General features: G+C 35.6%; 1 protein-coding gene and 1 pseudogene across 2 annotated transcripts; both read left to right on the forward strand.

Annotated features, from left to right (window-relative positions):
* The first annotated feature begins 30,382 nt into the window (after window positions 1-30,382).
* Window positions 30,383-202,282, forward strand: ADAMTS20 (ADAM metallopeptidase with thrombospondin type 1 motif 20). Of its 2 annotated transcripts, XM_063075546.1 has the most exons (39): window positions 30,383-30,777; window positions 31,346-31,707; window positions 51,154-51,316; window positions 74,601-74,860; window positions 83,368-83,451; window positions 84,000-84,124; window positions 85,298-85,338; window positions 92,315-92,420; window positions 94,231-94,377; window positions 96,399-96,540; window positions 98,159-98,263; window positions 114,322-114,467; window positions 115,707-115,888; window positions 115,997-116,133; window positions 118,176-118,293; window positions 120,539-120,634; window positions 123,480-123,646; window positions 123,802-123,931; window positions 128,822-128,948; window positions 130,328-130,538; window positions 130,667-130,831; window positions 131,656-131,820; window positions 134,970-135,092; window positions 135,551-135,658; window positions 136,467-136,631; window positions 136,742-137,032; window positions 137,637-137,798; window positions 139,088-139,264; window positions 168,486-168,653; window positions 176,177-176,350; window positions 176,426-176,596; window positions 180,926-181,126; window positions 181,872-182,001; window positions 182,211-182,305; window positions 182,391-182,485; window positions 183,023-183,156; window positions 192,481-192,572; window positions 198,821-198,925; window positions 201,678-202,282. In XM_063075546.1, exons 1-39 carry the CDS (start codon window positions 30,687-30,689, stop codon window positions 201,765-201,767), a joined length of 5,751 nt encoding a protein of 1,916 aa, XP_062931616.1. In that variant the 5' UTR covers window positions 30,383-30,686; the 3' UTR covers window positions 201,768-202,282. The 2 variants fall into 2 exon arrangements, with proteins under 2 accessions (XP_062931616.1, XP_062931617.1); XM_063075547.1 differs by lacking the exon at window positions 136,742-137,032.
* Window positions 202,283-227,854: 25,572 nt separating this feature from the next.
* Window positions 227,855-232,685, forward strand: LOC134391733 (TAF5-like RNA polymerase II p300/CBP-associated factor-associated factor 65 kDa subunit 5L; annotated as a pseudogene).
* Window positions 232,686-288,358: the final 55,673 nt, after the last annotated feature.

The following is a 288,358-nucleotide window of genomic DNA, read 5'->3' on the forward strand; positions in this document are numbered from 1 at the left end:
AAAACATGGGCACAGCTGTTAATAGAAATAAATCTGTTCTAGAAAAATAACTCTGATGACAGAGTAGGATGGATTTGAATAGGAAATGACCTGGAACAAGTCAAGGATGAAAAATGGGTTGTTCCACTGGGACCACATGAACTCTAACAGGAAGAAATCAGAGTATAGACGGAAGGTGAGCATCTGCATTCTGAAAGCTGAAGAGAGGCATCGGGAGATAAGGGTGGTGGGAGAACCCTGCAACTGAGAAAACCTCACTGAAAGGATTGGGAGGACAATATGGGTAAGAGCAATGGAAGTATCACCCAAAGAAAGAAGGATTAGCTTTAACTGACTTGATAATTTATCAATTGGTGTTCCCCAGAAGGTCTTTAGCCCACTTTTGGTTTTAGACACATACATTTTAACGTAAGAGTATTGAAAGAAAAAAAGAAAAGAAAAGAAAACTTATCATTCCTGGAGCATCAAAATGGATTCAGAAAATAGTTTTTCCTGTCTCCCTGGACTAACTCTGTAGAAGGCTATTACCTCTCCAATGCTAGTTTTTTATTGTACAAGAACTACCACAAATTTCTTATATCAAGTCTCAAAACTATTTTCTAACATTGAATATCACAGCTTAAACTTTATGGACAAAGGAAAATGTTGCAGTTGTTATACGCTCGACTTTTTTTCATGGGTAACTCCAAGAAAGAGAATTAGACGTGTTTCACGATCTTTGGTGTTCCTAGTTCAAGTTAGAATCTGAGATATTCTGGTCAGACTCCGTACTCCTATACATCATAAAAGTCACCTTTGGCTACAAGAGGATAAAATAAGCTGTAAGACAGACAGGTGACCATTAGCTCTATTGCAGAGTTTCTATAGCCTTTCTATAGAGAAGCCTAAGAATTTTACATGGAATTTGTTTTCTGAGGATTTCTAGAAGATTAGAGCTGTCAGTAATCTCAGATTCCACCAAATATTTTAGTGGGGCTCTCTTTTTAATGTCAAAATTTTTCTCAGATCTCTCATATGATACAAGCTGTAGTCCTAGTATTGGATGCAAAGTAACAAATTATATTCTGAATTCAGTAGGCGTTTTAAGTGAACTATATTTTACTAATAGCAGTAGCATCTGCCCACATTTGAAGACACTAGTATACACGTATCTGTGTGACAGCAGTATTTACTACCTGATCCGTTTCAGTAACTCCGTGGCCCCGAGTGGGTTTTTGATTCACAGGTTAGAAGCTGATTTGGTCCAACTTCCTTACTTTATAGATAAGGGAACAAATTATTTGGAAAACGTCATTCGCATGAGTTACTGAAGGTTGCACAGTTTACAGAGTAGAACCTAGAACTCTTGACCTTTAGATTAATGAATATACCCCAAAACAGCCTATTAACCCAAAAGCAAAACTAAATGATAATGCTTATGCTAAATGGTGTGACATATCAATTCTACTCTTCAGAAGGTACTCTCAGACTTGGAACTTTCTGGCATATTTTACATGTCATATTACGCTCTGTGTTGTGAGTAAAAATTAAAAATCTTTTTCCTGACTTTTCCATTGTTTGAAACAAACAATACCTAGAGTTTAGAATCTATGTATGATAGATTCTATCTGCTTATCTATATGCCCAAGCACTTGGTACCATGGTTCAGTTTCTCTTGTGTTAGTTTTTCCTCTATGAGAGTAGGGAAGATGGAATAAAGAAAATGAAAGCCAGAATGGCTTGGCACGCAAGAAGAGGAACTAAGAAGGGTCAGAAAGGTAGATATTTGAGAGGCTGGACCTGTGTGTAGATGGCTCTGTTCCACCCATCCAGCTGAAGGAGCGTATTTGAAGTGGCATAATAATTAGGCTCAAAAATTTACCGAGTGTGCCCTTCAAAGAAAAAGCTTGGGTTGAACCTTGGGGCAATTCATTTCAATGGTTTTTAGACCTCTGTAGAGTACAGCTGCAGATGAGAAACCTCAAGAGAACTGGTTTTCTTCCACTTGAGAGCTAATCCTGAATATTTTCTGATTAATCAGAGTGTTGGTGAAAGCAATGTCCCTTTTTAATATCAGTTTATTTTTACTCCTTACAATTAAGTCAGTACTCCCAAATGTATAAAAGAAAATTACAATTAGACCCCATTTTTTCTGAACTTATATTGTTAACATAATTATATAAGCTTTCTGAACTTACCTCTTATTACTGTAAGATATAGTATCTGTAGACAGAAATTTTAAGTTATGCATAAATCCTAAACTTTGTATATTGTTTCTTTCAAACAATGAAAACCAGGAAAGTGATAAGCACCTTATAGAATTAAAATGCATATAGTCATCATTTCTTTCATTAAAATCATCAAATATTTTTCTTTCCTTCATTTGTGGATAAGTTTTATAATTAATATAAGTTTGATTCAAATGAAATAAAGGTTTGGATGCTGTTGCCTTAAGAACAAAGTTAACATGCAATATTATATATACCAGACACTCCATATTGTCAATTAAAAAGATCTTAAATATTTTAAAGGGGGATGGGTTTAAACACACAGCCACTTGCTGACACTTAAGATAAGCACTTTAGAAGTGTATGAGAGAATGTAATGTTATGTTCTGGCACGGAGCCAGAATGTTTTGTTTTCTTACCAACATTTTATTTCCCTGAACTTTAAAAGAAGTGACAGGTTATTTTGTCTGTAATGGTGGTTATTTTCAACTTCAAAAACTTTTCTGTGATCTTAAAACCTTATAATTTGTTCACAGTTACAAGTTAATACAAGCATTGAGCAGCATCTGTATGTAATTTTAGCTGAGAGATATAGTGGGAACTTTGAGTTCTTACAAACTTATTTCATCAGACATGCATTGTCTAGAACAAATCTGCTACAAGCACAGTACTGAGTTTAGCTGAAGTCCATGCTGGAAACATGGCATTCCACATTTTGGAGTCTTAGTGGCATCCTACATGAGTTTTATTCTCCACTATGCAGAGAACTGGGAATCAGGGAAGAAACAGAAACACTTGCTCGAGAGCTGTTCTGCCAGGCTCTGCAGTAGTGCTCTTCCATACGCTGCATTGCCGAAGTCTGAAGAAAAACTCACCTCCCTTCATTTTTGACACTACTCCTTTTCATTGTTTCCCTTGCTTGGTGTTGCCATGACACTTCCTCTTTAGGCCTGCCTTTCCCGGGCAGTTACTTGCCCTCTCCAACTTCTCTTCTTTTCCCTCTTCTTCAAGTATTTCCCTGAAGCATAAATGGGGCTTTCTAGAAATACAAAGTAGTCTGGGGAGAAAAACGAATAAGTATGGAGGGCAGGGCTCCTCAAGTCTTCACAGAGACAAGTCCTGCCTTCATGTAAGAAAAAAAATCTCACGGCTCATCCTGTTGAAGTGAGGGGTAGGAATTTTCAAAAAGAAAAAAAAATAGAGTTTGTTTGAAAAGAAGGGAAAGAAAAAAAGTTAATTTAGTGTTCCGTTGAAGTCCCAATTATTAAAAAAGTAGATTGTTAGGAGACAACAAACTTTGTAACAAAGTTAATACATTTGGAGAGAGTCTATCCATTCTTATGTGATCTTAGGGTAAATGTGGGCAATGCCAATTTAAAGATTACAAGCTGGAGAGAAATTATGGGAATTGTATGCATTTTTCAAAAATGAATCTGCCTTATATCTGATCTTTATATTTGCAATTGTGTCTGCAAAAAAAAAAAATGGTGAAAGCAAATCTTACCTGATACATTATTAGACAAATTAATTATGTAAATCTTTGGATGAAGAAGCTTCTTTGTAGAAGTCTAAAGCTGTGTCCTTGTCACTTAAAAACAGAACCAGGGATTCTGCTTGTTATTTTACATGCAAGGTTCTTGCCTACTGGCAATAAGGACAGAGACTGGGGTGCTTTGTGGTGGCAGCAGAAGGCTGGCAGTGAAAAATATACAACAATGCCTCTGTTATCTGTTTCCAATTCTTGCAGCATAGAACTGGAATCCAGAAAATTTGCCGCCTTGAATAAATCAACTTTCAAATCTGTTGGTGGTTCAAAACATTTTGATTTACTTTTCTTCAACATTTTATTCTTTGCCTAGTTTTTATCCCAAGGTTTTTGGGTTTTTTTTCCCCTCTGCTTTACGTTCTTTGATTTTAAGAATCAGTTCAGCGATCTGCTTTAAAAATATTAAGGAAGACTATCTAGTCAGAAATAGGATATACAAAGAAAGATATATGATAAAAATCAAAACCAACTTCTAAAATAAGGAGAAGTCTGTCTGAATTTCACAAAGCATCATGACTCTTTTAGCTACTCTAATGTTCTAAGAGTGCTTTAGAGTTCACTTCCTTGCTCAGAGTCTCCCTCGTAGATAACGAGCTTGACATGCTTTAAATATTTATAGTGGGACTCCAGAGTGTTACAGAAAACAATGCAGCTTCTAGCATATGGACTATGAAGCTAGAATCTTCATTAGTGTCACACATGGTGATAGAGTGGAAATAAACAGTCTAAAATAGGCAAGCCTGGCGAGGTTGGATCAGCTAAATGATGATAAACATTCACATGTGTCTTCCCAAGATGTGTTTTGCTACATATGTTTGTGTTTCCTTTTCATTTAAGAAAATAATTTTTATTCCGACAGCATGAAAATGTTAGTAAAGAAAATGAAAACAGAAAAATATTCAAATTACTACCCTTCTAATAAGACTTTTTTCTTTTTCTGTCTCTCCATCTCTCTCTGTCTGTCTCTCTCTCACACGCACACACCCCTAAGCTTGTCTTTGCTGGCCTTCGTTCTCTCCTCCACGGCTGGCAGCAGCAGCTCCAAGGTTGTAAACACGATACCTTCATGACTCCGAGGGAAGACAGGGGCATCCTTCACCCTGATTCCATATCCAACACTTCTATGGAATAATTCTGATTGACCAAGTTTGTGTCTTGTACCAACACCAAGCCCTGTTGCTAAAACAATGGGACACTTTGAATGGTGAGCTGGTTCATGTGCCCATGACTGGCAGCCTCCTTACGTCAAGTACTTGGAGAGGGGAAGAACCAGTTCCCCCAAAGAAGGAAGTTGCATTTGCTGGAAGAAGGGGAAACGGGCATGTTCTGCAGACAGAAATATAGATGTCTACAACATGGAAAATTAAGGATATAGTTAAAAAGTGAGCATTGCCAGATAGGCTATTTTGCAAGGACTAATAATGAAATCTTCTAGAGAAAATGACAATGTGTTATTCATTCAGTGGACATTGATTAACTGTCTACAATTGTAACTCTTTGAATGCAGTTTCTTCATGTCAGAGTATAGGAGAAGTAGCTGAAACTCATATCCAAAGCCCTTCTCCTGGAACGGTTCACACATGCTTCTTGTGAGTTTCAAAGTGTCTGCCTGCTGCCACAGTGGTTGGTTCTACTACCTCTGTCTGTGCCTGTGCACACACAGACCCCACACACTCCATTGCTCAGCCACTCATACGAGCTGACACCCATGACTTGGGGGTTGTCACCCTCCCTCTGGCATCATGCCCATATTCTCATGCATGTCAACACTTTCTTTTTCCTCATCAATTTCATCTTCAGCTGAGGTAAGAAATAGCCTCCTCCCCTCAAACTAAATAACTTAACCAACTCCCAAATAGCATCCCTTGCAGTAACCTAGAGATAAAAATCCTTTATTAGGTTCAATTTCTGAAAACTCTTCACCTGAGGCTTCTAATCCATTGTTGGAAGCTGGTATCACTCACTATTGATTGATCCTTCAAGTTCTGTTCCTGACACACTTGTGCTAGTGCCCCAGGACACTACTCACTCTGGTCCATCTCCAGACCTCACTCTGCACAGGTCATGAAGTTTGTTTGACTCTGGACTTGTTCAAGGGTCTCAATCACTTCTTCCAAGCAGGCTCTTTGAGTTTGCCTGAAACTAGAATCCTCCAAACCCTTTTAATCCTTGATATGTTGGAAATTTACAGCGGGTATACATTTTGTACTTTGCCTTGTACTCTTGCTACATGACTATAATATGAAACAGAATGAAATAAGATCAAAACCAAAAGAATATAGAAAAGGTCAAGGGATTAAAGACAAAGGACTAACTGATTCCAACTGGGAGAATCAGGTAACATTTTAAGAAGAAGTGATATTTGAGCTGAGCTTTGAAGGGTGGGTTGGACTTTGATTGGGAGTATGGAAGCATTTCAGATTGAGAGACTGGCATTAGACAGAGAGTGTGACATCCATGTAAAGTCTGGAGAAATAAAGTATATGGTCACCGAAGTCTGGGGTACTAAAATGTAAATTTAAAGATCCTTTAAAATGTTTCCCCTTCATAGTTGGTCCAAATATTACTCAAAACACTCTGTGAATAAGGAGAAAGAATGACTGAATCCCATCCATGAACACTGAAGATTTCAGTCTTAATTGGGTGGGAGAACATACCAGGAAAGGACCTGAGCAAGGAAGTAATACTTTTTAGAAAAATATTATTAACTCTATTAGTCCATTTCCATTGCTTATGACAAAATATCTGGAACTGGGCAGTTTATAAAGAAAAAGAAAATTTATTGTGTACAGTTTCCAAGGCTGGGAAATCCAAAGTCCATCTGGTGGTGGTGACAGTGACCCAGGGGTCTCACATTGCAAGATGGTGGAATCAGAGAGAGCAAGAGAGACAGACTCTCCTCTTCTTTTAAAGCCCTCAGAACCACGCCCCTGACCACCATTTTTAATCCATTCACTATAGCATGGTCTTACAATCCAATCACCTCTTTAAGTCTCCACCTTCCAATTACCCTAATAGGATTTCCCACCCTCTTAACAATCACATTGGGGGCTAAGTTTCTAATACATAAAACTTGGGGGACACAATTCAGCTTCAGTGAGTTTTGGGGGGGACATAATTTGATCCACTACATTAACAGAATTGAAAATGTTGAATAAAGAACTGCTAGACTGGGGATAAAGAGACCAGCTGGGAAACTACTGCAAATTAACAGGAAAGCAATTTATTAAATAGGCTGTATTAAAAGGGAGTCCATTATCAAGAAATACAGTCATGTGTCACCTAACTATGTGGCTAGTTTGTCAGAAATGTTGGGCAATGTCATCATTGTGTAAACATCATGGAGTGTACTTACATAAACGTGAATGGTATAGCCTACTACACACCCAGGCTATATGGAATAGCCTTTGCTTCTATGTGAGTAATTTGTCATGCTATGATGTTACAATGACTACAATGTCACTAAGCCATAGGAATTTTTCAATTCCATTAAAATGTCATGGCACCACCATTGTATATGTGGTCTTTGCTCCTTTCCTCTGATATTACAACGTTGAGGATCAGTGAAGAGTATAAAAAAATAATTTCTCCCAAATATCTGAGTTAAAAATATATCCTCTACTTAAGTGGTGAACTAGAATAGATCCATTTCAGTTTGGTCAAAGGTGTTAAGATGGAAAATGGATCCAGTCACTTAACTAGGGGTGACTTGGAGTTGGGTAAATTTTCAAATACTAAGAATTAATGTATCAGGGCTTACGGCTTTCAAGAGAGAGGTTTCTCAAGAGAGGTTGCTGGGCTGAGTGCAGTGAATGGTTCAACAGTTAACAAGGTACAAAAATACAGACAGTTTACTTTATTCCCTGGGCCTCAGTCTCTGCATTTGACAAATAGGGTTGCATTGGATGACATGACACTGTTAGGAAGAGTGTGGATTTTGGTGACAGAGAGAAGTGGGCCCATATTAACTCTGCCACTTACTAGATTTCTAATTATGAGCTAGTTATTTAACCTCTCTGAGTAACAGTTCCCTTATCTGCAAAAAGAGGATGCTAATAGTACCTGTCTCACAGGATTGTTGGGAAGATTAAATTACAGAATTCATGTAAGTGCTGAGTCCAGAACATGACACATAATAAGCACCCCAGAATGTTATTTATTATTATTACTAATACTAGTTCTGGCTTTATGATTAAGTCCATGCACCATCATTTAAGGCTGTGAAATATGTATTTGTACTGAGTACATTTTTTGAGGTCAACCCACCATAATTTGGCTACTGCCTTCTTCTACTGCTCGTCTGATACATTAATTAAATGCAATGATCTCCTTTTAGTAAGTATACTTGGGTCTCTTTTAAATGCATATTCTTGTGAAAAAGTAATAAATTTAAAGCACACTTGTGTCTTTACATATGTAATTTGCCAGTAAGTAATCTACTTTTCTTTTACTTTATACTGACTTCTTTTGGTCCTAAAGACAGGTGGCCAGTGATATATTTTCACAATGAATTGAAGAAATTCGTCCACTTAAGATTGATTTCAATAAATGGTTATCATTTCTTAAGTCTGCTATGTACTTGGCCTTGTTTGGTCTTTGGGATACAATGTCAGAAAGATGTGATCTCTGCCTCCAATAAGCTTACAGTGATATCTAGAAATATGAGAAATCTTGGGTGCTGTTTGGAAACATCAGTATTCATGTATTTAAATTAGTCTTAAAGGCTGGCAAAAGTTATGCAAATTCCATTAAGTAGTTTAATCTTAGGAATCCATAGAAAGCCATTTTATTTCATTTATTTTAAAATTTTTATTTTCATGTTTCATTAAGGTATAATTGGCATACAATAAACTGCTCATGTGTGATGTATGCAATTTTGTAAGTCTTTAAATACATATACATGAGTGAAACCACATAATCATAACAATGAACTTATCCATCACCCCCAAAATTACCTGTGCTTCTTCACAATTACTTTTTCCCTTGCCCTCCCCAGCCCCACATCTCCAGGAAATCACTGATTACTTCCTTTCATTATTGAATAGTTTGCTTCCTCTAGAATCACATAGTATTTACTCACAGTGTTTACACTTGTTTGTCTGATTTCTTTCTTTCTTTTTTTTTTTCTTGTTTTATTTAGGTAAGATCATTTTTAACATGAGCTTTACCCTCCTCACAAAATGTTAAGTGCATAATACAGCACTGTAAACTGTAGACACAATGTTGTAACCCAAGGCTCTAGAACATATTCTTCTTGTATAACCAAAACTTTGTACCTGTTAACAGCATCTCCCCATTGCTTCTGTCCCCCAGCTTCTGGCAACTGCCATTCTACTCTCTATTTCTGTAAGTTTTACTGTGTCAGATACCTTATATAAGTGGAATCATAGCAATGATTTCTCGGCTGTAACAAAAAAAGCACAAGAAACAAAGGCAGAAATAGATAAGTGGGACTAAATGCTCTGAACAGCAAAGAAAAAAATCAAGAGTAAAAAGGTAACCTATGGAAGGAGAGGAAATATTCGTAACCCATAAATCTGATAAGGGGTTAATATACAAAATATTTAAGGTAACTGCACAATTCAATAGCAGAAAAACAAATAACCTGATTCAAAAATGGGCAAAGGACTTGAATAGACATTTCTCCGAAGAAGATATACTAATGTCCAACAGGTATATGAAAAGATAATCAACACCACTAATGATCAAGGAAATGCAAACCAAAACCACAGTGAAATATCAGCTCACACTTGTTAGGGTGGCTATTATAAAAAAAAAAAAAAAGTGCTGGTGAGGATGTGGAAAAATTGGAACTTTTGTATACTGTTGATAAGAATATAAAATGGTGTAGCTGCAATGGAAAACAGTACAGAGGTCCCTCAAAAAATTAAAAATGAAACTATCATATGATCCAGCAATCCCGCTTCTAGGTACATATCCAAAGGAATTGAAGTCAGGATCTTAAAGAGGTATTAGTACTTCCATGTATACTGTAGCATTATTCACAGTAGCCAAGATATGGAAACAACCTAAATGCCCATCCACAGAAGAATGGATAAAGAAAATATGCTGTGTACGTACAATGGAATATGATTAAGCCTTCAAAGAAGGAAGTCCTGCCATATCCAACAACATGAATAAACCTGGAGGACATTATGCTAAGACATGAAAGGCCATTTTATTTTTCCTCAGGCACCTTTTCTACTAGGTGACTGGGTCCTGCTGGAGAAAATGGCCTGAACAGGAGTCTGGTGCCACTACAAACTTCTCCAACCTTAGGTGGCTTCTTGATCCAGCCTGACCATTTTTCAGTGTTTCCCCAATTATTTCCCTCTGTGGCCTCATCAGGACCAAAAGATCTTTCAAACCTTCTCAATTTACCTGAATCCTCTTACCCCTGCCCTCACCTTCCTCTACAGATGGTAACTTAGTTACCTCCATCAAGACAAAATAGAAGTCTGAAATAGGAATTCCTTCAACTTCCTACCACCACACTAATATATTTGAATTGTAAACCACACTTTTACTGGCTGAATATCTCTCTTTCTGCCCAAAACCAATCCATGCCCCACCTCCCTGGATGCTATCCTTGCTGCCTTTTATCCTCTGAACCTTCAACTGCTCTCTCGATAATGGCTCTGTCTCATCAGCTTTGAAATATATGCAACACTCTTTTGTTTTTAAAAAGTCTGGAAAACACAAGCACTTCTTCAACCATGTGACTCTCTGAGACCACTCTCTTTCCATAACTCAGTGATCCGAAAGAGTTCCTGTGCTGACCATTCCATGTCCTCACCTCCTGGCCACTTTCATTCTACTCCGGTTTCACACCAATGGCTCCAGCTACGTCATCGATGACTTCCTATTTGTGAAACCCAATAGATATTTATCACTCCTCATTTTGACCTCTCCTATGCTCTTAGTTGACTACTCCTGTCCTTCTGGAAATACTTTGGCTCTCAAGTAATCTAATTTTGACTCATATTTTGACATCCTTTCCTGATTCTCTAAGCCAGCATCTTGAAATGAACTATCCTAATGGCTCTAATGAAACAAGCCAGAAGAATTTTTTCCAAATCCCAGCTGTGTAGAACCAGTCCCACAGAGGTGGACATATTCCTATTCTAGTTTCTACATTAAAAAGAGAAAAAGGTGGAGACAAGGAGAAAGGGAGTGGGAGAGAGAGAGAAAGAGAGAAAGACAGACACCACAAATAGGTATTCTCAATTTGTTTTGTTTAGGGCCTATTCTGGAAAAAGCAAAACTCTGAGTACTGTATTAAATCAAAATAGAGGCAGCAAGAGGTAGGGGATTTAAGTAAGTTCACATGTGGGGCTTCATAATAACAATTTCAGAATCACACCTGACAGTTCTCACTGAGAGATAACGGTTTGTGTGGTGATTTCACACAAAGATCTGGCTCCCCAGCCTGCTCCTCCCTCCTTCACTATAGCTTACATTAAATGAGACAAAGCACAAATAAGAATAATTAATAAATATTTCAGTGCAGTGATGTCTGATCTGGAATCATGGAAAACCACTGTCAAAAATAGCTATCAGTCTGCCACGCCTTATTTTGTACTTATTCGAGGAAATGGGGATCTAGGTATTTGCAAGGTTTACTAGTTCATATGGCACAAGCTCAGTGTACCTGTTAGAATTTTTGTATTCTGGAAGAATGGAGAAAAGATGGTGTTGAGAGATGATAATATCTGGTGTGCATTTGAACAACATTTCTGTTTTGGATACCAGCAATCTTTGCGTATTCTCAGCATTATCTCAAAGGGCAGGGAAAGTTAGAACATGACTTATTTATAAAACCATGTAAGTGAAGTAATACCATGTAAGGCATTCCTTATGCTGATGTATTATATTTTCAAAGTCATTGCTGTGAGTTCATTTATTAGCTATGTCAGATTGAAGATGGTGTTATCTTTTAAACATATACATTGAATAATTTTGATCAAGCAGATTACATCATATATATGTACACACACACATACAGATAGAAATTCTGCTCATAGTTCCAAATGAAATAATATTTCATATCTAATATTAATTCAATAAAACAGAACATTTTTTTTTACTGTACTGTGTGACAGGGACCATGCTCTGAGAGTCCCTGCCCTATAAATACACAATTACAATATAAAATGCTAAGCTGTAACTAGAGTATATATAGTACAACTGACTTTACTTGGAGGAGAATGGAGAGGCTTAATAGTGGAGAAATTTTATAAGGTATGAATTGACAATTTAACAAACATGTCAAATTAATTCAAACAAACATCCTTGCCTTAAAGCAGTCATTCTAAGGACATTACTTTTTTTTTTTAAAAAAAGAGCAGATTGAATTTTTTTCTAGAATTGCTCTCAGAGTCCCTAGCAAAACAATTTTAATGTCCTCAATGGAGGCCTCAAGGGGTGTATTTGAGCTTTGAACACATTCACGACTCAACTAGAAGCAAGTCTGGTGAATAAGCACGCAAGCTGGGCAACGGGTTAACAAAAAGTGATTTACTTACATGACTCATAACTGGGCTCTGAAACGTACTTTTCCAACCATTTTTCCTGCATTAGCAAATAAAGTTAGGTAAATAGCTAACAACTGGAAAACAGTATAGCATTACACAGCACTTATTTCATAAAATGTCTTTCTTATTTTAATTTTCTATAAAAAGTCTACACTTTTACATAAAATTTATTTTTGGTCTAACTGTGTGTGGGTGAGAATATGCAGTAATGGAGACTGTTTCTTTCTATGAGTCCATTTCAGTTTTTTATCACCCTAATAGTCAAGGATGAAGGTCAGTGTACATAAATTGTATTTCTACAGAGTATCTCAAAATAAGCCATGTAATGCTGACTTTTCTCTCTAACCTGTTTGTATGACTTGATTGACTACAGCAATTCATTTTAGCTTCATAGACCTTCTTTGGATGCCAAAACATTGATTTCAGCTTTTGGTTTTCTACCTTATTTTGTTTCATCAAGAATCATATTTCTTCAGACTTCCGTATTACATCCCAAAGTGCAATATCCATTTGTCTTTCTTCAGCTGTGACCTCGTCCACTCCCTGGTGATCTTGTATATTTTATTCTTTACTCCAAATCATAAAATTACAGAAAAATAAAATGCTAGGTGTGCAAACAGTCACAGAAGTTATCTAGTCCAATCTTCTCTTTTCATAGGTAAGAAAACAAATTGACACCTTGAAGGATGAAGAGATTTGACATATTTGTTTTTTGTAGTAGTGTCTTGAGCATCACTCTAAATAGTCCATATTTTTATAAAATAAATGGTTCTAATTTTTGAAAATGTGGTAATGTATATTGGAATGAAAATACCTAGATGAATTTTTGCTCGGTGTCATATTCTCCTGAGTGCAGACATTTACTTGGCTCTTTGCAAACATATCACTAGAGTCTTATATTTAAACCATTCAATCATCATCGTCATGTTAGACAGAGGGATTTACAGGCACTTCCCCAGCTAGAGCAGAGTTGTAATTTTAGCTCCTCCCATTGCTTCCAGAGTTTTGTAATTCAAGCTGGACAGGGAGAGAACAGCTCCTTTCTTCTTCTTCTGCCCTTGGAGTGAAGCCCTGTGCTTGCTAAAGTCTCCTTGCTTTATTTTCACCCAATCCTGGTAGTATTCCACCATATTTGGCATTCAATTGCATCACTGGGGGGAACTCCAGGACTGGCCACTGTGTTCTCTGATCTTCTGCCATTTTTTTTTTCCTGGCCAAAAAAACTAACAAAACAGAAAACAAAAACTCTACTGGCTAAATGCCACAAAGTGTGTATTTTCAATTTAATGCCTCTTTAAAATAAAGTTATTTTTTGCTTTTCTAAATATAGTATACCTTTGCCTGAGTGTAGAATTTTTAAAATCACTTAGTGTTAATACTTCTTTTGACCTCTTCTCTCCCTGATAGATTGCCAGAATTTTGTCTCATTAGCAAAATGAAATGCATAATATACTACTTATTAAATACTTTGTCTAGAAGGAAGCATTTTAATAATATGGATCTTAGACCATAAACCATCAAGAACTTGTTTTCAAGAACATTTGGCCAAAAGGCCATTTCCAGGAGCAAGAAACATCAGTTCATTATTCTTTATATAATTCCAATATAAAGACCATTTAAACCGAAACAATTGTGCAATTGTTTAGGAAAATTTACTTCTTTTTAAAGCAGTTGACTCTTCCAATTATATTTTCTTTTTCATGGACTGTTAATCATTGTATGGAAAGTCAATATGTTCAGTGTGAATCCATTGTGTCAGAAAAAATACTTCTACTAAATAATCATATAATATTTGTACAACAAACAGGTTATGGACCTTAATATTCAAAGAGTGTAAAAGGTCAAGAAGTTTCAAATAAGATGGAAAATGATTAGACCCATTAGAATTCTACATTCCCTTGGATAAACTTAGCACTTCGTATTTAAAAAAAAAAAAAAACAGTGAATGATTCATGATTTCCTCAAAATCAAGAGAAAGTTATTAGATTTCCCTGTTTTTCCTTTAATTTTCTTTCTTTTTTTAATTTTTTTTATTTATTTTATTTTATTTTTTTTATTTTATTTATTTATTTTTTAAATTTTATTTTGTCGATATACATTGTAGCTGATTATTGCTCCCCATCACCAAAACCTCCCTCCCTTCTCCCTCCCCCCTCCCCACCAACAATGTCCTTTCTGTTTGCTTGTTGTATCAACTTCAAATAATTGTGGTTGTTATATCTTCTTCCCCCCCCCCCCGGTTTGTGTGTGTGTGTGTGTATGTGTGTGTGTGAATTTATATATTAATTTTTAGCTCCCTCCAATAAGTGAGAACATGTGGTATTTCTCTTTCTGTGCCTGACTTGTTTCACTTAATATAATTCTCTCAAGGTCCATCCATGTTGTTGCAAATGGCAGTATTTCATTCGTTTTTATAGCTGAGTAGTATTCCATTGTGTAGATGTACCACATTTTCCGTATCCACTCATCTGATGATGGGCATTTGGGCTGGTTCCAACTCTTGGCTATTGTAAAGAGTGCTGCGATGAACATTGGGGAACAGGTATACCTTCGACTTGATGATTTCCATTCCTCTGGGTATATTCCCAACAGTGGGATGGCTGGGTCGTATGGTAGATCTATTTGCAATTGTTTAAGGAACCTCCATACCATTTTCCATAGAGGCTGCACCATTTTGCAGTCCCACCAACAATGTATGAGAGTTCCTTTTTCTCCGCAGCCTCGCCAGCATTTATCGTTCATAGTCTTTTGGATTTTAGCCATCCTAACTGGGGTTAGATGGTATCTCAATGTGGTTTTGATTTGCATTTCCCGGATGCTGAGTGATGTTGAGCATTTTTTCATATGTCTGTTGGCCATTTGGATATCTTCCTTAGAGAAATGCCTACTTAGCTCTTTTGCCCATTTTTTAATTGGGTTGCTTGTTTTCTTCTTGTAAAGTTGTTTGAGTTCCTTATATATTCTGGATATTAATCCTTTGTCAGATGTATATTTTGCAAATATTTTCTCCCACTCTGTTGGTTGTCTTTTAACTCTTTTAATTGTTTCTTTTGCTGTGCAGAAGCTTTTTAGTTTGATATAATCCCATTTGTTTATTTTTCCTTTGGTTGCCCATGCTTTTGGGGTCGTATTCATGAAGTCTGTGCCCAGTCCTATTTCCTGAAGTGTTTCTCCTATGTTTTCTTTAAGAAGTTTTATTGTCTCAGGGTGTATATTTAAATCCTTAATCCATTTTGAGTTGATTTTAGTATACGGTGAGAGGTATGGATCTAGTTTCATTCTCCTGCATATGGATATCCAGTTATCCCAGCACCACTTGCTGAAGAGGCAGTCCCTTCCCCAGTGAATAGGCTTGGTGCCTTTGTCAAAGATCAGATGGCAGTAAGTGTGTGGGTTGATTTCTGGATTCTCTATTCTATTCCATTGGTCAGTGTGTCTGTTTTTATGCCAGTACCATACTGTTTTGGTTATTATAGCTTTGTAGTATAGCTTAAAGTCAGGTAGTGTTATGCCTCCAGCTTTATTTTTTTTTGCTGAGCATTGCTTTGGCTATTCGTGGTCTTTTATTGTTCCATATAAATGTCTGAATAGTTTTTTCCATTTCTGAGAAAAATGCCTTTGGAATTTTGATGGGGATTGCATTGAATTTGTATATCACTTTGGGTAGTATGGACATTTTCACTATGTTGATTCTTCCAATCCAAGAGCATGGAATATCTTTCCATCTTCTTGTATCCTCTCTAATTTCTCTCAGCAGTGGTTTGTAGTTCTCATTATAGAGATTTTTCACCTCCTTGGTTAACTCAATTCCTAAGTATTTTATTTTTTTGGTGGCTATTGTAAATGGGCAGGCTTTCTTGATTTCTCCTTCTGCATGTTCACTATTAGAGAAAAGAAATGCTACTGATTTTTGTGTGTTGATTTTGTATCCTGCTACTGTGCTGAAATCATTTATCAATTCCAACAGTTTTTTTGTAGAGGTTTTAGGCTGTTCGATATATAGGATCATGTCATCTGCAAACAGGGACAGTTTGACTTCATCTTTTCCAATCTGGATGCCCTTTATTTCCTTCTCTTCTCTGATTGCTCTGGCTAGTACTTCCAACACTATGTTGAATAGGAGTGGTGAGAGTGGGCATCCTTGTCTAGTGCCTGTTCTTAAAGGAAAAGCTTTCAGCTTTTCCCCATTCAGGATGATATTGGCAGTGGGTTTGGCATATATGGCTTTAATTATGTTGAGATACTTTCCCTCTATACCTAACTTATAGAGGGTCTTTGTCATGAATGAGTGCTGAACTTTATCAAATGCTTTTTCAGCATCTATAGAGATGATCATATGGTCCTTGTGTTTGAGTTTATTAATATGGTGTATCACATTTATTGATTTGCGTATGTTGAACCAACCTTGCATCCCTGGGATGAATCCTACTTGATCGTGATGAATAATTTTTCGTATGTGTTGCTGTATTCTGTTTGCTAGTATTTTAGTGAGGATTTTTGCATCTATATTCATCAAGGATATCGGCCTGTAGTTTTCTTTTCTGGTTATATCTTTACCTGGTTTTGGTATCAGGATGATGTTTGCTTCATAGAATGAGTTTGGGAGATTTGCGTCCGTTTCAATCTTTTGGAATAGTTTGTAAAGAATCGGTGTCAATTCCTCTTTGAATGTTTGGAAAAATTCTGCTCTGAATCCATCTGGTCCTGGGCTTTTCTTTGTTGGGAGCCTTCTGATAACAGCTTCAATCTCCTTTATTGTTATTGGTCTGTTCAAATTTTCTACGTCTTCACGGTTCAGTTTTGGGAGCTTGTGTGTGTCCAGAAATTTATCCATTTCCTCCAGATTTTCAAATTTGTTGGCGTATAGTTGTTTGTAGTAGTCTCGAATGATTCCTTGTATTTCAGATGAATCAGTTGTAATATCGCCTTTTTCATTTCTAATTTTTGTTATTTGAGTCTTCTCTCTTCTTTTTTTTGTTAGCCATGCTAATGGTTTGTCAATTTTATTTATCTTTTCAAAAAACCAACTTTTTGATTCGTTGATCTTTTGAATTGTTTTTTGGTTTTCAATTTCATTCAGTTCTGCTCTGATCTTAATGATTTCTTTCCGTCTGCTAACTTTAGGTTTGGATTGTTCTTGTTTTTCTAGTTCTTTAAGGTGAAGTGTTAGGTTGTTCACTTGCTATCTTTCCGTTCTTCTGAAGTGAGCATTTAATGCAATAAATTTTCCCCTCAATACTGCTTTTGCAGTATCCCACAGGTTTTGGTATGATGTATCATTGTTTTCATTAGTTTCAATAAACTTTTTGATTTCCTGCTTGATTTCTTCTTGGACCCATATGTCATTAAGTAAAATGCTGTTTAATTTCCATGTGTTTGTATAGTTTCCAGAGTTTTGTTTGTTATTAATTTCTAGTTTTAATCCATTGTGGTCTGAGAAGATACATGGGATAATTCCAATTTTTTTGAATTTATTGAGACTTGATTTGTGACCTAATATGTGATCTATCCTGGAGAATGATCCATGTGCAGATGAGAAGAATGAATATTCTGAGGTTGTTGGGTGGAATGTTCTGTAGATATCTGCCAATTCCAATTGGTCTAGAGTCTTGTTTAGATCTTGTGTTTCTCTACTGATTCTTTGCCTAGATGATCTGTCTAATATTGACAGTGGAGTGTTCAGGTCCCCTGCTATTATTGTATTAGTGTCTATTTCCTTCTTTAGGTCTAATAGAGTTTGTTTTATAAATCTGGCTGCTCCAACATTGGGTGCGTACATATTTATGATTGTTATGTCTTCTTGATGGATCAGTCCTTTTATCATTAAGTAGTGTCCCTCATTGTCTCTTTTTATGGTTTTTAGTTTAAAGTCTATTTTGTCAGATATAAGAATAGCCACTCCAGCTCGTTTTTCTTTTCTGTTTGCATGGTAAATCTTTTTCCATCCTTTCACTCTTAGTCTGTGTGAATCTTTATGGGTGAGGTGGGTCTCTTGTAGGCAGCATATAGTTGAGACCTGCTTTTTGATCCAGTCAGCCAGTCTGTGTCTTTTAATTGGGGAATTTAAGCCTTTAACATTAAGAGTTGTTATTGAAAGGTGTTGATTTATTCCTAGCATTTTATTGGTTGTTTGGTTGTCTTAGGTGTCTTTTGTTCCTTGCTTTCTGATTTACTGTTTGGTTTCTTTGTTTGTTGGTTCCTTAGGTTGTAGATAGTGTTTTTGTTAGCTTGTTTTCTCTTCATGAATGCCATTTTTATTGTACTAGCGGGTTTAGATTTTTCTTAGGTTTTTATGGCAGTGGTAGTTATTTTTCAGGAACCAAACCCAGTACTCCCTTGAGGATTTCTTGTAAGGGTGGTCTTGTGGTAGTGAACTCCCGCAGTTTTTGTTTGTCTGAGAAATATACTATTTGCCCCTCATTTCGGAAGGATAGCCTTGCAGGGTAGAGTATTCTTGGCTGGCAATCTTTGTCTTTTAGTATTTTGAAAATATCATCCCATTCCTTTCTAGCTTTTAGGGTTTGTGATGAGAAGTCTGATGTTAACCTGATTGGGGCTCCCTTATAGGTGATTTGACGCTTCTCTCTTGCAGCTTTTAAGATTCTCTCTTTGTCTCTGAGTTTTGCCAATTTGACTATGACATGTCTTGGAGAAGGCCTTTTTGGGTTGAATACGTTTGGAGATCGTTGAGCTTCCTGGATCTGAAGATCTGTGATTTTTCCTATACCTGGGAAGTTTTCTGCCACTATTTTGTTGAATATGTTTTCAATGGAATCTCCATTTTCCTCCCCTTCTGGAATACCCATGACTCGGATATTTGAGCGCTTGAGGTTGTCTGACATCTCTCTCAGATTTTCTTCCATGTCCTTGATTCTTTTTTCTTTCTTTTTGTCTGCTTGTGTTATTTCAAACAGCCCATCTTCAAGTTCAGAGGTTCTCTCTTCAACTTCGACAAGCCTGCTGGTTAAACTCTCCGTTGTGTTTTTTATTTCGCTGAATAACTTGTTCAGTTCAGCAAGTTCTGCTACATTTTTTTTCAGGACATTGATTTCCTTGTATATTTCCTCTTTCAGATCCTGTATACTTTTCCTCATTTCATCATGATGTCTAGCTGAGTTTTCTTGTATCTCATTCAGTTTCCTTAGAATTATCACTCGAAATTCCTTGTCAGTTATTTCAAGGGCTTCTTGTTCTATAGGATCTAGAGTATGAGATTTATTAACTTTTGGTGGTGTACTTTCTTGATTTTTTGTATTTCTGGTGTCTTTTTTTTTGGTGTTTATTCATTGTGGCAGGGGGTTTCACAGTCCACCGGTTTGAGACTAATGACTAACTAGGATGTTGCTGTGGTTGCCAATTTGGTATGGCTCCCGCCGTGACTGCTCAGTTGGCCTCTAGTGTCTTGTGTGTGTGGTTGCCTCGGGTCTTGGGCTTCTCCGGGGATCCACCTTTCTGGTCAGCTTGTACTCTGCTGGGCTGGTGGATCACGTACCACAGGGTGTGTGATCTCTGTTGAGCTTTCACTTTCTGTACAGGACTTCTCCCCGTTCCGTGTGCTCTGGCCCAGGCTGTTAGATCGTGCAGTGGCGACCCCACCGGGTGTGTGGTTTCTGTCGAGTCTCCGCCTCCCTGGCCGCACGTCTCCCCCCTCTGTGCACACTGTGCTGGGCTGGGGCGTGTCTTCTGCACCCCTCGTCTATCAGCTGGGCCTTCAAGACCCTGCTCAGCACCGCCTCGCCCAGGAAGTCTACCAGGTTTCTGCTAGGCACAGACGACCGGTCTCTCTGGGTGCCTTTGTAGCACTGTGTAGATCTTTCTCGGGTCTTGTTCACCTTTGTATCCCCCCGGTATAAACCGAGTCTAGTGCCCGCCTGCAGCCTGCTCTCCGGCAGGTTCAAGCGGACCTGGGAACTCTCCTACCACACTGTTCCCAACCAGAAATTCGTTAGGCTTTTTTCCAAACTGGTGGTCGCAGAGATGGTATCTGCCTCCCAGTAACAGGAAGTTTACCGGGGCCGGAGTCCAGGGTGTGGTGGAGTGACAGTCGGCCCGCCCGTACTTCCTAGCCCCCCCAACACTGGTCGGGACGCCCCACACCCCCAGCCCCGCCAGAGAACCGTGGAGGGAGTGGGAGAGGAGGCCGGCCCGCAGGGTCCGGAAAGCCCCGCACCAGGCCAAGCAAATGGGCTCAGTGATGGCCGAGCAGGGCGGAGCTGCCTGCACCTGGGAAAATGGAGGCAGCACCGGGGCAGTGAGTGGCCTGGTGGTGCAGGCGGGAGCCGCGTGGGCATCCACCCCCCGAACAGAGCTGTGCCAGGGATCACTCACAGTGCTGTGCCAGGTCGGGCGCTCGCTCTGTCTCTGGTTTGTCGCCTTCTGTGTTCTCGGCGCTGCTGCCTCGGGCTGTTCAGTCGCGGCGCCGCTCGGGCGCTCCCAGGAGTCTTCTTTAATGCCGGCCTGAAACCTCGAATCCTGAATAGGGCAGCTGGCCGCCTTCAGTGCGGCCCCAGCCTCCGGGATCCTGGCTGCATCCACAGCAGCCCTGGCGCCGTGTTCCCTGTTTCAAGACTCGCTTTTGCAGCTAAGAATCAGTTCTTTTCCTGCTCCACACTTCAAAGCTGTTGCCTGTAAATGAGGCAGCCTCTCCTGCCGGGGGCAAAGTGGCGTTGAGCCCCCACGCGGCCAGCAGCAGCAGTCCTCCCTTAAGAGATGGCCAGAGGAAGGTCCACAAGTTTCCCGGCTGCCTGAGGCCCAGTGGCCACCTTTTCCACCTCAGCTACTCTGCGCCAGCCGCCGCAGCCGCCGCCATCTTGAAACTAACTCGCCTAATTTTCTTTCTTTTTAACTCATAAGTTCCATGTACTTAGCAATGTATTTTAATCAAATACAAACATATTCTTTAGAGGAAACATATACCCCTCTTTTTTTCCTTTTTTATTTTTAAAAGAAAAACTGAATCTGTGATTAAGTTACTGATAATAACCGTGGAAGATAGTTTTGGCAGAATTTTCCTGATATTTTTGGCTTATGAAATTCTAGTTATAAACTCTGATTATTGGATTAAATTGTATCTGAAAATAAATATTTACCCCCAAAATATTATTTAAATACTTAATTACCTGAGGTTTTTTAAAAACCTTTTCCAAATATTGAAGAAAGTGTTTTTTTATATTAACATATTTTAATTAAAAAAGGTATTAAAAATGAACATAACGATGAAGATATAGGAACCTTCACAAACAATGTGCTTGTACAACTAGAATCCAGATCAAGAAATGGAATAGTTCTAGCATTTTAGAAACTCGCTCATCTTTATTTCAATCTATTCTCTCCACCTCAAGGATTAGCCACTATTCTGACTTCTAATGACATTGAGAAGTTTTGCCTGATCTTGTATATTGCATAGATATGGAATAATACAACATATATCCTTTTCTGGAGGGTCTGGGTCTTTCTCTAAACATTTTTTTGTGAGATTCATTTACGTTATCTTGGATTGCAGATTGTGTACACTATCATTCTGTCTAGTATTCCATTGTGTGCATACACCACAATTTGTCAATCTGTTCTACTGTTGATTGGCTTTAGGGTAGTTTTTAGATTTTGGCTATTACAAACATACTGCTGCTGTGAACATTCTTGTACATGTCTCTTCAACTTATGACTGCATTTTCTGCGAAGATGTACTTAGGAATTATACACTATGAATATATTCAGCTTTCAGAGATCCTATCAAACAGTTCCCAGTGTGGTTGTAGCAATTTGCATTTCCACCAGCAGTGTATTGAGAGCTCCAGTTGCACCATGTCCTTGCTACCACTTGGTATTATCCATTCTTTAAATTTATCCGTTTTGTAGGTGTGTGGTGGCATCTCATTGCATTTTTAATTGAATTTCTTTGACGGTTAATTATTTTGAGCAAAATTTCCTTTGTTGATTGGCTATTTTTATATCCTGTTTTGTAAAATGTCTTTTAAAGTGTCCGTTTTTATTTTTACTATTTTTCTGTTTGTCTTTTTCTAACTTGGAGGATCTTTTAAAAATATGTTCTGGATACAAATCTTTGTTGTATGCTAATAATAATTTTAAAAAAGGGAAAAAAAGCAAAAATAAAAGAAAAATGTATTACAAATAATTTTTCCCACACTTTCACTCTCTTGACAGTGTCTTGAGCAGAAGTTCTTAATTTCACTCTTATGCAATGTTTTATTTTTACCTTTATATATTTAGAAACAAGTCTTCCATCATATATACAATTATAAATAATTTCTCCCACATTCTTTACTAATGGTGTCTTTTGATGAACAGAAGTTATTTATTTTACCATAATCCAGTTTATCATTTTTGGTTGAATTCTTTTAAACAAATTTTTAATTACTCCAAGATCCATAGGTTATCCTATGTTTTCTTTAACTCTATTGCTTTATCTTTCACATTTAGACCTGCAATCATCTGGAATTGATTTTGGGGTATGCTGTGAGGTAGGGAATCCCATTTTAATTGTGATTACTTAAGGAATATTTGCTCATTGTAGAGAAAAGTGGAGACTCTAGGTTACTTATGATCTACCACCCAAGCCCACCACCACTGACACTGCATTGTGTATCTTTTCACCCACTGCTTTTTGTGTTACTTTTTAGTTATATTTCTAGTGATACCAATGTAAAAGTCATTCTTCATTTTTTTCTTCCTCTCAGTTATGTAAATTGAGAATAAATGTCTAGTTCTTTTTCTTGTAACCTCATCCTCATCACCCATGACTAAAACAAAACAAATTTTAAAAATTGTCCCTAGGATAATCTGAGTGGATTCTCACTTTAAGCTTAACATACAGGCTAACTTCAAAGTAGACTTTTGAGTTTTCCTTCTCCTGTGGCAAACTTTCCCACCAAAGTCAGTAAAACACATTATCTTTAGTACAATGAGGGCTTACAGATGGTTTTCCAACTCTTTCGCTTTTGTTTGTATCTTTGTTAATTCCCGCATTCTGCTTTCCGTTATTTTTTCACCAATATTTGAGTTATTGGCTAAATTAATTTTTTTATTCCTTCTAAAAATTATCTAAAAATTTAAGTTTACACATTTTCTTGAGTCCTGTTGTATCTCTATCCCATATGTTCATTTTTGCTGATTTTCTAAAACAATTTGTCAATATATGTTTGCATCTTCTATCTAACCCAAGAATTTCTTTAATATGCCCTCTGAAAGAACCTTTACATTTTGTTTTGTTATCTTTTAGTTTATTACACGTGAACACAGAATGTTGTCTGAACTTGTTACACATTTTGGAATTTATAAATATTACACAAACAATTGTATCAAAGCTCACCATCACTCATTTTGCCATCATTTACGCATTCTTTCATCGGCTGCATTTTAGCCTCCAGAAAAAAATTCCCAGAGTTCTTGCATATTCAAAACTGTCTACATTGTGTACTTGAAGGGCACCTTGGCTGGACAGAATCCTTGACTCATATTTCTTTCCTTGAACACATATATTAAAGGTGTTGTTCAGATGTTAAATGTCTTCTGATGTTGAATGTTGCTGTGGAGAAATACAAATATAACCTACTTTTTCCCTCATAAATAATATTTATTTTGCCTACCTGTGCAAAAAAAAAAAAAATCTATTTTAAAGCCCAGGGGCTTTACTAGGAAATGTTTTCATGTTGATTATTCTCAGTCAATTCCTTTGTACCCAATGTGTTCCCATTTTCGTCATATTCCCTATTGTGTTTTTCATATTTTCTATTCTCCCTCATGCTGTTTTCAATTTTATTTTTTGTTAAGGTACTCCCCTGAACCCCTTACTTCCTTTTTCAGTACTGCCAGATCATATTTTATTTCTTTCTTTTGTCTTTCTATATCTTCCCAGAGTTCCTACATTTCTGCTTTGAGGTCTTACTGCAAAAGTTATCACTTCATTAATATTTTAAAAAATCCATGACAAAATGTTTGGTAATAACTTTTATCTGTTCTATGGCAACATTTTTCCAGTGTGTTTTCTTCATTGGTATGTAAGTTTTGATGCTTTTCCCACATTTGTTTCTTATAGTGCATTTGCATGTATTATGTGCAATCCATAAAAAAAAATAAAACTCATCCTGTATTAACTGGATTTTCTTGGACCAGATATGTATTGAGGCTGAGTGGTGCAGAGTAGCCTTCTACCCTCTTTCCTGTGCTGCCACAGAGACAGACAGCTTCCTTCAGCTCTGGTTTCTCTTTGTTATTATTTGCGTAGCCCACTTCCTCTGCTTCTCTGGACAAAATTTGGTCCAAGAGTACTTCTGCTTACCGCCTGTTTACATACTCAATCTCTGACGGTCCACAGAAGGAATATAACTTTCACAAATCAAGGTCAGTACTCAACTTCAGAAAGGATATTATTTTCCAATGTCACTTGATATCTGCCCCTGCTGAGCCCTCTTGCTCCTCTCTGAATATTTTCTTTGCTTCCTCAACATGGCTTCTACCTCATTTGTTTATGCTAACTGTTATATGATCTGGGAGTTATCACTCTTAAACTATCCTGAAGTATATAGCAATATTCATCTTAAAAATTTTTTTCTTCATATTTCAACAATATGAAGTATTTCAGTATTTAAAAATATTGCACATGCACATGAAGAAACTATGCCAAAATAGAGAAAGGACCACCTGAAAGAATTACAGGTAAAGGTGTCTGTGGCACTTATGGGGCCAGGAATAGTGTCTGTTCTCCCTGACTAGATTCAAAAGCTTCATGGGCACTGGGTAGAATACACGGAAGGGTCTTGCCTCAGTAGTGGATGATAATTAGCACTAGACTGAGCATTACTTTACTCTTACTTATAAATTTAAAAGCAAGACCAGAACCAATTTGTTTCCAAGCCACGTAACTGCATTCAGAACAAAGTTCAAAAAGAATTATAACGATACAGAAATATTTAGCATTCATAAAGATAAATTTAACAATGGGTGACATTCAATCAATAATATTATCAGGCATTCAAAGAAGTAGGAAAGTCTGACCAATAATGAGGGAAAAAAATTAATTAATCAAAATTGACCCAGAACTAACCCATATGTTAAAATGAATATTAAAAGAATTATTATAACTGCATTCCATATGTTCAAAAATTTAAGTAGAAGCATGTAAGATAAAAAAAAAAAAGACCCAAACTAAAGTTCTAGAGATGAAAACTACCATGTGTGAGATGAAAGGTATACTGAATGGAATTAATGGCAGAATAGCCACAGCAGAAGGAAAGATTAGTGAACTTGAAGATATAGCAATAAAATTATCCAAAATGAAACACAGAAAGAAAAGAAAGAGAATTTAAAAAATAAACAGCTTCAGAGAGTTGTGGGACTTCATGCAGTCTGATATATGTTTAATTGGAGGTCTTGAAGGAGAAGAGAAAGAGGGTGAACAAAACAAAGTTTAAAAAAAAAAGTAGGCCAAATTTTGCAAATTTTATGCAAATAATAAGTCCACAATTGTAAAAAGCTCAATAAACTCCAAACACAAGAAACATGAAGACAATTGCATCAAGTTACACCTTAATTAAGTTGCACAAAACTGGGGATGGAGAGAAAATCTAAAAACCAGCCACCACAAAAAGATTCCCTATGAACAGAAGAGGAGGATGACAGATTTTTTGTTAATGCCAGATTTATTTATTTATTTATTTATTTATTTATTTATTTATTTTTTGTCTTTTTCGTGACCGGCACTCAGCCAGTGAGTGCACCGGTCATTCCTATGTAGGATCCGAACCCGCGGCGGGAGCGTCGCCACGCTCCCAAGCGCAGCACTCTACTGAGTGCGCCACGGGCTCGGCCCCAGATTTATTTTTTGTTAGGAAAAAACTAGCAAGAAGCAAGAAGCCAATAAAGTGACATCTTTAAAGTACTAAAATTTTAAAAACCTAACACTTTAAATGTAGAATTCCATATCCAGAAAAAAATAGGCTTTATAAATAAAGGTGAAATGAGGACTTTTTAAGACATACAAAACTTGAAAGAATTCATGACCAGCAGACTTGCACTATAAGAAATGTTAAAGGAAGCCTTTCAAGTGGAAGTGAAATGATATTAGATGGACATAACTTTTTAAATAGAAATAGCAATAATGCAACAAGGGATTTATAACACGTAAATGTTAGATGTAGACAACAACAGTGCAAAGGTTGCGAGGGAAAAAATTGAATCGGCATACTCTCACTTGAAGGTAGACAGAGATAAGTTAAAGATGTATACTATAAATCCTAAAGTAATCACTTAAGTAACAAAACAAGGAGTTATAGCTAATATAGGAGATTAAATATAATTATAAAACATATTCAAAAGAAGACAGAAAAAGAAAAAGGCAACAAAGAATGATAGGACAAACAGAAAACAAATAACAAGATGATAGTCTTAAATGTAATCTTATAAATTATTACATTAAATGTAAATGGCATAAATATTAAGACAGAAATGGTAAAATTGTCTGTTAATATGCTTAATCATCCCTGGGTTATGTAAATTTCAATCTTAGTATTTATTTATTCAACAAATATTTAATTTACTTCTAGTCCATAGTCCATGGTGGGGGGGCAGGGTACAGCATTTGGTGTTGGTGCTGGGGATACTGCTTCAAACACGTGGTTATAGTTCCTCCTCTTGTGGCCCTCATAATCTAGTGTTAAATACAGACAAGTAAATAGAGAATTAGAACAGAATGTAATAAGTGCCTGGGCAGAGGAGTTTGTTTTTTCTCTGCATACTTGGAAACAATGACAATGCTGTTCATTTATTAACAAAATGACCACAACTTGCACTTTAATGCTTTCATTACACTGATGAATAATTTTTATACCTATTAGAATATATAAAAGTGTTTCTTCTAAACATTTGGCAGTTTATAATTAAGAATGGAGCAGTATCTGTGGGGGTCTCCTGCAAAACCCACTTCTGTGCATTTCCCATTCCCCAATTCTCTCCCCCTACTAGAACAGTTGTTCTCAACTCGGGCTAATTTTGCCCTCAGGGGACACTTGGCAATACCTGGAAATATTTTTGGTTGTCACAATAATAGTGGGGTACTACTGGTATAGAGGCCAGGGAAGCTGATAAACATTTCACAATACATAGGGCAGCCCCCATCACAAAGAATTATCTGGCTCAAAAAGTCAACAGTGCCTTGGTTGGAAAATCCTGAACCTGAGTGACCAATTCATCCTAGTTTGCACAAGACTTCCCAAATTTTGGCACAGAGAGTCTTACATGTCAGAAAGCCTCCAGTCCCAGGTAAACTGTACAGGTTGACCACTCTACCTCCTATTTACTACTATTAGAAAAGCAGTCTGTATTCAAACAGTTGTTCCTTTTGGGATGAACTTTCAGTCTCTTATTGTAATGTAATAAACAAATCATAATCAGCATGAACATGCATCAAGAATGTATTTTGTCCAGTATTATGCCAAGAATTACCTGTATTATCTTTTAAAATCATTTTAACAACTCCAAGAGGTTACTATTATTGTCTCCATTTTACAACTGAGAAAAAACAGGCTTACTTTAGGTAAATTGTTCAACATAACACAGCTGGTTACAGTAGAGTTTGGATTACAAAACAAGGTCTATTCAACCCTTGAGTTTAGTGAGCATATCCTTGCTTTGCAAGATCAAAAATATTTTCTCCACATTGTGTCAACCTGGTTGCCTAGCTTGTATTTAACATGATGATTGCAAGAATTACAAATCCAAAAAATTTTATTTGCTGAAACTATGGCTTTCATTTTCTAAGTTGTTGCTGGCTGCAACTGTGCATCAAGTTTGAGCTGTATGAAGAGTTCAATTTAAAAAGTATGAAATTTGAAACCAAAGAGTCTAACTTGATATGTGATTCCAAGTGAATTAATTTCTATGAGCCCCATGGGGGTAATGGGTAAATTAAATAAGGTAACCTGTCTAAAGTCCCTGGTATAGTGCTTGGTAGGTATGTCAGAGAAATTCCATGAGTGGTAGCTCTAATTACGAGTGTGAAGAAATAGCTTGATTTAAATGGCATAGATTAGCTTTTTCATAACAATTTCATTAGCAGAGGAGAAAGAGAGACAGACAATGTGAATATCATAACATTGATAGCCTAGTATAATGAAAAGACATTTGGAGTCCAAAAATATTGGTAGAAATCCAGCTTACTTACTTAAGTACTTTATGAAAATGTAATATTTATCTTCCATAAAATGAGGGAAATAATACTTTTTACTGAACATTGTGAAGATTCTGACAAAGAATATACATCCCACATATCTTCCCATTTCTTAAAAATAAAACAAAAACTCGTACTTAACATAGTTACTTCCAAAAAGTTACAGCAGATTGAAAATCAAATACTCCATTGTAAATATTGCTTTGAGTGATGAACATTCGGTTACGGAAAGAAATATCTATTTTGCCTGCAGTCAGTAGTCAGATAACCAATTAAACAGGTGCAGTTCTATTTTCTGTTATTTGTATTAGGGAAGATATGACTCCTAAAGCAAAGACACTTTCAGAGCCGCAATGTAATTAAAACGACTCTAAATTATAACGTACTGAAGGTATCCACTAAATAGACGTGTATGGGTAAAGTCCATTTTTGTTTTGTTTAGAATAACAATGTGCTTAACTTGGGAAAAAAATCCCACCCTAAGTCTGTAATTCACTGATGAATGAAATAACACTTGTGAGAAAGGGATATATAAAAGAAAGAGAGTGATTGTGGAAGAAATACCATCACCAAGCTGGGTGATTTCCCTAGGAGGTGGACAATTAAATTGTCCTTCCTTGAACAAGATTGTTCCACGTTTGTGGCAAACAACAAATGGACCAAGCCTACGATATAAAAGTGAAGAATCATGCCATTTGAGGTCAATTCAAAGAGAGCAGAATTTCCATTGTTGAGAGCTCAGAGGAGGAAGGGCGGCCAGGAGCTAAACTGAAAGTGTACTCTGTTGTGTTTGTGAAGATTTACCCATATGTTCCTTTACTTTTTTCTCTTTTATTCTTTCTTTCCCCTGCTTGGATTTCAGGACAATCTGACCACTCCCTCCCCACTTTGGTTTTCATACTAGTTATAGAGAGAAGTAATTATGGAATCTGCGAATTAAAGAGTTGGATTTGGGAAATAAGAAAGTACTGGAATGATTGCTTTCTGCTACCACTGAGGTTTATCAAATTTAACAGACACCTGGCAACACAACTGGATTCAAACCTACGATAATTGTTGAGCAGGATAATTGTGTATACATGGGGTCATTTGGATTTTATAACCAAAGGATATATGAATACTGTGGGACTCATCAGAAACTCTCATAAAAATAATGACCCATAGGCAGGGGCAGATCCAAGTGTTGTGGGTCCTGATGTTTACATAATTTGGGGGGGGGGGCTTTATACAAGATTAAGTACAGAAATGAATAATTAGAAGGAAAAAATACATCACAAGAAGTTACTGGAAATTTGGAGACTCAGATCATTTTCTTGAATCTCTTTAGGCAATTGCCAGAAATGCTCATTCAGAAGTATTTGTTGATTGCAAACTTCTCTGCACACTCCTCAACTCCCAGCAACTCCCAGCACACACAGGGGTCCTTGCAAAGGAAGCCTGACCACTAAGCTTCGCTGGTAGCATGCTCTGCCTACAAGAACCTCCTGTTGTAGCTTATTTTATTTTGTTTGCTAAGCCTGAAATTACCGTGGAACACATATTCCAGAAACCTTCCATCTGATGCTTGTCATTTTATCGTAAGAACAAAAACCCTCACGCACCCATCACCCATCTGGAACGACTGTATCACGCTGGGTTTTAAAGGTATAGGGTGGCTTGCAGCCTGGCCCCAGGGTTGCACACGACGTTGCGCGCCCACAGCTGCAGTCCGCAGGGACCGCACTCCTTGTGCGCCTGGGCGGTGGGGGACGGGGGGAGGGTGCGCGTGGGAGGGCGAGCCCGGGCCGCGCCTCCAGCTGATTGGCGGGGCCCGGCCCCTAGGGGCGGGCTCTCCCAGGCGCTCGCCCGGCCCGGGGTGGCTATATTGGCACCGTTCCTGCTGGGTCGAGTCGCTTCCCCGCGCGGAGCTGGACTCGGGGAGAGGGTTTCCGAGGGCGGTGCGGGCGCAGGAAGGGGAGCGAGGTTGCCGAGAGCGAGCCGGGGGCCGCGGGGCTGCAGTGCGATGAAGCAGCGGCTCAGGGAGCGGAGGCAGGCGGTGTGGCGAGACTGGCCGGCCCGGGGCCCGGGCTGCTACTCCGGAGGCTGCTGAGGCGCCCGGCGGCCGGCGTGGAGAGCGGCGGGCGAGAGGGAGGACAGACAGCGGAGCGCGGGGAAAGCCGGCTGGGTGGCCGGCAGCTCGGGTTGGCCTCCCCGGTCGGGATCCCCTGGGTGGAACCATGCGGGTGGCCAAGTGGCTGACGGGGCTGCTCTATCAGCTCTCGCTCTTCATCACCAGGTCTTGGGAAGTTCACTTCCACCCGAGGCAAGGTAAGGTCACTACGGGGGCGCCTTCAGCGGCGAGATGGGGGCGCGGGGCCCGAGGGGGACGTGTGGACGGAGGGGGCGAGCGGCTCAGCCCATTGGGGGACCCTGGCCCTGCAGGGGCTCCCGGGACTCCCGGATTAGTCAGACCGAAGCATCCCGAGAGGTCGCGGCTGCACCGAGTTTCGAGGAATCGAGCGCTCGGGGGACAAGCCTCACTCCCGGGACCACGCGGCGGGGGCGTGTGGGGCAGGGTGGCGCGTGCGCCGGGAGGGCACGAGCTGGCGGCGGCAGGGAGGCGAGGAGGGACTGGGAAAGGAGGTGGGCTGCTCAGGGCCATGAGTGGCGGGGTCTTTGCTTGGAGAGGGTGGAGCAAATCGAGGGTGTGGGAAAGCAGAGCACGAACTGTGTGTGTGTGTGTGTGTGTGTGTGTGTGTGTGCGGGCTAGCATGTGTGCATTTGTTGCACACCCGGGTGTACTCGGACTTGGGACCCTTAGCGGGGACATTGGTTAAGATTGGGTTCGGGGATTGGGGCACGCGTGGGCTCAGTGGCCATATCGCTGTGGTTGCAGAAGCCTTGGTGAGGACCCTGGCCTCCTACGAAGTGGTGACCCCCACGCGGGTCAATGAGTTCGGAGAAGTGTTCCCGCAGAGCCGCCACTTCAGCCGGAAGAAACGCAGCTCGGGGACTCTGGGACCCACGCCGTTCAGGACCCACTACCGCATCAGCGCCTATGGGCAGCTCTTCCAGCTGAACCTGAGCGCCGACGCGGCCTTCCTGGGCGCGGGCTACACCGAGGTGCACTTGGGAGCCCCCGCGCGCGGGGCCCGGGAGCGCAGTGCGGCGCCCCAAGACCTGCGCCACTGCTTCTACCGCGGCCAGGTCAACGCGCGGCAGGACCACACGGCCGTCTTCAGCCTATGTGGAGGCCTGGTAAGCGTGCTGGGGTTCCTTGGCATCTTCCGGGGATCCAGGCAAGGACTGCCACTGCGTTCAGGGAGCGGGTTGGCGGTTGGTGAACCAGGAGTTCAGAGTGGGCCACCAGAAAGATTAACACCTAGGTGAACTCAACCCAGAGGCCACTCCTTCCTGCATTAGGGAGACTAGTTGGGAAGGCTCTGATGCCAGGATGAGCATGTCTCTGCCTGCTGGCCAATATCGACTCCCTGTGCAAGCTGAGAGAGCATCTTTCCTCAGAGTGTCAGATGCTGGAGTAGTAGTAATGAGGGAGTGGCCTGTGAAGAGGAGCGTGGTTTCCAGCAGGAGAGCAGGCTTTTTAACTCATATGGACCCACTGCTGGTCACCTATTACGGCAGAATTCCCTGAATTTACTTAAATTTGATCTTTGAGTTTAGAATGATAGAACGAAAATAAAATTAATATACATAAAATGAAAAGGCTCTCACTGGAAAGGTTTGAAAAGGAAATGTTTGTTTTGTTGATAGTATGGGGATGGCCATTGATCTGTGAAGTACAGAATAAGGAAGAGATTGAATCTGACTGTTTAAAATGCACTGCACTTGACAACCTAGAGTTTATCTACAAAGACCTGCTGCCACCAAATGAGAAATGATGATTAGAGTGAGAAGAGTAAAAGATGGAGATTTTGTAAAACTTCCCCGAGAAGAGAGGAAATGAAATAAAATATCGGGCTGTTTGTCTTACTTGTTTCTCTCCCTCTAAAACAAGGGTTCTTATTTATTTTTTTTGACATGAACTTCTTCAGCAGTCTGATGAAACCCAGGACCTTTTCTCAGCATATGAATTTTAAATGTGTAAAATAACATACATAATATTAAAAAGGAAGCCAATTAAATAAAACAGTAATCAAAATATTACAAAGCCAATTTGTGATGCAATAAAATATACTTTATTAATGCATTAAATACTAAGGTTTATAGCTGGGGTCTATTTACTACTATATTTTGTGGTGGCAGTGAATGTAAACAATCCAGATCACCTCTAATGTATTATTACGGTATCATTTTATTGTTAGCAAAGCCACAATACCTATGTTTTCACCTACAATCAAATTATGATTCTTCATTATCAGAGGTTAGTGAAAATAAAGATATAACTTTTTTCCCATCCAAGTGCGTGGAACCCCAGGTTAAGGACACTTGTTTTAAAACAAACAGTTAGTAGCTCACTTCACCAGTAACTCCTCTGAGTACGTAGTCAAGAAGAAATAAGAACTATGAATTTGGTTGCAGGATTCTATTGTTCCCAAGTACACTAGCTTTTGTTTAACAAGGAAGAAAAAAATGGAAAAAAAAAAAAAAAGATACCTTTGTAAAGGTGTTCATAGATATTTTCAGAACATCATTACTGTTGATTCTTTGATAACATAAAAAATTGACAACAGTTCTCTCCAGGCTAAATGTAATACTTTCCTTCAGGTTAATTGATTTAAGATGTCTTCCTGGGTGTGAGCACTGGTCATTACTAAGTACATTTGGAAATTCTTTTTCAAGCTATTATCTTGAATTGTAGTTACATGAAATGCCCCAAATGATTTCCTTCGTTTCTGTTGTGGATAAATGTAAAATATTTGCAACATCAGAATGGCCGAAACATACTCTAATATTTACACAGCCACTTATACTTCAAAGGAAAGAAAAAATGCTTTTTTCTTAAACCTTTTAAAATAATGTTTAGTTTGTCTGGAAAATCCTAGATTTACTCCCACAAATTTGTCATGGTCAATATGTTTTCTTGATTTAGTGTTTTATGGCAGGGAAAAACATTCCAGATGGGAAACATTATTAGGAGTGATGTTTATACTCATTTTTACTCATAACATTGGTGTAGTTTGAATTATTATTCAATATCCCCTTTTCAGATTCAGGAAACAGTTGAAGATGTTTTTTAAGTCATAATAGGAGTTTGTTCGTTTTTGTTGCTGTGTTAATTTGGGTACAGTTGCTTATGTCACCCTCATGCATTTAATAATCTGATTTATTTATGCAGTTTGCTTCTGATAAAATTACTGATATTATCAGAATTTGTTGATTTAACACTTAAAAATTTATTTTTATACCTATACCAACATAAATCACTTTTATCTTAATTTCTTTTTTTATTGATTATGAATATTCATGAGATACAAAGCTGATTGTCAGCCCTTGTGCCCATGATGTGAGGGCCAGATTCATACTTGCAGCATACCCAGTACCACAAATCGCATTTGTACCCCGTGTCCCCCACCCAATTATCCCCAACCTCCCTCTCCCTCTCTTTTCCCCCCAACTCCACTTTGTAGCCCAAGGAATGTTCTCTCCCTCAACAACTCCAACGCACCACTGTGGTCTTTCTTTCCTTCCTTCTTTCTCTTTTAGCTCCCACTTATGAGTGAGGACATGTGGTATTTATCCCTCTCTGCTTTTCTTATTTCACTCAACATAAGTTTCTCCAGGGTCATCCATGTTGTTGCAAATGGGAGTATTTCATTCTTTTTTATGGCAGAGTAGTATTCCATGGTGTATACATACCACAGTTTTCTTATCCTATCATCCATTGATGGACATTTAGGTTGGTTCCATGTCTTGGTTATTGTGAACAGAGCTGGATGAACATAGGAGTGCAGGTATTCCTTCAACATGATGATTTCCATTCCTCTGGGTATATACCTAGAAGTGGGATTGCTGGATCATGTGGAAGATCTATCTGTAGTTGTTTGAGAAACCTCCATAATGTTTTCCATAGTGGTTGTACTAATTTACAGTCCCACCAACAATGTAGGAGTGTTCCCTTCTCTCCACATCCTCACCAGCATCGCCTTTTTGATTATAACCAGTCTAACTGGGATGAGGTGGTATCTCAATGTAGTTTTAATTTGCATTTCACTGATGACTAGTGATGTTGCGCATTTTTCATGTATCTGTTGGCCATTTGTATGTCTTCCTTTGAAAAATGTCTGTTCAACTCCTTTGCCCATTTTTTAATTGGGTTATTTGTTTTTTTTATTGTATAATTGTTTGAGTTCCTTGTGTATTATGGATATTAATCCCTTTTCGGATGCATAGTTAGCAAAAGTTTTCTCCCACTCTGTAGGTTCTTGTTTCACTCTGTTGATTGTTTCCTTTACTGTGTAGAAACTTTTTAGTTTGATATAGTCCCATTTGTTTATTTTTTTCTTTTACTACTTATACTTTTGGGCTCATGTTCATAAATTATCTTACTTAATTTCTTTGCAATTGTATAAGGCTAGGTTTAGCACATCCGTCATTGTAGAGATAGAAAGTTTTCAGTAATACAGCAAATGACTAGAGGTACCAAGATCTAAATTTCCTTTTTGGTAGTGTGATAATAACCAATTTTAATTCTAAATTAGTAATGAGATTAGTGACATTTATTTGATTTTTCTCATTAGCACTAAAAAGTCAGATATTAGCTACCTAGTTATGATTGTGTATTTTTATTTCTACTTTGACTCTAACATTAACTTTTTTTAGATTAATAGTTTCATCAAAGAGTAGAACCTCTGGTAGGTTTTAGAATCCATTTGTCATTAGATCGGTTCCTCTTTTAGTCTCAGACAAGTCTTTAGTCTTTATATCTGGATAAAACTGTGGTACCCAAAACCTAGACCAGCTGAGTTGTTTGCAGATCCATGTAGATACAGAGCCTGGGAACTTATGAATGCTAACCTTCCAACCCTGCTCCTACCTGCTTCCTAACTTATCTTTGTCACCTTGTGATGATCTGGCTTTGATTTCTGTCAATCCTTTAATCACTAAGCCTGAGGTTTGCTGAAGGATTTTTGGAAACAGTCTTTTTAATTTAGAGATATTCTCTTTTTCTAGTTGCTTTTTGCTTTGCTTTAGTTTTGCTTTTAATCATCAATGGATGCTGTATTTTATTAAATGCTTTTCCTTGCATATATTGAAATGAGCATGTGATCTAATTTTTTTCTGCTAATGTTTATTGCTTTATATATTGCTGGATTCAAGCATACGTTGACCACTGATGAAAATTGACCATATACAGGACCATAAATTGTTCTGAAGTCTTTGTATTGTTTGGGTGAAGGGTGAGCAAATTGTATTGTCCTCCAGTTCCTCAAGCCTCTGGTGATGCCTTTTGTGCAACAGTCTCTGTACCTTTCTGGCACGTGCAGCTGAATTCTGAGCCTTAGAACTTATTGCCTTTCTTCTCCTTGCTCAGTCAGAGTTCTCTGGTCTTGCTGACTCATCCCAGCCTGGGCTCTCACTAGTGCTGCCCATCCCTCTGAGTTCTGGCTGTAACACCTGTTTGATTTCCTGTCTGGCTGGTGCATTATGCAGCTCTCAGATGAGAGTCCTGCTGTAGCATTCTCTCCAGGTAAGCTGGGTTGGTGATGCTATTGGTACTACTCTTGTAGACCCCTCTAAGGGTCTCAGACCCTCTAGGATATTTGAGAGTCAAGAGGGACTCACTTCTTCCCTTTGTCAAACACTTCTACACCTCTAATTTCTGTATGTTTGAGGAACCCTTTCAGAGGGCCCATGCCTTTGATTCCTAGGAAATCAGTATGCTGAAGCTAATATTTTCAAAACACTATCCCTATACAACCATTTGTTAAAATTGACACCCCAATGTATTTATTGATTCCGTTTAGCTGCTGGTGTTGAATTAACCCAAAACATGTGAACTAATGTTTTCTTTGAATTTCTATATAGTTAATTTTTTTCCACTTTTAGAAGTCTTGGTATTTACATATTTTTCTCTTTTACTAAATCACTGAACCATGACTAGTATTGTTTAGTTTTCTTCCTAAGTGTTTTGAGCCCAAGAACCAGAAGGGGCTAAGAGTGTGCCAGAAATTTTCTTTGTTTAACATGTGTATAACTTTTGCTTTTCTAATCTTTCCTTCTTTGTAATTTTTTTCCCCATAAGTATTTATTTATCCCATGATTCAAACATTTCTGAACAGAGATTTTCTTATACATTTCCAAAATCTGTAGTTGATATGGAAATGGAGCTGAATCATAAAATTATTTGTAATTACTGTAATGGCTAATCAGACTCTTTGTTTTTAACCCATAAATAGACTGCACAGAATGTGTAGTTATCAGGCCTTAATATTCCTACATCCAACTGTAAATTACTTTTTCACGTTCATATTATCTATTTTCTCCTAATGCTGATAAGTACCCTTGCCAATGTATAGATGAGTATTTAATAAGTTGGAATGTTACTGGCATTTACCTGTCAGGGTGGGATGTACAAATTTTACAAAGGCTATTTTTGACAATCCCCTTTGCCTCTGGTGACCCTCTTCTCATATTACCCGGTGGGTTCACTTCTTCCAAAGGCCCTCAGGGACTAACTCTACTGCCTAGACAGTTAACTTCACTATTCTTGGGTGGGATTTGAAGTAATGCAGTCTTTTTGGTTGAAGGAAACAGTTTCCAGATGTCATGAAACCAGACATTGCATCTGGCTTATACATATTCTCATGGAGTAGCTTGCAGTGTCCATTTGCACCGTTTTGAAGCTTCTCGTATGAACCATTCTGCAGTACGTCAGGCTCTACTGCTCTCTGATGACTGATTATTGAGTTGCTCTAATAACTTCTTGTTCAGACAGGAAATAAAATATGGAACCCATGAATAATGTCACTGGTTTTTGTCTATTCTGGCAAAATTTTAGTTTTGTTATTTTCTGAACTTCCTGTTTTCTCAGAACTAACATAGCCCCAGATCAACCCAGGTACCATTTTGTATTCATGTTTTTCTTGTTGGGAAAACTCGTAAGAACCTTTTTTGGTTATTCATGTACTCACTCAAACACTCAATCAGTCAGCAGTAGGGAGAGCTCCCTATCCTCTACTTTTTACATTCTGGTGTGTGTTAGTCCAATTCTTTAAAAAGCAGATGCCAATATGGGATTTTGTTTAGGTTAAGTGTCTGTGTTAGAGAAACTAGTGATTGCTGGGAGAGCTAGGTAGGTCTGAAACAGGTGAAGAGAGAGGATGAGACTGTTGGGTAGAGGCATCCTGGGCTGCTGGCCAGTCCAAGCAAGGTTCAGCAAAGTCCTCCTTGGATCCAGACTTGTCCAGGAAAAGAGTCCTATGCCTCCTGAGAGTGCGTCTGCCTTAGCGTCCCTGCCACACTCAGTAACTAACTGGGAATAGCTCTCGGGAGATACGGCCAGGGTGCAAACACTGGGATGGATGCCAGAGTGCCTCTGGCCAGTCGTGCTCACTATTCTCAGGGCCACCACATAGTGACACCAGGCACATACACACTTAATGAAGATATCTGTTAAGTGCTGTGTATAAAGTGCTCCGTGAACTTTGGGAAGGGGTCATTAAGAGAGTTGTGAGACCTGTGTTGGGGAAGGCCTCTCAACTGGACTGGGAGGGATAACTAAACATAAGTGGCCATGAAAATCTAAAGGCTTCTTGTGGGTCTGTGCAGCTGAAAAGTAGGGTGGATTGGGTGATGAGGGTGAGAGGTCAAGTTGGCATCAGATTGTTAAGGTCCTGAATTTATTGGTGAGGAGTGACAGCTTGAGCTGCACATGATAGGTGAGTTCAGTGCATTAGGAGGCATTTCTCTCCTCATGCAACATCATGCAGGGAGCAGGGGAGACAGTGAGTCCCTGACAGGACCACTGCGGTATGAACTCTGGGTCATGTGGTTGCGGTGGGGAAGAAGAGTGGGTTCCTATGGAAGGGGAACTACTGCAGTGATTCTCAACTGGGGTAGTTTTGTCCCCCAGGGGATTTTGGCAATGTCTGGAGACATTTTTGGTTGTCACAACTGGTGGGAGCTTTGAAGGGAGCATGCAACTCGCAGAGCATGGGCAGAGGCCAGGGATGTTACTAAACATCCCACAATGCATAGAACAACCCCCTACAATAAAGAATTATCAACATGTCAGTAGTGCTGCAGTGGAGTGACCTTGCAAGAGACCCATTAGGACTCTGGACCATAGGAGAGGAAGGAGACCTAACTGGTTCTCATGACTCTGGCTTAAATTACTGAATGATCTCGTGACCACTAGCCAAGAAAGGTAATGACAGAGGAACAGGTGGCAAGAAAGAGATAATTATTCTGGAAACATTGATTCTACAGATTTCCTTTAATCTTTATAATTGTTTGAATTTGTGCTCTCCTCTCAGTTTAGAATATCCTCTCCTTCATACTCCTGCCCATCCTTCCTGATCCACTTTGAGCCTCCTGCCCTTTTCCCTGACCTTCTAATGGGGCAGGCCTTCCTTGGTTTTACCACTTAACTTTTTAGTGCACTTGTATTTTCATTACACATTGAATTGAAGTTATTTGTTTACTTTTCTATCTCATTTGTAGACCTGAGGGTAAAGATAATAGTCATATTCATTTTAGCACCTAAGACAGCATATGAAAATGCTCAATACCTGTACAAATGAATAACCTAAAGCTGCTTTTATTAATATGTGCCAAATATTTAGCCAGCTCTTCTTTACATCATTCATTTAATGCAAGAAAATTATTTTATTTTAACAATTTTAGTTAAAGTACTTGGACAAATTTAAAAATTTTGTATTGATTGAATTTTTTTCAGATGATTACCTAAGTTAATTGTATTCCATTATTACTTTGTTTATATGGGTTTATACCACACTTTTGTTACTTGTGGCTTTATTCCTTTTTTGCTTATTATAACTGCTGTTTTCTGTAAAATATATTTAAGCTGTTGAATTTATACTAATATTTGGAGGAAGAAACAGATGGTTCATATTTTTTTTCAATAAATACTTATCAGTCATTTATTATGTAGCAGCCACTCTTAGGTATTGGTGGTATAGTAATGTCTCTCCTACTGGAAAAGTATTTATTAACTCAAAATATATTCATAAACTAGAAAAGTGGTTTATTACTATAGTAAGAGCACAGAAAAGGCATACTGGCTCTTGACTGTCTCATCTCAAAGGTGACACAAACCTTTGAGTATGTACATTCTGTTGATGGGAACTAGTTTCCTGACTCTACCTAGATGCCAAAGAGCTGGCAAATGAGGGGCAGTGATATTCCCAGGAGGAAGAGAAGCACATGGGTATTGGTGATCACCAACAGTCTTTACCACAGGCTGTCTTCTGTTCACCAAATAGCCCTTTGGCTCTTCTCTCGCTACACATCAGACGTACTCATCTTGTCTGCAAGGAGGCAATACGCAGTTCCCACAGGGACACTGTCTCTGGCTCAAAGTCCAGGGTAACGCACAGTCCAGATGTAGCTCTTTGTGGCTTGGTAACATATGACTAGAAAGACAGATTATCTGTATCTCCCCGCACCAGTATATAGCATGCCCAGCAATCCTAATGTTAGCTTCCTACAGAAAGAAGAAAGGGAGACACCTTGTCATCAGTGATTGAGGGCAATCTTTGACTCCCAGGGAGGAATTGTGGAGACCCACTATGCAGGCAGGAGAGGAGTTCCTCGATTACTTGTTTTGATTCATTTTTCTGAGAAGTCCATCAGTTGCCAAGGCCCTTAGTTCTGCCTTCTGGAAGGGTCTTGTCCATACTCCTTCATCGGTCGCATCTAAAATGGAGTCTAGGGAGGATGCTCTCTGGGGGGTTTCCGGAATGCTTGAGATATTCGGAGGGTTTACAGGTTATTTTGCAATGAAAGCTGTCAAAGGTTTTCTTGGACTGGGCTCATGGTTTTTTTGACAATATAATCCCTCAAAAACTTTGTTGGCTTCTGACAGCAGATCAAGTTTTGATAATTGCTTCAAGTTAGTTTCCTGTGACAGTTGCCAAAGTCTAAGAGGCATTTATGTTCAGTCTGTGAATGCCAAGAATCTATTATAGGAAAAAACAAAGTGTTGGATTCTCACCTTACTAGTAAGCCAAGTTAAACTCCAGCTGTATTAAAGCGGAAGAAAATGGCAATGTATTGTAATCTTTAGATAGGGAAAAATACAAAGGGAGACATAACAAATGAAAAAAAATTGATAGATTTGCCTAAATAATAATTGAAGAGTACCATATGTCTAAATAATTATTAATAAATTAAAAGATAAACTAGGAAAATAAATGCAAATATGACATGGTCTGGCATATGTATAGCATGTCTCTCTAGATAGTGTTTGTGTTTTTGTCTTTGTTTTCAGGTTTATAACATTTGACAATATATCATGAATGTATGTATTTCCATTATACACCTACATAATAGTTTTTAATTATTCTAATTATTATTTTAAATTTCTCTTGTTACAATGATTTTATGTTTTATGTTTTCACAGATATTTTAGTGAGAGATTGGGAGAGGCTGTCCTGAGTACCACTACCCAGATCCCGCAAAAACATGCCCATTTCTTTGATAAACTCTCTCCACTTTTAGTGAGTTTATATGATTTTGAAAACATCTCAGTGCCCACAAGAAGTGGAAATATTACAGAATTTACTCCTTGTTATTGATGTTGCTGGGTCACACTATTTGAACTTGATTTTTTTGGCTACATAAATCTTGTGTAGATGAGTTCAGACTCTTTGTTTTATTTCCTTGATCCTGATGAGCCAGGACTTGGTGGGAGACCAGTCTCTTTTTACCTAAGGTATCAGCACTGTATTTACTTTTCATTGTCTTCTCTCACTTTTATACTGGAGATCTGCACTCATCCCATAGGATGGGAAGGTAAAGATTGCTGCCACAGGAGAGAAGAAAGACTCATTTTTTAAAAAAACCTTACAATGAATCTTTTGCTTTATGCTTCCAGAGCTAGTTTTTATGTTTTCTTCATATCATTGATTCATTCATCTATTTAGTGTGTGTTTGTGTTCAGTACAGTATATCCTAGGCATGTTCAGTGGTATTATAATGCTGAACTGTGTGAGAGAGAAACCTTTTTTGCATTGAACAGAGTATTCTAAAATAAAAGTGAACCTCAGAGTTCATCTTTGTGGTCTTTTATTGTATAACATTTACACTCTGTCTATGGTAAAAACGATGTCTGTAACATCTGTGTTTTTAGTGGAGAATCTTTTATCCTGTTTCAAAATATGTCAATTTCAAAACAGTTATTGAGCTCCTATTATGAATATCATGTTCACATACATTATCTTTCTTAGGACATTGAGTACATAAAATTATTTCAATTTTGTTTTATAGATAATGGAGCTGAGGGTTAGAGATATGAAGTAACTTACTCAAGATTCCATGAGTGTAAACCCAGGACTCATACCTGGGCTTGCTTATTATAAATATCATCATACTGATTCTCATGATATGATTTATGATTAAAGATTGAAAAACTAAATATTTTAGTCAACAATTCAATAGTGTCTTATTTTCAAATGTCGTTTTCCAGTTGTCCATGCTTAATGTAATAACTGCAGATGATTTGGAAAAGAATCCAAATGGTTGGTATTGTGTACTACTTGTTTTTACACTTTAATGAAATCTGAGAGTGGATTACTGGTTGTAACAACAGTACATGTGTTTGCCATGTATTCTGAAAAAAATATATGGATGAATGCCACGATAGTGAAATAAGAACATTTTGGAAAAACAATTGTATAAAAATCCTCTAAACATATAAAAATTTTTGCCTATGGGAATAATTGGAACCAGTTGTATAATCACTTACTGCCTTTCAAAACAGCTTGGCAAATAGAAGATCATTACTCTTAAGTAATTGGGAAACCCGTGCCCAAGTGAAAACTGGTTTTGCTGCTTTTAATTGTCATTGAAAGAAAGTGTTTGGAATTTGATTGGCATTTATCATGAATCAGTGCCCATCTGCAGATAGGCAGGTTGCTAAAAATATGGTATGATCTAAATATAATTCTATGAACCACCTGTTTTGTTAAGCCTCCAGTTCCTTACCAGGTTCCTTTCCAAGTTTAAAAAAAAAAAAAGTGCTTCCTTAGGAGCCTTTAGGCAAAGCCCTAATATTTTTATTATTTGAACAGGAAGTCCCCTGCAGTGTGGTAGACTATAGAAAAATTGATAGAAGTAAAATACTTCTAAGTCGTCCTTCATTGATAAATAAAAAGGGAAATCCCTTTGAGGACAAATTATTTGCCATTTTTTCTTGAACTTAGTATTTTAAAACATATAAGATTTTGTTTAAGAAAAAGCCTTGGAGTTATAAAGGCAATATTCTTAGCAGGCTAGAGTGTTCTAGCACAACTTAAAAGGAGGTGCTGATGGCCTCTGGATATAACTGTATTCACCTCTTCTCATATGGAAGCACAGGTTGGACCCATGTGCAGTTTTATTGGAACATTAAAATGGAAGTACCTCATAGTCAGATTTTGATCCAAAGGAATATAAAAAAATTCCATAGGTATAAATATTTTTAATATTGCTTGGGAATAGTGTGATGTTATTCAAAGTGTTTTTGTAGGTGCATTTAGTTAAGTAACAAACTGTCTCATGTCTATTTGTATCTTTTACCAAGCTACTATCATATTTCCCCTCTTCAGCATGTTTTTTTAAAAAGGCAGAAAGGGATTTTTCCATGGATCCATGTACTCAGGTTTCAAAAACAGTGTCTTACTTACTTCTTATAAGTATAGTTGAAATTAGTTTTCTGGGAAGGCAGAAAATGCTGGAGTTTGGGTATGTACTGAAAAAAAGTGATTTGTAGTTATGTTTGGAAAATAGACACTGGTAGAGTTAGTGAGATATGCTAGAGTATAGGCCACTAAAATTTTTTTTAAGAAATAGGTAAGAATTCTTTATATGTATAGCTTTGCTTTTTATTTTATACACTATAATTTCAGTACTTTATTGTGAGAATATGTGATGGAATTTCATTATTTTTTAAACCATTTAAAAGTGTGTAATCCTAATATATTCACACACTTTCTAAGAGTGCTTAAGCATTTTACTTTTCAGCACTGAAAGAAAACAATCATCTAAATAAATCTCCAAGTCTCAAGACTGCCATAACTTCTAAATGTTCAGGAAAAAAAAGAAAAAAAAAAATGAAAGGATTACTAAAGGATATATGAGAAAAAAAGTTACTTCACTATGTTTGTCACAAAAATGTTCATTTCTGCAGATAAATACAGAGTGCCTTCTGTGTTCCAGGCAGTGTTTTAGATGTGGGACCTGTACAAATAGTAAAGGTGTTCTTACCACTAAGGAGATGTTTAGATAATAACCACTGTAATTATCAGGGCAACGAGAAATTTATGACTACAATTCTCCTAATCATTTAAATGGCTCTAAGTGATTATTCTGTTAAAAAAGTGATTTAAAATATGTTTATTATTTATGATAGAATTTAAAATAGCAGCTTCAAAGTTATCTCTCAATAATTTTAAGATATTTGTAATTAAGAAGTGGAAATGAAGTCTCATTCACTAAAACTGTGCTTGTCATGCTACCTGTAATTCAGCAGTTCATTTCTGAGTTGGTTCTTCACAGAAACACTTTTCTAAGTGGAAAAGTGCAACGTTTTAAATGTAGGTGAATGTATATTTGTGTGTTCTGAAGTGTGATGAATCCTTTTCTTTCTTTTTTTTCTTTTAACTTCTCAATATACGTTGTACCTCATTTTCGTGACTCTTTACCTGTACTCCAATGGTTATTGCAGCACTATTAACAATAGCCAAGAGTTGGAACCAGCCCAAATGTCCATCATCGGATGAGTGGATAAGGAAACTGTGGTACATCTACACAATGGAATACTACTCTGCTGTAAAAAAAAAATTAATTCATTTAAAAAAAGAATGAAATACTACCATTTGCAACAACATGGATGGACTTAGAGAAAATTATATTAAGTGAAACAAGTCAAGCACAGAAAGAGAAGTACCACATGTGCTCAGTTATATGTGGGAGCTAAAAACAAATAAAGGGTGGTGGGGGGAAGAAGAGGAATGGGTGATGAATCCTTTTAAATGTCGGGCATACTTACTGCCTCTGCCTATCTGACCTCATCTCCTACTTTTTTTTTTTTTTTTTTTTGTCTTTTTCGTGACCGGCACTCAGCCAGTGAGTGCACCAGCCATTCCTATATAGGATCCGAAACCGTGGCGGGAGCGTCGCCGCTCTCCCAGCGCCACACTCTCCCGAGTGCGCCACGGGCTCGGCCCATCTCCTACTTCTTATCTCCTAGTTGTCACAGCTTCAGCCTCCCCCATCTCTCTGTCACTTGAACTTGCCAAGCTTTTTTCAGCTGTGGGACTTTCAGTCACTGTTTGGAATGTTCCCTTCTATTTGGAATGTTCCCTTAGAATTTCCCATGGCTGCCTCTTCACTCTAGCCTCAGCTTAGCTGTCCCCTGTAGGCTGCCTCCCCACCCTCTACCTGTTATTCTCTGTCTCCTTGCCTTATTTTATTTTCCTTATTGCACATATTACCACCTGGCATATAATATTTGTATTTATTGTCTGCCTTTTTCCATATAAGTATAAATTCTTTGAAGGCAGGGATTTTGTCATGTTTCCCTTTGTATCTTTAGCCTGGCACTGTGCCTGGGACATAGTAGATGCTCATTAAGTATTTGTCCACTATTTCACGCAGTTAATCAAAGCTGGTGTGGATGACTAGGATAGTATGGCATGAATTGTGGAGCCAGGCTATTTGGGTTCACATCTTGTTCCTGTCACTGACTGAGTATGAGACTTGGACAAGTTACTTTAACCTCTCTGTTCCTCATTTGTCTCACCTGTAAAGTGGGGATAATAATATAACTTCAAAGAGGTTTTTTAGGTTAAAATGAATTATACATTTATATAAATGAATGAATATACAGTCGTGTGCTGCTTAATGATAGGGATACGTTCTGAGATATGCATCATTAGGTAATTTTATCATCGTGGGAGCATCATGAACACTTACATGAACCTGGATGGTCTGGCCTACTACACATCTAGGCTGTAGGAATAGCCTATGGCTCCTAGGCTGCAAACCTTTACAGCATGTTACTGCACTGAGTATTGTAGGCAACTGTAACACAATGTTAAGTATTTGTGTATCTAAACATACCTAACATAGAAAAGGTACGGTAAAAATATGATAGCACAGTAGGTTTGTTCACACCAGCATCGCCACAAACACATAATGTGTTGTGCTATGATGTCATGACGGCTATGACATCACTAAGTGATAGGAATTTTTCAGCTCCGTTATACTCTTATGGGACCACCATCATATATATGGCCCGTCATTGATCGAAACACTATGGCACATGACCATATATATATGAAAGAATGACGTCTGATCTATATATTGGAGTTAGCTATTAATCTTATTATAAATGCCTACCTTGGATGATTTAGTCTCTCCTGAGTAGAGACAGGGATCTATCTATACTAGCTGTTGTTTTGAAGGCTTCTTTCCACTCTCTTTACTAACCAACAGAACATAAGCCCTTATTTCATACCTTGACGGCTGAAAAATTCCCCTTACTGGTCTTCCCTTTGCTGTTCAGTGAGATTGTTTAATTTTCCAAAGTTATTGCTTTGACTGTCCTCCCTCCTCCCGCTTTTGAGCCCTTAATGATTCACCAATGAAACCCTTCTCAGAATAATGTTTTCATGCACCTAAAATAAAATACAAAGTAAACCAATTATATTGAAATATAGTTATCAAAATATTAAAAACGGTTATGTATATAGTTATGTAAATTTTTTCTTTGAAGATTAAATAATAAAATCTAGTGGCAGACCTAATAATTATCTTAATTTTGAAGTGTTGATGAGCATAAACAATATTTTGAGATATCTTGAACATCTTCAAGATAATTTTTTTTTTCACTCAAGTTGATGTAGTCCTCTGATTAAAAAATCCCTGCATGCAAGAGTCTCAGTATTCTAGCTCTAGTCTGTGTTTCCAAGCTTATATCCTACCTACCTCTGCTTAACAGAAGCTGAGCTTACAAAGGTAGGAAATAATGGCTTTCATGGTTCAACAAATATTTACTGTGTACCATGTCTTCTGTGTTTCAGATACTGTATAAGGCAATGGAAATTCAGGATAGGTCTCTGCTTATGTGAAGACTCCTGCCTAGTGTGGAAAATAATTATAAATAGCAAACAAATATATAAATACAACATATGATAAATGTGCTGAAGAAATCAAGCAGATGTAATGTATTTTCAGGAGTAGGGGTGGTAATATGGTTACCTAGATACCTAACCAAGGAAAAACTTTCTGGGTAGTTGCTATTTAAGCTGAGATGTGAAGGATGAGATGGAGCCAGCCAGACTGAGTACTGTGGGGAGAGGTCTGAGGTAAAGACTGGGAAGTAGGGAAATACTTTAAGCAGAGGAAACAGCATGTATGAAGCACCGGAGGTAAGAAGAATGCCCTACCTGGTCCCTCCTGCATCCACCTATTTTCTCCCATGTCTACTTGCATTTCTTCTAATAAATCCTTCTGGAGTTTCTTTAGTAATCATGAGGCAAATAGAAATATTTAGTTTTTGTTATTCTTCTTTTATTATACAAATGGTAGTGTAATATACATCCTGTTTTGCAGTTCTTTTTTGTTTTGTTTTAATATTATTCTTTGGAGTTCTTTACATATCACTAATAGAATATTTGTTCTTTTTTTGTTTGTCTTACCACAGGATATTCCATTGTATGGCTGTACCATAGCTTATGTAAACAGACCCTATCAATGGACTTTGGAATTGGTTCCAACATTTTTCTGTTAAAAATGCTGCAGTTAATAACTTTGTTAATTTGTTATTTCACACATGTGCAGATGTACAGTATATGTACAATAAACTCTCAGAAGGGTAATTACTCTGTCAGAGGGCATGTGTACTGGTAGTTATGATAGATATTGTCAGATTACTTTGCATCATGAGTCCACTAATTTATATTTTCAACAGTAATGTATAAGTGCCTGTTTTCCCACAGACATGCATTTGGAGTATGTTATAAAACTTTCAGATATTTGCCAGTCTCATAGGCAAAAATGGTGATTCAATTTAATCATAATTTCCGTTTGTTCTGAGTGAAGTTTGACATTTCCCCCCTTTTTGTGAAATGTTTATTAATATTCTTTATCCATTTTTCCTTTGAGTGCTGGTCTTTTTTCATTGACTTTGAGTATCTAAATATATATTTTTATTTTTTAGAATTTACAAAGTATTTTAAAGAAATAATTCCTTTTTAGAAAGAGAATGTTTTTGCTGGTCATCTGAGCTGCAAATAGATATTGCGCTGATTACCATTTACATTTCAACTTGCTGTACTTGTTTATGTCAAGCACCAGTTTTGGTTTTATTGTGGTTAATTATTTTTTTTATGCACATTGAGTCACAGTTAGAATGATATTTCTTGCTCCAAAGTTACAAAGGAATTCTCTCATCATGTTACCTTCTAGTGCTTTATGGTTTTATTTTGAAAGTTTACATCATTGATTCTTTGGAATTTATTCTGTGTGGGATGAGATCAAATTTATTTTTTCCAGATGTCTACCCTGTTGGTGCAATATTGTTAATTAAATATTCTGTCTTTCCCATTGACTTGAGATGCTGTCCATATAAAATTAAGTCCCGTATTACTTAGGATTTATTGCTTGCATTTATACTCAGTTTATTGGTCTCTTTGTCTCTTCATGTGCCAGTGTTTGAGTATTTAATTAATGCAGCTTTATAATATTTTAATATCTTGTGGTCTTAGTTTTGCTTCATTGTTCTCTCATAATTATCTTAACTATTTTTATTGGTTTATTTTTCCACATGCAGTTTGAATACTTAAAAATCTGTTGGTATTTTTTAAAATTAAGATCTTGTTATATTTATAAATTCATTTGGGAAATTTTAATTATTAAGACATGGGAAGTGTTCCATTCATTGGAGTTCTCTGGTAGTTCTCTGTGGTGCTTTAACATTTTAAAAAGTCTTACAAATTTCTTATTTTTTTTTTATTCCTGGGTATTTAATCCTTATATTGGTAAAATAGGATTGTTTCTTCCATAGTATCTTCTAGTTGTTGTTTTTGTATTTGTGAAAATTCTTTAAGCCTGTATATTTATCTCACTAAATTTATTTAGTGATTATAGTAATTTTTCAGTTAATTTTATTATTTTTAAGGTACATAGTGGTATAATCTAGGAAGATGATAGTTTCATCTCTTCCTTTCCAATTTTTTATATTTCTGTTTGCAGCATCCTTGTATTCCTGACCTAAGTGGGAATGTCTTGGATATGTCTTCATTATGCATGATTCTATCTTTTTGGCTGTTATATAGTTTATCATGTTAAGGAAGCGTCTATCTATTTCTATTTTACTGATTTTTTTAGAAAATCAAGAATATTTATTGAATTTTCTCAAAAGCCCATGTGATTTTTAAAACTTGTATAAATGATTATGATGAATTATATTAATACATCCTTAATTATGAGCCATACTTACATTTCTATTATAAACTCCACCTGGTCAGATTTTTTTTTTTTTCATGTGTTGCTGAGTTTTTTTGTTTGTTTTCTGCTAATATAGTTTCAGACTTTTACCTTGATATTCATATATGAGTTTGTCCTTTATATGGTTTTTTTGTTTGTTTTGTTTTGTCTTGGTGCTATTTTTATCAGGTTTTGCTGTAAGTTCACACTAGTATCATAAATATACTTTGGATTTTAAAAAATATTTTGGAACAGTTCACTACCAGTGGAATTATATTTGCTCTTTCAAGGTTTGATGGAATTCCTCTGTGAGTCATCAAGGCCAGGATTTTTTGTGATGTAACTCTGACATCTTTTTCTATTTCTTGCTAGAAAGTGGGATCTGTTTGGATTTCTAACATATCTAGAGTCACTTTGGTAAATTATATTTTCCCAGAAGATTATCTCTACCATAAGTTCTCCCTCTTACTATTTCTGTTTTTCTGCTTTTTTCAGGCATTGCATCTTGTAAACCTTTCTGTTCCAACTGCCATACTATTACCATCACCATAATTCAAGTTTTGTTACTTCTCTTCTGGTTTATAACCTCTATTTTATAGCTGCTAGTATTTTTTTGCTACCATCCATAATATACAATGTTACTAGATTATATTTCATACCTCACAGTCTCAATTATTCCTTCATTTAATATATATTTATCCAGGCGTGTGGTATGTGGCAGGCGTGTAGGCAAGAGTATAGACAAAGCCCTACTCTCATGGAACTTATACTTTAGTGGGTGGTATCAGACAAGTAACAAATATATCAGGCAGTGATAAGTGCTGTGAAGAAAAATGAAACAGGATAAAGGGGACTAGAGATAGGAGGCTGGATGTGATTTTGTATGAGATGATGAATGTTGAGCAGAGACCTGAAACAAGTAATAGAGAGAGCCATCAGGGAGAAGTGCTTGAGGCAGAAGGATTAGTAAGTGCAAACGTCCTGAGTTGAGACTATGCTTGTCATATCTAAGGAATAGCAAAGACACCAGGAATGGAGCTCTAGAGTGAGCTAAGGTGGAAGTGGGAGAGGAGGAGGTCAGAAGTCTGTTTGTGCTGTGTGTGCTTGGGGGATGGGGTGATGGAGAAGGGTTGCTGATTGCAAAGGACATCAAAGACCATTGTAAGGACTTCCAATGATGTGGAAAATCATTAGTTTTTGTTATTTTTTTTTTTCAGAGGAGTGATGTGATCCAGACATCTCTTAAAAAGAATTACTGTGACTTCTCTGTGGAGACTAGACTATAGAGCGTTATTGATTTCATTCAGGAAAGAGAGAATGTTAGATTAGGTCATGAATGAAGTGGTAAAATTGGGGGAAGTGGTTTGATTTTCATTATACTTTGAAAGTTGAACTTCCAGGATTTGCAGATGGACTGAATGTGGAATGTGAGGGAAAGAGCATCCTTGATTTCTCTGTCATGTTTTTTGGCCTGAGCAATCTGAGAGTATTACTGGTATCTACTGAGATAGGGAGCATTGTAAAGACAGCAGGTTTGGACTGGCTATCAAGAGTTTGGACATGTTAAAAGGTGAGAGTGTTATCTAAGTGAAGATAGCAAGTTTGATACTGGATTCTGGGATTCAGAAGACAGGTGTTTCTTAGTTAAAATTCTTCAATGGCTTCCCATTGCTTACAGATAAATTCTAAATTCCTAGCACCACATTCAAGATTTTTCATCTGATCCCAGCCTATCTTTCAAAGTCTTGTCTCACACTATTACCTTACATAGACCAAACAGGCTTTATTATTTACAGACTGTTCTAGACTTTTTCCATTTTGATGCCTTTGCCTATGGTATTCTTTATGCCTGGAATGCCTGTCATCTTAACTCTGCCTGCTGAAATACTATCCAGTCTTCATGACTTTATACATAAGAGTGGAGAGAGAAATGTGGGCCATGGAAAGGAAACTTTTTATGTTCAGTTGATGACATTTCGTGAGCAGACCCCTCCCTGTTCTTCTGTGTGCTCATTTTAACCTGTGGTACAGTGTGCCTTCTCTTTGTGACTGTTGGGGGGAAAGTTCATTTTTTATTTTCTTTATTTTCAGATGGGAACATTTAAAGCACATGATGGTGAATATTTCTTAGAACCCATAATGAAGGCAGATGGGAGTGAACATGAAGATGATCACAACAAGCCACATCTTATATACAGACAGGAATTAAAGAGGAACTCTTTTCAGCAATCTTACAAGCCTTGTGAAGTTTCAGGTAAACTATGAAGTAAAAACTCTTTTCAGTTAAATTGTGGTGATACTATTTAAATTTTTCATGGGTCAGAATTTACTTCTTTTCTTTCAGTATTTATATATTTTTAATTAATTTCTTTTTTAGTTGACAAATAAAAATTGTATGTATTTATCATGTACAACATGTTGTTTTGAAATATGTATACATTGTGGAATGGCTAAATTGAACTAATTAACATGTACATTACTTAATATGCTTATCTTTTTTTCGTGGTGAGAACACCTAAAATCTACTCAGCGATTTTCAAGAATACCATAATTTGTTATTAACTGTAGTCACCATGTGGTACAATTAGTCTCTTGAACTTATTTCTCCTGTCTAAATGGAAATTTGTATTCTTTGACCAATATCTTCCCAACTCTCACCCAGCCCCAGCCCTTGGTAAGCACCATTCTACTTGTTACTTCTATGAGTTTAACTTTTTTAGATTTCACATATAAATGAGATCGTGTAATATTTCTTAAATATTGAAGTATGTGATATTTTATACAATTATTTGACCTGTAAGGATCCATTAGGCATTATCTGTCTGTAGGTAACTTTGTTGTAGTAAACTAAATTTAAATCCAAAAAGATATTTAATACATGAGATTTGTAGCAAATAATCGTAGAAAATTTTTACTTCAGTCTGTTAGTCACAGTAGTATTGTTTTTCTGAGCAGAATTTTAGATTAAAAAAGACTGAACCTAAGTAACAATAACACATTGCTCAATTTTGTGTGGTTTTAATTTTATATAAATGGAAATATTGTATCCAGTTTTCTGTGACTTTACCCTTTTTTGCTCAGCATTGTTTTGGAGGTTCATCTGTTTTAGGGCATGTAACTGCAATTCATTCATTTTCATTGCTGTGCAGTATTTCATTGCCTGAGTATATCACAGTTCATATATACATTTTCCTGACGACCTTTTGTTTGCAGTTTTTCACAATTATACACAATGCTGCCGTGAATATTCTTGTTCCCATTTCCTGTGTTTGAGAGTTTTTCCAGAGTATACACATAGATGCTAGCTAATTTCACATTGTTTTACAAAGTGGGCTTTTTAAATTAATTTTACAGTTCCAGCAATATATGAGAGAGTGTATTTTCAACATTTTTAAAAATAAAATTCAGACTACTGTAGGTTTATAATAGATTTGAAGCTAGGAATCATAGATACAAAGTGTAAATGTATTGCTAGTAGAATACTTTGAATTGTTTGAAAGTTGTATTAAGATTTGTGTCACATTATATATGTACATGTGTCTTCACTATTTATAAAATAACATACAATGATATGGTAGAGAAAAGGCACCTGCAGCTATCATCAAAGTACAAAATCTAGACAAAAGAGTGGGATTAGAAAGGATTTACTTGAGATCATAGGTGTCCATAAAATATAGTTCCAAACACTGCGATGCCATCTGTTTTGGGCTATAATGATATGTAGGCCTTTGAAGGTTTTCCCTGGGAATGCACTTCTTAACCTTTGCTATTATAGGAGTGCCATTTTGGAGTGGTTCTCACTGTGTCTAAGGCCGTGTTTTAAATCTATTGACATAATAGATGCCTTTCTTATGCTTTTAATATGAGCATAAGGGTTTCATTTTTATGGCTTCAAAGAAAACACAAATGGGTACAGCTTCACAATAGAATTCTACAGAAGGCAGCTTATGCTTGTTCTGATCTACCATTCAGGAGCAGCTTGTTTAATGAACTGTTTAGCTTCTTAAGAAGAAAACCACCAAGTAGACATTCTGAATGCATAAATGTTTCACATAATGATATGCAGGGTTTTGCATTCACAATCAGTGTCCATTATCAGCAGGAAAATGGTTCAAGAAAAGCCAGGCTCTTTTGTTTAAAAATTTTTTATACCAGAGATTTATTATAAAAACAAAAAGCAAGTGGAAATCTATGAGATTTAATTTTCTTTAAATCACAACATACTTTGTTTCTAAAACATTTATCTACTGAAATGTAAGAGGTAGTATCCATTCTTTTCAATTCTTAAATTACCTCCAATTTTAGGTATAATTAACATACACATTTTTAATCATTAATAAAGACAATTAATGGCCTAAAAATTAGCTAATTATCATCATTTTGTTAGTAAAAGTGGAGAGTTGTGAATGTAGTTAATGAAATGTTATTTAAGGCTTTTTTCCTCCCAATTCACATCTGTTTTCAGAAATAATTGCAGGATCTTTATATATTCTACTGAGTGAACCTTCAGGAGAATCCTTCAAATAGGTGGGCCTACAAATTTAGCTCATGTACCAAAATGATTAAATGGAAAAGGAAAAGTGACTTATTTTTTTATACGGTGTTTCTGTTGATGGTTTTAATTCATTATGATCCTATCTTGTTATGGTTCATAGTGGCTTCAGCCTTGATGAATGGGATTATATTGTTTCCAGGATCAGAGTTCACCATGTGCCTTGAGGCCATACAAAGTACATTTGGTAGCCAAACCTAGCCATTGTGGATGCCAGGCTGTCAGATGGATATCAGATATATTCTAAGTAAAATCCGGGGGAAATGGCAAAGCAGGCAAACAAAAAAATCCACAAAATGAACAAACACCAAACAAAAATGCCACAACCACCACCAAAACAAAGCTGAACAAAATATAAAACCCAAGGGAAGGGAAACCCTGAAAAGACTGACAGGAATGAAAAAAAGTCTGAATTCTATTAAGTGTAGTTCTGCTATTGCTTATGCTCCGAGGTCAGATCATTGCTGGTCTGCTTTGCTCAGGACACCTTGTGAGCCTTGCTGCATTTCTTCCATCTCCCCCGCTACTCCTCCTCTCAGTGTCATTGGGTAGGAGCGCAGAGCATTTGTAGACAATAAAACAGAGGACTGGGTGCAAGTGAACATGAAATGTCTTTAAACGGGGCTTAACATGATGTGGCCAGCTTTAAATTTCTGTGCTTTCCCTAAGTTTTTCTAAATTTATTTATTCTTGTAGTCTTTGAGTCCCTAATGTTACAAAATCTATAAAAATTGGTTAGAACAGGGCTGTTGACAAGGAGGAATGTAGCATTTGCATCTTCAGAGTCCAGATGTGTGTGGCAAAGAAGAACCCGTTTACTATTTCAGGATAATAAGGTGACAGGGGTGTGGGAGGTCTGGGAGGCTGGCAAGGCACCCAGAGGCCAGATCTGAAACGACTTTAAGGATTTTGTTGGCTCTCCCATTGACATTGCAGAAACAACTTTTAAAACAGAGACATCATAAGATCTGCTTTTTTTTTTTTTTAAAAAAAAACGTGTTCCTCTATTACTCAGTTGGCATGGTAGCTTTCTTTTTTCAGATGATTTTGCATTTGCGTGAGAAGAGACTGAAGGCAGGGAGACAAAGAAAAAAGCTATCTTGTCAACAAAGGATTTAAGTGTTAAACAAGTAAAGTGCACATGAAGTTGTAAATTGAAGATAATTTCCTTAAAACATTCTTCTCAACTTTAATGAGCTGTTGAAGTTTTGTTTTGTTTTGTTTTGTTTTTTGTGAGTAGTCTATACAGATAATATTTTCTGTGAATGCATGAGAAGTGCCTTTTTAATAAAATTATATTTGTTTACAGATTATTTCCCTTTCCTTTAAAGATAATTTAATCAGCATCTGTCTGGGGGAAATCCTTATGTTTTAGTGTCTGTAGAGGCCATAGTTCACTTTGTACACAAGAGTCAGGGAACAGAGTTCTGGTTCTGTCTCTGCTACTAACTGGCTTTGAGACTTAAACCTCTCTGGGTCTTACGCAGAGTAGGTAATGAATAGCTAATGAATTTAACTTGTTTCCTTTTTAAATGAGTGTCAAGTTTAAGGCGTTCTAACTTAGAGCTCTTACATTACAGGGAATGAGTAAAGAGAGGTGTCATTAGCATACAGAGGTGTCCATAGGGTGCTGGAATACACATGCTTCTTACAAAAGGTGTTATGGAAACATGGGACCAGCATTGCCAGATTTTTGTATTTTAGAGAGAAGTTGAAAAAAATCTAAATTTTTTTAAGTGGAAAAAAAAAAAAAAAGAAATAGGAGAATTGAATTGGGCGCATTAGCCACTAGTTTGCAATCTCTTACTTGATTTCTGAAGTCCCTGCCATTTATAACATTTTATAAATACATGGGCAGAGAAGAAGGTGTGCCATTAATTAATCTAGGAACTGGGGATCATAAATATTTTGAACTAGTAGCGCATTAATGGTGTTTTCAAGAAGCAGCTCAACCTTCTACATACGTACAGAGATGACTGTAGAGATTTTATTCTGCCCACCCTTTTACTGAAAGTAGTCTCCTATGATCAATTATGACCTTCTCCTTTTCAAAAGCAATATTCTCTCTCAGTCTGACTGTTTTGGAGGAACATTTCATACTATTGATCAACTTCTCCTACTTGAATTTTCCTCTTTCTTTGGCTTCTCTGATAAACTTTGCTTTCAACTTTGTTTCTTTTTCTCATCATTTCTCCCCTTTCTCTTCCTGGTTATTACTGTTTTCCCATCTTCTAAGTTACACACTTTTTAAAAATATTTAATTTTTTCTTATTATTAGCATATTCATTATAACAAATTATGATTTTTCTTTATGCCCTTGCTCTTCATAGCCAGCATCTTAGACCATTTTTTATATAGTGTATGTGATTTTTTTCTACTTTTTCTATTTTTAATTACTAATTTAAATGATACATAATTTTTAAAAATGTTTTAAGTTCATCTCCTATTTTAAGACTAAATCTCAGGTCTACAAATCGCTTGATGCTTATGTTTTCTTGGCTGTGCCAGTGGCAACTTAGAGTCAACACAACTAAATCTGAAGCCACCGTCTCTCCCCAACCTTCATCTTCACCCACAACCCCCAAAAGATGCGCCTTTTCTTTCGATGCCCAAATTCTGTTTAAATCAAGCATGTGCTGTAATAGAAACTTAACAGGTGTTAATTTTTCAAAAAAGTCCATTTCTACTAACTAGAAAATATTGATATATATTTGAATAACAAACTATTTGTCTCAACCATTCAGGTCACCCTAGCTTTGTTTGCTCTCTATTCTACAGTGCATGAAAGTAATTTATTTTCTTAAGTAGCTATTCTCTACTCTTATGGTAATAATCATGTTCTTAAGTTAAGTTTTGTCCCAAACAAACAAAAAACCCTAAATTGTGAAATTTGACCTAATAAGGCTGTAAGAATATGAATTCTGTGGAATGGAACTACTGCATACACTCTGTCTCTCTTTTCAGAGTCCTATCTCACTGACCCTTTGAGTAACTCTGTAAGATATAATCATCTTGAACTTACAAAGGTTTTCTGTCTGGGGGAAAACCTAGTGCTGGTGTGACTGTTGGTCCCATACATATAAAGTGATCTTATGAGCTGACCTGTTTTGCCTGTTGTGTGCTCTGCTTGCCATCATAGGGACATGTACATGTATTTAATAATGCATTTCAAAGAAAAGAGTTAACCTGCCATACATAATACTTATTTTGTGTTGTCATAACTTTATCTGTGGCAATGTTCAGAGCTTGGAAATCCTGTTCTATTTCTCTGTGAAGTCTTATACTATCTTGTTTTATTTCTGATGAAGTTGATGATCTCCATGTAAGGGGAATTATGTGGAAGGGCAGATGAGCAAGAGAACCAGTATGCTGGAAACCAGAGGGTATGCTTATGCAATTGGCAGGTGCATTTTGAAACTACATATCATGGAAGGTAATCGTAAACCCAACTACCTGGCTACTCTTAAGAATTAACTTAGCAGGGTTTTTTTCTTTCTAATTTTACTTTCTTTATACCAGGATTATGTATTTCACCCTATGTCATTAAGTTGGAGAAACTTTTTCTGGTAGAAATAATGATTCTTTCTTTTCTAGTTTTGGAGGCAGAGTTTTTTTGTGTGTGATTTTTTTTTCTGTGCCAGCCTGGAAATGAATAGGAGAGGATTATGAATCCTGAGGTATAAGAGAAGCTATCAATGCCTAATTGAAGAGTAAGCTGTGCTGGTATCTTGAAGATAATAGTGTCAAACCACTTTTCATGTTTCTCTTAAGATTTGTGTGCCTTTCACTGGAAAATTATAGCTTCTTGTTTGCTGCTAGGAATGCTGATCTTTTTTTCTGGCTCACGTTACCTTGTTCTGGTTCACATGTCCATTAAATCTGCTGTTGTGGAGGGACTGAGAATATTGATGCTTCTTTGAAATATACAGTACTGAGCATCTGTTTTTCCTTTCTACTTCCATTAACAATTTTTCTGTCTTTGCTTTAGATTGGTCTGCTTTCTGTTTTAAAATTCATAAATAGACTTTTTAGTCACTTTGCAACTTGGTAAAGTTGCTCTGTTTTTACTTGACAGCAATATTAGCCTCCACTGCTAGAACTGAATACATCTCCACTCATCCTTTCTTATAACAGCACTTGCTCTTCAATGCACTGTCTGCCACCTCGCATTTTTTGTCGTTTCATACTTAGTTGCTTGTCCTTTAAAAAAGTTTTCCTTCAAATCTTTTCCTTCCACAGTGAGATATTATGTCTCCTTAAATTTTTAAAAAATTTCTTTGCTCTAAATATGAGTTATTTAAATACTCGGGTACTCTTTATTCATATAGATAAAAATATGAATGGAACCACTAATTTTTAGCTCTTTTACTAGTGTGTCTTATAATAGATTCTTACTTTACTGAAAATTACTATTCAATTGTTTTATAATGAGCATCTTATTTATTCTCCTGTGGTTAATGCACCTGCCATGATTTTACAAGATTGAGATTGTGGGCTTTGGAATCTCTGGCCATAGAATATCTCACACCATAGGGGGCAGTACTGTTTTTAAACTTGTTATATGCCTCTGTTTACATTTTATTTCATTTTCACATTCTTCATAGCAAGTAGCATGTAATAACTACTGTGTAAATAGTTAAGGAATGGTTATCACTCAGATGTGGAGGTCAGAGAAGGCTTATCTGAGAAAGTAACTCATTATCTGAGACACAAGAGATGAGTAGCAATTAGTCAGGGAAATGGGGTGGGAAGTATTTCAGATGGAAGCAACAGCATGTGCAAACACCCGAGGATGAGATCGTGCGTGGACCATGTAGGGATCTAAAGTTAGTTAATTAAGAAGAATGTGTGGGACTCCAGGTAAGATGATGTGACACTGGAGAGGTAAGCCAGACTGAGCTCATGAAGATCTATTGAAGGCTTATTAAGGGATTTGGGCTTTATTTCAATGCCAGTGCCGTGGGTATTGGGAGTCCTCTCCCCTAGTAGTTTAAACAAAGGTCCTAGTAAAGGGTCTCATTGTTTTGTTTGTCCTGACTTGGATTTTACCAGTCACTGTTATTGGAGGCAGTGCTGTAATCAGCCAGACCCACCTTGCCTGTGGGGTTGGGTCAGTGCAACTAGAGCTATGGACTAAGAGTGGATGGGGATAGGTACCCAGAGAAAAATTGGGGACTGTTGTGAGAAGTTAGATAAATGAAAACTGGGTAGATAAAACCAAAACATGAACAAACACAAGGTGGATGGATATGATATTGGTGTTGGAAAAATTGTGTTTGAGATACATTTGAACACTGCAAAATATGTTGGTAATTGATTAAAAGGACAGAATGAATAGGATATTTTTCACATTAATAGATCAATAACTAGACTTTATTTGTGTTTAGAGAAAGATAAAATATGTATAGGATGAGATATTAGTAAATAAAATATGGGCTGTGGTAAAAGAAAGAGGACTAGTAATATTATTCTTGGTGCAAAACTGCCCAGAGTTTTCAGTTAACTCATACCTCCATTGCCATTGTATTCCATTATTTTGCTATGTTCTAACAAGTCGGCATTGCATCAGGTGTTGGGATTATCCGACAACACCCCCATCAGGTGCTTTATTTGGGAGTTGGGGAGACTGCAAATAGAAAGACCAAAGTGTTAATTTGTGATTTTCAAAATCTGATTGTGTGACAAGAAAATGGACAAAATTTCCAAATTCTTTATCTCTATCTCTTTAATATATTTACTACTAACCTTGGAGGACTCAGTTCATAGCATTCAGTTGTAAAGAGAAAATTTATGGCATAAGGTTAATAAATGGAAAGTACGGGTGGTCCAGGAGAAGAAATGAGAAGGAAAACCAGGAGATTACAGTGGTAAGACACGAGTACAGTTTTTTTTCTGCACCACATTCAAGAGTGCAGTTGGACATTGAATAAGTGGAAGAAAAAAAAAAGCTGATTGTGAAGAGGAGACTTTTGTTCTTGTTCCACAATAACAGCTCTGGAGGATGAGGCCTAAACTTTGCCCAAACATGGGTTCATTCATTCATTCATTCATTCATAAAACATTTATTGAGTTCTTTACTGAAGCTTCAAAGGTGCTGGGACCTACATGACGTGTCTCAGGACCAGCCTGTACAAGTGCAAGTGCAGTGAGGGAAGAAAGAGGGTGGTAGGAAATGAAGTCAGAGTAGGAGTGGGAGGCTACATTGTATAGTTATGGGTAGATCCAGGTTGTGGGTGCCTGAAGATTAAATATTTGGGGTGGCCATGTTTAAGAAAAATAATAGAAAATAATCAATGCAAAATTTTTAGGGTTCCTTTCAAGACCTTAGGAAGGGGTTTTGCAAGTTAGAGGCCAGAAGTTTATCTTCTTCAGGTTCACAGTGAATCTCCCTGTGAGGTTAGGACATTGTAAGTCACAATAATGACTTTGGCTATAACTCTAACATTGGAAACCCCTGTAAGATTTTGAGCAGAGACGTTAATGATCATTCTACATTTTATTTTATTTTTATTTATTTATTGTTTATTCTTATGTGAATTTTATTTATATTTATTTGTATGGGGTACAGTGTGTTGCTTCAGTATGTCCATATACTGCAAAATGATTCACTTAGAATAGATAGCATAGCTTTGTAATCATTAGTCTACCACTTCTCCTCCCCCCCATACCCCTTCCCTCCTGGCCTCTGATAACCATTATTCTACACTGTACTTCTATGAGAACCTTTTTTTTTTTTTTTTTTTAGATTTCACATATGAGTGAAACCATGCACTATTTGTCTTTCTGTGCCTGACTTACTTTAGTAAATTTAGTGGCTTCCAGTTCCATCCATGTTGCTGCAAATGATAGGATATCATTTCTTTTTATAGCTGAATAGTATTCCATTGTGTATACATATTACAGTGTTTTAATCCATTCCTCTGTTGATGGGCATTTGGGTCGATTTCATCTCTAGGCTATTGTGAATACTATTGCGAGGAGTATGGGAGTGCAGATGTCTTTTTGATATATTTATTTCATTTCCTTTGGATATATACCCAGTAGTGGGATAGCTGGGTCATAAGGTAGCTCTATTTGTAGTTCTCTGAGGAGCCTCTATACTGTTTTCCACAATGGCTGTACCAATTTACATTCCCACCATCAATGTAAGAAGGTTCCCTTTTCTCCACGTCCTTGCCAGCATTTCTTTTTTATTTTGTTGATAATAGCCTTTCTGAGGTGAGATGATATCTCCTTGTGGTTTTAATTTGTATTTGCCTGATGATTAGTGATGTGGAGCATTTTTTCATGTGCTTGTTGGTCATTTGTTTGTCTTCTTTTGAGAAATGTTTAAGTCCTTTGCCCATTTTTAAATTCAGTTATTTGTTTTTTTGCTGAAGAGTTGTTTGAGTTCCTTATATATTCTGGATATTAGCCCCTTGTCTGATATTTTCTTAGATATCAAAATTAAGTTGTTATTCGTCTAAAATAATCTGTTATAACTATAACATATTTTTTGTAAGCCTCATGGTAACCATGACATAAAAAGTTATGAGACATACTAAAAATAAATAGTGAGAAATCAAAACATACTGCTAGGGAAAACTAGTCAATCACAAAGGAAGACAATAAAATCAGAAAAAAGGAAAAAAAGATCAACAAAACAACCGGAAAAAAATAACAAAATGGCAGTAACAAGTCCCTATATAAATATATAGAGACTCTAAATGTAAGTGGACTACATGCCCCAATTAAAAGACACAGTATGGTTCAGTGGATTATAAAACAAGAACCAACAATATGTTGCCTACACAAAATTCACTTTACCTATAAAGACACACACCAACTAAAAGGATGGAAAAAGATATTTCATGCAATGGAAACCAAAAAAAAGCAGGAGTAGCTATACTTGTATGAGATAAAATAGACTTCAAGCCAAGGAAAGTAAACAAAGATATGGAAGGTCATTTTAAATGATAAAGGTATCAATTTAACAAGGGGATATAACAATTCTAAATATTTACACACCAAACTCCAGAGCATTCAGTTGTATAAAGCTATTACTATTAGACCTAATGGGAGAAATAGACTCCAGCACAATAATAGTTGGTGACTTTAACACTCCACTTTCAGCAAAGGACAGATCATCCATACAGAATATTAACCAGAAAACATTAGAATTAATCTCTACTATAGGCCTACTTAACAGAAACTTATAGAACATTTCATCCGATAGCGGCAAAACATACATTCTTCTCAGCAGCACATGGAATGTTCTCTAGAATAGATCATATGTTAGGTCACAAAACAAGTCTCAACAAATTTAAAAAAAAATTTAAATCATATCAGCTACCTTGTCTGACCACAATGAAATAAAACTAGAAATCAACAACAAAAGAGACACTAGGAACCATACAAATACATGGAAATTAAACAACATGCTCCTAAACAATGAATGGGTCAAAGAAGAAATCAAAAAAGAAATTAAAGCATTCCTGAAGACAAATGAAAATGAAAACACAACATACCAGAACCTGTGCAATATAGCAAATGAAGTTCTAAGAGGGAAGTTTGTGGCAATAAATACTTCCATCAAAAAAGAAAAAAGGACTTCAAATAAACAAAGGAACATTACATCTCAAAGAACTAGAAAAACAAGAACAAAACAATCCCCAACTCAGTAAAAAGAGAGAAATAACAGAGATCAGGGCAGAAATAAATGAATTAGAAATTAAACAAACAGATCAATCAAACAAAGAGTTAGTTTTTTGAAAGCATAAAATTGATAAACCTTTAGCTGGAATAATGAAGAAAAAAGAAGACTCAAATAAAATCAGAAATGAAAAAGGAGATATTACAACTGATACCACAGAAATGCAAAGGATTATATGAAACTACTATGAAAAACTGACTATATTTAAACAAACTGGAAAACCTAAAACAAATGGATAAATTCCTAGACACATGCAACTTACCAAGGTTAAATCATGAAGAACTAGAAAACCTAAACAGACCAGTAATGAGTAATAACATTTGAAGCAGTAATAAAAAGTCTCCCAGCAAAGAAAACCCCAGGACCAGATGGCTTTACTGCTGAATTCTATAAAGCATTTAAAGAAGAATTAATAATAATTCTTCTCAAACTCTTCCAAAAAATTAAATAGGAGGGAATACTTCCAAACTCATTCTAGGAGACCAATATTAACCTTATACCAAAACTGGAAAAAGATACAACAACAACAACAACAACAAAAAAACTCCAGACCAGTATTCCTAATAAACACGGATGCAAAGACCCTCAACCAAATACTAGCAAACAGAATCCAACAGCACATTAAAAAGGTCATTCACCATGATCAAGTGGGATTCATTCTGGGGAGGCAAGGATAGCTCATCATATGCAAATCAATAAATGTGATACATCACATCAACAGAATGAAGCAAAAAAAAAAAATCCACATGATCATTTCAATAGATGCAGTAAAAGCATTTGATAAAATCCAACACCACTTTATGATAAAAACACTCAACAGACTAGGTGTAGAAAGAATGTACCTCAACACAATAAAGGCCATATATGACAGACCCACAGCTAATATCATACTGAATGGACAAAAATTGGAGGCTTTTCCTCTAAGATCTGGAACAAGACAGGGATTCCCCCATTCCCCACTCTTATTCAACATAGTACTGGAATTTCTAGCCCATGCAATAAGACAGGATGAGAAAGCAATAAAGGGCATCCAAATTGGAAGGAGGAAGTCAAACTATCCTTATTTATAGATGACATGATTCTATACATAGAAAACCCTAAAGACTCCACCAACTGGTTAATAGAACCAATAAATGAATTCAGCTTAGTGGCAGTATACAAAATCAACACACAAAAATCAATAGCCTTCCTCTACATAAATATTGAAATAACCAAAGAAGAAATTAAGAAAATAATCTCATCCATAATAGTTAACAAAAAAGAAAAAAAAAATAGAAATACCTAGGAGTAAATTTCACCAGGGAAGTGAAAGACCTTTATAATGAAGAGTATAAAACACTGGCGAAAATAATTGAAGAGGACACAAATAAATGGAAAGTTATCTCATATTCATGGGTTGGAAGAATTAATATCATTAAAATGTCCATATCACCCAAATCAATCTACACATTCAATGCAATCCCTATCAAAATACCAATGACATTTTTCACAGAAATAGAAAAATGATCTAAAAATTTGTATGGAACCACAAAAGACCCTATATAGCTAAAGCAATCTTGAACAAAAAGAACGAAGTTGGCGGCATCACATTTCCTGACTTGAAAATATACTATAAGCTATAGTAATGTAGTGGATTGAATTATGTCCCCCCAAAACTCATTGAAGCTTGAATTGTGTCCCCCAAGTTTTGTGTATTAGAAACATAGCCCCCACTGTGACTGTTAAGAGGGTGGGAAATCCTATTTTGGTATTTGAAAGGTGGAGCTCTGAAGGGGTGATTGGATTGTAGGACTGTGCAGTAGTGAATGGATGAAAAATGGTGGTCAGGGGTATGGTTCTGAGGGCTTTAAAAGGAGAGGAGAGTCTGTCTTTCTGTCTTTCTGCTTCCACCATCTTGCAATGTGAGACTCGTGGGTAACTGTTACCACCAGATGGACTTTGAACTTCCCAGCCTCAGAAACTGTAAGCAATAAATTTCATTTTCTTTATAAATCACCCAATTTCAGATATTTTGTTATAAGGAACATAAATGGACTAATACAAGTAACCAAAAGAATATGATACTGGTATAAAAATAGACAAATAGATGAATGGAACAGAATAGAGAGCCTGGGACACATGCACTTACAGCCAACTAATTTTTGACAAAGGTTCCAAGAATATACAGTGGCTAAAGGACAACATCTTCAATAAATAGTAATGGGAAAACTGGATATCCACATGCAGAAGATTGAAACTAGACTCCTATATCTCCCCATATACAAAATCAAGTCAAAATGGAATAAAGACCTAAATTTAAGACCCCAACTGTGAAACTATTAGAAGAAAACATAGGAAAATGCTACGTGAAATGGGAGCGGGCAGTGCTTTTTTGAGTAAGACTACAAAAGCAGAGGCAACTAAAGCAAAAATACACAAATGGGACTACATCAAACTGAAAAGCTTCTGCACAGCAACAGACACTATCAACAATGTGAAGAGACAACCTACAGAATGGGAGAAGGTGTTTTCAGTCTAAATTTTAGAGGTATTGCTCAGATTGTTATATGGAGAAAAGACTAGCAGAACAAGGGCAGAAGTGAGGAGACCAATTAGGAAGATACTGCAACAATTGTGTTGAGAAATGATGAGGTCTTGAACTAGAGTGTAGCCATGAAAATAGTGAGAAGTTGTCAGATACTGTATAGATGTTCGTGGTAAAACTGATAGGTTGGTTGTAAGTTAGGGTTTAGAATAAGAGCTGTCATGGATTTCTCTAAGGATTTTTACCTGAGCAAATGGAAGGATGGAGTTTCTCATTTATTGAGATAGGGTTGTATTGGGAACCACAGGTTTAGAAATATCAGGAGTTTGGTTTTAGATATTTTGAGTTTGAGAAGCCTGTTAGACACACAAAATGAGAAAAGTTACATAAGCAATAGAATAAATGAGTGGAAGGTCAAAAGATGGGTCTGATCTTGAGATAATAATTTTGGAATAAAAATATAGATGATATTTAAAGATAGAACGTTGAATGAGATTGGGGAATGGACTAGACATAGAAGAGAAAAAAATCTGAGGACTGAACTATGGGGCATGCCAATGTTTAGCAGTTGGAGAGATGAGGAGAAATCAGCTTGGAATATTGAAAATTATAGGCCATGGTGATAGCAAGAAGACTGAGAAATGTGTGCCCCAGAATGAAGTAAAGAAAGATTTTCAAAAAGGTAGGACTGAACATTTGGCTAAATGGTGTTGAGAATTCAAAGAATATGAAGATTTAGAACTGATCATTGGATTTTGCAAAGTAGAGGTGATGGATGACCTTAACAATTGTTGTGCTAATTGAAATGGGTTTGAGAATATTTGCATGAATAAAACTTACATAACTTAGGTATTACAAAGGAGAGCTACATGAACTATCTTTTAGGCATTTCTTGTTGGGGACTAATCAAAAAAGGTGATATATTCAATTTTGTGATATAGCACTAAATAAAATGAAATAAAATACCAGTTTGAAAATAAAAGCTCAGTTTACCAGTAATTTCAAACTTTGGTTTATTTCTTCTGTCAAAATACAAAAATAGTAGGTAATAAAATTATCAGAAGCAGTGTAAATAAGCCTTATTTTGTTGTAAAAGTTAATTGATATACTTCATAGTAATTAAAACTACGTTAGACGATATAATATTTATTCAGAAAAGTGTCCATACATTGTGTGCTGATCTGTTTTGGATATTGTATTCTCTTCCATTTGTCTATTTGCCCATTTTTGTGTTACTACTCTGTATTGTAAATATTATACCTCTATTGTAAGTCTTGATATGTGGGAGGTAGCCCATGACTTTATTCTTCAAGATTTTCGTGGCTATTCCTGACCCTTTAAATTTACAAATAAATTTTAGAAACAGCTTGTTGATTTCCACAAAAGAAAAAATGGGTTTTGATTGGTTTCCATTGAATCAATAAATCATATTGGTGGAGAAGTTAGATCTTCATAATATTGTGTCCTCTTACCCATCAATATGTTATGTACTCCATTTATTCTTTAATTTCCCAAATAATATTTTACAGATTTCTTTGTAGAGGTCTTGTACTTCTTTGGTTAGTTTTCTTCTTGGGTATTTGGTGGTTTATTTGACACTATTGTAAATAGCATTGATTTAAAAATTTCATTTTTAATTATTTATTCTACATAAAAATGCAGATAATTTTTCATATTGAATTTATATTTAGCAAACTTGCTAAATTCACATTCTAACAGTTTATCTGTTCATATTTTGGATTTTTTGCATAGATAATTATGTAGATAGTTTTATTTCTTCTTTTTCAGTCTTTCAACCTTTTATTTTTCTTGCCTTATTGCACTGGCTAGAATTTCTAGAACAGTCCATAGATATAACAATAATCAAAATTCTTGCCCCATTACCAGTTTTATAAGGAAAGCTTCCAACCTTTTCTAATACATACAATGTTTGATGTAGGTTTTTCTTAGGTACCCTTTATCTAATTAAGGAAGTTCCTCTATCCTCCTGGTTTACTGAGAATTTTTATTATGAATGAATGTTGAATTTTTTTCCCTGCATGTACCAAGGTGAACATATATTTTTTCCCTTTATTTGGTTAATATAACGAATTAGATTAATTCTCAAATGTCAAGTCCACCTTGTTGTCTTGACAGACTGGATTTAGTAATATTTTCTTTAGAATTTTTGCATCTGTGTTCATGAATAAATTTGGTTTGTAATTTTTTCTTATTGCATAGGAAAAGAGTAAGGAAGATGAAGACCTATTGAAGGGAATGGTTAAAATGATGGGCCACAGGATATGAGCTGTGTAAGGACATCATTTTCGCTTTATACAGTCAATATTCATTTAGATTTACTCACCAAGTGAAGGAAAGAAGTGAAAGTAACTCAATAGATTTGGGGAGAGCAAGAAATATAAATTTTTCTGTCTAAAGTATTAGATCACTAATCAGCCATGTAGCTCATTTTATAGTTTTACTTTGGTCTACCATACACATAATTGCAAATGTTTAGTGAAGTAAATTTGAACCTTTGGCTCTGTACTGTTTAGCCACATGATGCTTTCCTCTAGAAAAGGAAGTAAAGATTCTAATTATTCACAATTACTTTCTTTTGGAGGCGCAGCTGGCCAGTATGGGAATCTGACTCCTTGACCTTGATGTTATAACACTGTGTTCTAACCAACTGAGCTAACTGGCCAGCCCGATTTGCAATTAGAATCTGATTCAGAATTGCACCATCAGAAGCAGCCCTATTTAAAGGCATTGAGACATAAGTTTGGGATGCTCTCACAGAGAGAAAATGCAGGGGAAAGTGCATCAGGAAGATTGTTCGTGTTCTTGGCTGGCTCCAGCCTGTGTTCGACACTTTGTGAAATTATTACTGCTGGCATGAGAGTTGGACCCATTGTCAGGTCAGGCAGCAGATATACTGTTTCATGTGGAGAGCATCCTAGACCTCTGGACCTACCCCAAGAAGGCTTCTTCCTTGGGTTTTCTCCCTTGGAAGAGAGCCAGAAAGCTGAAGGGAAAAAGCAGCTTTCTCCCACTCTGACCTGTCAGTTTGCCGTCTGCAACTTCATTTGTACATATTCAGTTGTACCTGGTGCTAGATTAACTTCCTGGTATTAAATAAGACTGACAAAATCATTAATTTAAAAAATGATTTATGAAATTCTGGAATGTAGCATAAAATAACAAAATACCTGTTTGAAAATAAGAGTTCAATCTATAAATAATTTCAGAGTTTGATTTTTTCCCCCACTTTTGTCAAAGTCATAAAATACTGGACTTAGCTGACAAAAACAATGTGAACAAACTGATTCTATAATAAAGATATTAAGTACTATAAAGATATCACATAAAATTTTAATTTTTACATTTTATTTTCATTTAGTGGCTGTCTTTTAATTAGATCTTTAAGTTTTTTAATGTTAAATTTACTTCAGAAAATATCTTTATTTCTTATTTTTAAAAATCTTTTATGAAAATATTAAAGGTTAAATGAACATTTCTTGTGAAAATGCTGTTTTCAGTCAAAAGCTGTTTCAGGAATTACAGAAATAGGGGGAATAGATGTAGTTTACGAAATAAATTGTAATGGCCAGAGTAGCATTAGAATAAAGAATGAATTACAATGTAAGCTTAGATTACATTTTAGATTTCAATTATGACTATTTTTCAAAAATATGTATCAGAAATGACAGTAACTTAATAGCAAATGCTCATACTAATATTTCATCAAGTTATTTAATAATAGTGTTAAGTTAAAATAGTATTACACTGCTATTTGAATTGATAGAGCAAATAGAGGCTATAATACTTATAAATGCCTACTTTGAATAAACTTTATGTTTTGGGAAGCATTTTAGGATTCTTAGTACTTAAAATTACCTCACAGCATTGCTGGAACGATATCACAAATATGGGTCAGATTGTTGGATAATATGGCTCAGGATCAACCCATGTAAAAGTTTGAAAAACAGGGCTGGCTGATTAGCTCAGCTGATTAGAGCATGATGCTGGTAACACCGAGGTCAGGGTTCAATCCCTCTACCAGCTAGCTGCCAAAAAGAAGCAAACAAATGAAATACAAGGGAGAGTTATATGTTTTCTACTATTACATCATAGCAAGTGGACATGGTTTGGAAATGAATTGCCATGAAGGCTTATCTGAAAATAGGAAAAGATTAATATGATATGCACTGTTGTCAGTTTGAACAGTGCTACACTGTATTCTAATTTCAGCAGCTGCACACATTTGTAAGATTAACTGACTAGATATCAGTGTTCAGTGTGAATTCAGAATAAATGATTTTTAAAGAATGAAGTGTTACCTTCATTTACATGTTCAAATGCTAGGGTGTAGATTTAATTTATTGTTACAAGATTTTCAAACACCTATTTTTTCAATAAGTCATCAAGTAGGAGTTTGGAACATCACATTGCTATACATAGAATTGTCCATTTAAATTCTTATGATTGTGTATTTGTTTAGAATTTCTGATGAGTGATATGATTTGAAGATGTGGAAAAGCACTTTGTAAAATGCAAAGGGCTATACAGGTATTTCTTTTATGCCCTTCAAGTATAGAGGTTGGAATGGCAAAAACTGGAAAGAGACAGCAGGTGCGTGTTCCTTTCCATTAAAAAAAACCTTAAAGGCTTTGAATTCATGAATGAATGTGTGCTTGTTTTCAACTCTTGATCTACACAAGAATCCTTGATTTAGGCATTGTTAGGGAAATCTGTTTACATATCTTTGGAGCAAGCCGCATAAATTGGCTTCTTGAGAATGTGAAAGAAGAAGGTATTTATTCTGACACTTGACCAGTGTGCTCCCTTGTCCTGTCAGCACACATGGTGGAAGAAACTAGAATTTTTTGGTGTATGCAGGATTGATGGGAGTGACTTGGGAGTTTCCAGTGCCTTCTTTTTTCTTTCAGGGCCACTGGATGAAAGGATACTAACAGATCTGTCTCAATTCTTCAACAAAAGTCGAGCTAAAAGCCTTTATATGCAAGTCCTGGCTCAGCTCTATTCTTCTGTAATGCAGGGAGGATTCGAGCTCATATTTTCATGAATACGACTAGCTAGTTTCCTCTTTTAATCTTCTAGGAAACAGCATTTTCCATTATGACTTTGGTTACTAAATTCTCAACATTCTGAATGTATTACCACACACGACCTTTAGAAGAGCCATGTGATATGGAATTCAACTGTAATGATTGATATTGAGGAAATCTGATTTCATTTCTTTGTTATGCCACTTATTCAGTTGGTGGCTGTTGATATTTCACTTAACCTGTGTCACATGTCTCTGTGTTTTAAAAAGTGCACAGTAATAGTAACTGATTCAGGGATGCAAGGAAGACTAATGACGTAATGATTCTTTTGTTTCAAGTTTAGCTGGCCCTAACTTTATGTAAGTTTATTACTAGTAAGTGGGGCTCTAATTATTAACTTGTGAAACTATTTAAATAAAGCACTGTAAAATATTTTATAAGCTCTGAGCCATAATTCCAAAGTAGTAGTTGAGATTTCTAATAATTATTGAAAAATCATAAAGGACTGTAGATTTTCCAAACATTTGTATGTTATGGAATGCTACTGATTTTAAAAATAAGTATGTTCTAGATTTATATTTCATTGGCTGTGTTACCATGGGCAGTTTACTTAACCTTCCTTTTCCCCATTTTCCTCATATATAAAACAAGGGTAATAACAGTACTTACTGCATCAACTTTTGTTAATACTAAAGGAGATTATGTATGTTAAGTGTATCAGTACCTGATACATAGTAAGCACACAGTATTATGTTTATTACTACTGTTAATAGTAATATTAATAAGAAAACTCAATAGTATAGCAACATAGGACATATCATAGGTCCAGAAAACAGTTTAAATGATGAGAAATTATAAATTAGATTTCACAATATATCTAATATGGTCACACTTTATTTCAAGGAACACGCTGTTCTTTGAGCTGTGGGGCATTCAACAAGTCGTTTGAAATGTTGATAGCTTACAATAAACTTCATTTGATTTTATGCTCTGATTTAAAAAATGGATGGGTATGTGCTAGTGGAGAAGTGTAAAATGTTTCCTTGTCTGGTCAAATAGAGAGCATTAGTATCAATTCCAGCCTGTGTATAGACACCAGCGTGAATATTGTACTTGATATTAGGGAAGTCAAAGGCAACTTATCTGTCTTTGAATTGCTTCTGTTGTACATCGCAGTTAGTATTCCCCCTACCCTGAAGTTCTGTCCTGGTAAACTCTTTTGTTTTTTCCTCAGTATAGTCCTTTCTTTTATCTCCCTCCCTCTCTTTCTTTTTTTCAGTTCCCTCTTCCATGATTCTTCCTTTCTTCATCCTAATCCTTTTTTCTTCTTTCCATGAATATCCATGAGCATTTGTAAAAGGCAGAATGCATTGATTGCTCAACAGTGTTCTCAGTCTCGATGGTGGTGATTGTATTTAATGGTGAGCTGATGGGAAGGGGCTTAGACTTTTATGGGCAATGAGTATCCATTTTATCTCATCTTGAATGAGGATGAGACAAAAGGGATGTTTCTGAAAGTGAATCTTTTTGGACATAAAAGAAGGATGAATGGGAGGGACAAGAGATTGGAGACTGCAAGACTGTATGGGAGACTTTGTGCTTAATTTTGCATTCATGATTAATGTTGTTCTAAGGTGAGAAGGACCTGAGTGAGTTTAGAGGCAAGAACATTGTTTGCAAGAGGAGCAATACAAAGAACATTTTGAAGGAGAAATGGCAAAACTTGGTGACTAGAGACAAACGGTGAAGGAAGGATAGAAGAGCCCAATGGTGGAGTTTTGAGTGTGAGATATGGATATTTGGAGGCTATAACTCACATTAATAGAAATAGGGAAACTGGGGATGGGAGAAGAAAATGATTAATTCACTTTTATATATTTTGAATATAAGGTGCCAGGAGGACATTCAAGTAGAATTTTGGGCTTCTGATTACATTATTGTTTAACAATAATTTTTTAGTAGCTTATATTCATATGAATTATTATTAATTTTTAACATTCTCCTTGTATTTTAGAATAAATCATGCTTTATAAGAGTTATATTCAGTGATGTAGTTTTTAAGTGTTTTATGTTCAGCAGGCAAATTATCATTGCGTGATGTGCATGATTTTGTAATTTGGTTTGTCTAAATTAGTTTTGGGTCATAATACACTTGTTATTAATAAAGGACGAGACATCATCTTAACATTTTACTCAATGGAACATAAATAGAAAGGGAAGCATTGCATAGAAATGATGTAATTAAATTGGCAAACATGCTTTGAATAATGGCCATTTATGTAGGGTATTTGGAAAAGTCACTTTATCATTCATTACATTGCTTAGGTATAAATACCAAAAAAAAAAAAAAAAAGTAATGAGATTAAATGTTTGGCCTAAAGATAGTAATAGATACTATTTTTGAAAATAATATTTTATTTTTAAAAATTACAGTAACAAAACAAGTGCATTGTAATGATTTAAAGGTCACTGAGATGTTAAAGCATTTAACAGTATGTATATGTGTGTGCATGCATGTGTGTGTGTGTGTTTAATAGTAGGCATCCTAATGGGTATGGAGTGATATCTCATTGTGGTTTTGATTTGCAGTTCTCTAGTGATTAGAGATGTTGAGCATCTTTGGCCATTTTATAACATCTTGAGAGAAATGTTTATTCACGTCTTTGCCTGTTTTTAAATCAGGTCATTTGTTTTTCTTTTGTTGAGGTGTAGGAATTTTTGTATATTTTCCATATTAACTCCTTACCAAATATATAGTTTGCAAATATTTTCTCCCAATCCATAGATTGCTCTTTCTCTCTGTTGATTGTGGCCTTTGCACAAGAAGTTTTTGAGTTTAAAGTAATTCCATTTGTCTATTTTTGCTTTTGTTGTCATACCCAAGAATCATGTCTAATGTCATGAAGCACTTCCACTATGTTTTCTTCTCGGAGTTTTATAGTTTGGGTTCTTGCTTTTAGGTCTTCAATCCGTTTTGAGTTAGTTTTTGTATATCGAATGATCTCGGCACCCTCATCAAAGATCATTTGATCATATACCTGAGGGTTTATTTCTGGGCTCTCTATTGTATTTCATTGGTTCACACAAGTTGTCTTGCTGTGAACTTATGCAAATTTTTCTATGGACATGTTTTCCTTCTCTTAGATATATGCTGAGGAGTGGAAGTGCTGCATAGTACGGTTGGTGCATGTCTAACTTTCCTTAGAAATTGAATTTTTATTGAAGGACTTAAGTTACCTGAAATGTTATGTTTAAATATGTTACTCATTTATGTTTTGTCTCTTCCCATGAGAGTGTAAGCTTTCTGAGGTGTTATTTTCTCCACAATTTCTAAATGTTTCCTTATGTAGATTAGGAACTCAGTAAGTGTTTATTTTGAATAAATGAAATGGATGAACAAATAAAGCATGGGTATTTATCTTTTCCCTGGTATTTCTGAGATTTGTATATATCAGATATATCCGGAATCTCCACTTGGGTCCAATAATTGGTCATGAATATTTTAGTGGTTGAATTACCCTAGGAGAAAGACATTAGGAAAAAGTTTTAGGACTGTTGAGTTTGTCAAATTTCTATAATTTCCCACTGAGATAAATTTTGAAACCTAAGAACATAGTAATATTAAAAGCTGGATGATTTTAGGAGTTAGAAAAAGAAGTTCATCTGTGGACATTTAATGTTTGAGTACTTCAGTTTCTTTCTTATAAACATAGGATTGCATTTATATTTTAAATGAAATGAATTGTTTTAATAAAGAAATATAGTTTATGTCTAATCCTTACAGTACAACTAAGTCTTCATTAGTGATTATTTTGATATTGATTATTTGGCTTATGAACTACCCAGGATCTTTTATTTCTTCTCACCTGTTTCCTTTGGCCCATTTTTCTGTTGAAAATATTACCATCAAATAATTGACAGAAAAATTAGCAAAAGAAGAAAGAGGTAAAGAGGAAGGGAGAGGAACAAAGTGAAGGAGAGGAAAGTAGAAGAAGCACCCATGCCGCCTATCAGATTTTTTCCAGTAGGAAAGATAATCAAGAATTTAAATATGTAGATATAAATGCATAGGACTTAATAGTAGTCACTTTAATAATCTTAAATGTTCAATAATTTTTCATGCTGTATTTATATATAAGCAAACATAATCAGGTATTTTATATAATCAAATATTATAAGGTGTATATCAACATTTGTCTTTCTGGGTTTGAATAGCCACCTATTGTTACATGGCTTAATTTTCTGTTGTTCTTGGTGATTTTCACATGTTATATAAGAAAAGTTTGTTTTGTTTTACATTTTATGAAGTTTCACCTTGCAAATGTTGTTCCTCTGTAATGAGATTAAATGCCATTGGTGACTTGGGGACCCAGTTTACCTACTGAGAAAAACAGGGACTCCATGATATTTTTATTATCTACCCAGTGGTTAATAAATGTTTTTGAATAGTCATACCTTTTAAAATAAGACTTAGATACAGTTTTGTTAGTGAAATCTATGGAAATGTGAAAATATTGCAAGCTTTTTATCATTATGAATAGTAATACTCATGATAATGATATACAATACTGTTTTAAATAATTATTTCTCTTTGTCCTTTTATTGTTCCACATTGGAAGCAGATGTGTAAGTATTAAATATTTTTGGCTATTCTATTTTTTGCAATACTTTTAGTCTCATCCAATTTAATGGCTCTACATTATATTCTTTCCCCCCCCCTAGAAAGTCAAATAAAGAAAACTACTTTACGCTTTCATAACTACAGCAACATGAATGAAGATCTTACTGTCAAGGAGGAAATAGTTTTAGCATATCCTTCGAAAAATATATCACTGGAAGATGAAAGAAGTCGATTACATTCCAGGAAAAAACGTTTTTTATCATATCCAAGATACGTGGAAGTTATGGTTACAGCTGATGCTAAAACGGCTCATCATCATGGACAGAATCTGCAGCACTATGTACTAACCCTGATGTCAATTGTAAGTAAACCTAAGAGTTTACTTTTATACTTCCTAAAATGTTTAGCTTAAAGATTTTTCCACGTTTAATAAAAAAAAGTTTTTCCAAACTCTAGATATTTAGGTTTAAGCCAAAAATAATATTTTATTGAAATTTACTTTAGACATCTAGCAGATATCTCATTCTGTTACTTGATCAATTTTCTAAAACATTTTAAAATCTCTGAAACCACTTATAGAAAATGCTTGAATTATCCTTTACTTCATCACATGAGTGACTTCTGCCCTCTAGTGACAGGGAATATCTTAGTCACATTGATTTTTTTTTTGCTCTTTTTATCTGTATTTTAAAACCTCATCCTATTTCTGCATAGAGTGGAGGGGATACTATTTTTACAGTGGCCACATGCTCCAAATCAGAAATTGGGACTCATTTTAAGTTATAAATGTATTTATGGGGATAAAGGGTTATGCTACTGCTAATAGAGCTGCCTTAGCAAATTTGGAATATAAGATCACAGTAGCTATAAGAGTTCTTGATCTGATGTTAATATCTCTGTTAAGCAGTGGTGGTGGCAATATGAACAGAATAGAGTTTTAGTGCTAGTGAAGAGCACCAGTTCTGTGTTAGTGGCAATATATTATATCATATGTGCGTGTATATGGATAAACATATATGTATATCTTATACTTCCTGGGATATTCCTGAATTTAGGCCTGTTGTTTTGGAGTAATTAATAAAAAGCACCCCCTTTCATGCCCAGAAGTATCCTGGTTTAGTTAATAAATTATATGGTCACCTGTTTATACAGACTCAAGGTATTTGGAACATGTCTCATGTCTGGAAGTACCTCTGTTCACATATAAAGAATTCAGGCAAACTTGGTTGAAAAGAGCTGGACAGGACACATCTATAGGACATTGTAAATTTCCCTTAGCTAGATATTTCCAGTTATATTCACTGTGACTTGAAGATCCTAACATCCTGTCATCTTCCCTATGTATTACATTTTACCTTAAATTCTTATGATTGTACCATGGTCTGTAGTGCCCAAACACAGTTTATGGTACAAAGTAGGTGCTCAATAAATAGATGCTGAAAGAAAGAATGAATGAATATTTGGTTAAAGTAAAAGTTATACTTTTTTCAGAATGCAGTACATTGTGATAAACAAAAAATATAGATGATCCAAAATGATTTACTGAAATTGTATAATACAGACACTCATTTTATTTACATGAATTGAATTTTTAAAATGACAACAGTGCTGATGGAGTTTGGATGTGTTGTCCCCTCCAAAATTCATGTGGAAATTTGATCTCCAATGTGGCAGTGTTGAAAACTGATTGAGTCATGGGGACGGATCCCTCATGAGTGGATTAATGCTCTCCCTGGGGGAGGAGGGATTAATGAGTGAGTTCTTGCTCTATTAGTTCCCGTGAGAGTTCATTGCTAAAAAGACCCTGGCGCCTTCTTCCTCTCTCTTGCTTCCTCTTGCCATGTGATCTGCTTGTACCCACTGGCTGCCTGCCACTTTCCGCCATGAGTAGAAGCAGTCTGAGGCCTGTGCCAGATGCAGCTGTCCCAGAATCGTAAGCCAAATAAACCTCTTTCCTTTATAAATCACCCAGTCTCAGGTAATTCTGTCATAGCAACACAAAACGGACTAAAACAAGTGCTATGGATAGAAATTTATCCTGGTGCCTTTTTTTTTAAAAGTTTTTATTTCTGAATTCAAAGTAATTATCTAGATGTGTTGTTATCTAGGCATGTTATTATCAGGATGTATAATTGTCTAGGTGTGGCTATGGCATACTCATTGTGAAGGGATTCTCATGGGCACTATGATGTGTAGGATGTCAATTGATATGTAAGAAATTTTAGCAATTGTGTGGAACACTGGGATGAACTTTGCAATTGAATGTGCTTAAAGGAAATGGCATTCATTGAGATAATTGAGTGGGGAGAGATACTGAAAGAAAATATTAGTTTTTAAAAATGCAACAGGTTTTGAAGCATGGTAAATGACAGGTAACTAATGTCAGTGACTTGGGAATACTGACTAGAAGGAGTAAAGGAACACAATAGTAATTTTCCAAGAGTAATTCTGGAATGGTTACAGGCACTTTTGGTGACATCATTGTCCTCAGAAAAGTTTTGTTATCTATAAATATCAGTATCATCACTGTTTAGAAGAAGATATTGTGGCATACCTTGAGATAACTGAAGTTGTCCTAGGAGTTTTAAAGCCAGAGTTCATTGAGGGCAAAGCAGACTTTTTGACCTGGAAGTCAGATCTGCATCTGAGATTGCTTGAAACAACAGACAAATGCATGTACTTATTGTTTGCTAGATTTTCATTCCCCCTAGAAAGAGAGCAGATTTCAGTTGACAGGACTTTTGTAGATGCAGCCAGCTGGTTTGCATTAAGCTCTTGTTCGCAGGGAAATAGATGTGGCAGAGTTGAGGAAGAGGGGAACATTCCAAATGTAGGTGGGGTAGGAGGAAAAATTCAGGAGAGTAAGTCTCTCCTTTGAGGTAGTTTGGGTTTTTGTCCTATATATGCTTTCTTTCCTCCTCAGAGGCCAAATTTCAGATGACTTGTAAACTACCTAGATGTAGTACTTCATTCTTTTCTTCTCTCTCATTGAAAGAATGTTCAAATGAGGATATAGGAAAGTCGGCAGAATTCATGGTTCAAAACATATTGTTTTATTGGTAAAAAACAGTGATCACAGCTATATTCATGGATATAAACAATGCTAACTGTGCAAGGAAATTTAAAGAGTGACAAAGTGCTTGTTTTGCTGGGACTTTCTTAGTTGTGGTGTTAAAAGTTTCACATCCTTGGAAACCCCTCAGCCCTGGGCACACTGGGACAGTTGGTCATACAACATACAGTTTATCAAATCTAGTCCAACTTGTTTTATCTCTACTTGTGAAGTCCATTTCCAAAGTTGCTCTAAATGTGGAAGAGGAATGCTGTTGCCACATAAGTGTCCACAGATGTTTCCAGTTGAGGAAGGAGCCATTCAGGTTTTGCATATTTTTTCCTAATTTTTTAGAAGGCACTAACTGCAGTTATTCAAATACACGCACTTGGATTATTGGTAATGTTCCAATCATAGTAATTTAGGAAAAAGACAAGAAAATGCGATTTAGATTTGGAATATGATAGTAAGTAAGCCTTTTAAAGAGAAGTTCAAAGTGATGAAAGCAAGTTTTTGTGTGCTGAGCTCTAGCTATAACGGGAAAATAGCTGAATGCTTTCAGCACTGAGCAAGTGGATTATATACACAATTTAGAGAGGGAATTATTTAGCCTTACTCATCCTGCATAAAGTAAACTACTGTACTGGCTTCTTAAACTTTTTATTTTGCTTTCAACAATTTAACAAAATGTCTGAGTGCAGTGATATAGAAATAATGAGTGTGATTTAATTCACTTTTTAGAGTGCTGTATTATGTTGTCAAAATAGCTTACTGATCTCTGTTATTCAAAGGGTTTCTGGAATTGACATTGAAATTACTGGGGAAGAACACAATTGTGGTGTATAGTATATCTAATAAAATGTGTTTTAAACGAGCGAAGATATTCAGTTATCTGATATTCTAAAGCTTTTATCCTTAGGGAATTAGGGTGACAGTATCAGGTTAAAATAGCATTAACATATGCATTATTTAGCTATCAAAATATAGGTAAACTAGAACAATTATTTTCTTCAGTATGTTTATTTTGATATTCAACAACTTATTCTTTAATAAATCTTAAATACATGCTACGTGTCTGCGACCTCCACACTCCATTGTGTTTACAAAGGTTTGACTTTATGATACTTATCCTGTTACAAATTTAGTAATGTAAATTTAAGGAGCATTATGTCATCCTGAAGAATTAGTCCTATGTGTTAAAACATAATTACTATTATTAGAGGCATTTTATCAACTAAAAACCCTCATTTGCTTTACATTGACTTTATACTATTGCTTTCAATTTCTTGGGTTGCTTTTACTGATGTTATTCAGGATGGGGAAAATTTTCAACTACACCAAAATAAAAACTAGTGTTTCCTAGTTTGCTAGGAAAATTTCACACTTTAGGTATAACTGTTTATGTTACTTTTTCCTTTCTTCAACCCAGTGCTCTGCATATTTTTAATTTTTTGCACATATTTACTGTGTATATATGTGGGACGTCGTCATTGTCAATTTAAAAACTAAAAGATCTTTCTGAACAAGTGAATAGTAGTGATCTTTGTAAATAAAATCTCTTCACTTTGTTCAAATCAGTTTTTATAGATTCCTTTGTTCTTGACGAAGGTGGTCTATAAACATGTCGTATGCATTTTTGCTGAAGCTCTATATAGAAATGATTTTCAAAATGGTTAGTAAGTTAATGGTGATAGTAATTTGTTTCATGCTTTGCATGAAGTACATTTTACTTAGACTTTTTCTTAAATAAAGATTTAAACTATATAATTCAAACCATTTCTTCTTTACCTTTTGCTAAATATCCTTGAAGTAACATTTACTATTTTATTAAAAGTGTAAAGAAGTAAGAACTATTTATGTCAGGGAAACAAACTTCCAAAGGATAAACTATTAAATATATTTGAATTAGATCAATAAAAATTTTAATACATAGCACTCTAAAATGTGGGATTACAGTAATATATTAAAATATTACATGGCTTTATAGAACAGGATAATACCTAAGAAATCTGGTCTAACATTTCATTTGGTGTAGTCTATGGAATGGAATATTAGTCCTGTGACATAGTCCGGGGCTGGGGGGGGGGGGCAGGAGAGCAGGTACTGTGGCCAAATAGTTGTGTGAAATGCTGTATATCAAATACGTCTGCCTCATAGATTTTATATACAGTGTATATATGAGCCTATTCAAAACTCCTGAAGATACCTATTTAACTCTTTCAACTCAACATTTCTCAAACTCTGAACTGATTTTGCTCTTTCAAAATGTCCTTCACGCGTCTTCCCCAACAACATTTGGTTAATACTAATTCATTACACAAAGGCATTGTGACAAGAGTCACCTGTAACCAAGGGTACTCAGAGCCTCAATGTGGTTGTGGATATTAAGACAAAAAATTGATAAATCCATTTCCCAGGGTTTAACTTGTAAGCTAGAACTAAAACCCAGGTCTCCTGACTGCATAGGCTTTCTCTGAGGCCATGATCAAGTGACCACAACAGGACAATATCAGGGGCTAGGAGATGGGTTGTGGCAGGGTTTTGAAATAGTTTTTGTACCAAGAGCTAATTGGGAAGGATTTGGGGTAGAATGCTGAAATTCTATAGGATTAGGTAAAGTAGTCAGAGCTCTAAATCCAAACTGCCTAGGCTAGAAACTGGCTTCTATTGCTCACCAGCCATGTAACCTTCAATGTGTTATTTAACTTCTCTGTATCTTAGTTTTCTTACCTGTAAAGTGGACACTATAGTAGTTCTTATCTCATAGGATTTATTGTGAGAATTAAATGAATTAACACATTTAAACTTCGACCATATCTGGTAGATAATAAACATTCACTAAATATTTTTATCATTCATTTATCATTTATATATAATTTATTTCTAATTTGTTATTTATTTATTATTTGTAGCAAACATAGTACCCTACCATGAAGGCAATTTAATATGGGTGTCGGTTTTAGGGATGAGAGAAATGCATTGTCCGTGCTGATTCTGAAATTCCCTGAGCACCTAATGGGCCTTATGGCTGTTCATTGCTTGAATCAATTCGGCTTTATTGAATACAGTTATTCAACAATAGCACCTTTAAACATCTAAATGTAGTATAAGGTATACATATTATATATAAGCACATAGATTGTGAAGATCAATAATTAAAGCAGTAGGAGATGCATACAATTAAAAATGAGCATGATGATATCCTTAATTACTTAAAATATACCATTTTAGTATAAAAGCAAAATATTTCTCTGAGGATTTTTTTTTGGGGGAGAGGGGGTTTCCAGAATTATTTTTGTTGAAACTTCTGTTTTTGTATCTTTTACCCCAGAAGACTGTGAGTTAAGGTCAGAGATCATGACTTACTCATCTCTGTATATCTAGTAAAGCAACACAATGTTTGATAGGCAGTGGATATTCAAAAAATATTGAAAGAAATAATGAAACAGTGATGCTTTTGAATCCTTTGCTTTCAATTTGAGTGTACTATAACTAATTTGAAATACATGTACTAGAACTGGCATTGGATATAATATATGCCTTTTCTTCTGAAAATTTTTACAAGTAGTGGTAGTAATAATAATACTTACCGTGATTGATCCCTATGACCCAGGCCCTAATCTAAATGCTGTTTGTATACCATCTCATTTAATCCTATGCAGCCTGATAGATAGGTATGGTACTTTTTATCAACAAATGGCTATTAAAATTTGAACCTGTATCTGTTTAGCTTAAAGGACTATGCTTTATGATCACTACCCACCTCACATAACAGTTCCTTGCATTATCTTTTCCCTAACATAACATTTTAAGGATATTTTGCTGTAGTAACATATTTAAATCACATTGTCAAAACACTGGGAATGTGTTTCCAAATTCTAGCTGGTAGGTTGGTCACTTTTCAATAAATGTACACCTTCTGTTTCCTTCTCAAAGTGAAACTATTTTTGTGGTTATGTATTTTATAGCTGGATATTATACTGTCTCATTATAGTCAATATATTTCGGGCAATGAGTATAGTAATTAGCCATTTCGACACCTCCTAGTGTTTAAGTGCTTTTCTCTGTGGAATACTGGGAATGCATATTCTATCGTGACACAGAAGTCCTCACAGTATTTTTCATTTTTAGGGGAAAAAGCCTTTGTAAATTTACCTTTGAGGTATTTTGTTTACCTTGTTAATTTGACTTAGAAAAGCATCTACTTTTAAACTCACAGGAAGTCACAAAGATGGGTATACTTTGTTTTCTGTGGTAGATATATTTAAGTAAATGCTTGTAAACGGAATTTTTATAAATTCAGCTGTATATTTCCTCAGCTCTCATTTTAAAGTGAGCAATACTGCCATGCTAACAGACCTGCTTGAAATTGCCAATCATCTGACCATCCCTGTCCTAACTTACTGTCAACGCCACTGGGGCTACCACACTCTTGCCAAAAAATGCTGCCACTAAAGCCAAAGGCGTCACTGCAGGTAAAGATGACGAACCTGTAAGCATTTGTGGCTGAACAGCTTAAACAAAAGTAAAAGTGCTGGAATGCGTATTTACAACCATGATGACCCTGCAGTGAGTGTGAGCAGCTCCAGAGATGCTTTTGGCTCCAGTTCCAGTAGGAGTCTGTTTGGCACAAGAGGCATTGGCAGCCCTCATGTTATAATTGTGTTGAAGCAGCTTTGGCTGATGGAGTGAGGACTCCAGAAACTGATACTTTCAGCAAACTGTAAGCTCTTCAAGGTCAGGGACCAAGTCTTCTTCCTTATCTCTGTGTCTGTAGCCAACAAAGAAAGGAGAAGATTACTGAACATTTATTTATTAAACAAATGAGAAAAGTAGCACCCCCCAAAGCAGTTGCTGTCTTGGCATGGGCAGTGGCCCACGAGAACGTGCTCAAGTCTTTGGAAGCAGTTTCCATTGCACAGGTGGCTCAGGTCCAGGGGGTTATGTCTCTAAAGGAGTGCAAAGAAGAGGCATCAGCCGTGGAAGACACTCCTTATGCAGTGGAAATAACCTCTGTGATAGCTACAAGAAGAGGACCTGAATTAGTGAACGGGATAACTCCTTAACCATGACTCAGAGCCCATGCAGAGTGCCCCATAGAACTGCATTTTCCAAATTTGGAGAATTGAAGACCAGGTTGTGACCCATGATCTTTTCTATGGATTTTTATATGATTCTAAATGAATTAATGTCCATGGATTCCAGTACTGCTAAGCATTAGCAATAACAAGCATATTCAGAAATGGAACTATGGAACTATGGCAAAAAAAGATTAGGTAAAACTACGAGGAACGAATAGGTACAACTTACATATTTTTTATGGGATATTGTAGTCATGTAAATTGTGGATCATGACACAGAATAAAGTGACTTTCTTGCCAAATTATAAAGAACAGTAGTTTCCAAACTCAAATATGTATTTACACCAATTGGGGCTCTTGTTAATGCAGATTCTGACCCACTGATCCTCTAAATGAGATTCTGCATTTCTTATCTGCTCTGGGTTATGAGGATGCTGCTGATTCATAGGCCAATCTCAGTAGAATGTTTTAGGATACTGGTTCTCAAACTTTGCTTCACATTGGGATCATTAAAATACTAGGGAATGTTTAAAGATGTTGATACTTGGGTCTCAACCCTAGAGATTCTGATTTAATTGGCAAGGGAGGTGGCCTGATCATGAGGATTTGTAAAAGCTCTCATAGAGATTCCAACATGCAGCTAAATTGGAGAATTGATGATCTAGGTCTGGTTTTAATTTACTTTTGAAAAGAAATATTCATTTTAGGCATCTAATCATATTTTTTTGCTTTCAGGTTGCAGCAATCTACAAGGATTCAAGTATTGGAAATCTTATAAACATAGTTATTGTAAAATTAGTTATAATTCACAATGAACAGGTAAGAAACAGGTCTAAAATTAGGCTTTTAGTGGGAATATGTATAGACCACAAAGCTCTTATTAGAAATGAGATATTTTAAAATTTTACTTTTAAAAACTTGCTTTGAAAAGGAATGAGATTATCCTTTTCTGTTGTAATAGAAATAAAATGGAATGACAACCATGCTTAACTGAGCCTAGGAAGTATCAAAAATGAATAAACAATTAGAAAATCTAAGGTTAAACACATCCAAATGTTGACTTTTACAATCCTAATGTTGAAGGATTTAAAATATGGTGATTTTTTAAAGATAGTTTTTTTGATCCTAACAATTAAATGGTTACATTGAGAAGATCTAATTAGATTCAGTTTTGCTCACAATGTTTTAGATATTGCTAAAATTTATTTTATGTGATACATAAAATATGTAATATGGAGAGAGAATGCTACTCCTTCGTTTGCCTGAGACAATGCTGTTTGATAAATTGTATGGGTGCTGATAAGCCTGGAAGGAAAGAGGACATAAATGTTTTGCCATAATATTGAAGTGCTTATCATTTTGTGCAGGAAGGACCAGTCATCACTTTTAATGCCGCTACCACGTTACGCAACTTTTGTTTATGGCAACAAACTGAGAATGTTCTCGACGATGCTCACCCTTCCCACCATGACACTGCTGTTCTGATCACTAGGTACAGTTTTAGAAATGACTCTTCCAACTGTAATTCTTTATTCTCTCTCCTGCATGACTGATACTTCTTGTTACCTTAATTCTTTATTGATAATACATGGAAGTGTTCTGTGAGGACTTGTATTACAAAAGAAAGTACTGAATGAAAGCATTCTTCTATTCTTTCAGGCTAAAATACTACTTAGTTCCTTAGGAAATTAGCAACGTCAGGCTGCTGGGTAATGGTTTGATCTAAACAAAATAATTTTCTTATCATATTTGTGGCAGAATAGGAGAACTAGGAATAATATCTGGAAATTAATATAGTTATGGAACTGACAGCAAGCTTGTTCATTCCTCTCTTGATGTATCAATCACTTAGAAAGAAGAGTGCCGGAATTTATTTGGTTGTTCACTTTTTGGACTCCTTGTACTCTAAAAAAATTAATCTGTTCCTTGTTTTGATATTCAATGCATGTCTTAATTACCAGGCTGCCTTTGCTAGGGTTGTTCTCAAACCTCTTTATATGGAAAACAGCTTCTGCTGTTATAAAATTATTATCCATTTTACAAGTACCACTAGACAGTATGAATTCATACCTTTGTTTCAGCAACACTGATGCTACCAGAATATATAGATCCTACCTTTGTTATTTGGTTGGTTGGTTGGCTAAAGAAATCCTCTCCTTGGTGGTTAAACTCAAAGAAATCTCAGCTTCTAGAATTGTGACATGAAAACCTTTACCTCATGTAAAGTAGTTGATAGGTAGTCCATGTGTTTTATCTCTTTTCAAAACGAATGCAGAATTGACTTAATTTCTCAGACAGTACTGTATTGTAGTCCATGGCTCTGCTCATGATGACATTAAATCATCGAGAAAAGGGTAAACTATGTTTCATATATTGTAATACTGTAAAGGCAGAGAGATGAAAAATTTACTTAGAAACATTTCCTTTGTACTTGGTTAAAGCTTCAGCTATTTACAACACAGTCTTCTGTGTATCACTTATCACTAATTGATATGTACAAATTTTATTTTACTCTAGATTTAAAATTTTGAGCTTAATAAGAACTGGATTTTGGAAGTTAATTTGTGGCAATAGTCAAGTTACAGTTAATGCTTCTTTATTTTTGTTTTAACTTGTTGCAAAAATATTTTCTGAAAATGCCTCAAAATAAATCTTTTATTTTAAGGGAAGACATTTGCGGAGCTAGAGAGAAATGTGACACATTAGGTAAGTTATTTTATCAATTAAATTTAGCTTATGTAATTGTTTATTGAATTATTTAAAATAATGCTTCGGGTATTTTTCTTTTATTTGACATTTTAATCATTTTGATTGTCTTGATAAATTATTACACCATTTGATTTTGCTTATATAATCTTTACAGGATAATAAGAACTAATATTAATGCGTAAGTCAATAAATATCCAGTGCTGTGCAAAGCTTGACATATTTAATTTAAAGTATTTTATTATGTAATATTTGATCCATGAGAAATAATACATAATATCCTATATGCCATGTTAACGCAAAATAATAAAATGAATAGCTACCTGAAGAGCTATTTATTTTAATATTTTGAATATTCTAATGTTACGAATAGCTATTCATTTTATTATTTTGTTTTAATTTTGCATATAGGTTCCTTTTGATTATATCCTTACCAATACAGGTTATCTTTGGATTTCTCATTTTTTTTAATTGAAAGATAATTTATTATACATATTTGTGGGGTACAAAGTTGACTATTAATAGTTGAATAGTTGTGTACAATGTGTGATGGTCAAATCAGGAGAGTTAGCTTATTCATCATTACAATATGCAATCATTCTTTGTGTCTGTTAACCAATTTCTCATTAATTTCTCATTTTTGCCAATCTAAATGTAATATATTTCATTATAATCATAATTTTCATTTCCCTGATTACTAAGGAATTTGAACATCTTTTTCTATGTTTTCTGGCCATTTATATTTCCTTTTCTGTAGGGAATGAAATAAATCGAAGAAATATTGTCCATTTTTCTGCTGTGGTGTTTGTTGTTTTCTTACTGCTTTTTAGGTGTTCTTTATAACTTTTTGATACTAAATCCTCTGTGTTTTTTATGTATTGCAGATATCTTTTAACAATCCATTGCTTGGCTTTTCTTTTGTGTATGAAAATCTATAATGTAGCTGAATTTATACAGCTCTTCTTTTAGGGTTAGCATTTTTGTATCTTATTTAAGAAACCTTTCTGTAACTCGAGGTCTAAACATATTATCCTATTTTCTAATAAATATTTTAAAATTATCCTTTTACACTTAAATTTCTAAGCCATTGGGATACTTTATTAAATATGGTATCAGATAAGAATCGACTTTGGTTCATTCATTTTCTGTTTGGATGACCAATTTCCCCAAACCATGCATTGAGTAATTCCCTCCTTTCCTTAGAATCTGCAATGTCATGTATAAAATTTCTGTATGCGCTTGAGTCTGCACATCAACCCTTCATTCCATGGGCCCATATTTTTTATTTAATTCATGCACCAATTCCACACCATTTTCATTTTTATAGTTCTATAATACATCTTAAAAATTGGTAGGATATATACTTCTACCTTATTGTCTTCAGGAGTATTTTTGGCTATTCTTGGACTGTTACTCATCCATAAAAATTTTAGAACGAGAATGTTCAGTCTTCATAAAACACTTACCTGTTCATTTAAGTAAGACTTTTTAAATGTCTTTCAGGAATCTATATTATTTTCACTCAAATAGGACATGTACAACTTCTGTTACACTTCTACTTTTTATTGTTAGTGTAAATGATATATGGTGCTGGTCAGTAGAAAGGCAATAGATTTTTTGGCTTGTTGATTTTAAATCCAGCCACCTCATTCATCAGTATAATTAATTCTCATAATTTACCAGTAGATTCTTTTGGATTTTTATGTGGACAATTATATTATTTGTGAATTATGGCAACTATGGCATACAGTTTCCATGCCCTCTCTGGGCACACCACCCTCTCAGCACCTTGATGTGCTCACCAGCTTGGAAGCTCTCCAAACCCCATTGTTTAGGCCTTTTTCTGGAGGCTTCGTTACGTAGGCATGATTGATTAAATCATTAGTCATTGGTGATTAACTCGATCTCCAACCCTTTTTCCCTCACTAGAGGTCAGGGGTGAGGTTGAAATTTCCAACTCTGTAATCATGCCTTGGCCTTTCTAGAGAGCATTACTCTTCCTGAAGCTATGGAGGGGCACACCAATTGTCACCTCATTAAAACAAAAGATTCTGTTATCACTCAGGACATTCCAAGGATTTTAGAAACACTATATCAGGAACCAGGGACAGAAACCAAATAGACATTTCTTATTGTATATTATGTCTGATAACATAAGAGCTGCCCCAATTTCTCTTGTTTGGTATTTGCTGGATATATCTTTTCCTCCAATTTTCCAATGCTCTTATGCATTAGGGTTTGTTTTTTTTTTTTTTCATAGAAAGAACATAAAATCGGATTTCTAAAATATCAAATATAACAACCTGTGTTGTTGAATTAGCAAGGTTGGTCCATTTAAATTTATTATAATTATTATATATTGACATATATACATTATGCTTTTCTCTCGGATTATCCCCTTTTATTTTGTGCTCCCCCTCCTCAACTTTTTTTGTCCTTTCTCTGGGTTTGTTAAGTTTCTAAATTAGTTTTCTTATCCCACTTTTCCTTTACAACTTGAAAATTATATATACTATTTTATTATTTTTAAAGTTACTTTGGCTTTTTACTAGGAATACTTAAGTTAGCTTTGTCTGAAGCTCTCTCTGAAACAAACAATATATTACTTTAACTTTGTTCAATTTTCTTCTAACTTACGTGGTGTTCTTGTCAACTGTTTCATTTCTGTCATTTTGTAAACCTTTCATATTAGACAATCTGGTTTTATATTCAATATTTGTTAAAATTTATGCCCATGTTTACAAAATATTCATAATTCTTATATATTAAACTTTGCTTCTGAGGTTATTTTTCCTTTTTTCCGTGATTTACAGCTTTTAAAAGTTCCTTTAGTGAGTATCTATTAATGGCAAATTACCTATTTTAATTTTTCCAGAAATGTCTTAAATTTACTCTCATTTTTGAAATATAGTTTTCTAGGTACCAATTCTAGATTGGCAGTTATTTTCTCCCAGTATTTCAAACATATTATTGCACTATTTTCTGGCTTTTGCTGTTAAGAAATCTGTAGTTTGTTTGGTTATAGATTCCTTGGTGATCTGTCTTTTATATGATTCTCTCTGTCTCAGATATAATGCAGTTTTATTAAAATCGTGTCCTAATATAGATAGATTTCCTTTTTTCTTTTTTGGTGGGGGGGGTGCAGTAATAATAAATAATAAAGTAATAATTATTATATTTTCTACTCTGCAAAGAGACTGTTAACAGAATGTGAAGACAACACACAGACTGGTAGAAAATACTGGCAAAACACATATCAAATAGATTTCTTTTTATTTATCCTGCTTGGGATATGTCGTGATTCCTTTATATATTGATTATTATTTCTTAGCAATTCTGGAAAAAATTCCCGTCTATTATTTTTCTTTTAAATTTTGTCTTTTAATTCTATCTCTTCTGACTGGGGGACCCTAATTACATCTTTATTAGGTCTTATTCTGTTCTCCATGCTTTTATTTCTTTTCCTCTTCATGCTTTATTCAAGCAGCTCAAACTTCCATTTCACTGTTTCTCTCTTTGGCTGTGTCTAATTTGATGATTTCTCCATCCTTCAAATTCTCCATTTTAATATATGTATTTTTCTATTTCAAAGGTACTATTTTGTTCTTTTTCAAAACTCACCTATTTATTCTGTTTACATTCTTTTTATATTTGCTCATATTTGTAATTGAATTTCAAGTTTTATTAAACATTTTAGGTAATTTTATATTCTGTCTCTGAAAATTTCCACATCTGAAATGCTTGATAGCCAAACATGTTGTCTCTGGTAACTTTATTTTATGTTGACTTTTTGTTGTATATTTGATGGTCTTTGACTGTGAGCTCATATTTACTTAAATTAAAGCATGAGATTGGGAGGTGGCCAGGTCAAAAAGTGTATGCTTTCCTCCACAGAAGATTTTTATTTTTCTGTAGGAATCCAAAAGGTGTTCATAACCAGGGTCTCTGACTTAATGTAGATAACTCATGACCCAGATCTGCAGTTTCCTCCAGCAAGCTCTTAATCTGTGGGTAATATTGCTTTCATCAGTGTTTGCCCTCAGAGTACTCTCTGTCCTTACTATTCATTGCTTACCACTTAGGATTTAATGCAGAGTACGAATATGTGTGTATGTGAGTACATATGCCTGCATGCATGTGTATTTGAGAGACAGAAGGAGAGAGAGAACATGTGTGTTAGGTTTTAGAGGTGAGGACTTGATAGTTCTTGTAAATCATGTGAGCTCAGCATTCATTAAAAAATAGTTTTATTAAATATCTAGTTTCTTTATGTTACAAGGGCCTTTTAGAAATTCTAATTTTCCACACTTATGGAAATAAATACATGCTGCTGTAATTTTTACAACAGATTGAATTCACTCATCCCTACTAACTATTCTCTGTTAGGTATATTCAATCATTTAGTAAGAGTCTAATTAATATATTATATTTTTCACATTTTCAGTGCCATGTTATCACATCTTTATACTGAAGGTTAAGTAGTACAAACTTTTATTGAACATTTCTTACTATTTTTTTAAATGATTCTGTGCTAGACATTCTATTCCTGTAGAAGTGGTTGATCTTGTTTCTGTTCATGTTTTTGTAGTTTTCAGCCAACCCATGCAATATATTATAGTGACATTGAGAAATATAGACTCTAAATGAAAGCATTACGTTTATACACTAAGTCAATAGTTATGACGATAATGATAGCTAAGATTTCTGAATGCTTCCTGTGTATTACACCCTCTATTAAAGTTTTATATGATTTAACTTATTTAATCTTCACAATAAATCTATGAGGTAAATACAACTATTCCAGTTTTACAGGTAAGCACAATTTGCCCAAGGCTACATAGCTTATATTAATGCAGGTATTAGTATTTTATTTTCTCACCTGAAATATGTTGAAAAATAATAAACTAAGGATAACTGTTAATGACAAACACAAAATGTTGGTAATAATTACTAGGTTTCGTGCTATGTCTCCTTTTGCATGTATTGTTAGCTCAGTCCCTGACTAGGTTTGCAAAATGTGTTGAAAACAGTTTTCCATTCTTCAAGATGGCTAGATGGCACGACTCTACTTAGCCTACTGTACTTCTAAACACAGAGAACCTGTATTAAATTTGGGCCCATGCTGCTTTATTTTATGATGGACAACTTTTAGAGAACCCAGAATCAGTTTGACTAAATCTAGACACACACCACCAACCACATGCTTGCTAACCATTCACTTCAACTTTTGTTGGTGTTGTATGTTTACAGGAATATTTGAGCTTGGTCGCTAATAATAGGCAATACATATTTTCACCAATCTGTTACATGACCACAATGTCCAGTTTAGAATGTATATACCTTTAGGCATGAAACATGAAGTTTGGGTGGTAATGGAGTCAGTATTATGCTCCATATATTTACACAGCCCTGAAAATGCATGTATTGGAATTGAGCCACTTGGCAGATTGAAAATAATAAAAGCGTGAGAGCACCAGGATATCCATGAAAGAAGTGTTCTCCTTTGTTCTGACAAAGGAGAAATTTATAATATGATGAGAATTGACTAAAAAATTACACATGCAAACATGAATTTTAGAATCTTAAGGAAAACAGTAATTCCCTCATACTCTCTACAGAAGACTATTAAAAATTTTTTATCCTTTTTTTTTTTTTTTCTTACATGCTTTTGGTCTTGATGCTAACTAAGGAAAGCTCTTTGATGGGAGATTTTGCCCAAGCAAGACCTTTTGGCAGTGAGGTCAGAAAGAGGACAAATCTTTGCTTTTTGTTAAAAGTATTGGCTAATGAACTTCATCTTTGAGTTTTTTCCAGCTTTTTTAGATTCTTCAACTTAACTTCCATTTCTCTTAAACCACAACAAAAACATTCTAATTGTTAGGAAATCTACCTAAAATGCCAGGAGGAAGTACATGTTTTTAACTTTTACGAATGAAAGAATGCGTAGGAGGAGAGAGCTAAAACAGTAGCTAATACAATTATATTCCATATTAAGAAATTTATAAATGCAAAATCTTTACGGTAAGAAACTGATTATCTTATGTATGAAAAATTCTTCTCTTTTGTGGATGGAGTCATCATAGGAGAATAAATAAATTTGGAACTAAGTATTGAAGGATAGCAATAGCAAAACCATGGTATTATGTTAAATTGAAAAAATACGTAAGTGAAAAGCTACCTTGATTGATGATGGATTATGGATTGTTGTAATGAACATTTATTTTGAATTTCTTATTCTATGTTATTTTTAGAGGACTCTATAAGCTGTAATTATTGCTGTCTTTGGTGTGTCCGGCTAGCTCATGCTACATTTATCTTTCAACAGCACATTTGAGTTGCATGTTATTCTTTACATAAGAATGATTAGATCCTGTTAAATAATACATTTCCTGTTGCTGAAATGTGACATTATTTAGTGCTTTGTCTATCACAATCATGTTTTGTTTTATTTAGCATATTTTAAATGCCAGGCAGTATTCTAAACACAGCATGTTTTTACTTATTTAATTTTCATGTGATAATTGAATATTTATATGCTGCTGCAAACTTTAAAAAATTAAAGAAACTTTATAGTTTTGTAGAGTTCTGTGCTATTTTTTTTCTTATTAGTTTTTCTATTACCAATTGATGCATTTATTGCCTTTCCCGCTACCCATACTAATGTGTCTGAATACATAGCCTTCCTGTAACAAATATTCTTTTCATATATTTTAAAAAATGATTTGTTCTCCCTATATTTTTGTATTATTTTGTTGGGTAAAAGAGCCCAAGAATTTGCTAAAAACATTTCAACTGCAGACAAATCATTCTTTTTTTCTTTGACCTTATAAAATATTTATTCAATATTAACAGCCAACCCTGCATTCATTTCTGAATAATAATGACAAAAGTTGAATAAGCTTTAAAATTTTGTTCTTACTCTATGCTTTTGGTGGTATTTCCCATTTTGATGACATACAAATGTGAAATTTTTCAGGCTTAGCAGAATTAGGTACCCTGTGTGATCCTTTACGGAGCTGCTCTATTAGTGAAGAAAATGGACTCAGTGCCGCCTTTACTATAGCACATGAGCTTGGGCATGTGTAAGTACCTTCTGTTACCTCAGTAATGTGCCTTCTAATTATCATTGCACAGAATGCCTAAAATTTCATCTTCAGTTGAATGATTAGCATCTTTATTTCCTCATAAGATATTATTAGTGTAATTTTCATCCCTGAAATGCTGACTCTGGCTCTTCGGTGATCTATGTTAGGTCAGACAGGCTGCACAGATCAACAGACTAAGCAAAGAACTAGAACTTGGGAATTCTTTTATTTCATTTATTTTATTGGATTACATGACAAGCACTTCTGGCCTCTATCCTTTGTTACCCTACACGTGACCAGATACTGACCTCTACCATCTTACAGGAGGGCCTACAGGGGCTCCTGGTTCTGGGGAACTCCCAAAGATATTCGTAATACCAACTCATTTCTTGTTCTTATAGCTCACAGCCCTAGCAGAGGTTGTGGCCATGGGAATTTTTTATTCATTGAAAGATTTTTTTAAAGTTTTTCCCCTGCTCCATAGTTTTTCTTAAAAAATGGGATTCTCTTAATCTGTTCCTGTATTACCAAATACTCTGCTGGGGTCCCGTGCTCTAAGATGTAGGCTGTGATTTCCCATGATATCCATACCCCTCAGAGCACCCATGGAAAGTCAGAAACCCCTACAAACTCATCCTCTGAAAAATAATTCTAAATGTACCCCCCAGAACTCCTGGAGTTTTTTTGTTGTCTGCTAATAAAGAATTGAGGGTAGAATTGCCTCTCTTAGTTTGATCCCATTTCTTTTCCTGGTCATGACTTATTCAGGAGGCATAATTTCAAGTAGAGATAATTTTTGGTAAATTAGCACATCTTCAGTTCCCTTTTAGATGGTTATATCTCATGATCATCAGCAAGCTGCACCCTCAATTTTGTAAGTTGCTTATGAAGTTGGGGAATAGGTTGAGGAGAATACTTGAGGGCCATAGGAGTATTGCAGCTATATCTGGTACATATTTACTGGTTTCCAAGGCTGCTAACTTGAAGACTGTTTTTGCAGAGAGTACCATCTTGGACATTTGTTTTCTTTCTGAGAAATTCTTTAGGCTTCTGTAGAATATCGGTAAGTAGTTTAATTAAAAGACCAATTTAAATCAAAATTCCAGCAGGCAAGGACCTGAATTAGGTGGTTTGTGTATTCATTCTAAGCTTAAGTTTATACTGAAGTCCTCAAACGATTGCATAGGATATGTTGCTGACCTGCTAATTATTTAATATTTTGCACTTGTTGTGAGGATTTGACCGCTCTTTAGGAATGCCTTTTATTATTTCAGTTCTGTCAATCATCACTTATTAATCATAGACCACAACAGTACTTAGGCTGTTTCATATAAAATAGATGGATCCTATAGAATGGTACGGAATTGGGGATTAAAGAAGTCTTTTTGATAATATAATAATAGTCAGTGGTCTAGAATTTAGTGTGGTATGACCTTTACCTAATCTGTGTCCACACACATCTCCTAGGATATCCGTGTTGAAACCTGCAGGCATTTTTATGTGAATCTGTGCCCATATTGTGATGAGATGAGCCAGTATCCAAATATTTTGATTGTTTAGATGCAGATGCAAAAATCAACAAATGGTGCTGCTGATCAAAAGTATAATCTACTATTTCCCAGAAATCATTTGCTTCTGAACATGAATATTATAGTGCCTTTGGGAGAGAGAGATAAGAGTACAAATTCTGATATAACCAGATTTATCTATATTTTACATTATACTGTAATAAAAATATAAGGAATCTGCTACTAGTGTTGTATATATCTTTTGATATTCTTTTTTAAGGATTTATTTTTATTTTTAGATTTAATATTCCACATGACGATAGTTTTAAATGTAAAGAAGCTGGAATTAAACATCAGTACAATGTAATGGCCCCAAGTTTAAATTACCACACGAATCCTTGGACCTGGTCAAAATGTAGTCAGAAATACATCACTGAGTTCCTAGAGTAAGTTTGAATTTATGTTACTTTAGTTGAATAATTGAATATTTATTAGATTGTAAGATTTGAAATTTGTATGCTTTTCTAAGGTGGTTCAATTTCTGTTGTTTTTTTGTTTAGATTTACGCTTACTTTCACTATACAAATGTATGTTTAAAAAAGTATTTTTATTGCAGTTCAGACCTAGCTATCATTTTTTATGTGGGCCCTTTCTTGTGATAAAAACTGTGTTTTGGGAGAGACTTAATGGTGATCACAGCTTCCTTGTGTGTGTTTGAACTTTTTCAGAAGTTACTAGATAATATTTTGAGAGGAGTTTGAGTGGTTTAAGTTTAAGGTGCTCCTGAATGACAGAGAATAGCTAATGTCAAACTATGAGTTATCTAAATAGCTTGCTGAAGCCACAGCGATTCTGAGACTGTAGGTTCACATACTCTTTTGGAGGCTCTTCTTACCTCTAAAGAGATGAGGTGAGGAGGCAGGTTCAGGTTGTTCTTGCCTCATCTGTCACCTTCTACCAGGTTTTTCTATTTCACAACTTCTTTTATTTATTTATTTATTGTTTTTTAATTTTTTAATTTTATTTATTTATTATTTATTTATTTATTTTTTAATTTTATTTTGTCGATATACATTGTGGGTGATTATTGTTGCCCATCACAACTTCTTTTATCCAAAATAGTGTTTCTGTCTTAGTCACTGAAACTTGTCCAAAAGGCAAGCCCAAGCTCTTTCTAGGTAATCTTTTTGTATAATTGTAATACTATTTTATTTCTTCTATATAATGTAATAACCAATTTAAAAGCATTAGTAGTTTTTAGTTATCTCTCTCTTTATGAGAACTATGGGAATACATAAAACCATGCTATGGAATTTATGTTCTAAATATATCCCATAATTGTAATCAGCCGTGTTAATTTGTCCTTGTATGGGAACTTGATTTAAAAACACAACACACAGTTGCTGATCTGTTCATGATCATATATAACTTCGTTCCATGGTTAATTTGCTGTATTGATTAAAATACCAGGGCATGTGCCCTTTTTTTTGGAAGGAGGTAATATTCTGATTCTCATCAATGGAAATTTTAAAAACTATATGTTCACTTTATTGAAAAAATTATGTATCCTTTTAGTCAGTAAAAATTTCCAAAAAGAAAAAAAATACTTCTTTTAATTATTGTAGTAGAGAAAATTGTTACATTTAGCCCAGTTGGAATAGGTGAACATCCTCACAGTTTTTTTGTAGACTGGACGTTGCATGACGAACTAGGAGTAACATGTATACATTTACCATGCTATTTACCACTTTCTAATTCATTTAAATATATATTATATCTTGTATTCTAATAGCAGCTTCCAAGGTAGCTATTACCATCTTCAATTTACAGATGAGTAGACTTCAGCTCAGGGAGATTAAATAGCTTCTCCACAGCCATGCATCCTGGGAAACGTTAGAACAAAGATGCAAGCTTCCAAAGTTGGTGCTCTTGCTATATTCCCTTCTTAAGAAACCGCTTGAGGTGTAGGCAGCATAAACCTTTTTGAAATTCCTTTTTTGTTGTTGTCGTTTAGAACTAGAAGCACACTTCCTCAAATGATTTGAAAACTTATTTCTGCCTTTACAATGTTTTGACGGTTTGGATATTACATTTAAGGCATGACTATCAGATCGAAAAGTAGACCAAAAATGTAGTATGACCAACATATGGATGTATGTTTCAGAAATTAGATTCTGATGAATTTATGTTTTTTACTTATAATCACTCATTTTTTTTTGATATTATCACCTTCACGGTGGTTGTGGGGATCAAGTAAGAACAAGTACATTCAAGTTTCTTTGTAAACTGTGAGGCTGTCTTTAGGTGTAGGAATATTGCTAAACTGATGTTCATAGAAGTTGATTTTTAAAATATGAAAAAATACTAATTTTCTCTTTGAAAGTAAAGAAGTAAATAAAATGTGATAAAGAATCTTATACTGAAATGCATCCATGTGTACTCACAGTATTTTATTTCATTGGTACAGTACTGGTCATGGGGAATGTCTTCTTGACAAACCAAGTGGGAAAATATATAATCTGACCTTTGAACTCCCTGGATTAATCTATGATGTAAACAAGCAGTGTGAACTCATGTTTGGTCCTGGATCACAAGTGTGTCCCTATTTGGTAAGAAAAATTCTATCTTTTTGTTTGAAAAGTGTCATAAACTTGTAGTAGAATATATTTTAAACTTCTGGCTAGAATATGTTTAAAAATACTCTCTTGAATGGGAGGTGAACTAAATATAGTGTTTGAGTGTTTTAAAATTTGGAGTTTGGCAGAAAATGGTTAAAAAAGTGAAACTAGAACTTGTTGAGTACTTATTATGTGCCAGGCACTGTGTTAGGTACTTATCTGTTTAACTCTCACAAATTCTTATCAGGTATTCTTTTAAAAAAAATAGAGCTACAGGGAGGTTATATTTAAAATTAAAAGTATTCAAATATTTGTTTTCAAATAGTATTTTTTTGGAGTAAGGGGAAAAAAGGTAGGTGTTTTGATGCTGAGTTGTTTTAAAGGCCTTGGGAATCTAATAGAGTACATTTTCTCTTATATAGATTTGAATCCAGTGGAATTAAATTTGAAGCATATTGTTTAGTTTTCATTAAGCTATTACTTTAATATTTATTTTGAGGATTTTTCATAGATTAGGCATTTTTAATTTCCATGAAATAGCTGATCCTAACTCTTGCTGGATCTCTGATTATGATTTTTTTTTTATTTGGCTGTAATTTAGTTTAGGATTGGTGAATCCATGCCTTATCTTTCCAAACAGAACTGTCATTCCTTTTTCTTCATTCTGCTACATACCTTTGCCAAATTACTTTCTGTCTTACTAGATTGTGAGGATACTGCAACAGGAACGCAGCCTTATTCATTTATTTAAATAAATATATATTCCCAGTGTCCTGTTCAGGATCTGCCACATAGTATGTGCTGCAAATACATGTTTATTGAATATTGAAAGAATGAATGAATTAAAGTGACTTCACAGTGAGTGCAAGGACATGCAAAGCGTATTTCACATAGTGAATATTGTTCCTCAAACCTTAGATTTATAATCACAAATTTTAATAAGCTTTTTAACATCCACTATGGAGGGGGAAAGATTTACCTTAGCATTTTATTATAAAACATACATTTCCTTCCAGCATGATTCAGACCATAAATAAACTTTGAAATTAAATTCAGAAAAAGAAAGAAATTGTCTCGGGTATACCTCCTGTGGCCCTCTGTCGACTTTTGTTTCTTATGAAAACTTTAGAACTCTTTGTTCAAAAGTAGAAAGTATGCATTATGTTCTCAAAATAGGAAACTTGAGTATACATTATACAGTATTTTTGTGCGCATTATTCATACATTCCACCACTGCATCAAAAGAGGCTTTTGGGAACTCCTTGTGAATAACATTTAACAACAAAAAGTCTTTTAGTAAAATAGTAAAGAGAGTAAAATGTCTCACATAATTCTGAACATTTTCACTCCAATTCATTTCTCTCATTGTTCAATGTATGACTAACAATCTAAAAATTTTTAAAAAGTAAATGTTGCCATTTTTTGTGTTTAGAGGAAAATATGTTACTAGAACTTATTAAGTAAAGATTTTTGATAATTATTTCCAGCTCTGACCATGAAACCAGGAAATATCTTGGATCAACTTATAAACCGATGCATTATACTAAATCAGTCCAGGTGTTCTTGTGTTATCCTTACTCTTGCTTGCCTGCCTTTTGTTGCTCTGCAGAAACAATGCAGGCGTCTCTGGTGCACAAGCACAGAAGGAGTTCACAAGGGCTGTCGCACGCAGCACATGCCACTGGCAGATGGAACAAACTGTGGTCCTGGGATGGTAGGTTTTCTCGAAGGGTGAGTCTTGTATCAAGAGATTATCCAAGGATGTGATTCCTCTGCATTTTAGCACTCTGTTCATTATTTTTTATCTACTTTTTTTCAGCGAGTTGAATTAATGTTATTACCATGTTTATTTGATGTAGTACATTGTCAATTGAATGAAATTTTAAATTTTACCTTTTTTTCAAGATGTAGTAGATGATATTACAATTGTATATAGTTATCATAGAAATAATTACATGGATATATAGTTATCTAAGTATATCATAGCCTTGTTATTAAAATTGAGTTCTAATAGATCGGCAAATCTCCCAAATTCAAGGATGTTTCCACTGCATACATTTTCTCCCATAAAATTTAGTTAAGTATAATTGAAAAATTTAAGTGGCTTCTTCAGATCTTTATTTGGTTCCATATATATTAAAATACATGATACTCCTAAAATAAACTGGTTACCCTACTACATCTTTACTGCTACATTAATCTTTACTGTTAATATTAATCATGAACTTATCTACATCTGTCAACACAATGGTGAATGGTAAGACTCACCTTGATGACAAATTGGGTTATATGTGAGGATGGAGTCAGATTGTGCTTTGTGCTACAGGATAAAATTAAGTTCTTTTGGCGTTGGTGGCCATTGTAAGTGGGTTGGCTAATGCAGTTCTTTGTTACCTTTACATTAAGCAATAGTAAAAACTTGTTAAAAATAAAGTCAATTCAGTAGCTGAACTTGTGTCTTTACCACCTGTTGCTTCATTAAATGTTTGTACCAGCTGTTGCCTTTCTCTTCAATCACTTTCCTGTCAAAGGGCATGTGTTTCCTATAAATAATATTCACATCGCAAATGGATTGGTTACTAAAGTTTTATTTGGAATTTAGCAATTTTTGTAGTAGCTGAAGTACTCATGACATTGTCTAACACTCTAATAACCTTTTTGTAGTTTTAGGGACAAAGTTCTAGTTGATATTTTCAATTTAACCAGCACTGAATTTTAAAATTTTATCCTTCATTTATGTAAAATTTTTATTTGGGGGATACAAATTATTAAAAGGACTTGTCTTTTTCCCCCCTTCCTGTGACCAGTATTAGTATATAGCTTTTTGAAGGGAAACATGGCATTTGTGGCAATAATGACTATCTTAGGGTGAGCAGAGGGAAAAAACTCTTTGCCATGCGAATGCTGGGCTACTGAGCTTGGCCCATTAGATAGAAGATGTCCTCGGGCCGACCTCGTGGCGCACTCGGGAGAGTGCAGCACTGGGAGCGCAGCAGCGCTCCTGCCGCGGGTTTGGATCCTATATAGGGATGACCGGTGCGCTCACTGGCTGAACATGGTGCGGCCGGTCACAAAAAAAGACAAAAAAAAAAAAAAAAAAAAAGATGTCCTCCAAGATGTTCACCTGAGAAGATGTCCTCCAAGATGTTCAAATCTAGAATTGGGATTTACTCTGCTTCTTAGCAAATTTTCAAGTTACTATATGCCCTGAAATTTCAGGATTGATTGCATGTGGCCAAAACAGTGATTGATATATTTATAAATAACAAGAGATATACTATTTATAGCTAAGTTATTGAGCAGTCTAAATCTAGTTCAGGCATAAACGTGATTTTCTGAAATTGGGGTCTATGAGTACAATGTACAGATCTTAAGTGTACAATTTGCTAGATTTTAACAAATATGGATGCACATGTAGTCAACATCCCAGTCACAGTTAGATGTTTCTATCACTCTGAAAAGTTTGTTCTGCCTCTTTCTAGATAATTTCCCTTCCCTCCAGAGAAAACTCTTCTTCTGATTCTATCTCCCTAGGTTAGTTTGTCTGTTCTTGATCTTAATGTAAATGGAGCCATACAAAATACCCTTTTTTAAGGGGGTGGGATGGGTCAGGGTTCTTTTTTTTTTTTTTTTTTAAATTTTATTTTTTTTATTTTTTAATTTTTATTTTGTCGATATACATTGTGGCTGATTATTGCTCCCCATCACCAAAACTTCCCTCCCTTCTCCCTCCCCCCTCCCCCCTAACAATGTCCTTTCTGCTTGCTTGTCGTATCAACTTCAAATAATTGTGGTTGTTATATCTTCTTCCCCCCCCCCCGGTTTTGTGTGTGTGTGTGTGTGTGTGTGTGTGTGTGTGTGAGTGTGTGTGAATTTATATATTAATTTTTAGCTCCCACCAATGAGTGAGAACATGTGGTATTTCTCTTTCTGTGCCTGACTTGTTTCACTTAATATAATTCTCTCAAGGTCCATCCATGTTGTTGCAAATGGCAGTATTTCATTCGTTTTTATAGCTGAGTAGTATTCCATTGTGTAGATGTACCACATTTTCCATATCCACTCGTCTGATGATGGACATTTGGGCTGGTTCCAACTCTTGGCTATTGTAAAGAGTGCTGCGATGAACATTGGGGAACAGGTATACCTTCGACTTGATGATTTCCATTCCTCTGGGTATATTCCCAACAGTGGGATGGCTGGATTGTATGGTAGATCTATCTGCAATTGTTTGAGGAACCTCCATACCATTTTCCATAGAGGCTGCACCATTTTGCAGTCCCACCAACAATGTATGAGAGTGCCCTTTTCTCTGCAACCTCGCCAGCATTTATCGTTCATAGTCTTTTGGATTTTAGCCATCCTAACTGGGGTTAGATGGTATCTCAATGTGGTTTTGATTTGCATTTCCCGGATGCTGAGTGAAGTTGAGCATTTTTTCATATGTCTGTTGGCCATTTGTATATCTTCCTTAGAGAAATGCCTACTTAGCTCTTTTGCCCATTTTTTAATTGGGTTGCTTGTTTTCTTCTTGTAAAGTTGTTTGAGTTCCATATATTTTCTGGATATTAATCCTTTGTCAGATGTATATTTTGCAAATATTTTCTCCCACTCTGTTGGTTGTCTTTTAACTCTTTTAATTGTTTCTTTTGCTGTGCAGAAGCTTTTTAGTTTGATATAATCCCATTTGTTTATTTTTCCTTTGGTTGCCCGTGCTTTTGGGGTCGTATTCATGAAGTCTGTGCCCAGTCCTATTTCCTGAAGTGTTTCTCCTATGTTTTCTTTAAGAAGTTTTATTGTTTCAGGGTGTATATTTAAATCCTTAATCCATTTTGAGTTGATTTTAGTATACGGTGAGAGGTATGGATCTAGTTTCATTCTCCTGCATATGGATATCCAGTTATCCCAGCACCACTTGCTGAAGAGGCAGTCCCTTCGCCAGTGAATAGGCTTGGTGCCTTTGTCAAAGATCAGCTGGCAGTAAGTGTGTGGGTTGATTTCTGGATTCTCTATTCTATTCCATTGGTCAGTGTGTCTGTTTTTATGCCAGTACCATACTGTTTTGGTTATTATAGCTTTGTAGTATAGCTTAAAGTCAGGTAGTGTTATGCCTCCAGCTTTATTTTTTTTGCTCAGCATTGCTTTGGCTATGCGTGGTCTTTTATTGTTCCATATAAATGTCTGAATAGTTTTTTCCATTTCTGAGAAAAATGTCTTTGGAATTTTGATGGGGATTGCATTGAATTTGTATATCACTTTGGGTAGTATGGACATTTTCACTATGTTGATTCTTCCGATCCAAGAGCATGGGATATCTTTCCATCTTCTTGTATCCTCTCTAATTTCTCTCAGCAGTGGTTTGTAGTTCTCGTTATAGAGATTTTTCACCTCCTTGGTTAACTCAATTCCTAAGTATTTTAATTTTTTGGTGGCTATTGTAAATGGGCAGGCTTTCTTGATTTCTCTTTCTGCATGTTCACTATTGGAGAAAAGAAATGCTACTGATTTTTGTGTGTTGATTTTGTATCCTGCTACTGTGCTGAAATCATTTATCAATTCCAGCAGTTTTTTTGTAGAGGTTTTAAGCTGTTCGATATATAGGATCATGTCATCTGCAAACAGGGACAGTTTGACTTCATCTTTTCCAATCTGGATGCCCTTTATTTCCTTCTCTTCTCTGATTGCTCTGGCTATCCTTGTCTAGTTCCTGTTCTTAAAGGAAAAGCTTTCAGCTTTTCCCCATTCAGGATGATATTGGCAGTGGGTTTGGCATATATGGCTTTAATTATGTTGAGATACTTTCCCTCTATACCTAACTTATAGAGGGTCTTTGTCATGAATGAGTGCTGAACTTTATCAAATGCTTTTTCAGCATCTATAGATATGATCATATGGTCCTTGTGTTTGAGTTTATTAATATGGTGTATCACATTTATTGATTTGCATATGTTAAACCAACCTTGCATCCCTGGGATGAATCCCACTTGATCGTGATGAATAATTTTACATATGTGTTGCTGTATTCTGTTTGCTAGTATTTTAGTGAGGATTTTTGCATCTATATTCATCAAGGATATCAGTCTGTAGTTTTCTTTTTTGGTTATATCTTTACCGGGTTTTGGTATCAGGATGATGTTTGCTTCATAGAATGAGTTTGGGAGATTTGCGTCCGTTTCAATCTTTTGGAATAGTTTGTAAAGAATCGGTGTCAATTCGTCTTTGAATGTTTGGTAAAATTCTGCTGTGAATCCATCTGGTCCTGGGCTTTTCTTTGTTGGGAGCCTTCTGATAACAGCTTCAATCTCCTTTATTGTTATTGGTCTGTTCAAATTTTCTACGTCTTCATGGTTCAGTTTTGGGAGCTTGTGTGTGTCCAGAAATTTATCCATTTCCTCCAGATTTTCAAGTTTGTTGGCGTATAGTTGTTTATAGTAGTCTCGCATGATTCCTTGTATTTCAGATGAATCAGTTGTAATATCGCCTTTTTCATTTCTAATTTTTGTTATTTGAGTCTTCTCTCTTCTTTTTTTTGTTAGCCATGCTAATGGTTTGTCAATTTTATTTATCTTTTCCAAAAACCAACTCTTTGATTCGATGATCTTTTGAATTGTTTTTTGGTTTTCAATTTCATTCAGTTCTGCTCTGATCTTAATGATTTCTTTCCGTCTGCTAACTTTAGGTTTGGATTGTTCTTGTTTTTCTAGTTCTTTAAGGTGAAGTGTTAGGTTGTTCCCTTGCCATCTTTCCATTCTTCTGAAGTGAGTGTTTAATGCAATAAATTTCCCCCTCAATACTGCTTTTGCAGTATCCCACAGGTTTTGGTATGATGTATCATTGTTTTCATTAGTTTCAATAAATTTTTTGATTTCCTGCTTGATTTCTTCTTGGACCCATATGTCATTAAGTAGAATGCTGTTTAATTTCCATGTGTTTGTATAGTTTCCAGAGTTTCGCTTGTTATTAATTTCTAGTTTTAATCCATTGTGGTCTGAGAAGATACATGGGACAATTCCAATTTTTTTGAATTTATTGAGACTTGATTTGTGACCTAATATGTGATCTATCCTGGAGAATGATCCATGGGCTGATGAGAAGAATGATATTCTGAGGTTGTTGGGTGGAATGTTTTGTAGATATCTGCCAATTCCAATTGGTCTAGAGTCTCGTTTAGATCTTGTGTTTCTCAACTGACTTTGCCTAGATGATCTGTCTAATATTGACAGTGGGGTGTTCAGGTCCCCTGCTATTATGGTATTAGTGTCTATTTCCTTCTTTAGGTCTAATAGAGTTTGTTTTATAAATCTGGCTGCTCCAACATTGGGTGCGTACATATTTATGATTGTTATGTCTTCTTGATGGATCAGTCCTTTTATCATTAAGTAGTGTCCCTCATTGTCTCTTTTTATGGTTTTTAGTTTAAAGTCTATTTTGTCAGATATAAGAATAGCCACTCCAACTCGTTTTTCTTTTCTGTTTGCATGGTAAATCTTTTTCCATCCTTTCACTCTTAGTCTGTGTGAATCTTTATGGGTGAGGTGGGTCTCTTGTAGGCAGCAAATAGTTGGGTCCTGCTTTTTGATCCAGTCAGCCAGTCTGTGTCTTTTGATTGGGCAATTTAAGCCTTTTTCATTAAGAGTTGTTATTGAAAGGTGTTGATTTATTCCCAGCATTTTATTGGTTGTTTGGTTGTCTTAGGTGTCTTGTTCCTTGCTTTCTGATTTACTGTTTGGTTTCTGTGTTTGTTGGTTCCTTAGGTTGTAGATAGTATTTTTGTTAGCTTGTTTTCTCTTCATGAATGCCATTTTTATTATACTAGCGGGTTTAGATTTTTCTTGGGTTTTTATGGCAGTGGTAGTTATTTTTCAGGAACCAAACCCAGTACTCCCTTGAGGATTTCTTGTAAGGGTGGTCGTGTGGTAGTGAACTCCCGCAGTTTTTGTTTGTCTGAGAAATATAGTATTTGCCCCTCATTTCGGAAGGATAGCCTTGCAGGGTAGAGTATTCTTGTCTGGCAATCTTTGTCTTTTAGTATTTTGAAAATATCATCCCATTCCTTTCTAGCTTTTAGGGTTTGTGATGAAAAGTCTGATGTTAACCTGATTGGGGCTCCCTTATAGGTGATTTGACGCTTCTCTCTTGCAGCTTTTAAGATTCTCTCTTTGTCTCTGAGTTTTGCCAATTTGACTATGACATGTCTTGGAGAAGGCCTTTTTGGGTTGAATACATTTGGAGATCGTTGAGCTTCCTGGATCTGAAGATCTGTGACTTTTCCTATACCTGGGAAGTTTTCTGCCACTATTTTGTTGAATATGTTTTCAATGGAATCTCCATTTTCCTCCCCTTCTGGAATACCCATGACGCGGATATTTGATCGCTTAAGGTTGTCTGATATCTCTCTCAGATTTTCTTCAATGTCCTTGATTCTTTTTTCTTTCTTTTTGTCTTCTTGTTTTATTTCAAACAGCCCATCTTCAAGTTCAGAGGTTCTCTCTTCAACTTCAACAAGCCTGTTGGTTAAACTCTCCGTTGTGTTTTTTATTTCGTTGAATAACTTCTTCAGTTCAGCAAGTTCTGCTACATTTTTTTTCAGGACATTGATTTCCTTGTACATTTCCTCTTTCAGATCCTGTATACTTTTCCTCATTTCATCATGATGTCTAGCTGAGTTTTCTTGTATCTCATTCAGTTTCCTTAGAATTATCACTTGAAATTCCTTGTCAGTCATTTCAAGGGCTTCTTGTTCTATAGGATCTAGAGTTTGAGATTTATTAACTTTTGGTGGTGTACTTTCTTGATTTTTTGTATTTCTGGTATCTTTTTTTTGGTGTTTATTCATTGTGGCAGGGGGTTTCACAGTCCACCGGTTTGAGACTAATGACCAACTAGGATGTTGCTGTGGTTGCCAATTTCGTATGACTGCCTCCGTGACTGTTCAGTTGGTCTGTAGTGCCTTGTGTGTGTGGTTGCCTCGGGTCTTGGGCTTCTCCGGGGAGCCACCTTTCTGGTCAGCTTGGACTCTGCTGGGCTGGTGGATCACATACCACAGGGTGTGTGATCTCTGTTGAGCTTTCACCTCCTGTGCAGGACTTCTCCCTGTTCCGTGTGCTCTGGCCCAGGCTGTTAGATCGTGCAGTGGCGACCCCACCGGGTGTGTGGTTTCTGTCGAGTCTCTGCCTCCCTGGCCGCACGTCTCCCCACTCTGTGCGCACTGTGCTGGGCTGGGGCGTGTCTTCTGCACCCCTCGTCTATCAGCTGGGCCTTCAAGACCCTGCTCAGCACTGCCTCGTCCAGGAAGTCTACCAGGTTTCTGCTAGGCACAGACGACCGGTCTCTCTGGGTGCCTTTGTAGCACTATGTAGATCTTTCTCGGGTCTTGTTCACCTTTGTATCACCCCCGGTATAAACCGAGTCTAGCGCCCACCTGCAGCCTGCTCTCTAGCAGGTTCAAGCGGACCAGGGAACTCTCCTACCACACTATTCCCAACCAGAAATTCGTTAGGCTTTTTTCCAAACTGGTGGCCGCAGAGATGGTATCTGCCTCCCAGTAACAGGGAGTTTACCTGGGGCCGGAGTCCAGGGTGTGGTGGAGTGACAGTCGGCTCGCCCGTACTTCCTTGCCCTCCCGACACTGGCCTGGGACGCCCCCCGCCACCAGCCCCGCCAGAGAACTGCGGAGGGAGTGGGAGGGGAGGCCGGTCCGCAGGCTCCAGAAAGCCCCGTGCCAGGCCAAGCAAGTGGGAGGGTTCAGTGATGGCCGAGCCGGGCGGGGCTGCCCGCACCTGGGAAAATGGAGGCAGCCCTGGGGCGGTGAGTGGCCTGGTGGTGCAGGCGGGAGCCTGGTGGGCATCCGCCCCCCGAACAGAGCTGTGCCAGGGGTCACTCACAGTGCTGTGCCAGGTCGGGTGCTCACTCTGTCTCTGGTTTGTCGCCTTCCGCGTTCTCGGCGGCTGCCGCCTCGGGCTGTTCAGTCACGGTGCGGCTCGGGCGCTCCCAGGAATCTTCTTTAATGCTGGCCTGAAACCTCGAATCCTGAACAGGGCAGCTGGCTGCCTTCAGCGTGGCCCCAGTCTCCGGGATCCTGGCTGCATCCACAGCAGCCCTGGCGCCGTGTTCCCTGTTTTGAGACTCGCTTTTGCAGCTAAGAAACAGTTCTTTTCCTGCTCCACACTTCAAAGCTGTTGCCTGTAAGTGAGGCAGCCTCTCCTGCCGGGGGCAAAGTGGCGGTCACCCCCCATGACCGGCCAGCAGCGGCGGTCCTCCCTTAAGAAATGGCGAGAGGAATGTCCACAAGTTTCCCGGCTGCCTGAGGCCCAGTGGCCACCTTTTCCACCTCAGCTACTCTGCGCCAGCTGCCGCAGCCACTGCCATCTTGGACACTCCAGGGTTCTTTTAACATAATGTTTTTGAGCTTCATATCCATATTATTGCATGCATCAGCAATTCATTCTTTTATATTGCAGTGTTATTCAACTGTACAAATGTACCATAATTTGTTTATCCACTCTCTTGTCGATAGACATTTGGATCATTTCTGCCTTTTGGCTGTTATGAATAAAGCTTTCTGAACATCCTTGTACAAGTCTTCTTGTAGATATATGTTTGTGTTTCTCTTGGAGTAGAATCGCTGGGTCATAGGGAAAATGTATGTTTAACTTATAAGAAAGTGCCAGACAATTCTCCAAAGTATGTACAACATTTTAGATGCTCCCCAGCAATGTAGGACAGTCCCAGTTGCTCTGCAATCCTTGCCAACTTTTGATATTGCTACTCTTTAAAAAAATTTAGCCATTCTAGTAGGTATAAAATGGAATCTCATTGTGGTTTTAATTTGCATTTCCTTGATTGTTTTCAATCTTGAGTATCTTTTCACGTGCTTATTAGCTATTTGAATATTTCTTCAATGAGATGGTATGGTGGGCATGGATTCGTTGGGATTCAAGGTAAATGTGATGAGATACTGGGACGTATTTAAAGCCAGTGTAGATTAAAAACAGAGGTGGAATTTGGAGTAGGAACATGTGGACCATAATATGTAAAATATATATGAAATTTCATTTTCTCGTTAATTGAAGACAATAAGCCCTTGTATATTAGCTATATTCAGTATTAAATGGACCTTTTATTAAAGGGATATTTTAAACAAATATCCTATAATTTTACCTAAACACTCTCCTTTAGTCTCTTTATTTTGTGAGTATCTTACAATGAGTCTAAGTGTTAAATACTTTTGGTAGTAAATCAGTTTGTGTGAAACCATGGTGAACCCATATGACAATGAGTTAATTTTACTACATGGTGAATGATATCAGATAACACCCTTTTTCATACTCTGATCTCTCTAATTATTAAAAAAAACAAAACAAAACAGCAAGGCCTATTTGAATTGTTTCTGGAAGATGCCCACAAACTGCACCTGTACATAGTACATTCTATTCTGAGATATGTTTTTGTCCATTTCTAATATGGCTTTCTCATATTGAATGATTTATTCTAATGAAGGGCACAAAGCATTTTTACTGCGAATAAGATTGGTTTTAGGATTCATTCATTGAATTTATCAAGGGCCTGCTATGTCGGGTAGGAAAAATATTGGAGGTTTTGTGGTTAGAGAGGGCAGACTGCAATTTAAAATATGGTAGTTAGGATATACCTTATATAATGTTACCAAATGAGCTGTCTTAAAGGAGGCTGAAGGAGTTAACTGTGAGGATATCTGGGGTAAGCAAGTTCCAGACAAAGGGAGCAGCTGAGCTTCTAAGTCTGGAGTATGCCTGGAGTGTTCAAGGAAGAACAGGGAAGACATTGTAGGTAGAGTAGAGTGAAGAGAGAGAGACTTGAAGGAAGTAACTGGAAGACTATTATGTAGGGCCTTGCAAGCCATTGTGAGACTTTGTATTTCCTCAAAGTAAAATAATTGAAGGATTTGAGCAGTCACCACCTGATTTGATTTAGTTTAAAAACTAAGTTTAAAAAGAGTTATTCTGGCAGCTGTGTTGAGGGTAAACTGGGGGGAGGGGGGCAAGAGTGGAAACACAGGACATCTACTTAGGGAGCCACTGCAGTGATAGAGGTGAGAGGAGCTGGTGGCTCAAGCCAGAGCAGTAGCAGTCAGGATGATTAAAGGTCAATTTTTCATATATTGTAGAAGGAACTAGAACATTTATTAATGTATTAGATGTGGAATCTTCAAGGAGGAAGAAGAGACAAGATGACTGTAGATTTTTGGCTGAACAACTTAGATCAACTCAGGAGAAGCAGGGTTTTTTAAAATTATAAATACATTTGGGGTATAACACTGATTTTCAATAACTGTAGAATGTGTGGTGGTTAGATCAGTATAGTTAGTTTATTCATCATTACAATACTCAATGATTCTTTGTGTCTATTGACCAATTCCTCATTAGCCCCCTCCCTCCCCCCTCCTTCCCTTTTTTACCTCTAGTTTTCTAGTTACTGTGATTGTTGTTTCTTTCTTTCTGTCTCTTTATTGTTCATTTATTTATGGATTCAGCTCCCAATTATGAGTGAAAACATGCAGTATTTCTCTTTCTGTACCTGGATTGTTTCACTGAGAATAATTTTCTCCAGTCTCATCCACATTGCTGCAAATGGTAGAATTTCATTCTTTTTTATGGCTGAATAGTATTCCATTGTGTAGCTATACCACAATTTCCTTATTCAGTCATCCATCGATGGACATTTAGTTTGGTTCCATCGCCTAGCCATTGTAAATAGAGCTGCAGTAAACATGGGAGTGCAGGTATCCCTTCGACCTGATGTTTTCCAGTCCTCTGGATATATCCCCAGTAGTGGGATTGCTGGATAATATGGAAGTTCTATCTGCAGTTGTTTAAGGAACCTCCATACTGTTCTCCATAATGGATGTACTAATTTACAGTCCCACTAACAGTGCAGGAGGGTTCCTCTTTCTACACATCATGGCCAGCATTTGTTATTCTCTGTCTTTTTTATAATAGCCAGTCTGATTGGGGTGAGGTGATACCTCATAGAAGTTTTGATTTGCATTTGCCTGATGATTGGTGATGCTGAACATTTTTCCATATACCTGTTGGCCATTTGTATGTCTTACTTTCAGAAATGTCTATTCAGCTCCTTTGCCCATTTTTTAATTGGATTATTTGTTTTATGCTGTAAAGCTGTCTGAGTTCTTTATGTATTCTGGATATCAAACCCTTGTCAGATGCATAGTTTGCAAATATTTTCTCGCATTCTGTAGGATGTCTTTTCACTTTATTGTTCGTTTCCTTTGCTGTGCAGAAGCTTTTTAGTTTGATATATTCCCATTTGTTTATTTTTTCTTTTGTTGCCTGTGCCTTTGGGGTGTTATTCATAAAGTCATCTCCCAGTCCTAAATCCTAGAGTGTTTGCCCTAAGTTTTCTTCTAGGAGTTTTAAGGTTTCAGGCCTTAAAAGTCTCTAATCCATTTTGAGTTGGTTTTGGTATATGGTGAGATGAATGGATCAAGTTTCATTCTTCTACAAATGGATATCCAGTTTTCCCAGCACCATTTATTGAAGAGGCAGTCTTTTCCCCAGTGTATGTTCTTGGTGCCCTTGTCAAAGATCAGTTGGCTGTAAATACGTGGAGAAGCAGGTTTTGAGGAGGAAGGGCAGGAGTTCAGTTTTGGGTATGCTGTGTTTGAACTATTCATTAGACATTCAAGTAAACATGAGTAAGCAGCTGTATATACAAGGGTACTTCATGAAAGGATTCATATTATTTTTTAACTCCGTTCTTCCACAAACTTTTTGAAGTACCTTCATAGGAGTCACATTCAGGAGAAATATCTGGATTGGAGTGATTGTTCAAAGAAAAGAATAAAGGAATAAGATATGAGCCCAGAGACATTGCAGCATTAAGAGGTCACAAAGAAAAAGAAGAAATAGCAGAAAAGCCGAGATAGATTAGTCCTGAAGAAAGGGAAACCAAGAATATGTGGAGCCATGCAAACCAAAACCAAGAGAAAAAAAAATGTATCAAAGAGGAAGAGTGATTAACTATGTCATATGCTGCTGATAAATCAAGAAAGACAGAGAATGGGAGCTGGTCATTGGTTATAGTGCTGTGAAGGCCATTGGTGACCTAAACATGAGCAGATTTGTGGAGGAATGGGGTAAAAACATCTGGCTGGCTTGGGGTTGTGAGAGAACAGACAGAGTTAGACAATGAGCATAGACCATCTTTCAAGGAGCAAGAGGGCAGGAGCTGGTGAAGGGCATGAGATCTAAGAAAGATTTTGTCACTACTACTGGTGTTTTTAAAGTGGGAGAAATAAGAGTGGGTTTGTACATTAGTAGGAATGATCTAGTGAAATTTCTCTATTTGTAGTAAAGAATCTTTTTCTTTCTTTTCTAAAATTCCTGATTATTCATAAGCTGATACTTTTGTTCAAAATAATAAAAATGATTGGCTAGAAAAGTGAAATGAAAAAAAAGATGTTAAAAATACAAGCCAGATTTTTCTATGGCAATTTCTCAAAAAAATAAAAATAGAATCATCATATGCTTTGGCAAGTTCACTTATGGGTATACAGTAGGCCCTCCATATCCATGGATTTTGGCACCCATGGGTAAAACCTACCATGGATGGTTGGTTTTAAAATATTCAAAAATATTTTAAAAAATAAAAATAAAAAATAACAGTACAGCTATAAAAAATGATACAAGTAAGAATACAGTATAACAACTATGTACATAGCATTTACATTGTATTATAAGTAATATAGAGATGATTTAAAGATTATTTTAGGATGTGCGTAGATTATATGCAAATACTGTGCCATTTTTCCTAAGTGACTGGAGCATCCATGGATTTTGGTATCCACAGAGGTTCCTGGACACAATCCTTCTCAGATATTGAGGGACAACTGTATATCCAAACATTTGAAAGCAAGATTTCAAACAGATATTTGTACACCCATGTTTATAGCAGCATTATTCACAATAGCCTAAAGGTGGATGTGCTACAGCAGCCTAGGGTCATTGGGACATTGCATTACCAAACTTGAGGTGATCTTCAAGTTGGAGCAAGTTGCAGAGGCATGGACAACAGAAGAGTCCTCAAACCAGAACCCACAAGATGTCCAGATAGTGGCCTAATTAAGAAAAGACAAGAAAGTCATCATACACATTTGTGGCAAGTTGTAATCACCAACAGCAAAACATCAACTGAGAAGAGAGTTGAGTTAGGGAAAACATTTCATTTGATCTCAAGCCGTATTTCAAATATGATTATAAAATGGAAACTATTCAGGAATGAGGCCTGAGGACTTTAATGTATGTCAGAATGCAATTCTTCCTAGAGAGCCTGATGAGACGAATGATGGAGAAAAACCTGATGACCATAATGTAACTGGAAAATCACACAGGCATCGTGAGCATCTTAGTCAGCATCCCAAGATTCAAAATCAACAGCAGGCTTTTGAATATGTGAAAAAGGGAAAGCCTGCAACACAGACGCAATATTATTCACACGTGAAATAAGAGGCTTCATATGGGAGAGATCACATGTAAATATAGTGAGTATGGGAAAGCCTTTATAAGTCAGTTCTTACTGCTCAGGACATAACTGAGGTATTGAGGAAAACTTTTCAGTATGATGTATGTGGGAAAACCTTTTATAAAAAGTCTAAACTCACTCAACATCAAAAAATGCACACAGCAGAGAAACCCTATAAATGTGAATGTGGCAAATCTTTCACAAAGAAATTATCCCTTACAATCCATAAGAGGATGTACATAGGGGAGAAGGTATATGCAAATAATAAATACGGAAAACCTTTAACCAGAAGTTCCTCATCAGGAGGCATTGGAGAATTCACAGAGGTGAGAAACCATACGAATGCACAGAATGTAGGAACTCTTCCATAACTTATCCCTCAAAGCACATACAAGAATTCACACAGGGGAAAGACCCTATGAATTTAATGAGTGTGGAAAAAACTTTCACCAGAAGTTAGACCTCAGCACGCATCAGAGAGTTCACACGGAGACGTCCTATGCATGGAATGAACATGGAAAAACTTTTCACGTAAAGTCAAACGACCACAGGTGTCAGAGAATTCACACAGGTGAGAAATCATAAGAATATAATGAATGTGGGAGATCTTTCTGTGATAAGTCGGCCCTTAATAGACATAAGGAATTTACACAGGGGAAGGACTCTGAATGTAATGAATGTGGAAACCTCTCATGAGAAGTCACTCCTTAGCAGGCATCCCAGAATTCACACAGGTGAGAAACCACATGAATGCAAAGGATGTAGGAAAACTTTCTACATTACATCTCCATATTCATCAGAGAACTCACATGGGTGAAAAACCATATGAATGTAAAGAATGTAGGAAATCTTCCTGCCAGAAGTCAAACCTCAGTAGGCATGAAAGAATTCACATGGGAAAAGCCCCCATGAATGTAACAAATGTGGAAAAACCTTTCTCCTTGGGAGCAGGAGGATGACAGAAGGCCGCCGTGATTAAAGACAGATGTAATTGATGGGAGAGAGCAGAGATCGCCACACCTTTATTCCAAAACCCTCCGTTTGTACTTCACATGAGTGAGAAATAGTTACTCCGTTAAAAAAAATAAGAAGTAAGATTTTTTTGTTGTTGTTTTATTTTAGTTTAGTTTGTTTGTTTTTTGGCAGCTGGCCTGTACAGGGATCAAACCCCAGACCTTGGTGTTATCAGCACCACACTCTAACCAACTGAGCTAACCGGTCAGCCTTTTTTACTAATTTTTAAAGAAATTATTCACTTTGGTCAACATACAGTTACTCTGTCAACTCCTGTAAAAGTTTCTAAGTGCTTCCTCTCTGATTCTGTATGTATCTCCTCACAGTCTGGTAACTAGTTGATAGACTGGCATCTGTGCACGGACCATGCCTTGATTAGCTGTTACTGCAACATGATGATGTAGGAGAGATGGGAGAATTCCTGTAGTGATGTTTTGAGTAATGAGATGGGATGGGACTAAGGGCACAGGTGGAGGGGTTGACTTAGTCCAGGACTGTGGATTTTTCATGTATACTAATAAGCAACAAGGCTGGGCATCTGGGTGCAAATGCTGTTGGGTGGGTAGGAGTGGAAGGAAATTGTGGGCAGATTCTCCTATATGTTTCCATATTCTTGATGAAAGTAAGAAACAAGATTATTTGAAACTTTGGATGTGATAAAGTAAAAAGTCACCTAAAAAAGTGGGAGAGTGAGTAGATATGTTTGAGTTAAAAAAAAAGAAAAAAGGAAACATGGAAATGTACAGTATTAACCTAATACTGGTTTGCTTCTTTTTAATGAAGAATATGCTAGTTATCCTAATTTGATCATCACACAGTACACACAGATATTGATATGCCACTCTGTATCCCACAACTATGTGTAACCAATTACATTTCAATAAAACGAAATTTCCCAGTAAGGGAGAACAATTTATAAAATGATGCCCTTACATTCAAAGTTAAGAAAATATATATCATTTTCCATTTTACTGTTTAATTTTTCTTTCTTCCCCAATGAGATTCTAAATCTCAAACACAAAAGAAATATTATTCTTTTCATTCTAAAGATCTTACACTTACTCAGCTGATAGGAAATATTCATAAAGTGGTATCAAATGTAAACATTTCTGAATTAATGTTTGCTATAAATTATTTACAGTTTGTTCTTCTGTTGATCTTTATGCTGCTTTTATAATTATTGTGATATTCTGATTAGACATGCAGGGGTCACTTCTTTTTGTGTTTATTATTTTATAGCATTGCCACCATGGGCTGTGTGTAAACAAAGAAATGGAAACACGTCCTGTAGATGGTGAATGGGGACCCTGGGGACCTTACAGTTCTTGTTCAAGAACATGTGGAGGTGGAATCAAAAGCACAAGCAGACTCTGTAATCGTCCCGAGTATGTCTTTTTTATGTCACTGTAAATTAAGATTATCTCAAGGCACCTGAAAGTAAACATCAGTTTCATTCACTTCTAAAACTGGAGGTCAGTCTGTAAGTTTCTGAGATTCAGAAAACTTCTGGAATACTTTAAGCCATATTGCTTTATATCTTGGTAGATTCAGATCTTAAAAAAATAAAACTAAACAGCTTAAATTTTATTATTGAAACTGAGACAGAATCATGTCCTTTATATTTTTTTCTAATTTAGTATAAATATGAGAAGTGCTTATAAATATAAATGGCAGTAATATAATAGCATTTTCACGTTTATTGTGTTCCTAATGAAAGATCCTGGCTCCTCTCACTTATGTTTTGGCTGTCCTTGGCAATATGAAAATTTATAGTTTGGTTACCAGGTTTTTACTGTTTTGTGTAATTTGACATGTCATATTTTCTTTCTCTGCTTCTCATGTTTATAAATGCATCATTGTCTTTAGCTGAATAAGTACTGAAACATAACTCCCCCTTATCCAACTATAAAAGAGCTTAGAGATTCCATAAAGATTTTGTTTCTGTTATATATGATATATTAGTTGGTTAGCAATATGATGGTCTTTACTTACAGTTTTATTAAAAAGCATTTTTAATGAAGAAATGTGACATACTCTGAGTAAAATCTCACATAATTTATTTAAATTTTAGAGCAGCTAAATTATGCTATAAGTCTTTATTTTTCAAAACTTCTGAAAAAAAGAGTTTTTATTTTTCAGCATAAGTTGAAATAGAGATGGATATGAATTGATACCGTGAAACTCCTTGAACTGAGTGATAAGTAGGATATGCATGACAAAGATACATATATATTTCCTTTTTATTTAACATGATGTCTTTCTTCATTTTTGTCCTTGGCTTACTACATGTCCTTTTTTTTTTTTTCTTACAGAAAATGAACAAACCCTTTTTTGAAGTTTTAAAACATATTCCCATCATTAGTTTCATGTTAGTTAGTCTAGTGGAGAATAAGATATCATTTCTGCCCTCCAGACCTCAGTGTCCCCTCTAAGGTAGATGTTTTTATAGATCATTATCCGTAGAATTGCTTAAAACTCCTATTTCATACTTCTGATAAAAACAAAAAGTGTTAGTGGAACATCAGTGGATTTTGAGATCCTGGAAAAGAATGGAACAGTTTTAGAAGTAAAGGGCAGAAATACTGTTGTACTGACGTGCTTTAAAATGTAATGAATTTGACTAGGCCAAGAAACGGAGGCAAGTACTGTGTGGGCCGCAGGATGAAATTTCGATCATGTAATACTGATTCATGTCCAAAAGGCAAGCAAGACTTTCGAGAGAAGCAGTGCTCTGATTTTGATGGTAAACATTTCAACATCAATGGCCTTTCCCCTAATGTGAGGTGGCTTCCAAAGTACAGTGGGAGTAAGTAATTATACCATTTCTTTGTTGTAAAAATTTTTTGAGACATAGAAACATGCAGCTTTATTATTGTACACCAAAACTTTGAATTTTTTTTTTTTTTTTTTACAGTTGCCATAAAAGATCGTTGTAAACTCTATTGTCGGGTTGCTGGAACCACTAAGTTCTACCAGTTGAAGGACAGGGTTGTTGACGGTACTCCTTGTGGAACTGAAACCAATGACATCTGTGTTCAAGGCCTGTGTCGGGTAAGTAAACTCTGTAAGTTTCTATTATATTTACAGTGACTTTAATTATAATAGTTTTCTTTTATTTCTCTAACCAAATATTATTTATGTTACTTCAGAATATGTTCTTATGAATTCCAATAAAACGACCTTTGATATCATGCTATCTATAGGTTAGATCTGTTCCTAGGCAATTCTCTGTCATCCACAGTGACCCACAGAGCATTAAGATAAATTTGCTGATTGTTTTGTGTGTGTGGTACTCAGAATCAAGATAGCGATGAGGTCAGCTTTCTAAAAAGGTAAAAATAATAGGATACAAGGGTTGTAAAATGCTTTGCTGCTTCATGTGGTGACTTTTCCCCTCTGTGTTAAATCCATTGATTCCTCTCTCCCTCTCTCCAGCCCTCTGTCTTGTTCTTCTTATGTACATTCAACAGACATTAATTGAGTAGCTACTAGATGTCAGATATTGTTCCAGTCATCATGATGAAAGGATGGAACAGAGACCCTACTTCCAAGATAGTCACAGGTTCATGGGGGAGATAGGCAGGTAAACAGTGAGAATGTAGCACTGTGCGGTCTTCTGCAAGGTGGCAGGGATCTTGAGGAAGAAGTGTCTTATTTTATGGGGAGGTAAGTATAGGATTCAAAGAATCCCTCATGGAGGCTATGAGGCTTGTGCTAAATATTGAAGATAAGTAGAAAGGTAAAGGAGCAGGGCTGGAGTTAGGCACTGGTGGATGGTTGTTATGTGCATTCTTTTTCTGAACTTCTTGGAGATCTGATTTGAAGTTGAGAGAGAGATGTGATTTGATTTGCATAATAACATCTTCAGAAAGTACTGGGTTAGAAGATTGGAGGTAGGTGGACTATTTAGCAGAATTCTAGGTGAGAGCAGAAGAGACAAATAAAGCACAAACATTGCAGATGATCTTGAGAACAGATGGTGAATTTCAGAACTAGCATAGTGAATGCCGTCTAAAGAATATAAGTATAATCTTTTGAACTTTCCTTTGGTTAAGGTGGAGCTTAATAAGACCAATTCTATCTTCCTATAAGCAAATGTCCATTACCAGTTACCTATGTGTTAAAGGCCTTCCACCTAAAGAGCTAATGAGATGTTCAGAGACACATCATAAATAACTTTAATACTAGAAAAAGTTTACTCCAAGGCGTGAAAAACTTGTGTTTTATCTAAATTGACAGTATAAAGTCATATGAAATGAAAAAATATGAAAATTATCTGAACATATAGATCAATACTACTTTCAGAAAATATATGGTTACAATTTTTATTTTTAAATTATTTGCCTTCTGTATGAAAGAATTCACGATGCTTATGAAATTTTCTTTCCTGATCACTAGAGGACTGTTCCAAATAAATGAAAGTTATTGTATCATATGCAGGGGACAGCTTCTGCATGAAGAAGAGCTACACTTGTTTTTTGAAACCCCTAGAACAAACCATTTACTTTCACTTATTTATTTATTCATTCATTCTTTTAATAAACACTTTATCATTCTGGGTGTTAGTGTTGGAGAAAATAAAAGTTTTTTTTTTTCTTCAAATATATATTTAAAGCTGAGTTTATTTCCAGAGTTCTAAGATCATGAGCTAAAAAATACATATATATCATTTGAAAGACATCTTTTTGGAGTATTCTAATGTGTTATTTACATAATCATACTTTTGTTTCTTCGAATTACATTTCTTTAAAGAGTAGTTCTCAAATGATAGTGGGTATAGAAATCACTGTCAGTGTTACAATGAATATTCATAGGGTCTCTTATCTCCAAGGATTTTAATTCAGAAAATCTGGGAATCTGCCTTTTTAAATACCACCCTGTGGATGGTCCTTTGAAAAACACTGCTTATAGACTACGTAAACAGATACATGAAAATATTGATGAACAAGATTAGTAGATATTCTGAAAAAATCTTGTACCCAGTCTCCTGTTAATTGAAAGACTATTTTTGAAATGAACTTTGTAAACTTTAAGGCATCATGCTTATAATTAGTAATTTTTATAGTAATGATTGTAATAATTGTGCTTTGAAGCAAGCTGGCTGTGATCACGTGTTAAACTCCAAAGTCAGAAGAGACAAATGTGGAGTGTGTGGTGGGGATAACTCTACATGCAAGACATTGGCAGGTGTCTTCAATAGTGCTCATTATGGTAAGCTGTGTATTTGTTTTTAGCTTTCCCTTTTATTTGATATAATGGAGTATGTAATGAAGATATAATAGTAATGGTTTATTATTGTTTTATCTACTCTATACCCTTAGTCCAAAATAATTGTTAAAGAAAAATTTTCTAAATTTTTAAAAATTAAATCTTATACCAGATGCATCCTTGAATTAATGAATTCACCTGCCCAAGGCAAATCTGACTTAAAAATATATTAGGTGCACTTATTGGAGTAAACCCATTGCTATTTGACTGTGATGTGTGAATAATTCCCCAAGTAATGAAGTGCTTTTACTGATGTCCTGTAATCTAAAATGTACATATTTATGATTTTTTTCCAGGATACTTGCTTTCAACTATTTTTATTATTTAAACTATTTTTATTTTGGTATGATCTGGCCTATCTTTCTGTTTCTTATTAATAGTATGTTGAAAATGTTGATGGAAGGTGAAGGATGAAATGATTAACTTTTCCAGGCAGTATTTGGATCACAGATATGATTGATATTTGGCCATGATTTCATTTCTCTTCAAAATTGTTAGGAGAATATATCAGATATTTTCCAGTCTAAAACTTTCTAGGCAAACATTTTTTACTTTTTTAGGGTAATTGAAGCAGACCTTTAAAACTTTCCTTGCAAAGTAAAAATGTGTTTTTTACAGTATTACCGTTCAGCTTTAAATTGTGTTCACACGTATTCAGTTAAGTTAGAAATATAATTAAAATTCAAAATTTGTATTTTTATCTATATGAAAAGTATAGTACATTTCATAATCTGGTGATACTTAAGAACCATAGTTACCAGATGGTTTGACATAGTATTTTTCTATTTATTATCATTATTTCATGAGAGCCACACACATTTGATCCCCTTCTATAGCCAATGACACATATTTATCAGTCTATATTCACTGAAAAACATTTTTCCAGGATAAAACCACATGTACCAAATTAGGATCAAATATTTAATCTTGCAAAAATTGTACTGTGAACTAATCAGTTTGCAAATGGAAAAAGGTGTTAAACTCATTTGCAGGGTCTGAATACATTTGTCACATTTCTGCCTCCTAGTGGTAGCCTTCGTCTTGTCACCTTTGCAATACCTGAGGCTTGCTTTCTTGAAAAAATATAATAGCAGAGATATAAATAGTAGAAGTAGTGGGTGGGATTGTTTTATATGGGAAAAAAAGGTGAATTAAAATTATTCTGGCAGATTGATAACCTACAACCAGTATGCATACAGCATACACAGAATCATCAAGCCATTTTTCTCCTTATATTTAAAATGTGATTCCTTAAAGAGATTTAGAACCTCATAAATAAAGCTGTTCTAAAAACATGCAAGGTAGTCTGACATCAAGGTTCTAAATTTAAGCTCCTTAAAACTTCTTAAGTTCATTCCATGTTTATCAAAGTTAGTGTATGAGAAAAATTATAACTTTTTATAGTTGATGTATTAAATAGGGGAAAATCCAAAAAAAAAAGGAAAAGGAAAAACTTAGAGTACTATCACTAAAGCATAATTAATTGTATATTTAAAAACCTGAGAGTATTTGGAAAACTATGTAATATGAGTGCTTTTAGTATCAGAAAAACATTTTTTTCTTGTTTAATATGTATTTGATATAATGTTTCCTCTTTTGAATGGTGCCAGTGTTGTAAATTTGGGGGAGATAGATAAGGGATTCCTGCTTATACTACAAACTTTTTTTATTATTTCTTTTTAAATTATTTTTCAATAGAGTTTAAGAACTTTTATTATTTTGCTATTCACTGAGTCTTTGCAAACATAGCAATGACCAATTACTTTGGTATCTCCTGAATTTGTGAATAACATTTGCAATTTGGTGTTTTTTCCCAGTAGAAAGTATAAAATAGAAAAGAATTAGTCAAATTTAAAAATGAATATGTGTATTAAGTATCTCAGGAATTAAAATACTAGCTGCTTTCTATTCTATATTAAGAATTTTAGAAGTAAGAAAAAATTAGCAACAGTTGTACTTTAAGAATCCCAAACTCTGTATGTTTCTAGACAACAACCACATTTTCTCAACCTTAAGTAATTTGTGTAACTCATTGATTCAAAATGAATAACCACTGTATCATTTTTTTTTAAGATAAAGTGAAATTAAGTCTAACTATGCTATTCATATTTTTCAAATCATTCAGCAGTAACAGTCTCTGGGCCATCTGCCTTTTGTGAAATTTAACATGTATGAAATTATATTGCAGGTTATAATGTCATTGTAAAGATTCCCGCAGGAGCGACGTACATTGACATTCTTCAGCACAGCTATTCTGGAACACCGGAAGATGACAATTACCTTGGTAAACATTTCTAGTAAACAGCAGCCAGTATGTGGTTCATGTGCAATTTCATGGAGGTCTGTGGTTGATATAAATTCTTGGAAGGCAACAGGAGTCTCTAGAGCAAACATGCAATTTCAGTTCACGCTGAGCTTCGATCATCTGCCTCCCTATTCATATGTTCTTCTTAAGCTGAAGAAAATATATCCTTTTTAAAACCCACTGAATGAAATTCTGAAAAATACATTTGTTTTCAGTTTTTTCTTATAAGAGTATTTTTTAGATAACAAAGGTTATGTTCAATTAGAGTTGCATGTGTATTCAGAATAAAATTCTCTTCTTTTTATCTAATATTAATTATAAAATTCTTTGGGATTAAATGGTTTAAATAGGTTTTTTTAAAAAATGTTTTACCATGTATCAAAAGTATGTAAATACAGCTTTTAAAAAGCTGTTGTGTTCAAGAAAGACAGAAAAAGAGCTGTGGTTTCATATTTTTAGGTATCAATAAATTTTGCCCCAGTATATTGTTCTTGAGCTATTTATAGAGAATAGACTTAATTTATGTTATTTATTTTTAGAAATCAGTTTTCAAGTTTAAAGAATTTCATTTAGGCACAAACAAGAAAAGAATGTTTTACAAACCTTTTTTTTCTATCTATCTGAGAAATATTTTAATGTTGACATCTGTAATTCACCAAGCTGGAGTAGGTGGTAGTGTAGAGCTGACATTGATAAAGTGTTTGCTTCACATTAATAAGATGTGAAATACTGCCTAAATAATTCATGCTTATAACTGGGAATCTGAGTCTGTAATGAACAACTTGTCTCAGGAATTACGTCTGGCATTAAAAAGTCAAATGTAAAGGGAAAAACTGCTTAATGGGTATAGGGTTTCCTTTTGAGATGATGAAAAAATTTCAGACCTAGATAGAGGTGGTGGTTGCACAACATTGTTAATGTACTAAATGTCATTAAATTGTTCACTTAATAATGGATATTTTTATGTTAGGTCAATTTCATCTGAATAAAAAATATTAAAAAAATTCTCCCCCCTCCCAAATCAAATGTAAATATTTTAAATTATTATTATTTTATACTTTGTAGAAATTGTTTTTCTTTTGCTAAAAGTATTACCCAGGTGCATATACATAGATGTGTGCTACTATATTGTAGATAAATAATTTGAGGTCTCAGGTTCCAAGTGTAGATATATATCTTACTGGGAATGAACCACAGGTTCTGCCTGAATTTAAAAATTAGAAATGTTCACCAATAAAGTAGTAGTATAGTTTGTGAAAGAAATACAAGTGGAAATATGAAAGTCTAATTTTAAGTGAGCAAAACAAACATGAAGTCACTAAAGGGATTTTTTAAAACGTTTATGTTTATGAACTTTGGTAACTAAAAGTAATGAAATGTGAAGAATTTTTCTCAGTCACTAAAGTTTTGTTTATTTCCCTTAGATTTAATGTAATCAATAATTCCTAAAATAGGCCTATCCACTTTTGATAAAGTACAGATTCTTAGGATAATGGAATTTCTATTTCATAGGAGAAATATTTAACTTTATGTTTTTGTCATTGATTCAGTATAATATATAAAGACAGTTATACTAGTCCACATATACACAGAAACACCAGATTTATTTTGCAATGATCCCTTCAAGATTGCTTTGTTAGAGGGGTGTTGTATTTATTATGAAGTTTAGCCACAGGTAACTTGTATACTTTGTGAGGTTTCCTGGAACGCCAAACAAATGTTTTCCAAAGAGGTTATTGTTCCACCGAAGGGTATACCATAAGTAAAGCAAGCAAAAAGCATTTGGTTAATATGGGGGTTTTATTAGTATTAAATTTTAAATAGTACACATCCTCTTGAAAATTAAAAATAAATAGCAGAGTCAGTCACATACAATTTATGTACTTTTGCAAACATTTCCCAAATTTGATCCTGATTAAAAGCCTGTGAGGAAGAAATTTTTATTATCTCTGTTTTACCGTTTAGGAAACTGAGCAAGAGGTTTGTCAAAGATCACAGATCAGTTAACTGGAACAACTTGAACTTAAACCTGTTATTTTAACACCACGTTGGTCTTTTTACTACCACACTACTGTGGACACCATGTAATTTTGTATTTAAAAAGTAACAAATTATGAATACATACTATATTATTGTTTTATGTATATATAAGTATAGTATATAGATAAATATACACACATATACATTTATGATACCTTATATTAATGGCTGTCACTGGGAAAGAGAACAGGAAGGGGGCATGAATGAAGAGGGAGATAGGAATATTATTCTGAAAAGAAGATATTCACATATGCATCAACAGTGATGGAGTATCTCTCTGAGACTGATCCAGCTGTTTGTATAGTGAATAGTACAGTCATTGCATGGCCTTTTAGAATATTGACCCTAGAGTTTTAAAGCTTTGTACCTTTTTTCCAAGATAAGCATGAATGAAATGTTGCAGCAGTCTGGCTCCTCTTTCTTTCCACACCATCGATGACCATGATTGACTTAACTGATCTGTCTGCTGGGACTATGACTTCTTTCTGCTTTTCCACTTCCTGTATGTCCCTTCTGAAATTCCATGTTTCATGGAAGAAGATAACATTCTCAGATAAAAAAATATAGGGTGAATCAATTTTAATATCTTTGGCTGATGTGCTGAAATTTTTCTACTTATAGGTTAGATCCTACATTACAGTAAAATAGTTTATTTCCTTAATATTGATTTACATTTATGTTCTTTAATTTCAAAAATGGATTTGATTTTAAAAAGTTTAAAGAGTATTTTCTATACTGCTAACAGGTTTTACTATTTAATGAGTGATATTTTATTCTTTTACAGCATTGTCTGACACTCAAGGAACTTTTCTTTTGAATGGAAATTTCGTTGTAAGTATGTCAAAAAGAGAAATCAACATAAAAGGAGCTATTTTTGAATACAGTGGATCAAACAACTCAGTTGAAAGAATTAATAGTACCAATCAACTAGAAGAAGACATTTTTTTGCAGGTAAGTTCTCAGTAGTCATTAATAAGACTTAGCTTTAATCATATTGCTAAACTGTACTGGTCAAGTACTTAGCATATATTATTAAACATAAATGTGATGTCTTAAGAATATATCATTTATGAATTAATTGTATGTTCCTTTGTATCTTTATTGAGGTGTTGTGTGTGGGTAATTTATACAACCCTGATGTACATTATTCCTTCAATGTCCCTGTGGAAGAAAGGAATGACTTGTTCACGTGGGATCCATATGGACCATGGCAAGACTGTACCAGAATGTGTCAAGGTACACTGGTTTTAAACAGGATGCAAAAGTCTGTGCATGCTGGTATCTTTGGGTACTTTTGAGTCTGGCTGCCTGTGGAAACCACCCCACTGCCCACACACAGATGTACAAAGGTTGCCCATCTTTTTTCCTTCCTAAATTTCTCCTCACTCATTCTTTCTGGTTCTTATACTTAACAGCCCCATTTAACTCTACTCTTCTCAGCATTCTCCATTACTGCTCCTTTCCTTTCACGTTCTCACCCTCTTTTTCATAGTCACAGAAAGTTTCTTTGATTTGTATCCTGCATCCCAGTGAAATATTTGCCCTTTTCTCCACTTGTCCCCACACACTCTTTCTTAGCAACCTGTCTCTCTCTTTTAGTGCTGAGATATCATTCTTTCATTCTTTTATTTCCCTTTTCTGACCACGAGAAAATATATTAGTACTGATTGCTGGATAACTGAAAAGAGCAGAGTGGGAAATGGAGAAGCAGGGAAATTTACAGTAGGGAAAGAAAACGGAAAGACTGGAGCCTGTAATCTGTAATTTGAGAGACTTAATTGTGCAATGCTATGTTTGTTCAATGCAGTAAACATTTACTGAGGGATGACTTTGTTTCAGATTTATTAATGAGACCCTAATTCTGCATTCAAGTTTTAAAGTCTAGTGGATGAAACAGAAGCATAAGTAGATTTCTTAATTTAAAATGGTAAATGCAGCTCTACAGAGTTGCACAGAGCAGACCCCAGAAAAGATGGGAAAAGGAGGGAGCAGTTTGTGGGGAGATTGAAGCTGAAGATATAGAGAAGTTTGTATAGATTGGGAAAGTTGCTCTCATGGAGAATAGAGAAGAGGTTTGGGAATTAGGGGAGCAGTGGGTCAGAGGAGCAGCAGCTGAAAACGGTGTAGAGGTGAGCTTATGAGAGAAGGTGTGTGGCCAGAGGCAGTGATGACAGATGATGAGATGATGAGGGACAATCCAACAATCTGACCTGACAAGGTGCCAGAGCAGCTGTGTTGTTGCATTCAAGAAGAGACACAGTGTTGGTCCTGCGGTGTTGGGACAGCGCTTCTCGGAAGGTTGTATGGGGACAGGCATTCCTGTTACTGTTCGGCAGTGTCTGGGCAAAGGGATATGGTAGGAGACTATGTAAGGTTGACTGGGATAAATGCTAGAGGCAGAAAAGCAAACACATAAGAAGGAAGAATCCATTTTGATGGAAAGGCCCTGAATGCTCTTTACAGAAGAGAATAGGAGTTCTGGGGGTTGGGATCAGCCTTCCAGCACTGAGTAGGTAAGCTGGTCTGTGGCTGTAGATATGCAGAGGACAAATCCAAGTAACAGGAGAATGAAGGAATATTCTAACATGTGGTGAACACACCAAGAAAAGAACAGCAAGATTCAAAACGAAAGGTTGGACAAAACATGGTGAGAGATGGTTTGGAAGTTCAAACCCGGAGAGGTGTCTTAAGCAATCATGTGCAGGCGAAAAGAAACAATTGGTTCTTTTGCCACACAGTATACTATGATTATATTTTCTTTTTTGTGTAACTTTTTGGTGTCTCTAAACTTAAATTCCCTTAGTTTTATTTGTTTACTTGTTTTTCATCGTATTGAAAATTATCAGTCCTCAAACTTTTTTTCCAGAACTATAAATTTTGTCTTCATATTTTCAAGCACATTATTTAATTTATCAGTTTCAATTTTTCTTCACTTTATCTTTTGCTACTGTGGCCCTCTTTTCTCTTGCTCTAATTTGTTTGTGTTGCTTTTTAGGCTTGGTAGGTGACTTTCATTTTGAGATTTCCCTTCATTATTATCCTGGGAGTTTTCTTCTTATTGGATTCTTCGGAATTGGATTCCTTGTTTTCTATATCCCATGAATCCCTTTGTTTGATTTACTTCCCTCATTGGGTGGAACATATTTCTCAGTACTTTACTGAGAAAGAAAGGTAGTTTTTTAAAGTTTTCTCATATCTGAAAATGGCATTATTCTATTCTTACACTTGATTGATTGGTAATTTAGATGGTATGAATTCTAAAGTAGATTATTTTCCTTTAGAATTTTGAAAGCCTTATTTTTTGGCTTGTTTTCCAATTTCCTTGCTTGTGTGTGGCATTTTCTATTATGGAAGTTTTGTGGGTCCTCTTTAATGGTGTGAAATGTCAGGACAATGTGGCCTTGATGTGGTGGGTGTTTTGTGTTTTGTTTTTTGGGGTTTTTTTTTTTTTTTTTTGTTCTATCTATTTTCCTGGGTAATTAGGATGTCATTCCAAATTGGAAACATAGATTCTTTGTCTTGAGAAATTTTATTGCATTTTTTTTGTAATTCACATAAATTTTTCTCTTCTACTTTCTGAAACTTGTATTATTTGAATGTTTGACCTCCTAAATTGATCGCTTATTCTCTAATTTCTTCTCTTAATTTTATTGTTTTCTTAATGTTTTTTCTCATAACATCTTACTTTTGTTTCATGGATGCAGTATCTTCTATTATGTCTCTGAGGGTACTAATCACAGTGCTTAAGTTTTCTTCTGCTTTCTGACTTACGTCTGTTTCATCCTAGCTCAATTTTGTTTTTATTTTCGCCCCTTTTGTTTTAGAGGCTTTCCTAAAATGTCTGCTGATCCTTTGTCATTTGTTCATATTTAAGAAGTACTAAAGTGCCGGTTGAAAGTCCTGGGTATGTCAGACAAGTCAAACTAGAGGCTTCATTATAGAGTAATTGAGTCATTAAGTAGCCCTTTCATATGTCACTGGGGAGAAGTCCCAAATGTCATTGTCAGCTTATCTATTTTCTTGGGTTAAACAGTCCCCCGAGAGAGGAATTCTCCCATCTTATGATGGTCACATAGAGGATAGAGAACAATAGAAGTTGGTTGGAACTATTGCGAAGTAGAGAGCCCAGTGGGCTGGGATCTCATAATTCAGTATGAAGACTTTTACTTTGTCACCCTACTTCAGTACGGTGCATCCCTGACTTCCCCACAGTGTCTTGTGCCCTCAAGTTCACCCTCTCTAGAGTTATGCTGTCCAACATGGTAACCCCTAGCTACATGTGGCTAGTTCATTGGGATGTGCTATCAGTGTGAAGTACACTCTGGGTTTTGAAGACTTAGTATGAAAAAGAATGTAAAATATATTGTTAATAATTTTAATTTTTATGTCATGTTGAAGTTATATTTTGGATATTTGGAGTTAAGGATAAATGTTATTAAAATTGATTTCACCTGTATCTTTTTACTTTTTACTGAGACTATGAGAAAATGTAAAATTAGGTAAGTGGCTGACATTCTCTTTTTGTTGGACAGTGCTGCTCTCAGCTAGAAGGGTAGTGGTCCAACCATTCTTCAGAGATACTTTTCGTTGAGTTCTCCATTTTTTCAGGTCTGTCCCTCACACATTCACCTCTTCAGAGGACCTTGGTGTTTTCAGTTCCTGGGCTTTTCCTGGATTCTGTGGCATGAATGGTTTGTTTCTTATTCACTTTCGTCTTCATGGGCTTAAGTTTCATCTTCCTTGGATCTCTTAAATACTTATTTCCATACACTTTCACATTCAGAATTTCCTTTTCTTGCCTACTGTGTTTCCTTTCTTTTTATTTTTGTTCTTTTAGTTTTATGCCTTTTCAAAATGCTTTACCGTTATTTCAAAGGGTATTTAGTAGGAGCAGAGGTAAACATATGTTTTCATATTTAGTTAACTGGAAGTACGAAGTTGAACTTTGATAAAACAGAAATTTGATCATATCACTGACTGCTTAAACTCTTTACTGTCTTCTCATTGCAGAAAGTGTGAAGTTCAGACCAATGTGGCAGTCATGACCACTTCTCTTAGTTTGCTTTTGCTGTGATTATGCCACATGCAAACAAATGCCAATCTCAGTGGCTTAGAAAAACAAAGGTTTATTTCTTGCTCATACCATGGTTTGGCTGCTAATTGGCTAACTTAGTGGCTTCATCCATGTTATTTTAAAAAATTTATAAACTTTATTTTTTAGAGCAGTTTTAGGTTTATTGAAAAATTGAGCAGAAAGTACAGAAAGTTCACATATTCCCCCCTTTCCCACCTCCCCTCAGTTCCCCAGCTTGTTCCTCTTTTATTAACATCTTGCATCAGTGTGGCACATTTGTACAATTGATGAGCCAATTTTGATGTGTTATTATGGACTAAAGTCCATAGTTTACATTAGGGTTCACTCTTGTGTTGTAAATTCTTTGGGTTTTGACAAATGATGACATATATCCATCATTACAGTATCACAGTACTATCCCTGTGCAGTTTCTCTTCATCCCATCCTCCCTCCCTCACAACCCTTGACAACCACTGATCTTTTTATTGTCTGTCCATGCCTTTTCCATTCACGATTCCAGGCTGAAGATCAGCCCTATCTGGGAAATGCTGTTCTGGAGGTAGAGGAAAAGGGAAAGAGAGCTGGTTAGAACTGAAATAGGTTACATTCCCTCACAGTCAGTGGCGTAAGCATGATGTCAGTGGACAGGGAAGTAGCAAGTAGTGATGTGCAATTCTCTTAGGGTGGAGAGGTAAGCAAATAATGGAAATAATGATGTAGCGTACCGTGTAGCATCAGTGCTGTCCTAGCCACTCAATTCTCCACTGATAGATAACCACTCTATCCAGCTTTAATGAAATTTCTTTCTACACCGTACCTGTCTTCCTTCCTTATGTCTCTTCATTAAGCAAACTCCTTAACTACTCAGGATTCACCTTATTATACAAAGTCATTCTTGACTAGATTAATACTAACATACTCTGTATGTTGCGTTGGACATTATTGCTTGCTTAGCTGAATTCTTTAAGCTGTTAGCAGAATTAAATAATTATGAAACATCTACTTATATGAATATTGCTTTCATTTTACATTTTCATTTGACTTTAACCAAGGTCTTCATAGAAGAAAAATGACCTGCATACGTAAGAGTGATCTTATGGTAGTATCTGATCAAAGATGTGACCATTTGCCACTTCCATTGTTTGTGACGGAAAGGTGCAATACAGACTGTGAACTAAGGTAAAAGAGATATAATGTATAATGTAACCAGATTAAAACTAATGAGTGAGCTAAGATGAAAATATCTGGCATGGTGCCTGACACAGAGTGGACATGTAATTAAAACCCATTGCCTGCCCCTGCTATTATAAAATTTCAGGCTCACTAATTTATGATGAAACTCAGTCATTGGTTTGAATTTTAATTCATACTGTTTGCTGAATGCCAGTATATAGACCTCAACATTTTGTGTAGGAAATGGAGGCAATTTTGTCTATAAAATAAATACATGTAAATTCTAATCTGAAAATCAATGATTTAAACATCTGAAATAATAAATTTTTTAGCATGATTCTATAGTTCCCATTGAATTAATGAACCAATAAACTTCTAAAGTTAGAGTATTGGAGAATAAATAGATTTTCATGCTCTGTTGTCAGTTATTTTATCCTAGATCATGTCAGGGAAGTTTGCACTTCTAACCCAAATTTCTTGTCATTTGGGTTTTTTGTGTGTGTATGATTGGTCTTGGAGTGAAGCCAAGGACAATAATCGCATCTTTCAAATCTTTTTTGCATTGTAGCAGGTGACATTTAATTTTCAGGGATAGCCGGAACCTCTTTCATTTGGCAAAGACGAGAATTTCTGTAGATTTATGATGTTGTCTGAAGACATATAGCAAAAGCCTAGTGGTGGAGCTGCCTGTATAAGTTGCATCCACTGCATTGCAGTGGAGTGAAGCACAGTGAAATCCTTGAGATGCTGTTGGGGATGGAAATGAACTTTGTGCAATCCGTGCTTTGTTTTACTGGTGCACTCTCATTGTCTGTTAGATTGCTATACAATTGAGATAATTTGGCTAAAACTAGCATTTTTTACTTGTGGAAAAAACGTTTTCCCTGAAAACATGTCTAAATACAGATTACATGAATTAATAAGAAAGTGTGATATGCTTTACAAAACTAATTTACCAACTTTTAAAGGCATTACCTTTATTGATGTAGTCAGATTCCCAGACTTTTCCTGCTCATATTAAAGTACTTTAGAGGGCTTCATTAGGGGAGACTACCTGTTTGGGAGTCAGATATATTCAATTATAGTCTTAAATCTGCCAATAGCTAATTGGGTAATCTTGGTCTAAACCAGTTGTCTTCCAAGGTTTTTGGGGAAGCTTGGGGTTCCTTGAACATAGCAGTCACCAAACGCCACGGTAAGGTCGATAAGTATAGTGCTGGCTCCCTGTCTCCAGCTTTAACCAGACTGGCTCCATTTTTATGGTGGCTTGTCCATCAAGTCTTAGAATTTTTAAAATTGCATCGTATACATGAGTTTCTCTGAATACATTTTTCAGTTGTGTTAATTGACATGCTTCCTAAGTGTAATAACATCTTTTTTCCTAGGTGGCATATCATTGGCAAAAGTGAATGTTCATCACATTGTGGTCAAGGATATAGGACCTTGGATGTCCACTGTATGAAGTATTCCATTCATAAAGGACACACTGTTCCAGTAGATGACCACTACTGCGGTGACCAACTTAAACCTACTACCCGAGAACCATGTCATGGTGACTGTGTCTTAACAAGATGGCATTATTCAGAGTGGTCCCAGGTACAATAAAAATGATTGCTTAATAAAAAATATGTTTTCTAATAAAATATTCGTGTTACTCTACAGTATATTTTTGTTAAAAATCTGATTTTTTTCCATTATTCACATTTTTTCTTTTTCTAAATCAGTGTTCAAAGAGTTGTGGAGGAGGGGAAAAGTCTCGAGAATCATACTGTATAAATAACTTTGGCCACCGTGTTGCTGACAGAGAATGCCAAGAGCTTTCCCAAGTGATGATAGAGATCTGCAATGAATTTTCCTGTCCCACTTGGGCTACTAGTGAGTGGAGTGAGGTAACATTAAATACATGAGGATTAGAACTGTTATAATACGGTGTTAGGAAAGCTTTGCAACCAGAGACTTTATAAAATTCAAACATATTTAAATTTATTTTCTCATTTTGTAGATAACTATTATCGAGGCGATCAAAAATTTACAAATGGTTTGTCCTTAAACTTTACGGTATCTGGCTAGCAATAACATTAACTGATGTTTAATTTGTAACCATACTTATAAGAAAGCACCAGTGTCCACAGCAGCCTGTGATATACAGTCGGCTCTAGGCGTCTGCAGATTTCACCTCCATAGGTTCAACTAACCACAGATTGTAAATATTCTAAAAATAAATAAGTAAATAAATAATGACAATATAACAATAAAAAATAATGCAAATCAAAAACAATACAGTATAACAACTATTTACATCACATTTACATTGTATGAGGTATTATAAGTAATCTTGAGATGATTTAAAGAATATGGAGGATGTGTATAGATTATATGCAAATACTTTGTTACTTTTATATCAGGGACCAATTTTGTATTTATACCAGTATTCATCAATTCTGGTATTCGGGGGGGGGGGGTCCTGGAACCAATCCCCGTGGATACTGAATGACAACTGTATACTTATTCTAAGATTAGTTTTGGACCTTTGTGTCTAGGACAAATGGAGATTTCACATGGGACTTAGGCAGCAGAAGTTAGGGGTAGCAGATTTTACTTGGTGAATATCTCTGGAGGCATGAGGGAAAATGCATTAATCATTGCATCATTTTGTAGGGCATTTGTGTTTACTAATACTGTAAATAAAAAATGATCAGCTGTGTCCTTACAGTGTCTTGTTACGTGTGGACAAGGGACAAAACAGCGGCAGGTATGGTGTCAGCTGAATGAAGACCACTTAAGTGATGGCTTCTGTAGTCCAATTACCAAACCTGAATCTCTGAGACCATGTGAGCTTCATGCATGTGCTTCCTGGCAAGTAGGACCATGGGGTTCTGTGAGTATATGCTATGGGTTTTTCTAATTTGATCCATTTTTACAGAATAGCACAATTATGATATATTTGCTCTCCCCTTAGTAGATGCAATGAAATTTGGGTTGGCTTATTAGAAAAATACCCCAAAAATGTGAATCTTTATCTGCAAAATTTTGACAGTACTGCGAATTTCACTATAGTAAATATTTCACCTTTGCTTTTGAATTCACTTTTGTTAACCAAAATGCTACAAATTTTATGCTTTTATCAGCTTTGTTTAAATTATAAATATTTTCATGTTTAGTGTCTAAATATCTCTGTTTAGAGTAGGCATTGTTTAGATGTCTTGCCAAACGGGTAGTTAGGAGTCTGTACGATGAGCAAAAGTCAGGCTAGATGAAGGTGGGTAGCTTATTATCCTGTGGAGTTTGCCACAGGTTTTTTTGGAGGGTTTTTTTGTTTGTTTGTTTTTTGTTTTTGTGTGTTTGTGTAGAGTTGCGAGTATTTTTTTCATTCTTTCTTTTCTTTCCTTTTTTTAAATTTTAACTTAGTTGATTATACATATCTTTGGGGTACAGAGTTGAATATCATCACCTGTGTGCAATATATGATGCTCAAGCCAGGATAATTAGTATATTCAATACTATACAATGCAATCGGAGGATGCCACAGTTTATGGGAAACCTTCTCTTATCTTCCCTTTATCATACACTATTCCTTCTTTATCTCTTTGAAATTTACTTAACATATTAAATGACATATGAATAATTCACAAAGTTCATAGAAAGATTCATATTGTCTAAAATACCTAGGAATAAATTTAACCAAGGAGGTGAAAGATCTTGACAATTAAAATTACAAAACACTGATGAAAGAACTGAAAGAAAACACAAAAAAATGGAAAGATATTCCATGTTTATGGATTGGAAGAATTAATGTGAAAATGTCCATACTACTCAAAGTGGTCTACAGATTCAGTGTAATCCCCATCAAAATACCAATGACATTCTTTCTTCACAGAAATAGAAAAAACAATCCTAACATAAATATGGAACAACAGAAGACTCTGCATAGCCAAAGCAATTCTGAGCAAAACAAATAAAGCCAGAGGCATTATACTACCTGACTTCAAAATATACTACAAAGCTACAGTACCCAAAACAGCAAGGTACTGGCATAAAAACAGACACATGTACCAACAGAACAGAATAAAGAACCCAGAAATCAACCCACATATTTATAGCTCACAGATCTTTGACAGAGGTGCCAACAATATACATTGGGGAAAGGACAACCTCTTCAATAGATGGTGCTGGGAAAACTGAATATATATGTAGAGAAAAATGAAACTAGACCCATACCTCTTGCCGTATACCAAAATCAACTTAAAATTCAAACTATAAAACTCCTGGAAGAAAACATAGAGGAAACGCTTCAGGATGTAGGACTGGGCAGACTTTCTGAATAAGACTTTAAGCACAGGAAATAAAAGAATAAATAAACAAATGGGAATGTATCAAACTAAAAAGCTTCTGACAACAAGGAAACAATCAACAGAGTGAAAAGTCAAACTACAGAATGGGAGCAAATATTTGCAAACTATTCATCTAACAAGGGATTAATATCCAGAATATACAAGAAACTCAAATAACTTAATAGTAAAAAAACAAATAATCTGATTAAGAAATGGGCAAAGAACCTGAATAGGTATTTCTTAAAAAGAAGACGCACAAATGGCCAACAGGTATATGAAAAAATGCTGAACGTTACTAATCATCAGAGAAATGCAAATCAAAACTACATTGAGATATCATCTCACCCCAGTTAGACTGGTTATTATCAAAAAACCAAAATAACAAATTCTGGTGAGGATGTGGTGGAACAGAAACCCTCCTACGCCATTGGTGGGACTGTAAATTAGTGCAGCCACTTTCGAAAACAGTATGGAGATTACTAAAGAAAATACAGATAGAAGTATCATCAATTCAGCAATGCCACTGCTGGGTGTATATCCAAAAGAATGGAAATCATCATGTCGAAGGAATACCTGCACTCCCATGTTTATTGCAGTTCTATTTACAATAACTAAGAGATGGAATCAACCTAAATGCTCATCGACAGATGACTGGATAAGGAAAAAAAAATGTGGTACATATACACAGTGGAAATACTACTCAGCCATAAAAAAAAAGAATGAAATTCAGCCATTCACAGCTGCATGAATGAACTTGGGGAAAATTATGTTAAGTGAAATAAGCCAGTCACAGAAAGGGAAATACTACATGTCCTCGCTCATAAAGTGGGAGCTAAAAAAATAAATAGAGACAGAGAAAAAGAAAAGAAAGAAAAGGGCAAGGGAAAGGGAAAGGAAAAGAAAGGAAAGGAAAGGACAGGAAAGGACAGGGAAGGATAGGAAAGGAAAGGAAAAAATAATATGTTGAACTTTCAGAAGGAGAGGACAGAAATTTGATTACTAGAGGTTGGAAAGGATGAGGGGGAAAGGGGATAGTGAGAAATTAGTTAAAGTACACAGAACAACTAGTTAGGAAAAATAAGTACCATTGGTATACAGTTGAGCTAGGCATCTGTAATTAACATTAATTTACTGCATGTTATCAAATGGCTAGAAGAGAGATAGAATATTCTCATCACAAAGAACTGATTAAGCTTCGTAATGATGAATATGCTAATTATCCTGATTTGATCATCACACAATGTGTACAGGTATTGATATTCAATTCTGTACCCCAGACATATGTATAATCAATTACATTTTAATTAAAAGAGGATTTGTATTATCTTTTAATTACATTTTTTCATGAACCGTTTGAAGTACCTTCATACATATACCAGGTAAAATTTGAAGAGTATTTCATTTCGCTAAGTTGTATTGACTCTGCCTCTAATGATATTTTTACATGACAACTTTTTAGGATACAATAATAATTGTACATCTAGTTACTTTCAGTATTTTATTGATATCTACACAATAAATCTGAATAAATATGCATACTGATTGAATTTGCTAATTTTAAGTCTTGAATCTGGTATAAGGATTAGTAAAGAACTACTGAAAGTATGTTATTAACTGTGTATTCATCAAGAAAATGAAAGTTTATGTAATTTTTGGAAAACAGGTTTTTAAAATATCTACTATATTCCTCTTTCAGTGCACAGCCACATGTGGACACGGGTATCAGATAAGAGCAGTTAAGTGTGTCAGTGAGCTATTTAGCACAGTGTTAGATGATGAGGAACAGTGCCATGGAGCCAGTCGCCCGAGTGACAAGCAGGTAAAAGACACCCCTTCATGGATTATAAACAAAAAGATGTGATACAGGAGGATTATTTATGTGTTAAAATTCTATATATATATATATTTTTTTTTTTCACTTATATTTTTTAAAAACTAGTGTGTGTGTGTGTGTGTGTGTGTGTGTGTGTGTGTGTGTGTATCTGTGTAAGAGGGAATTTATTATTCTTGGTTTGGCTAGCTTTATAGCTTTATTAATGAAATTTTTAACTCTTTGGATCACTCATTTAACTTGTATATTTCCATTGTTTGAACTGAAGAAGATATATCTATTGTTATGAATATCATGAACTTCTAAAGTACATTATACATTTGTAATTTAGTGTGTGACTGTTCTTGAATTAGACATATGGAAGAAGAAATAAAGTATTGAATTTAATGTAAATCAGAGGGATTAATTAATTGATGTCTTATGAGATCTATTTTTCTTTTGAACAGGACTGTATGGTTACACCTTGCCCTTTTATCCCTAAAATTGGGGTCACTTCATTACCGGCTGTTCCCATAGGAAAGATAGCACAATGGAGACATGGTTCTTGGACCCCAGTAAGTGAATTTCTTTAAGAGATACAGCTTTTCTATTATGGAGCCTTTTAGATATCAACAAAATGGTTGCTACAAATTTGACAAATTAATGTATGCATTCATTCTCAGGTATTTGATGGTATGGAAGAAACATAGGGTTTAGAATTAGGTCATTAATGGCTAAGTCCTTCTCTACCTTTTGAGATATCTGTGTCTCTGGACAAGAAATTTAAGTTTTTCTTAGTCTATTTCCTAATTTACAAAATGGGACTAATAATAATATTTATGTCACAGGTTGTTATGAGAAGATGTGATATTAGGTTTTTATTAGCTTTTATTTAAACTACAAATGTATTTATGTTGTTTTTCTAAACTGAAAGCTTTAAAGTATGTGGAGTATATACTTTGCTTTAATCTTATATGGAATATATATTTTTAAGCTTCACATATTCTCTGAATATTTTAGTTATGTAATATCAATTCTGTATATTACTTAGTTCTTTCAAAGTTATTTTTAATGATATCTTAAGATTCTCTTACATAAAATATTTTCAGTATCTTTAGTTTTGGCAAAGAACCAACCATTATTTTTAAACCATTATATTTATATATAATTCAAATTATATCTTATTTGTGAAACGTATGATCTAAAGTGATTGGGATATTCACTACTCCATCTTTATTTGACATAATAAGTGATACCAGGTGATATTATATATAATTTAAATTTTCTCAAGAAACTTGATGTTTTAGAAATGTAATAGCTACATGTAAGAGATGTTGGCCGAGGTACTATGTAACATCTTGGTATAATTTGATTTTTTTTAAGTGCTCCGTGTCTTGTGGAAGAGGTAATCAAGCCCGCTATGTAAGCTGTCGTGATGCTCATGATGGAATAGCAGATGAATCATATTGTGCCCACTTACCCCGACCTGCTGAAATATCTGTCTGTTTTAGCCCTTGTGGGGAGTGGCAAACGGGGAATTGGTCACCTGTGAGTATTTTTATGAGAAAAAAGGGGAAAAAATTAAACATAATATTTGATATTTAATATAATATTAATGTAGTATATTATATTGTAAATGTTGGCTAAATTGTCATCAGTGTTCAGCTTCCTGTGGCCACGGACAGGCAACTCGACAAGTTTTATGCATCAATAACCATCAGACCATTGATGAGAGTTACTGTGACCCTGAAGTTCGCCCTCTGATAGAACAAGAATGTCACCTGGCAGCCTGCCTGCCCACATACAGTCACTTTCCGAGTTCCTCTGAGCAGCCAAGCCATTTTCCAGGCAGGAATTTTCCATTAACTCACAAACCCGAAGATAAGCAAAATCAGGAGGTCCATCCGTTTGTCAGAGCACGCCAGTGGAGGACAGGACCGTGGGGATCAGTAAGCCGTCTTTATTGAGTTATATGAATTCTGTAATTTTGTTATATCCTTTTAACAGTTATGTGTATATTATGATAGCAAATGCTTTTAATGCCTAATTTATCTGAAGATCAATACTTTAAATCTTAAAAGGATAAAGCATTTTTGATGCAGATTACAAATCCCCAGAGTTCTTACTGAATTAAACAGTAATGTGATATGATGATTCCAGAGGAATGCACTTAAAAACAATTTGATTAGAGTCCATTAAAATAAAAATAAAATAAAATCCTGTAAGAGGTAAGACTATAAATGTTTATGAAAAAGAAAAACCCGAAACCAAGCTTGCTATGATAGCAATGCAATAAACTGATGTAAAATCATGATAAACTACAAAACATGCCATTGTAGTTCATATTTTTCATGTGATTAATGATAGAAGATAAAGAAAAATATTAATGAAAAAGTTAAGTAACTTAATGCTGCTTTTTATTTTTTATTTCTTCATAGTGAGGCCTTATAACTATACTTTCTTCTTACTTAACACTTAGGACGAGGATGAAGGATTATTTTCTAGTGATGTGAATCTGCAGTGCATGTGTATCTCTGTGTTTTGTCTTGTCAGTGTTCCAGTAGTTGTGGCGGAGGTCTTCAGCGTAGGGTCGTGGTCTGCCAGGATGAAAACGGACAGAGTGCCGGTTACTGCGATGCAGCCTCCAAGCCCCCAGAGTCAAAGCACTGTGATGCAGGGCCCTGTCCTCGGTGGAGCTACGGGAGCTGGGGAGAAGTAAGTCATGATATTTCCCCAACTAATGGAGATTGTTACATCTCTGAGGACTGAAAGTAATGCACTCTATACTGATAGTATTGTTGCATAATCTTAGGTCATTATACTGTCCTAGAGATTGTTTTTTACTGAGTGATTAAAACTATGTTCTTTTAGTAGCCTTTCTGTCATGATTTAAGTCACTCATTCATGGTAGAAAATATATATTCCAGATTTTTGAACAGAACTTAATATGCTAGCCAACATGTTGGTGAAATACTAATACCTTTCTAAAATTAGTATATTATTGTTTTAATTTCTTAGAAAATTAGATCGATAGAAAAATAGAAAACTGGGTTGATATATAGACCATGTTTTATTCCATTACTAAGATATTCATTTGATGAATCTTTTTCTTTAAGCCATATAGTTGTCAATTATTGAGCACTTCATGCCTTGGCACTCTCTAGGTAATGGAAATATAAAGATAATTTTTTAAATGGTCATTTTAAGTACTAATCTCACCATATTTTGAACAGGAAAGAATAAGAACAAAGATTTATATTAACTTTGGATGAATAAAATAAATTACCTAATTTAATTAGTCAAATATTTTTGCTTAATGATTTTTAGCACATAATTTCTCTTCATAGGAAATTTGGAAATCATTGTTTTAAAAGGTGCACTTCTGACCAGGTGCTAATAAACATGAAGCATGTTTTTAAAATACACTTTTACTATTTATCAACATTAAAGTGACTTTTTAATTTATGAGTTTACACATGCTCATTTTGAAAATTCATATCATATGAAAAAAATAGAAAGAGTTAAGAATTTTTAGCCAGACTTTTTTTCTATATGGGTTTTAGAAATAGGTTCATATTATACATGCTGCTTTGCTACCTGCTGTTTTCATATAAAATACACCAAATATCTTTCCATGTTTGTAAAATTAGGTCTATCTTATTAGCTTTCATGGCTACATAGTAATCCATTGATTGGATACCATACGTTATGTAATTAATATTTATTGCCTAGGTAAATCAGTTATTTTCTGGCTTAACCTGTCAACAGTATCTTATAGAGCGTTAATATCTTATTGAAATATCTCTAGTACTAATTCTTAGAATTTTGTCAATTTTTTTAAGCATGGAATTAACACTTTGATATATACCCAGGGAGAAATGATGAGAATTATGAAGAAATGATAAACTTTAAACCCCAGCATTACTAATTATGTTTAAATGTTGAATAAAGAAATATTCTATGTAAATCCACATAGATTTGAATTTTCCTATTCTTGGTTTTAGTGTACACAAACATGTGGAGGAGGAATAAAATCAAGATTTGTAATATGTCAGTTTCCCAATGGCCAAGTGTCACAGGAGCACAACTGTGAAATCTTAAACAAGCCGCCTAGTGTGATACAATGTCATGTGCAAGCTTGCCCTGATGATGTATCATGGCATCGGGGATCATGGAAATCGGTACGATAGTATTATATTCATATCTGTTTTGTTCTGTTTTGTTTCATTATGTTCCTTTTACTTTAATTTTCTCTCTTTATAAATTGTGGAATGCACACACTTTATCTTCCCTGATTTTTTTTTTAAAGCAGACCATTGGCCATCTTGGCTTGTATTTTTAAATTTGAGTTTGGAAGAGGAATTCATTTAATTTCAAGTACTATAATATAAATAATAATTTTATATGTATTTATTTTTTAATATGTGAATTTTGAACCATACCACTATTGTAATGAAAATATCTTTCTTCATTATATCTTTGGCTTGTCCTCTAATTAATCAGAAATGTTTCACTATTTACATTTGTACATAATGTTAACATTGTGTTTGTAACAATGGCAAATTAAGGCTGTGTCTTGTTTGAGCATATAATTGTATGTGGCTTTTGTCTGTCAATGTCCAATAACTGATCCAAAACCAAATAACATTCTTTAAAACTTGTTTTTTTATCATTGTTAAGCTTATTATTTTGTTTGAAATGTGAAAATATCATATTAAAGAAAAGACAGAGAAATTTACTTACATAAAGTAAATAGTTTAATTTGTTACATACATCATGAAAAAGTATGATTATATGATTATTTATATGAATATTCATTTCTTCCACTGTGTGGAGTTACTGTGGTTTGGGAATATTTTAATTTTCTGTTATTTTTTTAGAGTCATAGACAAAATATATAAATTTTGTTTATGAGTAGTTTATTTTCTCTAGTGTGCTTCAAATACCCAGGGGGCGTTGAAGAATAATTAATATATAAATATGCTGAAATTATCATTTTGATCACCTTTGATCTTTTAAATCATGAACAAATCACTACATTTCTTTTAGGTGAAAAAGGGATTTGAATTTATAATCCATTTATAATTAAATTTATAAAGTTAGACAGTTCTTTCTTTGGAAAATAATTATCTCATGTTTTATAACCAACCCGTGGTGCCTGTACTTGCTTTGTTTTGCCCAAGTCAAACCTTCACAATGAGATGTAAACCCAAGTTTCAAGTCATACATACTATTTGAAGAGTAGGTCAAGTTCTGGTTCAGGCTGAAATTCATTTTTATAGTCAAATAGTGACTGATGATATAAAACAACAGAATATTTTAACTCTATAGGAGAATTGTAAAGTAAAATTGGTGCTTCAGAGGACCATCACTTTGTGGGAACTAAAGAAAACCACATATTTTGCCACAGAAAGCATTCACATATTTATTTAATAAATGTTTACTGACCATCTACTGTATCCCAGGCACTGTGCTACAGAGATAATTAAAACATATTTCCTAGCCATGTGGAATTTATACTCCACTTGCAGAGGTTTGAAATACTGTAGGAACTCACCATAAAAAATATTTATATTAGCCATCTGTAGATTGGAAATTCATTTTCTCCTTACTATATATCTCTGTTACATTTTCTTTCATTTTATTGGTTTTAGTTTGCAGGCCTAGTTCTTAATAAGGCTATGGATTGCCTTCTTGGAATTTTGCCCCAATTAGGAAAGCAGAATCCTTATCACACATTAGAGATTGAATTGTAATGGCATTTGTTTCTGAGCATAAAGATTTTATTTTTCCTACTTATGACTTTAATTCACAAAGCATTAAACATTTACTTAATGTCTCCTGCTTTGTGCTAGGTATTGAAGCAACTAAAATTAAGTGTTTTTGAGTGAGATTTTCTATTTCATAGGCCAGCAAACTATGGCTCCTGGACCAAATCTGGTCCACTGCCTTTTTTTGTAAATAAGTTTTATTGGAACAGTCATGCTCATTTGTTTATATATTATCTATCACTACTTTTGCACCACAACAGCAGAGTTGATTAGTCACAATAGAGACTATATGATCCCCAAAGTCTGAAATATTTACTAGTTGGCTCTTTCTGGAAAAAGTTTGCTGACTTCTTTTCTATTTTATTTTCAGTTTAACATAAAAATTTACTTAAAGATATAAAATATTGAAATCATTGACTGTTCATTTTGGGTCAGTTTTAGATTTTTTTGATTCTTTGGTATCTGAAAACATTTTCAGGTTTATCAACATTCTCTACATATACACTATGGTATTCACACAATGTTTACATATTGTGTTGGAATGTGTATAATACTATATTCCAATATTTTTGTGTCATGCTATATTTTTGTACGTAAATGACATCACAAGTGAAAAACCTGGATTTTCATTAATGTCCTATGCATAGATGACTTTTTAACCTCACAAAAACAAATGACAAAGAAAAAAATAATAACTACAAATTACAAAGTAAAGTAGAAGTATAGAATTCTTCATTGTTTACTATGTCTACTCCAAAAGGAGTTTTTTAAATAATTCAGTTTTTGCACTAGTGAAGAACTGTAATATCTTTATTTTTTTTTGATAAATTGAAGATGAAGAAGTTTTAAAAATCACAATAAATGTTTATATCAGAATTTTTACAAATTTATTTATTTACCTTTTTATATGTGTAAAGTATATATATATAATTAGAGTGCCTGGATTTCTTTTATTATGTGAAGAATATTTATTTGTTAAGTTAGCCTTTTATATTAAAAGGGTTTAGGGGATCTGAAGTTTTGTTATCAAAACCAGATATAACCTTTTACCTCTTTCAGTGTTTCTACATATTAGCCAAACTTCAGAGTACCTCTTATCAACATATCAGGTTAATATTCTTTCATGGATAACTTTAATTTCAACAGATCCTGTTCACTAAGTTAGGAAATTAAGAGGGTATGCATGTACATGTGCATATGTGTATGAATGAATGACATGAAATCTCAGAAACATTTTTTATTTTAAAGCAAAATAAAAATACAAAGTGCAAAATCATTTAAAATATCATTAGAAAGTTGTAATAATACATTTAAATTTTCTCCATGTTGTGGGAAATCTTTTGCTGTAATAATGAAAGGGATAAATAAACTTAACCTATGTCTGCTAATTTAATGACTGCATTTTTGTGATTAGTCAATGTGAAATGATTGTATTTTAACCTCTGTTTATTAATGATATGTATTGTGGCTTTGTGCTTTGCGTAATTCCTGTGTATGTTGTATTTTTACTCCTTTGATCAATATCTAAAATGTTTTAAGTCAATGAACAGATCTTGTATTGTAATGAATACCTCCTTTCTTTTGGTGGTATTTTTCTTAAATAACAAACTGTTAATTTCTCCTATTAAACATTTAACTGTTGAATAGTGTATGTTTTCATAATTTCACTTAGTATATGTATAAGGTACTGTTATTTTTAAGGCACTATTCCTGTGAGAAACTAACACTGGGTTTAAAAGTATAAGATTTATTGTTTAGTTATCAATTCTTAAACTTAGAAATTTTTATATGTTTTCTTTTATATATTTTAAACAGTGAATAAAAATTAATGATGTAAACAAATTTATTTAGTAAGTTAAAAATAGATGTGCTCATGACCAAGGTAGTCTTTAAAAGGTGGGTAAAATTTTTACTTTTCTCTTTCATACATAGTAAGGGATATTGCATGTAACATAATTGAACTAGCAAATGCTCTTTAAGTAAATTTATTTTAATCGATTCATATTTTCTCCCTGTCTCATTCAAGAAGTGATTCGTTTTCCTGGAGTTCTTTTATTCTCTATATAAAATGAAATCTTATTTGGTAAACAAATAATATGCATTCCAGTGTGTTCTGGGGTTGATGACTCTCCAGCAGAAGTAAAAAGAATATAAATATTTTTTATCTTTCTGCCCTAAATATTTTTTTCTCACAAAAAAGAGTTGTTTTTAAAAAATAAAAGCTTGCTACTTAAACCCTCTTAATTCTAGTGCTTTCACTCAAAGCATTCCTTTTTTAAAAATAATGTTCTTTCTTCTGTAGCATTGTGCAGAAAAAAATACATACTATATTAAATCTCTGATATGATACAACGGAATGCAACGAACAGAAATGCTTTCAGAAATGAACATGTGGTAGCAGCCCACACCCAGTAAATCTAAAGTGTGTCACTTTGTCAAAAGAACACTGGGGGTCTGAACAGAGGGATTGGCTGCTTTTTTCCACTGTAGTTCCCACTCAAGGTGAAATACACTGAGGAAGAAACTTGTTACTACCTCTGTGCTTCTAAGGCCAGCAGCAGCCAGGGGGAAAAGATGATGTGTGGGGAAATGGTTTCCAGAAACTGTCAATTCTTTATTTTGATTTTGTAAAGTAGAGTGTTCAGTAAAAACATTTATAGTAATTAGTTATTTTGTAAAAGGCACACAAGTGTAGTAAGTAGGTTGGAAATCTATTTTTATATAAATTTATCATAGAAATATTTAAGTATTGAAACAGTGTTTCCACTCATTGTGTTTATTCATATCCTTCTAAAGTACATTCATTGATTCTCCCCAAAATTATAAGTATTTACCACAAATTAGGCATGGTGCTAATCACTAGAAATAAACCAGGCACAATTTCTGTGTACAAGGAATTTGCAGTTTAGTATTGAAGGTACTGAATAAACAGATGATCCGAATGCAGGGCGGATTACTATCCCATTACAGTAACAACCATGTGATTTATCATATTAAAGATTCATAATATGATAATATATTATATTAAAGACTCAATATTTTAATAGGTTAGAATAATTGAAGAATTAGTACTGAGGATTGTACTTGTACTTGACACAATAATTCTGTCATTAGTTTGTTCTAGAAAGCCTAAACTACTAGGATACATTTCATCAGAACCTGCCAAGATATGACCAGTATCCCAAGTCCCTACCCTAGAATAGTTTTGTTTTTGCATAATTGCAGCATCTTTCTTTTCTGCACATATAGATTTAATGCTTAACCAAAAGGGAAAAACCTGGATAGATTTATAGTTTGCCTTAAATATGATGCTTCGAAAATAATTTATAGACATAATTGGGCCCTGTGGGTTTGTAATGTGTGCCTAGGAAAAATTTAAGTAGATATTCCAAGTAATGATGAGATCACAAAAGGAGACACTGTGTGTGTGTGATAATATTGAGTGAAGTTAGAATTTAGAGTATATAATAACTGTAAAAAACATCCCAACCTGAAATGGTGATAGGCCATATTTTTTTCTTTGTATTTCCATGATAAAAAAAGTGGAAATGCCCGTGTTTCTATGGTAATTCTCCTACTTTCATGAGATAATGCTTCAGAATGTTTAAGAATCTCTGGAAATAGATTTAGATGTTTTTAGATGAAAGATTCCTCAGTGTTCTACAATATTTATGTGCTACCTGTTAAGACTGTTTATATAAGATATGTAAGCATTGTTAGTATTAGTGCATTTAGATATGCTAAATTTTTGTTTTAGAACTTTTATGTGTCAACTTTTAGTAGGTTGAGAAAATCTTTTTAATTTCTAAATATTCACAACACAAAGACATTAATATTCTGACATTTTCTAGACAATTGATTTCTAATTTTTTGGTCATACATATCTTTCTCAGTAAAAAGTTTTAAGCATGTGCCCTTATATATTTTATTACATATTTATACATTACCTACATAAACTAATATGTGCTAAATAATTATGTGGTTTATAGAACATATGCAAATATTAATTTTAAAGGATAAGTTGAATATTTAATATTAAAAATAATATTTATTTTATGAGTAGTAACAAAGTTCTCTCACTGAACTGTTGTTTATAACCATCTCATTTTTAAAAAGTGGTAGAATATGTTTTATTTGTTTTGGTTCAATGCTGTGTTATAGCAGTTCAAAAATATGGTTTACTTCAATATGTGGTTTCAGAAACTTAAATAGTTGAAAAAATTACCTTACAAAAATACCTTCAAACAGCAAAGTTTATCACTGGGTATTCTTGTTGTATACTAGTAATTGATTTTAAATCCAATTATATCAATTATTCAAAAAAAATTTGAAATTTGCCTCACAAATTTCCATTTTCCATGATGTCATTCAGTTCTTGAAAAGTACTGGAAGGAGTTACATATATTTTTATATTTTAGCAAATAGCTTTAAAACTCAATGAAACTTTGAAAGATTTGGAAGCCATTTAAACAGATCTGAAAGTTTTGCTTTAGAGTCTTTTTAAAATATACACTTGGCAAAATTGCATAACATAAGAAACATTTCCAGATATTTCAGAATGTACTGTTTTTAGCAGAAGGAGATTCCAAAAGCAGTTGCTTTCTCATCCACAGGTAAATGTCTTCTTTACCATAAAGGATAGATATTAGATACCACATTTTTATCATAGAGAAAAATCAGCAAATTTGGAACAAGCCCCTTTTTTGTAATAGAAAAATTGATAATTCATCTTTATGAGCACATTTATCTTTATGAGTTTGAACATAACCAGCAAAACTCTATGTGCTTAAAATTAAAACAGACAACCACCACCAGCAGCAGTTTCTTATGGTACTCCTCATCTCACTACCCAGGATTATGAGGTCATACATATAATTCATATAACTTAAGTTGGCATGTGTGAACTGCAGTGGGTACACTGAGAGTGGATGACAGAGTGATCCCCTCTTCTGTGCTTCTAAGGGGAAACCTAATGTATCATATATGTTGTATTCAATCTGATATATAGCACCATATGGTAAAGCCTGCTTACTTTCCTATAATGTTAGATAAGACAAATATGAGTAGTAGTTCTTAAAAAAAAAAAAAATGGCCCTCCAGTGATCACCTTATCACCCCTGAGCTGTGCTTTTGAAAGACTTACTTAGATACCTATGAGGCATAAAGACCTAAACAATTCCTTTAACTTTCAGAATACTGGAGATGGGGGTGAGGCAGAGGTGGGCTGGTGTGGGGTGCTGGGGAGGGATAGGATGGGTAAAGGGCATAAAGAAAAATGATGATTTGTCATAATAATATGCTTATAATAAATAATATATTTTTTTAAAAGTTCCGTAACGTCTCTAAAGCGTCACAAATAACAGTCAAGATTGGAATTATGTCGTTTGTTTTCATAGACAGCATCATTTGCTTCCTGGTTGTGCTCCCCAACTTCCAAGATCGTACTTAAATTCACACTATAATTTACCTAATTTCTAAATCTAGTAGGACATATCTAGGAAGATACTTTAGCACATTACGTTATAATATGACCTTTGATGTATTAAAACTTACATATCATATGCTAAACATATATTTGTAAGAATTACAATGAAATATTGCAAAGGTTTTGGTAGATTGGTTAGTAGATCACGTAGTAAATTCCTCTGTACCAGGTGTTAACTAAGCTTCAAAGTGATCCTCTAAGAAGCTCTCAACTATTTTTGTTCTTCTTGGGGTTTTGATATTTTATGATTGTCAACCAGGGAAACTCAAAGGTTTTAGAAGCAATTATGAAGGGAATGGTGGATACTGAGGTGCCAGAAATCCATCCATCAATCCACTCAAGATTATTGAGAGTCCATATATTACCAGGCATTGGGTTAAGAGTTGTGAAAAACTAAAGATGAATTATTAGAATGGCATGATGTCAAAGGACTCACAATCCAGGGGAAATTAAATTTATAAACAAATAATTGTAGGAATGCAGAAAGGGGTCTCATGGAAAGTCAGAAAATATGCATCCGATTGGAGAAATATGAAATGATTTATGGAGGAAAAGGCATAGGTCTAAGCCTTGACGAGTAGACAGGATTTGAGTGGGAAAAGAGGTGTCTAAGTAGGAGAGCTTCTGGAGCAAAACCCCAGGGGCCAGAAAATATAGTTCAATTTGACTTGTGATGACAAACCAGTTTGTAAGACTGGTTTGTGAGAGACAGGAGGTGGGCATAAAGTTAGTGATACAAGTTGAGGCCGTGCAAGGAGGAACCACAAAGGATATGCTTAAGAGATTTTAAAAGTTTTTAAAATTCTATAGGTATAGAAAACCATGGAATTATTTAGAGTGGGATCAGAGCTATGTTTTAGGAAGACTAATGGACAGTTATCATTATAAATTTAAGTAAGTTGAAAATGTGACAAATTAGAGACAAGAAGCCAACAGGGGTCTCTTCTGAAAGTTTAGGGGATATGTGCTCATTGGATAAGTGATAGTGATAAGCAAAATATATTGGCTTAGCAAAATGTATTGATGATTTAGGGACCATTTGTTCAGTTGTTCTTCAAATATTTATGCATTACTCACCCACAACACGCAAGTGTTTGTAGGTGAAGAAGAGCACAAGACGCCAAGGAGGAGAAAGTGGCAGGTCTGTTGTTCTTGATGAAAAGGGTGGACGGCATGTGAAAATGGGAGAAAAAGATGTGCAATAACATGAACTTTATTAAGAGAATATAGATAAAAAAGTTATGATGGGTAATTTTGAGATCAGTGATGTTTGGACTTGAAGTCAACTTGACAGCGCTGGGATTACGAGCTGCAGCATAACAAGATTTTGTATTAGATTGTCTCACATATGAGAATATAACCTTTACTTCACCAAGAGAAATGTAAGCTTTCATTTACCAAAAGAGTTTGAAGATATATCATTACTCTTAAGGCTAGTATTAAATAACCCAGGATCTTGCAGGTAGAACAAGAGCTGTGGTATTAGAATGCCGAGATTTGAGTTGAGATTCAAGACTCCTATTTTACTGAGTGTCCTTTAACAAGTTACTTAATATTTCTAAGACTTCAATTTCTTAGAAGGAAAGTAGTAGCTACATAAAGAGGATGTATTTTAGGACAAAATGGAACAGTGGGAAATGTGGTCAGCCTAGAGCCTAGTACATAAGACTCAATATATTTTGCTTATCACTAATCACTTATCCAATGAGTACATATTCCCTTTCTTCACAGAGCTAAAAATCCAAATACAGCCGAAAAGGCTAAAAATACATTGAATAATCTGAAACAAGATTCACTTAAGCAAGTTATGTTCTTGTATGAGAGAAATCAATTTGTACTTGAGTTCAGTTTTTTTATTTAAGTAAACTTTTATGGAAATGAAACATCCAGCAAAACTTCAAATGCTAATTCAGTTCAATTAATTTTCCAAAGCAAACACACCAAACCAAGAACATCAGCACCCTAGAAATTCTCCCATGTGCCCCCTTGTCATCAGTATTCCCCCAAAGATAACGCCTTTTCTGACATCAGATATTATAGATTAGTTTGCCTGCTTTGAACTTTATATGAATAGAATTTAGATAATTTGATGGTGTCACAATATTGTTTGAGGTTCGTTCGTGTTGCATGTAATTATAGTTTCTCATCTCAATCTATTTCATTTCTTGTGTGAACATACAATTGTATAACTTGTATGAATAGATGAATGAATACAATTTGTATGAATATTCATTCTCCAGTTGACAAGCATTAGGGATTGTTTTTAATTTAAGGCTTACAAATAATGCTGTGATGAGCATTTCTCACATTTGTCTTTTGGTGAACACATGTACACATATCTGTTGAACATGTAGCCAGGAGCTGAACTGCAGGAGCTTAATGTGTGCACATGTTGAGTTTTAGTAAATAATGTCAGATAGTTTCCTAAAGTGGTTGTATGAGAATTCCAGTTGCCCCACATCCTTGTCAATACTTGATACTATCTGACTTTTAAATTGTAGTAATTGTATATATGGAAGAATGTCACCTTTTCATTTTGGTCTTTTACTGTCATTCATTCTCAGCCATAGCTACTGAGAACTAGCAACAGTAAAGGAGCTTCTGTTTCTTCTCATTAAGTAGATAGATGGAAGATTCTGAAAGGGTTAAAGTGGACAGATACAGCGAGAACAGCAAACTGTTCAATCAGAGAACTGATGGCTTGCGTGTATAGTGAAGATTTACTCTAAAATGATTTAAAAGAGAGTAACTTTTGAGGAGAGAAATCTTGCTACTTTACTCTGCTGTTTTAATTAAGAGAAGAAAGGTTAGCCAATTCCTGCCCCAGCTCTTTTTTAAAAAGATGCTAAATCCTTAATTTATAATCTTCATGAATTTCCATTGTTTATTCATTCAGTAGATATTTACGTAGCAGTTACTGTGTGTCAGACACCACTAGACATGGAGGATAAAAATATGAATAGATCAGGACATAGGAGAGTTTATATTATAGCAGGTAAACTAATATTAAAATGAATACATATTATTCCTGCAAGCAGATCCATGTCAGTGCAGAGGCAGGAGTTTGGGAGTCTGGTGGGGTGAGGGATGGGAAAGACTCCTCAAGGGTTGAAAAGAGAAGAAATACATTTTTGTCTGCCTGGAAGTTAAGTTTCATCATTGTTAGATTTTTCAGCTGGCTTAATATCACATAAATATGACATTAAATAAAGAATTCTACTTCTGGAAGTTAGAACCCATCCAAAATCAGTAGAAACCAGCAATGAAATGAGATTTGCAGGGGAAAAAACAGTTTTATAAAATCAATCTGAGGTGTTTAATCATATAGTATAGACTATTGAAATTGCTATACTGACTATCAAATGTTTTGAGACAATTATTTTAAATGGGATATTTATTAATAGTAAAAAATATTCTAAACTAGCTCTAAAATATAATAACATACTTAAAGTACTGTAGCAAGCAGTCAGATTTCCACTTTGGTGCAATCATTAAAACTGTGCAAAACAGGCTTGTTTGTATAGTATAAACATAAATTAATGAGAGTTCACTTCTTCTATTATAGTAGATTTTACCCATCATAAACAAACCCCAAAATAATAGTATTCAGCAGGTAGAATCAGAAGTCATTTTGTGTCTTTAATGATTAATCATTCTGTTTGAGATACCATTAAATATAGTGAGAATTAAAATGTGTAAATTGTATTATGTAAATGATAATATGTAACCTGGGAGGATATGTTCTCTTAAGGAAAATAAATAAAAGGAAATAAGAGGAAAGTAAGAATAAAAGGAAATTGGTGCTGCCACATTAATAAAAAGTTACTTCCTATTCTGCCAACCAGAGCGAGTTCTCAACATTCCATCTGAGGGAAACCTCTTCATTGTTTATTTGTGGGCCTTAGGAGAATTTTCAATCCAGAAATACGGAAGATAATCAGCTTCTCTCTCACTCCTGGACATTTCTTCCATGTCAGAGATTTGGCTCATGAATAATAGCTTAAATGGGATCCTGTCTCCATGTCAGCATTTCTCTGCAAAAATTGGCAAGGTCTCAATCTTACATGAAACCAGGAGGAGACCTTTCTTAACTCTGCTGATCCACAGAGGACCCCATAGAGTTAGAACAACAACCACACAAATCTTGAAGGAAGAGATCTATTATGTGCAGCTTTCCTTTACGTGTTATTCTTATAGGACTAAAGATCATTCAACTCTGCTGCACTCAGATGAAGTAGATTGCACATTTAAAAGGTCTTTGTTGTATGTATACAATTCAACTTTGTAAACATGCACCTTTTAAGTTAAAATGCTAAAGCAACTGTATTTTCTCTCTATCCAATAGTAAGTGTACAATAGTATATCAGCTGTTACATTTCTGGAGCAAAAATATTAGACAATTTGAAGCTTCATAATGTAAGAAAAAAAAAGTTTAAAAACAATTTGAATTGAAATACAGAAAATATCTGTAAGCCTGAGGATGTCTACATCTACAAGTTTGCTCTTACAGGTTTTTTTCCCCCTCGCATGGCATTTATTCATTTATTTATTTATTCAGTAAGCATTTATAGATGTGGTTCCTGCACTTAATAACATTAGAATTTGCATTTATAATTTCTTCATTTCAATAACTTTAATGTGTGGGCATATTTTGGTAGAAAGTCTAGCTAGTTTTGCTACTGATACATAAACTTATACATGAAAACCATTCTAATATCCAAATTCTATTGTGTTAATAAGGTACTCCGTTTATTTAGATATGGTGCACCATTTAAGATTATGCTGTACTTTGAGGAGGGAGCTTTAGGGATATATTTTGTATTTTACTTAATGTTGTCTCCAAAGTTTTCTGTATCACCCTAAAACTTATATAGTTATTTTTTTAAGTCAAAACTTAAAGAAAACTGTGATGAATAAAACTTAGTTTCTTATATATTTTATACATTCATATTTTTTGATCCTTAGGAAAATTTTAGAAAAGCTCTTAAAAGAAACATTAGTTGGAAAGATTTTTAGCTCGTGGTTATCAAAAAGCAGATTCTTTTCTGGAAATTTATTTTATTAGAAACTGAAATTTAAAAGCCTGGGAATAATTTAAGGATTTCATTCCAATCCCTGATGTCATGGTAAAAGAGGTAATATAAAACTGTGACAATTACTCGATAATTTTTAATACTAGAGGATGGCAAATTCCCTTTCTACCAAAGGATGCCCTATTATTCACATATGCAGATTTGCACTTTTCTCATTTAAGTAAACAGTAATAATGCAATGTGTTTTTATAAACTCAGAGATTACATATCTAAAGGATCAAATTACTGTGATTCTTGAAATATTGTATGTGGTTACTTCAAAAAGTTTGTGGAAAAAGAGGATCAAAAGATAATTTGAATATTTCCATGAACTATTTGAAGTACTCATGTATTTAAAAAATAATGTTTTCTTTCTCTTTTTTTATATCATATCTTTAAAATTGGGAGAGACTTTCAATTTTATCTTTCAGATTTTTCTACACAAAGCATAAATTATTTAAATGAATTTGTCAATGGAAGTACACAGTTTTCATATCCTAGCAAAACCTTCTGAAGTTGGAGACCAGACCGTAACATAATATAGCTAATTCTTTTTAGGAAAACTATATGATTGTGTTTTCTTATTGATTAGTTAAATATATATATACAAAACATTGGCCTCCAATTCTCATTCCACACCCCAAAGTAAGAATCAATTATATTCCTCTTCCTCAGGGCAAGTATTTGAAGACAGTAGTTTTTCTCTGCCTTCTGTTTCTCTGGTTAAATATACCTAGTTTGTTCAATTCTTTAATCATCCCAATCTCATTTACTCTTTCAAAATGAGGCATCTAGAATTTCATTCATTAGCAAAAATGGCCTAACTATAAAGGAAGAATATCGCCACCTTTCTTATGAACACTACACCCAACTTTATCAATATTGCATCAAATTTTCATTTTTAGTAATCACCAGTTTTCCTTATATTGGTTTTGTATCAGTATAAGCCAATATATATAGTATATGATACCGTTATTAAATCAGATTTTATTTATCCTTTGTGATAAATAATATTTTAAGCCAAAGTGTAGAACTTTTATTTTTCCCCTGATATCCAGATTTGTATATTTTTCACTTTGATTCTCATATCCAACTTTTTCATAAATCCTCTCAACTTTATTATACAGGTAAATTGGGAAGCATGATTTTCATGTCTTCATAAAGTAATTAATAGTGTTCTTCACAACAAGGTGAATCCAGAGAGCAAACACATAGTTCTCAATACAACCCTCCAGTTGTAATTGATTTCTACTAATAAATCCAATATTATCGATTATTGTTTTGAACATAGACTTAATATATGCATATTGTTAAAAAAAATGGTGCTAAAAAGCTAAAAGAAAAAATAACTATCTCCTATTCCAATCTTTCCTACCCCAACCCCAGAAGTAAACTCTAATTCTTTCATCTGTATCTTCTGATATTTACCTCCATGTTTACAAAATATAGGCTTATTCTGCTGTTTTTTGACACATAAAAAAATTACCTATTGACTTGGTTTTACAGAGATTGAGAATTTAGCTGTCTTATGTAGACCACTAATTCTACAATCCATCTTCCAAATAAATTTTGATTAAATCAATAGTGCTGCTTAGTTGCAAAGCCAGGTAGGGGGCTTTGACACTCTGCTTCTTTCTTGTTCAACTCTTCACTTTTCTTAAAGTTAATAACTGCCTCATTGTAAAATCTGCTTAGGTTTTTTTTACATTCGAATCACTATTTTTTCTCTCAAGTGCTTGAACAGATGTGTAAAATCTATAAATGGTTTTTCTAAAGGCTCAGATATTCTTTTTTTCTTAGACTCCTTCCTTGCATCACATATATTTCTCTTTTTTGGTTTATTCTCATACTAAAACACTTCTTCCTGTACCTTCCTTAAAAAAGAAAAATGAGAGGCACATTTTCCATCTGTGCAAATCTGAAAATGTCTTGAGTCAGTTCTCATATTTGATTAATTGACTAGCTATAGAATTCTAGCTTGACAATAATTTTCCTCAAAAATGTTAAGGAATTACCTTATTTCTTCCAGCATTTTGAGCTATTATTCAGAAGTGTGGTATGATTCTAATTCCAAATTGTTGTATGTGCCCTTGTTTGCATATGTGTGCCACAGAAGCTTTTGGCACTTTCTCTTTATTCCTGTCATTCTGATCTTTCATAATGACATGACGTGTGTGTGTGTGTGTGTGTGTGTAGGTGTGTGTGTTTTAAAATTCACTTTGCTAGGCATTCTATAGGTCCTTTCATTAAGGATACATGTTGAGAAATTTGTTGTATTATATCTTTGATCATTTCTATGCAACCATTTTCTTCTTTCTTGAACTCTTTCTAGTCAATTATCGCTATTCTTGGGTGGGTCCTCTAATTTTCTTGTTTTATTTTTCCTATTTTCTACTTTTTTTTTTAACGTTCAATTATTTATTTATTTTTGTTTTTAAATTTTATTTTATTTTGTCAATATACAATGTGGTTGGTTATTGTGGGCAACTACCAAAACCTCCCTCCTCTCTCCCTCTTCCCCCCTCCCTCCCAACAATCTCCTTTCTATTCACTTGTCCTATCAACTTCAAGGAATTGTAATTGTTGTTTCTTCTTCCCTCCCCAGGTTATTTGTGTATTTATGTATTTATTTTTAGCTCCCACAAATAAATGAGAATATGTGGTATTTCTCTTTCTGTGCCTGACTTGTTTCACTTAATATAATTCTCTCTAGGTCCATCCATGTTGTTGCAAATGGCAGTATTTCATTCCTTTTTATAGCTGAGTAGTATTCCATTGTGCAGATATACCACATTTTCTGTATCCACTCATATGATGATTGACATTTGGGCTGGTTCCAACTCTTGGCTATTGTAAATAGTGCTGCAAGGAACATTGGAGACCAGGTATACCTTTGACTTAATGATTTCCATTCCTCTGGGTATATTCCCAGCACTGGAATAGCTGGGTCATACAGTAGATCTAGCTGTAATTGTTTGAGGAACCTCCATACCATTTTCCATAAAGGCTGCACCATTTTGCAGTCCCACCAACAGTGTATGAGAGTTCCTCATTCCCCGCATCCTCACCAGCATTTATCATTCTCAGTCTTTTGGATATTAGCCATCCTAACTGGAGTGAGATGGTATTGCAAAGTGGTTTTGATTTGCATTTCCCAAATGCTGAGTGATATTGAGCATTTCTTCATGTGTCTGTTGGCCATTCGTTTATCTTCCTTTGAGAAATGCCTATTTAGCTCTTCTGCCCATTATTTAATTGGGTTACTTGTTTTTTTGTTGTAAAGTTGTTTCAGTTCCTTGTATATTCTGGATATTAATCCTTTGTCAGATGTATATTTTTCAAATATTTTCTCTCACTCTGTTGGTTGTCTTTTAACTCTGTTAATTGTTTCTTTTGCTGTGCAGAAGCGTTTTAGTTTGATATAATCCCATTTATTATTTTTCCTTTGGTTACCCATGTTCTTGGGGTCGTATTCATGAAGTCTGTGCCCAGTCCTTCTCCCTGAAGTGTTTCTCCTATGTTTTCTTTAAGAAGTTTTATTGTTTCAGGGTATATATTTAATTATTTAATCCATTTTGAGTTGATTTTAGTATATGGTGAGAGATATGGTTCTAGTTTCATTCGCCTGCATATGGACATACAGTTATCCCAGAACCATTTGCCGAAGAGGCAGTCTCTTCCCCAGTGTATAGGCTTGGTGCCTTTGTCAAAGATCAGATGGCTGTAGGTGTGTGGGTTGATTTCTGGATTCTTTATTCAATGCCACTGATCAGTGTGTCTGTTTTTATGCCAGTATCATGCTGTTTTGGTTATTATAGCTTTGTAGTATAGTTTAAAGTCAAGTAGTGTTATGCCTCCAGCTTTATTTTTTTTGCTCAGAATTGCTATGGCTGTGCATGCATGGTCTTTTGTTATTCCATATAAATGTCTGGAATGTTTTTTGCATTTCTGAGAAAAATGTCATTGGAATTTTGATGGGGATTGTACTGAATTTGTATATCACTTTGGGTAGTATGGACATTTTCAAAATGTTGATTCTTCCAAACCAAGAGCATGGGATATCTTTCCATCTTCTTGTGTCCTCATTAATTTCTCTCAATAGTGGTTTGTATTTCTCAGTACAGAGATTTTTCACATCCTTGGTTAACTCATTTCCTAAGTATTTTATTTTTTTGGTGGCTATTGGAAATGGACAAGCATTCTTGATTTCTCTTTCTGCATGTTCACTATTGGAGAATAGAAATGCTACTGATTTTTGTGTGTTGATTTTGTATCCTGCCACTTTGCTGAAATCATTTATCAACTCCAAGAGATTTTTTGTAGAGGCTTTAGGCTGTTTGATATATAGGATCATGTCATCTGCAAAAAGGAACAGTATGACTTCATCTTCTCCAATGTGGATGCCCTTTATTTCCTTCTCCTCTCTGATTGCTCTGGCTAGTACTTCCAACACTATGTTGAATAGGAGTGGTGAGAGTGGGCATCCTTGTCTAGTTCCTGTTCTTAAAGGAAAAGCTTTCGGTTTTCCCCCATTCAAGATGATGTTGGCAGTGGGTTTATCATATATGGCTTTAATTATGTTGAGATACTTTCCATCTATACCTAACTTATAGAGAGTCTTTATCATGAATGAGTGTTGAATTTTATCAAATGCTCTTTTAGCATCTATAGAGATGATCATATGGTCCTTGTGTTTGATTTTATTGATATGGTGTATCACATTTATTGATTTGCGTATGTTGAACCAACCTTGCATCCCTGAGATGAATCCAACTTGGTCATAGTGTATAATTTTGTGTATGTGTTGCTGTATTCTATTAGCTAGTATTTTATTGAGGATTTTTGCATCTATATTCATCAAGGATTTTGGCCTGTAGTTTTCTTCTTTTCTTGTATCTTTATCTGGTTTTGGTATCAGGGTGTTGTTTCCTTCATAAAATGAGTTTGGGAGAATTGCCTCTGTTTCAATCTTTTGGAGCAGTTTGTAGTGAATTGGTGTCAATTCCTCTTTGAATGTTTGGTAGAATTCTGCTGTAAATCCATCTGGTCCTGGACTTTTCTTTGTTGGGAGCCTTCTGATAACAGCTTCAATCTCTTTTATTGTTATTGTTCTGTTCAGATTTCCCACATCTTCTTGGCTCAGTTTTCGTAGATTGTGTGTGTCCAGAAATTTATCCATTTCCTCCAGATTTTCAAATTTGTTGGCATATAGTTGTTTATAGTAGTCTCGAATGATTCCTTGTTTTTCAGATGTATCAGTTGTAATATCACCTTTCTCATTTCTAATTTTTGTTATTTCGGTCTTCTCTCTTCTTTTTTTCGTTAGCCATGTTAATGGTTTGTCAATTTTATTTATCTTTTCAAACAACCAACCTTTGATTGATTGATTTTTTGTATCATTTTTTGGATTTCAATTACATTAAGTTCTGCTCTGATCTTAATGATTTCTTTCAATCTGCTAACTTTAGGTTTGTATTGTTCTTGTTTTTCTAGTTCTTTAAGGTGAAGTATTAGGTTGTTTACTTGCCATCTTTCCATTCTTCTGAAGTAAGCATTTAATGCGATACATTTCCCCCTTAGTATTGCTTTTGCAGTATCCCACAGGTTTTGGTATGATGTATCATTATTTTCATTAGTTTCAATAAATTTTTTGATTTCCTGTTTGATTACTTCTTGGACCCATATGTCATTAAGTAGAATGCTGTTTAATTTCCGTGTGTTTGTATAATTTCCAGAATTTCATTTGTTATTGATTTCTAATTTTAATCCATTGTGATTTGAAAAAATACATGGGATAATTCCATTTTTTTGAATTTGCTGAGACTTGATTTGTGACCTAACATGTGATCTATCCTGGAGAATGTTCCACATGCTGATGAGAAGAATGAATATTCTGAGGTTGTTGGATGGTATGTTCTGTAGATCTCTGCCAAGTCCAATTGGTCTAGAGTATTGTTTAGATCTTGTGTTTCTCTGCTGATTCTTTGCCTAGATGATCTGTCCAATATTGACAGTGGGGTGTTCAGGTCCCCTGCTATTATGGTATTAGTGTCTATTTCCTTCTTTACATCTAATAGAGTCTGCTTTATAAATATGGCTGCTCCAACATTGGGTGTGTATATATTTATGATTGTTATATCTTCTTGATGGGTCAATCCTTTTATCATTATGTAGTGGCCCTCATTATCTCTTTTTATGGCTTTTAGTTTAAAGTCTATTTTATCAGATATAAGAATAGCTACTCCAGCTCATTTTTTATTTCTATTTGCATGGTAAATCTTTTTCCATCCTTTCACTCTTAGTCTATATGAGTCTTTATTAGGTGAGGTGGGTTTATTGAAGGCAGCATATAGTTGGATCCTCCTTTTTAACCCAGTCAGCCAGTCTGTGTCGTTTGATTGAGGATTTTAATCCTTTTACATTAAGAGTCATTATTGAAAAGTGTTGATTTACCCCTAGCTTTTTACTGATTTTTGTTCGGATGTCTTAAGTGTCTTTTGTTCCTTTCTTTCTGATTTACCATTTGTTTTCTGTATTTGTTGGTTGCTTGAGTTGTAGATAAACTTTTTTTTTTCTCTTCATTGTTGGCACTTTTATTTTACTAGTGGGTTTTGATTTTTCTTGAGTTTTTGTAGCAGTGGTAGTTATTTTTCAAGTACCAAACCCAGTACTCCCTTGAGAATTTCTTGTTAGGGTGTTCGTGTGGTAGTGAACTCCTGCAGTTTTTGTTTGTCTGAGAAATATAGTATTTGCCCTTCATTTTGGAATGATAGCCTTGCAGGGTAGAGTATTCTTGGCTGGCAATCTCTGTCTTTTAGTATTTTGAATATATCATCGCAATTTTTTCTGGCTTTTAGGGATTGTGATGAAAAGTCTGGTGTTAGTCTGATTGGGGCTCCTTTATAGGTGACTTGATGCTTCTCTCTTGCAGCTTTTAAGATTCTTTCTTTGTCTTTGAGTTTTGCCAGTTTGACTACAACATGTCTTGAAGAAGATCTTTTTGGGTTGAATACGTTTGGGGATCTTTGAGCCTCCTGAATCTGAGTCTTTTCCTATACCTGGGACATTTTCTGCCATGATTTTTTTTGAAAATGTTTTCAATGCAATCTCCTTTTTCCTCCCCTTCTGGAATACCCATGACTCGGATATTTGAGTGCTTAATGTTGTCTGATATCTCTCTTAGATTTTCTTCAATGTTTTTAATTCTTTTTTCTTTTTTATTCTTTCTTTCTTTCTTTTTTTTTGTCTGCCTGTGTTATTTCAAACAGCCCATCTTCAAGGTCAGAAGTTCTCTCTTCTGCTTCTGCAAGCCTGCTGGTTAAACTCTCTGTTGTGTTTTTTATTTGGTCGAATGACTTCTTCAGCTTGGCAAGCTCTGTGGCATTCTTTGTAGAGCATTGATTTCCTTGTACATTTCTTCTTTCAGGTCCTGTATACGTTTCCTCATTTCATCATGTTGTCTAGATCAGTTTTCTTGTATTTCATTCAGTTTCCTTAGAATTATCACTCAAAATTCCTTGTCAGACATTTCAAGGGCTTCTTGTTTTATAGTATCTAGAGTTTGAGAGCTATTACCCTTTGGTGGTGTACTTTCTTCATTTTTCATATTTCTGGTATCTTTCCTTTGATGTTTAGTCATTGTGGCAGGGGATTTCATGGTCCACTGGTTTGACACTATTGTGTGGCTAGGATGCTTCTGGGGCTGCCAATTTGGTATGGCTACCTCAGTGTCTGTTCAGTTTCCCACTAGTGCTTTTTCGTGTGGTCACCTCAGGTCTTGGGCCTCTCTGGGGAGGCGCCTCTCTGGTCAGTGTGCACTAGGCTGGGCTGGGGATGGAGTCGGGTGGCGGCAGTGAGGCCTACCTCCTGGGTTGTGTGCTGGCACCACAGGGTGCGTGGTCTCCATGGATCTTTGGCTTCTCTGGCTGGGTGCCTCTCTGATCAGCATGCACCTATTTTCTACTTCTGTCTTTTGGTTTTCCTTGATGGGAAACTTTTAAAATTTCCAAACCATCTATTGAATTATTTATTTTAGTTGTGTTTTTAATTCCCAAAGCTAGTTCTTACATTCTGATTGTTTTGTGTCATAGTATTGTACTCTTGTCCGTACATCATCTACTATCTCTCTCATATTAATTACAGATTTTTTGTGTGGCTTTTTTGAGGGGATATTTTCTCTTTATTGTCTCTTTATAAAGACGATATCACTGTTGTAGAGAAACAATCTCAGGATTTGAAGAAGGAAGAAAAACAAAAGGAGATTGAGGTTTAATATACATTTAGGCTACTGCGTCAAGCACTGTTCAAGGTTCGTTCTTGCATGATCTCATTTAATCTCACAACCACCTTGAGGTGTAGGTGTTTTTATTGCCACAGCTACTGACAGCTGAGATTCAACGTAGGTCTCTGACTTCAAATCACATACCTTTTTTATTCTTCCTTCCACTACTCCCCAGTAGTGAAAATTATGAAACCCCAACTTAAATTTTAATGTAAATAACTCATTTTTTATCTAATTAAGGTACTGAAATATGAAATTAATTCCTAAAGCAATTTTCCCTCACAAATTGCTGTGTATCATAAATAGATGTTAATTTATGCAGTGAGTGGTGTTCTTTTAATCTCAATTGTGACTTTTCCCTTTTCGAAGTATTCACAGAGCTCATTTATTTCTCATCTGATAGTTCTCTGTGCATACTTTTTAGACCTTCATAACTCTACTTAAAAGCAAACTTCTTGGCTTTATTTCTGTCAACTCCCACAGCTAGCACATAAAACATTTGTAGAAACTTGAAATGGTAAATCTTGCTATTTTTTCTGGCACTCGATTTTAAGAATTTTGTAAATATTACCATAGTCAGTAATGCCTTAAAAGTAAATACTTTCTTAAAAGGTATGCTTTAGTTATTTTTCTGATCTCTTTGCCTTTTTATGGTCTACCCACACTGAATAGTTTTCTGCTTTGTTACATCCAGGAAGGGAGATGCTCATGATTCTAGATGTAGGCTCTCGGGTAAGATAGGAGTGGAGTTTTCTAAATGGACTGTGCCATACATTCTTGCAGAAACAATATCCCAGATTATTGTGATTTGTGTAAAAACATTGAGAAAAAGTAAATTCACAATAATTGCCACTAAAGAATTATAAAAATTAGACAAGATTTACATTATTCTCTTGTTAACCATACCATTTGTTTCCATGTCACGATATAATTGTAAAGATTCATGTTCCAGGTGAGTCAGTAAAAGCTCTAAACAGGAGCCCTTTAGATGAGTTTTACTTGCTAAACAGATTTTATAGAAGAGTCTGAAATGTTCATTACCCCTTTGTAGTACACACAAACCATACTATTAGAAAGTTAAAAGAATAAATTACATGCTCTAAACTAATGGCAGTTTTTCCTGAGTATTTTTTTGCTACAAATCATGCTTACACTTTGAATTAGAATTACATTTACTACTCCTTTTAGCAAAACAAACCAACTCAATAACTAATGTTCGCAGGTTTGAAATGATTCTTCATTAAAACTTTTACTGAAAAAAACGAATCCAATAATTGAGTCTTTGTTATAAATCACTGGGGTGATTTCTCATTCTGATTTTCTAATATTTATGTGTGGAAAATATTACATGGTGAAATAAGTGAATATTTCTGTATAAGGTACTTACATAAGTTACTGCAACTTTGCTTCAGGTTTTACACTTGAAAGTTAAAATAATCACAAAAGTTTTCCAGAGTTGTATTTAGGAACGATTATCAATATAGAAAATTATCTTTAACTATTACTTCCAATTGAGTTAGCCAGATGAATTATATGTGAGATCACTCATATTACATTGATTAGCTTAGAACTGTAAATCCATTATGTGTGAGCATACACATACATATTTATTCAAAAATAAAATTTTAGAACATGAAATTGAAATTTAAAAATTATAAATATTACCATGATATTAATGTAATGAAAGTTTGCAGGATATGTTTGTTATTAATCTTTTTTTCTTTTGTCCTTTAAGTTGGATCAAACATTTTTACAAATTAATCTGACGTTTAAAATTTTAAATATCTAGAGTTACAAGTTTTAAATATGATTAGAGGCAATGCAATAGAATGAAATATTTCAGCGGTAAATACGTTTAAAGCCAAAAGCTGTCTTGGATTATTAAAGCTGTGTAGTCAAAGGATGTCTGTAACAGGTTAAAAAAGGAAATATTCAAACGCCATTAAACTTTAAAACTGTGAGTATAATCTTTCAGGAAACACTATGAATGGAGTCCCGTTGATGGATTTAGTATCTTACTTCTTGGCACACATATGCATTAAATTAAAGGAACAGTAGCAGTACTATTGTACAGAGTTGACAGGCTGCTCTTAATATGCACATGTTGTCTTTTTTTCGCCCCTTGGTTTTAAACAGGGATATCCAACTCCATTATAACTACTTTGCTCTATTTTTAACGTTTTACTTCTCCAATAATTGAGAAGCTCAATTTAAAATAGTTTTTCTCCATTATAGGCATTGCCCTTAATTATAAAGTAGTTGTATAAAACTAATCTAAAATTTTATTAGAGTGGGCTTTTCTCTTAGATATACAGGTATCATTGGCTTCCTAACAATTTCAAAAGCCATGCTGTTCCTGCGGTTTGGATACAGCCTTTATTTTATTTAGAGAACGTTATTATAAGCCATATGGTTATGAGTTTTCACATTTTCAACAGATGACTTATGGGCATTACTGTCGGGAAACAGATAAAGGGAGATGATATGATATCTAGAAATAAAGTAAACATTTATTTCATCTGATCATTTGACAACTTCTTTAGGATTATATTTTGTAAAAGCAATCAAAAAATTTCAAAAATTTTGAAAAGCAAAGTTAAGTTGAATAACAGCACCTCACTTATTTGTGTTCAATTTTATATTTTCTAATTGTCGTTTTTTGTTTCATAACATTAGAAAACTAAAATTAAATGAAAGCATTGAGGGACATTAGAAAACTAAAATTAAATGAAAGCATTGAGGGAGAAAAATTATAACTATTAAGTTTATGTCTAGTTAGTTTATTTATGTTACTTGAAAAACTAAATGCCATAATTTTTAACAATCCATGGAAAGGTTTTTGAGAAAGCGTAATATTGAATAAAATGTTTGCAATTATATTATTAAATTTGAAACATTCTATTTAATTTTAAATATTTTTCATATCAGCAAATGAGGAGAAATGTTAAGGGAGTAATAGCTTAGTTGTTATATTTCTAGTTCTTACTAATTGACCTGGAATAAGTACGTAACCTCTGCTTATTTTAAATAATGGGGTCATTGCCAATTTACTCACTGAAATTTCCACTTAGAGGACTGGCAAAAATTTAGGCTGAAAACAAAATTAATTTAGGAAATTTTAAATTCAAAAATAAGAACTTATATGAAAGAAAGCTTAGGTATGAAGAGAAACTAGGCTTTTCTTTAAAATCTGTCTCAATAATTGGTTTTTTATCTTGATAACACCTAAAAATATTTAATGTAGAACTTACAGTTGATGCCAGAGCCTTTTTCTATTATTGTTTTTAATACTAATTTTCTAATATTAAATGTTGAATATTAATTTTAATACTCAGAGAAGTTTAGCTAAAGTTTGCATGATTAACATAGAAACAAAAATATGTACTCCAAGTAGCAAGTGAAATGGACATTTGCTACTTTTCTAGTCCAACTTAATTTAGACCCTATGAGTAATTAATCATTACTTAGTTTTGATTTCACTTCTAATCTGTTGACCAAACCTCAGATTCTTATTTTTTTTTTTTAATAGCCAACTAAGGGATCTTTAAAACTAAATCTGAGAATGATCACTAATATGGTAAAATAATCATTAAATTTCAACTGGACCATCTAAAATGAGCTCATATGCCACCAGTGGAATTTCTACCATTTCAGAGGAACACTGGTCAGTAAATTAATGCAGGATCCTATGGTTCGTGTTGGATTGGAATTATTTCCTCCTTTTAGAAGGAATGTAGAATGGTTTGTGACACATTATATTAGAAATAAGGGATTCTGGGTTCTTTCTATTTTATATGATTCCCTACAATATGTCTGTTCTCAGTAGATTTCATAGTCTGGAAGGAAAAACAGACATAGGACAGGTAATTACAGTTGTATTGAGTGTAGCAAAGGAGAAGCTCAGGGCGCTATGAGCTTGGTCTGAGTTGGACATAAGTCATCCTCCATCAGAGAAGGAGGCTTTGCAGAGGGAATGAGATTTAAACTCGGCTTTGAAAAATACATAGGAACGAAATGGGTGAAGGTGTTGTGGTGCTAGGAAATGATATGTGCAAAGGTCCTGAGCTGGGAATGAGCAGGGCATTTTCCAGGAACAACATTCATGCACTGACTGTCCATTCACTCTTCTCTCTCTGTGTTATCTGCCCCGTTGCATTTGCATTATGGAGTCATTTTCAAGCTTGTTCTGATATCATTGATGTGATGTTCTGCAGTACACTTTTGGTTCTTTATTGATTTTTTTTTTTTTTTTTTTTTTTTTACATTTTGCTATAGCATTATAAATGCCTTTAGAGTTTTCTTTGTTTGGCCACTTTTCTTTTTTTAGAAAATTCCTTCCTCCTTACATTAACTCAGAGATTTAAATGAAATAGGTATTATTTTACCAATATTACATATGAAAAATGAAAGTTCAATGAAGTTAAAGAACTTAATGGTTACACAGCTTGTAAAGTCTACAAAGAGCACAGTTTATAAATGGCTAAGCTATAGTGTAATAGCTACTTTTCATGGCTATTTCATTACTAGTTAGGGTACATACTAATTCTACTGGTATCAGTATGTTTCCCACTACCATCAGAAAGGATACGATGCCAGATCAATGTAACAGTTATGAAAGCCTGAAAAAAACAAGGCTTCCATTTCCTGGACCTGGAGCTAAATAGCTTCATTTTCTTTTTTTTTTTTTTTAATTTTGTTTTAAGTTTCCAGAATTAATCAACAAGACTTCACAAATTAAGTCAATTCATTCAGTCTTCTGTAGTATCATTATATATAAATGAATAATTCACACCTTGAATATCAGAAGTAGTCTTTTCTATAATTATGTAAAACTTTTCTATCAAAACAGTAATATACTTGTTCCAAAGTTAATCATATAGGGGACTATTTAATTTCAATTCCCCATCTTGGAATGGAAAGTACCAGCCAACCTGAACAACTCTGGAGATTCTATTACATTTTGGGGGCTTGCAAAATGTATGTTTTGTTTTAAATGTCATGCTTTACCTTAAATAGACATTTGTCTTTATCTAATTTATAAGAATTGTCAAATCAGGGTGCTTCTATATTTATTTAATATTACCACTTCTGAAGTGGGTTGTGTTCTATATCTACTGTTCCATACTACTCATGGAAAAAAAAAATATCAGCAAGAGTTTCAGCAAGAATTTAAGACTATGTCAATTAAGAGACATAGAGGTAATTTTTAAGAAAAAATTTTAACAGGGAATCTAGAAATGAATTTTACAGCATTAATAAAGATTTTGGGGATATTAGAGTAAAGACTGCCATGTTTGAGTATTCCTACCAAATGGGCTATTTTGTGGAATCCTTACAACTCGGAATGTATTGTGGTTTGAGAGAGGGTAGCATTTCACTTGTTGTTTATTCTTTGACTGCCTCATTCCAACCAAAACATAATTCTTTGCATAACATGTTCTCTTTTACTTTAGAGAAATTCCCACAGGGAATTCATCAGACATTATAAAATAATGTGCTTATTCCTCTTCAGATCGTGGAGAAAGAGAGCTCTACATTAAAAATGTATTCAAAACATACTTTATCTTATAATTCTTTGATTTTGTATTTTTTCTATCTTTCCTTAGTTTATTAGCCATTAAATATATTTCATGGAATTTTAACATTTTAAATAAATTATTTTAGGGTTTAATAAAAACAAATTAAAAATTGCTTATGCCAAAAATCAGCATCAATTAACCAGTTGATATTGTACCTGCCATCTTGGTAGGTAATATGGGTGATCTAAAAGGACTTGACTTTCAGGAGGCTGGGTGGGTGAGGTATGTTAACAGGATAGAACTCAGACAGATGAGTTCAGAGAGGTGAAAGATTGATATGTATTACTTACTCTGAACGTGGGATTGACCTAGGGCTTTACGGATAGGTAATATTTAGAAAGCCTCAGGGGAAGCGATTAGTCTAGGTAAGGGAAATAATGAGTTAGGTCTTGTTGTTGAGTGACTATGTCACAATAAAGAGAAAGCAATTATATCAAAATAGAGCAAACATTGCATAATAAAAAGTATCTGAATATAAGCTTGTAAAGGTATGTGGACTAAAACTTGGTGAATCAAGAAAACGAGAAGTGTAAGTTTTGTTTTTCTGTTAAAGACACTAGAGAGCCACTGTCAGTGTTTAAGCAAAAGAGCAATATGTTTAAAATTATATTTAATAATAGTTTTTATGTTTATAAAAATTAAATATGCACATAAAATATGAAAATATAATATAAAAATTTTAAATACGAAATATGAGATAAAAATAGTTTAATGTTTAAACTGTGTTTAATTATAATCTCGATTAGCCTGACAAATTAAAATAATAAAGAAGAGAAAAAGTCAAAGATGACCTAGAGTTATAATTAGAGTAGGAGACTATTCAGTTTCACAAGAAATAATCTTAACTTTGACAGTGCACTACATGTCCAAGTTTACATTTCATTCATAGATATAGCTTATAGAGGAAATAATACTGCTGAATTCTAAAGCAGAATCCTGAATTTAATTGGTCTCCTCTTATGTTATATAGTTATGTAAATGAATTGGTCATTCTTATCAGAAATATCAACAATTTATTGTATGTTTATTGAGTGATTCTTGGATTCTTGCTACTGTTAAAAGAACTCTGGGAATTGTACAAAACTGATACACATGTGCGATGTCTAGATAAGGCATATCAAACTGATATATAAGACCATTCATCTGTGTCCATCAACAAACCCACTTCTCCTCCAAAATTGAATTTAAATATTATCTTCTTGGGTACTTACCAAATATCCTAGAAAGAATAGCAACTTTTCATGAATTTCTTAATTTCATCATACTTTTTATTGTATCATTTTAATGGTAGTTAGTACCTTGTAGTGTTTTTGTTTTTCTGATCTTCATTGGGTTTAATATCATTTAAGACCTCTGGCATAATTCATTTCATAGATGGTATGTGTCATTTAGATTATAAACACTTTGAGGATTATTCAAGGGCAAAAGCAAGAGATGATGTTCAATGAATCTGCACGTGAATATTCACAATGATTATTACTTTTTAAAAGAGGCTAACAGGGAGAGTAATAAACGTTTCCTTTGTTCGAAAGCTCACAATTGAGAAGCTGGAAAAAATATATACATCTCAGGAGATAAACATTCTTCCATATGTGAATGTGTATGTACACAAAGTAGTTAGCACACTTCCGGATGATACATGCTTGATACTCAATAATATTTGATGGCTTTAGCATATAATGTGTTATACGCTTTGAAAAATAAATAATGAAGAAAGAGGGAAGTTCTCAAGATAAGGAGACAAGAAGAGCAGCGCATAGAAGGTAGGTCTAGATTAATAGTAGGAAAGACTATTGTCTTAAAGCAGTATATGAAGATCCACAAGAGATAGTCACAGAACTATGTGCGTTGTAAGTAGCATGGAAAGGCTGTACTTATTAATAGGGGGTGGGGAGAGAACATCCAGGGTATGATAACAGTATGTCTTAATAATCAGTGCACTGATTAATTAAATTTTCTACACAAACGGGATATAGTATTACAGACAATATAAAAAGTTAAATTCTCTACAAATTATTTGTTTTTTTAATGTTTAAAGTATTTTAGGCATCTCATAGTCTGTATTAGATAGTCTAGTAGTCCGTGACCTCACATAAAATACTCACATTATCTAGTGTTCGGAGAACTCAGAATATGTTTCTAAATGAAACCATATGTCAACAGCTGTCTCAGAGGAATGAGAAGAGATGTCTGGAATCCATATCTTCTTTGCTTAACCTTCGCCTGGTACATATATCATGCTGAAATGGCCCATATCCTCTCTGAGACGATAAGAAGGAATGGTAGAAGAGGAAGCTGTTATTTACCAAGGATCTACCATGTGTAAAAGGACTGGATTAGAAATTTCATACTCTTTATCTCATATTAATCTTCATAATTAGTTTGTACTATAAGTGTTACTGTTACCATTTTATAAATGAAGTAACTGGGGCTTGCGCAGATGATGAAAGGTTCCTGAAGTCACCCAGCTGTGAGTGGCAGAACTGGCACTTCATGCCATAGCCCAGGTTCTTTCCACTACATTGCACTGACTTTGCTTACAAAATGGCAACTGGCTGAAAAATGAAGTCAAATCTTGTTTTAACTATATTTTTAAAGAGGTTGTAGTTATTTTGTTTTTTACTGTATATATTGGTAGACTGATGGGAAAGACATCTTCCAAATTAATGCAAAAAAAAAAACAAAACCAAAAAAAAAAAAAACCCTGAACTGAATTGCACTTTAAAAAATAAAATTTCTGCTTTCTCCATCACAGTTTCCTACACTAAGAAATATTTAGGTTTTTTTTTTTTTTTAACATAGAAAGCATATTTTGCAGTGTGGAAAAGCATACGGAAAAAAATAGAATAGGTGGTGACTTTACAAAACTGAAAGCAAGTTTTTATTGCCTATGAATGATAAAAGAAGTTAGCTGAAGACAGTCTTTCACCTTAGAAGATCTAAAGCATTTGTGTGCCAGACGAGTGCCTGGTACATTGTGGACAATCAATTATTATTATTATTTTCTTTTTTTTTTTTGAAGAATGAATGAATACCTTATGATATCATGAAATGATGGTCCAGGGCAGATCGGCAAATATCAATCTCTGTCTAATTAGAAATATTGGAGTATATCTTGATAAAAATATAAAAGAAATGATGTTTGATTATTTAATTTTATACTTGCAGATAAACTAATCAAAAAAATTAAAGTGCCTTCATATTTCTTTTTTAGTGCTCAGCTTCTTGTGGTAAAGGTATAAAGTACCGTGAGGTGCTTTGCATTGACCAATTCCAAGGAAAATTAGAAGAAAAATATTGCAGTCATCTACAGAAACCTCGAACTCACAAAGCTTGTAGATCTGGCAGGTGCCCTTCATGGAAAACCAGTAGATGGAAGGAGGTATGTGATGTATTTTATAATTATATGTGTATTTTTTTAATTTAAAAAGAAAATCAATTTATTTTTCCCAAATAGCTTTTTTTGTTGAAACATATTGATTATACATATTTGTGGGGTACAGAGTTATATTCCAATACATGCATACAATGTGTGAGGATCAAATCAGGATAATTAGCATATTCATCATTACAAAACTTAATCATTTCTTTGTGATGAGGACATTTGATATCCTCTCTTCTAACTGTTTGGTAACATGTTGTAAATTATTATCTATAGATGCATAACTCCTCTGTACACCAATAGAACTTTTTTTTCCTGTCTAGCTGTTTTGTGTCCATTAACTAACCTCTCTGCCTTCAATAATCTTAATAATCTTGAAAATTTTACTCCTTTAAAAATGTACTTAATTTTGTTATACATGTTTTTGCACTATGCTCTAAATTAATACTAGATAGTGTGAACACATTTGCTAAGTCTATCATTAAATAAGAAATTACTCATTTCATTTTTTGTGGTTATAAACTTTACAAAAATTCTGCTACTGAATACTAGGGGGGCTACTGATAATCATCATACTAATCATAATACTTGGCAATCTAACAGTAAAATATATATGATGATGCATTTGGTAAGTGCCTTGTTTCCACCCCCCAAATCTTCGACTTGAGCTAATGTAGCACCCTAGAGAAGAGAATCATAAATTCCAGATGGGGTTGTAATCGGAGGCCAAGAGTTAGCAAGGTATCATTGCTAGGTAGCTTAGGCTGGGCTAGGGCTAGAGGGAAAGACTCAGCAAAAATAAAGCTAATAAACAAATACCGAAGCTGAGAATTTAGTTTGTAAAAGAAGGATGATTGATACCTGCCCTGGCATACTCGGAGAAGAGAGCTTGAAATCTACGTTGGGGCAGGCATACATTTGAAAGTGGATGTCAAGCTAACGCCAGCTTGGGAAATATTGAAGAGGCAAAAGCCATGAATGAAATCAGAAATATTAACTGGAGTAATTTCCCAAGAACTGATTTCAATGGGGCTCAGCTTTCAATGAAGTCATTGGCTGCTCTCAGCACTATCTCAGGGTACTTACCCATTTCTTCAAGGGCCTAGTCCTGCAGAGGGAAGAAGAAACCTATGTCTGCTCAGGCAACTTCCTTATCTCTGTCAGATGCTGGAGTTATGTCTACTGGGGAGCTAGAGGAATTGGAGTTCCCCTGCGCTCCTAAGTCTTCATCATTCCCTCTTTGAGCTCAGTGCCTTGGTGCAGGGCACTTGGCTTTTAAGTGGCACTGGTCAGCACATCAATGATATTCAATAAAATCCTCCCAAATTGAGTGAAATCTCAAATTTCTTTGTAGAAGAGCGGCTTCTGTCAAGTGTCAATGTGCTGGTACTTGTGTAATATTTTACTGAGAACTACAGGCTAATATATCTCTGTTTCTCATCCCACAAAAAAGATGTATCCTTGAGCATTTGCTTCTACATTAAATTTTGGTTATGTGAATAAATTATGTTTCATGCTTTAGCAGAGATCTCTCCATTAACCTGTTTTGTTTGAGTAAATGTCACTACTACCTACTAAGTTGTTCAAGAAAGAAACCCTGGATTCCTCCTGTCTCCTTCTCCGTTGCCTCCACAGTTGTCACTCAACAGCTTCTCTCAATTTTCCTATCAAAGTAGCTCTTGAATCCCCACTGCACCTGCCCTGGTCTAGTTCAATAGTTCATCCTCATCCATTCCTAGGCCTAAGGTGGCCATCCTTCATATATTTTGGCCATTTTCACTTTTATGTAGAGTAAGCTCTAGAAGAACTAAAAGATGTTTATGTCACTTAATCTCTTCTATGACTTACTATTGTCTTTAGGAGGTAAGACTAAAACCTAACCCATGCTTGTTTCTTCAGTGTTCTTTCTTTTTCTCTCTTAGAGATGATGGGTATCTTGTTCACTAAGTACCTAGGTTTGTACCTGGCTAAATGCGTCTTACTTTGAATACTGTGATTTAAATGCAAAAGATGACCATCTTTTAATTCACATTCATCATATTGTCATTTTACTTAAAGTGGGGGTTTGCCTTACTTTATCTCCACCAAGATGTGGCAGAATAATGGCAATGTGTCTTTTGCCAAGAGGATGAAACACCAAAAAGGCACTGAACACAAGAAGTCACAGATCTGCCCAGTGTGCAACAGATAACTCCCAATTCTGACATCAGGCAGGAGCCACAAGAGGTGGGAGTGGGTGAGACGTTTTTTCACTTCCTAGCCACCAATATTCTGTTGATCCCAAAGAGTTGTCTTTGGCTGCTGTGCAGCTGCTGCAGCTGCTATAGTTGTTATTCATAAGGGACACTTCCTGACCCTTGACCTCCAGCCCCACAACAGTGAGTCCATCATCAGTGCTAACAGATTGGCCTTGGCTTACCACTAGCTATGAAATTATGTAAGATCCACTAGAGGAACGTATTTCAAGAGTTTGGGAGATACGGATATGAATATTCAAGGACTCTAAAAAACACAGATGCCTTTGTACAGAGTCTGCTTTCTTCTCTTTGAGTTGGTTTTCCTTGTCATAGAAATTAACTTCATTCACCCACACAGTCCTCAAATCTCTGCCAGAAACAAATGACCACTTGTGAAGTCGATGGCTTTTGATTTATTCTATAAAAAGCACTCACATGAAGTTAACAATTGCAGGCTGTCACTGCACTACATATAATAACGTATTTAACAGAAGTGTAATTTCAGAGGTAGTTACAAGATAATTACTGGTTGCTGTTTTATTCTGATTGCATAAATTGTAACATTGCTTTCATATAATCACTCACTCTTAAAATAATTTCATTTTATTACTATTTTGCATGATGCCTCAGATGGAAAGACTCATTTGGTAAATTGTGACGACAGAGGTGCTCAAATGAGTTTTGAAAGCACACTCTTTATTTGGTATTTGATATCTTTTTTTCTTTTTTTAATGAGAGGATTTAGTAATGCATTTTAATGACTCCTGCTAAACAGAAACAAACATTGCTATACAGGGCTATTTGTTTTTTGTGTCCAGATGTATATCTTTAGAGGCAAATTAAATACTTGAATCATTTAAAAAGAAAAATGTATCCCCCTACCCCCACTTCCTGGAAGCAAGGGGGTTTTTTTTGTTTGTTTGTTTTTAAATTTAACTTTATCTATTTGGGAAATAACAGCGTCACTTGTAAGTTCAAGTTTTTAAGACTAGAACAGTCCTGCTAGATTCCTCATTGTCTCAGGCTCTATCTACTTAGTTAAGTGCCCTCCATATGCACAGTTTTATACTCAGGAAAAAAAAAATTGTCCTTAATTCTCACCTTTTCTTGATCATGGCAAACCTGCTGGACAACTTAGAAAGATACCTAAAGAATTGCATTCAGCAATATTCAGTATAGAGCCAGGTGAAATCACCTGCCTGCCTGGTTCCCCTTCTCTGAGACCCATCACTTTCCTTTTGCATTTTAAGATCAGAGCTGGATCCAGAGGTTATACAAGTCACAAAATTCCACAAATCTACTGCCCAGTGACCCCCACCCAAAGCCCCTTATTTGAAAAAAAACCTAAAACAATATGCTAAATATCGGATGTGTAAGTAATTTTGTTTTTCTGTTTTCCATATTTTCTATATTTCCAGAATACATAAATATATACATTTACATTTCCATATTTTCTAAAATTTCTGACATATACATATACAAGGGTACTTCAAAAAAATTGAGGAGACATAGAATTAAAAGATAATATGAATTGTTCCATGAACTTTTTGAAGTACCTTTATATATTTTATAATTTAAAAAATGGTAAATCTTAAGTTTTTAAGTCCCTAAAGCTTCCAACCAAGAACCCCGAATCTAATTATCTCTATACCCAAGGTATTCAGTGATGTTTCTACCGATGAAGGGGCTAGGGTGGGGGTGGGGGGTGGGGACCCCAGGGCCAGGAGGCTGAATGAACTATGCTTCTTAGTGTTTTCTAGCTGGTGAAATTGCTTTTGCATTTCAATGCTGCCTGTTAACCCTCTTCCTTTATTATCTTTCCTGATACTTAAGATGGCCTTTCTTTGAGTAAGTGGAGGTGACTGACATTCTGATTTGAGGCATGTGTCGATAGACTGTTAGAGATGGAAGTAATTGTATCTCTGTAAAAAAGTAAACAAACGGGGGAAGGGGAAGGGAGCAGCAAGGGACAGTCACTTCCTGACACGGTATGAGATTTCTTTATTCCTTGCAACTGGAAGTGTTATTACATTCATTATGTGGATGAAGAAACAACAGCTTAGAGAGGTTAAGCAGCTTGTGCAAGTCACAGGCCAGGAAATGTCTGCTTCATGACAACATTTATGTGTTGACATCCTAACCCCTAAGGTTATGGTATTAGGAGGTGAGGACTTTGGGAGGTGATTAGGTTATGAGGGTTGAGCCCTCATGATTAGTTCCCTATAGAAGAGGCCCAGAGAGCTATGTTGCCCCTTCCAGCATGTGAGGACACAGTGAAAAGGTGCTCTCTATGAACTAGAAAGTGGGCCTCACCAGACACTAAAGCTGCCAGCACCTTGATCTTGGATTTACCAGCCTCCAGAACTGTGAAAAATAAATTTCTATTTTTTATAAGTCACCCATTATATGGTAATTTGTTGTAATAGCCTGAACAAACTAAGATAGAAAATTGGTACTGATAGTGGGATGCTGCTACAACAAATACCTAAACTGTGAAAGTAGGTTTGTAACTAGGTAAAGGGTAGAGGCTGGAAGAGTTCTGAAGTGCATTCTACAAAAAGCCTACATTGCTATGAATGGATTGTTAAGGGCAATTCTGGTGAGGGCCCAGAAAGAAAAGAGGAAAGCTGCAGAGAGTGCTTGAATCTTATAGAATACCTAAGTGTTTGCAAACAATGTTCATAGAAATATGAACAGTAAAGGTCTTGATGATGACTCAGGCAGAAATCAGGAACATGTTACCTGACAATATAGGAAAGGCCATCTTTGTTACAAAGTGGCAAAGAACCTGACTAAATTGTGTTCAAGTTTCAGTGTTTTATAGAACGTAAAATTTGTAAGTGATGAAGTTGTATATTTGCTGAGGAAATATCTAAGCAAAGTGTTGAAGGTGAAGTTTGTCTTCTCTTGACTGCTTATAGTAAAATGCATTAAGAGAGAAATGACTTAAAGATGGAATTGTTCATCAAAGGGGAAGAAGAACTTAAAAATTCAGAAAATTCTCAGCCTATCCATATATGAAAAAATGAGAAATTTGTTCAAGAGAGAAAACAAAGGGTGTGGCCAAATTTGATAGGAAGATTAGTTTGGAGCAGCCATCTCAATCAAAGCTGTGTGCTATTCATCAGGACTATGGGGAGATTAAATAGCCATCTAAACAGAAGCTATGACTTATTGTTCAAGATGATGGAAGAATGACCTCCAAGAGTATTTCAGAGATCATTGGGGCTGCTCCTTCCATCATAGGCAAAGAGTGCAAAGGCCTGGAGGGGCAGAACAGGGCCACAGCTACCTGGTGCCACCTCACATTATAGGCTCTACTTTGCACATTCTGGTGCAGTGCTCCTCAGCCACCCCAGGTGTGGCTCCATTGGGCCCAGGTGCAGTGTGGTCTGTGGTGGTCACCCCTTCAGAGTGCACAGGTGCTAAACTTTGGCAGCATCCATGTACTGCCATTTCTGCTGGCATGATGAATGAACAAGCCATGATGGTGTGGCTATGTCTACCTAGATTTTGAAGGATGGAGTTGCCCAGATCCTTGGGCATGTGACCCAGGGAGAGAACTATTGTGAAGGTGGTGCCACTGCAGAGAGTCCCCAGTAAAGCAATGCCTAGTGTGGCAATGGGAGCAGATCTGCCCATGTGATTCCAGACTACTAGAGCCATTGGCATGCTATTCCAGCCTGGAAGAGCCATAGGCACCCAGCTCCAACACAAGAAAACTGTGGCATGGGCTGCCCCCAGCAAAGCCATGGGGGCAGGGCTTCTAAGAGGGGTCCAATTCCTGCCCTAGTGTGTCCAGAAGATGGGACATTGAGTCAAAGATTATTCTCAAGTCTTATGATTTAATGTTGTTTGCCCTGTTGGGTTTTGGACTTAAGATCTATTACCTCTTTCTTCTTCTCTATTTCTCCCTTTTGGAATAGAAATGGCTCTCCCATGTCTGTCTTATTGTATTTTGAAAGCACAAAACTTGTTTGATTTCACAGGCTCACAGCTGGAAGGAAATTTACCTCAGCAATGAATCATACAGTGTGTCTCACCCATATCTGATTTAAATGATATTTAGATGAGACTCTGGACTTTTGACTTTGGAATTGATCCTGGAATAAATTAAGAATTTTGGAGCTACTGGGATGGAATGAATATATTTTGCATGTGAGAAGGACAGGGATTTGGGGGGCTGGGAGCAAAGTGCTATGGTATGAATATTTGTGCACCCCCAAAATGTATGTGTTGAAATCCTAACCCCCAAGGTGATGGTATTAGGAGGTGAAGCCTTTAGGAGGTGATTACATCATGAGGGCTCTGCGCTCATATGTGGGATTAGTGCTCTTATGAAAGAAACCCCAGAGAGCTAGCTTGTCCCTTCTACCATGTGAGGATACAGTGAGTAGGTGCCCTCTGTGAGCCAAAAAGTGGGCCCTCACCAGACACTGAATCTGCCAGTACCTTGATCTTGGAATTCCCAGCATCCTGAACTGGGAGAAGTAGATTCCCATTGTTTAAGCCACCTGATTTATGGAATTGTGTTATAGAAGCTAAACAGACTGACAACCACTAACTAGAGGCAGCACGTCAGGCAAGTGACTTGACCTCTCTGAGTTTCAGTGTCCTCAGCCCTGGTTCCTCCTTTACAGAGACGTCGTCAGGAATAAAATGTATGGGAAGCGTTCTATGAAATTTTACCAACAATACAAAATTGTCATTGTACACGTAGGAAAAATGAGGACTAGAGAGTTCAAGACAAGATTGTCTGCGTTTACAATTTACACAACCATCTTCCCAAAACTCCTGTCCACTGAAATATAATCATGAATCAACAAGTTAGCAAATATTTGGATCCCTAACAGGTACAAACCATAGGAGGCACTGCAGGTAAAAACAGGAATATAACACAATCTTGGAAGTTATTCAAATGGCATTTAATAGCATGTAGTAGAATAACTGATGATTAGCTGTGTGATAATTTGTATAGACATTAAATACATGTAAGTCAGAAGAGTTATCAATTGGGATGCAATCTAGTGTAACATAATTTACTTGTCACAGTTTCTATAAGGCTTGAAGTACATTATGCAAAATAGAGAAAAAATCTATTCATATGTGAGAAGCTCCAGACCAGATAATGGTAAAAATACTTATTGCATGTATTTTCTATCTAATGAATGATTTAATATCAGGCTATATTTAAAAGAAATAAAATATGTATGACTCTACTTTGCCGTTTTTATATGATTTGATATTTGTTAGCTAATCGTTCAAATCATTTGGGCTACTTTGTAGTGCTCTGTGACCTGTGGCTCTGGAGTTCAGCAAAGGGTTGTATACTGCATACTGAGAGGCATTGGTCGTGTGGCTGAAGAAATGTGTGATCAATCCACCCGGCCTTATTTTCAGAGGCAATGTTGGCGTCAGGATTGCTTGCAGTACCAGTGGATGGCAGGAAAGTGGCTGGATGTGAGTATTGACAAGTAAACTTTCAAAGACACTGCGTATAAAAATGTTTTATTCATTTTGTCACTGCATTTCTAGTGTTCAACATCATGTGAGAAAAAAGAGACACATCGACTAGTCAAGTGCATCAATGCGCAGAACTTTCAAGTGAATGAAAGTTTCTGTGATCCTTCAACCAGACCTCCTTCAATAAAGAAATGCAGAAACCCTCCCTGCAAGTATATTGTAGTAACAGGAGACTCATCACAGGTAAGGCAAAGAAAGGAATTGAGAATTTTTGCCCCTGGATAAGACATCTAGATCTAAAATTTGACTCAGCTGAAACTGGGTCCAAAATTTGAATATGGGGGCAGATAATGAGTATGCATATCAGTCTAAGGAATGAAACTACTGACAGTTGGATGGTGCAGATAGGTTAATAGCGACATGTATGTTACACTCTAGTGCAAGTCTGAAGTGTCAATTGGTGTCAGCTGTGAAACCAAGACCAGGAAAAGTTTGGCAAACTGACTCATAGTTGCCCACTTTTTAAAACAGCTTTTTGAGGTATAATGGACAAGCCATAAATTGCATATACTTAGTGTACAGCTTAATAAATTTTAACATAGAAAACTAGTACTATACTCAAAATAACAAGGTTCATCCCCGAAAGTTTCCTTGGGCTACTTTATACTCCTTCATCCCTCTCCTCTCCCTCCCCACCTTAGAGGTGACCTCATCTGTTTTCTACATTAGTGATATGATATTGTATTAGTTTGCATTTTCTAGACTTTTATATACATTGAATCATATAGTGTACTTTTTTGTGTGTGATATAATATAAGTATTTTGAATTTTAATCTGGTTGTAATATGTATCAATAATTTATTCCTTGTTGTTTTTTAATGTATTCCACTACATGAATGTCTTCAAGTTCACTAATCTTTTCTTCTGTTATCTGATCTGCCTTTAATCCCCTATTTTTCATCACAGACATTATCTTCATCTTTGAAAGTCTGATTTAAGCTTTGTAGTATCTTTCATGCCTTAACCTTTTTAACATATTAAATACAGTCATTAATAACTTTTTAATGTTCTTTTCTGCTAATTCTAACATCTGTGTGTGTTTACAATTTAGAGAATTTTAGAATATTCACAGGTTTGTGTAACCATCACCATGATCTAATTTCAGAACATTTATCACCCTCAAAAGAAACTTCATACCCCTTAGTAGTCACTGCTTATTCTCCCACTTCCCCCTAGCCCTAGTCAACCACTAGTTTACTTTCTCTTTCTACAGATTTGTGTGTTCTGGACATTTAGTGTAAATGGAATCATACAATAAGTGGTCTTCTATGTCTGGCTTTTTTCACTTAGCATATATTTTTTAGGTTCCTCCATGTTGTAGCATACATCAGTATTTCATTCCTTTTTATGGCTGAATAATATTCCGTTGCAGGGATATACTACATTTTGTTTCATCCATTCATCAGTTGATGGACATTTGGGTTGATTCCACTTTTTGGCTATTATGAACAATGCGAGGAACATTTAGGTACAAGTGTTTGTGTGAATATATATTTTCAATTCTCTTGAGCATGTACATAAGAGTGGAATTCCTGGGTGTTTTGATAACTCTATGCTTAATTTTTTCAGGAACTGCCAAACTGTTTTCTGCAGTAGCTGCACCATTTTTCATTTGTATCAGCAATGTTTGAATGTTTGTATTTCTCCATGTTGACACCAGCACTTGTTATAGTCCATTTTTTAAATATAGTCATCCTAGTGTGTATGAAATGATATCGCAGTATGTGTTGGAACTGCATTTCTCTAATGACTAATGATGCTGAGCGTCTTTTAAATGCTCTTTAGCTATTCTTATTTGAAGAAATGTCTATTCAAATCTTTAACCTATTTTTATTGGGTGATTTGTTTTTTTTGTTTGTTTTTGTTTTGTTTTTTGTCTTTTTCGTGATGGGCACTCAGCCAGTGAGTGCACCGGCCATTCCTATGTAGGATCCGAACCCGCGGCGGGAGCGTCGCTGCGCTCCCAGTACCGCACTCTCCTGAGTGCGCCACGGGCTCAGCCCTGTGATTTGTTTTTTTATTATTGAATTATAAAGTTTTAAAAATATATTCTGGATTTGATTTTTATCAGTTACATAATTTCCAAATACTTCCTCCTGTTCTGTGGGATATCTTTTCTTGATAGTGTCCTTTGACACAGAAATGTTTTTAATTTTGATTAAATCAAATTTATCTCTCTCTCTCTTTTTTTCAGTTCTTTGTGCTTTAAGTATATCTAAGAAACTATTGCCTATTCCATGGTTGCAAAGATTTAGACCCATTTTTTTTTCTAAGACTTTTATCATTTTAGCTCATATATTCAGGCCTTTGATACATTTTAGTTAATTTTTGTATATGATGTGACATAGGGATCTAAATCCATCTTTTTGCATGCGCTATTCAGTTGTCCCAGCACAATTTGTAGAAAAGACTATTCTTTCCCCAATGAATTATCTTGGCGTCCTTTACAAAAATCAATTGTCTATAAATGTATTGGTTTATTTCTGAAGTCTCAGTTCTATTCCTTTGATCTGTGTGCCTGTCTTCATGTCATTACCATATAGTCTTGACTATTATTGTTTTATGGTAAGTTCTGAAGTCACAATGTATGAGTGAACCAACTTTGTTCTTCCTTTTCAAGACTGTTTTGCTATTCTGAGTCCCTTATATTACCATATGAATTTTAGGACCAGCCTGTCAAAATCTCTGTAAGAACCCTCCTCAGGTGCTTCAGGAAAATGCAGACAACCCTGGACTTGTGCACAACCTTACGCATATACATGGCCTTCTAGATTCCTATGAATGTACTGGAGCTTTTCAAAGCCCCTATGGACATCTTTTTCCCCAGATTTTCCTTTTAAGCTTTTTGGCTAGCCTATTGATGCCTCCACTATTATTCACTACCTCTGCAAAGTTAAACAATGGCTTCTAAAATTGTTTACAAAAAATGCTTCCAGGCTTTTAGCACTGGGCAAGTCAGGTTAAATAAAGACAGCCCTGTAAATAGGGTCTTACAGAATACTTCTAAACAGTTTGAATAATGACAATACTTTGTGAATAAGTCTTTGAAGGATGTCCAAGTCTGTTCTGCCCCCTCTGGTGGCTGCCAGACTGCTGGTTTTCACCGTGATTTCATGACTATTGATTTTCAAGGCTACCACAGAGCTGGAAAGGAGAGAATGGGAGTATAGCCAGTTAAAATACTGCAAACCTTAGCCATTTTCTTGAATAAATGCCATTTGGATTGCTGTAAGTATGGTTAATTTCCAGAGTTCTGAAAAAGTTGATCTGACAAATTTTTGCCAGTTTTCTCATTGCTCTTATGGAAGGGAGAATTAGATGTTCTCGCTCTGCCATTTTCACTGATGTCACCCTTGTGGGTATGTTTTGATTGATGGGTTTTTCTCTTCATTTTGGTATGATTTTCCTGCTCCTTTGCATGTCTATAAATTTTTTATTGCATGCAAGACATTATGAATTTTAGCTTTTTGGTTACTGGGGTTTTTTTTGTTGTTGTTTCTATACATATATTTTGGGCTTTGTTCTGGGATGCAGTTATTTTGTCTAGGAGCAGTTTCATCATACCTTGTCTTGCTCCTAATATTTGTTAGGCAAGACCAGTGCATTGTTTAATCTAGGGTTAATTATTTCTCTCCATTGTGGCAAGAACCTTTTGAGTACTCTACCGATTGCCCCATAGACACTATACTTGACCCTGTGTGAGTGCCAGATACAGTAACCTCTAAGCCTTTTGGCTGGTTATTCCCTGGCCTCAGTTGGTGTCCTCACATGTATGTATGCACTGGTCAGAACTCTGATGTCTCCATTTCTGTGTGTCAAGACCTGGAAATTCTTTCAACGCAGTAGGCTGGGGCAATTATAGGGTCAGTCTGCTTGTTCCCCATCTGCTAGGGATCACTGTTCTTTATTGCCTCATGTTGAGTATCTTAAAAGCTATTGTTTTATATATTTTGTCCAGGTGTTTTTGGTTTTCAGTTAGAAGGTAAATCTATTCCTTGTTATTCCATTTTTGCTGGTAGCAGAAATCTATTTGCCTGTTTTTGACTTGAGGCTTTAATTTATATCTAAATCACATACCTGTTTTAGTCAAATGGTATTAGACTTCACATGTCTGTATTAAGAAAAATGTATGCTAATTTATACAGTTACAAGTAAGTCCTATAAATGTTTTTTATTTCACGTAAGAATCCCTAATATGTTTCATTTGTCTGAAGTTGTGCCTATTGGGAGATACAGTTTCATTCACTTATGATATTCCTAGTAATGAAATGGATAAAAACACAGGCACTACGGACAGAAAATCTAGCCTGAATCTGGGTCCTTTCCATTTATTGGTACAACTCTGGGAAAGTTTCCTAATGTCTTTGAACTTTTTTTACTCATCGGTAAATGAGGCTAATTAAATGGGATTGATGTGGAGATGACACAGCATAATATATATTAAGCATCTGACAAATATTAGGCTCTGGCTAATTTAAGAACATCTTTTCTCCTTGTAATTGTATTTTTCAGTGTGCATATAACTGTGGATTTAGTTACCAACAGAGGATTACATATTGCATAGGGATCCGGTCGGCTAAGAAACATAAGCTCCATCAGCTTCAGCCTGTAGAATATCAAGAATGCCCTGTGCTACCTTATTCTCAAGTTTACAAATGCAATGTGAAGAGTTGTTTGCATATGGCCACTTGGAAAGTTGGAAAATGGAGCAAGGTCAGTGAATAATTATGAATTTAAAACCTTCTAAATAATACTTTCTAGGTGTAGCATGCCTGCCTGATAACCTGCATGTCTAACTAGATCCTCAGAGCATCTCATACCCCTGTTGTCTAACAACTACTTTATCAGTTATTTGTATAAATACCTTATCTTTCTTTCTATGCTCACTATCACTTACTTATAAGCAGAGACCATAACTAATACTTATTTCTGTTCCTCAGAGAACCTTGCATGGTGATTTGCACTTTAAGTAGAAATATTCAGAATATATGGAGTAGAATATATTAAGAAATATGTATTGCTTAAGTGCATAAGTAAATAAACCTAACATACAAGTAGTAAAAGTTATTTGTGCTGTATTTGATTCCCACTTTGATGGAAGGCTATTAAATATTACTGTGCAAACTTAGAGTATAATTTAATGAGAAAAAAGTCACAGTCTTAATTGATTAATATTTATTAAGTATTTACAATGTACTGTTGATATAACTGCACAAAATAAATGAAAGAAAGCCAGCAACTGAGAAATAACAGATTCAGACTCATGTCTAAGGATTTTTCCTGCTTGTGCCTGTCTAGCCTCCGGCATATTTTTGCAAATTTTTGCATCTTCAGTAGTTCTAGCTACTCTTGACCCTCAATTTGTTCCAAAAGGACTTCATCTGAGAGAAGGAAGCATGGAGTTACTGGCCTTATTATTCACGATAAATTTTATCTTCAAATTTTACTCTGTTCACAGTGCTCAGTGACTTGTGGAATCGGGATAGTGAAAAGAAGAGTGGAATGCATGGCTGAAAATGGTTTGACCAGTGACTTATGTTTAAAGGTTTTAAAACCAAGTGCTCAAAAGAAATGTTATGCCAAAGACTGTAAGTACTAGGCTTCAAAAATCTACACAGTATCTAAGTGTTCCTAAGAAGTTTTAGCTAAAATGTGAAAATAAATACTTGTAGCAGTTATGCAGTCCACAAAAATAAAGGGTCAGATTTTCAGAGTATAGCAATATTTGTATGATTAAGTTCATGCTGTGTTTGTAATTTGCTCAGTGTTGATAAGATGTGTTAACTTGTCCTTGAAGGTAAATCATTTGCCTCCTGCAAAGAAATCCAAGTGAAAAACAACATTACCAAGGATGGTAACTATTACCTTAACATTAAGGGAAGAATAATAAAGGTATTACAAAACAGTTCTTATTTGATTTTAACATTGACATTGACTTTGGAAAAAGCTTTTCTAGATATTTGCATTTTTCCTTTAGATCCATTGTGTAGACATGCACTTGGAGAACCCCAAGGAATATTTGCCACTGGTCAAAGGTGAAGAGGACAACTTTTCTGAAGTGTATGGCCTTAGGTATGAGCTGTGTTTTGGCCTATCTGTGCATTTTTACGGTCCTTCAAGAGAATTAGAAGTTCCAGCCTTCGGACTGATACTTGAATAGCTTGAATGCGAGACAAGTAACTTAGGAGCAGGTGAACATGTTAAGACCTAAGCCAGATGTTGATGCCTGTTCAATATTAAAGACTTGAGTGTTAACATGTGCTCACAGAGAGATTGACTCGGAATCCTGTGCGTAAGTAGTGGGACAGCAGAGAAGGGAAGGATTTAAGACCAATGTGTATTTTTATAGAAATCGAATTAATTCCAGTAATGAAAGCTAGGAGAATTATACTGAATTATTTTTCTACAAACCATTCGTGAATTTCCCGTTGAGAATTTTGAATGTTAGCTTTGACTGATTTTTACTTCTTTTTCTTTTACCTTATTGACACCATAATATTGAAGAGCAGGAATGTGTCTTTTGCCTTCTCAATTCCAAAGTTTACCATTTAACTATATTATGGTCTAATAACAGTATCTAATACTAAAAATATTTTGATGTTTTTACAGACTGCAAAATCCAAATGACTGTCCTTTTAATGGAAGCAGGAGGCAAGACTGTGAATGTAAAAATGACTACCTAGCTGCTGGATATACTGTTTTCAGCAAAATAAGAATTGATCTCACTGCCATGCAAATTAAGAGTAAGTGCCGAATCTTTATTTTTAAAACAAAAAGCATCCATTTGCTAATGAAAGTCTAACAATATACTAGTATATGTGATAGCCAGGGTATAGAGAAGGGGTCTAGCATTGTGCAATTATTATTTAAATTTTCTAAAACATGTTATTAGTGACATAACTTCCTCTGCAATGACATGCACCATGGGGATCCTTAATAAAAATGTAGCAGTAATGACAGTGATAAGATACTGCCCTTCCAAAATAAATCCCTCACCTTAAAATCCTCAACTACATTAAGGATAAGGAAGTTAATATACTCAATGTATTTGTGTAAGCTTTTTGCAAGTTTTAAAGTAATAATTAACATTAGTTTCAAATGATAATTTATCAAGTATATTTTCCCATGTTATTATCTCATTTAATCTTTTCAACAATCCTGTGTTAGTTAGGGCAATATTATATCACAGTGTTATAAGTGATGAAATTAAGATGCACAAATGGAAGTTAAGTGACCTGTCTCAATTCATACAGTTAGTAACTGGCTTCAAGGGAAAATAAAGTCCTATTCACAGACCCCAAATTATGGATCATACTGCTTTTAGGAAGTAAATTTTAATATAGTCAATTCAAAACATAGTTATGGAACCTAATACGTATGCACTGGGCATAATGCAGCCTGCTATCCTGAAAGTTACACATGTACATGAAGAAGCAAAGAAGTTCACTTCAGAAGCAGAGACACCATCTCAGTCACCAGTGATCATTAGTGCCTAGCACAATGCGTGAACTAATGAAAGAAATAAACAAAATATTTGTTGACAGTATAGGTATGAATACATAATATCTAATTACAGCCATATGATGATGAACTATTATTGTTAGTAATGATGGCTACCATTTACTGAACATCCACCATTTGCTACATCAGAGAAGCATTCTATTGCTGTGGTTATGATCATAAACTCTGGTGTCAGATTTTCTGGGTATAAATTCCTCATCTCCATTTACCAGTTATGTGACCTAGGAAATATCTCTTTAAGCCTAGGTTCCCTCATCTGTAAAATGAGAAGCCGCTTCTAGGTTTCTTTTTTTTCCTCTTCTTTCCTTTCTTTTTTGTCTTTTGTGTGTATGTGTGAATATTTTTTTTTCTTTTTTTCTTTTTTTTTTTTTTAAGTTTTATTTTGTCGATATACATTGTGGCTGATTATTGCTCCCCATCACCAAAACCTCCCTCCCTTCTCCCTCCCCCCTCCCCCCCAACAATGTCCTTTCTGTTTGCTTGTCGTATCAACTTCAAGTAGTTGTGGTTATTATATCTTCTTCCCCCCCCACCCCGGTTTTTGTGTGTCTTGCGTTTACTATATGCAAGACATTGACTAAGTATGTTACAAGTATCACCTCTTAATATTCACACATACATTTTTATATATGTGTGAATATTAAGAGGTGGTACTTGTAACATACTTAGTCAATGTCTTGCATATAGTAAATGCTCTATAAATACTGGTTATTTAACAATGTATTTATGTCAGGTAATTAGCATTGCTAAGTAAATAATGGACACTTAGTAGTTTATTTACTGCTAATTAGGCTGCTATTTTTCACTAATTCATCCAACAAAGCTGCCATTTTGCCAGAAAATGGGCTGGGCCCTGAGCATACGATGTCAAATATATCCATTTTCAACTCCTGTCAAAATTTTCCTTCCTCAACTTTTATGTGGTAAAAACCCAGTGTTGATTAAATTAAAACTTCTGCCCATTCTGCACCTCAGCCATGAAACTGAGTATGGCAAATTATACGATGGAGCAGATGGTGGATGTTCAGTAAATGGTGGCCATCATTACTAAGTGACTGCTGTCACTTTAAATGCACGACTCCTAAGCTTACACAAACTCTCAGTGCTGCCAAATAATCCGATTGCATTTCCCTGGTCCATTCCTTCTTCAGTCTACCTAAGTGTTTACCTCATACCTTCTTCTCTAGCTTCAAATTTCTAAATTTCTAACTCTATTCACTCATAGCTGATGATCTTGCTTCCTGAGAAAATAAGAACAGAAGGAAGTTGCTGTAAGTTCCCACTGCAACACCTACAGACCTACCTAAATCTTTACCTACATGTTTTACTTTCTCTCCTTAAAAAAAAAAAAAACAACAAAAACCAAAGAAGCATGCTGTGATTATCATTTGGCTAAACAGTATGTTAACATAATGTAGCTCCCCCACCCCACTCTTTCAACTTAAATATTCTTTTTACTTATGAATTATTGTAACATAGTTGATTGTACATATCTGTGGGGTACAGCATTGAATATCATTACCTGTGTGCAATGTGTGATACTCAAATTAAGATAATTAGTATATTCAACGTTATACAATGTAATCATTTTTGTGTCCATTTGCAAATTCCTCCCTTACCCCCCTCTCGGTCCCCCTTTCCTACCTCTGGTAACCTCAGTTCTGTTCTCTCCTTTTTAAAGTTCAATGTATTATTCTGATTGTTATAGATTTCTTTCTTTCTTTCTTTTCTTTTCTTTTCCTTTTTTGTTTTAATTAATTTGGTTTTTTTTTAGCTCCCACTTATGAGTGAAGACGTGGTATTTCTCTTTCTGTGCCTAGCTTTTTTTACTTCATATGATTTTCTCTAAGCTCATCCACGTTGCTGCAAATGGCAGGATTTCATTCTTTTTTATGGCAGAGTAGTATTCCATTGTGTATACATACCACATTTCCCTTATCCAGTTGTCTCACAATGGACATTTATGTTGGTTCAAACTCTTTGCTACTGTAAGTAGAGCTGCAATAAACATGGGGGTGCAGGTATCCCTTTGACATGATGATTTCCATTCTTTTGGGTATATACCTAGCATTGGAATTTCTGGATCATATGACAATTCTATCTATAATTGTTTCAGGAACTTCCATACCATTTTCCATAATAGCTGCACCAATTTATAGTCCCATCAACAGTGTAAGAGGATTTCCCCTTCCTTCACATCTTTGCCAGCATTTGTTATTCTCTATCATTTTGATAACAGCCAGTCAACTGGGGTGAGATGATATTTCAGTGTGGTTTTGATTTGCATTTTGCTGATGTTGAGTGCTGTTGAGCATTTTTTTTTCATGTGTCTGTTGGCCATTTGTATGTCTTCCTTTGAAGAAATGCCTATTCAGCTCCTTTGTCCATTTTTTAATAGGGTTATTTGTTTTTTTTACTGTTATGTTATTTCAGTTCCTTGTATATTCTGGATATTAATCCTTTGTTGGATGAGTAGTTTGAAAATATTTTCTCTCACTTTGTAGGTTGTCTTTTCACTCTGTTAATTGTTTATTTTGCTGGGCAGAAGCTTTTTAGTTTGATAATATTGCATTTTTAAATTTTTTCTTTTGTTGCCTGTGCTTTGGGGGTCATATTCATAAAGTGTTTGCCCAGTTCTACTTAATGAAGTGTTTCCCCTCTGTTGTCTTTTAGTAGTTTTATAGTTTCAGGTCTTATATTTAAGTTTTTAATCCATTTTGAGTTAATTTTGGTATATGGCAAGAAGTATGGGTCTAGTTTGATTCTTCTACATATGGATGTCCCATTTTCCCAGCACCATTTATCAAAGAGGCAGTCTTTTCCCCAGTGTGTGTCCTTGGTGCCTTTGTCAAAGATCAGTTGATTGTAAGTACTTGGGTTGATTTCTGGGTTCTCAATTCTGTTCCATTGGTCCAAGTGTCTGTTTTTATGCCAGTACCATGCTGTTTTGGTTACTATAGCTTTGTAATATAATTTGACATCAGGTAGTGTTATGCCTCCTGCTTTATTTTTTTTATTGCTCAGGATTGCTTTGACTATTCAGGGTCTTTTGTTGTTCCATATGAATGTTAGGATTGTTTTTTCTATTTCTGTGAAGAATGTTACTGGTAAATTGAGGAGGATTGCATTGAATTTGTAGGTCACTTTGGGTAGTATGGACATTTTCACAATGTTAATTCCTCCAATCCAAGGTCATGGAATGTCCTTGCATCTTTTTCTGTCCTCTTTAATTTCTTTCAACAGTGACTTGTTGTTCTTGTTGTAGAGATCTTTCACCTACGTGGATAAATTAATTCCTAGGTATTTTATTTTTTGGGTGACTATTGCAAATGGGCTAGCTTTCTAGATGTCTTTTCTGCTAGTTCATTGTGGAAGTATAAAAACACTACTGATTTTTGTGTATTGATTTTGTATCCTGCAACTATAGAAACCCAAAAATGGTACAAAAAATCAATGAAACAAAAAGTTGGTTTTTCAAGAAAATAAACAAAATAGATAAACCATTAGCTAGGCTAACTAAAAAAAAAAAAAAAAAGGGAGAGGACCCAAATAACAAAAATTAGAAATGAAAAAGAAGACATTACAAATGATACCACAGAAATACAAAGGATCATTAGATACTGTTATAAACAACTATACACTAAGAAATTTGAAAATCTTGAGGAAACAGATAAATTTCTGGACACATACAAACTACCAAGACTGAACCAAGAAGAAATAGAAAACGTGAACAGAACAAGAGCAAACAATGAGATTGAAGCAATGATCAGCAATCTCCCAACAACAACAACAACAAAAGCCTGGAACTGGATGGCTTTACTGCTGAATTCTACCAAACCTTTAAAGAAGAACTAATAGCAATTCTCTTCAAGCTATTCCAAAAAATTAAAGGAGAGACACTTCTCCCAAACTCATTGCATAAGTCCAGCATCACCCTGATACCAAAACCAAAGATACAACAATGACAAAAAGAAAACTATAGGCCTATATCTCTGATGAACATAGACACAAAAATCCTCAATAAAATATTAGCAAATAGAATACAGCAGCACATCAAAAAAAAATTATACACCATAATCAAATGGGATTCACCGCAGGAATGCAAGGATTTTTCAACACATGCAAGTCAATAAATGTGATACCCTTCATCAACAAAATCAAGGATAAAAACCATAAGATTATCTCAATAGACACAGAAAAAGCATTCAAGAAAATTCAACATCACTTTATGATAAAGACTCTCAGCAAATTAGGTGGAGAAGGAAAGTATCTCAACACAATAAAAGCCATATACAACAAACGTATTGCCGATATCATCCTGAAAGAATCGGAACAAGACAAGGATGCCCATTCTCACCACTCCTATTTAACATAGTATTAGAAGTATTAGCCAGAGCAATCAGGCAAGAGAAAGAAATAAAGGATATCCAGATTGGAAAAGACAAAGTCAAATTGTCCCTGTTTGCAGATGACGTGATTCCACATATAGAAAAGCCAAAAGACTCTATTAAAAAATTCTTAGAGTTGATAGACAATTTCAGTAAATTTGCCTTGTCTTCCGTCTCCTGTGGATGAACTACTTATGCTCCCATCTAAGACAAATCCCCCACTTGTGCTCTAGGCTCACTGCCTTGTAACCTGCTCAAGACCCTTATTCCAGCAAACTTTCCTTTCTCTTTTATGTCATCAATGCTCCCTCTCTGCTGGATCATTTACATTCTGCACAAAGAAACATGCTCTTATTTCTTCCATCATAATTAAAAATGTATCCTCTTGACCCTCTTCCTTTCCAGCCACAGTCCAATTTCTCTGTGTTCACTTTATAGTAAAATTCCTTAAATTTGTTACTACTCCCACTCTCCAATTTCTCTCCTCGCATGCTATCCGGAGCTCATTCTAATCCGTTTCTTATTCATACCAATCCCAGGAAATAGTCCTTATCAAAGTCAACAATGACCTGCATTTTCCTAAATCTAATGGTAAATTCTTGATTTTCATCTTACATGATTCATCAGCAGCATTTGGCTTCCAGGACACCGCACTCTCATGGTTTTGTGCCTTTTTTGGCCACCCTGTCTCCATCTTTCTCACTGTTTCTCAGCTTGGCTAGTTACTCTTCATCTGTCACAGCACTAAATGCTGAAGAGCTTTAGAACTCAGTCATTCCCTTGGGAATCTCATTCAATTTGTAGATTTTAGATACCATCTATTAAATGAAAGTCCCAAATGCATATTTCCAAATTGTATTGCTATCTTAATCTTCAAAATCCAACTGTCCACTCAGCATATCCATGTGAATGTCTAATAGGCATGTCTAACTCAACATATCCAAAATTGAACTTCTAAGATTTCTGCGAAACCTGCTCCTTCTACCCCCAAATTTTACTGTTGCAGTAAATGGCAACTATAATCTTCGAGTTGTTCTAGCTAAAACCTAGCAACATCTTTAACTCCTCTCTTTCTTCCACACCCACATGAAATCCATCATCAAATTCTATAAGGTGAATCTTCAACAGGTATACTGCTGTGGCCTAAATTGTGCCCCCCCATTCATATGTTGAAGCTCGCACCCCCAATGTGGTGGTATTTGAAGATGGAGCTTTGGGATATAATTAGGTTTAGATGAAGTCATGAAGGTGAGGCCCTCATAAGGAGATGAGTGCCCTCCTTACAAGAAGAGAAAGAGACACCAGAACTCTCTTTGCCATGTGAAAACATAGCAGGAAGGTAGCCCATTTCAAGAAGAAAAGCCCTCACTAGAACCCAACTATGCTGGCATTCTGATCTCAGACTTCTAACCTCCAGAGCTGTGAGAAATAAATTTCTGTAGGTTAAGCCAACCAGTCTATGATATTTTGTCATGGCAACCCAAGCTGTCTAAGGTAGCTACCTCATTTGCTACCACTTTGGTCTAAATCCCACACCATTCTTTTCATCTGGATTGTTACACCTACTGACTGGTATTCCTGCTTCAGTTTTGTACCACTGTAATCCCTCCTGGCCTAGATTCTCTTCTTAATAGATAAGCCAGAGTGATCCCATAAAACACAAGCTGTGTCATTTCATGTAATTATCTCATTTGATCTGTTTAACAACCCTGAACTCTGCTCAAACTCTCCAGATATTTCCCATCTAAATAAGAGTAAAATCAAGAATTTCACTGGTGAACACAGCTCAACGTGACCTCCCCACCTCCATTATCTCTCTACTTCCTGCTCCCTCCCATCCCCCACCACCCGCCCTTGCTATTCTACTCCAGACACACTGGCCTCTTTGCTGTTCCTTGAACACACCAGGCATGCCCTTGCCTTAAGGCCTTTGCACTCACTGTTTCTTCTGCCTGGAACATTCTTCCTACAGATACCTGTATGGTTTACCCCTTCATTTGTTTAGGGTTTCTACTGATATTCACCTTCTCAATAAGGCCATCCAGGACCACTATCCACTCCTAAACTCCCTTTCTTCCCATTTTCTTCTCTGCTTTATTTTTTCCATAGCAAGTATCACCCCAACCGTATGCTAACATTTCCTTCATTACTTGCCTTTCTTTGGTAGCACTCAGGTTCCACCAGCCTCTGTTTCATCCACTGTTGTATTCACAGTATCTGTAATTGTGCCCAATAAAAAATAGGTTATAAGTAAATATTTGTAGAATTTAAAGTCTTCACTTTCTTCAAGAAGTTTTTGGAACAACTATCTTGAACAATCTGGAATACAAATTTGAGTGAGCCAAACTGGGGACAAGGAGTTTCAGGAGGAGGGAGAAGCATCTTGGTGGCATCAGACAGTGACAAGTAGTCCAGTTTTGTCGAATGGAGGTCGGGGGATGGAAACTTGTTAGAGAAGGCCACAGAAAGCAGCTTATGAAGAGCAGTGTATATTAAACTATCCGGTTGAATTTTATCTCGTAAGTCATAGGAGCCACTGGAGTAAAAGCATAAGCCAGGGAAGGAGCAGACATGGCAGGAGGAAGAACAGATTGTACCCATGAAAATAATTAAGAAGCTAATGTAATGATTCAGATAGAAAGTGCGGAGGGTCTCAATTAGGGACATGGGTCAGGAGGAAGAGCTATTTGAGAAACGTTAAAGAGGTAGACTCTAAAGGATTTTCTGGCAGAGGGGATGTGGGGATTAGTGACATAGAATATTTTAAAAGATTTCTAGAATTACCAGATGGATGGTGGTATAATTCAGTGAGGTGGGAAATGTAGCAGGGGGCATGAAATTGGAGAAAAAGATAATGCATTTAGCATTGGACATGTTAAGTTAAAGATATTTGTGTGAGTCACCCGAGTAATGAGCCCAGTAAGAGTATGTATGATATATGTTCCGGAGCTCATCAGAGGCAGGTGGACTGGATAGATTCCTGTGAGTCACCATTGTGTAACGATTAATGAAACTGAGGCTGTTGGCTGATCATCATGCTTTTGGAGGAGAGGGTAGCAAAGGATGCTTTGAAAGTTATGTCTCTGCTCTGTCCCAGCCTAACCCATATGTGCCATAAATAAGCATTGGCATGCAGATAAATGTTTAGTGATCAGATATCCAAGAAAAAATAGTCTGATTTGTAGTGTTTGCCAGTATCCATGGTGGATATATTTCCACCATAGCCACCAAAATGACCTTGTTGCATTCAGAGTTAGGAAAAGATACACACAAGTGGCTGTCATTATTTGGTAAAAGCTGGCTCTGGCACACCATGCAAGGTCTCTTAGTATTGGAAACTGTCCTTGGAGATATGATAGATATTTCCAGAAATGCTTCCCTTGTGAATTGCCTACAGAGGACTGGTGTCATTATGGGACATGCAGTGATATTGTAGTCTTTTTGAAAAGTGAAGTGATTTGAAACATCATCAGTGGAGATGACAGCTACTGGCTAGATGACTTAGTTGGGATATTATTTAAGGTATTCAAGCATGCATTAGTGATTGGAGCAACTGACTTATACGGTTCCTTCCAACCTATTTTTGATCCAATAATCCTACTTTTGATTATGTAAAATATCTGGCACTATTGCCAATCAGGAAATTTTGCTAATAATGTTAGTAAAGAATAAAGAGAATAATATAATGCAATAATATAAAAAATAAAATATAGCACATTTTTTAGCTGAGTGTTTCTGAATTGCCTGAGTGAATTAATATATAAATACTGTTTATAGCCATTTATGTACTAATTTACCTTTAAATGCTCTTTTTTTTTCAGTAATTTTGCTCCTAACTCCCCTTCATCTATTTTAGATATTTGCTATGATATAAAATATAATAAAGCATTTATTTAGTTTTTAAATCTTCTGTTTTAAATACAAATGTACCTGCCATTTTTAGAGCAATTTATGAGATGAAAGTATTTGATTTAAAGAAAATGTATCTGTTGATAGCCTGTTCTATGCTAGGTACTATAATTGTGACAACTTTTTTGCTTGAATTTTAAAAATTAATTATACAAATATATGTAAGAAAATAATATGAAAAATGTATGTTTGGCAATTACGATTGCATTATTGTCTCAATGCTAAAGAGTGTGATTTATTATTTTCTAGCTACAGACCTTCTTTTTTCCCAAACAAAATTTGGAAGAGGAGTTCCATTTGCCACAGCTGGAGATTGTTATAGTGCTGCCAGATGCCCACAGGTATTTTATATTTGTTTGACTACTTTTCTATCACTGTTAAAAAAATTGATAATTTCTCTTTGTTTTCTTGACCAGAATATTGCAAGAAACATAAGTAAACAGAAATGCAAAACTTCCTATATGCACTTTATTCCAGAGGGTATAGATAAACCTTGAAGGAAAAGCATCTTTGCCAATTTTGAGTTTGTTTGAAAGGTATAATAACAGGAATTTTAAATTGTTCAGATTCTATTCCATGACACTTTATCATTTTTAATCTTTTCACTTGACCCATGGAAATGAATGGACATTCATTAAAAGGTAAAGGAACAGATCATGAATATGTGACTTTCAGACCCTGCTGCTAACATCAGTTATATTAGCTGTGTGGGTCTAGAACATTCCCAAATTGGTATTCTATTATCTGTGAAATGTACGTAGAGTACATAAGAATAAAAAACATTATTCTTACTTTTATCCTTTATTTCTAGAGTTTTCACACACCCTTTTATGTCATTTCCATGATTTCCAATATAGAGTGTGCTTCCTAAAAGAAAATTTACTATCTCATTTTTAACAAGGGATTTTATATAGTCCATGCAAATACCATTTTTATAAGATTCAGAATTGTAAGCTAGACGAATATGGCATTTTTAGATATATTCATATCTAACTGAATCCATAAATCAAAGCTCCTATTCAAGAGGTAGTGATTAATATATTGATATCATTTTGAAGAGAAGGGGTTAATGGTTTGCCACAGCCCTCTCTTCCTGGAATTTCTCATTCACAATCTTCATCATATGTTAGTTATAGAAAACATGTTCTATATTAGGATGACTTTAAAAAGATAAAGAGACAATAGAACTACAGACTGACAAGAAGAAGAAAAAAATTAACTGGAATAAATATACAAATCTTAACTTAGGTCCAAACACTCAAACAGAACCTGACAATGTAAAAAGACCTAGGTGTTTTATTCAAGCACCATGAATTCAATGTGACTCATTTAGAGAATGTAGTGATTTATAAACAACCTACTATAATCATAAGGTACCAAAACATGATATCAAAATTGAAAGATTTATTTGTATTTGACACTGGAATTTTATACTTGTTTTTAAATTTGTGTCAGCAAAAGATAATTTTTAATCCATCTCAGAGTAGCAAGAGATCACCAGGGAAAAAAGGAGGTTTAAAATAATGTCTCATAAGGACAATGAAGAAAGTAGACAGGAAAAGAGTGGGAGGTTATGATAACTATCTTTAAATATTTAAAGAGATACCATGAAAGAGGAGGGAGGCTGCATATGTTACTCTAGGAGGCATTAATGGGACATCAGGTTTCAAATTAACACAAAGGAGGCTTTTGACAGGAAGAGGTACTCAGTTAAGAGAATCCCAAATCTGGGGCCCAAATAAATCATCAATTTTTGCCTATATATTTGTAGATTGATCCTGTATCCTGCAACCTTGCTGAACTCACTTATTAGTTGTAATAGTCTTTTAGTAAATTTCTTAGGATTTTCTATATATACAATGATGTCATCTGCCATATATCTGATTTGATTAGAGAGAAACACATTGACAAGGCAACCCAGAGATGTGAACAGTCTGGCTAATATAAGTCCTCCTAGATGTCATTACTTTCAGATGGTCACCAAGTTCTGGAAATTTGGTCCTTGTCATTGCACATTGAATTGAATAGGATCTGGATAATAAGACATCAACAAAATCCACAGGAGACTAATATGCAAGTAAATCATATAATTGTCAAGTGGAATCAAAATTCTTTTTATATCATTAATGAACTCTCCTCATAGGAGAAAGCTAATTATTATTTAAAAAAAAAAAAAAAACATTTCTTGATGACCATGGAATCTGAATTAAGAGGTATTTGCACAACAAGGTTTTTAATAAGATAGCTATTTCCATTTCTTTCTAACTCCGTTTCTCCAATTTCTCTGTAACCCTATTTTTTCCATGCAAGATCTTGAGAAAGTTATGTATAAACTGGATAGTACCAGTTTATAGTTGGAGAAACAGACACTCCATGTTAACAGTCTGTCCAAGATCCTTAAGAAAGTCATATGCAGAATCAGCAATAAAATGCTCCTCTGCCCATCAGGGTGAGATGCCTCCTTCACAAGGTTTTACAGACATTTCTGGAATGCCAAGCTCTGTTTCCAAAATGTTATTGGTCAAAGAGACATGCTGTCAGAAAGAGCTATGCCCATCTATATTTAGGGTGTATCTATCTGCCTGAGGCTACTATTACCAAAAATACAAACTTCCCAGTGTTTTTGGAGATGTTCTGTCAAATATATAAACCAGATTCTGTGTTAAGTTACATACCATTTGCATGAATACTCTCCAGATGTTTGATGTCACAGAAAGAACTTATTCTGTTTTTTAAGATTCATCAAAACCACATCCTCTGTGTTTGCATATGACAGGGCACCCCAGGACATGCATGCTAAAAAGAGAATGGACACATATGGCACTCTTTAGGAAAAATAAACTTTTCACATTGCAATATGGGATGAAGTTAGGAGTGTGATGTGACTTTAGAATACATATGTCAAAAGTGAAGGAAAGTAAATGTTCCGTATTTTTTGCAAAGCCACAAAAATTAAAAAAACAAAAAACCAAAAAACAGTGTGCTTCTCTTTAATTGGTTTGTAATTAATATTTGATTACACAGGAGTAAGAGAAATAATCACATTCAGCCTGTGCCACTGGATTCATTTTGAGTGTTCAGAGTTAGTTGTTAAATATTTGGAAAGAGTATTCTTTATTATCAAGAAATAGAATTTTAATATATGGCCATAATATCTATCTTTTGGTTATATTGTTTTTGATTATTTTTTCTTTCTTTTTTTGCCCACTTGTTCTGTTGTGTTACTGAAAGTGGTATATTAAATTTTCCTATTATTAGGGTGTGTCTATTCTATCTCTTAGGTGTCTTCTTGAATGTCTTATAGTTTTTGCTTCATAAAAGTTGTTGCTGTGTTATTTGATGTATAACATTTATGTGAGTCTTGATTGTGAATTATGATTTTGTGCACTTCTTTGATTTGCAACTTGAATTCTCCTTTGTCCCTTTCTAGGATTGCTAGCCCTGCTCTCTTTTTATATCCATTTGCCTGGAATATTTTTTGCCTATCCTTTTATTTTTAGCCTTTATGAATCACTTTGTTTTAGGTATATCTCATACATGTAGCATGTAGTTGGATTCTGTTTTACAAGCCAATGGATATTTTTTCTTTAAATAGATTTTTATTTTTAAAAATAAGATACAATAAAATTATCTGTTTTGGTATACAGTTCTATGAATTTTACCCTATGCACAACTCATGTTATGATCACCAGAATCAGAATACAGAACAGTTCTCTTATCCCCAAAAACTTCCTCTGTCAGTCCCCTCTGCCCACCTAACTCCTGGCAAACACTGACCTGTTCTCTGTTACTATAGTTTTGCCTTTGTGGGGAATGTCATATAAATGTCATATGAATGTAATTGTATAGTATATAACTCCATGAGAGTTGCTTCTTTCACTCAACACAATGCTTCTGAGATCTATCCATGTTGTTGCATGTATCAATAGCTTGTTCTTTCTCATGGCTGAGAAGTATTCCATTTTGGGGGGGATGTCCTACAGTTTTTCTACAGTTTGTCCACTCACCTTTTGGAGGACAGTGGGTTGTTTCCAGTTTTTTGAGATTATGAACATACACATTTGTGTACAGCTTTTTGCATGAACATAAGTTTTCATTTCTTCCAGGATAAATCCCTAAGAGTAAGATTGCAGGGTCATGTGGAATGTGTATATTTAACTTTATAAGAGACTGTCAAACTGTTTTGGAGGTTATACCATTTTAGAGGCTGTACAATTTTGTATTTCCACCAGCAAAGATTAAAGTCCTAGTTGCTTTGCTTCCTTGTCAGCACTTGATATTGTCAAGTTTATGTTTGCTTGTTTACTCATCTTTAGTGGTATCTGGTTTTGGGTTTTATTTGCATTTCTCCAAATGCTAATGATGTTAAGCATTTTTCATGTGTTTATTTGCAATCTGTATATCCTCTTTGGTGAAGTGTATGTTCACGTCTTTTGCCCATTTTTAAAGCTGAGTTGTTTCATTACTTTTGAGTTTTGAGAGTTTATTATGTATTCTGGATACAAATCTTTTGTTGGATATGGCATTTGAAAATATTTTCTTATGGTCTGAAACTTGTCTTTTATTTCTCTTAGGTATATGTCACAAAGCAAAAGTTTTCAATTTGAATGAAGTCAAACTTATTATTTTTTTCTTTTGTGGATTGTGCATTTAGTGTCATATCTAAGAAACCTTTGACTAACCCCAAGTTACAAAGATTTTTTCCTTTTTGAAGTTTTCTTCAAAGACTTTTATAGTTTTGTGTTTTATATTGAGACATGATTTATTTTCAATCAATTTTTGTATGAAGTCCAAGGGTGTTTGCATTTCTAGACCCAGCTGATTGTGACCACCTAAGCCTCTCAGTAGTCAGTTGGATCTTTTCCTTTCATTTTCAATTTGTATGCATTTGAATGCTCCCAAGACACATTGACCAGAGAGGCAGAGAGCAAATGGAAGAGTGGAGTGACCATATTAGGTTGCAAAAACTCTGCATGGCACAGTCTGGGCATTCGGTATGTGTATGGTCACCAGAAACTTACATCACAAAATACATTTCCATTTTTAAGGAATTTTATTTGGTGAGAAGCCTATCTGTGACAGAATGTGGGATGGAGGTATCCAGTGTAAAACCTGTATCAGATTGACTAAGTATCAAATCATATAATATATCCTAAGAATTAGTTCTTCTCATTCAAATATTTACCAACATAAAATACTACTATGTCACATACTTGTGCCATTTATTATCATGGAGGCTGAAGGATTTTATATGTGTGTCTATGTATTTACTTTTATGATACTACTCTTTTAATGTTTATAATGCTGCACTTAATTCATATGTTCAAAAACACTTATTGAGTACCTAGGCCCTGTTCTGGGCTCTGGGAATATAGCAATGGAAAAACATACAAGTCATATTTTAAATTTCATAACTAAGTGATGCTGTATGTGATAATTATCTAAAATAGTTATTTCTGCTATGGAAAATTCTCCATATATTTTCATTGTATTATAAATGTATTTGAATCTTTGTTTTTAGATAAGAATTTTTAAATAAGATTGCTAAGAAATCAAAGTTAATAAACTAAATTGATATCTAATTGTTTTTAGCAGTAGCAATAAGTCATATTATATTTAAAGTTTATTTAGCCTTTGCTTTCATGACAAGATAATATTTTTATTTATATAATATAACACCTAATGTTTCATCACAGACTTGCTCAAGATTCATGAGTCTTAGGCCATTGGGATATTGTGATATGATCTGAGAATGCCTAATGTTGCCCTCAATCTACATGCATACTAAACATTGCCAGTGGGCTGAATTTGCATGTACTTTTACTTTGTAATGTATAAATCTATACTGTAAGATCATATAAATATAACACAGATTTCACCCACTTTAGTCACTCATTTTCTCAATCAACACATATTTGAAGTGTAACTGTTAACAAAGATAATCTGAAATATTTTGACATAAAAATGGTCCCTGTACTTGAAAAGATTAGGTAATGAAGCCACTAGGGGGCCCACACACCATAATGTGTGTAAATCATGTGGCATCACAGGTCCACATACCCTTCTGGGTATTTGGAAATGATGTAATAGCCACAAAAGGAGAGGGGACAATAACAGAAGATTGTAGAAAAATATACCTGAAACAGGTGTAACATCACAGAAGTTAGCAATGAGACGTCAAAAATTAGAACTGGAGTAATTAGTTAAAGTACGTCAAATGTTAGTCCCTGTGAACACCCTTCTGTCACGACTTGCTGACAGACCATTGCTACAGGACCATTAGCTCTAGTTTTCAAGTCATGGAGTCCTAGGGTTGGACAGAATTACTTCTGTACAAATAAAATTACGTGATGTTAATTCAGTTGTCGTTTAATTGAGAAGACTTATTTGTAATCAATTTTTAAAATCCTTAACTGGTTCATTTTCTTTACAGTAAGGGCGTATCAATAGCCTTTCGTTTTTTAAAGGAAGACCCTTGAAAAGTAATTTGAGCCCTTCCTTATATAATTCCAATGATATCTCCAGCCAAGAGCATTCTTAAATATTTTATGAATCCATTTATTTTTGTTTTGTTTTGTTTACAATCTAGGGACAGTTCAGCATTAACTTGGCAGGAACTGGAATGAAGATATCCAGCACAGCCAAGTGGCTTGCTCAGGGGAGTTATGCCTCTGTCATCATACACAGATCACAGGTAAGTCCTGCTGGACCAAAAAGCCTGTCTGAAATACTGCTGCGCTGTGAACTAGCATTGAAGGCTCTGTACCTTAAATGTAAAGTTATATGAAGTTAGTGATGAAGAACTTTTTGCATATAATGGGTACAACATCAATATATGAAATGAAATTGGGTTCATTTTTATGAATGTCCATATGTTGGTTTTACATACATACAAGTCCATATACAAGTTGTAGATAGCTGAACATGAAATACCGAATGCCGGGATATATAGATTTTGTCTATCTCAAGTTTGGGGCTAATAACTTGAAATGCAGGTAGTTCAGAAAGAGAGTGTTTCAAACCATACTTTAATTATTAAAGGTTGATAGGTCTTAATATTTCAAAGTGAAGGTTACATTTTTGGTTTACTTACCTCACTGCTTTGATTTAGTGATGTGGGTGGTGTTGGAGCCATTTGTCATGTTACAACTATCCTTCAAAGTTTTTTCAGGAATTAGGATTATTTATCTATATTGTACTCATTTAACTGTCTATCCTTATCTAGATAACATTGTTATTTTATCTATATAAATATAAAATATTATGTAGTATGTTTATATATGATGATACTTCAAAAAGTTCATGGAAAGATTTGTGTTACCTTTTTTTTGTCCTTTTTGTGACCGGTAAGGGGATCGCAACCCTTGGCTTGGCGTCGCCTGCACTGCGCTCAGCCAGTGAGCTGCACCGGCCATGCCTATATAGGATCCGAACCCGCGGCCGGAGCGCTGCTGCGCTCCGAGCGCCGCACTCTCCTGAGTGAGCCACGGAGTTGGCCCAAGATTTGTGTTACCTTTTAATTCTATTTTTTTCCATGAACTTTTTCTATAGTCATAACTATTTTTATAGTTGCTAAGATAGTTATTTTGACTATAGTACATGTATTGTCCAAAGCAGAATCCATTTAATTTTGTCGCTGGTATGGTGTAGAAACATGGACACTTTATGAAATGCCTTCTGTTGCTTACAGTGACTGTTTCTTTGCTAGCTTGGCTCTATCCATGGTAAATCTGGATCCAGGTTATAAGTGTTCTCACCTGCATTGTGCATGGATCATTGCGAGCAGCAGCCCCTGCCCACTCTAATGTTTTGTGACTTTTCTTTCTCTTGATAAAAGTGAATTGTTATACTCCTATTTATATGAACATTATTTGTAAATAAAATTCAATATTCTGACATTCATAGCCTTTAAAATTTTCTATTCTTGAAGACTATGAAATTGTTCTTTAATTAATAATTACATAATTTTAATTTTATTATTTCTCTCATATGGGCAAACTAATAGGGTTTCAGAAAGAACGGTTACTTACTTTAAAATACTTATTTAGCATATTTAGGTCTATTCCCTTTTTTGCAGAAGAATGGAAATAAGTTAATTACTTAAAGTATATTCTGAGCAGGTATAAATGTAGAGAGTTCAATGATTTATTCTGACCTTATATATCTAGCTTTTAGATATCTTTTGGTTAAATATAAAGACTGAATTCTGGCCAAGGTCACCAGTAGATATGAATATTCAGTAAAATCATTCATCTTGCTTCTACATAACTTCTACTTCAAGTATTAATTATTTATTTAATTCACTGAAAACTTCTACTTCAAGCAAAAATGTTGCACATGACCGTATTCCTTGAAATCTGATGTCTGGTGTAAAACTGAGACTCGGGAAACCCATATATACTTATGTAAACACAAACATATTTTCATTTGCCAGTAAATTTAATCAAGGTCAAGTTTTTACTTCAACAATCTGTTTGGGAATTAGGGAAGTTTACAAAACTAAGTTTTTGCCACCCTTCCCTTCTCTGTTTACTCAGATTCTTTGGAGTTAAAAGGGCTTCTGAAAGAAAAGGCAACTTCAAAAGCCCCTGGTCTCAAAACATTCTTCCATCTCAAAATGTCTCAAGAATCCAAAGTTTCCCTTCTGCATTTCCTCCCTAGATTAAAAAAGAAAAAGAAAAAAAATCTTATCTTCTCCAGAAATGATAGGAGTTCGACCTATTTTTGTTTCATCATACCAAAATGTCTTCAGTCATTTGACTTTTGGACCTGAAGCTAGAAGGCAGTTGAGAGAGCACATCTATCATGTCCTGACAACCCCTTCCCTCCACCTATGCCCATCTGTTCCTCGGTGAACTGCTCTACTTAGGAAAGAATCTCCCTTTTTAGTCCTTCTCTAATCATAATTACTGCTTTCAGCCCAGTTTTTATTTTTTCTCCACTTTATCATCTTCTATACTTTTCTGTAGGGTGTGTTTCTCATGCTTCCATGAGATGTTTGAGATAAATGGGGTAAAATATGAGTTGTACACCTTTAAGATCAAGTTTGTATAATGTCTTTTATTCAGTCTAAGAGGACCTAACATAAAATTACGTAAATATTGGACAGCAGATTGAGAGAGGTTTTAATAAACCTACTGAAGCAAATAGATGCCTCTATAGAAAATATGTGGATTGAGATGAATTGTCTAAATTATAGAGTGTTTGATAAGAATCAATCACTAATATGAATCTTAAGTGATCTAATTTGCTTTTAACTTTCCCATGACCACCAATTTGGACTAATACTGAAATGGTATGATCTTTGATCTCAGATGCATTTGTTATAGGAGAACTCAGCTAATGATTCCAGTCAAATGATTCAAAACATTTGCCTTTTTGCTTTGTGCATGCGGATACCAGCTTGTATAAGATTCTCCTATATTTCTGCCTCTTCATATTTTCAGGATGGAACCAAAGTCTACGGCAGGTGTGGAGGGTTCTGTGGAAAGTGTATTCCTCACCTGACTACTGGTCTCCCAGTTCAAGTAACATGAACATTTAGAAGTGGAAAGTATGCCTCAAAGAGGAGATGCTGTCTGGAATATGAAAATAACTGGTGCTCATTTCTTTATTTCTCCCTTCCTAAAATTCCCCTGTCCAAAATATCTCTGCATTTTTTTCAGGGTGCTAATCAGGGACTCAAATGACTGTTTAATTTTTTCAAGGCCTTCAAAAAAACTTATCAGATACATGACTCTAATCAGGATCTTTTATAAATACCAATAATTTATGGTAGAGTATGCAAGAATGTTTGAATGAATTATATCAAGACAACGTTGCTGTTAAAAGCTTGGACTGCACCACAATCATATTCCTATAACACACATGTAAATCTCTCTTCGGTGTCCTATTATACAATAAAATGTTTATTCTACTTGTTAAAATGGAGCAAGTAAAAATTAGGCAAATAAACTTATTCAAAACTACGATAAACATTATTGAGTCTGTCAAATGACAGGTGAATGGCAAATCAATACTACATTTTTAAAAAGTACATAGTTATTTTACTTTCTACTGATACCATTTAGATACCTTGTTTTATTTTTCCTTTAATTTTTAATTTTGGATTATGGTGCCTCAATGAAAAAACAGTACTAAAAATGTAGTACAAATTATGTATTAAAAATCCATGCTTTGGTTAAATACTAAATATGAAATTTTGTGGGTGTAATACAGAAGATATGATATATTGGAATTCGATTCTTAAAACCTACCTCCAATTTGATTGTATTTATAAGAGCAGTACATTGTTTTTATAATGTTTATAATATATTCTGCCTTTATAAGTCTTGTATGTGTGTATACTCTTTAAAAATCTATTTTCTCAAAGTTGTGTACTGTATTTTATTAATCAAATAGAGAAGTGAGAATTCTTAAAATTTTGAAGATTCTATTTTGTAAACATAAAATTATGCTTACATATGCAAAACTTTTACTAGAGATATTCAAGTTATTTTTTGTCAGAGATTTCTCAAAGCCAGTACAAAAATTCTCAGGTATTAAGAGCTTTTTCTATGTGAACAATTTAATTGTATATTATATAATAATGTAATTTTAAAACACAGGTAGTTTTTGTTTGTTTGTTAATTGCAACCTATTCTGTAAACCCCCCAAAGAGCCACCAGAATCTTCTAATAGATTTTTGCTGGTAAACAGTAGTGACTGGCAAGGGGATCGCAACCCTCGGCATGGTGTTGTCTGCACCACGCTCAGCCAGTGAGCGCACCGGACATCCCTACATAGGATCCGAACCCACGGCCTCGGCGCTACCAGCGCCGCACTCTCCCAAGTGAGCCATGGGGCCGGCGCCCACAAAGTGTTTTTTCCCCCCATTTATTAGGAATATATTGTACCATATAAGTTACTACAGTAATTTTGTGCCAATGTGGTTAAATAAACATTTGGGGATCTCTGTATCGGAAAAGAAGTATTTTGCACGATGTGCCTTAAGCCAGTTACAAACAATAATACAAAATGCGTAACATTTTTCAGATAGTTTTTATTCATAATTAAAATCTTATAATTTATAAACTTTTAAATAATAAACATATTTGTGTGATGCATTAGCTCTTTGTTTTCATTTTCCTTACATGGAAAAAAGGCTCCTTCAGCACAAAGGTCTATAATTCTAAAATCATGTCAGAAATTGTAAGGATGCAGTTAGGATGGAAACAGCACTTGTCTGCTGTACACATTTCTCATGGCAGAGTAAATATGGGCAGGGAGACTAACAAAAACTTGCAATGCCTCTAAAAGCATGTGTTCATACAAGGAGTGCTCGTATCTATTTAGATTCAATTGGCCAAACCAAATCACATGGCCAAGTCCTAGGCAACAGAGCAGGGAAATGTCCAGAACACACGGAAATGGGTGGGGAATTACAATGTTCACCCAAGGCAGGGAGCAGATTCTTGTGATATATCCGTCTTCATCTTCCCTAGAAATTGCCACCATCTTCATCCTCCCTAGAAACTGCCCAAGTACTCTTCAAATTGGTTAAACCAATTTAAATTATCACTGCCAGGGTGTAAAAATTTTAGTTTATCTACATCCTCAGTGATGCTATTTTTTTTTCCCTGATCTGATGGGGTATAACGTGGTATTTCATTGTTTGAATTTATATTTTCTGATTACTAGAGTGGATGGGAGCCCTTTCATATAGTTTTTAGACATTAGGTTTCTTTTTCTGATGGAAATAGAAAATAGCAACATAATTAATAATAAATCTTTCAATAACAACTCATGCACAAATGAGTACAGGTTTGATAACTACAAAATTGTTTTATGTTGCCATATAACAACAAAAAGGAACAGAATTGACTTATTTTATTTTACCCTTCCTTGATGTCACTCAGCAGTATAGAATATATCTTGGTTATTAAATACAGCTATCAAGGTGCCTCGTTAGCACAGTAGGTAGCACGTCAGTCTCATAAATATAGCTATCAGTCCACATTAGTCATTGCATGAACTTCTAATTTTTAAAAATTATTATTTTTAAACACAGAAAACTCACCATTTTCTTTGCACCGGCCAGTAACCCCCCCCCCCGCCCCCCGCCAAATGACTCACTGTTTCCCTATTAATTTTTAAAAAATAATTAAATATATGTCTTTTAGTTGTCAAGTGTTAAATATTTTGCTAAAAGGTGAATAATAAAATCTCAGTACACAGTACTTTCATCACCGTTTTTTAAAGAGAAGACAATTACTTTTGCTACATTTTACTTCATTTTTTCTGTAATGACAAATTTTCTACATTTGAAACTTGAAAAACTTTACAACTGACAACAGTGGCATCTGCTGGCCACTTATAACTATTCCTAGTAGGATAAGGAAAAAGTGCTAACCTAAATTTCTCCTGCACTTTTCAGAAGAGCTTGAGACACAACTGCTTGCAGTGCATTAGGCAAACCATCTTTGAGTCTTCCTTAAACCAATTTAATATTGATAACTCTATCCATATCGTATCTATATCACACATATATACATGCATGCTTTTTACAACTTCAATCTGAAAACATTCTTAAGCAATAAGAAATCCTCCTTGATCTCCAGGAGGAAATAAAGAAGTAGTTTTCCATGTAATAAATTTTTCTCAAGAATCTTTATTCTGTAAACAAAGGAAACTTGGAATGGGGTAGGGGCCTTCTATCCCAGGCTCTAATAGTAACGAATAGGGTAACATTAAATAAGTTGACTACCTGAAGTTTTTTCCTCAACTGTAAAATCGGGGATTTGAAATAACTTCTAAGGTACTTCTCAGCTGTGAAAGTTTACACATCTGATTTGTGTCTGGTGCATTAGTTGGCACTTACTATTTGTTAAATGAATAAAGCTATTTACTATTTATTGTGAGTAAAAAACACAGTTGTGGGAGGGAGTTGATCATCAATCTATTCTTTCTATGCAAAATTTTTCAATTTACACATGTCAAAGCAAAGATATGTTCCTTTCACAGCTTTAAAACAAGTGTTTCATAGTTAAGAAAAAGTTTTTTATTCGCTTTACCACTTTCCAGCTGTGTGGTCTTGCAGCAAAACATTCACACAATCTGAACTTCAGTATTCTCTCTTGTAAAATGGGTAAAAGAAAAATTGCCCTGCTTAGCCTCCTAACATAAAAATTATGAAATTAAATGAGCTACTGTTTGTGAATATGCTTAAGTCATAAGCATCCTTTCTAACTGTAGTCAGAAGTTAGTGACTCCAAGAAGCAGAGGCAGTGCAGTTCACACCAGTGACAGAGGGTACATGCATGACAGCTACGTCCGGAGTGCAGAGACAGTAGCAGGAGCTCTCGTGGCAGTGCCACACGAGCAGAGCAGAGCAGGCTGAGGGGGCTCACACACAGCTGCTACCTCAGTAAATCTGCAATGCGCCAACTATTGCAGTGACTTTGGCCTTTATTCCTGGCTGCAACTGGATATGCTTTAATAATTTATTTTGTCTTGAATTAACCAGAGTCAGTTTCTGAAGCAAAGAACAGAAAAAAAAAAAAAAAAAATTACTATGCAGGCCCTACTTAATATCAGTCTGTGTTCGATATTGCTAGAGGCAATTCTCTCAATAATGTAGAGATAGGTCGGTTTCTAATTCTAATCATATGCCAAATCATAACCCACATAAAATTGTTAACCTTCTTATCTAGGCCAGCACAGCTTCCTTGAATCTTTTAAACTATTTCTGTAAATAGAATTTTGGGATAAAGACATGAATTTTACAACCATGAAAAATAAAAGGCCTGGGTCTCTAACATCTAATAGGTTTTAGCAATGTTAAAACATGGAGCCTTGTTCAAAAATAAAAGCATAACAACTGATTGTATATTTCTGGTGTCACATACCTGCCTCCAGTCTCATTGGTTCCATGGCTAGCTGTTCTACAACTATATTTAAGGACGCATATCAAATTCAAACATAGTATAAGTGCTCCTCATACAGTGGTACTATGTTAGCATTACTACCACTATTACTATTACTATAAAGAGGCTGATGAGTAATTTCTCTTTATTGAATTAAATATATTTTTGTCAATGGCAGAGGTCCATTTTATTGAGAGTCTACCCACCTCAGTAAGGAAGTCTGGGAGATGTAAGAACTGCCATTGAGATTTGGAAGTAGGTCTAAGATTTCCCACCCTGCAAATGTCATTTATTCATTCATTCTGTCATTGGAGAAACATTGTTTAAATATTTACTATGCTCTGGGCACTATGTGAAGTCCTAGGAGTACAAACCTAATGAGGCACCATCTCAGCCCTCATGATGCCTACCTACACTCTAGTGTGGGAGCTCTGGTATGAAATAAATTTGGGTGAGAGTGCTTTAATTCAAGTTGATCCAGGGTGCAATGGGACAAAGAAGGAACTAGTCAGTTTCGTTTAGGCTCTGGATGTGCTAGAGGAAGAGACTGCATAAAGCCTGTTCACAGCCTCAACATATGAGTAGATGAAGCCAAGGTTTTAAGTTAGGATGTTTATATTTGGAAGGAAAAGAAAACCCAACTAGAAGCATCTCAAGCATTAGAAAGGCCTTCTGGTCACGGCCACTCTGTGGGTGTGGGGTAACTGGGGTAACGGAGTCCTCCCCCTCATTGCAGAGATACTGGATAAGATAGAGCGGTAGCAATCACACAATACATAGCCAAGCTCAAAGTACAGAGGGAAAAGGTAGGTCATTCTAGTATTGTATACTCAGATAAATAATAATAAAAGTGAAATAAGTAATTATCAGACTGCATTTCCTACTTATGGACCCTCACTCAATGACCACTAAAGAAGTTACCCTCAGTAAGGACAATGATCTCAAAATATAAATGCAAAGAATTTAATAAACATCTGTGTAAATTTGAATAAGCCCTGACTGCAAAAAGTAACAATAAAAATAATGTCTTGTTTTGGTGGGAGGGTGATTTGCAATTAAAGCTTTCTGAAGATCTTATTTTGTTTGGGAAGAAGGTAGAGAGAGAAAGTTTAGATTTTAGTCAAATAAGCATGCTTAAAATTATAGAGGTGAATTCTAAGAGTTGTAACTTCTGAACAAGGATAGGAAAAAGATAGGGCAAACAAAACTTCACCACAAGAGAAGGTAAGGAGGAAAATAAAAGAAGCAAAGAAGAAGCATGGTAAAGAAAAAAATAAAAACCCACAAAATAGATAAAACAAAATCAAAATATATCAGTATTTGGATTTTTTTTTTTAAGTCCAGCTGATGTGCTTTGAAAGAGATGTGTATGAAATGTAGTGACTGGGACTATGTCACAGGTATGGATTCTTCTGGCCTGATGCCTCTAAAGATTTTGACTTGAAAGACTCTCCTGAACTTTCTGGGCCTGCAGAAATGGCCAACTCCTTCCTAGTAAGAACGAGTACCCCACTCCCCCATTCTTGAAGATGATGCAGAGGCCCCTCTTCCACAAGGCTTCTGGTACCCCTCTCCGGATCTGCCCTTCCCTCTCCTCCTGGACACCAAGCTACTGGACCTATAAGTAGGATTAAGTTATAACATAGCCCAGCTGGGGACTTTCTAGGCTTGATAACAAAAGGAAAAAATTATATTCTGGAAGAGCTGTAAGACCTAGCCAATATGTATTGGCAAAAGCTGGAGAAGCGGCATCGAAAAGGGCCTGATCTGCTAAGAGTTATGGAGATGGATAAGAGAACACATCATCACAAGGAGCAAAATACAACGGGAGTCAATAAGAGAACTACTCAGCTTGTACCAGCAGAAGACATCAAAAGAGGCCAAGCCCAGTCATCCTTTGCCACAGTTTTGGACTTGAACAGGTTTTCAGTTCCAGCACCCACTGACTAAATGAGTGGCTGGGTCCCCAAGACGAAAGACTTTGCAAAACCCCAATGAGTTTATATGCTAATGATTCTCTCAGTCCTTCTCCCAAAAGGCCTATGGACACTTACTCAGATACTGTGCACTAGGGAAAGGGAAATGCCCACACATTTCAAAGACTTTTGGATACAGAGCCTGAGCTGATAATAGTATCTGAGACCTCAAAGTGTCATCACAACTGTTAGGATGGGGTCCAGATAATAAATGGAGTTCGGGCTCAGTTCTGACTTGTAGTGGGTCCACTCAGTCCACTTGGTGATCATTCTCCCAGTCTCTGAATGAATAATTAGGACTGAAATACTTGGCAGTTGGTAGAACTTCCACATCATGTCTTTGGTCTGTGGGGTAAGATCTGTCCTAGTGGGTAAAATGGAAGCCTGCCAGACTTTCACCACCCAGCCTAGAGGCATTATTACATTATGTTGGTGGTGGTGCTGTAGAGGATGGCAGAAATTAGTGCCACCTTTAAGGATCTAACAGATCCAGGGGCAGTCTTCCCCATCTTATTTCCACTTAATTCACCAGTCTATCCCCTGAAGATCCAGATGGATTCTAGAAGATGACTACAGACTACCACATACTCAACTAAATATGAGCAGTAGTTCTCGAACACAGTCTTGGTGCCAGATGTAGTATCTTTGCTAGAGCAGATCAATTTGGTTTCAGACACATAGTCACTGATTTACCAAACGTGTTCTTTTCTATCCCAAAAAGGAAAGAGGATTATGAACAGTTCACAATCACATGGACTGGACAAAAATATATTTTTACATTTTTGCCCCAGGACTGTATTAACTGTGATGAAGTCCAAAGAAATATGAACAATCTAGTCATCTTATACAACTTCCAACTGATCCAATTCACAGATGATGACACGTAGATTGGGTTGGATGAGCAAGAAGTGGCTAGCACACAGAAAGTCTTAAGACACATATACTCTAGAAGATGGGAGATACACCCTGTAAAAGTTCAGGAGCCTGCCACAAATGTATGATTTTAGGGGTGCAGTGATCAGGGGTGTGCAGGGACATCACATCCTGAAAAAAATCAAAGTTTTGCATCTTACAGCTCCTATCACAAAAAAGAGAACAAAATACCTGATGGGTTTCTTTGGGTTCTAGAGGCAGCCTTTTCCACAACTAAGAATACTGCTTTGGCCCTTATACTGGATTAAGTGACAGTCTGAGAGTTCTCTGAATTTTGTCTAGAGCAGGAAATGGCTTATCAGCCCATCCAGGAAGGGGTACAAGCAGCCCTGCCACTTGGATGATGTGATCTGACAGACCCTATAGTATTGGAAATACCAATGGTGGGAAAAGATGTCATGTGGAATTTGTCACAAATCATAATGCGAGCCCCTGAGGTTCTGAAGCAAGGCCACGCCATGTGCAGAGAAGAATTATATGTTGTTCCGAAACAGCACTTGGTGTACTATTCCGCTGAAAGCCATTTTATTTTACTGTTCAAAATTAGCGTAAACACCAGAGTTTCACTTTAATACCAAAACCAGCATAAGAAACTAAAAAACTGATAAGTGCACTGAAGCAGAAGTTACCCAGAATACGCTCAAATACTGAAGTTGGTGCCCCTTTGACATTATGAGTCACGGTCAGTAGAGGATGCTGTTGCATCTTTTACAAAGTGCTCTTCCAAAGAAAGCTTTCAAGGGCTGTGACCTCTATTAAGGGCAGGAAGGGAAAATGAAAGTGAGTAGCAGGGATGGGAACTTCCTGCTGGGCCAAACAGCACAGACTGCAAAATCCCTGAGAACGCAAGGGAAACACCAAGGTCAAGGATTCAGATCCCCATATTGACCAGCCACCAAAAACAAAAACAAAAACAAAGAACAAAAAGCCCACAAGGAGATTATAAGCAACTGGAGGCTTTGGTACCAAAACTGTCCTGAGAGCAATAGTTTAAAGTGATTTTAAAGACAAAGAAGGGCTGGCCAATTAGCTCACTTGATTAGAGCATAGTGCTGAGAACACCACGGTCCAAGGTTTCATACCTGTACTGGCCAGCCACCAAAACAAAGCAAAAACAATAGAGGCAAGGAAACTATGCTATTGAGGTACTTGTACACTGACTCCTCCAGTATGTGATTTAGTGATCTTAACAACCATTCCTGGATTTCTGGAAGTTTGATCTTCGTTAAGCAAAATTGCTCTACCACAGGATATGGGTTAGGATAACTTTGGATTTACTCCATTGCTTTTTGACTTTTTGGCAAGGTCCAGGGTGAGTACTAAGATTTGCAGCATTTTTCCTATTGTCCCATAATGCATATTTCTTCCATTTGTGAATGGAGATGTGTCTTGGAATATATTCACAAAAAAATAATAGAAATCATCAATGCAAACATTTGCTTAGGGCTGGGAGGCCGTTAAGGAGGCACCGTTATGTGTTCATAGAGTGTGGGAGCAGGCAACTGCTGGCTGAGACTGGATACCAGTTCTCAAGCTAGCTACAAGTTGTTTCACCATTCTCACTTCAATTTCTTTGTAAATTACTCACAGCAGTGGCTTACATATAGTAAGCTGTCAATACCTGTCAGCTATTACTCACAAATCGCTTCCATTATCTCATTTGATTTTCACAATAAGGTTATGGTGTGGGTGGACAGAGTATTTTCGTACCTCCTTTAGAGATGAAGAAGATGAAGTTTGGAGAGATTGAACTGCATGCTGCATTCTTTTTTCATAATTTTATTTTTTAATCTAAAAATTTTTGAAATTGATGCACGATAATTGTACATATTTATGGGGTGCACGTCATATTTTGATAAATGTATACAAGGTATAACCATCAAATCAGAGTAACTGTTATATCTGTCATCTCAAACATTTATTGCAGAACTATTCACAATAGCCAAGATGTGAAATCAACTTAAGTGTCCATCAACTGATGAACGGATAAAGAAAATGTGGTTTATATATTTTATGACTGAATAATATGCCATTGGAATGACATATTATTCAACCATAAAAAAAGAAGGAAATCCCGTCATCTGCGGCAACATGGATGAGCTTGGAGGATGTAATGTTAAGTGAATTAAGCATGCTACATTCTTACGCTTAATAAATGAGAATGGGATTCCAATCCAGCTTCGTCTGGAATCAAAAGCCATTCTTTTGTGTAGTCTACACCACTGTTTTTGGTGTAATCATTAATAGGCATGAGGATACCTGTGGATCCTGGTGAAACACAGATTCCAAGTCAGTGGGACTGCCCTGGGGACCAGGGCTTTGCATTTCAAACCTGCACCTAGGTGGCCGGCAGGCCAGCAATACCTCCTGGAGGTTATTACAAATAAGAATCTTGGCCCCAGATCCACTGAATCAGAATCTACACTTTAGCAAGATCCCTGGAAGATTGATTTTTTTGTTCAAGTTCAAAAAGCACTGATCTAGAACAGGGGTCAGCAAACTTTTTCTGTAAATGGACAAATAATAAATATTTTAGGCTTTGCTGCCTCTAGTGATTCTTTTGCACATTAAAGTCTTAGAAGCACAGGGTGTGAGTAGAATGGTGTCTTAGCTGAATTAGGGTCTCAGTAGGGACTTGTGGGTACTTCTTCTTCCTTGGACAAGCCCCATAAACTTCAAGGTTCTCAGTTTCTGCCTGACAACAAGATACCTTCCAGTGGAAAAGCACCTAAGTTTGTGGGAACTGAAATTACAGCAGAGCGAAAATGTCTGACTCTTATATGAATCGCAACCCCCATTTTATGATTCTTTCTAAACTCTTAAGTATACCACAAATTCACCAAAATAAGAATCCTAATGTCAGTGTTCATAAGAGCAATGTGGTACTCTTGACAAAATGTCGAGGGTCTCTGTCACAAGAGACTCCAATTGGAAGTTCTGGGTAAGCCGTGCGGGTCTTCCTTGGAAGCCTGCTTCCCAGGTGACTGTGAAGCAGGTGGTCCAGGGATACCTTGGAAAACACTGGGCCTAGTCAACGAAACCCAAACTAGATTTGGCACCTAAACTAGAAGAGCTTGAATGAAGTCTCAAGAAGAAATGATAGTGGAATTTCAAACGATGTCCTTTTATTTTGGTGACTGAATCAGATTTCCACAAGTGTGCAAAAGGCTGGATGTATCCACTAGAGGTCATGATTGAGTCTAAATCAAGACCAAATTACCAACTATTAGACTAATGGTTCTCAAACATTTTGGTCTCAGAATCTCTCTAAACTCTTAAATATTATTGAAGACTGCAAAGAACTTTTACTGCTCTTGGATCTCTGCTCAATTTATTTTGTTTCACTGGGTCACCCTCTGTCAAATCTTCTATATCTTCACTGTATCAAATATGAGCTTTTCAATGATAAACTTTCAAATTTGAACTCTCTGTGTTTAGAATGAGTTGCTTTTTCAGAAATATCTTCCTTACTTTGCTCCGACTACTCTTGGATTAAATGACATCCTTAAATATTGATTTCTATGATAGTCATTTTAATGTAAATTCTATATCCCTTTGCTAAATTGAAAGTTCTTTGAGGATGCCTTTGTATGCCAATCACACTAAGCACAGGTTTTTTTTCTTTCTGAATGTGATCACTAGTACTATTTTAATGAATGAATAAAAGAATCATATTAATTTTTTATATGAAGATTCTGTTATAATGTACTTTAAACAAAGTTTCTGAAAGAATGGTCAAACCTTTTACATAAGTTCTTTAAAATGTCAGAATTTTAAAAATCAGAGAGAATGAGTCTACCATACTGGTATGGAATTAAAGCTGATTATTTATTAGTTAAAATATTTCTTAATTCTCAGGAGCACATTCATTGTATGGCAAAGGTGATAAGCTAAAAATAAAATTAAATTCAACTGTGATTTAGCAGAAATTTGGGGACATTTTTATAGAAGTATTTTATAGAGGAATGATAATTTTAGGTGAATATTTTATAACCTACAAAGTGTCATTTGGAAATAGATTTACATGGACAAGTGTGTAGTTCATAGTGATTTTCATTTTACTCAAACCATATAACTAACATGTTTTGAAGCCAATTCCATGTTTATGTGTATTGCTGCACATGCCCAAAGAAGACATACAAAGTCTCTTTATCTGTTCTGTAGAATCATCCATTACATTGTCAGTTTGAAAGGGACCAGTTCTAAACAGATTTGAAACAACAAAATATTCTCATAGCATATGACAGCAGAAATGAAGTTACCATCTTCCATAATGTTTTTCTCTCTCCTATTCTGTATCCAATTATGAGATTTTAATTATAAACTTTCAAATTTCTGTGTTCCGAATAATTTTACTAAAACATTTGAAACATGTGAGTTCTTTTCTCATGGTTCAACTACAAGAAAAGAACAGGATCTATACCAAACTGTTCATTGTATCCCACCAAACTTCCTCAGAAGAGTCCACACTGTAACTTTCTATCAGAGTAGAGAAAACTTTGATATTCAATAACCAGGATTTAAAGCTCAACTTCAAATCTTCGGCAAGTTAGTATACATTTCTGAGACTCTAATTCCCCATTAATTTAAAACAACAACAACAAAAAGACAGTAATATTTACCTTGCAAAGTTTTGGTCACTTATTTAAATAAAAATAGTTATGATTTGTGGGGCATTTTATATGCATCATTTTATTTAATTCATACAACAAACATATGCAATAACTACTGTGATTTTCCCCATGGATGCTGATTTTTAAGAACGTTTTCTCCTTTATTGAGATATAATTTAAATAAAATGCACAGATCTTTAGTGTTAAGTTAAATGGGTATTGGCAAATGTATACATTCAGTAACCAATACCCCAATCAAGGTAAATGAGATACAGGAACCTTGATTTTAATTAACTTGCTTGAATCCACATAGCTAATTGTTGAGCTGAGGATCTAACCCTAGGCAGTCTGATCTCAGGGACCATGCTCTCACCCCTGCTGTTCACCTCTGCTGCTGCTCAATCTACTCATGGAATTTAGAGATGGGGAGTGCTTCATTCAGAATTATACAAATCACAACATATATATTGTTTAATTTACATGATTTACATTTATTAGTTTGCTTATTTTTAAACCAGGTTTACTGAATTAAGTATTATTTTTTCTTATGTGGATACAATCAATATAGCTGATAAAAGATTATCCACTGATAGGAAAGAACGTTCTTTTTGCAATCTCTTTCAAGTATGTTAGGAATTATTTCAAACTTGAGACCCTTGTGCTTATTTTCTGTAAGCTTCAAGTCCACATAGGCTGATGACAGGTGGTGATAAGTGCTTGCTGGAACCGCATGACTCAGAGTTTTATAGAATATGACAGTTGATACTTTGCAGGTGACAGAGAAAGTAGCCTAGCTGATGCACAAATAAATGTTTCTCTGCTTCATTTATAAAGTTTCTCATTGATGCTTTGTTGTTCCAAATGGGGTTTAACAGATCATTTTACCCAGTTTCATCATTTACGTATTTTTACTTTAAAACTAAGGATCTTCAGTTCAAACAGTTTTATTTAGGGTGGGACTATTTCTGGAAAGCATTTGTAGAAATGTAAAGTATCCAACTACATGAGTAATAAATATGACCTCATAAACTGAGAAGCTGAGGGGAACAACCTAATGGAACTCTGTATTTGGATTATGTTATTCTTCTGAGGTGATGAAAGCACTCTGTGGACAAATATTGAATATTTAAACTTTAAGATTGAATTATAAATTCAAACAAATATATTATGCTGCTTAGAGCAATATTTTGTACTTGTTCCAAATCATGACTCTCTGCATAATGGCTTTGAAGGTAATAAAGCTAAAACAGAAAGCCAAGCAGGAGGTTTACTTTGATCTGAATACCTCCTATGTCTGGTATTGCAGAAATATGGTGAGAAACCAAGCAAAAAAGGGAGAATAGGTTTCCACATTAGAAATTCTCCCTATATAATTAGACATCAGCTTATTCTTTGACCACCTATGTGGCTCATTCTTTTGTTCACTTGCAAATATTTATTCTTTTGTTGTACAAAGGGATTAATAAAAGTTTATTTTATCAGATAATGCAAATAGGTCCCTGACCTCGATTCTTTCACATTTTAGTAGTCGATATATCAGTAAGGTAGGACAGAATTTAGTAAGTGCCAAAAGACAAGTAAAAACTACATACCAGGAAGATTTAGAGGCAGGCAAAATCATGAGAGCCTGTTGGAGTATAAATGAAGATTTCATGGAAGAGGCAGCATTTAAACAGTGACTTGAATCACCTGTAGGATTTCTATAAGCAGATATTTAGGGAAAAATGATGAAATACTTGTAATTTTAACTTGTCAAGTAGAGGGAATAGCATAGGCAAAGGGCAAGCAGTGGCAATGTATGGGTACGTTAATAGAGCATTAAGTAGTCTGGTTTGGGTGAAGAATAAGCAATATGAGTCAAAATAAGAGATATCTTGGGGGGAAAAATCAACATTAAGCTGTGGCAGAAAACCCTGGAAATATTTTAACTGGAGACCAACATCATTAGAGCTATGCTTACCAATGATTAATTTACAGAATTGTCTAGAGCATTGGTTGTACAGGAGACAGACCAGAGGTGGGGAAATTAGGTGCCACTGAAATCATCCTGGAACGATTACTGAATAAAGGAAAGTGGTGGCTGTGGAAAAGAAAAAACAAAACAGGGTTCAAGGCACTTTGCAGAAATAGAATCAAAGGGAAGTGACAACTGAATGGATGAAGAGGGAGAATGAAAGGAGGAGGATTAATATACATAACTTTCCACTTCAAGTAGGATGTAGGAGGTCACAGCAAACCAATGCTCCTACTTCAACAACGAGAAAAGAATGGATTTTAAAAATAAAATAAAAACTATTTTTAAAGGCAACAGAGAGCTATGTAAGAATTATTAGGATAACTAAAATCCCAAAGAGGACATTTTCTCTTATTCTGCTTGGAAATTTTGCTGATTGAGCCTGGTCATGGGAAACTTTGGCTTCTCAAACAGAGAAAGCCTCTGCCAGGGGAAAGAGAGATCAGCAAAGCTTGGATTTCTTTAGGGATCAGGTGTGACACGTTAGAATCACGTAAGATGGTTCAAATTCACCAGGTTTTTTTGCCCCACAGCCTATTTGTTGAATTTGGCTCTGTTCAGGAAGCCAGGAGCTAGGCCTAAAGGCTTTAAAGGCAGGGTGAAATCAATGGCAATATTAAAGACCCACCTCAAAGCATTCCACAGGCCTACCCACTCAAGACATCTAACAGATTTTGAAGCTACTTTGGGCAGGAGGCAGGAGAACAGGGCCGGAAACTCCAAACTGCAGAGCTGGATCTGCAACAGTCAGGGCTGAGATGACAGAGACCTCTTGGCTTTGTCATAAGTCCAGCCTTAGGAACAGGAGAAACCTAGAGGTAGAGGAATTGGGAAGAGTCCATCAAATTTTCAGCCAACTCAGCAGGGATGTCTGGAGCAGACATTGCCATCAGAGTTGTATTCTGTCAATTGAAAGGGCCAGGCCTTTAGAAGTTGCTCGATCTCCAGATGCAGGCTGCACTAGAAAGACCTGGGTGAAGTGCCTCTCTGCCGAGGAGGCAGGCCTGAAGGAACTGACAGCAGGAGGCTGTCTGCTCATAAAGCTCCCTGCAGCAGGGCAACAAGGCCTTTCTTAAAGATCTGGAAAGTACATGTAAGTGCCTACCACAAACGAAAATGGACTAAAGAGTTCAAGTAAAAGAGTGAGATTGTCCGACTGGATAAGGAACCAAAAGCTAACCAGAGACATCTTACAAGAGAACTCTTAAATATAAAGACACAGAAAATAATAAGAAAAACTACTGTACAGAACCTAACCAAAAGATAGCTGATATAACTACACTTAGAGAAAATGTAGACTTTAAGGCACAAGGCAGTATTAGAGATTAAGAACATCTTATAAGAATATTTTCCAGAAGAAAGATACCACAATCCTAATTCTGTGTACATTCACTAACACAGCTGTAAAACATGAATAGAAAAATTTTCAATCTTACTGGGAGACTTTAACATGTCTCTCAAATGGATATGGAAGAATACAGAAGATCTAATTAACACACAAAGAACACTACACCCAACAACAACATAATTCACATTTTTTCAAGTACATATGGTACATTTATTAAAATAACACCAAACAGAAATGCTAGAAATAAAAAACATGGTAACAGAAAAGAAGAATGCCTTCGATGGGTCTATTGATAGATTCAACAAGCTGAGGAAAGTATTAGTGAACTTGAAGATAAGTAAAAAGAAATTACCCAAACTGAAACATAAAGAGAAAAAGGAGTGAATAGAACAGAACAGAGCATTCAAAAGTTTTGGTGCACTCTCAGTCAATCTAATATACATAGAATTGGTATGCCAGAAGAAGAGAGAAAGACTTGAACTAATGTCGCTAGAACTAATGTTCTTAGTCATAAATTAATGTAGTTCATAAATAAATATTTTGAGTTACTAATCAAATTTGTAACTCATTGTATTTATAAATTTTGCTCTGTATTAAAAAATTACATTGACCTATAGTTTTCTCTCTCACCCCTCCTCTCTGTCTCCCTCCCTCCCTATTTCTCTCTCTATCTCTTTCACCATCTCTCTGTCTTTTTCTTTCTTTCTTCCTCTTTTTTTGGTACTATATCAGGTTTTCATATTAAGGTGTCTGGTTTTAGAAAATGAACAAAGAAACCCCACATCTTTTAACTATGTCTAAGAAAGATCCAATTTTAGATCCTGAAATTATTGGTATGTAAGATTAGAGAAAAATTAGTTGCAAGACCTCCTGCATTTGTGCCTTTAATGATGAATGAATTTAAGAACATTGGTATGTGTTAGCTTTTACTCAGTAATGCTTGATAACAAACAAACCCAAAACTTAGGGGCTTAAACTAGTGTTTTATTTCTCACCAGTCTGCAGATCCGGTGGAGGAACTCTGCTCATCTCAGTAGGTCTTACTTATTCATCTACATGTCTGCTGGGGATCATGGATCTCTGTTGGTCTTGGCTATCAACTGGATGCCACATATCTCTCACATCCTCTAAGTAAGAGCAGTGGCTAGCCAGGGCATATCCTCTCCATGGATGTGTCAGAGGCAAAGAGAGGATCAGAAATACCCAAAGCCTCTGGAGGCCTAAGCTCAGACTGGCACTGTCACTCCCACCTATATATTACTGGCCAAAGAAAGTCTCATGGCTAAGTCCAAAGCCAAGATGTGAAAAAATACACAATGACCAGGGTCTAGATACATGAAAAATAAGAAAACTAACAGAGGTTTTAAATCCCTTCTTTTGTAATCAGTTCATGCAAGCATTCTACTCTTGGACCAATTTTTATATTTTGCAAATAAATCATCGGTTTCCTCTAGGTCTTAAAAATACCTACCATAGATTATAGATGGTGTTCTTCTATAATTCTTGTGTTACCAATTGCATGATGTCTTTTTCTCATTTCTAAACTTGTATCATTTTTCTTTCTGTACTTTTCCCTTAATCAAGCTTGCTAGGGAAAGTTGTTTTCTTATTGGCTGTTTCAAATAATGCAATTTGGTTATACTTACACTTTCTTATATATTTTGTTTTCTATTTCTGCTTTTCCAAGTTTTGTTATTAACTTTGTGTACCTATTTTTGTTTAATTTGTAAGTCTTTTTCAAATTTTTATATTCCATTTCTTCTAAAAATAGAAGGTATTTCAGCTTCAGCTATTATCCCATAAAGTTTGGTGTAACATATTCTCCTTTTATTGAATATAGCTTTGTAGTTTTAGTTTTTACCTTGTGATTTACAAGTTCTTTAGAAGGATAATTTTAATTTCCAGATAATTCTGTATAATTAAGTTTCTCCATTACTTTTGTGAATTTTATTTTATTGATTTATGATCAGAAAATGTGGATTTAAAAATCTTTACTATTTTGATTTTATGTTGGCTTCCTTTGTGAAAAAATAATTGATTCCCCCAGAGAGGTCTGAGACCTATGGTAACCATGCACCCTGAGCCTTCAGTGGGACTGAGCAGGTAGGTGTTACTGCTGCTGGACCCCACCTGCAGCCCAGGTGAGTGCACACTGACCAGAGAGGCACCCCCCAGAGAGGCCCGAGACCTGCGGCAACCACGCACCCTGAGGTGCCAGCGCAATCAAGCAGGTAGGTGTTGCTGCTGCTGGACCCTCCTGTCCCTGGCCCAGGCAAGTGGGTGCTGACCAGAGAGGCCCGAACCTTCCACCCACAAGCACTGAGGCAGTCATGCCAAATTGGCAGTCCCGGCAGGATCATAGCCAGACAATAGTGTCGAACCAGTGGACCATGAAATCCTTTGCCACAATGACTAAACACCAAAGGAAAGATACCAGAAATGTGAAAAATCAAGATAGTACACCACCAAAGGGTAATATCTCTCAAGCTCTAGATCCCATAGAACAAGAATCTGACAAGAAATTTCGAGTGATAATTCTAAGGAAACTGAATGAGATACAAGAAAACTCAGCTAGACAACATGATGAAATGAGGGAAAGTATACAAGACCTGAAAGAAGAAATGTACAAGGAAATCAATGCCCTGAAAAAGAATGTAGCAGAGCTTGCTGAGCTGAAGAATTCATTCAACCAAATAAAAAACACAACAGAGAGTTTAACCAGCAGGCTTGCAGAAGCAGAAGAGAGAACTCCTGACCTTGAAGATGGGCTGTTTGAAATAACACAGGCAGACAAAAAAAAAAAAAAGAAAGAAAGAAAAAAGAATTAAACACAGTGAAGAAAATCTAAGAGAGATATCAGACAGCATTCAGCACTCAAATATCCGGGTCATGGGTATTCCAGAAGGGGAGGAAAAAGGAGATTGCATTGAAAACATATTCAAAAAAATAGTAGCAGAAAACTTCCCAGGTATAGGAAAAGACACAGATCTTCAGATTCAGGAAGCTCAAAGATCCCCAAACATATTCAACCCAAAATGTTCTTCTCCAAGACATGTTTTAGTCAAATTGGCAAAACTCAAAGACAAAGAGAGAATCTTAAAAGCTGCAAGAGAGAAGTGGCAAGTCACCTATAAGGGAGCCCCAATCAGACTAACACCAGACTTTTCATCACAATCCCTAAAAGCCAGAAAAGATTGCGATGATGTATTCAAAATACTAAAAGACAAAAATTTGCCAGCCAAGAATACTTTACCCAGCAAGGTTATCCTTCTGAAATGAAGGGCAAATAGTATATTTCTCAGACAAACAAAAACTGCAGTTGACTACCACATGACTACCCTTACAAGAAATTCTCAAGAGAGTACTAGGTTTGGTACCTGAAAAATAACTACCACTGCCATAAAAACTCAAGAAAAATCAAAACCCACTAATAAAATAAAAATGCTAAAGATGAAAAAAATAAAAAGTTTATCTACGACCCAAGAAACAAACAAATACAGAAGACAAACAGTAAATGAGAAAGAAAGGAACAAAAGACACTTAAGACATCCAAACAAAAATAGAAAAAATGCTAGGAGTAAATCAACACTTTTCAATAACAACTCTTAATGTAAAAGGACTAAATTCCCCATTCAAAAGACACACACTGACAGATGGGATTAAAACGGTGGACCCAACTATATGCTGCCTTCAAGTGACCCACCTCACTTATAAAGACATATATAGACTAAGAATGAAAGGATAGAAAAAGATTTACCATACAAATAGAAATGAAAACCAAGCTGGAGTAGCTATTCTTATATCTGATAAAATAGACTTTAAACTAAAAGCCATAAAAAGAGATAATGAGGGCCACTACATAATGATAAAAGGATTGATCCATCAAGAAGATATAACAATCAAAAATATATACACACCCACTGTTGGAGCAGCCAGATTTATAAAGCAAACTCTGTTAGACCTAAAGATGGAAATAGACACTAATACCATAATAGCAGGGGACCTGAACACCCAGCTGTCAATATTGGACAGATCATCTAGGCAAAGAATCAGCAGAGAAACACAAGATCTAAACAATACTCTAGACCAATTGGACTTGGCAGAGATCTACAGAACGTTCCATCCAACAACCTCAGAATATTCATTCTTCTCATCATCATATAGAACATTCTCCAGGATAGATCACAAATCAAGTCTTAACAAATTCAAAGAAATTGGAATTATCCCAGGTATTTTTTCAGATCACAATGGATTAAAATTAGAAATCAATAACAAACGAAATTCTGGAAACTATACAAACACATGGAAATTAAAGAGCATTCTACTTAACAACATATGGGTCCAAGAAGAAATTAAACAGGAAATAAAAAAATTTATTGAAACTAATGAAAACAATGATACATAATACCAAAACCTGTGGGATACTGCAAAAGCAGTGCTAAGCAGGGAATGTATCACATTAAATGCTTTCTTCAGAACAACGGAAAGATGGCAAGTAAACAACCTAATATTTCACCTTAAAAAACAAGAAAAACAAGAACAATACAAACCCAAAGTTAGCAGATTGAAAGAAATCATTAAGATCAGAGCAGAACTTAATGAAATTGAAACCCAAAAAACGATACAAAAGATCAATGAATCAAAAAGTTGGTTTTTTGAAAAGATAAATAAAATTGGCAAACCATTAGCATGGCTAACTAAAAAAAGAGAGCAGACCCAAATAACAAAAATTAGAAATGAGAAAGGTGATATTACAACTGATACCTCAAAAATACAAGAAATCATTAGTGACTATTATAAATAACTACATGCCAAGAAATTTGAAAATCTGGAGGAAATGGATAAATTTCTGGCACACACAAACTACCAAAACTGAGCCAAGATCACACAGAAAATCTGAACAGACCAATAACAATAAGACATGGAAGCTGTTATCAGAAGGCTCCCAACAGAGAAAAGCCCAGAACCAGATGGGTTCACAGCAGAATTCTACCAAACACTGAAAGAGGAATTGACACCAATTCTCTACAAACTATTCCAAAATATTGAAATAGAGGCAATTCTTCCAAACTAATTCTATGAGGCAAACAGCACCCTGATACCAAAACCACATAAAAATACAACAACAACAAAAAACTATAGGCCAATATGCTTGATGAATATAGATGCAAAAATCCTCAGTAAAATACTAGCTAGCAGAATACAGCAACACATATGCAAAATTAAACACCATGATAAAGTGGGATTCATCTCAGGGATGCAAGGTTGGTACAACATATGCAAATCAATAAATGTGATACACCACATCAATAAAATCAAGTACAAGGACCACATGATCATCTCTATAGATGCTGAAAAAGCATTTGACAAAATTCAACATTTGTTCATGATAAAGACTCTCTACAAGTTAGGTACAGATGGAAAGTATCTCAACATAATAAAAGCCATATATGACGTACCCACTGCCAATATCATCCTGAATGGGGAAAAGCTGAAAGCTTCCCCCTTAAGAACAGGAACTAGACAAGAACTAGTGTTGGAAGTATTAGCCAGAGCAATCAGAAAAGAGAAGGAAATACAGGACATCTACATTGCAAAAGATGAAGTCAAACTGTCCCTGTTTACAGATGATATGATCCTATATATCGAACAGCCTAAAGCCTCTACAAAAAATCTCTTGAAGTTGATAAATGATTTCTGCAAAGTTGCAGGATACAAAATCAACACACAAAAATCAGTATCATTTCTATTCTCCAATAGTGAACATGCAGAAAGAGAAATCAAGAAAGCTAGCCCATTTACTATAGCTGCTAAAAAAATAAAATACTTAGGAATAGAGTTACCCCAGGATGTGAAAAATATCTATAATGAGAACTACAAACCACTATTCAGAGAAATTAAAGAGGACACAAGAATATGGAAAGATATCCCATGCTCTTGGATTGGAAGAATTAACATTGTGAAAATGTCCATACTACCCAAAGTGATACACAAATTCAATGCAATCCCCGTCAAAATTCCAATGACAATTTTCTCAGAAATGGAAAAAACTATCCTACATTGATATGCAATAACAAAAGACCACACATAGCCAAAGCAATTCTGAGCAAAAAAAATAAAGCTGGAGGCATAACACTATCTGACTTTAAACTATGCTACAAAGCTATAATAACCAAAACAGCATGGTACTGGCATAAAAACAGACACATTGAGCAATGGAATAGAATAGAGAATCCAGAAATCAACCCACACACCTATAGCCATCTGATCTTTGACAAAGGCACCAAGCCTATACACTGGGGAAGAGACTGCCTCTTCAGCAAACGGTGCTGGGATAACTGTATATCCATATGCAGGCGAATGAAACTTGACCCATACCTCTGACCATAAACCAAAATCAACTCAAAATGGATTAAAGAACTAATTATCCACCCTGAAAAAATAAAACTTCTTAAATAAAACATAGGAGAAACACTCCAGGAAGAAGGACTGGGCACAGACTTCATGAATATGACACCCAAAGCACAGGCAACCAAAGGAAAAATAAACAAATGGGATTATATCAAGCTAAAAGCTTCTGCACAGCAAAAGAAACAATTAACAAAATTAAAAGACAACCAATAGAGTGGGATAAAATATTTGCAAAATATACATCTGACAAAGGATTAATATCCAGAATATTCAAGGAACTGAAACAACTTTACAACAAAAAAACAAGTAACTCTATTATAAAATGGGCAAAGGAGCTAAATAGGCACTTGTCAAAGGAAGATATATGAATGGCCAACAGACACATGAAAAAATGCTCAACATCACTCAGCATTTGGGAAATGCAAATCAAAACTACAGTGAGATAGCATCTCACCCCAGTTAGGATGGCTAATATCCAAAAGACTGTGAATGATAAATGCTGGTGAGGTTGTGGAGAAAAAGGAACTCTCATACACTGTTGGTGGGACTGAAAAATGGTGCAGCCTCTATGGAAAATGGTATGGAGTTTCCTCAAACAATTGCAGATAGATCTACCCTATGAACCAGCTATCCCACTGTTGGGAATATACCCAGAGGACTGGAAATCATCAAGTCGAAGGTATACCTGTTTTCCAATGTTCATTGCAGCACTATTTACAATAGCTAAGGGTTGGAACCAGCCCAAATGTCCATCATCAGATGAGTGGATATGGAAAATGTGGTACATCTACACAATAGAATACTACTCTGCTATAAAAAAGAATGAAATACTGCCATTTGCAGCAACGCGGATGGACCTAGAGAAAATTATATTAAGTGAAACGAGTCAAGCAGAGAAAGAGAAACACCACCTGTTCTCACTTATTTGTGGGAGCTAAAAATAAATAAATAAATACACAAATAAACTGGGGGTGGAGGGAAGAAGACTCAACAATCACAATTCCTTGAAGTTGTTACTACAAGCGAACAGATATGAGGTTGTTGGGAGGGAGGTTTCAGTAATGGGCCACAATAATCAACCACATTGTATATTGATGAAATAAAATAAAATTTTAAAAAATTATTGATCATATTTATAAAAATAATAATAATAATTGATTGATTTTATATGGATACCAGTAAAAGTTAAAAACCGTATATTTTCTAATATTTGGAAGTAACATTCTCTCTCTCACATGCTCACTCTCACCACATACACATGCACACATTAAATTGAGGTTATTTTTTATTTTAATTCTTTATCATTCAGTTTGTTTTCTACCAAGTATGTCTGATCCTGAAACAGTTGTATTAAAAACTGGCACTATAAGCTCATTTTTTATCATGTTCTACAAATATTTCTGATATTTTTGTTTTATATATTTATCTGTTTTCTTGGTACATATAAGTTATGATTTTTAGTTAGTACATAATGTCACTATCCTTTTAGTAATTTAAACCTTAAATTCCACTTTATCTGTTATTAATATAGCCATTCTACTCCCATTTTGTTTACACTTGCATGATACTAGTTTTTCTCATTCCATTACTTTCATCTAGTTATTATCACTTCATTTTTAGCATGTTTCACCTAAAAAATATGTGCTGTTTTTTTTGTTTTGTTTGTTTTTAACCCAATCTCCCAGTCTCTGTCTTTTAAGAGAGAAATTTATCTTGGTCACTTATAGTTTTCAACTATATGTTTTATTTTATTTCTTCCCTCTTTATATTACCATATATTTGAGTTTGCTATTTTTAAAAATTTCCCCCTTGTTAATTTAGAAGTTAATTTTGCTATCTCATTCTGCTAGTAGTTAAATTTTACCAAGTTTGTTACAATGGGATGATGGTATTACTGATGAAAAGATCCCAACAGAAGAGGGTATACAATGTCTCTAAGGATAAAGCATGTGGAATGTGAATGATGTCACCAACAAGGAGAGAGGATTCTACATGACATGAGAAGTTTCTTTTGCCATTCTCATGGAGGGCTTTATTTCTAGATCTCCTTCATACCTGGCTGTTCTGAAGACCAACCCACTCACCAGAGCAACTGATAACAAACATTTGCAGCACATTCCAGAGTGTTTACTGAGATATTGGACAAAACAAAGATTAATTTTCCAAAAACCCACAGCACTTCTCAGCAGATTCAGGCTTCAGGTTTTCTGAGGTCTGCTCTTGCTACTCATTTTAGAACCCAAAATTCAATCTGTGTCATCTCAGCAGGCCTTATATTTTCTTCTCTTTTTCTATCTTTCTTTTTCCTTTTTTCTCTCCTTCTTTGGCTCATTGTTTTTAAAAATATTTATCACATCTTAGCCAGACAATAGGGAGGAGAATGTAATCTATCAATTAGACGTGTTAGAGTATTTGATCATGGTTATTAGTAGAATGATTTGTTTTCTCTTAACCTTCTCCATTTTCAGTACATATTGCGCACTGGCCACTGGACTCCCACAGGTAGGTATAACTTTTCACTAGAATACTTTATATTTTTTGTCTTTTTCAGGCATCCTCATGCATATAGTCCTGTCACAGACTCAACCAATTCCATTTAGCTCTCTTCTCCAAGAAGGTCATTGTCATGCTGCTATTTCTAATTCAAGTAACTTTCTTTGTACTTTGCTCTAATGTAAGAGCTTATTGATGCATTTCCACCTCTTTCCACTAAATTCGGTACACCATGCTAAAATAAACATATCAAACAATGTGTTCAAATTACAGTATTTTCCATAATTTTGAACTCTCCATTTCCTTTTTCAATTACCCTAGTGCTAGATCTAAATGTGCTATTTCCACTAAGCATCTGTATGAAGAGTACAAAGGAAATCCCAACCTTCTCCAAGGGTACAGTATACACTACACAGGCACAGAACATGAGATGCTCAGAGAGCATCCCATTCAACAGACAAGGGGAAAGAAGTGGAAAGTAAAAGCAAATATGGCTCTTAAGATTTTACCTAAAACTCTCTTCTAACAATGAATTTTCATGAGCATTAAAGTCCTTTTTCAGCTTTTTTTCTCAAGCAGTCTTAGTTGTGTGGTCGTTTCTTAAAGAATTTGGACAATTGCAGATTTAATTATTAAGAGTGCTGTAATTATGAGTACATGTCAGTCTAGTCAAAGCCAATTAAGAAAGAATGCTAGAGTACAATAAAATTGACCTCAAGAAATGTCAGCAGTGTTTACAACTTTTCCCAAAAAGTTCAGAGTAGGACAATTTCTTTAGGTCACAATATTTTCACATTGCTGTGTTCTACCAGAGGCGGCTCATAAAAGACACTAGCATATTTAGACTCTGCACAGCTGTGGATGATACCACCCACAGAGAGTGAGGCTTTGACCAGGTGTGAGAAATTCCTTTTGCCATTCCCAAAGGGATTTATATACTCCTGAGCGCCCACCACTCTTCCTGACCTGCCTGTTCTGCCGGCTCTGGCTACATGCCTGCAGTGAAGGTCAGTTTCCCAGGAGCACCCTTCCTTTTTCTGATGCTTGTAATCAAACACATTTCTACAGCATTCTACACAAATAAGACTGACCCACTGCCCACCACACCAAGGCATTCTTGTTCCCAGCTGTGTGTCTCCTCATGAAGTTAAGACCTTCGGCATATTTTTCCTTCCCTTCACTCTCTCATTGACAGAGAAGACCTTTAAGAACATTCTCTTCTGCCATCTCACCCAGCCACATCTCACTAACTCCTAGATCTTGTCAAAACAGCTGAATTTTTAAACTCCAACTTACTGTTAGATTTTTCCCTTTGAGAATTGATTTCAAATATCCTGATTTAATACTATATTGAACCATTTGATATTCAGTCATTTTTGATATACAAAATTTGCAGTTTCATATGGTTCGATCTAATACATGATGCACTCTCACTCATTTTGTCATCATTTGTATATAACTGTATATTCTAAGTTTTTTTTTTTTTGAAGCACCTTCTTTTAACCTGGCCTCTCTATTCTGCTTCATTTGTTGTAAAAGTCCTTTCTTGGATCGCTTTCCTGTATTAGGACATATACTAAGATAGGACAGTGTGCGTAGTGGTTAAGGACACAGACTATATAGCCAAATACCACGGTTCAAGCCCCAGCTAAGCCAAAATCTAGGCGTATGATCTTACACAAGTTTCTGAACTTTATCAGAATAATGATTCTAACAGAACCCACCACAGTTGGGTAAATATGCTTGAACAGTGCCTGACAGAGAGTAAGTACTGCAGAACTATTTTTGGTCCATATAACACAGCAAATTATCTTTCCTTCAACCTGCAGGTAAAGAACATTTAAAAAATCATCACTGACAGCTTATTTGTATCTTGTCTGCCCTTTCTGATTAGATACCTAGGCCTGTGGGATTTTAGGTGCTCCTGGATGATGACGGCCCTAACCAGTGAGCGGCTTCACTCTGAAACCGTTGGGCAATCTAGAGTATGTCTAGAGGTAAACTTCATTTGCTGCTCATACTCGAAGGAAAATGACTTCTGTGCTGAGGCCTAGCCAAGAATTCAAAATATCATTAACTTAAAGGAAATGGAAAATGCAAATAAGGGCCCTGAGAAATAGCATTAATAGTGAAAAAAGATAGATATAAAATGTAATTAAATAAAGATCTCCTTTAGTCATTAAGTTGTAGAATGCAGAAAACTCTCTGGGACATTTCCCTGCTGTTTTATTAGCACTGATGTCTTACTGAGTTGGGTATTGAGACAAAATCCTAAGCAAATATTTACACTATTTCAAGAAGAACTCTAAGTCAGCTTTTGGACAAACTCAAAGAAAGAAAGAAATTTAGGCTTTTGTAAACTGTTCCTGCCCCAAATCTGTAGAGATTTGAGAATGAAAGAGGGATTTGAGATCTGCTCAATTAAGAAGTTATATTAAGACTGTTGGGTAAACTAGAAGCTCAGTGGGTGGTCCATCAAAAGAGAAGAAAACATGGGAAGCAGATATGTGGCAGAGAAAAAATACAATTGAGAAGGAGAAAGTGTAGAAAATAAATACACCATTAGTAAATTCGTAAATTCACCATATAAAAAAAGAGATTAAAATTAGTTTCAAGAGGAAACCTGGAAGAGCAGGCTATATTAGCAATCACACCTAAAACAGGGACAGGGGTCATGGTGGGCAGCATGGGAAAACAGATCCTGTGGAACTTCTTAACTTCATTTTAACCAGTTTCTGTTCTATTTGGGGGTTTGTTTGTTTTAAGTTTTTTGAAACAATGACCAGGGATGTGTCACTTCCAACTTCACCATTTGATGTTGTAGGCTAACGTCCATACTGATGATGGAAAGGATGTAACAGATATAGGTACAATAGATAAAGAATTCCTGAAATCTAGATGTTCAGGAATGACTAACACTGACCAATTGTGAGAGTCTAAACATGCTGCACTCACCAGTAATTAAGGGGGTTGTCTCTAGTGGGGCAATGGCAGTATTTCAAACAAGTCCAAATTTAATTCACATATTTAATACTATCTATGCAGTTTGGAAGATCAGTTTTTTTAGGTAGAAAGTTCCATTTCCAGGTATGATAGACTAAGACCCTATGGGACAAACCATTCTGCAGAAAATAATTAGAAAACCTGGATGTAGCACATGAAGCAATTGCCTGAAGGTACTGGGAGTGAACAGAAGACATATCTGGTGGTAATCTGCATTTGCTCAGAGGAGGGAACTTGGGGAGCTCCTTAAGTAGGTTCCCCTCTCTGTAGCTATTATCCTGGGCTAGTTGCAGATCAGGGACACACACAAAAGCCAATCTTTTTGTCCAGGGGACCAGAAACATGTAGCCACGAAATCCTAAACACTGAAGAGAGGAGGTAAATCTCACAAGGTAAGAGCCAGAAAGAGTCCTCAAAATCTGTCACTCACATTTTCAACTAACCCTTGAACCATGCAAGCAGTAAAAGGATCTGAACTGAGACTGGAGATGCCACTCAAGAAATCAAGAAGATTTTGAAGTTCAAGTTCAAGCAGCTGAGAAAATTACTTGCTAAAACAAAAAGAAACAACCCACCAAAGGAAAATAACAGAATCCAGAATCTCTACAACTTAAAATTCATAATGTCTAGAATTCAATCCAAGATTACCCAAAATATGAAAAACAAAGAAAACAAAACACATTCTCAAAAGAAAAGAAAATCCAGCTAGACTGAGTCTAAAATGAACAGCATTTTGGAACTGTCAGACAAGAATTTTAAGGTGATATCATTCCTGTCTTCAATAAAGTAAAAATAAACAAACAAAAAAATCTTTCTTTCAACATTTACTTGTAGATTTTTGTGGCATACAGTGTGTTAAAAACATATTTTTAATGAATGAAAATCTCAGTGGAGAAATGGTAAATTCAGCAGAGAAAAGGAAACCATAATAAAAGAACCAAATGAGAATTCTAGAACCAAAAAACAAACTGTGAAATAAAGACCTAAACAAATGGAAAAATATTTTCATGAATTTAAAGACTAAGACCCAATTTTGTTAACATGGTAATTCTCCCTAAACTGATCTCTAGATTTGGTGCAATCCTATTCAAAATCCTAACAAGTATTTTTTATGAAATTGATAGGCCAATTTTAAAATTCATGTGGGAAGGCAAAGGACCACGAATTCTTTAGGTAAGTGGAATTACGCATGTTATCTACTGATGGGAATGTATAATTCTTAACAAGGACTGTACAGTACCATCCCACTTACCCAGCAACTCAGCTATGTAGAAAAGGTGGATGATGTGTAAGAAAGTGTCTTTGTGGATGAAGGAAACGGCCACACCTTGCTCCTACTCTAAGCTACCCATGAAAGTCGAGGAGCCACCCTCACACCTTTAGTCCAGGGCATGTTAATGTAAATAAGAAAGTTCGAGTTGCTGTATGTGTGTGCATGTGTGTTTGATGGAAGATCAGGCCTACGACAGCACCTCAAAAAATGAATTTCAGGGTCTAACAGGGCTGGAAAATAATTCAGACCTAATTAATCTCTCTGGAGATTGACTTTGCCTATTTACTTGAGGCATGGCTCTGAGATTTACTGCAGATCCAAACCTATTTAATGTTGTCTTTCAGCATACAAACTGAAAATTTGGGGAAATCATTTGGATAATAATTAATGTCAAGATGATTCATTTATCATTTAAAAGTCTTGGTCATTCGGATCCTTGCACCAGCCAGCGACCAAAAAGAAAAAAAGAAAAAAAAAAAGTCTTGGTCAGCTGTTGTCTACTGATAGTCTTCAGTTTTTCCTAGGAGGCATAAAACAGCAAATTAGCGGCAGTGGCACTGCTGCTGGGAGTGAATACTTTTTTTAAAAAGCAGCCATTTACCCTTTTTGTCTACCTCCATTTCCATCTGGTCCAGAACAGTCCCAAGAGCACAGTGGAAAGTTTCTACAGCCTTCCATGGGATGATCCTGCAGAACACCAGACAGAAGGATGCCAGTGAGCAACTGCAGACCACTAAGACCATCCAGGACATCCTAATTCCAAGCTTTGAGTATTCCTAGATACAAGTACCTGGTCCATCTCCAGGAAGACAACTACTACCACCTTATCTGCTACCTCCCAAATGACAACACCACCGCCCTGTGCAGAGTCCTCACCTTACACGGTCACGTGGATGTGCAGCCCACCAAGAGAACAGACTATAGCTCTATATACCAGTGGCAGCTCTTCCCGCAGCCAGAGCAATGGCCTGGAGTCCCCCAACATACCCAGCCACATTCTGCAGAACGAGGTTGCCCTGGAGGTCTTACAGGAGAGCATAAAGCACATCAAGGACAGACCTCCGTCCCTCACCACCGTCTGCTTCTATGCCCTCTACAACACAGAGCAGCTGCTGAACACTGCAGAACTGTCCCCCGACAGCACGCTGTTGGCTGCTGGGTTTGACAACTCCCGTATAAAACTCTGGACTTTACGATCCAAGAAGTTAAAATCAGAACCCCACCACATACGCATGTCCTGCATCCACTCAGCTTGTGACATTCCGGAGGAGGACGACGAGGAGGATGATAGCGCAGGCACAGACATGAAGATCCTGCGCAGACACTGTGAGCCCGGAAAGCGGGGGGCTCCTCGTGGATCGCTCCGAGTTGCTCTCCTGCTCTGAAGACATGTCCATCAGGTACTGGGACCTGAGCAGCTTCATCAACACCTTGTCGTACCAAGTACACGCGTACCCGGTGTGGGAACTGTGCAGCCTGTACTTCGCCAGCGGGTCCCACAACCGCACCATCAGGCTGTGGTCATTTGATCGGAAGTACCCTTTGAGGTATACGCAGGACACCTGGCAGATGTGGAGTGTGTCAAATTCCACCCGAATTCAAACTATGTGGGCACCGGCACTCGGCGGGGGAACTCGGTGAGGCTCCTCACAGGCCAGCGCGGCCCTGGGCTTCCCCTCGCCCCTTCTGCCAACGGTGGTGTCTGCTGGCGAGGACCAGAGGCTGAAGCTGTGGGACTTGGCCTCTGCGACCTTGTGTGAAGAGCTGAGAGGCCACACAGGCAACTCAGCAGCCTGGCCTTCAGCCCGGTCAGCGCTTTGGCGGCCTCCGCCTCCACGGACAAGTCGGTGCGCGCCTGGGACGTCAGGAAGGCTCCTCGCAGTGCGCCCACCACCGGCTCCTGCAGCGCGCTCGTGGGCATGCGCACCCGGCAGCGCGCTCGTGGGCATGCGCACCCGGCAGCGCACTCGTGGACATGCGCACCCGGCAGCGCGCTCGTGGGCACGCGCGCCCGGCAGACGAGCGACGACCTGAGCGTGCAGTTCATGGCTTGTAACCTCCTTCCGGTGACCGGAACTATCCAAGAAAGTCAGGAACACCAACTTTCTATGTTTGTTGGAACGGACTGGGGCAGTGGTGGAGAAGCTCCAGCTGCAGTCCTTCCCCAAGCTGAGATGGAGTCACTGACTGTGAAAGAGCCCCTTCCCCCCTTTTCCTGGGTCCCCTTCGCTCAGCCCCCAGCGTTGGAGGGCGGAGGGCAGGAGGTAGCGGTGGCGGGTGGACATGAAATTCACTGGGATGCTCTGGAGGGTCATAGGAAGTTCGCGGAGACCCTGCGTCTCTGTCCCGCTTCGCCAGAGGGTGACTGCATAGTGCTCTTAAGACAGGCGGTGCGGCAGGTGGCACCCGGCCGGGGTGCGGGGGGCGGGACCCAGGAAAGGGAAGGGGAGGATCCTGGCAAAAAGTCTTTCCTTTTCCAGAATTAGAGAACCAGGATTTTTATTATTATTATTGTTATAATGAAAACAATAATAATTATTATTTTTATGAGAGGAAACCTAGCACTGGCAGAGGGGACCTTCTCTGCTTTTCTTTCAGGTTTGACTCCAGGCGCTGGCCATGATACTTGGAATTTTGAGGCTGAGGGAATTCAGAGAATCTGGTAGCACAGTGTACTGGGAGAAAGGGTAATTTCGGGTGATAGACTGATCACTCCAGTTGACAAGTTTCTGGAGGTGGGTGGGTGGGTTTGACCAAGAACATTTTGGGCTCTTGCAGTGATGGTGGGACAGAAAGATTCTATTAATAATTCTCTTCCCTGAAAAGACAGATTATTATAAAGAATAATTTGTAATGAAAAATCACAAGATAGAATGAGAAAGATGTGGAATTTCCAAGTGACCATCCATCAGAGGTGTAGCTTCTTCCTGTCCATTTCTCCTGCGCAGCTCTGCTGCCGTCTCCTGCACTGCAATTCCGGGCTAACGAACGCTTTGTGAGACGGGTCGCGAGCATGCACTATAACTATGCTCTTAGGAGAAAGCAAGTTCTAATTTGTGGGTAAAGGGTTAAATATTTCTGTATTCTGAAAGAGTTATTGTGTACTTTTTTTATTAGAATGTATTTTACTAAAAAGGAATGAAAACATATCTGGGTGCTTGTTAAATTTGTATACTTCTAGGCTTAACCAAAGTTTCTGGCAGGGAATCTGCATTTTCAATAAGCACCCTAGATGATATGTATACTCACTAACGTTTGAAAACCATCAAACTATTGGATAATGCTGAAAGGGAAACTAGATGATTGTCATTGACCTTTAATTGTCTAGAAAAGCAAAATAGTGTCTGTCTCCTGTTTCATCCCAGGGCAGCCTTCCTAATTTTTGAGTCAGAATAGCAAAGAGTTAAGACCCTAGACCCTAGACCACCTTTAGAGTAGGGTTGTGGGTTAAAATACAGGATGCCCAGATGAACATGAATTTCAGATAAACAGCAAATAATTGTTTAGTATATGAGTGCCTCAGATATTGTATGGGACGTACTTAGACAAAACTTTTTTTTTCCTGAAATTCAAAATAACAAACCCTACAAAAACCTACTTTAAAATGAATTATTAGGAAAATTATACTATATTTATTATGTAATCTTTCTACTCATAGTGCCTGGCATGTATTAAAAGCTCAATAATATGTTTTATTGCTATTGCCATTGCTGATAATACAAATATGTTACAAGACAAAGGGAGCTTCTAAGCCTGATTAACAAATATTGATGTTGGTTGACACCTGACAATGTATAAATTTTTTGACTCAGCACATTAACTCATTGAAACACTAATTTAGGAATGAAGCATATGAATCTATAAATTTTTTTCACTCGTCTCCCTCTTGTGGTTGTAAGTTTTACAACTTATTTAGGAAATGTAAGCAATTTGTTCCTTATTTTTCAAAAATAGTAGTATTAGATATAATCTTTCACAAAAATTGAGGTAAGTTCATTATATTTTTCTGTGAGTGTCAGGCTCAGCATTTATATTATCTAAATTAATATTGACAATGTTTTTCATTCTAAATATTAACAATACCAAGAAGTATGCATATTTTTAAGCCTGTCCTTTTCCTGTTTACTTAAAACAATCATTTTGTTAAAGAAAACTCTTCTGTATAAATGATTCTGATGAATATTGGCAGTCGTCCAGAATTTAGATATCTTACCAAGTGAAGAATGCACACGCCATGCAGTCTCCTATGTCAACTTACTTGTTCATTTTTGAGGAAATTTTCTGCAAAGTAGTCACTTTATTGGAAAAATGGGCAAATGTGGAGTTTAATTTGGTGGTTTTGCAACATGATATAGTTTGGAGTGCTTTTGTAGTTTTACACAGTATTTTGGAGAATTTTTTTGATTATTTACAATGTATATGTTCTTTCTAGAATGCATAAGCATTATAAGGAGCACGTTTTAAATTCTAAATTATTTGTATATTTCTGAGTACAAACATAGAGATAACTCAAAATCAGCATGTGAAAATCTCAACCATATAATGTTGATAGAAAAGTCGCAGAAGTAAATGTAAAATATGGCACCAGTTATATGTGTAAAACAAGCAAGTCAATACTATAAAATGTTTATAGATGTATTCAACTATAGTAAAGGTACAAAGACATGCCAATGGTTAGAATATGAGTTCTTGTTCTTATTTTTCCTGTAGGCAGAACTGGCACTTTCTTCTGCAAAACTAACATTGTCCAAGTGTATGGCATAAAAGAGTGACAAGATATGGTCTGGTCATCATTCATGGAGCTTATGTTGTCTCGTAGGTGTTATCCTGGTGAGCATTGCACTAAGCAGGTGTAGGGGAAAAAAACCTTTACATTGTTATACATTGTATGATTTTTCCTGTGACTTGCACTAGAGTTTTAATGTGAAAATTTGGTAATTTTCTTTCTTTGCTGGCAGTTTTCAGTCTTTATTCTTGACATAATATTCAGAGTGAAAAGACTGAGGACAGTGCCAACACTGTGGCTCACTCGGGAGAATGCGGCGCTGGGAGATTGTGGCGCTGGGAGAGTGTGGCGCTGGGAGCACAGTGGCGCTCCCGCCGCGGGTTCGGATCCTAGATCCTATATAGGGATGGCCGGTGCGCTCACTGGCTGAGCGCAGTACGGACGACACCGGTCACCAAAAAAAAAAAAAAAAAAAAGAAAGAAAGAAAAGAAAAGACTGAGGACAAAATAAGCAGATCAGAAAATTAATAGACACTCTAAAAAAGTTTATAAAAAGTACAGTTTAATTTAAAAATCTTCCTCTTGGAAATGTATAACTCTTTAGGCTATTTTTTCCCCTCTAAACTATGATGCTACTATATATAAAGCAACTAAAAAACACATTGTATTTTACAGTATAAACACTGCTTCATGCATTAATTTCAAGTTTATAAAAAGAATAAAATGCACTTTTCATTGCTTTCATAATCTTTTTCTCTTTCCATTGTTTTTCTATTAGATTTCTCTGTGTGCATAATGGTGAAAAATAAAAAAATTCTAAAAATTATACTAGAGAAATGCTACATATATGTATCAAAGACGTTTTACAATTTTTGAAAACCTATTAAATCTGAGCAAGTACATTTACTTATAGACATAGTGAGGAATACTTTATTTCTAGAAGCAATTCTATTTTTTAATCCTCGTTTCATCATATGACTTTAATAATGGCTAAGTTACCAGAGTAAAGGTTAAAAGGACAGGCTACTCTCAGTTGTCTTCTCTGGGTCTTGAACATTGTAAGTCACCCTTGATTCTCATATGATTTATTGGGTTGACAACAAAACAAAACAAAACACTTCTTCAAAGTCCAAACTTATGTAAATAAAGTGTAGCATTTCAGACTCATGGATAGCTCCATGTCTTGGATTCTTTTAAACAAACCCTTTAAAGGAGTTGTTTTAGGATTTTCATCAACACAAGAGTACCTTCTAAACAAAGAACGTAGTTACTTTGAAGACCTGCTCTGAACTTTTAGAGGAATTTTCTTGAAGGAAAGACCTGGGGAGAGGGTAAGGAGGGACTGAGATGTAAAAATCTTGGCAGATAAAATGTGAAAATGAGTTCAATCATAACTTCCATTAACAAAATTTATTTGAATGAATTCTGATTTACAAGCAAATTGTTTCATTCAGATACTTCATAATGTGAATGATTTTTCTTAATTGGTCTAGGCTTAATAGTTAGAATAACAATAAATAAATAAAGGAATTAGCAACATTCTGTTAGTCTCTTTCCTGAAGTACTTTCTCAAAGTTCTGCATAAAACAAATTCTAAGAGTCTCTCTAGAAATCTCTATGACCTTGGCTCTCAGACTTGTAATTTTTTATTCTACACTTTCACTATCATACAGAGAAAAACATCTTTCTGGGAATCATTTTGCCATTGAAATATACTGGAGAAGTGTGAGTATTGTTTAAATATAAACTTTCTTTATAAAAAAGAAGTTTGCTAGTCTGTCTCAGCTAGGGAAGGAAGCTGAATGGCAAAGACAGCAATTCAATTCTTCACAAAGCATTCTTTTCTAATATTATTAGCTTTAAATAATAGCAATCCCTATAGTGACAGACACGCCAGAAAAATCTACCTGTACCCTTTACTTTCCTAGAAGACAGTACTTTCTGCCTTTGGGAAAATATTTACAATATATTTATGAATAAATGAGGTGGTATTCTTTTTATGATGTAGTTTATTTTATAAGACTATAGCTTGAGAGGCCCATATTGGTTTTGTTTATCCTGGCTCTGAGGAAGGGCTCTGTGCTCTGTTTCTGATAAATTTCTCCTTGTTTTCAGTTATGACAGATATTCCTTTGAATATAGTATATGAAAATATTCTAGCACCAAACCAAGAATATCTAACCTTATTTATGTCTGTATTCTGTCCTTAAACACAAACAGCTGTGCACACATACATCTGTCTCACGTCTGACCAAGTATTGCTGTCCAGGACTTCATATACACAAATAAATGTTCCCTCTTTTATGGGAAACCATGGCTGGCGCAGCAGGAGTTTCAAAACCCACATGCATTTTTCAAATCCTACTTGCACAAACAAAAAGAGGAAAAATACAGACAAACCAGGTTTGAAATTGCTGACTTTTAGAGTTAGCACAGAATGGCTGAAGAATCCCTATTTTGACAAAAATTTTAAAAGCAAATAAAGTATGTATGAAAAAAATTACAATTTGAAGAATCTTTTAGAGCCTAAATTATGCTTTGGAAAAGGAAAAGTAATCCTAAAGTCTTCATTAGGGCATCTTTCTAAATTATCATAAGAAAGCAACTTACTAACTGATGATTAGTAGAGCAGATGAGTGAAATGTTTGACACATTTTTTGGTTCCATTATTAAACACTTTGAGAAATCACAGGCCAAGCATAGATTCAAGAAACTCCCTATTCTAAAGAGAGGATTAGGAGATATGTTTATTTTTATTTCATTTAGTATGCTTGAATGTGTTTCTCAATTTTCTATAATGACTATGAACTACTTTTATCATTATTACAAAACCTTATTAAAAAATAATTTCCCATGGGCCGAGCCTGTGGCGCACTCGGGAGGGTGCTGCGCTGGGAGCGCGGCGACGCTCCCAGCGGCCGCAGGTTCGGATCCTATATAGGAATGGCCGGTACACTCACTGGCTGAGTGCCGGTCACGAAAAAGAAAAAAAAAAAATAATAATAATAATAATAATTTCCCATACTTTGCCTTAAGGTTGATAGATCAAGCTAATTATATAAAAGGATATAGGCAAGTTTTTAAAACTATATGTATATTATATTAATATATTTTACCAAAAAGTTTTGTTCTATGTTTTACCTCATCTGGAAAAAAAAATCACACTGCCCGGGTGAACTGATTTCAAAATGAAATGAACAAATGAAAGGAAGTGGCAGAATGTACACTGACAAGTGAGAAACCAAGAAAAGCTCCTGCAGATACTACCTAGTTCATAATCTTTGGTGTACTTCTAGTTATGTTATAGTTTTATTTATTTTGTTTGGGGTATTCATATATATATTAATTTTTCTATACCTGTAAAAGTCAAGCAGTATATCTAGGGAAAATTGAAATATTTCTCAAGAATTCATAATGATTTCTATTCTGATATCCAGTTCAAGATGGCAGACAGGACACTTGTGTTTAACTTATCTTCCTCCTCAAGAGCATTAAATTATAGTAAAGGTGTATGTATTAGTCAGGGTTCCCCAGAGAGGCAGAACCACTAGGATATCTTTATAAATATATGAGAGGGGACTTATTTGGGGAGTTGGTTCATGCAACTGTGAAGGCTGAGAAGCCCCACAACAGGCCATCTGCAAACTGGATGGATGCTGGTAGTGTGGCTCAGTGCAAGTCTGAAGGTCTCAGAACCAGGGAAGCCGATGCTGGTGCTGTTAGTGTCATTCCTGGGACCTAAAGCTGAAGAATCTTGAGATCTAGCAGACTGTATCCCAGCTCTAGTGGACAGAGAGACAGATTCGCCTTTTCCTCTGTTTTTGTTCTCCCCAGGCCCCCAGTGGATTGGATGGTTCCCATCCATATTGAGGGTGGACCTTTACCACCTGGTCCACTTAGGCCCACATGCTAATCTCTTCTGGAAACACCCTCATGTACACACCCCAAAAGATAGCTTTACCAGGTTTCTAGTTATTCCTTAGTATAATCAAGTTGACACCTAGAATTAACCATCACAGTGTACTAAAGAAAATAATTCCATAACAGTATAAGGCCTTCAGTAGTCCAGAGACTATGAAGAATCCCAGCTGGAAGACAGATATGAAATTTAAATGTTTCTGAAGGATAAACCAATGAGAACCCGCTTTTGCTGACTGAGCTTCTAATAGCTCTGTTTTAGTTATGGAAAGAAAGAGAGGGCTATAATTTGATTAAAGGACTCTGCTTGAAAATGGAACGATTGAACACAAATCAAATCTAATTCCAATCTCAACTCTCATGGATATGAACACTTTAACTGCAAGCTAAACGAAAATCTTCTTCTAAAAGAGATTAAAAGCTATGCTAGGGGAGAGTAAGGAGGTTAGTGTAGTTAGTGGCAGTTGTTGATATATCCTGAAAGACGGAACATTTTATATCCTTTTGGATTTCAAGCCATACTCTGCAGACTTGGAAAGGCTACCTCCATAGGTCCCACCAATGAAGCAAGACACAACCCTGAATATCTTCCTTATGGAATTAATAAATTACCTTTATAAAAATAAGATTATTAGAAGTATATTTCAAAATGTAGAATCAGCAATGTCTATATAAAATAAACTATAAATACAGACATGTGAATTCTCTCCTTCCCTGATAGCACGAACCCTGGGACTAGACTGCCTGGATTCAAATTTTGTTTTAACTACATACTAGTTGAATGACCTTAGGCAAGCTGCTTAAACTCTCTGTACCTTAGTTTTCTCATCTTTATAGCTATAGTAAGAGTACACACTCATGGCATATTTGTGAAGATTAAATGAGTTAATATATTTAGGTGACTTATAGATCAGAGCCTGACCCATAGTACTCACAATATAAGTATTTACTCTTACGAATATTATTATGAAAGACAGGAAAAAGTTTATGTAAATATTGGGAAAAACTGTAAAGAGTATGAAATTAAAAAACAACAAGAAAATGTTCCCATGTATGCAATTTTAAGTATTTCTATTTGAAAAAATACAGGTAGGATGAGATCAAAGTAAAGCAATAAGGAAAAATTTGCCATTCTTTCTTCTGAGGAGCAGCAAAACCAGGAAGAAGGAAAATGAGAATGTTGGAGTAAGCAGGACTGAAGTTATGTTGAAATCTAAATCTTCATAGGCCATAGGGAAATTTTTAAAAGACACAGTGTTTTTTTTTATTGGCATGCATTTCTCTGAATTCCCCCTTTTCCCATGCTTATATGATATTTTGAACCTTGGTTATGGGGCAAGATGACATCATTTACATGAATGTAATGTTGTTTTCTAGCCATCCTGGAACTACAGACTTCCACATGCTACCCAGATCCTGAGACAGCAGCAAAGATGAGAGCAGAAACCAAGACGGAGTCTTGGCGAGACTTTGCATGAAGCCCTAACAGCTCACGTCTCCCTCCCTCCTGCTTTTCATTTCTCGTGTTCCATTCCCAAAGCCCACTCTTTGAAAAAGAGTGTGCCCCGTAAAAAGTAGACCTTTATAGAACCCCAACAATATGCCCAAATGAGAAGAATTAAGACCTGTGCAGGGAGGCCACATGGCAGTTAAAGTTCAGATCATTTGATTTAGAGTTATGGCTATCTTCTAATATTAATTTATTCTTTCACTCATCCAGCAATTCAACACATATATGTTGGGTTTCTGTATATATATATATTGACAGCCCTGTGTGTTATGCACTGTACAAAACACTGAGCCTACAACATGGAACTTAGAGTCTAATGAGAAAGTTTGACATTATAGAATAACACATGTAATTACAAATAAGTGTCTTGGGGGAAAAAATGGGGCACAATAATTAAACTAAAACAATGTATACTGGTGCAGGGATAGATAAAATAATGGGACAAGTCCATACACCTTTGGAACCTTGATAAGTGTCAAGTATAGCTTCATAAATGGGTGAGGAAAGGAAAGATTTTCCAATATATTTTATCAGAATAATTTGTTATCCATCCAGATTGGAAAAAAAAATAGACTAATTCATACTACCTCTTACCATACACAAAATAAATTCTAGGAGTTTAGTGGTCAAAGTATAAAAAAGCAAACCTTCAAAATTAGAAATAGAATAGAAAGAGGAAACATATACTAAAACATTGTACACCATAAATATATAGTATGTACAATTATTATTTGTCAATTAGAAAAATAATAAAAATAGGAAAAGAATTTTTAAATATACTTATGACCTTTATATAAGGAAGAATTTCTTAAGTCATGAAAGATCTCAAATCATTTTGAAAAACCAATAAACATGATTACATAAAAAAAATATAAATTTTCAGTACAACCTGTAGATATGAAAATATTTGCAGCACATGTAAAGGTTTTATAGCCAGAAAACATAAAGAACTCCTATATGTATATAACAATATGAAGAAAATGCTATAGAAAAATTGACAAAGAGCATGAACAGGCAATTCAGGAAAAAAAAAAGAAAAAAGGAAAAACTATAGAGAATGTAGACCCTGTCTTATTAACTTGGGAACAAGATCAACTTGCACCTCTGATGGTTGTTGTAACCAATACACATGTGGGAAGATGTTCAAACTCATGAGAGTCAGTGCTCTGCAGCCGAGGGCCACTGGGAACATAGCTGTGGTGGGACAATGTGGGTTGCTTGTTCCACTGAGGGCGAAGGCTCCCTGCAGTTCCCTGTGAGGCATCTCAGGAAGATGGTTTTGGGAGAAACTTGCTGTGGATTTGGCCTTGTGTTAGGTGATTTTGAGGAGAGGAAGTGCAGCTTTGCTCTTCATCGGATGCTGTCCACAAGCGGGGTAATTGTATGATTGGGTATTTTATAAATCTTATCTAGAAGGAGGGAAACCTAAAGCGAATCAAAAACTATAACTAATAAAGAAGTAGCAGTACACATACTAGCTGGGATAGAGGTGGGTTTGGTCGTGTTTGTTGTTTAAACAATGTTCAAGTTTTTGTCTATATTCAAACATGATTACATAGTACTCCTGCTTTTTGTCCTGATCTAACACAGTCACAGATGGCCTTGTTTGATGTTGATGTTGTGTGGAATTGTTTATGTTCAACTTGAGAGCACCAAGGCCTAACTATTTACAATAGGAAAAAGTTTGAAACAACTGAAATATTCATCAGCAGGAGAAAATGAATATAAAACAATATAGAATTTTTTTAAAAACACACCAACCAAATTATATAGACAGCACATAATTTTTTAAATGTACAAAAATTATATAGACAAAATAGAATTTTTGAAAACATGCAAAACATATAGTATATTGTTAATGGACACATCGTTGTGATGAAAGTATAAAATATTTATGGATATAATAAGTACAAATTTAAGATAGTGGTTACATCTGGGAAGGAAAGAAAGTGAACTGAGGAAGGGGTCCACTGTGGGCTTCCACAATTTGAAATACTTCATTTAAAAATTTTTTTTTAAAATTATGTCGAAAATGTCAACATTTGATAAAATTGGTTTATGTGTACGTGGGTGCTTGTTCTATCATTCTTGGTGTTTGATGCTTGACTTTTTTTCATAATTATAGGGAATTAATCATAGTTTCAGAAGCTTGCACAGCAAAATCTTTCAGAATTTTCTCTCTCACCCTCCATTTACCTGGAGAAAATCTACTCACAGCTCCCTGTAGTGAAAAATAATATCTTTCCAAGAGGGGTCTCTTCAATTTATGCCAGCATCAAAGGTAGATTTTAGATAGTTTAAATAAAATGAATTTGCTTCTATCCTTGAAATTCTCGAAGGAAGAGGAGAAGGAAGGAGAGGAGGAGGAGGAGGAGGAGGAAATCTTGAAGTCTAAAAACAAGCAAACAGCTTGGTAAGCTAACTGCCAGAAATCCTAGTTAAGTTATGCAAGCCTTTTGGAATTACAGCTAACATCCTGTTTATCTCATTAGCAGTTAGAAATGCCCCCCCAGGTAGTAATTCACATGTGGTTTAGGACACATGTATGAGTGATCTGAATTATCAGATTAAGGCAGCAGGGTGGAATGCTAACAATTCAACTGGTCTGATCCACTCTCTGGGTTTAATCCATCTAGTTATAACCCAACAACATATATCTTCAGAAAGTTAGGAAAACCATGAAAATCCTTCTTAGGGACAGGAAATAATATATATTTTTTTTTGCCTAATTATAATAAATCTCACTTTCTGGAGTGAAATTCAGCTTTTCCAAACATATTTAATACCTGAATTTATTTTAGTTAAAAAGATTTTTAAACTAATTTCCTTCTGCAGCAATTTATATCAAGAAAAATAGAGTAAGCTTACAAGTTTATCTAACCCCTAATGGTTACCAATCACTTATTTCTTATTTCTTTTCCCAATGAAAGCTGCTTAGCTTTTTGACTTTACTCTGAGTTTACTTATAGGCTGATTTTTTTCTACACTATTACTTCACTATCAAAGAAAACTAAAATTCATTATGAGTTCATTTGTGAACTTCATTCTGAGACATTTCAGGCCATGTATTTATAAAATGTCCTAAGCAACTTTACTAGGTATAATTCAATATTTTAAAAAATCGATTTATTTTGGTTTTCATGAATATTTGAAAAAATAATGGTACGAAGTTTAAATTTCTGTAGAAACACCTGGCATATCTGTTGTGATTAATAAAAAATTCACAAAGCCAGCTGATTCCAAAAGATACTTTTAATGAAATAGAAGAAAGGCATTAAAAAGTGTAAAAGAAAAATTTTTCTGGCCACTTGTTAAAGTCAATAAGGAAGACTTTATTCAAGAGGGGCTACTGCAATGGGAGTTTTGCAGTAGGCGGGAGGGATCAGGCTTAACTGTGAGAAACAAGGACATGTGGAGCGTTATAGCCAAGGAGCAGGGTGGGAGTCAGTGGATAGAAAATTACTGAGAGGAAAGAAACATCAAGGGTAGGGGGATTCTGGCTGACCTGACATGACAGGATTCTTGCTGCAGGTGGTGCAGGGTGACCAGATATCAAGGGTAAGAAATTTTCCCTAAACTGACATAGCAGGATTCTTACTAAAACTGGACTAAGTGGTCCAAGGACAGAGCCTCAAGTTCAAGCCTCATCAGAAAGAGGACTCAGGGGAACCTGCTCAAGTTTGGTCGTTTGGTCCAGGAGACTGTCTTTGTTAAAAGTCAGCTAACTGTGATAGCGAGACCTTGGGAAGAAATCATGTTAGGGCTTGGAGCATTGCAGATGTAATAATATGAAATATAAAAGTCTAAGATTTTTAACATGGCTTATAAGGCTTTCATTATCTACCCACAATCCAGACTTGAACTCTCTAGTCAACAGCTCCAAGAACTGAAAAGGAATAAAAGCATTACCAATGAGAGACAGTATTTCCTGGTAGTCAGTAGTTATCTGTCTCCTAGGAAAAACTTTTAAAATGAAGACACTTTATGGCGAAACCCTGATGGGAGAGGAAATATCATGTGACTCTACACTTCAGTGTTTGCAGTGGTAAAGGAACAAACGGCCACTGTTCCCTTCACATTGCAGCTCTAGTCATTAGAGTTAGAATAAAAATTTCAAGGTCACATGGTCATGAACAAGATGTTTCTATTAGTTCTGCTGCTTTGTAACAATCTTGGAGGAAACGCCTCCGATATTGCTCTGTATGGAGTATTGCATTAGCTTAGCTGATGTACAGCAGAACCCTTGAGCCCCAACCACGCTGATGCAGCTGAAGAGGGTTTGCCAAAGAGGGATTTTTTTAAGTTCACGGTCAAGAATCAGCACAAACAGTACTAACATTATTTATTTGCATATCCGCTTGATCTATTCTATAAATCTATACAGGCAAAAGTGAGGAATCTTCATTCAGACTAAAGTTAGAATTAGAATCCTCCTCATATTAGCTGTGTGACTTTGGACAAGTTACTTTACTGTGTCTCAGTCTCCTTATCTGTAAAATGGGGATAATAATAGGATTTATTTCATAATGTTCTGAGGATTAAGTGAAATAAATAAATTTTTAATGCTTAGCATAGATCTTAGCATAGAAAGAGGTCAAAAATATTAACCATTATTATTATTATTATTATTATTTGTTCTTATGTCCTCACAGCCTACCACATTACCTAGTGCATAATTTATACCTCATAAGTATTATTGAATTAATCTCAAAAGCAAATCTTTAACTGTCTTTTAAGTTTTTAACTAAGTACAGGTAGAGAACAATGAGTGGACATCCCCTCCCTGGTGGTGCTGCTCATGAAACCACGGCTGGGATATTAAGAAGGCTTACAGCACTGGCTACCTGATCTCCTCCAACAATCCACTGGCTGTTTTAGGATCATGTATGGTAGGTAGTAGCATCCGAGTAAGTCTTCAGCCTGTAATTCAACTAAGTTTAAAAGGCCAAAGGATAGCATTTGCCAAGTTGTGTGTTGCAAATACCTGTTTTTTTCAGAAGATCTGAGAAGAGCCTAAGGATGCATTCAGTTGTTTTAAGTAAATGTTACATTCTTCACCTGGAATGTTCCTAAACATAAATAATCTTGATCACGGCCCATGGTGGGCAAAATGTGTCTTCAAGACATTATATACTCCAGCATATGGTGTGCTTGTTTATGGAATTGTCAATATTTAAATTGATTCTAGGCCTCCAGACTGTTGTATTCCAGCTGCAGAATAGAGTGAAATAAAAATCAGGGCCAATTCTGGGTTTGTACCAAAATAGCAAATCTTAAACCTATTCTGAGAGATAAACCATGTTAGAAGTACAGAGCAAAGTCATTTTTCTGGTATGATAGGAGAATCAAAGAGCCATATGGGATAAATGTTATAGTCAGATGTACAAGTAAGAGTCAAGCCCAAGAACCACCTAAATGTAACAAGTCACTAGAGAAGGGGAATTTGGGAAGGAAACATAGATGGTCCCACTACTTGCAGCTGGCAGAAACTTATCAGATTGAGCTTCTTCTAAAGGGGGGAGGATAGACCTTGAATGTTTAAGCAGTATCTTCTACTTGCAACCCAAGAGTTACTTGGCCTGCAGGCTAGAAGAACTCAGTGACACTAAGAATGGCTGTACTCACTGAGAAGTACAGTGAGGTGGCTAGTGTTGTGGTCTCAAGAGCCAGGCAGTGTGGGTTGAAATCCTGCCTCTGCAGGTTGTTGGTTGTGTGACTTAGGACAGCCACTTAAATTACCTGTGCCTCCATTTGCTCAGCTGTATAAGTGGGAATAAAGATAATACCCTATAGAGCTGTCATGAGGATTAATTATCTACAACAGTGCAGAATGTCTTGTGTGGTGTATAGTAAGTACTCAGTATTAGTTATATTATTATTATTAGCATCCATGAAAATCAGAAAGTTCCATAATACTTGATGTATGGGCAGTACTAGAATTTTTTAAAATTAATATTTAACTAGAAGTTCTAAAAAATAGTATTGGAGGTTGATGTCTGAGCTACCTACTTGCATTTCTAAGTGTGATTCCATATATATCTGGCCTTTGTCTCAATTCATTTGACATTTGTAAGGATATTTTTTCCTTTAAAAGTTAAGTCAAATATTCAAACAAAGTATATTCATATCCCTTGTATATACTCTTGGTAGACTAGAACAATTGGGTAAAAACGTTTTGGACTTTGTTTTTTGGAAGTTTTAATGTTCTAATATCTTTAAATTTGTAATCGTTAGAACTTTCACAAAATTCTGGGTCTTACATTGAATATAGAAGAGTGTCCAGGACAAAAAAATCCTTTTTAGAGTTTCAAACTTTTTACAAGTCTTCAGTGTAAGCCCTGTTGATAAAAGATGACTTTAACGGGGAATTGATATTGTTTTTACAGAAGGTTTCAGTCCTTGCCTTATTTCCTCTTTCTCTTCCCCCGGCTTCTTACTGTTGAATCTACTAATGGGCTCTTCAGCAGGCTGTGGCCTGTTGCAGCTGTGAGCCAAGTCTGACTGGGGCAGGAAGAACAGTTGGCCAGGTTTTCTGAGGGGGCTTCAGACTGAGTCGTGCTGGCAGGACGTCCCGGTGTACTGAGGCCAGAGCGGGGCCCTGGGGGTCTGTGTAGCTGCGTCACCTCTGGGCCTTTCCTTCCTCCCTCCCACCCACTGCTGGCTTAGCTCAGCCTCTCATTCCACTCCGTAGGAAACTTTGCAAGAGAAATGGAGACTTAGAAGTCTTATAATTCCTGCCAATATGTTCACATTAATGAATATATTGCTGTGATGTGTGTACTGGATGGTAAACTGTGTCAGGTTGGGTGTGTTTGGGGGAGGTGAGAACAATTTAAAAAACTAGAAAACACAAGTGGCTGAAGAAAGTTTGAGGATTTGGTGTGATTTAGGACAGGCTTATCAGGGCATACACTTAACTTCTCATGAGTGGAATGATGTAATAGCCAAAAAAATGACATAAAATTTGATTTTATGTGAACCTATTTTTCCCTCTGGGATAAATAACAATTTGGTTTGATATAAGATTTCCAGAAGTCTTTCTGAGCGTTCATTGTTAATGCCATGCTCAAGACATTCATTAGCCACTCAGCTTTATTTACTTGCTTACTGAGCATGTCCTCTGTGCTAGGCATTGGGGAAATAAGAGTGGGATGAACAGCACCTATGTTATGCAGCCCAGAGTGATGGAGAAAGAGCTGTTGAAAGACAGAAGAGGATGCCTCCCCTCCCTGGAGTACTGGTGCCAGGGATAGTCTCCCATACTAAGACCTAGAGGATAAGCAAGAGAAATGGAACATCATTCATTCTTTTGATGGATATTTATTGAGCACCCCTACGTGCTCAACACTGTTACAGTGCTGCAGATACAGTCAGGAAGAAAAAAATCCAGAGCTTCTGACCTTATAGCACTTGTATTCTAGTGATGAGAACAAAAAATGAAAAATCGTAACTAGCATAAGTATATTATGTGATGATAAATGCTATGGAGAAAAATCAAGCAGGGAAGAGGGAACAGGATATAACTGAGATGGGCTGGCCAGGGAATGATTTACTGGGGTAAATTTGAGTAACTACCTGAGGGAAGAGAAGGAGTGAGCCTCAGGCATGTCTGAGGGAAGAGTGTTCCAGGAAGAGGAACACTAGCAGAGGGCATGTTGGTTTCGAGGAACAGCCAGGAAGCCAGCATCGTTGGAGCAAAGATTGAGATAAAGAGGTAGGAGGAGTGAGGACAGAGAGGTAGTGGGGAGACTGGAGAGGACCTTTTGGTCACTGTAATAAATTTGGTTTTTACTTGGTATGAGCTGGAAAGACACTGGGATTGACATGGTCTGACTTAAATCCTCACAAGATCACTATGCCTGCAGTGTTGAGAAGAAACCACAGGGGAATCACGCCTGCAGACACACTGCTTGAATGCCTGTTGCATGTCAGGGGCTGTGACAGTAACCATGCTCTCAAGAAATTAACCATCTAGTCATGGGAAAGAAGCTCAAATTGATTTTGTAAAAGAGTACAAATATTCAATGACAGACATTGATCATTGGCTATCCTGTAGTCCCGAATCCTCATTCTGGCCATCAACCCTGATTTGGGTTTAGGGATCCAACTCTTTCTCATTTCCTGACCAGGTGGTTTGATGGGTCCCATTGTCCAGTTAAGAAATGGAGTTGTAGCGTAGGCCTAAACCAATGAACAAAGTCCATCCCTCTAGCACATGTTCAAAGATGAGCATGTAACTCAAACCAATCGCAGAAGTGCCAACCCAAGTGGATCTAAGAACTTTTTGCATTGGAAACACTCTTGTAGGGTGTATATGAAGAATATTGATCTGCCGTGGCCATCTTGTGATGACACAAGGACAGAAAATCAAACCACACCAGCTTGCTGTTTGCATATATTTTTTGTTTGCTTAAATTTTGAGGGAACATACATAGGCTTTTATTTTTACAAGTCAACTTTAAAATATTTTTTCTATAGCAAGCTTTTAAAAACAGTTTTTTATGCTCAGATGGTGCTCATTGCCAGATGGTATTGGGTTGAAAAGAAGTAAACCCAACAAACAAGGACTTCAAGAAATCTTTCTTCACTGGAACAAAAATGTGAATCATTGTAATATGGACCAAAACTCAAAGGGAAAAAAAGCGTGAAAATGAATTCAAAAGTAATAGCCCAAATATACAGAGATAAAAATTGCTTTTCAGATCATAAAAGTTTCAGCTTGACTAGCTCAGAACACGGAAGGAAGAGTCTAAAATGTGGAACTTTTGAAAATACTTTAAAAGAAACCATTTGGATGATGGACCTAAAAAACAGCTGCTACTCTGGGACTCTAGTTTGATTGCATCTAGATAAATTCAAGCTAAAATAATGGGTTATTTAGCTATTTTCCTCATTCAAATACACATCAACATCTCAGAGGTACAAGTTTATTTACACCTGCTACGTTTTATTTTTGCCAACAGCTGTTTTAAAAGTTGTAGAATAAAACTTAAATGTAACATACGATATACATATGCTATATATTGTTAAAGGAAAATTTTTATGCAAATTAAGAGTTTTTTTGAGCAAAGAACAATTCACAAAACAGGCAGCCCTCAAAACCAGAAGAGGTTCAGAGAGCTCTGCTCCTGCTCTGCAATGTGAGCAGGGAGCATTTACAGAGAGAAAATGATGAGGTACAGAAACAGCTTGATTGGTTACAGCTCAGCGTTTGCCTTATTTAGGCATGGTCTGATGTGTTGGGATCCTGTGATTGACTAAAGCTCCACTGCTGAGATTCAGCTATTTTTTTTTATAAAAAATATATTCCTAAATTCGTCTTTCAATTTTTTCATGTACTAAGTTAGGTTGCAATTCATTACCCAGGGACTCAAGTTACAGAAGTAGACTTGGGCCAAATTTAATTTAATTTAACAATATATTGCAGAATTAAGACTTACTTAATATTAATCACAATTACCATTTATTAAGTAGCTTCTAAATGTCAGAAATTTTACGTGTTTCCTAAGCCTTGTAACAATCCTTCAAAATTTGTGTTATATTTCCAGTTTTTACATAAGGATTAAAATCGAGGCAAAATGACAGCTGGCTGGTCATCTCATTGGTTAGAGCACCAAGGTCAAAGGGTTTGGATCCCATACTGGCCAGCCACCAAAGAAAGAAACAACAACAACCACCAAGTAGAAGCACAGAAAAGTGAATTGCTCAAACAGCTGAGAAATGAGAGATTTGGGGGAAGATTTTTTTTTTTTTGACAGGCACTGTACTAAACACTTTACATGTTCTACTTTATTTAATCATTTCAGCAGCCCTTTAACAATAAAGAAATTTAAGAGAAAACTCAGTAAAGATAGAGGCAGGACTCATACCAGTCTGTCTGACTTCAGAGTACATGATCTTTACAGTATATAGTTTCTGTCTTTCTAAACAGCATCTGAGCTTCCCATTTGAGAACATTTCTAAAGCCCAGAATAAGTTATATCTTGGTTTCTCATTTGCTAACTCTCAAACAGGTACAAGGTAGTTATCCTTCCCCAGGATTTCAAGATTAGACCTAGACAGTGAGCACTTCCTACATTTCTCCTGAAGAACTTCAGCTTCAAAACTGGTGTGTGCCAACTTCCAAGTTCTTAGTGTATCAAGGCTTGACAGTCTTCAGATCTTTCCCTTTCCCACAAAACACCTTTTGGATAGTATGATATTTGGCTGTATGTATCATGCTACCATGATAATGAATATGATTCAATAAATATGTGTAGAAGGGATGTATAATCCCTGAAATTGATTGTATGTATCATGCTACCATGATTCATACAACCAAGTATCAGACTATCCAAAAGGTGTTTTGTGGGAAAGGGAAAATCTGAAGACTGTCAAGCCTTGATACACTAAGAACTTGAGATGTCTTTGGGTAGGACTCTTAGCTTCAAAAATTATTAGTTATGTGACTTTGGTCAATTAGACCATCTCTCAGGTCTAAAAGGAATTCTTACCACCATAAAGAACAAAATAGTTAAACCTGTGTCCCATTTGTCAGGTTCGTGGTTTCTCATCATAGTAAATGTGAGAAAATATAGTGGCAAATTCATTGCATGAAATTATTTCACTGATAGTATCAATAATGGTGAAAAAATAAATCTTAACAGGGAAGTTATATTTCTTGAAAATCATTGAAGATACTTAGAAGTTTGTTTTAGACTTACATTTTTGTGTAAACTCTCAAAATCAATAACAGAGATTAAACAATAGTACTAAACAATGTGTTTTTGGTACTAAGAAGAACTAAATTCCTTAGTATTTGTGTCTAACAGTTTTCAGATGGTCTACTTATACAATGACATCTGAACAAATTCTAAACTGGCAGTAGATTGAAAGACAACCTAGATGAAGTATTCAAAAATATTTTTTATCAAAAAGGATTTTCTTTTTCTAAGATGCACATACCATTTTTTAAATTATTGATTATATTTTATGCATTCTTGGGACAATTCAGACCAAAAGATAAATAGCAATTGAATTAATTTGTTTCATGTTTTATTTTATCCGTTTAGTTTTCCACCGAAAACTTCTATAAATACTCTAGAAAGAAAGACCATTGTTACTTTTGCTTCCAATCCTAGAAAAAAATGGATTCTTTTTTTAATTAAAGAGATTATATCTGAGCCTTAATACTTAATGCATATTCTGAGTAGGCTAATGGAAATGGAACCCCAATTTGAGGTCTCATGTTTAGTATAACTTCTTAAGTAGATCTCTTCCTTAGCCATTTTGTTGTTGTTGTTTGTAATTTTCTCTCTCCTATCAAAACCTATTACCCTAGGGTAGATAGCATACTCTACCCCACAAATATGTATAAATAAATATTAAAATATTTTTTAAAAGCCTTTTTCTGTAGATTGGATGCCTCCCCACCGCCAACCTCATTGAAGCTTAAATCCCCACTGTAACTGTTGAGGGTGGGAAATCCTGTTATGGCAATTGAAAAGTGGGGCCTTGAAGAGGTGATTAAGTTGTAGGACCATGCTGTAGTGAATGGATTAATAATGGTGATCAGGGGTGCGGTTCTGAGAGCTTTAAAAGGAAAGTGAATGAGGAGGTTGGTCTCTCCCTCTCTCTGTTCCACCATATTCTGTCATGTGAGACCCCTACAAGCACTGCCACCACCAAGACCTTCACCAGATGTGTTCCTTGGACTTTGGACTTCCCAGCCTCTGAAACTGTAAGCAATAAATTTTGCTTTCTTTATAAATCATCCAGTGTCAGGTATTTTATTATAAGCAACAGAAATGGACTAATACACCTATTATCTTTATAAGTCCAAAAGCAAATCCATAAAAGTTCAAGTGAAAAAACTATAGTGATCTACCATTAAGCTTCATATTTCTTAGGGATCAGAAAGCTTAAAGCTAAAAAAAGAAATAATAATTGTGGAATTTCAGGAATTATACATTCCTTCTGCACAAATTTATTGAAACCCTGATGTGCTAAGAGTGAATAGTCATTAAGAGCACAAACTCTGTAGCCAGGGTGCCCGGGTTAAAATCTAGGCTCCACTGCTTGCTGTCTATGGATGACCTCGAGCAAGTTACCCGATTTCCTTGCCCTTGGTTCCTCACCTGTAAAATGGGGATAATAATAATAATAATACTAATCTCATGTTTATTGAAGGTAGTTGATAGGATTGAATGAATTAATGTGAGTAATAGATTGAGAATAGCACCTGCCACATGATGAGGCATATGTATATAATAGCTAATATTCTCATTAAAATTATGACAATGAGCTTGATATGGTAGCCGCCCTCGTGGTGCTAACGAGAGGCATTTTACAGCACAGAATGGCCATTCATCAGGGAATTATTATGTTTCAGGTACAATAACAGTCATTCTATATTTACTATATTAATTCATTCTCATAATAACTATGTCATGGGAAGGTTATACTCTTCCCAATTTGGAGGTGAGAAAATTGAGGCTTACGGCAATAAAATAATTTTGCTAAAGGTCCAATTAGTAAATGATGAAACCAGAATTCAAACTAAAGTTCTTTTTATTTCACTACACTAAGCTGTTCATTTAGAGAAAAATACATCAGCCATTTACTTAATAGAAAGATATTATATCATGGCGGTTGGAAGTACAGACTCTGAAGCCGCATGGTGAGGATTTGGATTCTGTCATTTCAAGTATTAGTCCTTGGCAACTTGGTTAACTTCTCTGTGCTTCAGCTTTCCCACCTATAAAATGGTGATAATATCTCAAAACAGAGTTGCTATAAGGATTGAATGAAATAAAATATACCCAGTGCTTGATTTGTACTAAGTGCTCAGTTTATTCAACTCATGAAAATTGGGTGGTGTAAGGAGTCATCGATTTTTCCTTCTGACTTCATGTTCACAAGTATCAAAGCCAGGTTTCTAGAAATTATGATACAGCTCCAGATAGTTATTTGGCTAATTGAAGAGAACTAGGCTTTCATTACTTAGTTATCTATAAAGAGCAGAACATTCTAGGCAGGGCTGATATTCAGCTGGTAAGCACCACTTCTACAAACACACCACTCATTGAAATAGTGAAATACAGGGCTTCCATACCAGATGGTATATGGTTTAAGGTATTGAGCCCATGTGTCATCTAATAAGATGCATAATTGGGCCCGGGAGTGTTGCTGGAAGGTGCAGAGTGGTCTGAGATAGAAAGTGGCACGGGCATCTGCAGATCCCATCTCCTGATCCAGAGGGTCTCAGCATTGATAAGGGAGGTAAGGCACAAGACAGTGTGGATGTTAGTGATGACAGTAATGCTGGCGGGGCTGAGGAGCAAGCTGTCTGGATCTAGACTCAGATCTGCTTCTCACTGGCAGCAACAAAGTACCAGCATTAACCTAATGACTGTTCCCTGAACGGGGAGGAAGTCAGGCTACGTTTGTCTAATCATAGTGCAGAAGGGGGAATCTTTTTAAATAATAACAATAGTATCAAACAAGAGAGCACACTAATAATTCCTAAAATGCAACAGATAGCTTGAAATTTATTAGAACGATTTGATGAACCAGCACTTGGTAAACAATTCTACATTATCTATATCTTTGTTGGACAATAAGAGGAAATATTTTTTTAAAATATTCATCAATTGATTTCTATGTTAAATTTTGATTTCCAGTTGTTAAATATTTTTTATTATACCTAACTATGGGCATTAGAGAGACAAGGATGCAAGGGCAGCAATGTCCCATATAGGTTTTAAAGCATATGTCTTCAAAGAAGTATGAAATAATCTCTTCCAAATAACCCACAACTTCAATCATTTCCTAGGCAATTTGCACATGCACTGTTCAAAAAAGGATGAAGGAAGGTGGGGAAATCTGTCAACCTCACAAAATATTCTAAAAATGACAGTGTAAGGGCTGATAATGAGTTTATTTAAAACTTTTCACATTATTCTCTTTTCTCTGATAATATTATTCCCTCCTTTCCCAATTTACTTTCCTTAGTTAACAGTTTCCTCTTCTGTTTCTGAGAAACATTTCCGTTCTGAGGTGGTTAAATTCCCCATTCAGGGTCTACAAGTTGATATTCACTTGGTAGTATTAAGTGGCAGAAAATGTATCATCAGAATAAGAGATTTGAGCCAGCGTGAACCCAAATGTGGACACATGGTCACACATGGACACGTGGTTTCTGAACCCAAATGTGGACAGTTCATCAAATATCTACTCAGGTCTACCACACTGTGGACAAGGGAAGCAAATGTGACAAGAAGGTCTCTGTCCCCATGGAGCTCACCAGCTAACTGCTAAACAGTAACATCACAATGTAACAATGGCTACAAAGGTGGTGAGAAGAATGGGAATCAAAGCTGAGGAGACTCTTAGCCTGGTCTTGGAAGAAAAAACATGTCCTTAGCAGGTGAGCATTAGTGTTGTGAGGCACCCTCCTGCAAGAATGCACTTAAACACGCCACTCGTGCAGAAAAGGGCAGTTTATTCACTCCAGCTGGCCAGCGACCGTCTCTCAAGGAGCAACCAAAGGAGAACGACCCCAGGCCTTGGTATTGTGAGGTTTTTAAAGGCAAAAACCACATCCCGTTGGCACACGGGTTTGTCCAGGTGCACAAAGCAAGCTAGGTAGCTAGGTTACAGAAGCCAAGAATGAGCCGTTAGAGCAATCAAACAGACAAGTTTTCACTGTGTATGGTTCCTGTTCCCATGTAACGGTTTTTATTTCTATGAGAAGGCCAGTGGTTTCTCATGCAGAAGGCGGGGGTAGTCTGCAGGTCAGACAGCGGGTAAAATGGAGTTACTTAGGTTAAGCAAGCAATTCTACAGAAGCAGATACCGTATGTTATGAGGGTGTAAGGAGCTCTATTTCATTTGGGCAGTGGGAAGGGCATTCTGGGCCAACACAGGAACTGAGACATGAAACTGGAACATAATGTGCCACATGACTGGACAATTTCAGCTTCCCTGGTATATGCACCTTAAAACAATGCCTTTGACCCCTCTCAACATCTTACTGCATTTTATCAAGTGCCTCTGCTCCCCTAGTTGTAGGATTACTTCAGCAAGTCAGCAGACTGGAGCCCCTGAGAGCTTCAGACAAGGGGAAAAGTTACTCTGTCTTTTCACTTGTTAATAAAAATGCAAACTTCGCTCCATTTGTGGGACCAACTTTCTTTAACGTATCTTGGGTTAGATATTGAGGATTTTCTCAGTAGGCTACTTTTGGAAATAAGCTCAGGATTGCATCCCAGCAACACCAGGCATGAGATGGAAGGAACCCGTGTGCTGAGGAAGCCTCTTACACATTCAGCCAGCCTGCCTGCGTTTCCTCTCACAACGGGAGGTCCAGCGCCTCACCTCCCCCGACTAGGATGTAACCACAACAAAACAGTATCTCTCTGGGTGGGTTTTAAAAATAAACTGAAGTGAGTTGTATGTACAAATGGCATCTTAAAAAAAAGGAGTATAGAAAAGTCAAGTTGAAAAAGAAAACAAACAACACTTGAAATCCTTCCATTTTTTCTTTTCCAACAGGTTTTCCTTTCCAGAACTGTCCTCTGGAAAACTCATCTATTATTGCTTTGCATACTGAAGCTGTTCAAACTCACCCCAGGTTTTGCTTGTTATAGATAGTACAGATAAAACAGATATAAATAGGCTGTAATCTGGGGTCCTTGCAAGAACAACTGAAAGTCTCCAGGCTTTTAAAATCCAAATGCAGAGAAGAGACATTTGCTCCCTTGGCTACATTATTGACAACATTAATGTTTCTTTGGAGGCTTTGGAGGTGGGGTCAGCCATGTCAACTTGCATTTTAGGAGAGTTTAATCAACTGATTAATGACACAAAAGAATATATCCACTCACTTGCTTTTCATTTGCATAGTTTATCAGTAGGAGATTTTTCTACTAATTTGCATACCCTACTGCTTTCACAATAAGGATAATGAGAAATCATCACTCTATAAACAATGGCTACCAGCTAAATCGAATGTAGAAGGGAAATTAGAATTTATCTAGAGCACCATCATTAACAAATTTTTTAAATTTATATAATTACTAGTCTGCAGAAATTGACTGATTTATATAGTCTTCACATTTTAAAGAATTTAGATTTCATAATTATTTTTAAATAAAATCAGTATTCCTAGGAACTTATGGAGAATAAATCATTAGGTCAAGGAAATATTTAAGATACACTTTACATTCAAATTAAATTTGTATCAGAATGTGCTTTTTACTTATAAGAATCTCCAAGAACATGAAAAGTTACAATTGCAAGGCATTTAGCTTAAAATAATATATTTATAGGAAATAGTGCTGCATAATTAAAAATATCTTTTAAAGAATAAAACTTCAGCAAATTCCCCCGTTATTCTGTCTAAACAAATATCAGAACTCTGACAAATGAAGAACATTTCTCTAAATATGTAATAATTAAGTTCATAATTTTCAAATAATTTCAATGTGACAAATAATGACTTCAAAAGTCAATCCACATTTAAAATTCTGCTATTATTTCTGAGGTTCTGAAGTAGTCTTAAAACTGGGAAAGCAAGGCACTTTTACAAAACTCAACAAAACATCAAGATGGATGAGATCTCAAGGCTTTCAAATGATTTTTTCTCCAAGATTGTGCTGAGATATAACTCCCTTCCCCACAGAGGGTAGCGGAGTGTCTTTCTTCTTGCCACCTTTGTAGCAATGATTGCATTGTAATGATGTAACTATGATATCGTTTTTTTCCATAACTGACTTTATTAAATTAGAAAAACTTTACTAATTCATAGTCTTCTTCAAGCCCAAGGAGCTTTTATGCACCTTTTTGAGTAGTTCCAACAAAAACCTGAATTTTGACTGCATACAATATGTCTTCTGGAACTATGTTCGGGAATACAATTAAGTAGGTAAAAATACCTGAGAGAGTCTGAAAAAGTAGAAATGACATTTCTAAAGATTTCCCTTTTCCTTTATTAAGATTGGTAAAATAGAACTAAGAAAGAATAGTTATAAACATTTCTCGTGTTTTTTGATTCAAAAATGGAAATATGTGATGGGTTCACTAAATGTGTAAAATCTTCATAAAAAGTGACCAGAATTAAGACATTTATTTTGAGTCTACCTGGTAAAAAGTAAGCTTTATAGAAATGCCTTTTGGAAACTAAAGAGAACTCTTGATTTCTGCCCCACCCCCCAACACAGTCTGCCTCCGCCTTATCTTTTAGTCTCAGTAAATGCTTCATGTCTTACCCAGTTGCTGGAACCAAACTCCAGGAAGGATCTCTCATTCTTCCCTTTCCTGCTGTTCATTCAATGAGATGTTTCCTTTGCTCCTTACAAATCTTGATGGTACCTTTTTGGCGTTCAGCTCTTAGCTAAAGACCATCTCCTCATTAAGCACTTCCTGTCCACTCAGTCTAAATTAGTGCTCCTGCCCCTTCATGGTCCCTCCGGAGCAGTGGGTCACCTCACTGTGCTCTACTTTCCTCACATGCTTCAACACCATCTGGAATTATATTGTTCATTGCTATACTTAGTTTTTACTGTCTTGTGCAAATATGATGATTATACATAATACTTGCTCAAAAATATATTTCAAATGAATATTTTGAGGATGGACTCTTCAAATTTTATTTCATTCAGCAAATATCTCATTTGTGCCTAGTATTGTACTAGGTAGAGTTAAGGGACGTATATTGAAAAGTAGACATTTGATCACTCTCTACTAACCTGATGAACTTAGACAATTCGGCATTCGTGGCCCCCCTTTTTTCATTCCCATCTCTCTCTCCTCCCACGGCCTTACTCACGGGAAGGTGGCACCACAAAATGCAAATAGCACCAGCTAGCAGAGTTACATGGGTTTGTGCCTTCTAAACTATGTGACCTCGAATAAGCTATTTAGGCTCACAGATGTTGTGTTTTTTCACCTGAAAAACAGGAATAATTGTTTCTATTTTGTTGGTTGCTGTGAAAACTGAATATAACAATGAATGTGTGTAACAAATATGCTTAGCACATGATTGGCTTCCAGTAAAGGGAAGCTTTTATTACTATCTCATGAAATGATCTAATATCAGTCATGCTCCGAGCCAATTTTCTTTTGAACAGTGCTTGCATAAGACTAATTTTCAAAAGGATAATTGGCAACTAGCAAGCATACTGGAACACAACATGTATCATATTTTTAATGGTCTGATTCTTTTCCTTTCCTTAAGAATAAAGCAAGAGGTAATTGTGACTCTGATTCCTGTTGCTTCCTGATGTGGCTGCCAGATCCCAGGGTAAGCCTGAGGCAGTCTGTCAGTAATGCCTGAGTGAGTAATAAGTTTCAGTTTCATCAGAAATGCTGGGCATCAATTCATAGTTGGGGGGTGTGAGGTCAAGTAGCTGGCTAAAGAGGTAGCAGCCTGTAGACTCAAAGCAGAGAAAAAAACAATAGTCAAGTTGTCATCCAAGAGGAAATTTGAAGTATATCCGGCTGTATGCTATTTTTAAAAGTCTAGAGTTGAAAGAATATGTCTCTAAGGCCAAGAGACTCACCAAACATGGGAACTTAAAGTCAGCAGCAGGGTAGTAAATTCTATCATTGAATAATTAAATATCTGAGAGGACTAACTTTATTTATTGCCTGATGGGTAGCATTTCCTTATTTAAATCAAGCTGACATAATGAGTTAGGTGCTTTGGTAAAAGGATCTAAAGCAATTTCAGTTTCATTTCTTTTTAGGTTTAAATCTTGTCTCTTCTACTTCATTCCCTGATTAGGACTCTTAAAACTATGTCAAGCACATATGGTCACTAAGTCTAGAAGAGACACCAACACCCAAAGGCAGTTGTGTGTATATGCCTGCCTGCATGAATGTTTGTGTGTGTATGTGTGTATATGTGATGTTTCCTACAGCCGCTGCTCTGACCCTGGGTGGAATGTGAATCCTCCTGTCCTATATGTAACTGAGATAACTTGAGATTAGCCCTTTTATCTCTTGCTCTAAGTGGACTTGGTAGCCACCGTATTTGAAGGGTTACAGGGGAACCTGGGATTCCGCTTTTGTCTGAAATAGCCCAATGCTGGACTATCTCCCAGTTCACTAACACCAGTAGGATAGTCTGGTTTAAGAACTAATCGGGTCCATTTGTGGTTGCATCTAATTGGCATCTAAATTGGACTTTGTTTCTTATAGCTACCTTATATCTGCTTTGAAGCCATCTCTATAGGCTCCTATAGACTAGAGGGTTCTCAATATGACTCCAGCAGAAAAAATTCCTTTAGCCTTCCTGGAGTGACTTATACCCAAACCTCTCCAAAGGTGTTGGAGGACGGAGCAAGTTTGAGAGTACTTTCTGCCCCATGGAAATTATAACTATGCTGCCAAAGATGGTAGCTACTACTGGCAAATAGCTATTAAAATTAAATTTTATATTAATTAAAATTAAATGATATAAAAAATTGAGCCCCTGGGTTACACGGAGTGACTTCATATGCTCCATAGCCACATGTCCATGTATAGCACAGATATAAGATATATTCATCAACACAGAAAGTTCTATTAGTACAAATCTATAATCATAGATCTCAATTGTTAATTAAATTTTAGCTTTGCTCTACCTAAGTGAGCAAAACTGTATGTGGCAATATTAATAATCATATGTCTTCCAGTCATGTTTTGAAATTATTAAGTGGTATTATATTAATCAAGGAAGCACCTAGGAGAGGGAGGACTCTCTCCTTTTTTTTTTTTTTTTTTTCTTTTTCGTGACCGGCACTCAGCCAGTGAGTGCACCGGCCATTCCTATGTAGGATCCGAACCCGCGGCCGCTGGGAGCGTCGCCCCGCTCCCAGCGCCGCACCCTCCCGAGTGCGCCACAGGCTCAGCCCGAGGACTCTCTCCTGATAAGAGCACTGCTTGGTTTCATAAGCCAAAAGTTTGCCATCGACTTCAAACTAGTCGAATCTTGAGGATTCCAATAATCATGTGTTGAATGGTTGAGCAAACAATCTCTCTATACCTGCTTAGCATCTTATGTTTCCCCTTTGATAATGCCCATCAGGCTTGTAAGTACTTCTGCAATATCTACCATCCCCCCTAAACTGTGAGCCCTGTGAAGTCAATCACGGCATCTATCTGGTTTATCATTGTAGCCTCAGTGTCTAGTTCCATGCCTGGAATATAGTTTTTGTGCAATATATTTTTGTTGAATGAATTGATAAATAAAACAACTTTCTCTATATTACTCATAAATAAAAATGCCAACTTCTTGGGGTTAGTGTGAAGATTAAATGAAATAGTGTAAATAAAGTACCTGACAGGTGGCTGGCATATAATAGGTGCTTGAATACTACTTCCTATCCCACCCTCTGAGTAATGGAAATCTGGGTCACTTGGATCCACAGGTCATAGAGACTCATTGTCAGGCTCACAATTTCCCTGGATCTTAGCAGTTGTGTTTCCTTCCCTTTGATCAAAAGCTTGGCTTAAGTTATTAACTAAAAGGGAAAAAAATCAGAGTTCAGTTCTGTTATTTGGCACTAAGGCAGCAGTTCTCCAAGGCAACAGAGTACTAACTCATAGTAGTTAATTTCATAATTCATTCTAAAAATCTCTTCAAGACTAAAATTCTGGCCTGTTACCAACCATCTGGTTCATTCAGCCATTCAGCCTTCCCTTCTCCTATCAGAATGCTGAGTGCAAAATTGTGCCAACAATTAAGTGTCAAAACCATTCCTAGAGATTCCTAGGCATGAATTGGTACTACAGGGCCAGTTTGAGGGAGATATTTGAAGTGAATGGAACTTTAGGATGGGCATTTAAACTTTTTCTTTGCCCTTGCTCTGTGCTTTCTCTTCTCCCCTAAAATGGTACTTTTGTATATTTTTAGAGGTGGGAGGGATGACAGATTTTTGTTTAGCTTCGAGGTAGTTATTAGAAAAGCCAGTTCTAAGATATACAAAGCGAAAGTGGAAAGGAAAAAACCCTGAGTGTTTTGTAGCGTGGATCCAGGTATTCCAAAGCATGTTGTGGAAAAATTTTTAGCCATATGCTAATGGGTATTAGTAAAAATGGAGACTCTGTTAAAAAATAAAGTGTCAGGTTGTCCTTTGCAGAAAGTTAATAAAAAGGAGGAAGTGAAAGACTGCTCATTATTTTTAATGACCCTGCTTTCCAGCAGAGTGCCTATATCTTCCTGCCTTTACGTTCTGCTTTCTTCCAGTTCATTATAACACAGTAAAGTACTCCTTAGAATGATGGCTTTGTTCTAAAGCAGAGTTCAAGAGGCTCAAAGTCCCAGTCCGACCAGTTGTTAATCATAATTCCACTGCCATCGTGACCATGCAAAGATGAGCCCAAGACATTGTCCACAGAGAAGTCCCCAAACTTGACAGCCCTGGACTTCCTTCTCAGTGTGTACATGTCATTACAGGGAGTCAGCCCTCGAATGCCTTGTTGTATGTGGTGGGTGTTGTAAGTTTCAGCTATTCATAATAGTTCCTCTTACTTTGGTAAACCAGCAACATCATGGTATATTTAGAAGTAGCTGTCTTCTTTGAAAATTCCATGTAGACAGCGACCTACATCATACTTGCCTTTCTAGTTTTACTAGTTCAGTATACACTATTTATATGTGTAAACTTTGTGCTATACATTTAGAGTAGGGAACACTCTGTGCTAATTCCATTGACCTGAGATCCCACAGATAAATTATGGAGAAGTGTATAATAAATTCATTAATAATGAGATGAAAAAGTAATAACTAATCTTTCATTTCACCATGATGCTAAAAGAAGGCAAGCTTTTTATTCCAGGTATATGGATATCTTATAAGGCAATAAAACAGTATAAGCCCACAAATGCAAAATAAACATACACACACACACACACTCTCACACACACACACAAGGAATGAAAATTCTAGCTCTAAACTCTATATTGGGTATACCTGCTCTTTGTTTTATATTTATTTACACATACATACACACACCACACACACACACACACACCACACACACACACACACACACACACACACACACACACACACACACACACACACACACACACACACATTTTAACCATGTCTCTCTTTCCAAATAAGGACAAAAATGGCTGTGCTTTGGAAAGCTCTTTGAACTTTTGTATTCACAAATCCACGTGTTTTGAAAAGAGATAAGCATTCTGGAGAGTGCCTGAGGTGGGCAAATGACACCAGCTGCATTGGAGCAGGAAATATGGCAGCAGCATTTTCTCTCTGAACTAAATGGGGCTGAGTCCCTTTGAAATTCTTCAGGCAAAATCATCAGATTTACCTATTTATAAACTCAGGAGATGGAATAACACTCTGCCTGGTTTACTTGTGTTTCCATGTGAGCATATGTGTTTTTGAAACAAAATAAATGGATCTTTTTGCCAAAAGTATTCAGGCATCATAGCCTTACAGAAAGCCTTGCTAGAAATAAAGTATATGTTTATTCATTAGCTGTCAGGCACTTCTGGGCTCAGTACCCACACACACAGGCTGTTTAATGTGGAGTTTAATAACATTTATGTAGAACTGTGTTAGGGACTATTTTGGTGGAAAAATATCCATACTGACAAAACATACTGTTTTACTTGTCTTCATCCAGGAGAGGAAAATAGGATTGCCCCCGTCTTATCTCAACACTGCATGCAGTTGATAAAAAAAAATAATGCACTTTACTGTCATGCTAGAAAGCAAAGAATGAAACCAGCCAGCCAATGTGAAAAAAAAGGAACATATTTTAGTTTTCCCCAAAGCCCAGTACAGAGATTCAGTTAGAGCTATTTCTATCCCCTCCCCAAATGATTTACCTTTGTCTCTTGATGATATAGAGTTGTTTGATCTATTTATTTTGGAAGAGACAAACTTGATAAGCTGCTGAGCAGAAACCTAATTAGGAAAGAAAGGGTTCATTGGATTGCAGGAAAAATAACAAAATAAACAAAGAAAAGAAAGGAAATGTTCTGTTCTGTCGTTAACTGGGCTCACGCTGTGCAGGAGGGTGTGACCAATGTCATTTCCCCAACTTCCAGGCCTCTCTAACTGACTTATTATGAGAAGCTATAAGAAAATCATCAAATATGGCCATGACAACTTATTCAAGGAGTTGGAGAGAGGAGAGGGACGGTGAGAAATAATAGGGATACATCTAGCCTTAGGGGGCGAAGAAATACCATTTGGGGCAGCTAATTAGTTAATCACATTGATGTCTAAACTTCGCCTATTAAGGGTTACTCACTGAGATACTTAATGACATTTCAATTTCAGGATGGACGGCATCCTTGGGAGTTGTGGTACTAAGTGTGTGCACATGCCCATGTGTGGGTCTTTTTGTGTATGTGTGCAGAGGAGTGATTTGAGGAGAGGGTAAAGTGGAGAAGGGAAGAATTTCTATTGCACAAATCATTGCTTGGAATTGTAGCATTTAAACAGGCAAAAACTATTAACAGTGGATTTGGGATACACTATCCTCTTGAAGACTCAGTTTGCTCATTTATAAGAGGCCACATGAACCAGTTCATGGGTTAGATATCAGCATTGAATGAGAGGATGTGTGTAAAGCATGTTTTACTATCCATATAGGGACAAATAAATATTAATTCCTTTTTACCATCTTGAGACCTACTCTTAATAGCTGTCCCCTTCTGCGATGTATTCAGGAGAAAACAAACAAAAACAAATCCATGGTAAGCTACAGAACAGGAGAACTAAACACTCGACCTATGCTGAATATGTAAGGAAGGTTGAGGTACGGCAAAATTATAGAGAAATATGTATGTAGCAGATTGTTGGTTTTCAGTTTATGTTTCCATCTATTCTACTCTGATTATTTTGGATGCTCTAGGGTGGCACAATAGGGACATATTGCTAGTAATAAACCCAGATTTAGACTAAAAATAACTTTTAAACATTTCTACGTCTTTCATCCTTTTGCTTGTCAAGACTATTGAACTAATAAGTTCAGAGCACCAGAATGAAGAGAGAATTCCTAAAAATAGATAATGTTAGTAAGAACCTTAGGGGAATACTCTACTATAATTTGCTTTCCAGATAAATTTTTGAAAGAAGTATACAAGAATTATTGCTCAATTATCATAAAATTCCTATGGAATTACATACTCTATGTTAATCGGGGTGAGCTCATTTTGGCCCACATGTTATTGCAGTGAATACCACAGTGCTGTGGTGAGGGGTCAGACAAGACAAAGGAACAAATGATGTAGGTAATCAGGAAGCCAAAACGGAGAGCAGGGAAGCTAAAGACAACAATGCGTCTCAACTGAAAAAAGAGAGGGAGGGAGGGGGTTTGTGCAGTGACATTTCTTTGTACTTTATTTAAAGCTTCACACCATGAAAATGTTGTAATCCCATTCCTATCTCCAAAAGGATGAAGTCCTAGGCTTGGTGAGGATGGAGTAAATGGAAATTGCAGAAAGATCATTTTTTTTCCCGGAACAATATAAAAATTTTGGCTGCCTTTTCTGGCAGAGAAATGTTGAATTATATTTCTTTTTCATGTAATATATGGCCTTTCTATGAGATAAGTCTTTAGGGAAATGAACCAACATCCTTCCCCACCCTTACAAGCTGTCAAGTTATTTTATTTTCTCTGCAAATTTGGATTTTCCAGAAATTACCCATAGAGATGGGCCAAATAGAAGAAATCAAACTGGTGGAGCACACACAGACACAATCAGCTCAGGGTAAATGAAATTCCTCAGGCATTGACTCCAGACTGTCATTTTCCAAGTGTCATCTATCAGTAGTGAAAACAACCTGAAGTTATTTGGTTTAATTTTATCTGATAAACAGGGTCATATTTGGGTAACACCTTAAAGAGAGTTCTTCAGAGGGGGAAAAAAAAAAAATCTTAACCCAGGAAGTAATGATGTTAAATAAGTTACAATTTTTCCATTCAAGTTGAATCCATGGAGGCAGGTATTTGATCTATCGGATGAGTAAAACAGAACTGGATCCTGCTTGTAAAGAACTCCACATCCCCACATGCTTTCTGCCAAAGATTTTGCAATATCATCTGAAACTCACTCCAAGTGGTTATTTATATTCAAACACTAGAAAGTTCCGTATTCTTTGCACTGTTGGTCCATTGCTATTGTATTCATGGTTTGTTTCCTTTTTCTGTCTATAATGCTTTTATGCTTTATACTATGAAGCTCCACAGAAAGTTCCTTACGTACAGTGGACATTCTCTGAGTTACTCTGTCAATAATGATGTAAAGCAGACCGACAAGCTATTTTTCTACTAATTACCAGCCATTAATAATAAGATTGTGCATTAATTAAAGACTCATTACTAGAAATTTTATGACATTTAATTCATTAGTTATATCATAAAATTATGTTTGCAAGTTTAATTTCTTTATCTACCACTGTAACCCCAGAACCACGAAACAGGCCTTTCATAACATTGGATCTTAATAAATATTAGTAGAATGAATGAATGTATTGATGAAAGCTTATAAGTCTAATAACTTTATTGAAAATGCGGTTGCAGTCCTTACCACCAAATTTGTAAGTGCCCTCTCCTGCAAAAATGAATTATATATGGATACTCCCTGATGACCTTATAGTTTAGTTGGAGAGAAAAGATATAAGTAGATAAATAATAAAACCACCACCACAAAGTTGGCATTAAAGACAGTGCTATGAGAGTTCAGAAGAGAGAGAGATAATGACTGGCTAAAAGAATCGAGAAAGCTTCTGAGAGGAGGTAGGTAATGCACAGAGCCCTGAAGAATAGGTATGAGTTTGTGTGGTGAGAAGGGCTAGAATAGGGTATAGCATAGACTCTGGAGCTGGACAGCCTGAGTTCAAATTCTACTCCATCTAGTGAAGTTAGCCATGTATCATGGGTGGTTACTTAACTATTCTGGGTAAAATGGAAGATGATAACAGATCTGTGTTAGAGGATAGTGGTGAAGCTCACTCTAGTTGCTCTATGGATTTTCTTTAAAGGCACAATATCAGCTGAGAGATACCCCTAGCAACTTGTGATCTAGTTCTTACAAAACTTGGCAGAGCTTCATCAGTGAAATCTAATATTGAAAGTAATCAGATAACATCACCAACAGCATATCTCATTAGGAAATGAACATCAGACCATCTTTGAACATGAGACACTAGGCTCTGCAAACAGCTGCAGCTACCTACTGAGACACTCTCTCTGTCCTGTGTGTCCAGATCTGATCCTTAGCAGTACTTCTGTAACCTGGTGGAAGTCATCACAACATTTGCGGTGGTCGTAACACTAAGATTCAACATTTGGCAGCCAGCACACTTGACAAGAATGTATATCGTTGGTGGGGTTGGGGAGAGGAGTTGAGGGAGGTGTATATTCTGAGATTTAGAAATTTGTGCTGCTGTTTTGAAAAATTCCTCTAATAAAAATAACTTCCCTTTGTGCCTTAAGGAAACATTTTTCATAGGATATGAAAGATTTATGGTGAAAACTGCCTCATTTGGGATTCCAGGAGGCATCTATGCAGATCCCAATGTGTTTTTACCCACTCAAAACTTTCAAGGAAATGTAGTTAAAATGGTATAAGATTCCTAAAACCACAGCAGACCTTCCTCATTATCCTCATTGTGCATAGCATGAATGTTAGTCCTGTTCATTGGATTTCTTCTGATCTAAGATCTTTTTATCCTGAAATCTTCACCCCAAAGTTGGCCTGTCATACCAAACACAAAAACCTACATACATTTTGTGTGGTTCAAACAAGTCTATAGACATGAAAAATAAATTTTCTTTAAAATTAATAGCACTATAGTATGTTCTTTTGTGCAGCTCCGTTACTGAGTGACAGTAAGAAATTACTGACTCCAAACAACGGGCATATTTGTGTTGCTTTTCCTTCTGTTTTTTAAAAAGTGAAAATCAAAATATTACTACATATAGATTCAAGTTTGGGTAATTACAACTTCTTTACAGTGCAATCATTTCAGTGACATTTTCAATTTAAAAATGAAACTCATTTTAAAATGTAGGTTTACTAGAATTCAATTTACCCTATAAGATTAAAAAAAAAAATCAAAACTGGTTTTAATGTTGTTTTATAAAGACTTTATTTTAACTCATAAAAGAAGAAGTTGTATTCACTTTAAAATTATTTTCTTCTAATAAATTCCTGTCTTCTTAATGAAATATATCATGTACCTATACATCAAATTTTCAAAGAGGGAAGGAAATTAATTTAGCTTATATTATTACACGTGGCTGATTTTGCTTTCTTCCACTGAAGAGAGAAACACTTTGATTACTAAAACTGTTTTACTTTGAGGTGGACAAGAGAGGGCACTCATGTATTTCATATGTAATCATGCATAAATTTTTCAGCAGCTAAAGGATTGACTAGAGAGAAATGATTTTTTAAAAAGGATTGGAAAAAATGTAAAATTAATATAAAACATTGACACAAACATACCATTTTTTATTAGTAAAAGCAAGCAGGAAAAGAGAATTTGTGGAAGATTTCCATATAAATCACTTTAAAGGGGTTCGACAAGCAAATTCCAATAAGAAAAGACTTAAAAATCCTTTTCTACCAAGCTTGATTTAATTCAATCTGAAATAAGCAACCATTTAAAAATAGTACTATTTGAAAAGAATGAGACTTTAAAAAAAAAAACCCTCTAAATTTGTCAAGAGCTAGATTTTGACTTGAAAAGAATAATGTCCTCTGACCTATAACATGGACTCAAAAATGCCAAAATTTGTAACTGAAGAGAATGGGGTGGTTTCAACTGAATTCCAATGAGAGGACTACTCCCATTCCAAATTGCAACCTAGTGGCCTCCTGTGAACGGGCCCCCTGAGCTGTCTGCATGGAGGGGAGGCTGAAGGCAGGAAGAACAGTGATGCCATAGACCAGGAAGGAGCCAAGATACAGGGCCTGCCCTGCCTGAGTCCTTGCTCTTACTGTCACTTTCTGTCACCAGTGCCACTCCATTACGTGTCCAGAGCATTTTACTGTAAAGCATCTTAGAATTTTGCAATTGAATGGATTCTTACATTTCCTGGAATCTATCAGCAGCCAAATGTTAAATATCAAACCCCAGTAAAAGTCTTCAGAAAGATCTTCCTAGTGGATCTCAGAAGGAAAAGATCCCAGGGGACAGCATTCTTATCCCAAGATCAAAATGCGAGGCAAACAGCCAGAAAAAATCAGAGGCTTCAAAGCAAAGAAAGAAGTCAGACATTTTCCCCCCTAAAGATAAGAGATTGTTCATGATAATCTTTTTCACAAGTATTTAGTTCGGACTTTGAGAACAAGTCATACATTTTGCTGTCTCAAAATGTTCTAATGTTTTTATGTTCTTAAAGCTTTGCCTCTTACAATGTAAAACACTTGAAGCCCACTGGGTAGTCACTTGCTGAACAGAACTGTTTCCCAGTCAAGGTCAGTTTTTATCAAGGCAAAGTACTCTGCAGAGAGGTAGATACTTTTGTGAATTTGATCTTGTTGCTTATTGATCTTTACACGATTCTCTTAAATTGTCATAATAAGAGCTATTACTTCTGACACATTATCAATATGAAGTGAAGATTCAGAACAAAAAGGAGCTAGTCTTATTGTCAGGTAGTGATGTGGAAGTAAGATTCTTTTATTCATTGAGGCTTATAAAAATAGGCAGTTGGAGAAAGTGAGTGAGTGGAAATGGAGAGGTAAGGGTTAGGGCTACAACATTAACTGTATATTAATGTTAAATATTAGAGGTGACAACATTTGTTGAGAGCCCTTCCTAAATGTTCACCAATCACACAGAGTTAAGAAAAAAAAAAAGATCTCAAAGATTTGAAACAGAATCCTCAGGACGCTCTCTGTGGCACCCATTCTCAAACTTTTGGTCTCAGAACCCCTTTGCACTCTTAAGAATTAGGAACCCCGAAGAGCTTACGTGGGTTATATTTATCTACATGTACTATATCAGAAGTTAAAACTGAAAAAAATATATTAATTCATGTCAAAAAAGTAATAAATATTTTATCATGAAAAATAACTACATTCCTCCCAAAAGTAGTTATAGGAGTGGAATTGTTATACACTACTAAACATCTGTTTTTAAGGTCTGCTTAATAGAAGTTAGCTAGATTGTCAAGTCTGCTTCTTCATTCAGTTTGTTGTGGTTTGTTGTTTGGGTTGAAGTATATGAAGAAAATCTGGTCTCACACATATATCATTGGAAAAGGGAGAAGTAATAGCCATCTTAGGTAATTGTGAAATTCTATCATTTATACTACATCAAAATTTAAAATGTGGTAGTTTCTTGAAGATTAGTGGCAATATAGAATCTGAAGTCATATTCATACATTTTTTGTGGTCTGTTACATTGGACTATCTTGCACCTTGAATGCATTTTTATTCATGCATGATTTTTGTAACAACATGATTTGTTATTTGGAACATATTTGTTCACTCTTTTATGCAGATCTTCCAATTATACATTGGAAAACTCCATTGTATACTCATGAAAGAATGAGTTTTTACAGGCAAATAATGTACTAGCATTATTGCAAAAATTGTTTGACTTCACAGATTCCCTGAAAGTATCTCAGGGACCCACAGGGGTACATGCTATTAGACAACAGCTGCTTTATGTTATCATTAGGGCCTTTTTTCTCTACAATGTTTAAACTCATCTGTTGCCCCTTCTACTCTCACAAGTACATTGTTATCACCACTTTGACCTTCTTTTGATTCACCATGTGTATCATGCTTTTTCTCATTTCAGAACCTTTGCTAACTTGTACTCAGACTTTAGTAGACTTTTAGTTTAGATGCCACTTTTTCCAAGAATCTTACTCTGGCTTTTTCTTAATCTGAGTTAAGTGCTCTGTCCTATATGTATTACTCGAAACAATGACTTGCTTATTTATCTGAAATTTCTAAATAGATTAAAACACCTAAGGGCAAGAACCATGACCATCTCAAATAGTATGTGACATATATTATATATAAATATATATATATATATATATATATATATATTTTTTTTTTTTTGTCGTTTTTTCGTGACCGGCACTCAGCCAGTGAGTGCACCGGCCATTCCTGTATAGGATCCGAACCCGCGGCGGGAGCGTCGCCACGCTCCCAGCACCGCACTCTCCCGAGGGTGCCATGGGCTTGGACCCATATATTATATTTTTAATAAATCTTTTTTTTTTTTCATTTTAATGAATAAAAATTTTAAAAACAATGACATGGAGCCTGGAGGTAAAGAGATGGTTTTCCGCTGCATTAAATTCAACTTCCATTGGTCTGGTATCGGACTGTTGAAATAGCACAAATATATTATGTGGAATTTTCTCTTTGTAGGCAAAGCCCCTCTGCTAAATCTTCCCATTCTTTTTTTGTGGGGGGAGGGGCATGTCTGGCTAGTATGGGGATCTGAACCCTTGACCTTGGTGTTATAATCTTCCCATCTTCCCATTCTTCAAGGCACAGGTCAGGTTATGCTTCCTCTAGAAAAAAAAAAAAAGTGTTCCTGACTACCTTCATTCAACAGTTATTGCTCATTCCTTTAAACATACGTAGCCCTAACATATTTTCATACTGCTTATTTGGCAACTTACCATGAATTCATTACCTTCTAGCACTGGTTATTTGGGGAGCATATTGTCCCCACAAGCACTGAGATTCTTGAATGTAGTGACCATGTCCTCTTTACCTTTGGCGCCTCCCTATACATTTCACATTTATTGATACACAGCAGATGATTAGCTATTGATTTTGATTGATTGGCTCTTTTGTCATTGGGATCTTAGTCTTTTATAAAAAACTGTTAGAAAATCTTACGTCATTGATTTTAAATTTGCAGTGCATCTTTCTTTTAAACTTTGATCTGGAGAACCCACACACACAACAAGGCAGTATTTTTCCATGTAAGAAGAAAAAGCATACCCTAGTTAAAACTCTTCTTGGGTATAACCTGGTTCAATTGAACAGGACTGTTTCCCCAAATAATTTGTACTTTTTGGAAACATCTGAATGTATACGGGATAGTTGAAAGTGACAGAAACCCAATTCAAAACAGCTTCAGTAAAATGGAAAATTTTTGGCTCATACAATTGTCAAGTCTGTGGGTGGAGATGTTTATATTTAAGCCTGACTAAATCCAGAATCTTAAATAATGATATCAGTTTATCTATCTCTTGGTTTTATTTGTATTTGCATTTCTCTTCCTGTTGGCCTCATTCTCTCAGGCCTTAGACAGGATCTCAAAGAAGCTCAGGTCTACGTGCTTACAGCCCACAGTTCACAAGGCAGAGGCACATTGTCTCTCCAGCATCTACATTGGATATCTCGGTGGAAGCACTCTGCTTGGCCCAGCTAAGTTCATGTGGTCACCTCTTGGACCAGTCACCAAAGATAAAACACTGGAATACTTGGTTGGATAACCACTAGTCCTATGCCCAGTACTGTCACTTACAGGCTCACCATGACCATATGGCATGGAGGTGGAGCAAAAGCCTAATAGAAATTGAAATGTTAAGCAGAAAAAGATTATAAATGTCAACTGCACAAGGGTTTACAGATTTCAAAGCAATAATATTAAATTGGTATTTGGTCAATGCAAGAAGTATTTAAAGTTGGATACAAAGGAAAAATTTTATGTTTGGGTTATTAGGAAAAATATTGGTTATGGGAGTGGGGGAGGGGAATAGTATTTCCTCTTTTAAAAAGTAACTAGAATCTACTCTGGTAGAGGAGAGATAAGTATTTACCAACGTATTACCTGTGGATTGTAGGCAAATCATTTACCTTTTCTGAGTTTCAGTTTCTTTCAGTAAAATGAAAACCGTATTATATTTTCTCTTAGGACACTCTAGGAAGAAATTAGATAATATATTTAAAATACCTAAAATGAGCCTGACATATAGCAGGTACGCAATACACGTTAGATTCATTATTCTGTACTATATCATTATTTTCCTCCCTTTCTTCCCTCCTCTCTATTGCAAAAGATGAGACATAAACGGGCCAGTTCTAAGGCATTAAAGGTACAAATGTGCCTGTCTCCTCCCGTCTTGTTCACTCTTGCTCTAAACCAGTGGTTTTCAACCTGAGCTACAGATTGAAATTACCTGGTGGAGCTCTTAAATATCCTGAAGCCCAGGTTTTGCCCTAGACAAATTAAGTCAGGATCTGGATGGGGATTCAGTATTAGTACTTTTATAATTCCTCAGGTAATTCCAATGTATCCACAAAGTTGAGAATCATTTCCCTAAATTCTTCACTTCTTTTGGTACATGATATGTATATTAATGGTCAACTGTGTTATTAATATTTACCAACTTTTGGGTTGTTTCTGTATCAACCATGACTTTCATTTTCTGAATTCTGATGCTTTGCTATCTGGGGCCTTGTTGACCCCAGAGGGATTGCCCCTGCCTGGGTTAGTCAATTCATAGCAATAGTAAACAACTTGCCTTGCCGTCAAGCACACTTTTCAAATGCAAACTAACAATCCAGAACCCACACCGTGATCACCTCCTTTATTTGATTCTCACACTCCAGGCCACTATTCACCTGCCCTAATCCCCCCAGGACCAGGACCAGACAATGAGTATTTTGAACTTATTCACATTATCCAATCGTAAGCCTTTTTACCCTGCCTTGCCTGTTCCTTCTCACATAAACACAGTGGAGGCTCTTACTCACAGTTGCCTCTTGCCTTCTGCCTTCTGACTGACCCGGGTGTTTCCCTTCTGCACACACACCCCCTTTGGAAACTGAGGAACTGTCTTTTTTTTTTTTTCTTTATTTTATTTTATTTTTTTTATTAAGTTTTATTTTGTCAATATACATTGTGGCTGATTATTGCTCCCCATCACCAAAACCTCCCTCCCTTCTCCTTCCCCCCCCCCAACAATGTCCTTTCTGTTTGCTTGTCGTATCAACTTCAAGTAGTTGTGGTTGTTATATCTTCTCCCCCCCCCCACCGGTTTGTGTGTGTGTGTGTGTGTGTGTGTGAATTTATATATTAATTTTTAGCTCCCACCAATAAGTGAGAACATGTGGTATTTCTCTTTCTGTGCCTGACTTGTTTCACTTAATATAATTCTCTCAAGGTCCATCCATGTTGTTGCAAATGGCAGTATTTCATTCGTTTTTATAGCTGAGTAGTATTCCATTGTGTAGATGTACCACATTTTCCGTATCCACTCATCTGATGATGGACATTTGGGCTGGTTCCAACTCTTGGCTATTGTAAAGAGTGCTGCGATGAACATTGGGGAACAGGTATACCTTTGACTTGATGATTTCCATTCCTCTGGGTATATTCCCAACAGTGGGATAGCTGGGTCATATGGTGCAGCCTCTATGGAAAATGGTATGGAGGTTCCTCAAACAATTGCAGTAACTGTCTTTTTAATGGCAATTATTCCTGATCTCTTGCCTTACTATACCTCAAATGTTTTATAGATATACTATCTTTCAAAATAGTTTCCTCCAAGTAGACCATAAGCACTTTAAAGGAAGGGACCGCATTTCAGGTTTCTTTAATATTCCCATAGTACTTAATTTACTGTAGTTGGTATTAATTATTATAAATACTTGCTACCTGATTCAATTTTGGACTTGTAGATTTAGGATACTATTGTGCTAAATTGAAAATGATTCACTGGAAAGCCCCCAATATTGACCTAAACAGTGTGAATTGCAATGTACTATAGTTTTTCAGGAAACCAGTACAAGATGTGAAAGATGAACGTTAGGGGTTTCTAACTAACTCTGTCCAGTTCTTCTTTTTATGTCTCTCATTCATTTTACTTAAAAACAAGGAAAATAAAAACCAACTAGGCTTATGATTTCATATTTTGATAGCCTTTTAAAAACAGGTTCTCACCTGCTTTGAAAAGCAACATATACATGAGGCCAAGAACAGGTTAAAAGCTGGTCACCTCATTAAGGCCTTTAGCGAGGGCCAAAATCAGGTTAGAACTCAGAGAGCTCATTAGTACCTTGTTTAGACACCTCCAATTTAGTAGCCAGGCAAGATAGTAATGAGGTATCTGAGTTTTAATCCACTTCTGGCTCTAGCAAAGGCAGGGCATTTAAGGCAGATTAGGACAGGTTGTGAAAAATCCCCTTTAGACATCAGTAACTCAATACAACTATAGAAATAGCATGATTTTAAGACTTGTTAAGAATAATATTAATGCCTTCTTACCATGTTTTGGACTTAAAGCAACATGTTTTGCAGGTATTATGTCATTTCATGTACGCAATGACCCCTGTATAGAAGACTTTATTATTATAATATTTCAATGGTGAAGAAACTGACTCAAGAAGGTAAAGTAACTTATCCAAGATCATAGAGCAAATTATTGGCAAAATATGTCTTCCTTTCCTTAGTGACAGTCACTTCCAATTCCCCTTTCCCCAGCCCTGGTTTCTGGTTTTGAGAACACTCCCCAGGTGGTTTTGATGCACAGTTAGATGTGAGAAGGGCTGAACTTTGGAAGTATTTTCCAAACTGTGAGTCATGACGTATTTGTGTGTCATGAAGTCAATTTGGTAGGCTGCAACAACCATATAAAAATAAACAGGATAGAATAAAATAGAAACTATCAGAGTACATTGCATGTAATAAGGGTGAATACTTTTCATGAAGCTTTTGCTTCGTTTATAACATGTAAACATACATAGATATCTATGCAATATATAAATATATCTATATATAGATAGACATGCATACATGCACAACATACATACTGGATCTAGCAGTTACGAATTAGCAGTTGAAGCCTGAGAGGAACAGCCTGCACTGGTCTTGGAGGAGCCCTACATTGTGGGAAGCAGCTACTTAACCACTTTCTCATCAGGGACTTCGTGACAAGGGATGAGGAAGCCATTAAGAGCTGCAAGAATGGGACAGACTTCTGTGAGTGAAACTGCTCTATAAGAAGAGAATTCCCCACTCATTTGTCCTTCAAATGTAGAAAGCTTCATGGCTTTTGTGGTTACATTTCTCTGCTTATTAGGCTGGAAGTTTTTCAGCTAACACAGCTCATGTGGAGACATGTGACTTTGATTTTTACATGATAAACTTAAGGTAGTCAGAATAAAACTGGCTTGCTCTGAGTTACACTCTAATCCTTTCATGGCAACAGACAAGATGTTTCCTTATTTTTGCAGCTGCCGCTGACTCTAGTTTGAACCAAACCACTATCAGCTGCAGAACCAACATGGCTATAATTTTTAAATACTAATAAAACTAATGTGGTTCAAGAAAATGGGCAAAATGAATTGTACCAAATGAAGTTTTTTCTTTTTCTGAGCAATATTTCTTGGTACTTTGAGAAATCACTTTCACTTTGAGCTTTACTTTGGGGAGTTTCTTTGAATTATTCCCATTTAAGAAGAGCAAAGCTGTACTATCATAACTTGACTGTCAAACTGGAGGTTTAATGAGGTAGCTATTACTTTAAAATAAAACGACTACCAAAAGCCTTTTATTTACTTCTCCTTAGAAGAAAGGAGAGAAATTAAAAGGATTAAAAATAATGGTGGGGAAATATTTCTGTTGGTATTTTCCTGGAGGCTCTATTGCAAGACCTGTAAACATGTTGCCCAATACTTGCTCACTTTGACAAAAAGTGTAGTCTAACTAGGAGCATACACATGCCCCCAGGACTGCTTATATATGTCCATTCTGACCTAATCCTCTTATTAGTGCTTATGACTAAGAACACTTCTTGTTTCTCCAGAAGTGCTTCTCCTTGTAAAATAGATACCAATAACATTGAGGTTTTCAAATAGAGTCACAATAGGCAAACCACAATATCTTATTCGCATATTTTGAAAACTGTTATTAAACTCAAGAAATTAGGTTAAGGATTGGAGAGGTCAAATTCACCTGTTCTCTCTTTGACAGATGACATCATACAATCACTAAAGCTCATTACTGTTTATTCTATTTCATATTGTATTCAAGGTCTGCTAAATTCACATGCAGTCATTTACATTTCATATGTAAAAAAAACCTGTCTGTGTAGTAGTTGAAGATACACTTACACATAATTGCACATGCACAGACTGGGAATAAACAGCTTCCATATTATTTCTGGTCTTGCTCAGCATCTGATGAAGTGAAGTCCCCTAGAACTACTTAATAACCAAGGCCAGTAATTACAAAAGTAGTTTACAAAAAAAAAAAAAAAGTAGTTACAAAAGTAGATTAAAATCCATATGTACTAATACATTATAAAGTGCTTTTTCTACTACTTCTCCACTTTTAATTTAAACATTCATAATAAAAATCCTAAATAAAATAAAACATTAAAAATAATAATTCCTTTGTTACTAAAAAAAATAAAGACATACTAAAGTTTCCAATTTTTATTGAAATTTCATGTATCAAAATAACCCAACAATGACAAACAGCATTTGTTGGTAGAGTCTCATGTCGGTGCATGGAGAAGGTTGATACCATTTGACTCTTGTGCTGTGTTTGCCACTATAAATGTGTTATATAGAACTAAAGATACTAGTATGAAAGGAAAAAGAAAAAGTAAGATAAGCTTACTTCTTTTTCAATGTTTATTATTACAGAATGAGCTGAGGGCCACAGTCCCTTCTGACTGGAAGCAGGCGAGAAAGCATGCCTGGGGTCCTAGGCAAGGAGCCAAGGGCAGTACCCCTCACCTAAAAGCAGGCAAGAGAGTACTCCAAAAACACCACTTCTGCATGAGTGCCCCACCACAGCCCCTGCCACAGCCACGGCTGCTGAAAAAGTGGCTTAATGCCACAGCAACAACCACAGCCACTGTGCAGGTGGCCACTCAACTGCATTGATAAAGGGAGAGTCACCAGTGAGACTGGAAAAAGAGGATGTCTCTCTCCCTAAAGCCCACTCCAGAGTAATAGAAGCAACTGCTCTCCCAGATGACCAGACATCAATGTAGAGATAGTAGAAATATGAAAACCCAAGGAAAGATGACATCCCAAAAAGAATACAGTAATTCTCAACTACCAGACCCCACAGAGCATGAAACCCTTGAAATGACTGAAAAGGAATTCCAAGCAACAATCTTAAGGAAACTCACTGAGATATGAGAAGACTCAGTTAGACAACATGATGAGATGAGGAAAAAAATCCAGGATATGAAGGAGAAAATGTACAGAGATTAATACCTTAAAAAAGAATGTAGCAGAACTCATGGAACTGAAAGATTCAGTCAACAAAATAAAAAATACAAACAATAGCTTAAGCAGCAGGCTAGAAAAAGCAGAAGAAAGAATTTCTGATCTTGAAGATAGTCTTTTCAAAATAACCCAGGTGGACCAAAAGAAAAAGGAAAAAAGAATTTTAAAAAGTGAACAAAATCTAAGGGAGAGGCACGGAAAACCTTTTCACCAAAATAATAACAGAAAACTTCCCAGGTATAGGGAGAGACACAGACTTTCAGACCCAGGAGGCTTAAAGATTCCCCAAACAGATTCAATCCAAAAAGATCCTCTCCAAGACACCTTATAGTCAAACTGGCAAAGCTCAAAGACAAAGAAAGAATCTTAAAATAAGCAAGTGAAAAGCGTCAAGTCACCTATAAGGGAGACCCTGTCAGACTAACAGCAGACTTCTCAGCAGGAACTTTACAGGCCAGAAGAAAATGGAATGATATATTCAAAATACTAAAAGAAAAAAACTGCCAGCCAACAATACTATACCCAGCAAGGTTACCCTTCAGAAATGAGGGAAAAATAGTGTGTTTTCCAGACACACAAAAGCTGTGGGAATTCACCACCACACAACCAGCCCTACAAGAAATCCTCAAGGAAGTCCTGCATCTGGAATTTAAAACACAATAATCACCACCACGAATATACAAGAAAGAACAAAACTTACTTGTAGAACAAAACTGAAAATGAAAGAAACTAAATCTTACCACCACTAAAAGCCATAGGACAATGTTATAATGACTCTACTTTATTTCTGATGTTAGCAATTTCAGTCTTCTCTCTTTTTTCTTGGTCAATCTACATAAAATTTTGCAAATTTTTTTTTATCTTTTTAAAGAAAAAAGTTGATTATTACAAAGCCATGTGATATTTCATATTTTTAAGTGGAAGTCAGCGCATTCATTGGCAAATGATCTTGTTCGATGTAACAAATTGATTATGCCAGAAGTTTGAAATTAAATTGAATAAATACACTTAGATCAAAAAACCTCTACAAACAATATTCACGTTCTCTGTACCATTGTGCCAATAATGCAATTTGTCCATTTATCCAAACTTTATAAAAACATCTTTTTTGATATCATACTGTATGCTTTTCTTCATACCAGGAACAAAGGTATAAGCATTACACTAAACTAGAATATAATTTGTGCTGCTATAAATAAAACTTAAACAAAAACAAAAAACCTAAAACCACTTTGTGGCTGTCAGGAATTCAAGACAAAAGACTAAAATCAGGCGATGACTTCATGGCCTAATTATGGAGTAAAATCTGCTGATAGCTACATGATTCTATTGAATTTGTCCCTCCTTGAGCAAAATTCATCCTTGTAAAATGCATCCTTGAGCACTGCCCCAATTAGCTATAAACTATGTATAACTCTGAAACAGTATTATAATTGCTTATCTATTTGATTTACTAATTTCTTGAAGAGTGAGATTATGCCTTATTAACCTTTGTATTCAGTGGCTGGTACATAATAGGTACTTAATGTGTACTTTTTAGTCTATTAATTAGCTAAAATCAACAAACACACACTTACACATTATATTATACACGTGCACATACATATATACATACATATACAATACCAAAAAATTTACAAATCATGGGATATCCCATCAAAGGCATTGTCTCATCAGAGATTAAATTTGTGTATGTTTCTCTTTCTTAATGAGAAAAATTGCCAGCAATCTCAAGGTGCAGATGAAGATAGAAAATCACTTCGGAATTGCTGAGGAGAGCAATCATCTGAAGGAGAGTTCCAGCAGTTCTGAATACGGGGAGTGGCCCCAATGGAATGCATGTGGTTGCCAGCAAGAAAAGGAGTCTGAGGATTCTAGGTTTATGAAGAGGTAGCTGCTAGAAATTTGAACTGAAAGTGATGAGCACTTAGAGCTGCACCCCTGAGTGCTCATGCGTGGGTCCCTTTACCATTTAGGCTGTAAGAAGATGGAGTCATCCTTCACAGCAGTGGACAAGCACTGTCTGTCAAGACGTTTAGTAGAATGTAACAGCGAATGACAGTGAGAAACCGTAAAAAGGAGGCTTGGTCAGACTGGTATTCTCTTTTGCTGTCAGTAAAATGGAGTGAGAACCCTTTACAACAGTCCCTAGAGATTATAGACAATCAAGACATGGGTAGGATACTGAACTTCCTGCTAATAGGGCAAGTAAGTACCAAAGAAATGAATTAAAACATAAAAGAGTTGCGATTGTATTTGTAACTAAAGGTATGAAGCTATTCTTATGGGAGATCAACGTGTATGTGTGTGTGTGTGTGTGTGTGTGTGTGTGTGTGTGTGTGTGTGTGTGTGTGTGTGTGTGTGTGTGTGTGTTTAGTTACCAATAGTCAGAAATATACAATTAAGCTTTACATGGCTCATTATAATTTCACTTGAAGAAAGAGGAATGATAGTTTCAAAAGTGTCTTTCTATGTCATCTCTGTGAGGAAGGCGAAAAAATTTTACAGCTAAAACGTGGGTTTTTAAAATACTGGATTCTTATTTTCTATGAGAATTGCTGAATCATCACTCAACTACTTGAGAAACGTTTGTTTCATGCCAAAGCAGACAGCACTTTGGGAAGAAGTCTGCAGTCTCCTGGGAATCTTAATTGGGACAGAAGGGAGTTAAAGACCTTGTGCTCCTCATACATTTGACATTCCAAGAAATTTTATCATAAAACAGGAAGCAATTCATCTACGAAAATTTCCATAAAGAGAAAAGCAGTTGTACTTTTTTCAGGGTTAAAAAAAAGTTGTCAGATTCAATGTGAAATGCACTGTAGATGAAACACACTTGAGCAGGGAGGGAGAGGAAGGGAGGAGAATTGGGAGCAGCAGTCAAAGGGCCCTGGAGCCTCAGAGCCTCCAGGAAAAGAATCTGATGGAGCACAGCTGCAGCCAATCTGCAGAGCTTCTCTCCAGGGGAGGGGACCAAGTGACAATGCCAACCCAACAAAAGTTTGTCATGGTGGCCAACTGCTGACTGGGAAAAACCAATACAAACTGAGATGTTTACATTAAAGAGTAAAATAATTTTCTTGTATCTTATTCCCATTTTCACGTCTTGTTAATTCTCTCCTACTAAATGAGAGATAAGGGGTATATTTTTCATAGCAGGTATTCCAAATAATTTCAGAGAAAATAAAATATTTACAATAAAATGAGTGCCTCATGGGCGTCTTCCTCTAAGCAATATATGAACAGTGATAGGTACAGGGCATATCCTCAACCAAAAGCATTTGAACTGAATAAACATAGCACTAAATATCTACTTAGTTACCTACTAAAATGGCCAGTAGGCTATGGTCATATCCCAACTCTGTCCACTATACTCACACAGCACTTCCAAAATATTGTCAACATTTGCCCTCATGGTAAAACACGTATTTGTTTATGGGTCTGCCTCGCAATTACAATTTGAGGCACAGGAAGATAAATTCTATGATTAAATAATTATTGTATCTCAATTAGCTTGCACAGTGTGATACACACATGGGAACTTCTCAATAAATATTTGGTGAATTTATTAAAAATTAATAAATGAATTAGTTTATTATTTATTTCTTAGTCCTGCCTTCATTGTTGTGGTTCTGTGTAAAGTTACTCAAGCTCTTTATGCCCTATTTAGAGTCACACTGACTCACCTCACAAAATTATTTTGTCTGAAAATGTCTTTATTTTGCCTTCTTTCTTCTTAAAAAAAATCATCTTTATTAAGCTATAATTTACATATAATAAAATCCAACACTTTAAAATACACATTTCAATAAGTTTGACAAACATATACAGTTATGTAATCAAGATACAGAACATTTCTATCACTGCAAAAAGTTCCCTAATATCCTTTGTAATTGATCCCCTCCTCCCAGCCCTGGCCTCTGGAAACTGCTCATTTGCTTCTGTCACTAGGATGTCACTTAAGTGAAAATAACTAGTATGTACTTTTATTTAGCATAATGCTCATGAAATTCTTCTCTTTTGTTGCTTGTATTGGTAGCTTGTTCCTCTTTTATTTCCGAATATTTAATTTTACAGATATGCTATCTTTTGTTTATCCATTGAAAAGTTGATAGACATTTGTTATTTTGGCTATTATAAATAAAGATGCTAGGAACATTGCAGTACATCTTTATGTTAAATATAGGTTTTTATTTCTCTTTGATAAAAACCTAAGAGTTGGATTACTGGGTCATATGCTAAGTGAATATTCAATGTTGTAAGAAATTGCCAATCTGCTTTCCAAAATGGCTATCTACTTTACATTCCCAGCAATTATGAGAGTTCCAGGTCCTCCCCATCCTTGTTAACATTCGGTATTGTCAGTCTTTTTCATTTTAGCCATTCTAGTGGTATGAAGTGGTAATTCATTTTGTGTTTAATCTGCATTTTCCTAGTGGCTAGGATACTAAGGACCTTTTCATATGCTTATCTGCCACTGCCATTCATAAGTCTTTGGAAAAGTATCTGTCCAAATATTTTGCCCATTGAGTTGAAAGATTCTGTATAAATTCTGGAATATGTCTTTTTTTATCACATATATATTTTGAAAATGTTTTCTTTTGATCAGTGATATGCCTTTGTTTTCTTAAGTGCCATTAGAAAAAGAACAACAGTTTTTTATTTTGGTGAAGTTCAAGGTGTCAATTTTCTATTTTTATGGTTTGTGCTTTTTATGCACTAAGAAATCTTTGCTAATCTAGTGTCAAAAGATTTTCTTCTGTTTTCTTCTATATGCTTAATAGTTGCTAGTCTATGATCAATTTTAGTTAATTTCTGGGTATGTTGTGAGGTAAAGACTGGTTTCTCTTTCTCTCATCCCCACCCCCACCTTCTTTCTCCATATGGATATCCACTGTTTCAACATCATTTGTTGAAAGGACTATCCTTTTTTCATTGAATTACCTTGGACCATTTGTTGAAAATCAGTTTATTGTAAACTTGTGGATTTATTTATGATATTTCTGTTTTGTTCCATTCGTAAGTCTGTTATTATGCCAATCACATCCTTTCTCAATTATCAGCTTTACAATAAGTACTGAACACAGGAAGGGTACATTCTCCAAATTTGTTTTTCTTTTTTGAAATTATGTGGGCTATTGTGTGTTCTTCACATTTTTCTGTGTATTTTAGATATAATGTCAAATTCAACAATATAGCTTGCTGGGAGTTTGGTTGGAATTGTATTTAATCTATAGAACAAAATAGAGATTATTGACATAATAATATTAAGTTTTCCAATCCATATACATGACTTAAATTTTCATTTATTTAGTTCTTTTATAATTTGTCTCAGTGACGTTTTGTTATTTACCAAATGCAAGTCTTACCTATATTTTGTTAAATTATTCCTACATATTTCATGTTATTGATGATGTTCTAAATAGTATTTAAATTTTTTAATTTCCAATTTTTCCTAGTACATAGAAATAAAAGGTTTTTATATTAATCTTACATTCTATGCACTTGCTAAATTCTCTTGTTATTTCTAGTAGCTTTTTGTCGGGTCCACCTCCGGCCGACCCGAACAGCCCTAGCCTCGTTCCTTTTGGTGGGCGAGCAAATGGCCCGGATTACTCTTTCCCTCCGGTCCCCTTTAGAAGGAGACGGGGGGAAGAGAGCCGTGAAAAGAGGTGAGCACAGCCGCCGGCCCCAACCAGCCCAGTTAAAGGACACTCAGACGTGGCGGGGGTTCTGTTGAGCAGTTCCGTTTATTATCACACAAGCACTTGCTTTTATAGGCAGATGGGGAGGGGAGGTTTTAACATAAGCCTATCAGCTTAAAGGTCAAGGGCATACACATCCTGTCTCAATGCCTAGCTATTGCAATCACGCAGTGTTCACGAGCGCCGAAGCATGTATTTGGCCAATAAGGGCTAAGGCAAGGTTCCCGCAGACAATCCCACCCTACTTCCTCCCGGCGCCATCTTAGGTTGCCAAGGCTTCCAGGTTAATATGCCCTTGTGGGCCTATAATGGCACTGCTTGTAATGTCACTTAAGGTGGCGTTAGTTTTTAAGGCCTGACAGCTTTTTGTGAATTCCTTAGAATTTTCTACATAGATAATCATAGTATTGATGAACAAAATCAGTTTTACTTCCACATTCCCAATCCATCCAGGGCTTCCAGTACATTGTTGAATAAAGAGATGAGAGCCATGTTCCTTGATTTGTTCCTAATTATAGGAGGAAACCATTAAGTATGATGTTGTAGGTTTATGGTATATGGCCCTTATCAGGTTGAGGAATTTCCTTTATATTTCTAGTTTATTGAGAATTTTTATTATAAATGAGTGTTGAATTTTGTCAAATGGTTTTCTGTATCTACTGAGAAAGTCATACGTTTTTCTTCTTTAGTTTTTTAATATGGTAAATGTCTCTGATTGATTACAACTAATAAAACTACTTGGTATCCCTGGTACTACTTGGTATACCCCACTTAATAATGATATATCATCTTTTAAACTTTATTTCTGGATTTTATTTGTTAAAATTTTCTGTTTAAGTTTACAGAGTATATTTTTCTATAGCTTTCTTGTAATGTTTTTGAGTGGTTTTGGTATTTGGGTACTTCCAGCCTCATAGAACAAATAGGAAGTGTTCCCTCCTCTTATAGTTTCTCATGGGATTGAATGAAAAAAGTAAATTCTATAAGCACTATAGATTTAGGAGTAAACATTATAAAGTGAGATTGGAGTTCTGTTTTATAATATAATGCTTTACAAAATACACGTTATAATGTTTCATATAAAGGGTCTATATGTCACAATGTGAAATTATACATGAACATTAAAATTAATAAAACATGTTTCTCAGATATTTTTGTTGTTATGCATTCTACAAAAATAAATTCTGAATCAAAGCAACCTGAAGGAGAAGCTCTTTTATGTAAAAATTTAATAATAATACTTTGAAACCAAACCCTATATTATATCAATAAATAATGGTAAATGACTGGCTGATTAGCTCAGCTGGTTAGAGAATAGTGTTATAATACCAAGGTGAAGGGTTCAGATCCCTGTACCAGACAGCCACCAAAAAATAAATAAATAAATAAAAAATAGGTAAATGGTCAGGATATGGAGGGGAGTAAAGATATGCTGAATTTCTCATCTTATATAAGGTAGAGTTTCATTCCTGGCTTTCAAATTTATAGAAACAAGGTTAAAGAATGTTTTTATGATACCTAATTTTTATGGCTAGTAGAGCTAAAAGCAGTTTATATAACTACCAAATTTCTACAGAATTAAAAAGAAAATGAAAATGATCCATATGTTGTATTTACATGTGTGTGTATGTTTGTGAATTTATCTACACATACGAGGGTACTTCAAAAAGTTTGTGGAAATATAGAAATAAAACTCCTTAAAGAAAACATAGGGGAAACAAACCAGAAAGTAGGATTGGGTTTAGACCTTATGAAAATGACCCCAAAAGGACAGACAACCAAAGGAAAAATAAACAAATAGGATTATTTCAAACTCAAAAGCTTCTGCACAGCAAAAGAAACAAACAAAGTGAAAAGACAACTGACTGAGTGGGAGAAAATATTTGCAAAATATACATCTGACAAAGGATTAATAACCAGAATATACAAGGAACTCAAACAACTTAACAGCATAAAAACAAGTAACCCAATTAAAAAATGGACAAAGGAGCTGAGCAGGCATTTCTCAAAGGAAGATATATGAATGGTCAACAGACACATGAAGAAATGCTCAACATCACTCAGCATTTGGGAAATGCAAATCAAAACCACTTTGAGGTACCATTTCACTCCAGTTAGGACGACTAATATCCGAAAGACCGAGAATGACAAATGCAGATGAGGATGTGGAGAAAAAGGAACCCTCCTACACTGTTGGTGGGACTTCAAGATGGTGCTGCCATTATGGAAAATGGTATGGAGGTTCCTCAAACAATTACAGATAGATCTACCGTATGACCCAGCTATTCCACTGCTGGGAATATACACAGAGGAAGGGAAATCATCATGTTGAAGGGATACCTGTACTCCCATGTTTATTGCAGCACTATTTACAATAGCCAAGTATTGAAACCAGCCCAAATGTCCATCATCAGATGAGTGGATAAGGAAAATGTGGTATATCTACACAACGGAATACTACTCTGCTCTTAAAAAAATGAAATACTACCATACGCGGCAACATGGATTGACTTAGAGAAAATTATGTTAAGTGAAATAAGCCAGGCACAGAAAGAGGAATACCACATGTTCTCACTTATTTGTGGGAGCTAATAAAAATAAATAAGTAAATATACAAACAAACCAGGGGTGTGGGGGAAGAAGATGCAGCAATCACAATTCCTTGATTTTGTTAAGACAAGTGAACAGATATGATGTCGATGGGGGGAGTGGGAAGAGGGAGGGAGGAAAAGGAGGAATTGATAAGGGACATAAAAAACAACTATATTGTATACTGATAAATTAAAATTCAAAAATGTTTAAAAAGATAATATGAATCTTCCCATGAACTTCTTGAAGTACCCTCTTACATATTAGGGAATGGAAAAACAAAATCAAGATGAGAACTGCAATTTCAAAGATAGAAGTTAAGAGAAAAACATTAATTAATTTTACTCCTCAGTTAAATTAAAAGATAATCACATTTTTTAAAAAACAAACAACTATATGTTTTTTAAGTCCAAATACAAAATGTTAGAGAATGTTAAATAACAAAGGGAAGTGCAATAATTGTCAAGCAAAGACAAACAAAAGGAAAGAAAACACAAGTATGGAAGTTAGAACTTAAGGCAAAAAGACTTAGCGGGACTAGTGAGACATATGACAAAAAAAATGTATACACATGAATGAAGAAAGAGCAATGACATATATTAACAGAATTAAACTTAGTTTCAAGATAAAGCAAAAAGCTAAACAAAACCCTTAGGAATATATTAACCAAACACAATGGTTTTGAGTGACAGTACACACCTACCTCAGCCTTGAACAAGTCAAACTGACATAAAAATAAATTCAGTATAGAAAATTTAAGTTATATAGTTTGTGAAGTCAAACAAAGGTCATTAGGAAGGTATATATATATATATATATATATATTATACCACAAATCAAGGCTTATAAATTAAAATATTTTAAACTTTTTATTAAAGAATAATGCAATAAATCTTTACCTATCCATCACCCATCTTCAATAATTACAAACTCATAGCTTATATCATTTCATCCTCCTCTGGATTATTTTATAGAAAATCCAGGGCACCATATTATTCCAACTACTCACTTTCTGTCTCTAAAATATAATTTTAATAATATTATTAAATTAAGTTATTACTAAATATGATCAAATATCTTCTCAGTGATGAATTTTCCCCAATTGACTCATAACATTTAAAAATTTTTATTTGCTCATATCAGGATGATTGCAAATTAAAAAGAAGTAACAGGTACAACCAAATAACCAGCTACACATAGACTCACCGGAAAAATTCTAGAAGAAAACACAAAATGAAAGCTTTTGAGATTCTAGAAGAAAACATAAAATTCTAGAAGAAAGCATAAAATGAAAGCTTTTGAATTTTTTTCTGTATGCCATCTATTTTTTAAATTTTCTAATAACATGCAAGAGACCATCGCAGTCGTTTATCATCATCATTAGACTAATAACGCATTTGTTCAACAAGATTGATTTAATTTAGTTAAGAATGGGGATCACATTGTTACTTAACTATTGCTGTCTTTTTTCCATACTATATTAACTTGGAAAGGCTTTGTCTATATGCTAAATACAAGTAAAAATAGAAGAGATCATCAATAAAAAACACATTATCTTACAATATTATTTCATCTCTAAATGGAATTTTAAAGCATGGTTCCATTAGTCATAATGTTCAGCAAGCCTCAAAAAGTAACTCTCCTTAACCAAGTATTTTCAGAGTCATTGCAAAGTGGAGGAGTCCAGAAACAGTTAAAATGACATTAGTATAAAGTATGTATATTTGTGTTATATGGTATTTATACCCAAGAAGCTCATTTCAGGAAATAGTGTAGATAATCAGTGGTGTGTTTGAACCATAGGTCTGTTTCATGTCTTGTCCCTGCTGAGCTGATGTTCCTGCATGAAACCAAGTGCACTTAAACTCCTATATTTATTTTTCTGTCCCTGGGCCCTGTCTGAGGCTTCTTAAGATATTGTTACAAGAATCTTCTATGTGTTCTGTCTGGAGGTGTCTCTTATTTCTCTGGCAATAAGAGGCAAAGTGATTTGGTGAACAGCAGAAATTCAAGTATGTGTAGTTATGTGGGATACAGGCATGCCATCCCTCCTCTTCCTCCTCGTGCATGCCCGAACACACACACACACACACACACACACACACACGCATAGCCCTTCTTTGTTCTCAAGGGGTCTCTCTGATGACTCTAAAGATCTGAGGACATTTTATTTTATATTGGGCTCAAAGTTTTAGATGAGGAGAAATACTTCAGAGAGAGAAATGGAGACATGTTCTGTTCTGCATTTTTTTCCTTTTCTCTTTGTACCTTACCGCATATTCCAAATGCTTTTGCAGGCCCCCATTTTTCTCATAATACTACTCTGTTGTTAGTAATCTAATGTGTTGTCTTTCCCAGGTGTTTACAAATTTAGAATCTGGATTTGAATTTCCACTGTAGAGAAGCATGTGAGTATTTAATAAAACTTCAATTCTATAATTTGAGATTCAGTCACAAACAAGTTGGAGAAAGTGGGTGGGGTGAGATTGGTATATTTGAGGCCAGCAGAAGGAGAAATTT

This window comes from Cynocephalus volans, chromosome 12 (genome assembly GCF_027409185.1).
Source record: "Cynocephalus volans isolate mCynVol1 chromosome 12, mCynVol1.pri, whole genome shotgun sequence".
Classification (NCBI taxonomy): Eukaryota; Metazoa; Chordata; class Mammalia; order Dermoptera; family Cynocephalidae; genus Cynocephalus; species Cynocephalus volans.

Coding starts and splice junctions, on each gene's coding strand:
- ADAMTS20 (XM_063075546.1), top strand. CDS start 30,687: ATGCGGGTGGCCAAGTGGCTGACGGGGCTGCTCTATCAGCTCTCGCTC. Junction 96,541..98,158: donor CACAAGTGTGTCCCTATTTG/GTAAGAAAAATT, acceptor GTTGCTCTGCAG/AAACAATGCAGGCGTCTCTG. Junction 130,539..130,666: donor ATTATTCAGAGTGGTCCCAG/GTACAATAAAAA, acceptor TTTCTAAATCAG/TGTTCAAAGAGTTGTGGAGG.